The sequence below is a fragment of the Lampetra planeri genome, chromosome 12 (genome assembly GCF_965212315.1).
Source record: "Lampetra planeri chromosome 12, kcLamPlan1.2.h2, whole genome shotgun sequence".
NCBI classification, from domain to species: domain Eukaryota; kingdom Metazoa; phylum Chordata; class Hyperoartia; order Petromyzontiformes; family Petromyzontidae; genus Lampetra; species Lampetra planeri.
Genome location: NC_136118.1, coordinates 10,220,796 through 10,473,219, shown reverse-complemented (window position 1 = coordinate 10,473,219; position 252,424 = coordinate 10,220,796). Strand labels below are relative to the sequence as shown.

The 252,424-nt window shown below is 42.0% G+C and overlaps 4 protein-coding genes and 1 long non-coding RNA gene across 14 annotated transcripts; 3 read left to right on the top strand and 2 right to left on the bottom strand.

The window, feature by feature from the left end:
- Positions 1–58,562: 58,562 nt before the first annotated feature.
- Positions 58,563–67,535, bottom strand: SPON2 (spondin 2). The gene is made up of 6 exons (XM_078599498.1): positions 67,426–67,535; positions 66,072–66,323; positions 64,531–64,772; positions 62,078–62,269; positions 61,423–61,582; positions 58,563–59,884 (listed from the first exon to the last, which is right to left on the bottom strand). Exons 2-6 carry the CDS (start codon positions 66,289–66,291, stop codon positions 59,700–59,702), a joined length of 999 nt encoding a protein of 332 aa, XP_078455624.1. The 5' UTR covers positions 66,292–66,323; positions 67,426–67,535; the 3' UTR covers positions 58,563–59,699.
- Positions 67,536–79,243: 11,708 nt separating this feature from the next.
- On the top strand, positions 79,244–85,139 carry LOC144721670 (uncharacterized). Its single transcript, XR_013585946.1, has 2 exons — positions 79,244–80,147; positions 81,249–85,139. It is a non-coding gene; the product is annotated as an uncharacterized LOC144721670 (long non-coding RNA).
- A 710-nt stretch (positions 85,140–85,849) lies between these two features.
- LOC144721669 (cytosolic purine 5'-nucleotidase-like) lies at positions 85,850–149,079 on the bottom strand. Of its 9 annotated transcripts, none has more exons than XR_013585945.1 (25): positions 148,782–149,076; positions 144,210–144,344; positions 140,195–140,268; positions 137,264–137,381; positions 134,350–134,445; positions 133,541–133,632; positions 131,123–131,180; positions 119,562–119,655; positions 117,079–117,132; positions 114,036–114,119; positions 112,154–112,195; positions 111,415–111,522; positions 109,996–110,062; positions 108,452–108,622; positions 107,285–107,336; positions 106,711–106,771; positions 105,517–105,693; positions 95,007–95,185; positions 93,851–94,078; positions 91,484–91,667; positions 90,584–90,687; positions 90,225–90,375; positions 88,928–89,109; positions 88,269–88,404; positions 85,850–86,283 (listed from the first exon to the last, which is right to left on the bottom strand). XR_013585945.1 is itself a non-coding variant. In XM_078599495.1 (18 exons), the coding sequence occupies exons 2-18, from the start codon at positions 144,308–144,310 to the stop codon at positions 95,159–95,161; spliced, it is 1,476 nt and encodes a 491-aa protein (XP_078455621.1). In that variant the 5' UTR covers positions 144,311–144,344; positions 148,782–149,076; the 3' UTR covers positions 95,002–95,158. The 9 variants fall into 9 exon arrangements, 7 of the variants coding, with proteins under 7 accessions (XP_078455621.1, XP_078455616.1, XP_078455617.1 ...); XR_013585944.1 differs by having other exon boundaries at positions 93,851–94,081; positions 148,782–149,075; XM_078599495.1 differs by lacking the exons at positions 85,850–86,283; positions 88,269–88,404; positions 88,928–89,109; ... (2 more) ...; positions 91,484–91,667; positions 93,851–94,078 and having other exon boundaries at positions 95,002–95,185.
- A 5,930-nt stretch (positions 149,080–155,009) lies between these two features.
- On the top strand, positions 155,010–175,357 carry LOC144721668 (sodium-dependent phosphate transport protein 2A-like). The gene is made up of 13 exons (XM_078599489.1): positions 155,010–155,150; positions 155,736–155,801; positions 158,198–158,425; positions 159,461–159,589; positions 160,698–160,841; positions 162,500–162,611; positions 165,890–166,085; positions 166,966–167,061; positions 167,865–167,979; positions 168,895–169,062; positions 169,605–169,721; positions 171,464–171,588; positions 172,130–175,357. Exons 2-13 carry the CDS (start codon positions 155,738–155,740, stop codon positions 172,682–172,684), a joined length of 2,049 nt encoding a protein of 682 aa, XP_078455615.1. The 5' UTR covers positions 155,010–155,150; positions 155,736–155,737; the 3' UTR covers positions 172,685–175,357.
- A 1,005-nt stretch (positions 175,358–176,362) lies between these two features.
- On the top strand, positions 176,363–247,063 carry LOC144721667 (sodium-dependent phosphate transporter 2-like). 2 transcript variants are annotated; one of them, XM_078599487.1, is made up of 12 exons: positions 176,363–176,545; positions 212,057–213,115; positions 225,577–225,717; positions 228,587–228,672; positions 231,890–231,986; positions 232,525–232,644; positions 233,622–233,906; positions 234,996–235,368; positions 239,907–240,287; positions 241,228–241,413; positions 243,345–243,429; positions 246,845–247,063. In XM_078599487.1, exons 2-12 carry the CDS (start codon positions 212,827–212,829, stop codon positions 247,007–247,009), a joined length of 2,208 nt encoding a protein of 735 aa, XP_078455613.1. In that variant the 5' UTR covers positions 176,363–176,545; positions 212,057–212,826; the 3' UTR covers positions 247,010–247,063. The 2 variants fall into 2 exon arrangements, with proteins under 2 accessions (XP_078455613.1, XP_078455614.1); XM_078599488.1 differs by lacking the exon at positions 176,363–176,545 and adding an exon at positions 208,620–209,010.
- The last annotated feature ends 5,361 nt before the right edge of the window (positions 247,064–252,424 follow it).

Below are 252,424 nucleotides of genomic sequence, written 5' to 3'. Positions count from 1 at the left end.
AAGGGACACATTACCATACACAATCTACCCATTATACCCGTGCAGCTCTAACACATAACTATTTTTAAAATGTTCTAAGGTGTGATTGCATATGATCTGGAGACTCTGGGTAGTATTGCACGGTGTCAAATTCCACAACGATGCCCTTCATCGGGATTGCCTGCTAAGACATGGTCTGCTGAAGCATGAATTGTACAATCCAGGATATATGTAATCCAACATTTAAAAAAAGTTAAATCCCATAATTTACACATTCATATTCATTTATGTGCAAAGAATATTTTTTTAGACAATAACTGACCTTGGTTTAACATGATTGACCAGGGTTCTAACACCCATGGAAAGAGGCATATGGATGGCCAGATGGGAGGGTAACATTGGGAAGCTGTGTACACGTTAGACTGCACAGACTGGATTATATCAGTGTGGCGTGCTTGCTCGATATGTCGTGGATAGGATGCACGGGTTCATGCACGGATTGTGAGACAAATTTTCAGACATCTAAGTGCATTGCATTTAAATAAATTGTTTTTAGAACTTAGTTAAAATGTTAAGCTTCATGCTTAGAATTATAAAATTCTGAATGTATGAATACGATCACCACATACAGTGATTAGTAATGTGTAGAAGAAAATACTTAATCCCTGGTTCATTTAATAAACTACCATACTTTTCAAATGTAAATGGGAAGCAAATTAAACTTTTAATTTACTATTTCGCAATAAAAGAGTGAATCACTACTTTGTTGTGGTTTTAAGCAAAACACTTGAAGTCAACACTACAAGTTATACAATGCTCAATTTAACACAAACAAAATAGATTTCGCCTTGTCAATACATCTTTGGGAAGCTTCAGTGCCATCTCATGGGGACGGCAGAATTATGTTTTCATTCCCAAAAAATGTACGTCTTATTATGAATATTATTTTTCATAGAACATCTCAAACACTTCCAAAGTGACCAACAGCAATTAAGTATAATTCTAAACAATTGAGCGCGTAGGTTCTCGCAGGCACTCATACTCCAAGTGTGGTTTCCAGGTAGGGCTGTGTGTTGAGCATGATTTTCAAATCACGCTTTTGCCACGAACTACTGCAGACATCTTTCGGAGTTGACGTCAGAAGGCCTCACCCAAAAAGACCACCCTCGGATTATAATTCACACCACTATTATTTTGCACACGTGGAATGAACACTGAAAACGCCGGAAAAAAAGTGGTTTCCATCAACACGTAAATCAAGCTTTCATATTGCTGGACAAAAGAAAATCTATATTCTGTTCATAATAGTCTGAGCTCGGACGTGTTGCTTTCTTCAAGCGTGAGTTTTTGGGCCTCGGTGCTTTTGTTGTTCCAAGCCAGACTGCCGGAGAAGGCTCAAAGTGAGGACAAGCTTCACAGTTATTCTCGGCCCCAGCTCCTGGAAGGGCCCTGCCGAGTGGAATGAGGTGCCGAGGGTGCGCAAGCGAGCTGAGGTGCCCAGAGGGATGGGAAGCCAATCCCAAGAAATATTTATATTCGTCTTTTTTCTTAAATTCAGTTTAAGCGGTCATCTCTCTGTGGGCCAGCCATGCGCAGCTCCATGAACGAAAGCCCTGAACAACGCTGTGAGGTAGTAGAGTTCAGTAGCATTATGATGGGATACTGTTGGTTTTCCTGTTTGCTTGGGAACTGTAATAAAACAAGTTTCAAAAGTAAATGTTTCCACCATCATAGCCAAATCTGGTATTTCAACGACTAAATGAATAAAGTAATACTCCCACATTAGGGAGTTTTTGTTTCTTGGCTCCATTGAGCTTCGACAAACGATTAACATAGATGCAAGTATACAAAACCAGTGAGACAAGCTGCACAAATAGCAATAAAATCCCAACATGTGACGACCAACTTGCGATATGAATAAGCACGCAAAATGTACACAGATGCACGCATCGCATGCATATGCCTGCAGATGCCCACATTCGTAGGATACACACACACGTGATTCGTGGACAACCAAGTCACTCTGAAAGCTGCCTGATCTCATTCGTACCCAGAAGCCGAGCACGGTTGAACACCAGGTAGGAGATGCAGGCTTGGGCCTGCAGAAGGTAGCTAGAAGATGACAGAAAAGCAATGCAGTATGTACTCTTTGGTTTTTTCGGTAAAGTCACGTAGGTAAATGCAGTATGTATTGAAATCCAACAGAAGTGGAGTTTTGAGCTTTACACCCTCGTACGCATGGAGCTGGCCAGACATCTCGATGCAGGATGCTTCCGAAGAGACTAATTAAAGCTTTCTTGAGTAAATTAAGGACATGATCATCACTACTACTACTACATAATTATATATGTCATACAAGCTGAAGCAAAAACATTGCCTGCATACGAGTAACATATTTCAAGATTACCAAGAACATGAATGGGTTCTCTTTGGAATGTCTGGCAGAGCACTATCACGGGGACTTGTTGAATTTCTAGATCACTGCAGTTTTTCATGTAGTTTTATTGGTGTGATAGATTTAAAGGAAAACACACCAACTATTCAATATCCGGCGTCAGCAGTTTTATATGCCAAAAAAATGTCCAGCGCATTCACTCACGATATTCACAATAAACAACAGCGTAACAATGTCTAACAATAACCAATAACAAAAATAAATGAATAATGTAAGCCTTTTCTCAATCCACTTCTGGATTATTAAGGCCTCGCTATGCAGTGTCCATCATGGGGGTTATCTGACCATACTTCACCACTCTGCTCGGTGTAGGTTGGTTAAGGTGGTGGGGGTGGGGGGAGGTTGTGTAGAGACAAAGATCCCCGTATAGCCTGTAACAGACTGTTGGAGCAAGTGTACGGCACACGAGCGGGTCGGTGGCCAGCACCACGCCCGGCCGCCTTTGTCTCCCCAGTGGCAATGTTTACACATCGCACCAGGTGCTAATTAGAGGCTGAGTCGACCTAGGGGAGGCCCAGAACCGATTCAGATATCCGTCACTGGTGTTGACCGTGGTCGAGAATCGAATTTGTAGCGCAGAGCGCTAACCGCTACACTACCGGTTCAGATATCACTCGCCGCCGATGTTAGCCAGGAATAAAAATATAAAAAAACATGAAGCTGGCTCCATTGCACAGTGCATGAATCACTCACTGTGCTCAAGTGTCAAGTTTGCCTTGTTTTACCAGATGACAACTCAAGAGACCACGATCGTCCCATGTGCAAGAGTAACCTGGGGCATTAGTCTGCCAGTAGTGGGGTGACGATTACTATGTGTAATCCCCATTGAGTCAATTGACGGGTCATTTTAGAATTTGCCACATTCGAAACCTGACTGTGCCACTTCTCACGCCTAACATTACGTAATGTAATCAAGTAATTATACACGCCGTACATATTAAGAACACCTGTAATTTATTGATGTGGTGTTACACTCCCACACAGATAACACATGCTTTATCAGGTACCTTACGTCGTTAACACATTGTATTTGCTTCAATATTGTTGTAGATGTGTACGTCATGTTGAGACAAGAATGTAATGAAACACGCAAAAAACAAGTTCACTCAACGAATTAAGACATTTGCTGGAGGGAGACAACTGGAGAACACACCAGAGTTTACACTATGAGACCTCCTTTACCAGTGGCAAAATATAGTAATAGGTTTTTACCCTTTCAACTGGTACAAAACTGACACCTTTATACAAGGCATCATGTTTGCAATAACCACAACACAAGCAGTCAAAATTGGACGAGATGACGCCAACAGGCGTACGTACGCGTACGAACGCCTTTTGGCGTCCTCTGGTCCAACACCAATATAGACGAGGCTCTAAGAAAAGCTGTCTCGGGTGTGGACCAATCAACTTCAAGGACAGTGCATATCATTATCATCATCAGAGTTGTTTCTTTCTGTTTGCATTTTGACTGCTTGTGTATGTGGTTATTGCAACATGATGCCTTGTATAACGGTGTCAGTTTTGTACCAGTTGAAAGGGTAAAAACCTATTACTATAACACACCAGAGTGTTGGCGAAAGGAGACTGGTGACAGAATGGGAACCAAAGGATGAAAAATGCAAGAGAGGAAGACCGCAGCAGAGATGTATCAATGAGATCGACTCGTGTGCAGGAGCTAGATGGATCGCTACATTGGGGAACCAAGAAGGATGTTGACAACTAGCGGGATGCTTTCCATTCTTTCATCCAAATAGACCATAGGTAATTATTAGGATGATTTTCAACCACTCAATATTTTCGTCCTTTGAAAATGTGCCACTTACTGGTAATGAAAATGGATCAATCCCACGAATGATTACAAGTATGTATATATGAAATATATGCATACATAGCCATATGACTGGAAGTTTGAGACAGCTGTATAGTATACCTTTTTTAATTCCATGAAGGTTGGGAGTTATATTCCTGGATGGGGTCAGCTCAGCCATTCATCTCTCTTCGGTCAATAAAATTTGTACTACTTTGTGGGGAATTCAGGAGCAGTTGTCCACCGTGGCATTGAGGAATTTTCACGACTGGCTCAATGCTGTAAGGATAAATATAACCGCCCATGCTCACTTGAGCAGGATACTACTTTGACTTGCCTTTCTCTTGCTAAGATAGTGTATTATTGGAGCATTACCTACTATAATCACCCAGAAATGTCTGTCCGTCCCGCCGTGACGTCACTCCACGTGAGGCCCACCCCCCTCATTAATATTCATGAGTGGGTGGGTTTTTACACTAACGCAGAGGAAGGTCGACCTGAATTAAATAATTTATTACACAAAGTCGCTTCAAATATGACGTTTCTTTACAGAAAGTGACGGTAAAAAATAAATCTACACAGCACAGTGCTACATCCGTGCATGACGTCACTGCAAAAGACCCCACCCCCCCTTCATTAATATTCATGTCCGCGCGGAAATTTACACAAACGCTCAAGAAGGTCGCGCACTCCACATGCTGCGCCCCTCCCCAATAACCATTAGCGGGTGACGTCACTCCGCATGCCGCACCCTTCCCCAGTAATAATTAGTGGGTGACGTCACTCCACATGGGGCAACCCCCCCCCCCCCCCTTATTAATAATCATGAGCTGAATAATTTTTCTATTGAATATTTCAGATTTACTGCAATGTACACCCGTCCTTGGACGGGCAAAAAAGTTAGTTTAGAATATAATGAGGCAACTGAAAATGTTGGATTTTACACTTACCATATGCCAAATGCCCACTTGAATGAAATGGCTGCGAAGATCATTTTCCCATCCGTCGCTTTTTGCTTCGTTGGATAGGAGCTTCCGGATTAGCGCAAGGACGCTTTTATCCATCCAGGTTGGTATTTCCAGCTTGAGGGAAGCAACGATCAGCTCTTAATGCGCAGCTGTGTTTTCTTAAGCTGTAGCTAATTTATTACCCTCAAGACATGTTGCAAGCATGATGGAAATTGCACGCCACAATCGCGACTCTCTCCTTTGCTTCAGAAGTACTGCATCAAGGTTTAACATATTGAGTTGAATTGTTCCACGACTTGTTATTTCAGATGTCCTTTAAAATATTTGGGGTAAAAGGTTTTTTTTTTCCGCAGCATTTCAACTCTTCAATACATTTTATATAAGCTCATGAAAATTGTGTATCCATTTTCATCTACGTAATAAATTATATTTGCAGTACAGGGAAAAAAATCACTTTAAGAGATCGTTCAAAGGTGCCGCTTGTATTAACCAAAAGGTTCAAAGACTGAAATGAAATGCTGTTTAACATGATACTGAAGCATTCCTTTTTTTTATAAAGAGATTTACATTGATCGCAACTGGTCTATATTTTTACAAAGCCAACCCAATAAAACTCAAGGAGGAACTTACACCATCGGTCGTTTGTATTTGCTTTTAGTTGCACAGTGTTTCTCTATTGCCATGTGCCTTGCCAAGCCTGTTTCTTCTGCTTCCGCTAGTTCGTGTACAAAATGTCTCCGACTGGTTTTGATAAGCTGATATACGTCAAGTGTACGTGTGTGTACAGTGGACTGTTCAGCAACCTGAGTTCAATTCCCAGCCATGGTCAGTAGTTCGTAAAAGTTGAACCAGTCTCTTCATCAACCTGCACTGCGTAGTTTGAAGGAGTTCGTTCAGCAATGCAGTGACAAATTGCTCTAGGTTATTATAAGTGGTATGCACGGCATTCGCTTTTCCAAGAGCAATATTTTCACGATTATATATCTAAATAGCCACATGGCATCCAACCCAAACCTCATAAAATATAAGGTTAGGGGCTTCAATCTATTTTTATAAAAAAAAATATATATATATAAGTGGGATAAATAATCTCAGCTTGTTATTGTGAATAATGAATTAACTTTCCACACATTAAAACTTCCAAGGAACTTTGTTTTAGTTTTCCACTGAATAACGAAGAGACGGTTCTTGAAATATTTTTTGTTCCTCCATAACTTTGTTTCCACGATTATATGCACATTATCCTCATTTTAAATGACTGTATTCACGAGACTTAAACATAATTCTGAAGTAGATAAACATCCGTACTGTGCTCTCAATGGAGCGAAGCAAATATTTACACGATAGAGACAAACTGGTGAGGGCAAGAGTGAATGTCTTTCATAATGAACACATTTTGCAGACTAGGATGACATAGCATAAACCACTGTGCCGATATTACCAGCAGGTCAGCACTATGTCCCCCCCCCCCCCAGTGCTACTAGCATGAATGGTACAGAAAACCCCATCGACTGTTGGACCAAACAATTTTTTATTATTTTTTTTACGTGAAACTAAAAACCAACAGGTGTCTTAATGGTTCATTTGCTTTCACAGAGAACAATCATCACCATGATCCACAAAACAACAATAAGTTCGCATCAGATACCCGCAGCTGGTCACCCTCGCATCTTTAAAATGCAGTATATGTTCATATGCATTTGCTTGAACTTTACCGAAAGAACCAAAGAGTATGGTTAATGATTTATCTGTAGGCTATTATTTCTCATCTCCGATGTTTACAAAGTATCTTCGAGTGTCACTAAATAGCCTTGGTGTGAGCATACATATACCTCGTCGCCCGACTCGTCCTGATTAGTATTTTGTTATTTTATTCGTAGCCGTGATATCTCTATGTACTTATTTAGGCCGAGATTTGTGAGAACTTGGATGATTGCATCAGTTTCAATCGATTTAAATGCGTTTTCATAGCTTACAAGAGGTAATGTAAAAACGATGTTTGATATTCATGAGTCTTTTCTAGAATCTGGTTTGTGGTATGTGGTCGATGGTATAAAACCTATATATATTTATATTTTTTAAACTGGTTACTCTTGTGATTGGTTTGCTTATAAGTTGGCCATTATTCCTATTTCCATTTTAACTTCCTTTTGATCAATGGTTGAGGGGTTGTTCTAACCTTCTTGGCTCTTTCGGTAAAGTCACGTAGAAGGGAAGTAATAAAATAATAAAACAAAACATAAGAAAATAATTCTCACGACGTTTCGGCCACAACGGCTGCTTGCGTAATTCTCACGACGTTTCGGCCACAACGGCTGCTTGCGTTGTGGCCGAAACGTCGTGAGAATTATTTTATTATGTTTTGTTTTTATTATTTTTATTATTTTATTACTTCTCTTCTACGTGACTTTACCGAAAGAACCAAGAAGATGAATCCCTGCAGCCACGAAAGCTTTAAATCGAAGGTTTGTTCTAAATTGAGGTATTTCATATCTGTATCATTATTAGGTTTGATGATTTTGATACTACAACTGGCTCTTTCTCCATGATGATGTTCACATTAATTATTCCCGCTGGTCTGGCAGATTTTTATTTTTCGTACTACAAAGATATTACAAGCCACTGATTGGTAATTATATATCTTTATTTTGAAAACATAGCAATTCATTTTCAACAAATTAATTCGAGATATATTGTTTTCCTTTTGTCATTGTAGAAATAAAAAAGCTTAAGAAACATTACAAAAACATTCCTTAGAACTTAATAAAAACCACTATAAAAATACCCCATTATGTTGATACAAACGTGAAATGTACACTCTCGGCAAAGAGCAAGGTGCACATCACAAAGTGAGTTATTCTTCAACGCTTGCTTTTTGTGTTTTTAATCTGAGGGGTTTTGCCCTCCCATAGCTGAAGGGCGCATAAGGAGCATTTTAGTTGCACTTTATCAAAGGTCGATACATCTCTCCCTGCAGAAAGCTACTGTTGTTAATGTAAACAGCAGCTCGGTATTAGACAAGCTGGACTGGCCCTCTAGGTGATAAGTGGATTGAAAGCAATATAAATCATAGCGGCAGAGGTTGCCTTAAGGACGCCCAGGCCGTTCTGCCTCGCAAGCGAGAGAACAAGTCTCCCCATTGTTTGCACGGAAGAAAAGGGGGAGAAAATAAAATAAAATGGCACTCAAAATGCTCAGCGAGTGTGCTGCACCGGTCGACTTCCAGTATCCCTCCTGACAGAGGTGTTTGAAGTGGAACTGATCCTGGAACACAGGTGCCACATTCACTATTATGGCAGCAGAGGGAAACGGTAGCTCAGTGGGAGCGAAGTTAGAATTGATACTAAATGGCGTAATAAAGGAAAAATGAGAGCGAGTGAAACGCAAGCCCCTTCCGCCAAACACAAAGAATTGGGGGTTGCACTTTTCTGATACGAAATGGAGTGATGGAGAAGGCTAGGTAGGTAGGGAGAGAGGGCGGAATATTCAAGTTAGGCTGCACAGACCCTCGGAAGGAAAACGAGAAGGAGGGGTGGTGGGAGGGGGGGGGATGTAAGAACGGGCGCAAATCACTCAGCACCGCTGGGCCACTCTGATCGCGCTACTGAGTGATGGATTTTGCTTCGTGTCACAATAAAGGTTTGTGTGAGCCGCACTTCTCCTGCAGCCAATGCCTTCAGTCTGCACCGGCATGTATCATTTCCAAGGAACATTGAGGGTGTTTTTTGTTCCGCTATAAAAGAACAACAATGAATAATAAAGAAAAGAAAAACACCCTTCTGAAAGTTAAACCACGTGATTTTCGTTTCTTTGCACACATCGCTGTTGGTGTAAATAAACGTCCTTTCACTACCAGCTATATCGTAATGGCCACAAGTGTTTCATTCATTTTTTTTAGAGTTTTGTTATGTTTTGTTTGTTCACCATTAATCTCGATATAAATCCACAGCATCACTGAACATCTACATTGGCCTTTAACGAGAAACAAAGTCTTGCCTTTTCACACATGTTTACAACACACATTGCATCTCCTTTAGATCTCCCGTAACGTGGTTTTACTTTTTCAAAATTCCATCCGACGAACCGCTCGGGATTCACACAAAAGCTTGCATGAGCCCGAAGAAAAGATGCCGTCGATAAAATCCCGGTGCTTGTGGCACAACATGCGGGCGAGGCTCCTGAAGTTTGCCACGACGCGTGTTGTTGCATTGCCCACTGATCTCCGTCTTTCAGTGCAGAATACCAGAACAACAATCCTACCTGTGAAGTGCATTTCCACAGAAGCCTTGCTCGCAACTCTGCTCTCAGCAGTGATTACGGCACAATAGGGGGGGGGGAAGGGCGCTTTCAGTCAGCTTTGCTGCTATCTGCCATCTAACTTCTGTCACTGGACACTGATTATCAGTGTATACCACCAGCTCCATTACACGATCACCTTGCCTGCTTTGAATTCCATTCTAAACCTTTCCATTGCGACCAAACCAAACTATATTTTTGTTTGGGAGGGAATATGACAGATATGAGCCATTTACATTCAAGAAAGCAACGGCAAATTGTGTTTTTTCCATTTTATAATCCTTTGGTAAAGAATGTCAATTTTTCATTATCCTTTTAGTTTTTCTCCATAACTAAACCATACATGTATACTGTATTCAACAGAAGAAGAAAACGACCTTAGAGGAGTGATGGCACAATGGTTAGTGCACTGTGCTCTGAGCCCGGCCACATGACTTTAATTACCAGCCAAGGCCGACAGCAGTGGCGACTGACATCTGAACCCGTTCCGGGCGTTCTCATTCACCAACTTAGGCTGGCCAGTGTGGAGCAGTATGGTCAGACAACACATATGACCAACATAGGATGGGAACCCTTCATCAGCAGTGGGTCGACAAAGAGCTGTGCGTGATTATTATTAATTGAGTTCTGTACAAGTGCAGTGATTCTTCACTAAGTGTAGACATTCATATAGCGGACATCTGCTTCCTATAATGTGATTAACACGTTTAAACAAATGTTGGCAAAGTAAAAAAAAAATTCGCAATCGAACATTTATACCAATAATACTAAGCGTGAAAATACATGAGGGGTGACCAAGATGCATTTGAAAATTGTACAATGATCCTGAGTATGCGCATACACCGCCGTCTTCTGCCCACCACTCACTCACACGCGCTGACAGTCCTCGTGAGCGAGGCTGGTGTGCAGACAAAGATTCCTCCTAGAGCCTCAACCAGACTATTGGGGCAAGTGCTGTTCGCGAGCACCTATGAAGGCCAGGCACGGTACACGCGGTGGTGGGAAGGTCAGTACCACGCCCCGGCCACCTTTCTCTCCCCAGTGGCGATGTTTACACATCACACCAGGTACTCGTTTGAGGCTGAGTCGAGCTAGGGGAGGCCCAGGACCGGTTCAGACAATCGTCACCGGTATTCGCCATGAGTTTGTAATCGAACACAGTTTGCCGGGTTCGTAGCGCAGCGCTAACCACTACACTACCCCTGCCCGCGTAGCTGCAGACACACACGCACACACATTTACCCCAAGCACATGACAGTGCTCATGCGGTGTGTATAAAAGGTATGTGCCGCTATTGAACAACAATGTAAACACTCCTTTGTTTCTTCCTTTTTTGCTCGATTTTGTTTTGTTTTTTGGTGGGGGGGGGGAGAAGGTCCAAGCATCCACGATTGAGAGCCGAGAGAGAGAGAGGATGGGGTTGATGGGGGTATAAGGAGGTGTCTCCTCTAATCCACGGCAATAATGACGCCAGCCGTGTTGGAATGCGACCTCGGCCACAAAAGCGTTTTGGCCGCACGTTGTTCAAACAGCACCTGCCCCACGGTTGCAAAAGGCGCACGCACCGGCGAGCCAGACGGCACACCTGCCCTCAGCAACCCGTGCTCCCAGGGTGCCTGACGCAACAAACAAACACAACAAAAGGATGGCCCCGCAATAGCAAACATCATCGACATCCGGGCATCACTCTTCGCGTGCCTTCGACGAGGAGCAGTTTGAGATGTGACCTAGGTTCACCGGGCAACTGGTTTATTGTGACTGTGCGGGTTTTAATTGCGTACTTGAACGAAAAAAAATGTTCACCCAAGCAGCGTTACTTCGTAAAAATGTAACGTGTGTTGTTGTTGATTTTTTTGTGTGTGTATTGCCTACTTCTCGAGATAACATGACCTGATTTAACCTGAAAATGGGATTAAGTTGTAGTTGCAACCCATCCATATTTAGTGGGGGCAGTACATGTTTTAGAGTTGAGATGGTTCTCCTCGGCAGAGTGGCAGCCACATGTTGTAAGTAGGGGCAGTTTTACTACCGTGTGTGAATGTGTGTGTGTATACCGACCGTCAGAATGTGTGTGTGCTGACTGTGTGTACGTGTCGAATGTGTGTGTGTGGGGAGCGGTGGTGCATCGGTTAGCGCGCTGCGCTACGAACCCGGCGACCCGAGTTGGATTCCTGCTCTCGGCTGACACCGGTGACGATTATCTGAACTTGTCCTGGGCCTCCCCTAGGTCTACACAGCCTCAAATTACTACCTGGTGCTGTGTTGTAAACATCGCCACTGGGGAGACAAAGGTGCTCGCTAACAGCACTTTCCCCAACAGTCTGTCAAAGGCTATACGGGGGGATCTTTGTCTTCTTTGTTTTTGATCAGGGGTGTACCGTTTTATGGGTGTCTCTTAGCCATATCTATACACCCACGAGACCCACACTGGCTGCCACTCTGCTCCTCGCCGCTATTTTGACTCCGACTTTTTTTGTATCTTACGTGTAACCTTTGTCCCATGAAAATCCCATTTGCCAGGATATGTGGCTGTGAATGTACAATACTTTAGCATTATATCTCTGTCCATATTATGTTAAAGTCAAAGGTGGTAATCCTAGATGTATGCACGTTAAACGCGTGTTTAATTTAGGTCACTGCCCAGGGTGATGTTTGCGATTTTGTTCAATGTGCATTTTGGAGACATGAATAACCCAGTGACGTCGTAATGTGTGTCATTACACCAAGTGGTATGAGCGGTGTTTTATTTAAAATCTGAATGTTTTTTTAAGAAGCGTTCGTCACTTGTGCTTTAACAATAGGATATGTTCAATACTTTATACAAAATATTAAAAAAAAGTTATAATAGTTTTTTTCATACATTTTTTTCAGTTTTCCACATCTACGTTTTAGAGTTATATTTAAATAATTGTATGTTCTTGGAGCTCATTTCACATATATGCTTCCCAGACAATTTTGTACTGATGATGATGACATTTTTTGTACCAAATAAATATACTTGCAATGCATAATTTACTCTTCCTGTTGCAATAAAATTGCTGCCTAAGTATGGAAACTTTCTGCCTAATTGGTTATTTCTTAATTACACTCTTTTTGAGACACTCATTTACAATATTTAAAGCCGTAAAATAATAATCAAAATTGCATTAAACGGCATTCGTTATTAATTCCTAGCTTTGAAGTGTAAATCAATGGAATATTTTATTGAAATTAAGACTTTATGTACAGTAGCCATTAGTCCGTCCGTTTGTTTTCGGGAATTCCCGTTCAACTAAAAACCCCTTTCCAATGGCGGCCCAGCCAAACCGCCAGATGCGATAGCAAACGTGTAGACTAAATACCATTGCTCTACAAGAAATATTTACAATGATTTTCAATGAATAAAGAAGGAAAAGTTAATTTTCAGAGAACAGTTTTAATTACATTATTTCTCCACAGCCACCCTTTACAAAAATACCCAAGTGGAAACAGTCCAGAAGCGTTCTAATGCCAGCAGAGTTAAAATAATATGGTTAGTACTAAAGCCATTTTACAGCATCATTTCCGGTGAACTACATTTCATCAAGAGGGTATTTCAGAATATCCACCCAGATGGCAGTCTAAGGTGGCTACTCTGGGCTGTGTGTTGGGGTGGCTACTCTGGGCTGTGTGTTGAGGTGGCTAATCTGGGCTGTGTGTTGAGGTGGCTACTCTGGGCTGTGTGTTGAGGTAGCTAATCTGGGCTGTGTGTTGAGGTGGCTACTCTGGGCTGTGTGTTGAGGTGGCTTCTCTGGGCTGTGTGTTGAGGTGGCTACTCTGGGCTGTGTGTTGAGGTGGCTACTCTGGGCTGTGTGTTGAGGTGGCTACTCTGGGCTGTGTGTTGGGGTGGCTACTCTGGGCTGTGTGTTGAGGTGGCTACTCTGGGCTGTGTGTTGGGGTGGCTACTCTGGGCTGTGTGTTGAGGTGGCTACTCTGGGCTGTGTGTTGAGGTGGCTACTCTGGGCTGTGTGTTGAGGTGGCTACTCTGGGCTGTGTGTTGAGGTGGCTACTCTTGGCTGTGTGTTGAGGTGGCTACTCTGGGCTGTGTGTTGAGGTGGCTACTCTGGGCTGTGTGTTAAGGTGGCTACTCTGGGCTGTGTGTTAAGGTGGCTACTCTGGACTGTGTGTTGAGGTGGCTACTCTGGGCTGTGTGTTGAGGTGGCTACTCTGGGCTGTGTGTTGAGGTGGCTACTCTGGGCTGTGTGTTGAGGTGGCTACTCTAGGCTGTGTGTTGGGGTGACTACTCTGGGCTGTGTGTTGAGGTGGCTACTTTGGGCTGTGTGTTGAGGTGGCTACTCTGGGCTGTGTGTTGAGATGACTATTCTGGGCTGTGTATTGGGGTGACTACTCTGGGCTGTGTGTTGGGGTGACTACTCTGGGCTGTGTGTTGAGGTAGCTACTCTGGGCTGTGTGTTGAGGTAGCTACTCTGGGCTGTGTGTTGAGGTGGCTACTCTGGGCTGTGTGTTGGGGTGGCTACTCTGGGCTGTGTGTTGAGGTAGCTACTCTGGGCTGTGTGTTGAGGTGACTACTCTGGGCTGTGTGTTGAGGTGGCTACTCTGGGTTGTGTGTTGGGGTGGCTACTATGGGCTGTGTGTTGAGGTGACTACTCTGGGCTGTGTGTTGAGGTGGCTACTCTGGGCTGTGTGTTGAGGTGGCTACTCTGGGCTGTGTGTTGAGGTGGCTACTCTGGGCTGTGTGTTGACTCACTGTTGAGGTGGCTACTGTGGGCTGTGTGTTGAGGTGGCTACTCTGGGCTGTGTGTTGAGGTGACTACTCTGGGCTGTGTGTTGAGGTGACTACTCTGGGCTGTGTGTTGGGGTGACTACTCTGGGCTGTGTGTTGAGGTGACTACTCTGGGCTGTGTGTTGAGGTGACTACTCTGGGCTGTGTGTTGAGGTGACTACTCTGGGCTGTGTGTTGGGGTGACTACTCTGGGCTGTGTGTTGAGGTGACTACTCTGGGCTGTGTGTTGAGGTGACTACTCTGGGCTGTGTGTTGGGGTGACTACTCTGGGCTGTGTGTTGAGGTGACTACTCTGGGCTGTGTGTTGAGGTGGCTACTCTGGGCTGTGTGTTGACTCACTGTTGAGGTGGCTACTCTGGGCTGTGTGTTGAGGTGGCTACTCTGGGCTGTGTGTTGAGGTTACTACTCTGGGCTGTGTGTTGAGGTGACTACTCTGGGCTGTGTGTTGGGGTGACTACTCTGGGCTGTGTGTTGGGGTGACTACTCTGGGCTGTGTGTTGAGGTGACTACTCTGGGCTGTGTGTTGAGGTGACTACTCTGGGCTGTGTGTTGAGGTGGCTACTCTGGGCTGTGTGTTGAGGTGGCTACTCTGGGCTGTGTGTTGAGGTGACTACTCTGGGCTGTGTGTTGGGGTGACTACTCTGGGCTGTGTGTTGAGGTGGCTACTCTGGGCTGTGTGTTGAGGTGGCTACTGTGGGCTGTGTGTTGATGTGGCTACTCTGGGCTGTGTGTTGAGGTGACTACTCTGGGCTGTGTGTTGAGGTGGCTACTCTGGGCTGTGTGTTGAAGTGGCTACTCTGGGCTGTGTGTTTGGGTGGCTACTCTGGACTGTGTGTTGAGGTGGCTACTCTGGGCTGTGTGTTGAGGTTGCTACTCTGGGCTGTGTGTTGAGGTGACTAGTCTGGGGCTGTGTGTTGGGGTGGCTACTCTGGGCTGTGTGTTGAGGTGGCTACTCTGGGCTGTGTGTTGAGGTGGCTACTCTGGGCTGTGTGTTGAGGTGGCTACTCGGGGCTGTGTGTTGAGGTGGATACTCTGGGCTGTGTGTTGGGGTGGCTACTCTGGGCTGTGTGTTGGGGTGGCTACTCTGGGCTGTGTGTTGAGGTCTCTACTCTGGGCTGTGTGTTGAGGTAGCTACTCTGGGCTGTGTGTTGGGGTGGCTACTCTGGGCTGTGTGTTGAGGTCTCTACTCTGGGCTGTGTGTTGAGGTGACTACTTTGGGCTGGATGTTCTAGAATACCACATCGAAGCATTCCCAATAATTCCAACGCTAACCCTCAGAGGACAAAAAACACACACAAAACGAGATGTTGCTTTCTTCATGTGCAGCTGTCCAAGGGCACTTCCTTCTTAAATCACGTGACATATCTGAAGTCTAGCAGGGATTTTTTATTTAAAAAAAATATATTGAATATGATTACCAGGCTCATGCCAAAATCACGATGCAAGTGTTTTTTTAAACTCATACCAACATGAGTTGCAGAATTATAACAAATCTCTTTATTTGTTGAAATGCCTACATGCATTGTGCAAAGTAAAAGGTTGTATGCCTCTGGTGCAAAAGCTTGAAAACATTTTATCATTACGCTTGTTTTTTCAGGAAAGTCTCTCCGAGTCTCAAGATTAGTTTTCAGGATGCTCCTGTCAGGTTTTCGCAGAAGGGGATGATGCTGCTAATTGAGTAATTTTGCAAGTCAGTGCTAAACATTGGGATGCTTGGCCAATGCTGAGTACGTAGTGTGGGTTTTTCTTTTTTGCTATGGGAAGGAACTGTAAAACAGGGGCAGAACATACAAACTCCACACGACAAGGCACTCGAATCAGTATTCGAACCAAAGTCCTTCTTGCTGTGAGACACAAGTGTTCCCACTACGCCACCCTGCAGCCCGAAATAGTTTAATTTGTTTGCAAGCTGTTAGCTATGGAATAACGTAGTAAAATACTATTTATTTATCTAGTCTCTGCCGGGCTTCTGGCAGAGTCATTACACGAAGAAAGTGACAATAAAAGTCCCCAATTGTTGACTCTTGTATCTCTCATTGATGATTGTGAAAGTATCACGTGACATGTAAAACACATATATGGAGCCTTGCCTCGTGTATCCAAAATGTTAAAAATGCTCTGCTGGTAGGGTGCTGTATACAATGTATCTTACATATGTTGAACTTCTTTCGCGCCATACGTAGCCAACCGTGCTCGGTAGTAATGCGAGACATTTGTAAATTAAACGCTTTTAACAATGGGTATGCCACCCATGGAGAGGGCAGGCGCTCCATCCAAGCTGAGCAGAGGCCCCGTCTGCCATCCACACCACCTCAGAGAGAACCACATATTTACATTTCAATATACTATCAAAGCATTCAAAAGCTAAAAGTGCGGCCCTTCAAACGCTTGCTCGCGTCACTGCTCGGAGTAACGGCCTCGACTAGAGAGGACTCTAGAAAGGCTCTCTAGTGTTCGCTTGGCCTACTCTTTCACACTGGCCAGATGAGAATGCCCACACTTGGGGTGGGAGCACCCACGCTTCGGCACACCGCACGAAAGACTTGCTGAAAGACCATCTGTGCTGTACCCAATGTATACTGCTGGCTGGACGCAAGTGATGGGATCTTAGTAAGTATCTTTCCGTTGTTTCAACTGCCACGCCGTGCTGATCTAACCGATGACCTCTGGAATTCAAGTCGAGTGTGCGAACCATTGCTTCACGGCAGCATCCCTTTTAAAATGTATCGTGTTTGTACCGAGCAAGGGACACTTTTAATGAGTGTTCTTCCCATACATTAAGCTCGAGAGCATCTATCTATACACAGAGCATCTGGACAAACCGGTGCTATATACAAGTAAAGTAATTCCGACCTCCATCCGGTTGTTGACCAAAACAAAAAAGCTGCACCTGGTGTGCCGAGTGCAGACAAGCCACTTTTATCCATACAGTGTTAGTGTACGACCCAGTTAGGAAACAAACAGGGCACGATGTTTGCAAATCAACAGCCTATGTTTGCCCCAGGTGCGTGCCCCATATGGTCAGCGAGATATGCACAGCCATTCGTCTTCCCAGCGGACAATGCTTTGACAAAGCCCTGCTGTTGGCAGCTTGGTCTCACCTACGCATCAAGCCAGCCCTGACATGGGGTCAGGCATGGGGGTCACACTCTGAGGTCAAGCTGTGAAAGGAAGGGTGAAGACAGGTCACATGGGTACCGCTTGGCTCCAACTTTTTTTTGTCTCTTTTGTTTTTTATAAACAGAATTTTCAGGTTCATTTAGCTCCAACGTCGAAGCATGGTACGAATTAGCCTGTTCTGAACAAGAGCAGCTGCACACGGCACAAATACTGTGATCTAGTGCACTGCAGAACATTGCAGTTGCAGATGATGAACATTATGCTGAATTTGTTTAACAACTTACATGGGTTACATAAAAAAGAAACTACATTTGATGGTCAAGGTCTGGACAGAACAGCTGTGTACATTCCTGCAGATGTGCAGTAAATGCATTTCTAATCATTCTCATCCATCAACTAGCATCGCTTTTAGCCATGTAATATCCTTCCCAATCTCACTATTCATAGCAGTCAATTATTATTGTTCTTATTTGTGTACCGTACTCATGTACCGTGCTTGCGTTTGCAAAGATGATTGTAATTCCAAGCATGCATCCCTCCATGTTGCTTTAAGTACTCTGAGTTTTTGTTTTATTTTCTCTGTCAGTTTACGTGTTCTTTATCCACATGCCATGGCTGGCAATGTGAACTCAGTGAAACATTCCTCATCAGGCACAGTGGTATGCTACTTCTATTTGGAGCCTTAAAATGCTGTTGCAATCGCAGTTAATGCCACCTAGTTTAAACCTGATCACCAACTGGGTTCTTTTCATGGATGTTGCATTGTATCTATAAAGTGTGTTAAATAAGCACTTCAATACATTGACAAATCCAAATGATTGTACAATAATTGTAGACAATGGATGTCATCATTCTATTTGCAGCACTCAATTTGCAATGCAACGTGTATTTGCTTTGGTAGTGGAAAAGATGGATGCTAACATAAAATGTTCAATCAAAGAAATAGTCACCATATTTATAGACAAGGAAACACCCAAAAATCCGAGGCATCAAATTCCCTACACATAAAAAAACTAGGTCAATATGGATAAGGCATGTTGTCATAAGGAATGGGTATCGATGGACAAAATTAACCTGTGACGGATCAGCAGCTGAGAGAGGTCACACGTGAGACAGGGATGAAATCCGGCTGCTTGTGGAAACACAATGCATCGTGGTTGCACAGCACTGGAAACATGGCATCTGCGCGCGAAGTCATTCGGTGTTAAGACAAAAAAATTAGCAACGACGAGGCTCAACAGAGGGGCCGAAAAACTACGCCTCGGTAAAACAAAAATACAACTCGATATTGAAGTCCGTCGCGAAGCTCCGTCAGTTGAAAAAAACCCACAGGGCTACTTTGCTGTAGTTCACCGACGTTTGTCAAACTTTTTCGTCAGCCGGAGAGGTGGGGGGCAGAGCCATGCCGGAGCGCATTCAAATTAAACGCAAGTGACCCCGCGGCCTCCTCGGCTGATGGCGATGACAGATAAGCAAAGAGATCACAGGCAGGTGGTCCACGGGGACACGCGGGCACAAGGCTCCCCCCGCGTCCCTCGGGCGAGAAGCGGTGCCTCAAACCGAGGCAACAGCCCCTTTCCTGTTTTATCAGCTGCGACCGGAGAGGGGGTGTTGCGGAGTGGGACCCCCTCTCTCACGCTAGCGTGTTAGGCTAGCGGAGCGTGGATGATGTGGGGGGGGGGTAGCCAGTGGGTTGAAAATTACTTGAGGCAAATTACTTGCCTCATAAACCTTTTTATGGTAATAGGCAGGGAGTGGACGGAGGGCTGGGGCACTCTGCTCCTCAGTGGAGCAGGCACCACGTGGACAGACACACTGCGGATTCTTAGTGAAGCTTGTAATGTGATAATTGCCCGGTAAACATTGATTTCATTTCACGAGAGATCTTTGATGCCGAACACGTTACGGAAGGACTAAGCGAGGACACGTACCTTGGTTAGCACCCCGTGAACAATTGTCCCGTCGTTCTGTTTTTAATGTCGCAATGCTATCCTTGCGTTCACGACACGGGCTTTAAAGAAAGGTGACTGTAAATTTTAGATGGCAGAATTAACGCAGCACAAACATGATTCTTGTTCTGATAAATTAAGGTATGGCAGCACAGCGGTGAATGGTGTACAGAATGTAACGGTATATTTTTGTACTCTTGTTAAAATAAAAAAATGTAAACAGCAATCAAATCACAAAAAGTACTCAAATTAAATGCCCTATGCAATAAAAAAATATATAAAATAAGAGGGACAGCCCCAAAGATAATATTTGTCAATCCACTTCTTACGGCTATTACTCAATCAACTCCATTCCGTGTTGGTCATAGGGATTGTTCAATAACCATTCTTCACCACCACTTCTTAGTGCGAGTTGGAGTGAAGGTGACTCAAACTCAGCTTTTCAGTTCAGAGCACACTCCGCAAACCACTACACCACCGTTCCACTCCACAATGATTACAATAACAATATGAACAAAATATTATGCAGACACGTGGAATTGTAGCACAAACAAACACACTTTTTTTTAATGGTTGACATCAGCACAGCGGCCGACAGGACACCGTTCCGAGTACATCATCTACCCACGTCAAAATTGACACAGGAGGGCCAGATGCCGCTTTGGATTTGTAACGACTTGTCCTCAAAAAAAGCCTTGCGGCAATTCACACTCCGAGCGAGGAAAAAAAACGTCGCGCGCGAGCGCTTGTCTCTCCGGGAAGAGGGGGAAAAACCCCCCCGCTCACACATGTAAGCACGTGTGAGCACACGTGAGCACATGTGAGCTCGTGTGAGCACATGTGAGCTTGTGTGAGCACATGTGAGCTCGTGTGAGCACATGTGAGCTCGTGTGAGCACATGTGAGCATGGAGGACGAGGCGCTCCGCTCTCCGCCGTCCGCTTTGCACGCGACAACATTTTCTCAATCGGTAATTTGGGCAATTAATGCGTCCGCCAAGGCCCTCCCCCGGTGGGTGCCTATGAGAGAGAGAGAGACGTCTGTGGCCTTTCAAATGAGGCTATTATTTCTGCTGCGCCTCGACGCCAGTGTTGCACGGCCCAGAACCCTCGGGGGGGGGGAGGTCGGCCTGCCAGAAATTATAGTGAGGACTGAAGAGGGAAAAAAACCGTGCTCTATTTATTTTCTTAAGAGGTAGCTTTAATTAACCTTCGGCAACGGTCTTCAATGTTTTTCAGTTGAGTTAATCGGGTTTGATTGTGCAATTAGGCGAAGTGGAATGGGGGTAAAGAGAAGAAAAAAACGATGGCAATTTTATGTTCGAGACATGATTCTACATGATTATAATGTGTTATTTGCCATTTACCAATTTAGCACGGCTTGCCAAATTGCCAGCGACCCCTGTGGAAACCAATCGTAAATGTTAACGTTCAAGATTTGTTGGGAGAAAAAAAATCTACCCTTGACAAGCCAGACACAACATTTAAGTAGCCTGCTATAAACGTCTGTATTTCCACCAGCATAAATACGCGTGACAGTCCATATTACTAACGTATACTGTGGATACAGTAATACAATGTTGCCAGTGAAATGTAATGGCCGCGTCCCTAAAAATAAAATCCAATGTCACCCACAGCAAATCGTTTGTCTGACTAGGATAGACCTTAATCCTTTTCTCCATTCACAAACCTCTCGTACATACCTCAACACAAAGCGTTTAACAGGCTCTGAGTTCAAAGTGTCGGAGCGTATTCAGGCTATGACAAAAAAAATCCGTTGAGTTGATCACTCTTCGATGAGTTTTTTTCGGGTTGTGCTCCGTGTTGTTCTTCACGATGACTGACGTTTCGCTCCACTGCCAGGAGCTTCTTCCGGAACTGATTGAGTGACTAACTTTATCAATATATTTACTTTATATCGTGTTGCCTGCTGCTGTTGCTGCTGTACACAGTAATACTTAAACGTAGTTAAGTGTTTCATTGCCACAAAAGGGCCCTTTTGTTTTGTTCTGCATAGAATATCTATAATACAGTTTAGGGATAATTGCAGCTGTGTGTATTATATAAAGCACGGCATGTTTATTTGCGTTGGCTTCCATTACTTGCAATTTAAATCTGTCAAAAAGAAACATTATTTCTCGTGCAGTGGAAATGAAGAGATTGAAATACTATATGATTAGTCAAAAAAAGTTACCGGTTCAGAAGTTAAATCCCCCCCCCCTCGCTAACGAATAATGGGCCGTGGAATTCATTAATGTTCGGTTTCACTCACTCAGTGCTGCGAATAAAAAGGGTTCACAAATTTGTGAATGGCTGTTTCTTGTTGAGGAAATGTTTGTTCCGGTAATTTGTGGACAAAAAAGCAAACCGTGAAAGCCAGCCATATCCCATGTGAGCTTAATAGTCTGTGCAATTTCCATTCGGCTGTTTGACCTGAAAAGCTAAACATGTGTTTCATGCCGTAAAAAAAATAATAAAGTGATGCTAATTTAGAGCCCGTTGGCAATCTACTGCTGGATGAAGGCCCTCCCTATGTCGTATCAGTCATGGGAGGGGTGTTGTTTAACCATGCTTCACCATGGTGGTCAGTGTGTACTGGTGAAAGGGCTGGTATAGATAAGATTCACCACTGAAACATTAACCATGGGTCGCCAGGTTTATAGCGCGGTGTGCAATCCGCTGTGCCACCACTCCCCCCCCCCATTCTTACTTATAGGTCAATTAATTAAATAAAACACAACTGAATGGTTCCTTTCTGTACATGGTAAATGGATGTTTATTACAAGACTATATACAAACATTGTTTATGATGTGTGCAGCATTGATGTGTGTAGATGTTGGTGGTTTTGGCAATAATCCAGGGAAAGCTTTTATCTAGCAATACAGACACCTCCATGCAGGTAAAAAGTTTGGCAGGTATGTACAAAGGTAACTTTTCTAAAAAAAAATCATAACTTTAGTACACATGTAGGTGGTCACAGAGGAGGGTTTATTTTATTGCAAATCCAGAATACAAAAACTATAATTGTTAATGGAATTAGTCATTCTCTCAAACGATCATCATCAGCCATAATCGAACCACTGCAAGGTGAAGGCTTCCACGCTGTCACCATTTCTCTTGATCCTGCGAGGCGATAACCCACCTGGCGCTTGCGTTACGAGCTCATTTCGTTGCTCCATCTCCTCCGTGGACATTCACTGGGGCACGTTCCATTCCTTGGCTGCCACTGTAATTATTCTTGACCGTACGCCATCAATGCACACCATGACATTATATGCACGATGACATCTTGCTCATAACACACAACATGAAAGGGCCGTTCGTACGCAAACAGCGCGTTCCGACTGCCCCTCGCGAGTGTTTACTGTGCAGTATGCGAACACGCCAAGCTGCTTCAGGCCACTGGGAGGTCACAACACAGCACTTTTATGTGCGCATGGAAAAAAAATAAGAAAAAGTAAAAACCCATTGCGTCCCTCTTCAGGTCTCCTCTTATTTTTTTTAAAGTAACTTTACACAACAGACTTCCTTTTTGCCCACAGCTCACGGGGCTCGTAGCGTGACTACACGAGGCAACAAACCAACAACATCGCAATCAGATGCACAAAAATGATAAACATAATTTCTGCTTACATCATGCGACAGTATCCATCCATTGCTTGTGGCCGCGCGTCGTCGATGGTAAGGGGGGCTTTTTTATGGCACGGGTGGGGCAGCGGGGAAAGGTTCGAACCATGGTGTGTGCCAAATGGGGGGTTTGGGTAGCTTCTATGGTCTCTGTGTGGGTTTTTTCAAAATATATATAAGGGTCGTATCTCCATCTGCCAGCGTCGTTTTGGCCGTGTTTGGGTTTCCGAGTGCACGCACACTCTGCCACCAAGGCGTGTCTCCTCCCGTGTATCCCCGACACTCGCAGTGTCACACCCAGTAACCACGAGGAGCTCCACTGAGAAATGATGTAACGCACATACACACGGTATCATTGTTTTAAACTATAAAAGTAAAAAAAAACGTAGTCTTATTTTTTCCAGGTAAGACCCATTGAGCTATGTAGCTCTTTTTCAGTGACCAGGCCACATGTGATGGCTCAACGAAGTGGCTTATCGCGTGGAAATGTATCGCGGCCAAATACTATAAACATATGGGTATGTTTTGCCGAAACTTTTAATGACTCAATGAATGCATTATTGTAACGTGTTATATGTATCAATTGGTAGTTCATATTTGTGAATGGGGTCATTGTTTTCGTTACATATTTTCAGTTTGCAATTTATTTACGTGGTTTATGATACGAATTGGTTCATGCTTTGGCATAAAATAGATTAAAAGAGAATCAGCAATGCCATTTTCAAAGTGATGTTTAATAATATAACTTCATCTTGTTTGTTTGAATATTTTCATTTTGCGTAAATGTATGTGTCTTTTGTTGTTTTTATTCAATAATTATTTTTCTACTTATGCCTCATACTGCGTCTTGAGATGTTCTCGTATTCACTTAAACAAACAATTCAAACTATAAATCAAGATCCGACCATGTCCGTCCAATGCTCACCGAGCTGCATTGGCATCTGTTTGCCGAACTAATACATTGTAAGATTTCACTCATTACACGCAAAGTGTTTGGCACAAATAAACCACAATTCGTTGCTGATCTCGTCAAGGAGGTTATCTTTGCAGTGGCTTTTGGTTAGCCATCGAACAAAGATGGTCGCTTCTGCGGCCGTCTGAAACGTTCTTCCTTCCGATATTAGGAAGGCACTGGAGCGATGCATTTTTAAATCTAGTTTGACAACTAATTTCCTTAGAACTGCTTGTTGTCTTTAGTTTGTTGTCCTCCGCCTGCACCTCCGATTAGCACGCTTGGCTATGTACGGTATTTTGCAATCATTCGCTCTACCTCTATGGGACACAGAAACCCAGTGATTTAGCCCCAGAGTCAAGAACGTGTTAAACACTTTCACCTTTTGAACAGCATTAACACATTAACCCTAATCACCCAGCAACTCGATGCACACCTCCAACATAACTGAGCATGACATCACCTCTCACCTACATTGAGATACGTTCACATCAAGTGAGAAAAGCATTATCAGCCACGAGCCTGTGACTGAGAACTTTCGACAAAAAGGTTATAATCTGGAATCTGCTTTCTTCTTTATCTTGAAGGTCCCATGGTTACGACAAAAACGCGAATAGAAGCCGAATGTCATTGTGATTCAGCAAGCGTTCACAACTCGAGATATAAAAAAAGGTCACGCACAGGAGCGCGCCTTCTTTTGAATGGCTGATTGACCTTTGCAAGAGAATCAGCCTACCACCTGTGGCAATATGGGCTGTTTATTCTCTCTGCTCTGTATTTCCCTCCCGTGTGTGCCTTGCCCTACAGATAAGATAAGGTGGAGATATACACGATTACTGCCACCAGCCGTCGAGGACCTGCCAGAAATGATCCTCAGAGTTCAATCACCTTTGCTACTCGGGCAATATTAGCACTTTCTGTGCTTCATTGATTCCAAAGGGTTAAACATAGACCAATGGCGTTTCATTACCTAGGGAATGTGCACACAGGAAATTGGTCCACAATGCAAGGTCGTAAAGAGTTAACAGTTCCTCCAATCACTAATCTCTAGTCAAGGTGTCTTTCCTGAACAGCCTGTTACATTTTTTGCTTCACATGGGTACATACCTTACATGTTTTGCCTTATACAAAGTATATTGGATTCATATCTACGCTTACACATACTGTATGCATAATTAAAACACGCGTACAAGATAAGGTCAAAAACATTATTTAAAAAATATATTTTGAACGCATGAATAAATATGAGGAAAATGATTTTCATGATTCATATCCTGGATTCACAATTCGATTCCTAGAATTCAAAGAAATTCGTAAAGCGGTTGTGGGATCCGCAGAAAAGTAGAATTGGATGGGGAGAGCCGGGTCACGTGGAGCCTGCCTTGGAATTAAGGAGATAAGGGAGGGGCTGTGGGGCCTGGCCGGCATCGTGGAATCAGCATTGAAACATTTGCATGATGCCTCGGAAATTATTTTATTTATTGTCAATGACAATTCTATTTCGATTTAAAGCTTTCGTGACTGCAGGGATTCATCTTCTTGGTTCTTTCGGTAAAGTCACGTAGAAGGGAAGTAATGAAATAATAAAAATAAAACATAATAAAATAATTCTCAGGTGAGGACGGCTGCTTGCGTTGTGGCCGATACGTCGTGAGAATTACTTTATTATGTTTTATTTTTATTATTTTATTACTTCCCTTCTACGTGACTTTACCGAAAGAACCAAGAAAATGACAATTCTGGTCAATACCGACCAGCCGGCTGGTATCGGTTGACTCCCGATTCACCATTGAGATCCATGGTTGATACCCAGTGTGGGAATTGGCTCAATCCCACCACGATTCTAGAACGACGTTCAGACAAGAAAAATAGGGCCCATGGGACCTAGCTGGCCTATTGCAATGTCCATTACAAAGAAAGGAGATTCCTCCATTGGACGATTCCTAGGCTGTTAAATAATACCAATTAATTTTGATGGAGATGTAGAAGTAATCATTTAACTATGTCAAGATCCTTCTGGAAGATTTCTGGGCTCCAAAAGAATCCCGTTAATATTAGTTTAGAAATTAATTGAATTCTATTCGATGATTCTTCCAATGGCAGAACAGCTGTTATAATCACTTCTCAAGTGAATGGAAATCTTAATATGGAAATGATTCGGCAGAAACTTTCCATTATAAAATCGTGGCATTTGGGTACAATTCTTGCACGGTTCACCCAGCACCAATAGACACACATATTATTTGATTGAAATGTAATTAAATATCATAATTACAACAACCTATTGCAATTACCACACTGTGTTTTATTGCATAATTTGTAAACATGGGACTAAAATTGTAGCTCAGCTTTCAATTGGTTTAACTTTCTAGGATTGTGTTCTTAAAATAGCTTCTATATATACAAACACACACATACACAAACCCAAGAAACTAAACCATTCACATATACTGAAGGATTCAGTAAGGATTAGAAAGGCACATTCTTTCTCCCAGCTCCCCCCAGCTCAGCCTTCCCACGACAGATAACATTCCACTGTTTGGATATGGCAGCCATTAGCACTCCACAGGGACACCTCAAATGCGGCGGGGATCCGGTATCAGTCCAGAGTGTCCTCACATCATGAGGCAGCCGCACTGCCATCCACACCATCCTGGAGACCGAATTTAAGCGTGCCTCCACAATCAGCCGCAGTGGCGCCATGCCATCATCACCCCCGAGCAGATTTCAGTCTGGTCTCTTGTTCATTGTACCTCCGATGGTGTGCGTCACTTTCTTTCACCACGTGAACCTTAGTTTGAATCTATGAGCCATTGCCATTCCAACTAAATCATAAAGCCGTGTCACTGCTCATGCCTGAATCCAGACACTCTGACTTGGGTATGTTTTATGCGAATTCTCTGACTACGTCTGGCGAGTATCAGGAATGCATGGGGATCAACCAAGACACTCGTCAAACTCCTGAGATGAACTGGAAGGCGAGGTACAGAGGCATGCCACAGCAAGTGTCTAGCGTTCGTACCACACATCGACGCCACAGAATACATGGTACAAAGTCACCGGCCTTCAGCTGCGTGTAACCGGTCTGGGCAGTATTGAGCAGGAAGCGTAAAACAAGTGGAGAACGTCGCATTGTGGCGATGTAGCGAGAGCACCAGACTCAGGCGAGAGCATCCGGTAAAATCCCAAACAGGAGTTCATTCAGCCCTTTATTGCTCCAGGGTCAATACAATGTGTAGCACTATGTGAAAACATTAATAGCGTTTGTCATTATAGATCGGCTCTGTCATAGAAATGTGGAATTTACACCGCTGACTTTGGGCCACCAAAATAAAAGTTGGTTAGCTAGTTAATCCTTTTCATCCCCTATGGGACATTTGGCAACATGTTGAGTCTCGCCCCAAGAAAGATTAATCCTTGCCGCCAGATTAATCCTTGCCGCCAGCTCGTCCTTCACGGTCTTGTGCCAGGTGGTTTGGGTCTCCCAGGTTTCCTTTTGCCCGGTGGTGTCCATCTTAGGGGCATTTTTTTGGTATAAAGTCCTGGTCCACTTTGAGTACGTGTCAGCGCCATCCGAGTCGCTGTCTCTTGATGTCTTGTGTGATGTTAGGACAACCGTTCTTCTTGTACAGTTCGGTGTTGTGAATTTTGTTTGGCCAGAAGATGCAGCAGATTCTCCTGAGAAGGCATCTGTTATGGAAGGACTCCAACCTCTTTGTGTCGGTTTTGAGAACACGCCAACTCTCTGAGCCATACAACAGCATCAATTTAACGTTGCTGTTATACGGCTGGATCTTGGGACAAAAGATAAGAGTCCCATTGAATGTTAGTTTGAGCAGGGAGACAATCTGAATTGACGAAGCTAAACACAAGTGATTGATCATCCACTGGTTGTTTGTTGGGTCTCTGTGTGGAAAAGGTAAATTTAAATGCAGATCCAACTCAGAAAATAAATGTCTCTTAATTTGTAGACACATACCTAGGGTGTGTTGTTTGGCCTCTCTGGTGCGTCTGAACCTGTATTAATGACTTAGGACCCTAGTGACGTCCCTGCAGCATGACTGCTGTACCTTTTATATATCATTGCGGTGACATCATTGATGTTGTTGATTACGAAAGTCACTTGAATGGGACAATGTTTTCAGTCATGTTGGACAGCCCAGGTTTCGCACCTTTGGTAAGTATCGACAAGGTAAGCGATAATTATTGGGTTTTTTTATTTTGTGCTTTTATTTTAAAAGTGTAAATTTGGCATCAGATTATATCTTGGACTTTTTCAAAATAGGCATGAACAATGGTGTTCATTATGTATTGGAAAAAAGAACGCACATTTTTTTTCCTCCTCGCATTTCGACCCTAAAACCTAAATTGTTCAATCCCCTGATCCACGTGCTACGTTTAGCCTTGTGGGCACAGTTCACACAGTTACTCTCACCCTGCAAGGAAGCCATTGTGAGGGGCATTCTGCCTAAAAGTGTAAAGAATGAGAAACAATACAAAGAAAAGGCAGATCATAAATGTATCCACGCAAGAAATTACAATCTCAAAATGTAACCACCACAAGCGCAGTCTTTTTTTCCTGGACAAGACAAGTTTTTACACTCCCGATGTGAACAAATTTCTGAGCTCCATCTTCACGCATTGCTGGCTTATTAGGGAGGTCAAGGGGCGCGAGCACAGGTGGGAGGTGACTCGTAAATCATCCGCATGGACATGCGCCACGCTCTTGGGTCCTGACCACACGCTGACGCCTGCGGCTACAAACCACATCACTCAGTTGTCGTTCACATCTCTTCGAGAGTAGTTCATCCAAGGACTATAGAAGTGAGCTATCGTACCATCATTTAAAGTGCCTTGAGGATTGTATGAAAGGCGCTATATAAACTGTAATTATTGTTATTATTAGCGTGAGTGTAATGTAAAAAAGCAGCTCTTTGGCAGAGATTATCGTCGGGAGAGATATTAAATTGCGAATATGTGGTTCGTTGTTTTTTTCGACGTGTTCAGAATGATAAGGAGAGCGGTAACGTAGTCATTAGCGCACTGCACTTTAAACCTGGCAGACTGAGTTCGGTTCCCAACCATGGCAAACATCAGTGGTGATTGATATCTGAACACGTCCTCGCCCCCCACAATCATCAATCCGCATTGACCAACACGATGAAGTAGAGTCACACAACCCCTATGAATGACGCAGCAAATGGGGGCCTTCATCCAGCACTGGATTGACAAAGGGATATAAATAATAAAAAATGCGTAATTTTATATTCATGTAAAAAAAGGATTTAAAATAAAATAAGAATATACAAATGCATATAGAAAATATGTTAAATTGTTTTAAATTGTAAAACAGTCTTAAAGATGAACACACTGATGTTATTCTCTTGAACACTACTGCCAATGCAGCATCTTAACTTAAAAGAGCATATTACATGTGCTGATATGTATTTAATAATTCGCTCAGTGATTCTGCATCGTGTTGTGTGTGGCATTGAAGAAATATGTTGTCAGTTATTTGGCACTAAATATTGAGCCATCTGGAAGAAGCGTGCGGTACATCTCTCTCACGTGCATGTGAAAGAAATTGATGAGCTCCATGAAATGTAGCTATTCTTTTTAATCAACCGGAAAGATTTCTACAAAACAGGACGCTTCATGCCAGAGGAGCATTGGATGCTCTTTTGATTATATAGAAACCTGATGTTGGAATGCTCCAAAATGTCTTTGTACTAACCTTGCCATAAAATTAAAAGCACACGCACAGAGAACGTACATAAAGGATATACTAAATTAAGAAAAGACGCACATTGGCGTTTTCCTGTGTCGCATGTCACTCATTTTTATTTCAAATCTGTGTTGCTATTTCACAGCTTGTAAATATAGCACAAGGGAATAAAAGTAGACGTGTCAGGAGCACACGCACAGACTGGCATGTGCTGAGAATGCAGTGAGAATGTTTTCTAGTTGGACATGTGATCCTTATGGCGGTACCCCGGGGTACCAAATGATACAAACTGGCCGAGGCAATTAAATATTTTATTTCTGGGACACTATTTTTTTCCAGGGGTGTTACTTAACTCCGCGACTGGGGTACCAGTCAATCTGAAATCAGTGCTACTCCACGATGTCAAAACGCAGAGAGGACGATTGCGCCGAAACCCTGAACGCTCGCGGTACGCACCGTGGTGGTGCATCGTGTACAGCTCGTCGAGACGAGTCGATTGCCGCATCGCCGACCATCAACAGACTAAAAATGACTGCATCATGGACATTATGCGAGAGTCGGGGTACAATGGGACCACGGCTCTCGCATAATGTCAGGTGACTGGGCTGGCTCTAAATTTTTTACTTTTTTATTTCATGTTCGCTCAGGAGTTATGATTGCTCCTTCGTGATGCACTCTAACTAAGAAATAACAACTTTGAATGCTGGAATCTGTGCGCTCAGTCTATGATGGGAATCCCTCTCTCGCTGTATTCCATTCCAACCATTCTCTGCAATCATCGCAGTTATTAGGCTGTCAGCAACTGTTTGGTTGTGGATGGTGGAGGTGGGTCAGACGGTTTTTTGGAAACCGTAATTGTTCTTAACCTGCATTGTGTAATTTTGAAGGAGAGGGGGGGCGGGGGAAACAGGGTGGATGAGGAGGATAAAAAAGCCACTCTCACTTCAATGCCTTCGCGTAAGCCTACCTTGACCGAACTGTGTGCAACCTGCCGGGACACATCCCCCCTCCACACCCCTTTGGACACAACAAAAAAAATATCTCAACAGAGCCCGCATGTTGGTTCCTGAGACCGGGGCGGTACAGCAGTATCGTGTGACTCTTTTTTCCCGTGGCCCCCGGCAGCTCCAAAGCAAAACATTCTCAAGTGGCCGTCACGGTTGCCTATTTGCCAAAGACGGAGCGTTTGCAGTTCCTCTGCTGGTCCGGGATTTGGGGGGCTCGGTGCGTCGTGGTGGATGCGGTGAACTGGATCGCAGTGGCGTCTGCCGTCTTGGGGCCACCCCGCATGCCCAGCTATGTCTTTTTGCGTGGCCCCCAGCTGAATGAGGACGGCCTGTGCCAGAGCCACGGCAGTTTGCCCAGATGGGGGTGTACGCCGACTACAATCGAGGCCGTCGGCTAATAAAAATGTTGGTGCAACCACACTGATAGTAATGTTGGTGCAACCACACTGATAGTAATGTTGGTGCAACCACACTGATAGTAATGTTGGTGCAACCACACTGATAGTAATGTTGGTGCAACCACACTGAAGACACCGCCACCTGTAAGCGGTGTTCCCCAACTTCACAGAAACCATTATTATTTATTATTTGTTTGAACAGGTCACTCTGCAGCAATTGATTTTTATCATTAAGAGTCTGATTCTTCCTTATGCCTTGATATGGGTTGTGTCTCTTGTTATCTCAATATCGTATAAACAATATGAAACTAAGAAGCTGACAAGTTATGTTTGATTCTACCCGGACTTTGGCTTTCATTGATGATGTATTTGTAAATGCAGTGAATAACCACATTGTGACAGTGGCATCAGTGCATGTACCAAATGAAAATAAATTCCTCATTATAGAGCACGTCAGTCGTCAGCATAGTCGGTATTACACGATAGCATTGTTTAGAAAGATGCAGTGTTTATTTCTCCACAGCTCTGTTTGGTCGCGCAATTATGACAAATGTTCTAATAATCTTCAATGATTCTCACAAATCACTTATTGTCATAAAAAACACAAGGACAACTAATATAGTTATACAGTACTGCAACTGTGTTCCCATGTTGTTCAATCAACGCGGAAATATACTTGATTGACAAAGGGATGAAAATAATTAATATGGTAAAAACAAATTCGTAACAAAATCATTCGTAATTATTCGTAACTTTTTTATGTTCATCAAATTATTCAAATAAAATAATAAAATACAAATTCATATAGAAAATATTATATTGTTTTCAACTGTAAAGACAGTCTTAAAGATGAACACGCTGTTTTTTTTAACTATGCCACCTCCACCGCGTTCACCCTTAACCTACCTTTAAGTGCCTTCTCAAAAAACATTTTTTTTCTTTTACTGAGCGAATGTCTGAACTGGGCTCCGTGCCTCACGATCGCTGCCGAGTGAAAATTGTGCGCGTTACAAATCAGCAGAGGTGGGACAAAGTCATTGTTATGCAAGTCCAAGTCGAGTCGCAAGTCATCAAATTCATGACTCGAGTCTGACTCGAGTCCAAGTCACATGACTCGAGTCCACATCTCATAGGTGGGACAAAGTCATTGTTATGCAAGTCCAAGTCGAGTCGCAAGTCATCAAATTCATGACTCGAGTCTGACTCGAGTCCAAGTCACATGACTCGAGTCCACATCTCATAGGTGGGACAAAGTCATTGTTATGCAAGTCCAAGTCGAGTCGCAAGTCATCAAATTCATGACTCGAGTCTGACTCGAGTCCAAGTCACATGACTCGAGTCCACACCTCTGCAAATCAGCATTATAATTATTATTATTGACGATTTAAATGTCGTGTATTACTCGGTGAGCTATTCCCTCCTGCAATTTAGTTCATCTTCTAGCGGTGTAACTTTAACATTTTGCCCTGTAATGTTAGGATAAATAAATGGATCAATTGACATAAATTAACTACTCGGGTTGATTGAGGTCATTCTATTTCCATTTGCAATTACTTGCAATTCACGGGGAACTCACTTTAAGTGCAATTAACCTGAAAGTCAAGTGATGACCTGCAAAAATGTTGTTCGGCAGTGTCATAAAAGTAACCTATAAACTGTAAAGGATTGTATAATGTGTGTGTGTGGGGAGCGGTAGTGTAGCGGTTAGTGCGCTGCGCTATGAACCCGGCGAACCGAGTTTGATTCCCGCTCACGGTCAACACCAGTGGCGATTGAACCGGTCCCGGGCCTCCCCTAGGTAGACTCAGCCTCAAATGAGTACCTGGTGCCACTAGGGAGACAAAGGCGGTCGGGCGTGGTGCTGGCCACCCACCCCCTCGTGTACCGTTCCGGCCTTCATAGGTGCTCGCTAACAGCACTTGCCCCTACAGTCTGTTTAGGTTATATGGGGGATCTTTGTTATCTTTGTGTTTACGTATACATGTTATAAATGAGTAATAAGCAATCTATTGCCTTGACAGGTGATGCACATTTTCATCGACTTGTAAAAATTGTATAAAAACAACAATGAAATTCCCGTCTAATTTTGGGCAGCTTCTTGCAAGTAATGTAGCTTTTCAAGCACACACTGTAAATGTGACAAGTGACATCGAGTCAAACCTCTGAATAATGTATACCCAAAATACACACTGGTTCTCATTACATGTTGAAGATGGCATTGCAGACTATGTTAGGAATGTCGCCTGAGGTGCTTTTGGTCCTCAGATATCATTACCCCCTTAGACATACCCTTCATGGCCACACTCATGTACATGAGAGCCACAAGTTCTGGCAGTAAAGTCATCATCTGCAGATGCTAACTGTGCAATTCCTGCACTTTTTGTACGCAGCATGGACGGGTTGTGCTTTTTCTGTAGGATTTCATTGTTTACGTAATGTGATGTTTAGATTTGTGTACAATGAATTTTAGGTGTATCTTGTAATTTTATTGTTTGTTGCGGTTGAACCCAAATCAAGAGCCGAATGGCTCACAGGGTAAATCCTAATAAATGAAATGAAATAAATAAATGAACTGAACCTATATGACTCTTTTAACTATAAAAAAAATACAACTCCATAGCATTAGACATTTAGTCACAATATAGCTTGGTATGCTGAGCGATCATGTTTTAGTTCCTTCACTAATAAATCTTGTAGAGGGTAATTATTTAGCGAACTGCTTGGGTTTCGTGTTGGGCGCCTTAGCACGTATGTGGGTTTGAGTGTGTTGTAGTAAGGCCTCCGGGAGAGGTCAATCCTTGTCTGTGAGGCTAAAAGACCTCGACGGTGTTTAATGCAGGTATGTCCTGCCCGCGACAGCGATCGGGTAAGGTTTCTGTCCACATGTTTACACAGGCTATAGAAAAATGAGTGGCACTTTGGTTTAACAGACCTTTTTTAAAGTAGTCTTTGCTATTTTTTAAATATTTTTTTTTATCATGAGCGTGTATGTCGAAACTTTTATTATTACAAAAATTTGATTTTTTTTATTCTAGAGAGAAGCTACAACTTGTTTTACATTTGCTAAAGAAATGTTATGACAAAATAAGGAAAAAACAAGCAGTGTCGCAATCAAAACAAACAACAAAAACCACACCACATTCGTAAAAATAAAATGACGTTTATTTTTTACGAATTAATGCAACAACTTAAAAAGACATCATCACTGGTATCTCTCTATTTAAGACCAAAACAGGAGGATTTCTCCACAACTCTGAATGTCGCCTGATGATGCTGGTTGTAATTACAGGCGAAACATTACGGTACTCAAATTGTAAATGTTGTGGGTTTACTCTCCAACACACCGGTGTGCTGTACTCGTAACAAATTGGCATGTTTTATTTACGTGACAAACCTTACTCTTTGGCTGTGTCGTGTGGTGGCGGGTTTAACGACATATTTATATTTATGCGATCTAACCCAAAAACCTCTCTGATGGATAATATTGGTCGCGAAAGCCTACGTGTTAAACCAGAATGTGTTAAATGTTATTTTATTTACTTTATCAAGTCAAAGATGTGCAACGTACATTATGCACTCATTGAACACGTCTCGTGGGAAGCGCAACTCTGAACATTTATCTCAAAACACCAACTTCATTTTATAACAACTCCCCCTCAGGTAAGGCTAATACACAAGAACACTTTTGTTCACATTTTGCTTTTACTCAATTACCGCACAACATAGGGTTGCCAAGACAAAAAAAAAACACGAATAATCTGCTTTCGTTAACCTGAGCAGGGCATGCGCTTGTTCGGGCGTAGAGTTGTGTCTGCCTGGCTCAGCTGGAGACAGAAGCTGCTCCTCCACCCACTCATTGAGCCACAATGAAGGGGATATGGGGGCCTCGGCTGCCTTTGATCCAGGCCTTCAGGTGGACGTGAGCGATTATGGGGGGGGGGGGGTTGGCATCCTGTGGCTCGCTCCACTGTTAAGTGGGAGGAGACCCCATTATAGGACCATTACCTTGCAATCACGGCATTCAAAAAGTCACTCCTTTCAGCTGCCAGGCAGGACCTCTCTCTTTTTAAAATATGTTCTTTCATTTACACCATTGAAACGAGCACATGGCCAGATACAATTTAGTGCAACATTCTCAATAATATGTACAAAGTTATGCTTCTGTACTACACATTTTAAAAATGCATGTAACCGATGCTACGTGTTAGTATCAATGACTACACGAAGCTGGTTTATAGTGGTGCAACCATTCACTAATGTAAACTATATAATGATGTGGCGATTTGATGACTTATCGCAATACAGACTCACGATAGTTTCAAAAAATGTATTCTTATTTTATTAATCAATTGTAGTGAATGATAGCACCTCCAGTGGCCGCAGGGGTGATGTGATATCATTGATCCGCATGCGCGTGGTTTAACGCATACATCACAAGCTAAATCGATGAATCATTACAGTCACGAAAGCTTCAAATCTAGAATTAAATCGATGAACCCAATGCATCGTTCCACCCCCAACTGGTTCCGTGCCTTGTCTACAATAAGGGCCCCCTGCGGCCGCAGGTTTTTGCCGATGGGCAAAAACAGCCCCCTTTCTGTCAACACCAAAGGACCCCACATTGAAATCTACAAGGGCCATGTGTACAAGTGCTCCTTGGGTGCACTTGTTTATTGGGCTGGCAAAAGAAGGGGGGGGGGGTGCCAAGCAGCGCACACAGCCACCGTTATCACTTCCCCCAGCAGTGTTGGTGTGGTGTGACAAGAGGTTCAACACCCATGCTGGTCATAGGAATCACCCAGAATTGGGGTGAATTGTCATGCTTTTGGGGCTGCAACTCGATGCAAGAGTCAACTCTTCTCGTTTGTATTGTTTCTTATTTGTCTTGTCTAATTCATTATTTGAGCACTAGCATAGACATACCATCGGCATATTATTTGGACGTAATTTGAATACATCTGAATGACAGATTCTCAAATGTACATAACTATGCGTGCATCGTGAGCACACGCATCTATTACAGTCAGTGATAAAACAGGTCCCTGCGGGGTGGGCTGGTAGGAACGAACAAATGAATGGCTATAATAAAATGAAATGGCGGGGGTACGATACGAAGGGAGAGTTTGAGGCCTAGTTCTAGGCTTTAGGCCTAGCTGTAGGCTTTAGGCCGCTTTGAGTTAATTTTTAATTTAAGTGTTTTAATTGAAAACAATCTCAGGGAATTATAAGGGAATGTTACACTTGTTTAGCCAGGAAAGCCTCACTGAGTCTAAAGGTTTTTGTAGGGTCCTGCCAAGTGTTTGCAGTAGGGGGCGATGTTGCTACACCTAATCGGACATCGGACGGACGGACGATATAATCTATTGTAGGCTGGTTCACTTCGTTCCTACCAGTATAACTACATGCCTAGACTGCAGCACCAGTACAACAAAGTGCATTTTCCATCGCGGGGTTATTGGGTGACCTCACGTTACACTCTCGATAGAGCCACTTAATGACACAATCATATCGTCCTTCTCCACAGCTTTGCACGCTTACCCTCAGTGTCAAATCTGTACTCTTTTATACGACTTCCTTTCGCATGGACAATGCCCAATTTGCTCACATCAATTGAGAAATGTGTTTAAGGTTGGTAAATTAACTTAAGTGACTCTCAAAATAGTAGACGCAGCAGTGTTATTTTAAGAAATTTAGGTCGTTTCTCCTTTGTCGGTGCTCATGCAACAACTTCAATGCATTTTTTAAATACCTCCACATAAAACAACACTGTTGAGCAGGCACATCACTTAAGCACAGACAAAACACAAAGATCCCCTGTATATAACACACACACACACAACTACCGAGGCTGTGCTTATTAACAACACACACCCCACACAGTGAACTAAAATGAAAAGCTGCAAGTACAGTTTGAATTGTGGCCGCGCGGATGGGTCACTCAAGTTAAAGACCCAACAGCCTCAAGGGGGGACCCCTCTGTGTCCCGAAAGCCTTTTGGAGTTGTTTTGGTTTGGGGCCTGCCACGCGTAGTGGTGTGGTGGGGTGGGCGTCCAACCCCACTCCATGACAACTTGAATGGGCCGAGTGAGTGAAAGTACTGTACTTGCAACGTCTCTTTTCTCCCTACCCACCCTCCCTTCTCCTCTCGACGCACTCAGTTTGAAGGGCAGTACCCAGGGCAGATGGGAAGCAGTGAGTGGGGTGTGATAAACGAGGGAGGGAGTGAGGGTGGAAGAGATATATGAGGGGAGCAGGGGAGCAGTCATGGAGGAGCAATACAGGATGATTATACAGAAACTCTACTGCGTAAGGATGCTGGTTTGTGTGAATCATTATAATCTTGCTCATTATCATCATCTTAATAAATGTAACCACCATCATCAGCTCTTTACAGCTTAGCGGCCAACACTGCCTACTCATCGAGTCTTGTCAGTTCTTATTCAAAAGTATCTATCAAGGTCCCTCTCGCAGCATCGCATGGCCTCATGCTTTTTTTTTAACATCATTGCATCCTTCAGTGGTTTCACCGTTAACCTTGGAAACAACCTCCAGGGGGTAAAAGGTCACTCTCCATCACTGCGGGAAATTTGGTGGATAGTTTATAATTTACGTGTTTTTTTACCTTCTCATTTGTCAATTACCATATGCATACCCTCGTAATTCGATACATGTAACATGAAAAAAGTTTTTTTTTATCGTGGAATCATATTTCTATTTTGCACACACTTAAACAATTTAATATAAAAACATATGATCTGGCCATGTGGCTTAGCATCGAGGTTGGCGGTTCACCTAGCCCATCATCCCTCCACGGCCGATAAAATAAGTAACACTTTTGGGGGGAAGTCAACAATGGTTGCCCTATGGATAGACTTGCCCCAGCAATAGGAATAAGGCATCTCCACCACTGGCTCAGGGCTGTAAATGGGAAATTTTCACCTCATTGCTCATTTAAGTAAGAAATGACTTTGCTTATGAAAAAAATAACAGCACAGTAGTTTAGCAGAGAATACAGGAGACGACACTGCTAGGTTACACTATATTGTAGATTTGGTCCCTGTTTTAGCCCCAACATTTCCAATATTTAATAATTAAAATTTGCCTCAAACTATATGGATTTAATGTCAAAAATAATATAACTATAGATGTTTTTAAAGGTACATTTTATACAATCCCTAGATAAAGTAAATATATTTCATAGCCTCCTAATATTTTGATAGCACTATGGCAATTAATCAGTCAATTGCACACAAAAGCAAATGCAAATTCAGACAGTGAATCAGAAAAAATCGAAGTTTTCTTAACCTTTGCAGATATAAGCAGGTGAAGGCTTTGTCTGATGGAATGGGCTGTTCCTGCATGAGGTTTAACTGCAGGGCACAAAGCCAGCCAAACTGACATGATCATTAATTACTTGGAGAAAAAAGAATATGACAGTTTGGGTTAAATATATATCAAATAAAGTTTATCGTACAAACATAGGCTTACAATGATTTAAAAACGGATTTTTAAGTAAAATAAAAACCCTTAAAAGAAGCTTTTTAGTCCCTTGGGCTTAGTTAAGAAAATATAACGTTGGCACGGTTGAAGAGATTGAAGTTGTATTCGTTGTTTATTTAACTGCTCACAGTTTGCGTATTCAAAGTGACCTTTCATATTAACTTGCCACATTACAAGCAAGATTGAAATGTCAATAAAAAGAGTGGTGTGTAGGGGTCACAGTATATTTCTTTTGAGTCAAAACAAAAGTTTGACTCAAATTCTTGAGGGAATTATTTTGTTCTGCCTACGCTGTGAAAAGAAAAATGTCGGTTAACTGCTTTTGATCTCTTTGGACACCCTTAAGAAGTAGTCATGATTGATGAATATTTTTCTTTGCTGTGCATACATATATTCTCCAATACTATATAGTGTATATGTGGATAACATGTTAGTACTGTACGCTTGTATTATTTCTATTCACACATAGACCTAAACCTTTTGTGAAGTATACGACTGATGGTGCAATGGTTTGTTCACTGTGCGATGAGTCTGCCCAACTCTGATTCACGGCGAAATTAAACTATTTCTTATTTTGACAGGTAAAGCCCACTGAGCTAATATAGCTCTTTTTCAGAAGCGACCTGGCCACAAATGATAGCTCAACAAAGTGGCTTAACATCTGGGAATTTAAAGCAACCAAATACTGTAAACGTGTGTTTATAAATGTGGAGGTAAAAACACGAGCCAGGGAAAAATCCACGCGACCAGGGGGAGAACATGCAAACTCCAAATATACACAGGTGTCAGGGTCGGGATCGAATCCACGATCTCGTGTATACCAGGCGAGGTAGTTGACATCTCGCCACCGTGGCACATGACATCTGAACCAGTCATTGGCGCCCTACATGCCTTCACCAACTCAACAGCATGGTGACGTATTGTCAAACAACCCCATCATGGCATGGTATGGAGAGACTTCCATCCAGCAGTGACATTGGCAACACTGACAATTGTACATTTGTGTATATATAATATTAAGAATGCATGGGACACATGTAGTGCATATGCATGACAAGTTGAATCTTGATTTGAAGCTTTCGTGACTGCAGGAATCCATACTCTTTGGTTCTTTCGGTAAAGTCACGTGGGTAGAAAATAAAATAAAACAAATCACGACGTTTCGATCGCAACACAAGCAACCTTTATCAGGTGATACTTCTATGTCAGCGGTTGTACTGCTGTATCGTTGCCACCTGATGACGGTTGCTTGTGTTGCGATCGAAACGTCGTGATTTGTTTTATTTCATTTCTAACTACGTGACTTTACCGAAAGAACCAAAGAGCATGACAAGTTGAGCAATAAAACAACAACCTTAAACACTTAAGTGACTAAAATAAGCACGATATCATATATCTTTGTGTTACAACATAACAACGTGTGATATCATGGATAAAGTATTTCATCATACTTCATCCATGATGGATCATGTGCACTTAATCTTTTATGTTTCACGTGCTCATACAAAACTATAAATGTCTGGTATGTTTTAGTGTAACATGCCATGCAAAGTAATCCCTTCTAATGGCATTACCAAACCCCTTCATTCAGTAAGACTTGCTGACTAAAATGTGACAAATTGAACTTACAGAAGATTAGATGTATATGAATCTTCATTGCTCATAACGAATATATCCAGGGTGTTGTTGAACAGCCTTATACATATGCTATTCACCCTCCAGTATCTTTGCCGTTGTGTAATATTTTCAGCAGTAAATATATATTTTAATACAGTATGCAATTCTTTGTATTGTACAAAGCAAAACATAAGATTTATCCATTACTTGTTTTCAGTTTGCCACAGTGCTTCCAAAGTGTAAATTTTCACATATTTGTAAGTTACAATTCAAATACTGTAGCAGCAATAATTTTAAAAATGCTTTCACCTTGCCACTGAGCTAAGGCCCGCCTATCAGATTTCAAAGTAAATCAATATTATTGCACTTAGACAAAAAGTCAGTTAAAAGTCTGTGAAAATTATTATTTTTGCCACAATCATTGAAATGTCAAATTATATTTACATTTAAACCTTTACAAGACTTATTCAACAAAAGGCTCTTGTACAGCTTAAATATATATAATTTGTGTCTTACAAGATTTTTTTCATTTCTAAAAATGCAATAATAAACCATAATTAGATCTTTAAAATTCGGCTTCACGATGTGTTGGTGTTACAGAATCACAACTTCATAATTCAGGATTATGCCACGTGGTTCATCTTTTCAAAGTCCCATATTACAAAGTAAAGGTAATCCAAGTATGCAAATTAGGTATTATCATTATAGTGAATATTACCTACATGGATACCTAAATTATATTAACGTTGCTATACTGCTAATTTGGGCCACATAATGTTTATAGTTTTACTTCGAGTTTATTTGAAAAGAATACAAATACACACAAACACAAACTAACATGAAAGTTTCCACACATCAAATAATATTTTTCTAACTTTTTTTTTAAACCATGACATTTGTCTAATTTAAAAAGTCCTCATGACAGGACAGGCAATGTAAGAATATTCTCTTTTGACCATGCAATATCCAACTAAAGTCTCCAAATGAAGAAAATGCAAAGGAGACCAATCACACATTTCATTATTTTCACAAAAATCCACACATTACCATCCACGCTGTAAATCTCTGCTCAAGGCCCCCAATACCCTGCGTACCAGCCTTTCACCGTGGTTAGCAATTCCCAGAATTTTGCTTCCTTGTGATATCAACATTGCCAACTAACCCGACAGAAGTCATCCCACTCATAGAACCCCTTAAAAGGGCCCTCACTTGAATTTCCACATGCACCTCACCAAATCGGGAATTCTAGCGGAGACTCTAGAAGACGAAGAAGAATAACTGCGTATCCCTTTACTGCGCAAAAGAAAAAAAAACCGTAGCCAGTGGCATCAAAGCAGCATCCGAATCAGCAGTGAAGAGGGGGAGTCAGTCCTTTGATGTGAGCCACCACCTCAGCCTCACTGTACACTGCAGCTGTGTCACTGCTATTCCTTTCTTTCCTTATTTTTCTTTTATGCTTTAAACAGTTGCACGTGCACCCAGGCTGGCTTATATATATATGTTAAACAATACATTATATTTATTCATTAATCTCTTGCCATATAACGTGTCACTGTTTTTGTCGTATAGAATGTCACTTTCTCCACGAAATTAAATTGAGCTCTCATAGAAATGCACGCTTATAAAAAATAAACGCCGAGGCACATTCACTGCCCGAACGAATATCCAAGCAACCACACTCCCCGTTACCATATTGAGTGTAAATGGTGCGCTTGCTGATCGCTTAATGGAAACTGGAACAAATTCCTGAACCATGTGAGGCTAATTGAGGTATTTATATATTCCAGGTTCTAGACTCTCCTTCATAGACGAGTAGTGAAAAAACAGCAGAATGTTGAATATTTTTGTTCAGTATACGTGCTATGTATTGTTTAATCAAACTGATAAAGTTGTAAATCCAACCTCACTGAATTCTATGGTCATACGATGCAGAGTTGTATATTGACAGTGGGTAAAGTATTTAAAATCATGGAATACATATTTGATGTATTAAATATATGCTTTTATGATGCATGGGATTTAACTTTTTTTACAGGTGATTTTGTAAAGCGCTGCCAATTTGCTGCTTGCGTTCATAAAGCACTATAAATGCGTTAAATGTAGATGTCTTTCTCCAATAACAATCAAGTAATGTACTGTGAATATTTGAAGAAGTGTCCTGATACAAAATAAACATCTAATTAAAATTTTAACCATCAGCTCAATAAAACCTGGGAGAAATGTTTTTATTTATTAATTTATTAAATGGAGCTTTATTATATTTCAATAAAGTATACATCAGAAAAACAACATATATGCCTATTATACATTTTGCTTATGAAATCTGAAACGTCCATCACTCATCAAAAGCTGCCACTCAATCAGTACGCAATATATGTCCCAACCCAATGCTGTAGATTATAGCAACAATAAAAAAAATGGCCTCTGGTGTTTGAAAAAAAAATACTTTGTATAAAATTGATCTTTATGAAGTTCCGCTGTACGCCAAGAGGTATGTTTTTTTTTGTTCTAGGTTGGATTAGAGGCGTATCATTCCCATATCAATGCCAACACATATCAAGGGAACCCCTTGATATGTACTGGCATTTGATTTGCACGCGTGCTGCAAACATGCCTTTGAAATTTGAAAAGACTTTAATGCGTTTGCAGTTGTGTGCATGATGTGCGCCACACGTTATCATTACTATTAGTATTACTATAACCACTAATGGTAAGAGGTGCTGCTCACCAATTTTATTTTTTAGAACACTTCAGGTGCAATGCATTGTATTAAAGTAGGAAAATGTTACCGATATCATGATTTAAAGTACATTCAAAAGGAAAGCTTTTCATAGAGATCAGTATTGTAATTTTTCGATTTAAAGCTTTCGTGACTGCAGGGATTCATCTTCTTGGTTCTTTCGGTAAAGTCACGTAGAAATGTAATGTATTGTAATGTTTATTGAAAGCTAAAATGTATTTTACAATGGATACATATGTAATAGTACTTCCCAACATGCATTTATTTGTTACAAACCCTATGTATACGAGTGTATATGTGTATCAAATATCATATTTGTACTGTACATTACTAATTTCTCCTACATTTTAAGTCTACATTTATGTTTAACAAACGTTATAACATTCACACACGATGCTCGCTTCTTAGTGATCCATGGTAGATTCACCAGTCTTGTTTCATTTTGCCTTTGCAGTCATGGTTATACTATTGAGTCTGATTGATGCAAGTGTTTAGGACATTGCACTGTGCCGTGCATGGAAAATACATTAGAGCGCGCACACACACACACACACAACATTCAGTAACACAGCCTCGTCTGCAAACCTAGATGGGATTTCAGCAGAGGTGGGACAAAGTCATTATTATGCAAGTCCAAGTCGAGTCGCAAGTCATCAAATTCATGACTCGAGTCTGACTCGAGTCCAAGTCACATGACTCGAGTCCACATCTCATAGGTGGGACAAAGTCATTGTTATGCAAGTCCAAGTCGAGTCGCAAGTCATCAAATTCATGACTCGAGTCTGACTCGAGTCCAAGTCACATGACTCGAGTCCACACCTCTGGATTTCAGCCTACAATCCATAAAGTTTTCAAAGCACAGACACAGTATCCCACACACTTGTCTCCATGCTCCCAGGATCAGATGTGCAATGCACAATGCAAACGAACAGCCTGAAGATGGGAAGGGAACTGACAGATTGCTTGGGCCAAGCAATCTGTCAGATTATGGGAACAACGGAACTCATGTCTCGGTAAACAGAAACATTTTCTTCGAGGGGGACATTTATGAATGACTGGAAAATCTAGGCAAAAGTTCGTGTGAAACTCAGTTTGAAACAACCGTTAGTGTTACCGTGACAATTGTATTATAGGAACACAAATGTTTCAGATGTTAATCCAAACTAGATCTGATGAAAAGAGGTATTCCGTAAATTTGAAAGAAAAAAAAACATGTTATGATAAGGTATTTATAACATTTGATTTAATGGTGTGGTGATTGCAAGAAAACATGCATCTGGACAAGGGAGTTTTATATGAAAATAGAAAATATTATCTTCAAACGATGAACGTGCTTTGTAGGATAGCCAATTTTTCTTTTATGCCTAAATATTTACTGGACCTTCCAAGTTGCACTATTTCGGAGTGTGTAGTTTGATAACCGGGGACAATAACAGCAACTGGGAACCCTTCATCGGCAGCAGATTGACCAAGGCCAGCGACTACGCTGATAAACATTTTATTTAAGTAGGCTTTTCATTGAAGTCACAAAGAACATTACCAAGATTCTAATGGGCCACTGCTCGGGACAAACACAGCGTGTCTAGAATATTCCACATTTTTTGCAACACACGTGTTCATAGTGAAGTTATATTTTCACCCAGAGAAATAGTTTGTACACGTGTGATCAAAGCGCACGTGGAAGCCGATTGAATACGGGTTGGGAATAGAAGCACATTTTTACCATTTTAAGTGTTGTGAAAATGACCAGCAATCACATAGGCCAAAGAAAAAAAAGTCTATACAGTACTGTATGTGCCTTTGATTGGGATATCTGAAACTGGATTTTCCATGCAGTCTGCTACTACAGTTAACAGATTTCCCAATGGAGTTGCGAATTTTGGCAACCGAGAATTCAACCCTGAAAATAAAATGTTCTGCTGTGTTTCCACGTACTCCCAGGAGATGTCAAGAATTAACTTTAAAAAAAAACTTTTCCATCTGTGAAGAAATTCTAGAAGAAATTCTTAGATACGTCTCTCGTAGCAATGTAAATAATTACAGGTTTTAATCAGTATGAAATACAGTTGCGCAATACTAACATCTAAGCCAGTGGTTCTTAACCTTCCTTTACTGCAGCCTTACATCCCTTTGGTTCTCAATTGTAAAAAAATTATAATGGTCATAAATACATAGCTTCTGATGAAACAAAGTAGTTGTACTTACTTGCCCATGCTTAATTTATGTATTGATGATTTACCTTATAAAAAAATATGGCATGTCTCGCATCCCCAGAAAGGGCATCTCGCACCCCATGCGGTGTGTGCACTCCAGGTTAAGACCCACTGATCTAAGCAAATGAGAAATGACAGGCAGTGTTATGGTGACATATTAAAGCCATTGTATATTGAAGATATGCTGCCCATTCACATTTGTTACGCCATTCGGCAGAGGTGGGACAAAGTCATTGTTATGCAAGTCCAAGTCGAGTCGCAAGTCATCAAATTCATGACTCGAGTCTGACTCGAGTCCAAGTCACATGACTCGAGTCCACATCTCATAGGTGGGACAAAGTCATTGTTATGCAAGTCCAAGTCGAGTCGCAAGTCATCAAATTCATGACTCGAGTCTGACTCGAGTCCAAGTCACATGACTCGAGTCCACACCTCTGCCATTCGGCCACAATAAATATGAAGGAAAAAATGAATCGTTAATTTAAACCCAATACTGTAATCTAAAGCTCCAAAACATAGTTTTCACAGTTATTCATCCATCAGATTTTTCACATTTATTGAAAACAGATGATGGATTAAATTGGCGTGTGTGTAGGTGCTAGGTTGATGGTCATATCACTGGGCTGTGAGGAGAGATGGAAATTTCTTGGGGAAACCTTTATCCAGCGGGGGAATGATCACGGCTGTTGATGACGATGCTTGAAAATCCAAACAAATGTAAATCACTTCAAACGTCTTCACACGTTAAAATAAGATGTGAAGTCTGCCGATAAGCAGAGACTGTCTCACCCTTAAAAAACACAATACATATCCGAAATCACAATTTATTTTAAAAAATACATAATGAGACGCGCTAATCTGATATGTTGTTCCTCGTGTTAAACAAACGGTACTTTAGGACAACATGTTTTATCATTAAAACATTATTTTAACATTATTTTTGGGGCCTCGCTTGCAATTTATGAACTCTTAGTGAGATGACAAAAAAGATATAGATAAGAGAGAGCGATGTAGCGAGATGAGAAAAATGTGAACGAAGGATCGAGGTGCAGTGAGACAGAGAATACAGCTGCAGACAAGATAGAAATTACAGATGAATGAACTTTTTTATTTTTCGATTTAAAGCTTTCGTGACTGCTGGGATTCATATTCTTGGTTCTTCCAGTAAAGTCCCTTCTACGTGACTTTATTGAAAGAACCAAGAATATAACTTTTCTATGTTATACTCTTTGGGTTTTTTCGGTAAAGTCACGTAGGTAAAAAATAAAATAAAATAAATGAAAACAACTAAATTCAATCACGACGTTTCGGGTGCAACACAAGCGTCCGTCATCAGGTGGGAAAGCATGGCCTACTGCTGATGCATTTATTTTATTTTTTACCTACGTGACTTTACCGAAAAAAAAGCAAAGAGTATGAATCCTTGCAGTCACGAAAACTTCAGATCTAGAATTTTCGATGTTAATTGCCTTATTGTGGTATTAGGTGTTACATTAAAGCTGATATTTGTCTCACTTACATTTGTTTTTATGAATCTGGGGCCACTTGAGACCCAACGCTTTTTCTTCATCTTCTTACGTGTAGTGCATCGCCTGACAGTACTCTGCTAAACACCCATACAGGCACATACTCTAGCAATCAAAAAACATTGATATTTTCCAGACTTCACTCTACTGGGGCAGCAGGTGATACCCGTTTGAAGAAACACGTTTCCTGTTGTGATTTGCCATTGTGTAAACAATTCCTCTACAAATGCCCGTGTGTTCTTTTGGGACAAGTGGCTTCCTCTTTGCAATGCTGGTGATCTCTTGATGGTCTGCTTGCAGTGTGGTGCCTTTCCAAACCAGCAGAGGAAACAAAAAAACACCAAACTCTGTCCTCTCTCTGATGTGCAAGCAGCACAGGAAATGTTTTTAAAGGATCATTGAGCAGAACGGCAACAAATTAACCTGCATCTTAGTGTGTGTTACAAGTATCACATAGCACTAAGCGGGAGGTGATGGATTGTGAAATACAAATGTTGAAAAATGCCTTTGCAAAAAAGCTAAAAATAATTCTTGACTGAAAATACAAGCACAAGAAGGCTGCCCAATAAAATAAAAAGATAAGATCCTTTGTAATTATGAGCCAATGAACTATAAACATTTTATTGTTGTTGTAATACTTTAAAACATTTCCACAGTATGCACCGGTCTGTAGACGCAATGGCTCCCATATGCACACGCACTGACGTGCTTGCTGCAAATTAGCTCCAATTCATCTATTTCCCCCCTCCCTCCCTCCTGCTCAACAAAAAAGTCATTGCAACAATTTCTCCATGTTCCGTTGTGCATTTCTAAAGTGCTACAGTTACACAGACACCCTGGCATTCATCATGTATAGTCGATTTCTGTGTACACAGGTGTTCAAATAAAGTGGTTCCAATAAATCAGGCACTTGTCCAAACCAACATAATACACCTTAACATTTATCTCCTTTCATGTTCCGACATGCACACGCTCGCCTTCATGCAAAACACATCACATTTGCTAGATTCGCTGGGCTGCACTAAAGCATATTGGTGTTTATAGTTCATAAAACAAACTTGAAAAGGAACTACAATGCCCTAGAGGCTGAAAAATATATCAGGTCAATGCTCTTTTGATTAATTAAATGTTAACTTACTGGTAAAACACCCCCTATTGCCCAATATATAGCGTATGTATGTCTTTAAGTATGCAGCACAAAGACCACATGAGTCAATAGATGTACTTTAGCATCCAGTTAAGGAAATCATAAAATACGTCTAAAATTATCCCACTAAGTTTTGCTACACATTCTGTAGAGTCAATGCATTTTAATAAGAATGAGTTCTTTACAACTCTTTGTGAATCTTGTGCTGGATGAGGAATCCAGTAAGCTATGAAGCTCTTTTTCACAGATGTCCATTCTGGTTCGTGCGGGTTCATTGAGGTTAAGGCCAGTGCGGGTGGCGCAGGGGCGTGGGGGGTCATCACCAGTTCAGATATCACTTACCAATGAGTTTAGACGTGATCACGAACCAAACTCAGGTCTCGGGGTTCCTTTGGAATTGTGAAAGCCAGTGTGCCACTATTCCACAATATTATGATGATGATAAAAATAATACAAATAATAATGCTTTTTACTTCTTAAGCCTCTATATTCAGTTTCCTACATTGGAAGACTTGGCTCGATAAGATTAAAGAGTGTTGGCAAGTTGGAGAAAACGGAGTACGAGGAGGTAACACTCAGAGCTCTGCAGAGATAGATTCAAGGATCCATTTCTGTACTCCCATCTGCTGGCCAAAGCGCAGGCCAAAGCCTTCAATACCTGGTATTTCAATATCTGGTATTTCAATATCTGGTATTTCAATATCTGGTATTTCAATATCTGGTATTTCAATATCTGGTATTTCAATATCTGGTATTTCAATATCTGGTATTTCAATATCTGGTATTTCAATATCTGGTATGTCCATACCTGGTGTTTCCAAGCAGTCTCTAATCCTATTAAAGTGCGAAACCATAATCATCCCTGGTTAACTTGCAAGATCTGATAAGATCTGGCATATTCAGGGGTATTTGACCATAAGTACTCAATATACAATGACTATAAACTATATGATATATTCACTATTGGATGAAGTCCTCCTCAAGCCGTCAATATCTCTTACGGTCTCATGATGCACAAATAAATCTCCACCCTGCACATGTGCTGAATTCATTATTCCATCTCCGCGGTGGATGGACTCGTGGTGGTTATTTCGTTGTTCGTCTGGAAATCGCCAGCCATTATCCCTTCTTTCCACGCGCCCTGCTCATGCTAACTTACTTTTCTTGACAGACAATATGATGTCTCTTAACCTGCACGTGTTACCTGATCCATGTGTTGCTTTTCAGTGCAACTCCAAGCTTGCACTCTGCAGGCTTCTTTGCACAATTTTCAATTTTTGTTTCAAATTTTAATTGTCAACATCTTTGTTTTAGATCCGTATGTCATATCAGGAAATACACAGTGATTAACAAAAAACTTTCTTCATGAAATAGGGAGTCAGTTATTATTTTAACGTGCATTAAAAAACCGTCTACAAGTTGTTTAGTAAATTTAGATAGACACCAACACTAGTTAAATGATTTTAAATATGGTCATACTCGTAATACCTTTCTAAATACAGTACAGCATCGCACATGCGACGATCACACATCCACCTTGTACCAACTAACCACCCCACACCCAGTAAAGTTATCGCGCATGGTGTAATCGTCATGTCTCTATCGGTGTTCAGATCTCTGACCTCACATATCACTCCCCAGCAAGTCAGATACGCAACGCTGGTGTGCATCGTTACACCTATCAGCGATGCTCATTTTAATGAAGCACAGACCTTTTATAATACCCCACCTCACTCGTCGGCACTCACGCATGTATTGCCGTTTGTCAGAGGCTGCAGGATCAAGAGATCAAGATCCTAACGACAGGTCAGCACGGCGCCGGAGATCCGTGGTGATGACCGTGACATTGGGGGCATTTTTTCAGAGCGCGTGAGCTGTGTCTCTGAACATGAAAGGAATGGCTGCCGAAGCAGCTCAAATTCGCGTTGGGTCGTCGAGCCGCTCGGAAGGAAGCTGATATAATCCCCGCTTTTGAGCCAACTTCCCTCACACACTCACGGGATGCCATTCGAAGAAAAAGCCGCGATAAATGTAAATGCCACGTACCAGCATGAGTACAGTCATTCAGATCCACTCAATCTGCAAAAAAATATTTGTTTAATTTTTCATACTTTTTTTTACTTTCCTTTAAAGAGTAAGAATGCGTTTCTTTAACAAATGGCTGTCATTTCTCTTAAAGCTGAGTGATATATTTTTTTACCACATAGAACTACATTTTTCTTAGTTTATTACCCTCAGGGAGAAAGCCTACTTTCATCTATTTATGTAATAATACTTTTATGTGCATGAATTTATCATTAAATAAGGAAAAGTATTCCAAAGAGTACCACATTTTCGTGCATTTAGAAAAGAAAGACTTGGAAATTTCATCAAACCATAGTCAAGGAATGTGTAAATTCGATTAATTTATGATTCAAGGTGACAATACAATGTGAGAACACATCATTTTAGAGGGGGGGGTTTCTACATTGCAATGCACTGTAGTGTCTAGTGGCTGCAGGGGTTATGAGCATTTATTATATTGGAAATGGATCGAAACTACTGATGCTCATACTATAAACAATATTTATTTTACCAGGTAATACTAAATTAACTATATCTCTTTTTCAGAAGCTACCTGGCCACAAATGATAGCTCAATGAAATGGCTTATCATCGCGTGGAAATGTATAGCAGCCGATAACTCTAAACGCATGTTTCTAAATGTGGAGGGGAAAACCGGAGGCCCACAGAAAAACCCACGCGACAATGGGGAGAACATGCAAACTCCAAATATACAGCAGGCGTCAGGATCGGGGGATCTAACCCATGAGTTTCTGTATACCAGGCGAGGATGTAGTTGCATGTTATTGAGCGTATTGATAATTTTGATGACGTGGAATCGATGCACTGTTTTACCCCTTGTATCCAGTCGATAAAGCAGACTGGGGATTGGTCATACTAAATACATGTCGCTAAAATAATGTTGCCGAGTGCCAAACTCGTAAAACTGTTCCTAAGAAAATTGCACACATCGCAAATGCACACATGTAGGCTTTTCTGCACAATACTACGAACACTTAGCGAAAAAAGTTAGGTCAAAATGTAACTTGCTCAGTGCGTCCGTTGGCCATGTTGTTATTGCAAGTACACCACTAGACACACAGCCCCCTCGTCGCGTATCAAATAACGCGTTAACGCGGGCAAGGGCATTCGCGTATAGAATTTCAAAAGATGCATCAGAAGCCATTAAGGTCCACGTGCACGCACAACACAGCCGCGATTCTGGAGGGCGTATGAACGTGAAAATAAGACGAGCAGCTTGCAGACCTCGTATCGTGGCAGTCGCTGTGCATCGTTGGGGGAAGGTTTTTCCACCATCAACGTGGAAGCTGTTCGTCGGGGGTACCTAACGATTCGACCCCGCAGTAATTCTACACGTGCTTTGCAATGTATTACAGCGGTCATTTGATTCTTGAATGTCATCTATTAATTTCCCAACACGGGACCTTTTGGCAAGTATCAAAGCATGAAAAAATAAGAATACGTTTTATCCTTTCTGGCAATAAAACAACTGTGTTAAGATGTATCAGTTTCAAGGACAATGCACATGTTATCAGAGCGTGTCTTGTTTGCATGTTCACCACAGGTACATGTGCTTAATGCAGACATGATTCCTTGCAAAAGGGTTGTATTTGGTGTTTCAACATCTCAACACTTGTTTTATTCATAATAGAGGGTTTTTTTGGGGTTAGATCACGTAAATTTATAAATGTGTCGTTAAAACCCGCCACCACCCGACACAGCCACCTGTTTTATTGCCAGAAAGGTTAAGACCTATTATTATTATTATTTTCATACTATTAATATCACATTATCGTATAATGGGAACGGTTTTTGTTGTTATTACTTTGTTCACCTTTTATGAAGCTATCAATTGTACCAAGTCATGAAACAAACTCACTATACCCCTCCCACCACCGAATATAGTTTGCATGACAAAAATAAATAAATCAACTTTAAAGCTCTCAGTGCACTTACGATAACAAAAATAACATTAAAAAAAACTTAGTGCAGTATATCTAGGACAGCTATTGAAGGTGGGCCAGTATCAAACTGATGAAGAGCGGGTTGGATTGCTATTGGAAAGCTCAATATGATAAAGATAAGCAGTAACATACCTACGTTGCGTAATAAATTCATAATATCTGCTATGACATTGTATCTAATACAATCTAAATACGGGGTATTAAACAAGCTTTTAGAGGATATTAAATTCCACAATAATGCAAAAATAAAACAGAATTTCAGTGCGTGATTTTTTTTATTGCTACAAAATAACAAAGGGCACACAATAATAGCTCTTTCCAAACGTTCTGTCGATGTCAGAAATTTTACACACCATGTGTCCACGTAATGGCTATCAATAACAAGTGTATTTATACAAACACGGTTCTAAATGTATTCCTGTTTGTTTGAGTAAATGGAACTCGAGCTTTATAGAGAAGCTGTAGTTCACGGTCAAATCTTCACTCAGAAGCGAGTTCAATGTCAAAACAACATCGCACGCCCATTCATCCTTTGCCTGTGCGATTGGTGTACACCTTTCTATTCGTCAGTCAAGTCTACTCCAATTCCTTGAAATACGCCAACCTCTTTCCTCGCTCAAGTCCCTTACACCTTTGGAATTATCGTGGATATTATTTTCGAATGCTGTGTATCGTTAAAATAAAGCAACATGAACCGTCTGACAACACTTTCAAACTGTTATACCATGTAGTCCGTCGATTGGCACGTCCGTACGGTGGGTTAAAGTGTGGGTACCTCCCACTTCTTCCAAGAAACATGTCCATCGTGGAAGAGTAGGCCAAATGCCCCGTGGAATTCCCTCTGGTGGAAGCCTGTCGGTTTGCAGTGAGGCGAGCAATCAGGTCTCTATTGCAGAAGAGGCAATGGTTTCCTGTGTCTGAATGGGTTTTTATTTCATCTCCCGGTTCAAGAATAGGCACATAGCAAGCATTCGCTTCATACAGCCGGAATAACAATGAAATCTGTCACGTAACAGCACATGCTAGTTACAGGCAACAAAGGTAAAATACTAATTTTTTTCAACGTGTTTCCATCCATTATAAACTTACAGCCATCGTATATGTGTTATAAACAGACCTCAACTGTTAGTCACAAGCAGCCAGTGCAACGGCATCATCTGCCATTAGATGGCAGTATTTGCACAATGGAAACCGGCACACTGCCAATGTGCATTTACACATTTGGCAATTGATACACCGTACTGGTTTTTATATTTATTTGCTTGAAAATTTAAAGGTAACATGAGCTCTATGAAAACCCCTTTGTCATTCCAACCACTTCAACTTCGTAATTCTTCCCACTTTTGGGCCAAAACGAACCCATGGTTTTGTGTGCTGCTCTCCAGGTCACTCTCGTGCTGTGATTGTGACTGCTTTCTGGAGTCCTCGCCTCGTTAAACGAATACACTTGAGGCTTTTGCCTTGTCGTAGGAGATTGTTGTACGTGGCATCGCAAAAGAACTGCAGCATGAAGAGCTCCACCAATTTTAAACGCCCGATATTGACTGTGTAAACCATATTTACAAGGATATGCAAATAACACATATTACTTGGCCTTTTACTCAAAAACGAACACTGTAAAACCTTCACGGCCTTTTAATAATTCCTCAAACACATTCTGTGCCCATTTGGCGGCAAATGTTCTCGTAATTAGGTAATTAATTTAGTAATTTTCATCATGAATTAATAATGTGCACGTGTAGCATAAACATGGTCGTTGACTCCACGTTGTTTGCGAGTCTTTCACTCACATCATTTGCTTGAGTCATTTAACATTTCTGAGTTGATGTACGTGACCCATTTTGGCTTGGAGTAACCAGTGGGGCACTATGGTATCGATGGAATTGATGATGACCTCTGACCACTACGGTACTAAGTCCGTGAATGTTCTGCGTGCATATCTCTGCGCGTCTAAATTTACTACTATAATGAGCCAAGAATGTCTGTGTGTCCCGCGCGTGACGTCACTCCACGTCGGCCAGCCCCCATCATTAATATTCATGAACAGGTGACGTCCTTCACATGCCCCCCCCCCTCATTAATAATCAGGAGGGGGTGACGTCACTCCACATGTACCCCCCCTCATTAATAATCATGAGCAGGTGACGTCTTCCAAATGGACCCCCCCCTACATTAATAATAGTCAGCAGCTGACATCACTCCACATGGGGGGCAAGGCACCTCTTCCCCCCTCCTCGGCGTCAACTCACAACCCTCACTACAAAGGGAGAACCCTCATGTCACGCGATCTCCGTAACGCTACTGAGACATCGAAGTAAAAAGGACGTCATGATGAACAAGGGATTATAACATTTAAATTAAATAAGTCTGTGTCACCGCGCCCTTACAAATTGCACACGAATTGATGCAATGAATATATCACGTCGTGGTCTGCTTTTCGCTTGCAAGTTTCAGATTTACTTAACTACACCCGTCCTTGGACGGGCAAAAATGCTCGTGATAAATTGATCAGTGTCGTCGTCTCTCAAACTCGCAATGAAATGTATCGATACGCGCTTGTAGGAATCAAGTTTTTTGGGGAAGGGGGGGGGGATTCGTAGGTTTTATTTTATTGAATCACATGATTCCTCTAGCCACTAGGGGCCGCTACATGTAAAAAAAATCGATTCTTGAAATTCAATTGAACTGGAGAGGGACGAATCGTTAGACCTCAATACGCACACTCATGCAATTACGTTTTATTTATGATTTCCGTTTTCAAAAAGATTGATCCCGTTATGGGCTGTTGCCAGCTCATTCTAAAGTTAATTAATTTCCATATCATCTGCAATACCATTGTAAAATGCACCGCACTTTCAAACACCTTAACGATGAGACATTATTTCTAGAAAAGCACACGACCGCATTATCAGTCGATTCTTACGCCGCTTTTGTTGTTGTTGGACTTCACGGTTTAAATGTGTTCTTACTCTGGCCATCCTGAAACATGTAACATCTTAGCGCAGCGTTTTCAACTGTGGACAAAGGACAATCAGCAATTGTATTTTCATAGCAGTGCAGCTTGATGAGTGACTCATTATTGTTGGTATCCGGCGCAGTGGCTGGACTATATCGCTTTGTTAATTACCTCTGTGCTGCGACTTCATTGAACAATCACTGCCATTGTTCCGATAGTGGGCAAGTGGGGTGGATTATGAATGGGCTTAAAAACACCGCACGTGCCAAGAGCGTTTATAGCAGTGGTTATTAACCTGGGGTGCACGAACCCCTGGGGGGGGGGGGTGCGATACGTGGCCAGATTTGTTTTAGAAAATAAATAATCGAAACACAAATTAAGCGGAAGTACACTCACTTTGTTTCATCAAACCCTATGTATTTATCAACATTTTTCATTGTTTCTTAACTATTGAGAACCAAATGAGCGCAAGGCTGCAGTGAAAGTTATAAGCGCCACTGGTTTATCGGAATGGAACTGTGGCGTAAAACAATTGCTCCTTGGTCCTGTTGAAATAATCGAAACACAAATTAAGCGGAAGTACAATCACTTTGTTTCATCAAACCCTATGTATTTATCAACATTTTTCATTGTTTCTTAACTATTGAGAACCAAATGAGCGCAAGGCTGCAGTGAAAGTTATAAGCGTCACTGGTTTATCGGAATGGAACTGTGGCGTAAAACAATTGCTCCTTGGTCCTGTTGAGTGTGGAGCACATTGGCCATCTGGTGGCGAATGCGGTTGTACGGGTTCTGTACCAGTGCTCTTGCCAATCCCGACTCGTAATGGATTCAACACGGCGGCTGTGGTGCGGTTTGCTCGAAATCGTTGAGGCCCGAGGAGCCCCTGATTTTGGCGATCATAAATCTCCGTCCAAATCCAGCACAGGCAGCTGCTGAGCACTTTGATATCCTCTTGCAGGCTCCTTATCCGGTCATAGACTCCGCAAGGATCAACTTAATGGCGTAGTCATTGTACGTTTGGGACTTAACTTCCAAACCTTAGTTCCCACAAAACCATAGCTCTCTCAAAATGTATATGTTAGGCGTGTAATACACCCCCACACATCATTCCCACCAACTCCCTTGCTCTTCAGTCACAATTTTGGGTCATGATTCGATTGATGAATAAATAGTTTTTGCCATTGTGGTGCATGGAATAATCGGCAGCGTTTGGAAATGCACGTGCTGCAAACATAACAATCGTAAACAATTAACCAATGCATAATTATTCACCTATTGCAGTGGTTAGCACACTGAATTTGCAATCCAGAGGTGGCTGTGCCGGTGCGGTCGTTGAAAAACGAAAGGCGAGTTTCCTTAAATGTCCTGCCTCTGTCCGCCCACCTAATATGAATGGTCCCGGGTGATGGTGGTAAAGTATGGGTAGTCCTACAGTTCCAAAGCCTCTGACCGGCGTGGAAGATGGAGGCCACCACAATACCCTCTAGAGAAGCTCTCTGGTGTGAGCAAGACACTGAAAGGCTGCACAGATATCTTTTAAAACTTTTATCCTGCATACCTAGCTCTTAACCAATCAGCACTGACGATAGTGAAGTGTGAACAACCCCTGTTACCAACATGGCATGGGGAGGCATTCATGATGATTCATCCAGCGGTGAAATTACAGAAATGTGTATATTATGTCTTCCAGTTGATCGTTGCACATTTGTAAACGTTTCCACTTTTGCAACAGCCACTTTCAAACGGCAGTTGCTGCAGAACATCAAAGCTGAGAACTTCTGACCGCAGATTTCTGCATTCCCTCCACTTTCATCAATACCCGGAAGGTCAGTGCTGACTTACAAAGGAGTTTTCGCCAAAGTGGAAGAAAGCAGATCATTCATTTTAACCAGTGCCGGATTAAGCTAGCACGGGGCCTGGAGCATATGTTATAAAGGGGCCCTAAATAAAATAAAACACGTAAAGATTAAAACACAAATTCTTAACTTGCATAGTAAAGTAATTGTATTTTACATTTTTACTTAACACTTTCGTGACTGCAGGAATTCGTATTATTTGTTTCTTTCGGTAAAGTCACGTAGATAAAAAATAATAATAAAAAATAAAGCGAAAAAAATAATAAAAATCTAAAACCACTAATTTAGACTGTAGCCTGGTTCTTAATCTGAGTGAGTGTACTGGCAGTCTATAATGTAGACTGTAACCTGGTTATTAAGTTTGGTGAGTGTACTGGCGGTCTATAATGTAGACTGTAGCCTAGTTCTTAACCTCGGTGAGCGTACTGGCAGTCTATAATGTAGACTGTAGCCTGATTATTAAGCTGGGTGAGTACTGAAAGTCTATAATGTAGACTGTAGCCTGGTTCTTAACCTCGGTGAGCGTACTGGCAGTCTATAATGTAGACTGTAGCCTGGTTCTTAACCTGAGTGAGCATACTGGCAGTCTATAATTTAGACGTATTATTTGGTTCTTTCGGTAATAAAAATATAATTAAAAAAAAATAACAAACACTAACCACGACGCTTCGATTGCAACACAAGCGATCGCAAATCAGGAAAAGCGGGGTTAGCCTCTAAAGGAAAACTGTTTATAAAGATTTCGATTTAAAGCTTTCGTGACTGCAGGGATTCATCTTCTTGGTTCTTTCGGTAAAGTCACGTAGAAGGGAAGTAATTCAATAATAAAAATAAAACATAAGATAAAATAATTCTCACGACGTTTCGGCTACAACGCAAGCAGCCGTCTTCAGGTGAAGAATGAGACACTGCCAAGCTAGGAGCTTATATATAAGCTGGGTTGGAGGTGCACATTCTTTGTGTTAAGGCGCTCTTCTTCCACCTCCAACCCAGCTTATATATAAGCTCCTAGCTTGGCAGTGTCTCATTCTTCACCTGAAAACGGCTGCTTGCGTTGTAGCCGAAACGTCGTGAGTATTTTATTTTATTATGTTTTATTTTTATTATTTTATTACTTCCCTTCTACGTGACTTTACCGAAAGAACCAAGAAGATGTTTATAAAGATTTAAAATGGGCGTAGCCCAAGTATCATCAGCATGGGCAGGGCAGCTCATGTTAATGTTAGTGATGGTAGTAGTGGGCAACGACGGCGCTGGTGCTGGGGTTCCAATGACATAATGTAGTTGCACCAAAACGAATTGAATCCCCATCTCTTGAGATTAAATAGAAAAGGATAGTTCTGGTAATTAGACTATACGTTTTATGCGTAATTTAGAACAGTATTGTAATCTATCTGAAAGCTTTCAGTAACCTCAGCTTCATTACCATACTTAACAGCGGTTGTTATATTGTTCGGATGGCAAGCTTCACCCGTGTAATTACTAATTATCATGGCTTGCTACTTCAGTGAATTAACTAAAGGCAGCACAACACGTGCAATTTTTATCAATTTTTGAGTAATAATACTCATCATAACCTCAGTTAAATGCCATTCACCATATCTGTATATTTTCATTGTTTTTTTTTAAAGGTATTCAACGTCGTCTGTAAAATGTAACATGCTCATCGAATGTGACATTCGCGTTGAGTTTGACTTCGTGCATCATATAGGGCACAGCATGCAATGGGAATATTCAAGGAGATGGAAATTGTGCACACTGCGGTGGCAAAAACACAAACATTACGGTGGTTTACAACCCCCTATGCCAACTACAGTTACTGTGATCACCATGATCAGGTACGGTCAATCCTCTCCACTCTGCCGCCATCTCTCACGATCTTGCGAAGCAATACTGTGCTGTATTCATATCAAAATAACACACGAGACACACGCAGTTTTGTCGCCTCGCCGTGTTTAATTTAAAAGGTGCCACATTTACGAGGCAATGTGCATCATCGATTAACTCCTGTTTCCCCGTTACCTTTGGAGCACATAATGGTTGTGGACTATTACGTGTGGCGATTTTACCTTGGGCATATGCGCTTTTTGAGGGGGGAAATTATGGACATATAACTATCTACACAACTCAATATACTGAGCGCGGTTTACAGCTTATTTTGGTCTACAGTGACAAGGCATTCGACCCTTTTAAAGACATATCGTTCTATACTTCATGTTTTATGAGCCACGTGATTGTTCTAATTGAGTTCATGTGAAAATTGTATTGTTACAGTGTTCATCAGAGGTGGGACAAAGTCATTGTTATGCAAGTCCAAGTCGAGTCGCAAGTCATCAAATTCATGACTCGAGTCTGACTCGAGTCCAAGTCACATGACTCGAGTCCACATCTCATAGGTGGGACAAAGTCATTGTTATGCAAGTCCAAGTCGAGTCGCAAGTCATCAAATTCATGACTCGAGTCTGACTCGAGTCCAAGTCACATGACTCGAGTCCACACCTCTGGTGTTCATATACTTCAACTGGTATCATACATGCCATGGATGATTCTTTTTAAATATATACAGTAATTTAGTCCATTGTCAGCCGTCCATTGCTGTAAAAACATATGTTATGGGTGTTGTTTGATCGTACACTTTATCATGAAGCTAGTTTGTACTGGTTGGTGAAGAAGGGAGGCCCAGGACCGGTTCAGATATGACAACTCACTGATACATTGTGAATCTTTACAACAAACCTGCAGCTGGGAATCAAACACAGGACATTGGGTTCCTCAGTGAATAAATCCCAATGTCATCTTAATCCTTGTCACTGGCTGTAAACCTTTTTACACCCTGTAATATTCTTTTGTTCAGTGCTCTCTAAATGTCATTATTTTATTTCGCTAAAATCAAAACAAAAATTTCAGTCTTAGTTTTCTTATTTTGTTCATGGTCATTCAAACTCCATTATCTCAATCGTACTTTCGCTCTTTCATACTCCCATCCACACTTTACGTCACTCAGCTCGCATTCTTTCGCTCTCTCTCTCTCACTCAGACTCTCTCCCCCACACCTCCACTCCGTGTCTCGCTAGACAGAGCAATTGGGAGCGGAGCACTCCGTCTCTTCCTCCAGCTCGGGACACGGCGCGCCTTGGTTGGCTGGCTTCACTCGGATGTAACGCGTCCGCCGTTTCACTCCGGGCTGCCCGCACGTATCCACGGAGCAGAGGCCCCAGGGTGACCATTTGGCCACCTCACAGTCCAAAGGTGTCTCTGCAAGGCACGGTCACGGATGTGAATGGGGATTTGACTTCTTCACCTGAATACTTTCCGGACTCCCCGGTTGCATGGGGTAGGCGCGTGACTCGTAGCCACAGCCAAGGTGGGCCTGGGAGAGGACTTTTTTTTTATTCCGGATCACTGAGCCAACAAACCCGGGTGAAATTAAGCCCTGGGTTTGATGTAAACCCCAGATGCTGGTTGAGAAGCACGATTTTGTTTTACTTTATCGTGCCGAGTTACCAAATTAGCGTTCAAAGACCCCCGTCAGGGTGTCAGGAAAAGCCTGGGTTCGATTCCCAAACTCGGGCACCTTTCTCTATAAAGTCAAAATGTTCTCCCCCTGTTCCGCATGAGTTTCCTCTACGTTCTCCCAGTCCCCCCCCGACCCCATATAAAAAAAAAACACATTGTCAATCTTTACAATATCAATCTCATTTCAGATTTTATATCATTTTAAACATAACCCACAAATTACTCATCTCGGAATCATGGCCCACCCCTACTGGCTGACTAATGCCCATCACCGAGTCAGCTGTTGAGTCACCTTGTGCCGCACAGGGACAGCTTCCCATAGGGGGATCTGCGCTCTGAGACGATTCATTACGAGCGCAATAAAAACGAATAGCTTTTATTAGCGTAATATATTAAATAGCCCCTCAGAATTCTCCACATGCTTGATGAATAGTGTAAGGATTACAATGTTTTTTTTTACTACAGTACTGTATACTTTGACTTCAGTCTAGCAGTATAAAGGAACATACAATGTGGGTATATATTATCATGATGGTTTAGATTTCAGGATTATCACGATAAAAAAAAATGTATTCACACATAACACGTCACGATCATCGTCTAAGATGATAACTTACCGAATATCATACATCCTCACTTTAACTATACAGTAGACTAAGTTAATTACAGTGAACTATCACGAATTATTTAATGCACGCTCAGTGTTAGATTGCGAAAAGAATTGCGCTCGAGAACGCAGCACGCTCTCATTACAGGGATTCGGCGAGTTTGTCTGCAACCGTATAATTATTTCGATTTAAAGCTTTCGTGACTGCAGGGATTCATCTTCTTGGTTCTTTCGGTAAAGTCACGTAGAAGGGAAATAATAAAATAAAAAAGAAATAAAACATAATAAAATCATTCTCACGACGTTTCGGCCACAACGCAAGCAGCCGTCCTCAGGTGAAGACCAGGTCTGTCGGGGAGACAGCGTCTGAATGCCATTCAGATGCTGTCTCCCTGACAGACCAGACGCTGTCTCCCCGACAGACCTGGTCTTCACCTGAGGACGGCTGCTTGCGTTGTGGCCGAAACGTCGTGAGAATGATTTTATTATATTTAATTTTTTTACTATTTTTTTTATTTCCCTTCTACGTGACTTTACCGAAAGAACCAAGAAGACGTATAATTATTGCCCACTTATACATGTGGAGGACACGGTCTAGTTCCCAAGGCCAGGCGCGTGGTGGAGTCTGTGTATGTGCGTGAGTTGTAACCTCCCCTGTGCCCGCGCCCACCTGTCAGCTGCTCTATGTCATTGCCCTTGGGTGGCGCCTTCTTGGAGGAGTGTGGCCTCTTGCCAATGCGGGTGAGGACAAGTCGTGCCAACGGGGGAAGTTGTTTCAGCTTGGGGTAGTAGAAGGAGTTTGCTGGATGACTCGGGGAAGAAGATGTTATCTGCAGAATGGAGAACAGCATGACGTTGTTCGGTTAGTCGACGGATCATCCCTCTGGTTTCTATCGTAGAATTGCTACGTTGCACCATTACACCACAGTCTTCGCTGCGTTCGTATTGATGGTAGAAAATGTAAGAATGGCAATGGTGCCAATAAATGCTTTCTCGGGGCAGCACAATGCGTTGATTCATTGCTATCCATTCTTAATTTAATGATGCATGCGTCACACCGCATACATACGAATGCATCTTGTTTTTATTATTATGTGTATATTTTGTATATGAATCATTGCAGCCCTAATACTTTCCGTTCTGCTCATGATGAAGTTGGCAACGATGGCTATGAGAGCAATCATGTGCTGATCAATGTGGTGATTAGGATACAGACGTCTATGGCAGCGGGTAACGCTAATGATGATGAGAATCACATCTGCTACACGGTAGATGGAGAAAAAGAAAAGCAGCAAGAGCGCACTGTGCGTGGGATCCCGGCGTGCCTGCGTTATGGGCTCCTGGGGGATGGTGGCGTAGTTGGGCGAGGAGAAGGTGAATCCGTTATCCGTGCCGGCGTCGTACGGTTGAAGGTCGAGGGAGAGTCTCTCCTTCCAGCGCTCGCCCTCGCACAGGTTCAGGCTGTCGACGCCCACGAACCAATCCGGACTCGGCACGAGACGCACCATCAGCGACAACTGAAGGAGAAAAAAATGTACCCGTAAAAACAAAGTTTTTCACTATAAATCCTTTATATGCGTGGCGGCTAGAGTCCTCTCGTCCTCTGGCTTGAGATGGCTGCCACCTATGGGTCAGATGATTGCCTGCCACCATTAAGCAATTGGTAATTAAATATAATTTGTATTTTCCTAAAAAGTGTAAAATTTTGGGGAAAAAATTTCACGAAAATACATTGTCACGCACAACGAGTCTGTGTGCAAAATGTCAGCTCGATTGGATCACGGGAAGTGGGTTAAAAAACGACCGAAAGATTTGCACGGTCGTAAGCGCACAAGCAAGCAAGCGAACTTAATATAAAGGATTTAAAAAGCGACAACCCGCACCTCCGATTAGCGCGGTTGGCTACGTACGGTGCAAAAGAAGTTCAACATACATATGTTTGACTTGGAATTCCCTCCCATAGTCAATTTTCCCAAGTTCTCATAACCTTGCTCGATTACTATAGCACGTGAAGTGGGGCTGTTTGTTGATAGCGGCTTGACGTTTTTGGATTTTGGGCCTTCGCTCAGCATCCATGATCGAAAAAAACAATAAACCACCAGTGCCTCGTCGGTCAATATAAGTAGAAAAGTAATAGAAAAGACGCAAAACGTAAATACTGCTAAAAATAACCATGAGATAGATCAATAACTAGTAATTGAATCTATATTATGGAACTGGTATCACTGATAGAAAATAATATCGGTATAAGGTGTGTGTCTTTTAAAACAAACATCAAAGTAAGGTCTTCTGAACTAAATGTTTTATATTAATAAAATATGAAATCATATGGTAAACTAATATTCATGTATGTTTTGTAGTAAAAATCCAGGCTGGTATGTATTTTTTTAAAATGAAACACGACTGTCATATTAATAAACTGGTTTTAAGCTTGCTTTGAAAATATGTAAATACTATAATGAAAGTGCAATCTCGAGAAAATCTATATAGTAGTATACAATCCTGCTACGAACTGCATCCAACAGGATCATAAAAAATGTTACCCATTGCGAAGTTATGGCTAAGCATTATATCTCTGGTGTCACTTGTATCGCTCCCTCAGAGACATAAATTGAATATAAATAACTTGCTGCCATTTTATCTACCGGAGACAAAAAAAATTGCAGGATCACCAGAGATGGCAATAGCTTGGCGAGGCCTTTATCCAGCAGTGGATTTATCACGGCTGACAATGATGTCAATGAGACATTTCTCAAAATAACTGCCTAGGAATATAATTTGGCCCTTACTGGGGCCAACAAAGGCCAATTGGAGCCACAGGCATTGCCGATCACAGGCATTATTAATATGTACAGTGATACCTCGGTTCACGAACGCTTCTGTTCGCGAACAACTCGGTTCACGAACAGAAAAGTTCATAAAAATCTGCTCCGGTTCACGAACTCCGCTTCGGTTCACGAACAGAAAAGTTCATAAAAATCTGCTCCGGTTCACGAACTCCGCTTCGGTTCACGAACAGGAGCCGCGGCCATTTTAATGCTCATTCCAGGCTGTCACGTGGTCGTGACTTCCTGTAGGAAGATCGTGGAGAGAAGCAGAGACACAGAAAGAAGTACTGTGAGTACTGTGAAGACACTTTCAGTGACTTTTTGCTTTTTGGTGTGCTTTTTAGCACATACAGTACTGTACTGTACTACTGTACTGTACAATACTGTACTTACTGTATTGTACAGTTCACCCGTTTGAGTGCTTACTGAAGTCATCTCAAGCAAGGTTAGTGTTCTCTCTTTATACATTACTATACTGTACAGTACTAATGTGTATTGTAAGTTGTTTCATATTTTTGTGCTTCAAAAACCCAAAAAAAAGGTCAGAACGGATTAACCGGATTAACATTGAACCCTATGGGAAAATGTGCCTCGGCTCACGACCAATTCGGTTCGCGACCAGAGTCAGTTCACGAATTAAGTTCGTGAACCGAGGTATCACTGTATGTTTAATTTATTTCACACCGTGCTAATCGTTGGTGTGGGGGAAGGACAAACAAAAAACAAAACCAGTTCTAAATAAATTAGTTTTCAATCTAGATTTTAAAGTGCATAGCTCTAGTTACTTCTTAATATCGGAAGGAAGAGCATTCCAGACGGCCGCAGAAGCGCATCTACAAGCGTGCGATGCCGGTAACCGTCTTTGTTCGATGGCCAGCCAAAAGCCACCGCGAGGATGACTGTAGTTATACCCCTTGGTAGCTGACAACGCAGTAGAATAAAGCACGCACCAAGGGTTGCTTTGCGGTGAACTCCAGCTCGGTTAAGCTCTGGCCGGTTCCGTTGGGAAGCGCTGGCGCCGAGAAGACGCCGGCCACGGCGGGCGGGCGGGCAGCGGCGGTGCGGGCCTGCGCGTGCGCGTCCACCTCTCGCATGATGCCCCACGCCTCGCCACGCTCCGACATCTCGCGCACCCCGGGGCTGGCGAAGCGGCTCGCTCGCCACATCTGAAAGGGGCGCCCGTGCACCACCGCTAAGGGGAAAGAGAAACCGGTGCACGGAAAGAGAGAGAGAGAACATTACACACTGCAGTATTTCTTTTTTGACGAACGAATTCTGAGACCTCCCTCGAGGGCACCCAATAATTCGGGAGATCCTTCCCGCCGGTAGAGGTGTAAAAAAGTCGCCAGCACCTTTTGCAACGTGTCTTGCGTGTCAAAATTGAGTCACCATCTAAGCGTCCCCATGTTCCTGTGGGTGGTGGTTGGTGAAGCTCTCCGTCGTTGTCGGTCCTGAGCCACTGGTAACGATTCTGAATTCCTATGATGGAGACCTGTTTATCCACAGAATGACCCCCGTTGACTTCATATCAGACTTAATATTTTGACCACCGTACACCAATGCATCATCATTACATCTTCATCGAGAGGAGTTAGGCCAGGGATGCACTTCTTTTTTCGATTATTAGCTGGCTACTCTTCATAGGCTACATATAAAATGTTGTCATCACATTTTCACTAACCTGCATTGATCGGTGAGGTGAAGTATGGTCAAACATCCCCCATGACTGACATGGGGGCCTTCATCCTGCAGTGAATTAAATTTGAGAATTTAGTGGCCATGGAAACCTATATGTACACCTCTAAAAATAGACATATGCGTATACGTGATATCTGCAGATATAATAACACACTTAAGATGCTACTAAAAGGTAAAATTTCGCATAGAATATCCCAAATACAAATCACATGTAAGCAAGAGTGCATTGAAAAACTTGGGTAATCTCCCCCCTCCCCCCCAACTGCTATTTTAACCATGCAGGCACAATACTTTCATTCTCACCATTCTCTTGCCTTCATCTGGGGCTCTGTACCAGCCTTACTTCGAACTTTCTCCAACTCCCATTCTCACATTTCATTCCCCTCTCTTCAAGTTTCCCATGCATACTAATCAACCCACAGACACGTGTAGTGCACATTATCTGTATTTACATATGAATGGGGAGAATCTGGTGGGGACAATCCTTCCTATTCAAAAGCAAGAAGCATGCGTGGTTAAACACGACAGGCAGTAATCCATGAAGAAATTAATATTTTGATTTTCTTCTAAGCGAGTTCAGCTGTTATGCATGGATGATGATGATCACTATCATGATAATCACCAGCATCATGATGATACTGTTGACTATCAGTTCATGCTAACTCATGCTGCGTTAAAATCAACTTTCATTTTCCTACCCTCAAAAGATGACCGCTCTCTTTTAGCCAATGATCTCAGCTGCTGTGCACGGGTGGTGACGATGTTGATTTACGACGAACCCGCATTCACCCACCCACAAGAGTTGACCACTGAGCAGGTGGGCGGAAGAGCGGGTACTGCTTGGGGAAGGAGGTCTGGCTCCAACGGCCGGTGAACACCAGCTGGTACTTGGGGTGACCTCCAGCGGAGCACTTGTACGGAGAGCCGGTGGGAGCACCACAGACGCAGCAGAGGCAGCAGAAGCAGGAGGCCAGCGCTGCGCAAACGGCGCCCACAGGAGGCAGCGATCTCATGCTGACCGGCGTGGCGGGGCTCTGGCTTGGGGCTGCAGTGATACAATCAATGGCATCCCTTGTTTTTCGTGAAATGTCTCGTTTGCGACACGGCGTGTGGGCCTGTGTTCGCGTTGTACGCAGGTCACGGTGTGTTCGACACCAGGATTGAGAGAGCTGTGATGCTTTTGTTGCGTGAATAATTTGTGTATTGTGTCGATGTCGGTATTATTGAGCGATCATAGTATAAGTGACAAATGCATTGTACATTCTATACTCTTTGGTTATTTCGGTAAAGTCACGTAGGTGAAAAAAAAATTAATCACGACGTTTCGTACATTACTCGTGCCGTTAGATAAACCCATACGTCTTCTTCTTACAAGCCAGAAGTCTTGTAATTGCATGGGATCGGCTGTTTGGAATTTATGTATTCTTTCGTTCTCCATGTATTGCGATTCTGTGCCAGACCCAATGCATATCTTCAAAAGTTACCGATGCATAATCGCCTGTTTTGGGATGTTCATATTGTTCTCAATACACAGCATACATTAATTTCTTTACTGTAATTAGCTTGAGTGTCCCCCATAAAATGTAACAACATGTAAACCTGACCCACTGAGTAGTGCACTTAAAGAATTCATTGCATCCACTCGTTTACACACGAGCCTTGTTCTTACTCCCTCGTCGTGAATTGCTTTTCACCACAGTGCGATGGTTTACCAGTCGTGAACCGTGCGAATAGAAACATTTCAATGCAGCGCATTCCACTGGCGCTTGGGCTCGTCACCAACCACATCCACGTGCATGCACGGCTTTAAAGTCTCCGGACGGGATGGAAACATCCAACGGGCAAAAACTAAAAAAAATGCATCTGAAATGTGGCTCGCACTGTCAAGTCTACAGACACGAAAGGAAATAGCGTGAAGCAAAAATGGCATTTTCCAAAGTATCCCCCATGTCCTGCAATTAGTGAGCTCAGTGCACTGATAATTCGCTTTAGTAAGCCATAAACGATTAGATTAACACACATTTTCCGTTAATACTTAAACGATAACACATTGCAATATGTTGTGTTTGATTTTATATATATACGTATCAAACGTAGAAAACACTCAACCGACTTGAAAGTGCCCGCATGTGCAGCCATCGGGTTACCTGTTTGGAGGGATGGGGAGGCGATGGGTGATTTTGGCTGAGCGAGGTGTGGAGCGCTCCGTCTCGCGCAGCTTTCGTGCAATTTATACCCCACGATTTGGCAGAGCCTCGTCTCCTGGGAACAAATTACGGCGCTCAACGCGCTCCGCCCCCAAAAAACACAATGCCCCGAGCCAAAATCCGCCGTTAGCCTCCACCCACCCAGCGCCCCTTCCAGCCCCTCTCACGAGTCGTCCCCGAACGACTCTCTCTCTATCTCTCTCGCGCCAAAACAACTCATTTTGTACTTCACCCCCTTGTGTCCATCACCTACCCACCCCCTCCTGAAAGGACTGGTGGTGCAATGGTTACGTTACGTACGCTGGACTTATTTTGCTCCGTACGTAGCCAACCGTGCTGATTGGAGGTGCGGGGGAAGGACGACAAACTAAAAACTCTAAAAGCAGTTCTAAAGAAATTAGTTTGTCAATTTAGATGATTTAAAAGTGTATAGCTCCAGTGGCTTCCTAATATCGGAAGGAAGTGCGTTCCAGACGGCCGCAGAAGCGCATCTGAAAGCGCGCGATGCAGTGAGCGTCTTTGTTCGATGGCGATCCAAACGCTGCTGTGATGATGACCGGAGTTCGCGTCGTGGTTTGTGCTCCGTGACGAGATCGAGTTTGCCGACTGCGCTGTGAACCTAGAAACCTGAGTTTGATGCCCGGTCATAGCTAGAATCAGTGGCAGTTGATGTCTGAACCAATTCTACGCTCCCCTCCAGCCTCCTTTGTTAACCGACATGCAGCACAGTGTTAGGAAGTGTGGTCGAACAGCACCAATAACTGAAATGACATGGAGAGACCTTCAGCTAGCATTGGATTGAAAAAGGGCTGAAACTGGATATGTATTACACTCAATTGCCTATACGTGGCCTGCCCATCTTCATTAATCCTACACATAAACCCATTACACAATGTACACCTTACATAATTCCACAACATGTACTAAGTCACTTGCAGCTTCATCATACCATTTTATGGTAGCACTACTGCATCCATGTTCACGGTTGTGCTGTTTGGACCTCTGATTATTTTTTCTCTGCACATGCTGAGAACTTCTTCAGGAACTGAAAATTCAGTTCCATCAGGAACTTATTTTTTTAATATTTGTTATTTTTGCTCCAGTTTACTCTCGTTCCTGGAGGAACTAAATGTTCAGTTCTTGAAGAAGCTCCCAGGATTTGGAGCGAAACATCAGACATCATGTCGAACAACATGCAGCACAACCCAAAAACACATCCGTAGTAGTAGTCGCTAAGCCATCACCGGATTGTTTCTAATCTTCCTCCAGGTGGCGCTATCCATCGCCCCTAGCCGGGCCTCCTGGATAGGCACGGTCCGCATCGAGCGTGACCATCCGTGAGCATCAGGTTGACCGTGGGCGTCCTCTTGGGCGAGCCCACGACCCGTTGGGCTTTTGCTCCAAATCTGATTCAACACTCGACCCAAAAGGGCCGACCTAAGCCCGAACGTCTGCTCGAAGATGAGCTACGTGCTCGGATAGGCCAAGACGGCAGGGTCGCATGAGGTCCTCTACGTTAGAGAGATGACGAGTGCGGGATGTCACGGTGGCAGAACACACCAGAGAGCTATTGAATGGTAGCACCTCTAGTGGTACCAGAGGTGACATGAACCCATTAAAACAGACATCTAAAATACTGACTCTTACAAATGCGATTTGATGCATTGGCGCGAACGTAATAATTGATATTGATAAGTTAATGGATTGTTCCACCCATACTATTGACATTTACGAGGCAAAGGAATTCTATACATTGTATAAATATTAATGACATTCTTTTCTATATATTTGAAATATGTGCTATACAGTATTTGAAAGCACTTTGCTTATTTAAGTGAACAAATTGTCATTGAGACGTCATTAACTTGTTTATAAGCATTCTGCCATTACAAAAATGCTTTTTTGATATATATATATAAAAAAACTAACCTGACTCACCTTGCACCTATCGCTCAATAAAAAATCATCTCTACCCCATCCACTCCAAGCACATGCAAACCTCAACTGTATACTCCGTACCTCCCTTTACCACTCAGCCTCAACTTTCAACTAAAACCTCCCCACTCCTCCAATCCCTCCCTCCCCAGGCCGCGCACAAGCCGCCCAAACTGTTCCAGATGTTCAGAAGAAATCGGGGCAGAATAAGTATTTAAATTAATAACCGGAGTGCTATAACTATTTAACTACTACAATCACCTCTGCGATCAATTAAACTGACAGCTGCACTAATGCCCGTTCCTTTCTTTCTGATTAAAGTAGAATTATTACGATGCATTTATTTTTCTTGTGCGTTTAAATCACGTGCAGCCAATGTGTAAAAAGTGGCAAAAGAAAGGCTTAATTGTAAATAGGTTAATTGCATTCCATGGCACATGTTCCATAAACATAGACACCGGTAATACACCCTGCAGATTTCCTACATCCGCTACAGCTTCCCCTGGAAAGGTGCTGCTTTTGTGACCTTTGCAGTAATTTTTCCACGAAAACAGTACCACGTATATATGTGTCTAATTGATTTAAAATTTAAAGGGCCCCCCATTCTGTTTGCGTCCTTTCTAATCGTAAACCATGCCACCGACGGATCAGGTGCTCAAAACCTGTATGACCTTTGACCTAGAACATGTGCTTAATAGTCAAGTTGGCAATGCAAACAATAAATGCCATAAGACCGCACATACTGTGCGGTCTTATGGCATTTAAAAATAATGTACATTCCTGTCATTCATCGGGGATATTTTGACTGCGCATTATGCTGGTTAGTGTGGGTTGGTAAAGGAGCGGCTGCCCATGACTGGTTCAGTTATCACTCACCACTGATTTAACCAGTGACCATGTTTACAGTATGGGGCACTAACTACTGCACAACTGCTCCCCCACCTCGTGCTATGCCATACCAGTGCAACATATGTTTTCAAAATTTCATGAAAAAATGCAATACTACTTCATAAAATAAAACTGTACAAAGTGCTGGAACTGTGTTTTACACTGGAGAAAACACGTATTGCTCGGCATGATGCTCGACATATTTGCTGCACGTGCTGAGAGTTTATTTCCATATTCTGGGAGCTTCTTCAGGAACTGGATTGTAAAATGTCAACCCCGTTGGAACTGAAGAAGCTCCCAGGACATGGTGAAAACGTTGCATATCACACCGAACAATGCTCGGTACAAACTGAAAGACATATCAGAGGTAAACTACTATACAAATACATGTTTTCGTGCTCCTCCACACAGCTGTAAAACCATCATCAATGCAGTTTAGAACGGATGTCAGTGACTGCTGAAACAGACGCAGCTTTTGCTCTGCTGCCTGGTGTCTAATCCAGATAAGCTCAACAAGGAAAGCCTTGGAAGGACGGCTTCGTTGCCAGGTCATAGAGCACCCTTAAAAATAATCTTGTACATTTAATTTGAATTACTGTAAAAACTGTCTGTCTTTTATGATTTCGTTTCTGGTAAGACTATGCATGCCTGATTTGTTTAACTATAACACAACTCTTCTTGTATTCTCTATTACTAATAATACATAGCATTTAATTCGACAGATTTCTATTGCTGCTGGTACTTGGCCTCATAGATTAAATTATCATGGGTCTCAGCTTTTGGATTGTTTTACAAACTATGGTTCTGGCATCGTATCATATGAAAGTGGAATGCGGCCATTGTAAATAGTAAATGATGGTGTAATTTGTACGAGTGAAGTAGGACAGTGTTCTAAAAAGAATTTGAAGATTCAGATTCAGTTTCAGCAGCCGAACTAGAGTGCGTACGTATATTTCGTTTAAAAAATGGGTTGCAGCTCTTTCAAGACAAAATATGGATGAATACATAAAAAAGACACAAATATGTATGGGTTTAGGTGAAAATGTTGGCACAATCATTTGTGGCAAGTTCCAAAAAATAATTGCATGGTGCCTGTTTTGTATTAGCAAGCCGTTTTACATCCAATATGGCCTTAATACTTTCACTGCTTTTACTTACAGTAGAGTCACAATAATTATAACGGCTTTGTAAAAATGCTAACCCATTGCATACAGCTCTGACAAACATTCCTTCCGTGTGACGTTTACCCTTCTACCCATCAAAACTAAAATGTCATAAATAAGATTTCGTCAGTCTTTTATATAATACAAACAGGTTCAACACGACCAACATCTACCATGACCAATGCACTGCTGGGTGAAGCCTCCTCCAAGCTAGTTCCCGCATACAAGTTGATCTCTTTGCCATGTTTTAATGCTATAGACGTCCTCGTCGACATTTTCACGCCTCTGGATGTCCCTCCATTGTTAGTATGGACCACAGTCATCACCTCTTACTTCTCTTCTTTTCTGCAATATTTTGCTGTCTTTTCTTAGATTTTCTGTTTGCACTTAGTCACATATTCACTTTAAGATGTTTTTTGTTCATGTTTTTGTTTTTGTTTGTTGCGGTTGCACCCGATTCAAGAGCCGAATGGCTCACAGGGCTATACCCAATACATGAACTTGAACTTGAACTCTTCACGGCTATTATGATCGCTAACTAGGGTAAGTTCTGTCATCCATGTGTTTCTCTTTCTCTATCTAGATTCGATTCCAAGGATGTATCTCTCCGTGCTTCTTTGTGCACCTTTCAGACTGTGTTCCCCTTTTCTTTGTCGACGTGCAAGTTCTCGATCCACATCGTAGCAGGTAACATTCATTCAATAAAAACATTCATTCAATAAAAACATTCATTCAATAAAAACATTCATTCAATAAAAACGTTCTTTCTGAGGCACATTGCTTTTTCATTATGAAGTTCAGGTTTGTAAAAAAAAACACTCCAATATTATATATACCATAAACGTCATCATTTTAATAGCAATGTCATTGTCAAAGTTATATATATAGTCCATTACAAGCCACTACGATATGAAGGCCTTCCCATACCATGTCAGTTATAGGGGTTGTTTAACAATACTACACCATCATGTTAAGATGTTAAAACACCGAACTGAAGGAATCATGTCTGAATTAACAACATATACTTGTGGTGAACATGCAAACAAAAAACATGCTCTGGTAGTAGATGATGCATTGTCTTTGAAACGGATTGGTCCACACCAGAGACAGCTTTCTTGAGAGCCGAGTCTCAAACAGTGTTAGACCAGAGGACGCCAAAAGGCGAACAGCACAAAGACAATGCCACTCTCAGGGCATTGAGAGCTCGGGGTGAGCAGCTACAGCATGGGACCTCCCAGAGACAATGCATATACTACCAGAGCATGTTTTTTGTTTGCATGTTCACCACAAGTATAATGAACCTTATGGCGGGACCCCGGGGTCCCGAATAAACGGAAGTCAAAATCGTAATGAATTAATATATTTTTGGCGACTCCGTTCCACCATGCACATATCGTTCTGTTGTCGTGTCGTGTCCAAGCGCAGCAGCGAGGATGAATGCGCAGAAGAGCTGAACAAGTGAATGCACTCCATGCTCGGGTATGGGCAGGATCATAAATCTTATCCAAAGCTGTTCAAACTGCCTACACGACTTAAGTGCTTTATTTGTCATAACGGGATGCATAAAACAGTGAAACTGCTCTCTTATCTTCATTATTATTTGTGATCTACCAATGTCTGCAGCCAGGATCAATCGATGAAGATCCTATTACCTGCAGATATTTAACAGATGAGATGCGTTGCACCGTTTATTCCTACTGTTTGATAATAGTTCTCTTGTCCGTAATGCATCTGTGCAGATAGGTTTTTATTTGTTGCGGTTAAGCCACAGTCCCCACATACCGCTCGTATCAATGCGAATAAAAGGAGCGGCGACCCACTACTCTGTAGAGTACCATTGGTATAAACGCTTGTTACAATATGAACAGTGCATTGAAAACGCGTACTATTTTATGTACTGCTTACAAAGTGTGTTCACAAATCCACATTGAGAAACACGATGATTGACAGAGGGGTGTAAATTATTTTATCGATAGTGTATTTAAATAGAGCTACTGCAGGTAAGTAGTTTTCAGTTTTAAAGGCATTGTTTAACAAGACAACACTTGCCACCATCCTTCAAACCCATTAGCGATAAAGAGCATAGTTTTTTTACATTATAATATAATGTTTATGCGAGAGCCGGGGGCTTATGGGACCCCGGGGTCCTGCCATAAGGTTCATATGTGGTTAATGCAGACATGATTCCTTGCAAAAGGTTTCAGTTTGGTGTTTTAACATCTTAACACCTGTTTTATTGCCAGAAAGGGTAAACCCTATTATTATCATTTACTTCACAATGCTTGTCAGTGTGAGTTGAAGTCAAGAGGGCCAGGAGCAGTTCAGATATCAATCCCCACTAATGTCAGCCAAGGCCAGGAATCGAACTTAGGTTATTGGGTTCATAGCACAGTGCGCTCACCACTTTATTACCACTCAACCACATCACATGCTAATGTTGTTATTACTTTTACAGCATAGTTATTTTGCAACTGCTAATTTTTGTTACTGAAAACATCCTGAGATAAATGTCAACCTTCCACAACCCACACTTATTCTTTAAAAAAAAAGTCTAATTTATAAATGTTTATTTTTTTTAGGCGAATAAATTCATTCGATGCAAGAGAAACATCCGCATCTAAATTGGGAAATAGTTAAACCTGCCAAAGATATAATTTCTCCATGCCTGTGGGGGGAAAGGCACTTATATTAAAGGTAATTTTAGCTTTCCTGTGGAACACACAAACAACCTTTTATTACCCCTATACAGCAAACATGACACTGTTTTGTGTTTTCCTACATTCCTTGGAAAACTCTGCATAAAAACTGCGATTACTCAATTTCTTGAAATGAGCTCTTTATGTCGGTTCACATATGGCTGCAATTCTTTGAGATTTCTGCTCGTGCCAAGAACAATTTGACCACTTAAGGATTAAGTTATTTCAATGAATCATACATTGTATTCTTGTCTTAAACTAAGTACGTACATAAGTAACTAGAACATTGGCATGTTTTTCACATATAAGTAAAGGGTATTTGAAATATATTTTACGTAATATTTCACATCTTGAATCTTCTCATCAGTGGAAGAAATGTTCAGCATATATTGAAAGAAATATAATAGTGTAACTGATAAAAAAAAAAGATATATGTATATAGTATAAAAAACAATACAACGGTATTAAAAGTGACACTGTTTAGTGATCACACAATCATGATTTTTCTGAGACCAGGATTAAAGTCAGAAGATGCCATTAAAGTGTTGTATGACATGGATATTATAGTAATGTCAGAGCACAGTAAACTAATGTGCAAGCTATGTCATGGCCTAAATTTGAGAGTTATCCATGAAGACAAAATTTATTATTTTTCCTTTGTGCAGACTCAATATCCCTAATGCAACCGCTCTGTAAATACTGTATACCAGCATACCTATTATGAAATCAAGCTTAATACATCAAATTGTGAAAAGGACAAGAATAATTTTTAAGCAGCATAAATTACAATAGCATCCTCCCAGGCCGCCAGACATTAGAAAATATGCCAAAAATAATGACTGCATTCTTAGACACGTAACATTTGCCACGGTTAGCTACGTGCGGTGTGAAAGAAGTTCAATATACATACATACAAACTTTGCAAAAGGTAAAGGGTAAGGGTTGCTTTCCAGATTCTGAAATGTACATAAATTAGGTAATTCTGTTTGACCTCTAATCTCTCCTACTGACTGGCAGACCAGACAGAAATGATAGCAATAGATCATGAAAGCCATACGCAGACACATGAATATGTACTTTTAAGCTCAAGCAAAGGGTGCCGCGGTGACGAGATGTTATCTGCCTCACCTAATATACAGGAGGCCGTGGGTTCAATCCCGACCATGACGCCTGTATATGTGGAATGTTCATGTTCTCCCAGTAGTCACGTGGCTTTTTTCCCTGGGTCCTCCAGTTTTTCCCTTCACATTTATAAACTTGTGTTTAGAGTGTTTCGCTGCTCTAAATGTCCACATGATAACCCACTTCGTTGACCTATAAATAATTTGTGGCCAGGTCGATTCTGAAAAAGAACTATACAGCTCAGTTGGTCTTACCTGGTAAAATAAATACAAAATGGAAAGGCCCAATGTTTATCTTTCTATCACACAAGTGAGAAATATCAGCTGCAGTGAAAATGTGCATATTACCATAATGTAAATTTTACATGTTTTAATCTCCATGCTTCACTTAACATTTGTGTTTCGATGTTTACGTGTTAATAATCGTTGTACATGCACACACAAACATTATGCCAAAGGGAGTGGTCGAACACTACTTATTAAGTTATACTCTAAAAGACGAAAGATCTATTCTGATGACAACTCTATTCCTTCAACAACAAATAGTCCCATTGCAGTAAAGTCATCTGAGCCCCAGTGGCCCTTTTATGAGAAATACATTTTCCTTCTGTTCACACTGCGAATGCATTTTACACGTGCGAGTGCAGGTGAGCTGAACAAGAACCAAAGACACTGTTCAAATCCTGCCAAGATCTAGCGCTCACTCCTGTGGAGGACATTAACAAAATGTAGGGAAGCTACTGCATGTAACGTAGGAATGAAAATATACAAATGCTGTGCCAAACAATTCTAAGAAAAAAAAATCAAAGTCCCCCTTATGTGAGCCACAAAGGACCAGATGAGGAAGTGTTGCTTGGGTGAAATGCGTTCATCTTTACCTAAGAGAGGTTTCAGCAATGGGCATAACTTTCAACGGGAGGCCCGCAAGGTACCTAAAGTTCAGATGGATTTTGGGTTACAGGGATGGCAGTGAGTACAGTTAAAAGCAATGGATAGTTCACATTTGCCAGGTTTATCACGAAACAATGGTAACTTCAGTCGCAAAAGATGAAGCGGGCAGTGAGCTAAACCATGTGGACTATGATAATAAATCAATTGTTTGTCAGGGTCTTGCATCAATTGCCCCCACTTACCAACAAACCCACTACTGTTACGGCCTACCTTTATTCTATTTGGAACTAATCATAGTGCTCATGGCTTACTGTACTGACACCATCCATGCCTCTATGATCATAAAACAGCCTCTAGACTTTTAAAATGTATTGAATGAGTCCAAGGAAACAATATGTTGGTGATGGTTATTTCATAAAGTTCAGTAAGACTTGGGAATAACAGAATAGTTGTGCATAGTTCATAACATTTGCAGCGTAACATTATTTTTGTAATGTTTAAAGGCTTGTGTTTTAGTCACGAGACGTTGAAATCAGTGGCATAACAGTCGGAGACAAATATCAAATAAGAGACACATGGTAGGGATGGTCAGTGTTAAGATTGTCAGTTAATACGCTTTGAATTCTTTGTTCTGTTCATTGAAGCATACAAAAAATGCATTTATATGGTCTAATTTATCAAAGACTTACGCTCCTTTCTGTGCCTCTAACAGTAATGTAAACCAATCTACCGTTTACCATGTATGTATGTATGTACTCTTTATTTTTTCGGTAAAGGTACGTAGGTAAAAAATAAATAAAATGAAACAAAATAATTTATTTTTTAATTACGTGACCTTACCGAAAAAAACAAAGAGTATGGATCCTTGCAGTCACGAAAACTTCAAATCTAGAATTACCATGTATGTCTTTGCATTTTCATTGAACTTGCATGAGGTAAAACTCATTGTAAATTGGTGGACGAGGACAGTTGAAAAACCCGTACAAAATAAATCAACTCAATACCATTTCACTATATTATGGTCGATTCCATTCACGTTCAGTTATCTCACAAAAAAAACAACCACTGTCAGAAACGATCTACAAAGCTCTTCAAAAAAAAGATCAACGATACACTCTCAATGCCGAAAGTTACCTTCTCATGATGACAATAATGTACAATCCAATGCCGGACACAGGCTTGCCCATGCTTCACTATGCTATGGTAATTGGTTGGAGTCAGAATATCCAGTACTGGTTCAGACACTACGTACCACTCAACTCAAGTTGCCAGCTTGCCAGTACAGTATTATAACCACTGTGCCACCACTGCACCCAACATTCCATCATTGCCTGTTCAAGATTTGCAACTTTCAAACCTTCCAGTTTAGGACTGTGCCACGTTAAAGCTGCTTTCAATATTCAAAACATGTATTGAGGCTCTGGAAACAACTTAGCAACAGAGTTATTGAATGTTTCATGAGTCGGTTTAAGCATAGTCACCTTTGTAACACAATTTGTTGTTTGCAAACAACACATGAGCATGTATTGTCCCGAGTATCGACACAGAGGCACGCATTTATTGTTTTAAGGCTAATGTGGCTTTTAAAAATAATGACAACAAGGCACATCTACCTGTGCAGCTCACAGTTGCAGGTACACAGGTAGCCATCATCTCTATAAGGTATCATTGTCTGGGGCCACCTCTTGCAAGTCCCTCAGATAGACACACGATACGTGGTCGTGTGACTAACTTAATCAGGTAATGCACACATTCCTGTGCATAACACATTACTACCTTAATATGCCACATAATTGAAGGATGAATATTGTGTCATTACATCACTCTGCAAGCGAGTTATCGTTTGTTCTAAAGACCGGTGGACTGTGTAGTCTATGTGTACTCTGATCGTGATTCAAGTTGTGGTCTCTGTGTATTGTCTACGCTGTGTTATGTTACAACGGATTGTTTGAAAAGTAAATCTGTTTCGCAGGTCAACCATAAAAAAAAATCCAAACTTATATAACAAAGCACATGGAGGTGGCAGAAATCCATGCATATCTGTTCATTGCTGTTAACAATATAGCAAAACATGAATATCACACTCTCCCATGCCAATAGAAGGACCTTAAAGAATATTATATTTTGGGACCTCCTTTGCCAGTACCAAAATATACTAATAGGGTTTTTCCCCTTTTTTTCTGGCAACAAAACTGACACCTTTTGCAAGGAATCATGCTTACATTAACCACAATACTTGCAGTCAGAGCCACCGTTGCAAATTCCACATGTAAGTCCTGCCAGAGCACATCATGTAAAATATTATAAGCCATAATATAGCCGCAGCTATACTGAGAACACGTTTTATCTATATTTAGAGCAATTGTTCTTAAACGTCAAGAAATACGATTGAAATAATATAGTACATATTTTGTATACAGTCACTATAGGATTTCTAAACAACGTACACACAAACACAACGAAAACATGTCAAATTACTCTCGACGTGAGTCACTTATATTTCACAATGCAGTGACGTGGGTGACATGAGATCATGATGCTCACCTTCATCTTCTTAACGATGTAATATATAAATATAACGATGATATATGAATGTTCAATGTAATAAGTCACACATGCGGCTGGTTGAGGACCAAAACATTCCCAACAAAACGGTGAAAGAACATTACAAATATTTATGACATTTAATCTACAAAATATGTGTGTTCATAGGGAGTATAGTCAACACTTGGAATTTGATATTTGTACAAATCATGTATGAAATACTTCTACTTCAGAAACCAAACTAATATTTTCTGAAATTCAAACATTTGTTTTGACCGACATACTTTTTTAAATCACGCGATTCCGTTCTTCCCTTTATAACCATTAAACCAAACATCTATACTGAATAATTATTTATTATATACACCATTGCACCGGTCGCTTGACTCGACAACCTGACTTAGATAACTGGCCGTGGGTAAATATTGGTGAAGGATATCTGAACTGGTCCTTGGCCCCCACCTCTCTCACAAATTTCACTGACCAGGGTGGTGAATTATTGTCAATCAGACCCCATGACACGAGATGGCATGGGGAGGCATTCATCAAGCAGTGGATTGACAAAGGGTTGTTATATTTCTCGCACCTCCGATTGGCTATGTATAGGGTGGGAAAGAAGTTAAAGATGCATACATACATATATCCAAACACCACACTTGCATTTTCATGATCACTGCCACTCATTCATTGCTGTGGACATGAGAGCTCGACGACATCTAAAATGCTAGATGGTAAAAAGGCTATTACAAAATGAATCTATCTCTGTAATTCATATGCTGTTGACTGTTTAAATATCTGACATCATGTTCTTGTTAACCCATACGCAAGTGAACTTGCTTAACCTTAGCACATGCGCTTTGTTATTGGAGAGGGGTATGGAATGGATGAGCCACCGAGGACTCTGCCCTCAGGCTAGGAGTGCATTGTGACCACAGCAGCAGTGGCATTTCTGTGCTGTGGTAGGAATCAGGGGGCATGCCGTGGCTCCAGTCCAGCCAGGCAGCGGGACTCCACCTCGTGTTTTCCAGCCGACAAACCCACACAGAAGGAGATGTATGCTAACAGCCCAGCAGAAGCCACTGATACAATGCCTCTGCTTTCCACTTAAACTCAAATTCGTTAATCAGCTGCTCATGTCACCTGGAAGAAAAAAAAACGCAAGGAGGAGCGTTCTGCCTAACGACACTGGCGCAGTCAACCTCTCTTCAAAGTGTTGCCTCTGTAGGGCTAAAATGAGTGGACACAGGTGAGGTGCTGTATTTGCAAAGCCTGCCGATGTTATTTAATGAGGAAGACGTTGTGCATACTTAAGACCGCCATGCCTGAAAATGTCAAGAGAGAAGTCGTCATCATCAGCCATGCTCAATCCACTGCTGGGCGAAGGCCTCCCGCAAGCTGCCCGCCATCTCTCATGCTTCTGCAATGTAATAATTCCACCCAGCACATGCACTCAATCTGCTTGATCCACTTCACCTCCTGGGTTGATGTCCGCTCGGACACAGTCCATCCAGCGACGTGCCCTGCCCCGAGCCCACTGTTTTAAACAGTTTGAAATGTCATTAACCTGCATATTCTATCTGGTCCATGTGTTCCTCTTTTTGTGTCTCAGTGCAATTTTCAAGCGTGCATCTCTCCAGTGACTGCTGTATATTTTTGGGCTGTGTTTTTCTGGATATTTCATCGCAGGTAGTGCACGCTGATTAAAACCTTATTTAGGCACATTGCTATGTTTACGTTTCATAATCAAGCATTTTAACCTGCTCCCGTCTGCCTCTTTAAGTTGTTAATTTGATTCCGGTCCTTTAATACCTGTTCCACACATTATATATAGAGAGAAAAAGTATTTGGGTTCATCTCCAGATTTGATCACTCAATAAAACAGATTGCTAGCTGACAGGACTTCACATTCAGAGAGATACTGAATGCACTTTCATAAGTTTATGCTCTTGAAACACCATACACATTTATCATATAATATACATTTTCGATTGTAACATTCAATTGCAAGATATTTTAGTATTTATATCCATAAAGAACATTGCTCCTTTCAAATATTTCAGCGGGAACTATAATCCATATTTTCTAGACGCAATCTTGTAAAATGCAATGAAAGCAGCAGAAACCGTCAAGGGATATAACAAAAGGAGCGTATTTGTTGGGTGTTCTATACCACATAGGTCATATGCTTTGATTGTCATAGTAACAACTCATTACACTAATATTGTGGTCAATATTACGTAAGCATGGCAGCGTTTTCTTGTGCAAATAAACTTTGTGGTTGTATAAAATATGAGTGTATTAAAGAGCAGGAATTAAAAAAATACTCACTATGTACTGTATATTCAGATTTTGTTTTAAGTTAACTCATCAATGTATAACAGGCACCACCAAACAATACTTTCCTTAAAAATATTGAGTGTTTATAGGTGTCAAGTACTTTGCATTTGCGCGTGTATTTCTGTATGGTTTATGTATCTATGCATATAGCTGTGTGTGTCTGTGTGCGTGTCCATGTGTTGGCACAGCAGGGGGCACAGGTGGTGCATCGGCCAGTCATCTCTGTCAATCAACCCATGGCACCTGCTGGGTCCGTCCCGTGACCTCTTGCCAGCGGGCGTTCCACACTTCGCGTGGCCTTAAAGTGCACCTGGCCTGGCACAGGCACCGTGGAGACGTCACCGTCACTTTGTGGCGAATGGCGGTTGTTGTCGATGTGTTCTTGGTTGTGTGTCTGTGCTTCATCCTTTTTTCTGTGTGCGAGGAATTGGTCAACTCTCAAACCCTTATTACTTCACCAAAAACCATGGTGATAACACCAAACTAAGCTCTTGTGCCGGAGACTCTGTGGGGACAATGACGTATTCTGGCCAAAAACCGCTCCCCCCGTTCTCCCCCACGACAGGGAGTTCCTGGCGGTTGGCCACGCGGAATGTCCGAATGCTCACTGCATAGGAGAGGCTGCTACCCCTCTGCCGGGTAGCCCTGACTGGTTACTGCCTGGACCTGCATGGAATACATTACACCTGGTAGACTGGTGCTGACTTTAGTCATTATTGAGGGGTGGACAGTCCTCCACTCGGGGCAGGGAACTGCTCAACAACAGGGAATTTATCTTCTTTATGAACACAAGGGGGGTGTCAGAGCTTAGAGGCAAGGTGTGGGGAAGCTGTGAGGCCCAGTCTGTTGTTGTGAGCTCGCCTCCCCATCAATAAGAGGCGAGGAATGGTCGTGGAGGGATGCAGGCAAGGCTGATTAGCAAGATGCCTTCGATGACCTGGCACAGGTGTGAGCTAAAGTGGCCACCTTAATAAAGGCACCTGGGCTGGAGTGATTGGAAGGCATGGGTTACATCAGCATAATAACAACGGTATGAGGCTGCTAAACTTATGTGCAGCCCATGGTCTTGTAATCAGCAATATGTGTACTCCGATATACGTGAATCCGATTTATGATGATTGGTTGACACATTTTACGTTATAACGGTATTTTTGTATTCTCAATTATATATTTTTGGAAAAACTCAATAATAGTATAGTAAATGCACATTGTTGTTTATCTGTGCGTGCATTTTACACTGTTCCAGGCCGTTTGCGTGGCCGCTATATTGCATAGCCTCACTACCTGTTAGCAAGCCCAGCCGCGGAGTTCCACCACTCTGCCCCCTCCCCCACCATCCCAGTTAACCACTCCATCCCTCAAAAATCTCGCCAGAGCATCGTCTCATACACGATGCAACAGTTTCTGTGTTGCTAAATTAGTGCACAGTATTTGTTATTAAATACCTGTCCAGTCATTATTCTCAATATTTATGCATGAAAATATCTTACTTGTGTTTAGAAAGTGTCGCCTTTGTAGGTTTTGGGTTAGAAAATATTTTCTAAGGAACACACCTTAGGTTAGTAATGTAATGGGACCTTATGGGAAAATAAATTTCCATATACGATTTTCCACTTTACATTCAGGTTTTCAAGAACGCAACCCAAATGTATAGCGAGTTATGCCCATACACTATTCTGGCATCAGGACATCCCCACATCATAGAGGCACGCCAGGTCCAAGAAGGAAAATCTGCTCGGTTATATAGTGACGAAAAAGCGAAAGCAGGCACATGTCCTTAACACCAGGACCTATGGTGGAGCGGATCTAGCCTGGCACAATCGCCGTGGTGACGTTACCGGCACTTAGTGGTGAATGAATGGTGGTTGTTGGAAACATTTTCATTGGACAGTAATAGCTAAAATGTATATATATATGCCAGTTTGGATTTTTGTTACAGTTTACTTGAAGAAATTAAACAGATCATTCCAACATTTTATAATGAATGTGCATGTCACAATAAGCAATATGATTGTTAAACAATTAAATTCCTTAATCAGAACCAGGCACCTAAGGCACACACGTTAATTTTCCCAAAAAACAGAAGACAAAGCAATGAACATTTGAAAAGTAATTGTACTGCACAAAAGATTGGTCTCAGTGCGTGGCAGCTTTGCGCAGTGAATATTGTGTAAGATGTGTTATGCTCGAGGAGCTTTAAATTTTTCCAGGAAATGGACTATTACGTGCCATTAATTGCGTCAAGAAGCCGTTCTGTAACGTCAGTCGTTTCCTTGGTTTCGCGAACAAAAACCGCCACAGCGTTTGGGACCTTTTTGTGAACTCGTGAAAGTTGACGGCGAGGGTTATAGCATAATGCGGTTTACTTGTTTCGATTCAGTAAAGCGGGACATTGTGTTCCTGACTCACGCTATATGATCGTAGTTTTGTTACAAGGAGGAACAGCAATGTAGGCAGACCCACGCATTTGAGGATAAATGTGAAGCGATTGATTTCTTAGCTTTCACTTACAATGACATTATTTCTGTATCGCTCGTATGCATTTTTTAAACATATGATCAAGATTTTGTCACTCAATATATTTGCAATATATTCTTGGTTCTTTCCGTAAAGTCACGTAGAAGGGAAATAATAAAATAATATAAATATAAAACAATGTTTGTGTCATATATAAGCTACTTTATATCGTACCTGTTACGATTTTAATAGGGGTATAGACCAGTAATGTCCAGTATTCGTGTACCAGAGCACGATTCAAGTGCTCAGCATTTAAGTTTTACAAAGCTGAGAGTGTTACTCCAGATGGAAAACATATCCTCCACTGCCTGACTACTCAACAAAATGCAAAAATACTGCACTCGAGTGCTAACATGAATACATCCTCATACCGTAAAAGAACATTAAAGCAGACTCGTGTCTCCACAATTCATGTCTCCACAAATGTTTTATATGAAGACACAAAAGCAAATGTGCTTTCTAGATCAATATTATCCACAAGAGAATGTGTTAATAAAAAAAAAACTCTGGACCAGTTTCGACACGTTTAGAAAAAAACAAGGAACAATTTGTAAACAACTGTACTGTATTTCAATATTTTGTCATAGCTTATGATTGTTGCCATGCAAACAAGCTTATGATCGTACGATTTGACTGATTTTCAAGACGCTGTAGAAATGAGGAGTAGGTGAGATGGACATTAATATCGTAGAATAATGGGAAATAGAATCAAACGTTTCTTTTTAGGTTACTTTCACAATGGTTGAAAGGGGAAAGAAAGCTAAAACAGAGGTGAGGAGTGAACTAACCTTGAACAAGTTCAAGTTCAAGTTCATTTATTAGGTATAGCCCTGTGAGCCATTCGGCTCTTGAATCGGGTGCAACCGCAACAAACTAAAAACATGAACAAAAAATCTTAAAGTGAATATGTGACTAAGTGCAAACAGAAAATCCAAGAAAAGACAGCAAAATATTGCAGAAAAAAACACCGTACACCAACGCTGTGTGCAAAAATCCCAGTGGGATGCAAGTCAAACAACAACAACCACAAGACAACTTAGATTAAGGCCATCAGTCTAACTCTGTACTACAACAAACAAACATGGCTAAACCAAAAGTTGACTGGGGCTTAGGTTGTTGGAGTGGTGGGCATTTTGTAGATGAGAAGGGAGAAAGCTATACATAATACAGTATACAGCATGTGGTGAGACTAAATATAAGCATATGAATCTGCTGCTGCTGCTACTCGTGGCGATCTCGGTGTTTGTCGCTGTTGTTGCAGGCAGCCGCCTGAAGACCGCATGTCGACCGAGCTTTTCAGAAGGCCGACGAGGGCACCGGCCGCATGGAATTCTGGACGCGACAAACTCAAGCACAAAACAACCCCTTGATTGAGTTCAACCCACTTCGAGAGAGACCTTAAAAGCAGAGAGCAAATATCCATTGGAGGCGCTATTAGCATGATTTTGCGTTTCTTAAATCACTATTTGCGTGACTATTTACATTACACGGAAAAGTGATTGGCTGGTGAATAAAAAGCATTAATTTTAGATGGAATAAAAAATTGAACCTGTGTATTTTAATTACTATTCATCTGTTTCATTAATATGCCAATACCTGTACTGTATGAACGTGAATATTCAATTCAGCACTTTAAAGCATGAGCAAGCAATTGTCATTGCATTTGTAGCCCATGTCAGATCAATATTGCAATGGACACAGACGTCAGGGGCTGACTAACCTCAGCATAGATTTGTTTTTTTTTAAGTAAATAGTGCCCCCTTGTGTAAAGTAGAACATAGCAATGCCGAAACTTCTCAAGGTCTATGCATTGAAAGGTGGTGAGTTGAAAGTTCGCGCGATGTCATTCGCGGCTGCTCGTGCGACTTGGTGGAGGCGTCGTCGTATTGGAGCGAAACAAATTAGAAACGTTACCAATTTGAATTAACTTATAAATGTAAAGGTAGCAACACGAATTTAACATAGACGACTTGAATTGCCAAGGGTGTATGAGGTATACAGCTGACATGCTTAATACATGCTTAATACATGAAGTTTACATAGCGTAGCTGTATAGCTTTCATGTTGTGTATTGTCAATTTAGCGCCACGTGCTCTTCTGAGAATGAATTTCCTGAAGAAGCTCTCAGCACATGGGGTGAAACGTCGGTCATCACGTCAAGCAACGCACAGTGCAACCTGCAAACACATCGCAGGGTATTTTATATGGTATCTAATTAAAATAAAGGCATTCTGTAATTTTTTAATAAATGGAATCCACAACGACACGCAACTGACACTCGTGTGATAATATCACTTTATTAAAATGAGAATTGACAAAAACGTAATACATTCAGCTTAGTTAGCAGTTAAACAATACTTGCACTAACGTTATTTCAGATGTAAAATATGTGAATAGTAAGATGTGAACAGATAATTAGAAGAAAAAAACAATACTCAACGATTCACTTAACGCAACTGGGTGACTTGTCATGAATGGCATTTAGAAACCACAGACTATATTGAAATAAATTGAGAGCTTTAGAATCAAACGTGGAAGGGGAAATCAATTGCATGATCTATTTTGAAGTACACAACACTTAAGCGTCAGTTTTGTTTGTATTGTGGCTGGAGCCTTCTGGTCTTAGTATTTCGAGTCTTCTTGATCCCTTCATCTTGCAAAATATGATGGTTGTAATGAACATAATCAACACGACCATCAATATACCTGGGTGTGGGGGTGGGTGGTTAAAACGGGAAAAAAATTAGACAACAAACAAATAACTAAATTGGTGAATGCATGCGCTAAAACAATGATCTCTATTCACCTCGATAAAAACTGAGTTCCAAGACTCTCCCAGGATGGTCCTGCATTTGGGATTCTTTGGCCAATCAGATTAATGGGGTTTTTTTCATATGGGAGGAAACTGGTGTACCCGAATAAAAGACACGCAAAAAATATGATAGATTTAAGAATCTATTGCTGTACTGATATCTACTGGAGACCTCGATGCTTAAGTAAACAACAGGTGGTATATTAGTATAAAACGGGAGGTTATGCTCATTGGATTATACCACCAGCTGGTAAAGGCTGGTCCGATCAGTGTGATGATTGATGGTCACAAAGTACGGCCTGCTAAGCAAGCCAGAAATCTCGGTGTGTCCCTCAATCCATCTCTAATCTTTGAGGCGCGCATTAATAAAATCAACATGACCATCATTAATAAAATCGTCAAGGTCGCTTTTTTTCTTATTTACGGAACATTGCCCGATTACGTCCCGTCCTCTGAGCCGCTGATGCGGAGAAATTGGTTCGTGCTTTTATTTTTTTCACACTTTGACGAATGAAACGCCGAGCCATCTGGAACTTCGAGTACGGTACTTTGTCGACTCGAGCCTGCTTAGAAAACAGCTGCTAGTGTCCTGGCCCGAACTCCTCGTTCAGAACATATCGCCCCGCTTCTTGCATCACTTCACTGGTTGCTGATCAAATTACGCAGAGTATTCACAGACATCCTCCTCCATGTATTTAGGGAGTTGCTGCACCCCTACTCTTTTTTAAACAATAACTCTTGAGGTCGGCAGCCCAAGGTCCCCTCTGCATCACCACGATGAAGCTCAAGTCCGTGGGCGATTGAGCCTCGTGCTTTTGTGCCACTTGGATTGTGGGACTCTCTGCCAAAAGCTGTCGGTAGTCCGCGGGTCGGTTCAGATCTTCAAGTCCCGTCTAAAAACATTTATCTTGCAGAATGCATTTCCTATTTTAGCCCAGAGCCACTTCTAACCAACCCCATCCCCATTGTTATTGATGTAAGTGCCTTGTCATTTTGTGAAAGACGCTACATAAGATGTAATTATTATTACAAAGCAGTCTCCCTTCCAAATTAGTAATACCAGAGGCCTAAAGAACACAATAATATAGATATATAGCCATGAGAGTGCACATATGCATGTGTTTAACATTCCCTTATACAAATGCATAAATATATTAATACATTCATAATAAAGGTTTATGGATTACATTGTGTAAATATAAATGTGTCGTTTACCCCCCATCTAACACAAAAACCTTCATTAGGAATAATATTGGTCGCGAAAACCTACGTGTTACATGTGAATACATTTATGCGTATAGTTACAGCCTGTTGTTAAAACACATGGTCGACAATGTCATGTTTAGTTTAACAGTAGGTGTGCCTTCATGTTCTGCCCAGCCACCCATCAAACTCGTCTTATCAGGCACCTGAACTGAATGACTCATGGTATGGTTATGTATGTATGTTGAACTTCTTTCACGTGCTACGTAGCCAAACCGTGCTAATCTGAGATACTTTCGAAGTCTGAGATGCTCTTGCAGTGATTCACCTACGGCAATCGGTTCAAACACTATCTCTTCGCATTAGTGTCAGAATCATTTATTACTTTTAAAAATATGTGTACATTTAGTAAATCGGCAGGTCGCATTTGTGGTGGGTTAAAGTGTGGGTACCCCCCCCCCCCCAGCTATTACACCACGTCTGGCTACAATCGAGGGGTTTCAAGTGGCAATTAATTACAATTAATTACAGAACTGCACCTTTCCCCGTACCTCCGATTTCAGCACGGTTGATTACGTACGGTGCGAAAGAAGTTCAGCATACGGCACATTCATATACATTTATAACCCAATCCTTAAAGTACACATTTCAAATGATGCTGTGTGTGCTCACTTACATATGATCCAGAGTGTGTAATTAATGCTACTTTCTCCACTATTCACAGCAGAGTTGTTTTGTGGACATTGTTTTGGGCACCAATCGTATCTTTCTTCATGTGCATGACAAACTATTTTCAGAGTTGGTAAGCTGTTCTGTAAAAGATAAAAGGGTTGTTGTTATTATTAAATGTCATGAAGGTATCTATATACATACCATTCCAGCGTCAATTGTTATAATCGAATAATTGCATTCCAGTTCATAAGAGGCTAACACTTAAAATAATGCTTACTCAATTTGCTGATATATGAGAAAAGGTAAACATATTGGCTGACAGACATTTTATTTTCGTTATATCGTTAAAATGGGGATTTTTTTTTTCATAGTAGATGCTCCGGCAAGTAAGACACACCCCAACACACTTGTGCCCAGTGCGAATCAACAAGAACCACCAATCGCCACTAAGTAGCGGTAACGTCCGCACGGCGCTTGTGCCAGGCTATATGCATTTCAAGGACACGTGAAGGTTGGTGTGTGTGTGTGAGTGTGAATCATCCACTCACACACGCGCACACACCTACGGGACTTTTACTTTGTAATACACGGGATATGAAATTATAGTCTGTAAAAACACGGTAAGATGTACTGCGGGCAGACCGTCACGCAGTAAGCACTCACATTGCACAAATTCGTGCATTCTCGGCAGGTAACTTCAACCTGAACCTTCTTGTCCACAAGGCTCCGAATAACGTTGTAGTTTGTCTGGAAGTCACTCTTGAGTGGATTTTCAGTCAAGTCCAGCTTCGTGAGATTCTTTTGAGATTTGAATAGGTCTAAGACGAGCTTATCGATGTTACACGCTGGCCGACAGACGGACAGGAGACAGCTTCAGTGCGTGAAACATCACAAGTGTATACACAACTGTACTGTTGTAGTAGCTTTTTACCCTTTAAACTGGTACAAAACTGACACCTTTATACAAGGCATCATGTTTGCAATAACCGCAACACAAGCAGTCAAAATGCAAACAGAAAGAAACAACTCTGATAATGGTAATGATATGCACTGTCCTTGAAATTGATTGGTCCACACCCGAGACAGCTTTCTTTAGAGCCTAGTCTCCATTGGTGTTGGACCAGATGACGCCAAAAGGCGTCCAACTCAAAAAACAGTGCACTATCAGAGTATTGAGAGCTCGGGGTAAGCATTTACACTATGATACCTCTTTTACCAGTGGCAAAATATAGTAGTAGGTTTGTACCCTTTAAACTGGTACAAAAACTGTTGTAAGGGACGACCAAAACAATTGTGCTAGATTCTGGATTTGGTGGGTGAATTTACCGATCACTTCCAAACAACAGCATTTACACGTAATTGCGCGTATTGCATCCAATTTAGATCGGCAAAATGTGGTGTCAGGGATTTGCCCTCGCATTTCCCATCACATTAGTTATAGTTTAACAATGATCTCAAAATAATGAACATTTAAATTATCTAACTATTTTAATAAGGCAAGAATACTTTCTACTCAAGAATGCAAGGCATTACAGTGTGTGTTGTATGCATAATTTACATTGTGGCCTAAGTCTGTCAAAAATAAAATAAAGATTGCAATGTAAATGTAAATTATACAATAACTCCTCGTATCCATGGTAATGTGGGAACCAATATCCAGGATACTATTCTGTAATCATTAAAGGTTATCGACACATTTTCTCCACTTTATCGAGACATCACAGATAATTAAGCAATTCTAGGAATAGGACCTCTGAACACAGGAGTTTTTGTTACAGCTTTCCTTATTAGAAGCTAATATGGTAATGCATAAGAGGAGTTCTGGAGTATAGTTTTTCTATGCTCCACTTATTATTTACTTTAACGAGATGAATCAACAAATTCCTCACAAATACGGTGTGATTAATAGAGAGCTTATAACTCTAATGGCATGATCCCAATCCCTGTGGTGTGCCTTCACCTTTAAAGCTAATGATTTCGAGATGTTCGCAATTTTCAAAGTCATTTGCGTTGAATGTCAGGTTGTTGCTTGAAAGATCAATTTGTTCAATGCGGGATGATGGAGGAAAATGTGGCACGTTCACGATCTTCATCTTCGTCAGATTAAGAACCTACAAGTACATTGAAAACAAAAATGAAATTACATTGCAGTGCTGTACAATATATTTAAATGTGTCAATAATTTGAATTTAAAAAAAACATGCAAAATGCATATTCTCAATGAATATTGAAATTAATTTTTAAAATATCACAATCTCCGTGAAGTGCAGGTATGGACATACGAATGCAGTATGTGAGATGCTGCTAATGCATATGTACCTTGAGATTTCTAAGTCTACGGAAATCCAGTGTGTCCGGAGAACGCATTGATAACTGAGGCCCAAGAGAGAGCATCTTCAATTTGCCATTACGACTGCTGAAATCTGATGAACCAGTAGTTACGTTAGATATATGAAACAAACAAAACTTATATCACTAAATTAGTGGGTGCATATCCAATGTTGTCCATTATGCAGCTCAGGCTATTGCAGACTTTTACTCGAGCAGGGTCATAAATATGTTTTAATATGCAGTATATGGTGACATGTTTACAGCTTCACAATGAACTTAATTTGATTTGTCATTTAAATCCATGTCACTTCAGCCACTTAAGATCAGATTGAGATACACCCTTTGCAAGGGAGTCCTGAATGACATACACGGGTAAAACCTAATAATAAATCCGAAATAAATCACATACACATGTTCACAAAAGGCAGCTTCCTCATAAAAAATAGATTTATAGAAATGTAATAACATATGAACTTAAAAAAACATTTAAACTGGTCTTTCTCTATAAATATTACTACAATTTGAATGGGATTGATTTTATACTTCAATGATTGACGTAATTCTTTGTCATACATAAATGTATATATATATACGGTGGGGGGGGGGGTGCTGCAGTTGTTAGAACACTACAACAAGTTTAATTCCTGGCCATTGGCCCCCACTTCAAATAACCAGAATGGTGAATTGTGGCCAATCAACCCCCATGGCCAAAATAGCATGAAGATTCCTCCAGTCATCAGATGATAATTCATATTTATATTCATATATCTATAATTAATTACACTTTACTGACACTTGTATATTGCAATCATTAATACATATGAGACAACTTAATTTGATATATTTGATTAAATGATAATAAGAAGAAGAAGCGTACTGAATGCATACCATTAATTTTCAAGAAGCGATTTGAATAGATGCTGAGAGTGTGCAGGTTTGGTAGATGTTCAATGAGTTTCGTGGGGAATTCAGAGAGTTTGTTTTCCTGTAAGTAAAGTTCTTCCAAACACTTATTTCCTCCAAAGGCATTTTCAGACAAATTCTCTAAGCCTGAAGCATTGAGATAGAGTATCTGGACAAAGCAGTTGGGGTGGATAATGCATCGATGAATGGATTAATATATATTCTTAAGATCACGACACAGGCATCAATTCACACGTACAACAATACATTTTTAAAAATGTGTTTGTTTACATATGTTCATGTTATCCGTGCAACCACTAAAGGCCATAACATCGATTCTTGAATTTTTAAGAATTCATCCACTTGCTGGGGGCTACACTTGAATGTTGTACACCCTGAACGTGTAGCATTGCTATAATGTATTGACAAAAAAATGTAGGCACCAGTGTCCTTTGCCCAGAGGTAATGTGAACATATATAGCAACGGAAAGCATTTGTAATGTGAAAATGCTGTAAAAACCGTTCACTACTGCCGGGCGGTGGTGGGCCATCTGTATCGGATAGAGTGTTAAAACCTTGTACACGTGGGTTTTCTCCAGGTGCTCTGCTTTCCTCCCACATGTATGAACATTAATTGATTGTTCAATAACACCGAAATATATAGTGGACCGCAGAACATGGGCGGCGGGGAGGGAGGGCGGGATTAAATCTAAATGTTATTGTATAGACTCTCATGGATTTACTGAAACCCATACAATCACACAGAGACCCAGACTCACAAAGACTCCCATGGAGACCTCTGATTCTTTCTTCATATAAGATAAATATGCCCATTGTGGTCACGTGGATTTTTCTCCGATTTTCCCCTCCACGTTTAAAGTGTTTGGCTGCTGTAAATATCCACATGATGATAAGCCACTTCGTTGAGCTATCATTTGTGACAGCCAGGTTGCTTCTGAAATATGGCTGCACAGCTAGTGAACCTTACCTGGTAAACAATCAAAAATAGTTTTTAGTTAGATGCTGGCTCACTGTCTGGCTGCCTTTCCCACTCTTATGTGGTTCCTCGCGCCACTGAGAGCCATTCTTTCTCTTCGAGGGCGAGCAAAGTATGTGCTCATTACAAGTTGAAAGTATGGGTTATTACTACCAAAAATAATTGATTTCACTAATTATATACAGCAAATATGAATAGCGAAATACACTCTTGCATGTGTGCCGACATTTTGGAAACAAAGAGAGGCAGGCAGGTAGGTGTCCAAGCAACAAATATCAAACAATTATTTTCTGGAATATATTTTTAACCATGTATTTTAAAAAAACATATATAGAAATAAACAATGAAAATAAATACAACAAAGTACATTTTATCGTCTGTATTTCAAACCCACTTACTGCATTACAATGAATGCATTTTTGAAATAAATTTAAAAGAAATAAAAAATATATAAAGTATGTATTGCCATGTTCACAATAGCACTGAAAGCCGTTTGGTTAGCGTGCAGTATTGCGGTTTTAAAAAATTGCCAGCCTACCAGACCTAATTGGTAGAGTTGGAAAGTATGCTAATGCAATGTGCTTACACTGTACCGTGTTAATTCACATTTTCAGCTTTAATCGCCATGATTTCACAAGAAAATTGCATTCACCAAAATGTGAGCCAAGGCCTGTTGAGCATAGAGTACAGTATATGTATCCTTTCTGCTGTTAATGAGAATGCTATTGGTCATGGCTCTAATTACTACTAGAAAAAATGGCATCCCTTATACCGGGTGCTTCAACAAAAATGTTAACACTTCTGAGAATTTGAAACATTACCACAAGAAATGTGCCCCCGGGGTTTGGAGACCACCTGGAGAAGATTCCAGGCCATGTGTTGACAATGATGGCGATCTTTGACTTTTTGAAGCTATTAACATACATTTGTTATCATGTTACAGTGTATAGTCCCATGGGATGTTGGCTATCAACAACAAGGCAACTCCTATGACTAATAGGGAATGGGATGCAAGCGTAGGATTGATCACCCTGTCGCTGGCCGCCTTTGGGGAGGGTGTATAGTATGAAAAGCCGACACACCCTAGGAACCAAAGGTTCACTACTGACGATGCGCTCCCCAAATTTCACCAGGCTCACTGTTCATGAACTCTTGGAAGTGCTTGCACAAAGGATAGTAACATCTCATCCTGTGTTCTTTGGAATCAAAAATATTATCCGTTATTTTTGCATTAGAAACGATAGTCCCATATAAGTATGAACATTTTTTGAAGCACCCTGTATAGACACTTAATGCGTTTAATAGCTGTATACATCATTTGCAAATTATGCTAGCTGTTTAAAATACGCCCTCACCGTTAAGTTTTGAATGGGTCGAAAGCTCTCTTTGCCAATGTTTCCAATGCTGTTGCCACTCAAATCGATGGTTGTCACGGAGTAGCACGACTTGTTCCATGATTTAACCTCGGTGATGTTCCTCCGACTGAGGTTCAGCCGCTTGCCAGGCCCTTTACAAATGAATGTCTCCACCGTGAGCAGCGCAGAGGTCATAAAAACCAATGGCACCAGCATGGTTTTTCTCATCTTCTGCGAAGAGACAGGAACAGTGAGCGATGATAAAAAAAAAGATTGCGATAGAATAATTTTGTACAATTAAATGCAATACTGCGGAAAGTCAACAGTGGTTGTTCTAGCGATGAAACGAAACTAACAATTAAACTACTTTTTTATTTTACCATGTAAAGCCCACTGAACTATATAGCTCTTTTTCAGACGCGACCTGTCCACAGATGACAACTCAACGAAGTGGCTTATCATGTGCAAATGTATCGCAGCCAAATACTCTAAACGCATGTTCAGAAATGTGGAGGGAAAACCCAAGCGACCACGGGGATAGCATGTAATCTCCAAATATACAGATGTCAGGGTCGAAATCTAACCCATGAACTCCTCTAAACCAGGCGAGGTAGTTAACAATTTGCCACAGTAGCTCCATAGGAATGTGGAATTTCCAATTTCTAACTGCCAGTGGAAATTAGAACACCAACCCAATGGTAATATGGGTAGGAATATTCTCTGCTTTACTTAAAATGCAAATAATGACCCTCTCACATTGACTTTTCAGAATAGGAAGAAAAGCATAATAATATACAACTTTGTTATCAATCTTCTGCTGAAATATCTTCCCTTGCTGTGTCCGTGATGGTGGTTGTTCAACCATACTTCACCACGCTGGGCAGTGCAGGTTGGTGAATGAGGGGCGAAGTGACGGTTAAGTTATCAATCACCACCAATGTTAACTACCGCCAGGAATCGAACACAAGTGACTGTTCAGAGCACAAATATCCCATGTGTGGAGCAAAAACGCGCGTAGTGAATTTATATATTACTGCACATATGCACTTAAATAGAGTAAATATAATAAAGCTGCTGCGATAAATTATAAAAATCACGGTGCTTCACTTTTACGTATATAAAGTTGTGAATGAGATGTAAAATGTGTACAACTTACCACTTCCTTTAACAAACCCTGCCAAGCTGTTATTCAATTTCAGCGTTTACTGTTAAAATTAATTGCTGAGATTTGAAGTTCCAAATTAGATTCCTCACATACAGTTGACCCAGGGAGTCAAGAAATGGTGACGCTTGTCTCCGAGTTCCTGCTCAAACTTCAACGTGGAGAGCGAAATTCTGCGAATATAAGGAGACCATTTATGGCAAGGTGCAAAGCCGTTCCCCACAATGAAGGACATTGGTTCTGGGCATTGGCCCTCATCCCACATCGCATGCTTTGGAGAGATAAGGCCGCAGCTGTGTGTGGGTATGGAGGACAAAGCATATGTTGGAATTTGGAAGCACATAATCCTGGAGCCTAATTAAAAGCGCTTTAGATCAGACTTAGGGGTTGGGAAGTTGTCATGAAATAAAAACTCAAGGTTATAATGATGCATTATATTTTTTTTCAGACTGAATTCAGTTCCAACTAATTAAAACTTCAGGAGTTTTAAAAGAAAAGGTTTAACGGTAAGAATGAATCACGTGCAGATATGAAAGTAACATAAATCAACAGATTTTGGTGTATGAAAATAGAAGAAGAAGAAGCCCTTTGCTCATCCCCTGCGAGAATACGACCCCCTCATGCCATGTCAGTCTGTAATGATTGTATAAACATCTTTCACCAAGCTGGTCTTTGTGGTTTGGTAAAAATGGGTGGGCAGAGGTGGGGACATGACCAGTTTAGGTATTTTTATTTTATTTTACCAGGTAAGACCCACTGAGCTATGTAACTCTTTTTCAGAAGCGATCTGGACACAAATGATAGCTCTACGGAGTGGCTTATCATCATGTGGAAATTTATAGCAGCCAAATACTCTAAACGCACGTCGATTCTAACCATGGAGGTAAAAACCGGAGGACCCGGAGAAAAATCCACGCGACCACGGGAGAGGCTGCAAACTCCAAATATACCACAGACGTCATCAGGGTCGAGATCGAACCCGCGACTGCCTCCATAGCAGGCGAGGAAGTTAATTAACATCTCCTAGCCACTGCAGCACCCCCGGCCAGGAATCAAACTCAGGTCTCTAGGTTCACAGCGCAGCGGCATCAGTTCCTGAAAGTCAGCAACCAGTCATCGTTTGCAGTGGAATGACACGGATCGGCACGCGTGATCATTGGTACATTTGCACTCGTTTCAAGCAATTGCTTTGCTTGCTCACGCCACCGCTGGTATAAGGGCCTCAACTACAGGCAACTCTTGGTCTACACTTCCATACCGATTGTATCCTACCACACGCTAACCTGCCGATTGTGAGTGTGCCCATGTATGCTGCTGGATGAACATACCGCACGGGGAGATCGAATTAGCGAACTCGGTAATGCAAGTCCCGTCCAGTGGGCTAAGGGTGCCATCCATTGAGTAGGCACGCAAAAATATGTCAAAACGTGTCCCCTCCCCCCATCCCTGTACGCCCGCGGACTTCTTACACCCTCCCCCCCCCCCCGCGAATCCTATAGAACGGCCTATATTTAATCCACGCAGAAACGATCAAGGATGAATAACATGAACGTGTTTAAGCAAACAGATAGTCCACCGCCAGCTGCATTAAAGGATTAAGTTGCGCACCTTGGCCACTTATTTTGCTGAGCTGCGTGGTAGTTCGCAGTCAGGGGCACGGTGGCACACGAAGTGACACCTCTCCCACAGTCCCACTTCTCCCGACAGGACTTGTTGTCTGACAGCTGGAGACACTGAACTGTGGCTCATTTGAAGGCCAATGTAGACAAATTATTATCGAGGCTTCACCCCCCCCCCCCCCCAGTTTCCTATGCTTACATACATTGTCAGTAGACCCCAGAGGTCGCAAACGGGTTTTGATTCCTTACCCGTACCCGGCCGCACCAGGGTCGAAAACGGGTACCCGTACCCGTACCTTACCCGATACCCGGCTACCCGTACCCGGCCGGGTATCGGGTAGGGTACGGGTACAGGTACCCGATTGCGACCTCTGGGATGAAGCCATGTTGCAGGCGCGGGTGAGTTGATTCTAGGAACTTGAATTGTGAGAAGAGACAAAACGTTGGGAAATGAGTGACAAACGGTTACTCACCAGTGACTCGCGGCCTACCCGTACCCGTACCCGGCCGCACCAGGGTCGCAAACGGGTACCCGTACCCGGCCGGGTACGGGTAGCCGGGTATCGGGTAGGGTACGGGTATCGGGTACCCGGTTGCGACCTCTGGTAGACCCTCCCCCCATACGCAAGCTACGCATTTGGGTTAACCCCCCTCCATGCGTATGCACTAAATGGATGGCCCCGAACAATACAAACCCCGGCAGCTGCTTTCGATTTTCGGTTGACATTTTTAAACACTTAGCAATGTATAGCTCTTAGACATATTTCTTACCGTTTCGCTATTTCTTTCACACGATTTCCGGGAATAAATAAATAATTACAACCCAGCTGTAGACACACTAATATAAACAAAATGTGTTATCCGGCAAAACCTCATTTGTTTCCACAGATAAAGCCATGACGCAGAGGTGGTAATGCATGCAGCTGTATAAGCTGAGAAACACAACCATTGGTGTGTTGCCAACAGACGTTTTTATCACACCGAAGGGATACAAAGAAAGGAATAAGCTCTATTTAATCAGTCCACCTCAACTGCTATGACGTCGTTCATAAACATGGGTCATTAATGAACAGTACAGAAGTGTGCAAAGAGGAGTGGAGAGATTCACGCTTCGAATTAGAGAGACCGAACGAGACAAAATTAGATTCGAGAACAACATATGGCCGACGGTTAAGAATAATAACAGTGGCACCCAAGAAATGCAACGTGTCCGAGAATTATGGCTGGCGCTGAAGCTCTGTTTAGCCACATCGGATGTGAATGCATCCAACAGAGGATGGACACTCATGACAACGAGATGTCATCTTTATTTTTTACTTTGTTTCAATATTCCATTATTAAATTCAGGAGTGGGGAATATATACACAGCCCAACCCACGACTTCATATCACGTGGCCCAGTAGTATTTGTCCATCACCGCATATTCGCTGAACTAATCGGGTAATAGATGGGGGGGAGGATATTTAAACCTGACAACACGTACAATGTTTCTAATTTCAGCGCGCCGAATAATTTCTATCACTGCAAGGGGCCTCTCGCAGTGTGACACAAGTGACTGAGAGGTACATCTTCATGTGTGGCCCACCAATAATACTTTGAACTGTCCGATTTGTGCCCCGGTTAGGAAAAGGTCCCCCCCCCCCCACCACCTCTGACTTAAAAGAATTGGCAAGTGCCGTAAAGCGACACCCCCTCCCGTACCTTCTACCCCACAGCGGGTCAATTGGCAGGTCGCGTTTTGTGGTGGGAGGGGGTAGGGTGTGGGTACTCCCCCCCCCTCCTCTTCCAAGATGCCTGACCAGCGTGGAAGAGAGGCCGAAGTTACCACGTGTTATGTAACCGTGTTGTTTTATAAAGCACGTCATGTTTACTGCAGTCTAGTCTTTTTACGTCCAACCATATGTAAATTAATGCCGTGAATGTCATTGAGGCATAACTAAAACAACACAAAGCCACACTTCCCATGTAAACAGATTGCGTGAGGCGTAAATGTGGTTAGCGAAACACAACGCCGTGTCTCTGAAACAGAATTTTTTTTTTTCGATTTAAAGCTTTCGTGACTGTAGGGATTCATCTTCTTGGTTCTTTCGGTAAAGTCACGTAGAAGGGAAGTAATAAAATAATACAAATAAAACATAATAAAATATATTATTATTTTATTTTATTATGTTTTGTTTTTATTATTATTTTATTACTTATATTATTTTATTATGTTTTGTTTTTATTATTTTATTACTTCCCTTCTACGTGACTTTACCGAAAGAACCAAGAAGAAGAATTTATTTTGATAAACGTGACCCCCATTTCTGTGAGTCTTTACGTGAAGTGTGTGAGGATTGCAAGTAAAGGTCAGAGTGCCCTGGCACAGATGTTGGATGTACCACCTGCTAAAGTAGTAAAGTGCTCAAGGGAAAACAAAAAAAACACACAAAACTCGTCTTGCAGACGACTTTAATGTGACCTAACGGAACGACGCAACACGCAAAATGAATACACCGCAGACATGAATGAATAAACGGGCGACACTTGTAAAGTATGTTTCATTCGGTCCCACGATAAACTTATGGCAGCAGCAGCACCAGCAGGATCCACCTGCACAGCAAGTGCCTCTATGTGTCAGTGACTTTGTAGGTTCATCATGCGCAACCGCACTTACAAACCTTGCAAGTTATGCATACATCAGGGTGGTAATAATTTAGTCCAGGCAACTACATTCCATTTTGATTATTATTGAACTGTAGTGACATCGCCGGATGTCACTGTGCAGTGCCGGCCCTAGAGGGGCTCGGTGAGCGATGTAACGACATCGCGGACACCACGTTGATGTGGGTGTAGTACCGACCCTAGAGGGGCTCGGTGAGCGATGTAACGACATCGCGGACACCACGTTGATGTGGGTGTAGTACCGACCCTAGAGGGGCTCGGTGAGCGATGTAACGACATCGCGGACACCACGTTGATGTGGGTGTAGTACCGACCCTAGAGGGGCTCGGTGAGCGATGTAACGACATCACGGACACCACGTTGATGTGGGTGTAGTACCGACCCTAGAGGGGCTCGGTGAGCGATGTAACGACATCGCGGACACCACGTTGATGTGGGTGTAGTACCGACCCTAGAGGGGCTCGGTGAGCGCTGGTTGATAACGCTGGGTGGCACCACGCTTGGCGTGCAGTGCCAACCCTATAGGATAGGGTGTGGGAGTGCCGGGGTTACTGAAGGCCGTGGCACTCTGGTTGACCCGAGAGGACACGTGACCGGTTAAGTCTACAAAGGGGCCCCAAGTGGGGGCTAGGGGTGGTCACGTGGTCCGGGCCGAGATCCTGCTCGAAGATTCTGCAAGGTGGTCGTGGCCAAGGGCGGAGCCAGCCACGCCGCAGAGAATATAAGCCGGGTCCCCCAGAGGGACCTGCGTTGTTGTTCATCTTGAAGAGGCTTTTGTCTGCGTCCTACGTTCTACCGAGTCTCCAACACGTGGACCTGGACCCGAGCTGTGGTCCCGGTCCGTAGGAGCTAGTTACGTAAGTGATTAGTGTAGTTTGCCTGGTGGTCACCACCATAGGTTGTTATTCTGTTAAGGGGCAGTTACCCCATGTGTTGGTGTTAAATAAATGTGTTGCCTCCAAGAGTGCATCTGCGACTCAGTTGAACTCACTACAGAACTGCTTTCAAAGCATAATAGTTGCCAACATTCATTTTTACTTATCATCAAATGATAGGTTGTAATGATGATTGTAAAAACAAAGATAATGAACATAATATGGCCCATGGTGACAGCAAATGAAAAAAATACACTAATCTTATCAAGTTTTATCTTGTCAGCTGCCGCCATAGGGAAGGGAACACGAGTCTAAATTCCAAACTCAGAAGTGAGAATAGTTACACCAGCGTTTGCACGGCCGTCAGGAATAGGATCCGACCCATGCAGAGCTGTTCCTGGAAATGCACAAAGCTTCACGATCACGTGGCTCCATTGGTTTGACCTGTCTCCTTTCCCCCCTCGTCCTCTCCTCATCCCTTCCCTCTGCATCTGGAGGGAAGTGAACATAATTGTGTTTTAATGTATATGATTACAGGTTTACCATATGCTTAGCTTATACTTTCCCCACGCTAAAATCATTACATGTTGTCATTTTACACCATCCATTGTCTTCGTCGACATTCTTCATTTCAAAAATGCACCTTTAAAGTTGATAAAGGCAAGAGATGCAATTGATGGCATGTTCGATTAATGTGTTTAGCCTATGATGTCGTGATAATTACTTCGGGAGGCCTAGCAAAAAACATGTAGCTTCCTTAGCAAAGCGAGCTACGCTGCCCTCTGAATTCGGAGCTGTCCCGGCTTGCTACCATGGCAATTAAGCCCTGTTCATGAGCTGAGCTGGCCTGCTTTTTAGTGGCTATGGGATCATGGTATAGGCCACATAGACACATGTGTAAGGAGTTTTCTTTGTTTCCCACCAGTGGCATCCAAAACTCCTGAGTATTGCTTGTGAAAAAGGACAAATTGTGAAATTAAGACAGGTAAATTCATATAAAATAAAACAAATAGCAGACGGACTTAAAGGTGAAACAAAAATAAGCTATGGCTGACGTGAAGACTGACCTTAAACCAAATTAACCGGAATACGCTCGATGTCATCAGATCTCAAAAGCTGAGTGGGTTTGAACCTGGATAGAGCTTGGATTGGTGACTGCCACGCAAGTCAGGTAGGCTGAGGCAAGGCCCTGCTGGCAATACAGAAAAACTTACTCTTGTCATTTACGTACATTCTCCCACGTCTACGCTTCCCACTTTCACCAACCCACATGGCACGGGGAGGGACGCTCATGCCGACAAAATGGCTGTACATGCGTAAGCTAGGCAACCCGTAGGATAGCTACTGCTGCTGGAAACCTCGAGATGCGTGACTCTCGCCAACCTCCCCACCATCATCACCATCACCATCGTTGTCATCGTCGTCATCGTCCTCGTCGTCCTCGTCGTGACAGTGCGTGATCTCGGCCGGCGGCTGCGGGTGGAGACAGGGCGGCCGGATTTCGCTCATCGAGCGGCTGAAGCACTTGCGGCGATCGCCCGCGTGACCGCTGCTCGTCGTCCCGCTGGCTGTGCTGCCATCGTAGGCGTCCCAGCCCCCGGCCCCAGAGCCCAATGGTGAGCCCAGCAGGGCCCAGTCCTCTGTGACACTGAGCGGTCGATTTCGTGTCGACATGGGTGACTGCTGGTTGGCGGCGTCAACCCGAGCATGCTCGACGGTTGACTCGTGAGGCATCTGTGCACATTTCAGGATACGAACATTCACGTTACTCCTGCGTGGATATTGACAGTTGGGCTGTACAGCTATGTGATATTTGTTTCAAGTTGTCCCACGTGTTGTCTGACATTTTGCACGACATTCTGGCAGCTTCTTGAATCAGTTGCTGAAGTAGCTCCAAAGTGATTCAGCTTCCATCTTGAATCAATTGCTGAAGAAGTTCCCATGATCTGCAGGGAAATGCTGCAGGTTGAAAAACATCTCTCCTCAATAACAATGCCTCTGCTAGTGGACTTGTTGCCAATCTTGGTTGGTTTAAACATCCCAAACTTGACAGATTAAAGTGATGGCGAGTGACCTAGCTGTTGTGGATGAACAGCTCACCTGCCTAAAGTAAACTCACACCTGTGAAGAGGAAAAAGTTCTGTGGGTGTGCAGGTCAGCATGGATGTAATTAAAGAGACTCAACAAATGGACCAGCCAAAAGAACATGCGTAAAACATAAGCATCCTGAAAATCAAGTAGTAGACAAAGCACAATGTTTGCACACCACATGTACACGATCTAACCCAAAAAACCTTTATTATCAATGATATTGGTCGCGAAAGCCTACGTGTTAAACACAGTGTATATACACACACACTGCTCCACAACAAATGATGAACATAAGTTAAAATAAGACGTTTTATTTATATATACATGTGAAAGTAGAGAGAGAGAAAATACGAAATACATATACAAGAAAAATAAGGCAGAATGAAACACAAACAACAATTACAGTGATTATAAAAAAAAATAGGAACAGAAACTGTTAAAGTGAAAGGTGGATAGACAGGGAAGAAGAGCAACGTGGAGCGAGTAAACAGGTAGATCCGCCTGGACATACGATACGCAGGCCTCACCTGCAGAACAAAGCTCTAAAAAAGGAAACATTGAAGATTAAAACTATCAGCATAACACAGTGATGTATTCAGAGATGAATGGCAGTAATAGCCGACAGTTAAAGGCAGGAAGGAGATGGATAGGCAGGGAGGAAGGGTTCGATAACAGTGGCCCAATAAACATAGCTTGGACTTATATTCTTGGTTCTTTCGGTAAAATCACGTAGAATGGAAATAATAAAATAATACAAATATAAAAATCTTTGTGTTATTTTATTATTTCCCTTCTACGTTACTTTACCGAAAGAACCAAGAATATGAATCCCTGCAGTCACGAAAGCTTTAAATAAAAATTTTGCTTGGATTTGCCTATAAATTACAAATATGTGCCTAACCTGCTCAGGAATAAACGCAAACATATGTAAAGACAGTGGAATAAACCTACGGTGTGAGTGGACTAGTGGCCACAGGAGGTAATGCCAGGGGAGTCAGCTTGCAGTGCGAATGGACTAGTGGCCACGGGAGGTAATGACAGGGGAGTCAGCCTGAAGTGCGAATGACTAGTGGCCACGGGAGGTAATGCCAGGGGAGTCAGCTTGCAGTGCGAATGGACTAGTGGCCACGGGAGGTAACGACGGGGGAGTCAGCTTGCAGTGCGAATGGACTAGTGGCCACGGGAGGTAATGACAGGGGAGTCAGCCTGCAGTGCGAATGACTAGTAGCCACGGGAGGCAATTCCAGGGGAGTCAGCTTGCAGTGCAAATGAACTAGTGGCCACGGGAGGTAATGCCAGGGGAGTCAGCTTGCAGTGCGAGTAGACTGGTGGCTGCGGGAATGATCGAGAATAGGAGCGTGGCCAGAGGACGAAAGAGGAGAGTAGAATCTGCTGGTAGAGTGAGCGGTCTCGAACCAGCGAGAAGGTTCGGGAATGGGGGCGTGGCCTCGGACCGTATATATAAGGGAGATGCGTGGGAGACTCTGGGCTGTTGCAGTGGGGGTCTCCGCCTGTCCGAGTGTGAGCACGTGGCTCCTTAATAAAGAAACCATCTCAAGACGAGTGTGTCGAAGTCGTCTTTATACATATATAGATTAAAACATACATTTCAAAACAAAAGGATCAAAATTGGCACTTACAAAGCCTCAACCTCCAGGAAGAGAGGGGTAATGTACCCAGAAGCCAAATGATGAGCAATAAAACGTGAATAAAATAAAATACAGGAGGGCTGTGGTGAGTGTGTGAACAACAGTGACTGTGAGATGAAGTTTGCATCTGGAGGTTGTAAAAAGTGCCGCATTCAAATATGATGCCAAATCTTTAACAACTAGTTCTTTCAGACACTTTTTTGAAAATAGCATAACACTAAATCCATAATAAAGCTTCCAAAGCCTGCGGTCAGTTATTAGTACTGCAATTAGATGATGATCATGATGATGAAGCCTTGATTTATACAGATTTACCTCGCACTGGGAACCTATGATGTGCATTTTGAAAAGCCAATTTAGTCGTCAGCAGTAAATCCATTTTGCACGTCTTCCCACATCTGTGTTACAACTCATGTATGCTGTATGCATGAAAAATATTGGCAATGCCGGTTCATATGATAGATAGTGGTCTTGGTATCCTACCAACTCTTGAGTGCATGCGTATGAGTTGAGTTATATCACATGCATTGCATTCAAGCGATTAACTGTTGCCAGACAAATTATATAACGAAAATTATCAACAACCAGGCTCAAGTATACAAATTGTGAAACAAATGTTCCAGTGGAATTTTAGTGGCGGTAGAATGTACATTTTATTTGTTTCGTCTTGAGACTGCTCCAGTCTGGAATTTGAAATCACACCGGCATCACCAATCACACACGTGACATCATAGGTTGGCACGTTAATAAATCCTCTTGAAGCAGTGGCGTAGGGCTAAACAAGACACGGAAGCCAGTCATAGGAGGAGTTTGACTTCTATATTTGGGAGGGGAGTGCAGGGGTTCGCTTTGCCTCTCACAGGAATTGTGAGTATATGTAATTAATTCATTTATTTGAATCTTAATTATAAACTACTGAAATTTAATTAAGAAAGATATCCAGTTTGGGGGGGGGGCGTTGCCCCCCCCCGTGCCCCCTATGATCCCCCCCCCCCCCGTGACCCCCCCTCGCCTGTAAATTCCGCACATGGGCAGCCTTGGTCCACTGTGCTTCCCTTCACTTTTAATGCAGGTGGGTCAACGACAAACAAGATAATGGCGAACTTGGTCAGCTGTGGCCCCCACCCCCTTGCTTTTAAAAGTTGCTAAACGAGGTACGGGGAGACTTGTCACTGGTGCTTCTCTTTCGCTTTTCACGCAGGTGCGTTGTGAATGTTGTGAATGTTGGGCCGGGCAACGTTGGACCTGGGCAGCTGCGCTCCCCTCCCTTTTGATGCAGGCGCATTGCAAAATAAACACACAACTTTGCCGTGCTCGCTTTTGTAACAACAATAATAAGAATCCTAGGATCCCAATGCGCAATGCATGAAAAGCAGGAAACAAAAACAGAACCAGGACCACCGACCAAACTAAAGAGGGAAGGCCATTTTAAAGAGATGGGTTTTAAAAGCAGACTTAAATACATCTACCGACTCGGATTGCCTGATTTCAAGTTGGCAAAGCGTTCCGCAGTTTTGGTGCCACGCTAACAAAAGCCCGATCACCCAAAGAGCGCAACCTCGACCTAGGAGTGCTGATCAGGTGTTGTGCGAACGAGCGAACTCACCAGCACGTGTGGGGCACGGAAGAGGTAGCTGAATGGGTAGTGCAGCATGTTGATGCAGGAGGCAGCGTAGATGTCAGCGTAGCGCATCACTTGGCTCGCGAAAAGCGTCTGTCTGGACCCGCTTCGGAAAAGGCTGCCCATCATGCCGTAGCACATGTCCATGTCATGTGTCACTTTCTGGAGAGAGAAGAGGAACGGATCATTGGGACGATGCAAAGGGTTTGGGCCTTGCACACATTGCTCACATGAGGTACACTCTGTCAATAATCATTAATTATATTATTATAAGCTGGCCCATGAGAGATGGAAGGTGTGAGAAGATTCACACGGAACAACATTGACCGTATTTGCAAAATACTCACTGTCCCGATTAATAATGAAACATAACAACAGTTTGCGTACATTGCGGAGAATCACCAGGAGACACAACTGTCAACTGAAAGAACCGATGTACAATTAATAACATAATACAACATGTTGCTGGCTATTTAATGAGTAAGAGTAAAGGTGGAGCCCTGCAATTGCATGCTCACGTCACTGTCGGCAGAAGGGAGCTCTTGAGAGATCGATCCTTCTCAAAGGGTGTTTGTTGACCTACTCGTCCAAGCTGTGCCAGACATCTGGGGAATGGTGGCAGTACCCACGCACACTTCACCCCACCACACTCGACTCGCCAATCGACTGTGCTGTACCCATGTTACACTGCTCTGCAGACAACGGTGGCGGGCGGCGGGGTTCGCGATTTAAGAAACTCGCCGATTGTTTCAACTCCCGCATTTGGTGATCGAACTAGCAACCTGTGAATCCAGTCGAGTGTGCTAACCATTACACCATATCCGCGTGTATAATAAGCAGGCCAAGTCCAAAATCTACAATCCTATTGTCATTCCTCGCTTAAAAGATCCCCACGTCATGTGAAGAGGATGAAGGAGGAAGAGAAGGAAAAAAAACACCTACAACCAATTCTAGATTTGAAGCTTTCGTGACTGCAAGGATTCATACTCTTAGTGTTTTCGGTAAAGTCACGTAGGTAAAAAAAATGAAATTAAAATTAATAAAAAATAAAATAATATTATTGTAATTAAAATTAATAAAAAATAAAATAACATTATTTTATTTGTATTAATTTTTATTTCATTTTTTTCACCTACGTGACTTTACCGAAAAAACTAAGAGTATGGACCTACAACCAACCTTGATGCGCTTCTGCAGAGAGCTGATGTCGGGCCTTTCATTGCTGCTGCTATCCAGATTCCTGTGATTACGAGCAGAGAAGAAAAAGGCACCACGTCAAAGAAGGGAGTGAAGCCTGACAAGTTGGCATTTTTCTGCATGTAAACATGTAAACAAACAAGTTGAGCTCCTCTTATCTGAAGTGATGTGAGCAACACACACTATTTTCTGCGATGTTATCCGTACATTTACTCCACTTTTCTGCGGGAAAGGAATTGCAGATAATTGTGAACAGGATGAAGTTGCTGATGCAGCTCTCTTATCTGTGAAAGCTAGCAGATGATAGGAAGCCGTTCCACAACCAGGGATAACAGAAATAGTATAGTAGGACTTTTTGTGGACCCGTGGATACTAGGAGTTGTGAACAAAAGTTATCTTGTGACAAACAACGGAATATTGTTAGATCTATATAATACACGTGTAAAATATATATACATTTTAATCAGTAATTGTATGCGACCAAAACTAACAATTGCATGCAGTGTTATACACAGCGAGTGTGGTGAAAGTGTGTAAGATTACTTTGTGAACTTACTTGTACAACTCGGCCAAGTATATGTCCAATCTCTGCAATTCCTCAAACAGGGCTACGAGGCAGGAGTGAAAGAACACACAGTGATAGTACTCAGACACTCCAACGGCCTCTCGTGTCACGTAGACTCCCGTGGCATTCCACAGATGTCCCTCCTTAAGGCAAGCTTATTTTTAAAAAAAATTCACCCAACGTGAAATGTGCAAAGATTTGTTGTAAAAGTAGGCGCTGGGTAGCTGAAGGGTTAGAGCCTTGAGTTAGCACCACTGAGAACCCATGTTGAATCTGGGTTTCAGCCAGAGGTCGCAAACGGGTTTTTATTCCTTACCCGTACCCGGCCGCGCCAGGGTCGCAAACGGGTACCCGTACCCGGCCGTACCCGTACCCTACCCGTACCCGGCCGGGTATCGGGTAGGGTACGGGTATCGGGTACCCGATTGCGACCTCTGGGATGAAGCCATGTTGCAGGCGCGGGTGGGTTGATTCTAGAAACTTGAATTGTGAGAAGAGACAAGACGTTGGGAAATGAGTGACAAACAGTTACTCACCAGTGACTCACGGCCTACCCGTACCCGTAGCCGGCCGCACCAGGGTCGCAAACGGGTACCCGTAGCCGGGCATCGGGTAGGGTACGGGTATCGGGTACCCGGTTGCGACCTCTGGTTTCAGCCACTTGTGATTAAACCTGTTCCTCAATTGTAGCGAATATTTGTTCCCAGCCCAGTAACCAATGAACTGCTATAAAAAATCATACTATTGAAGGGTTTCCACTTCATTTTGCTACATTTCAGTTCTGTGAATTAAACGTATCAGTTTAGCTGCCATGCAATGAACATTTCTCTGCAGTTGAGATCACTTGAAAATACTTCAGAAGTAATTCTGTGACATATTGTTCTTCAGCTATCGTCTAACACAGCGATGCATTTATCTGCAATAATTACGAACGAATGCTTCGTCTCATGTAAATGAGAAAGTTAAAAAATATATAAATATATATATATTTATATATATATATATATAAATATATATATATATTTATATATATATATATAAATATATATATAAATATTGAATGGAATCACAGCCTCAAATTGTGAATATCCATGGCATTGCTCTAACGATTAAGTTGTTACATGCTCAATATCGAGTATAGCGTAAAACGCAGCAGACCGCTCTTATCTGTCCAGACGTGAAGCTCCAGGGCAAGTTCAGGAATGACCAGAAAAGTCCGCCAACCCTGTCGTTTCTTGGACTTGAGAATGTCTCCAAAGATGTGGTCACCAATGTAGAGAATGTCCTTCCCATTGACGCCCAGGAGATCGCACACCAAGTCTGATGACCCTGCATATCCGGAGGGCTTCATGAAGAAATGGGTTCCAAACCTGTCTGATTTCCACACCTCGTCTTTAACATTTTAACGTAATTTTTGTTTCATGTATTGTATATGTCCAGGAAAGCGTCACCGAGTCTCAAATCTTTTTGAGGCTAGTCCTGCTTTGAGACATTTGCTCAGTTCCTTTTTAAATAGTGTTTTACATTTTGGGAACAACATTAAAACCAGCGTAGCTGAAGTAAACGTATGGTTTAACACTCAAAGGTTCACAGAGATGGAATAATCAGAACACTTACTGGACTGCCATAGCCTGACCATCTCTCAGCAAGCAAGTTTGGTAGTTTAAGATCCTTGAATGATCTGAACAAGGCCCCATCAGTGTTATCCACAATCCTTTGCATTGGATGACAGGTCTGTTATCTGTTAGCTGAAATTGCAGCTTGTTATTATATTATACAATATTGCACACATTTGTGTACAAAACATTTTCTCAATGCATAACGTCGGTGATAGATTTGAGAAATCAACCACTGGCAAAGTTAACCGGCATGCAAGATATTGCAAATAGTGAACGCACATTGATGGCATGCAATGATTATATATTTTACACAGAAATCATAAAATCAGGTTACTCATCCACCAGGTTAAAGGTGTTTTCCAAATACTTATTGTGTATTGTATGTACGCTCCCGTGATAGAGTTTCAGTTGCCACACGTGATTATCGTCATCATTCTGCTTTTATTGCTGCAAAATACACCTCGTCAGCTTAAAACACAATTGGTGGTAGGACAGTGCAATACTAGGAAATGAGCACCACCTGATCCAGTAATGTAGAACAATGCTTGGAAATGTCTAGGCCCGGGCTTTGGCTTATAATAACCTCACACAATATAATGTTCCTATTAATGACGTCACAAGTAAATTTCTATTTAAAGCTTTCGTGACTGCAGGGATTCATCTTCTTGGTTCTTTCGGTAAAGTCACGTAGAAGGGAAATAATAAACATATTTTGTATTATTTCCCTTCTACGTGACTTTACCGAAAGAACCAATAATAAAAATATTTTTATTATTTTATTATTTCCCTTCTACGTGACTTTACCGAAAGAACCAATAATAAAAATATTTTATTATTTTATTATTTCCCTTCTACGTGACTTTACCGAAAGAACCAATAATAAAAATATTTTTATTATTTTATTATTTCCCTTCTACGTGACTTTACCGAAAGAACCAAGAAGACGTCACAAGTATTTAGGTTTCACATTACAACAAATGGTATGGTTTTACAATGGCCCTCACTTTTACGTGACTGCAGTGAAATAAACTTACTTCATATAAAAACACAAATGTAAAGGGGCAGATGGAATGAGCTTCTCACCTCCAGAATATACGATCCCATGTTGCAGAGGCCCTGCAAAAGTTCCAATTTTCAGTTGCCCAGTTTCCTTTAAATAGAAAAAATAATTTCGATTTAAAGCTTTCGTGACTGCAGGGATTCATATTCTTGGTTCTTTCGGTAAAGTCACGTAGAAGGGAAGTAATAAAATAATAAAAATAAAACATAATAAAATAAAATAATTCTCACGACGTTTCGGCTACAACGCAAGCAGCCGTCTTCACCTGAAGACGGCTGCTTGCGTTGTATGTTTTATTTTTATTATTTTATTATTTCCCTTCTACGTGACTTTACCGAAAGAACCAAGAAGAAAAAATAATGCTTATGACTCAGCTCGAGCAAAAAGCTCAAGCTATGTGACAATATTTATAGATAAGATATTACTTCTATCGAATGTGTGGATTTATTTACGACCAATGCTATGTACTTTTGCCATATTTACAAACGATGTCAATAATATCGAATGTGTCAGAAATACATTGTCGGGGAATGGAGGTGAAACATTTATGTACTTCAAGAAATAAATCAATGCTGTAGGTTGCAATGAAAGATGGCACAATTTGTTGTGGGGTGACCAAGCCTAATGTGGATTGCATTTTTATACTGAGACCTTCCAGACAAAGCATGTGTATTTCCCTTCTACGTGACTTTACCGAAAGAACCAAGAATATGAATCCGTGCAGTCACGAAAGCTTGAAATCAAAATATAAACAAACCAAGGAAGTGAACATTTTTTATTTATTGTAAAGATGCTAACTATCATGACTCATTGTTGTGCTTCACAAAAAAGAATGGTACAATGGTAACCATTAAATCATTGTGCGCTTCCTACGATGACATATGGTTCTAAAATATGGTCACTCAGGGAAAATATACGGTAACACCTTAAAAGTGCACACATAAGCATTGAGAGATGCATTCTTGGAATTACATTCAGAGACAGAGAAAGAAACACATGGATTGGAGATCATATTCAGGTTAATAACATCATTCAAACTACAAGAATATTAAGTGGCCTTGGGGGGGACACGTCGCTCAAAGGGACGATGGCCGGTTGGTTGTTAATAAAAACGGAGTGGCGGCCAAGGAATGAAACGCAACTCAGAGAGCGTCCTTCGAGGAGATGTCGAAATGAAATCGGTTTGTGTACAGGTTCTGGGTGAATTATTACATGGCAAAATATTGAGAGTCTTTGGTGACTTGAGGCGTTCATTCCGTAGTGGATTGAGCACGAATGACGATGACAACGACAAAGATCGTGGCAACAAAAGAGTGTTGTCTTTGTTACTGCACACCAACGGCTTGTGTCTGCTTTGGCCTTGCGACAGTAACTGAGAGAAATGTGCACTCAAAGACGAAAGCTCAAGAGGTGAGATGCCGCGTGCGGTGGAGATGTCGCACCGTGTCCACCTGTCGAAGCACAGTTCCCTCGCCAAAGAAGAGCGGCTTGCGGGCATCCACGATGATGAGGTCAAAGTACGACTGCCAAGGCCGGTGCTGCCACCCCGGCTGGGGTCGTGACACGGCGAAAATAGCAAAACAGCAATTGACGATTGACCTCCCCTCCTCGAATTGCAACTAAAGCAGTTCAGGAAGGGGTCAAATGAACCATTGGGGAGATTAAGCACAAGTAGAAGAGCTGTTATTATTATATATTTCCGTTTTCTTTTTAGGAAAGTACACGAATGAAAACTACTGTACAATATCTACGTGCCACTTCTCATAGGCATGCATTATAATGGAAAGGGAAGGAAATTATAAACATAACTAAATATAGTTTGTAGATGTAAGATACAATTAAACTAATCTTCGTGCTGTCCCTTCTACCAAAGGCAGCAGTTTACAGAATGAGGCAAAATAATAAAGTATGTTAAATATATTTGATAAAATGTTCAATATCTTCAGTTGCTCAAAGATAGAACTATGTAAATTTAGTCAAGCCATCAGTGTGTGTTCAGAATTGTATTGCAATGCCTGCAACCTGAAACTAATTATTTAAATACCAAATACCATAAATTTGACATTTTTTTTCGTTTTGTATTCATGAAATAAAATGCGATAGAATCAATAATATGCAACTATAATTTTAAAAAAACCTTATCTGAATTATCGGTTTCAATGTTGGAAATTAGCCTCTTACCTGTGGGACATGCGGCAAGTCAAATAAATATGTCATAATTTTCTGTAAAAAACAAATACAAATGCTCATATCTTTTACTACACGATGCATTTTCATTGATATATGGACATGAGTTCTGTAATGTACCAGGAGACCAAAATAATGCATTGCCGAGTGAGAACCAATCATTTAGACATGTTGGCTGACCACCATGGACTCATTATACTGGCAATTCTGATGAATGTTGATGTTAATTTATTTTTTTATATATCATGGAACGAGGTTTTATACATTAACTTTGAACACAATTTCATACAGGTATTGTCCACTATTTAAATATTTATATTCACAATGATGTTATAAGTATATACATATTTGTAAAATGGTATTGTTCATATAATTATATCCTTTTAAATCAAACATAACCCTGCGAATGTCACAGGAAAATACCCCTAATCAATGCCTGTCCAATGAAACGATTTGTCAACCTTACCCTACCAATGTTTACCACACAACGTTGTAACACTTCGAGCTTAGTATATCTGACTTGCACAAGTTTGCTGTGTCGTATCGGCCAGTGTGATTGCTTGGTGGTAATCATACAATCATTATTGTGAAAGAAAATGCTTAAGTCCAAATTACACAATTGGCCTCATGTGAGTCCCATGCGAAGGTTACAGGGGAAAAGGAGTTAACCTCAGGAATGATGATTATTTAAAAAAAAAAAATCTCAAGATTCATTCTCAGCTTTGATCTGGTTTTGTAATACATTAAACAAAGATGCATTAGCAAACACTCCACCGTGTTCCTGACTATATCTCTAAAAAAATAACTCTAGTCAGCCACACGGAACATTTCTTAAGATTAACCCATACTTTTTTAGCTCAATTTGACAAAAGGCACAATTCCAGAATTACCATTCTTTTTGTCTTGGTTAGAATCAAATCTGCAGAGCATTATAATATACTTGCTTGTGTGTGTGCTTTTACATGTAATAATAATGTAAAGCCATTTGCCAATCTACTGTCATAGCAGTATGACCAGTTGTTTGGTCATACTTCACCATATGTTAGCCGACTCTCTGTGTTGAATTGCATTATATTTCTAAGTTTACTAGGTTTGTTTTCTCTTTCATTTGTACCTGATGATGATTGCTTGTGTTGCAATCGAAACAGCGTATTCTATTATTTAATTATTATTATCTTTCTCCGTGACTTTACCGAAAGAACCAACGATTAATTCCTGTAGTTACGAAAGCTCCAAATCAAATCTTAACACCTGTTTTGTTGCCAGAAAAAAGGGGAAAACCCTATTATCAAATTAAGTCCTCTTTTTTTTTTACTCCTGATGACGATCGCTTGTGTTGTGATCGAAACGTCGTAGTTTTTTGTTTATTTTATTTGTATTAATTTGAACCTATCTACGTGACTTTACCGAAAGACCCATAGAATATTAATTCCTGCAGTCACGAAAGCTTTAAGTCAAGAAATGAAGTGCTGGTCAACGGGAAGAACTGAAAGCAAGAGAGGATAAATGCATCTTGAGGTGGGTATTAAACATTGCCACTGTCTCCGAAAAATGAACAGCACTGGGCAAAGTGTTCCACAGCCGTTCACCCATTGTGCGGAGGAGCATCGTCCGAGGAACGTACAGGGCACCGGCCATCGGAGAACAAAGCCTTCGGGATAGCCACACATATGGGGTCAGTAAATCTGCGAGAAAATCTGTTTGTCCACTGTGGAGAGCATTATATGTCAGAAGAATGGTAAACTCCGCTCTAAAATTAAGGGGAAGTCAGTGAACAGAGTCCAAGACCATATTTGCATGATGGGATTCCAGAATCTAAGTTACGTAACAAGTGCAGAATACTGACTGCGTGCAGTGTTATTTGCTGCTAACCTACGTCAGTGTAATTATAGTCACTGTTTGTTGCCAGGAAGACCTTCGCCACCTCTTGCATCCTACTCAAAAGAAGTGGCAGTTTTGGCTGAAAAATATAAAATGTGAAAGATGTTTTACGAGCATGTTTTTATTTTGTTATGCTGTAGTTTTTTTTATGACACATCATCATGCCAGATCATAATGCACTTTGAATAAAGTGAATATTTATATTGCATTGTTTTATAGCAGTGACAATATAGTTTAAAATACATCTCCGTGTTAAATACAGGATACATACCTGTCAACCCATACGGTTTACCCGTATTCTTGTACAGGGAAATTGAGTTTTCAGGTCCATAGAGCGTACAGCCGTTTCAATACGGGAACAAACATATATTTGTTTGTGTTTTTCTTTTGTGATGGGACTTTGTAGGATGAACGTTGAGATGTATAAGGGGCACGGGGTGACCAATAAGGTCTGAATTGGTCTGTAATAAGGTAGGGGGCACTGATAAGAGATGGACAGGTATGAAGATGCATGCTGCATTTAGAGAGTGTTGCACTCAGGGATGGTGCTCGCTCGTTCGGGGCCCTCAGCAGGAACATGTTGCCCCCACAACATCCACTAAAAAAACATCTAATTGCAATCATTTCCGCAAACAAATAATTTCGAGTAGAATTATAAAAAAAAGGCAAAAGTAAATATCACCATCGATTGTGTATAGAATACAATTTGTTATGTTTAACAATTAACAGATACTTTTTTAATATTTAAAAGCGCTGAGAAAGTGGCATTTATTTGACGTTGTTATACGCGAATGTGTAAACAATATAATTGTAATTAATTGCTTAATTTACAAACCCCCATGCTCTTGCATACACGAGAGTACTTAATTTTTGAGTTGTATTTTGCAATGTACTTTGTTGCTACAAATAGTCTGAAGGAACACAATTTGACTATCTTCAATTGCTCTTGCCCTTTACCAGGGAAGGGCCTGTAATGTTTGGTTTATTACCTCTGTACTCAATAAAGGCCTCCCCCCCGGCCCCCCCGAGGTCATCTGAGTGTTAAACGTAATACTTGAGTCATTAAATACCAAGAGGGATAACGATGCATCAATTGGTGGGACCCTTGGCCTGCTGAGTCACACAACCAAGTGCAATTCATCACAGTGCTGTGCACGAATAATACATTGTGCTGAAAAAGCAATACCCCCTCCCGATGCGTTCTACGTGGCACGTCGTGCCGTCTTTGAGCCCCGCCCCCCTCCCTCCCGATACGTTCCATTCATTGGCTACCACATTCTGATGAGCTCCCCCCCCCCTCTCCTCCCCCCTCAACTTGCTTTTAAGGGATTACATCTTGAATCATTGCCTCACTTGATGCAGCAAATCTGGCTGTGACGGTCCCACTGATGACGGAGACTTGTGTTGCCTCCGAAACGTCGTGATTTTTATTTTATTTTACTTTCATTAATTTTAATGTTTTACCTACGTGACTTTACCGAAAAAAACCTAAGAATACCACATCATGTTCAGGGGTTAACAGATATATCTCTGCAATGGCAACATTTAATGGCTGAGATAAGCAATATATATATCACGATATGACTAGCTAGCCTGTGTCCACATTTGTGGCTGTTTTCCCAATTAAAAATGTTGTGATTACTGTAATGTTAAATGTGTAATGTGCTAATTCACAGACACTAGTAGGAGGTACTCTCTCTTTTATTACAGCCTTCACAGCCTTAGGAGATATCTACATATTGGGTCGGGACAGCCAACATGCTGCCAGACCCACAGCTTGAAGAGGGCGAATATCACATTGACGATGGCACGATGCGTTCCATTCCAGATCGCAGCCTTTTATCCTGATCAGCGTGGCCAGGCTCCGCCCTCGGCCCTGCATCCCTCTGGATCCCCCAGAGGGGTTCCGTGCCTTGCCCACAGGTAGAACGGGCTGTTACTCCTAATTCTAGTGTCTACCAATCTCCCAGTGGCACGCGCTACACATTCAATGTCACTACAAATTATTGAAACTCGTGTACAAGAATTACATAATTTGTTTCGATTTAAAGCTTTCGTGACTGCAGGGATTCAACTTCTTGGTTCTTTCGGTAAAGTCACGTAGAATGGAAATAATAAAATAATAATTCAAATAATAAGAAAAAAACAGAATTAAATATTATGTTTTATTTTATTATTTTATTATTTCCCTTCTACGTGACTTTACCAAAAGAACCAAGAAGATACATAATTTGTATTCATATTTGTTTATCTGATGTGTGAACACCTGAAATCAACAAGTTGAACCTCTATAGACTCCACCCTTTCCCCTCTAGGCCCCGCCTCTTTCCCTTTAAGCCCCGCCCCTTCCCTCCTAGGCTGGTTTGAGGAGGTGGGGCTGGTGGTGCGGCTGGTGGTGGGACAAGGATTCCCAACCAAAATCCCTCTTCCAGCAGCAGTGCAATATAATAGATAGGTGGGCGAGAGCTTTCGCGATCACATCGCGAGGCAATTGGTCAATTCATTCCGACATAGCGAAGTCAAGATCATGTGGGGCAAGTTTTGAAGCAATTTTCACGTAAAACGTCCGTAATGGACTACTTATTGCTTCGTTCATCATTAATAAATCCGTAAAAGAAAAAAACACGTGACATTTTAGCAATGGACCTTCTTGATAGCAGAGAGATGCGCGCCACTGACCTGGGAAATTGAAGTCATATGATCTTTAACCACATACCACCGAATGCCATAGGGAATTATCCAATATGGAGATGACAAGACATGCACTTTTTGGGTTAGATCGCGTAAGTATGTGTCGTTAAACCCGCCACCACCCGACACAGCCGACTAGTAAAGGTTGTCACGTAAACAGAACGTGGCCAATTCGTCACTAGTACAGCACACCGGTGTGTTGGAGAGCAAAGCCACAACATTTCCAATCTTGAGTACGACGTTTCGCCAGTAATTACAACTAGTTTGGCATTAAGTAATATTAATTACATTGTTATTAATATCAACTTTATTTGTGCTTTTCTAAAAGTGTGAGTAAATAGTCTTACCTCTTTCGCCACGTACTTTTCCACATTTTCAAGTGTTTTTTCTTTCAGTGTCCCCTGTTGAATAAAAGCCACACTTGTGTTGACACCATTTTGATAAAAGAACAGCTTACACATTTTAATCTGTCAATGAAGTAAACTTATACTATTGGTATATTAGACCAATAATTAAATTTAGTATTGACTGTGACAATGTAAAATTATCACGTTTATGATTTGCAACGATTAAACTGTCGGAAATGTTGATAACTATGACGGCATAACGCATCTCGCAAGTACAAAAGCATAATTTTTTTTGAAAAGACATTAAATGTTCGAGGTAAGAATGCATGGTTTGTATCATATGCAAATGCTATTCATTTGTTGAATATACATTATAATGGATTGAACTGTACAAACGAGACGATAAAACGAACAACAATACAAACACTAGAGTAAAATTGAGATGTAAATAATTTATTATTGAATCGAAATTGTGACCCTGAAAAACGAGAGATAATTTCGCTCGGCAGATAAATCATTGCATGCCGAGCAAACACAGTTAATTAAACAATACATGCAAATGCAGGGATTGATGATTATACTTGCTTACCAAGGAAAGCCGAATTAAGCCTCAAGACTTTTTCAGGATATTCAGTTTTCGTAGTAGGGGTGGCTGTTTGCCCAATGAAGCATTTTGCGAGTAATGTTACATGCATTGAATCTCGTGTACAAGAATTACATTATTTTCTATTCATATATGTTTATCTGATGGGTGAACACCACCCGCAGTCACTGGAGACGCTCCCATTCGCCGCAATGTAAACAAAACCAAAAATAAATCATTTGAATTTGGAGGCATGGGGAGAGGGGTGGGTGGGGTTCAGACCAGTGGTCAAAGAAACTGTTCTCGCCCCCTAGTGGAGAATTCAGAAAATACAGAAAAGTATTCTTCATACATATTCTTTGGATCTTTCGGTAAAGTCACGTAGAACTAAAAAAAATAACAAAAAAACTACGACGTGAGTTTACCTGCAGTTACGAAAGCTTTAAGTCAAGATTTATTCTTAAGAGAGATCGTACTCTTGTCTGTTATTGTCTTATTATCTGCACAATAACATAGGATATGAAGTGCATTTAGCACCACAGAGAAAATATAACCGCACGTAAAATTAGGGTTTAAATAAATAATTAAATTCTTTAAACTTTGTGACCTGAAATGTTTTATATATTTCCCCGCTGTAAGAACGTTTCCCAAGATAATCTGTCACTGCGGGTCAATATTATCTGTGACCAGGCTGAACATTTTAATACGAAATATAATCAGTTAAAAATAAATAGCCTGAGGGTTACACGCCTCTGTGAATGCATCTAAATGATCATGGCCATCATAAATACACTTTTAATGTATTAAACCTGCACCGTCCTCGTGCATATTTTCCTGTTGTTGTTATATAGTATCAGTGCTAACTAGAGTACAACCCTGTAGTGTGACCTTGTTTAAAGGTGAACCATATGAAAATTCAAGGGGAGGGGAACCACAGAGTGAATGTCAAACGAACTTTAAACGAACGTTAATAACAAACACAATAGAGTAATTATATTATCTTATTGTGTACATTCTGTTCTAGCTGTATATCTATAACGCACATGGGCCCGTTTTAATAGTTAAGGATATTGCTGAACCGCAAAATTTAAAGAAAAAACTGCCGCTGGCGGTAAATATTATGCCAACAATTCTTTGACTTAACCGTGTGAATTCATGAAGGGGGCTGAACCTCTCTCCCTCTGCCTCCCCTCCCAATGCTAACGGGCTGCCAAAAATACCTTTGGCGTGTTTGTGACCTTGAAAGGCAGCCCACAAATGTGGCCTCCAGCTGCCATGCCTCACAGTTTCATAGCTCGTTGTATCTCTCGTTTGCACTCAACGACCGAGCCGCGCCCGGGCCATGGACAAGCCAGACCAGCACGGCTCAGGAGGCATCACGGTGGGTTTTTTTTTACACCGTAAAAGCCAAGCTGCGCCGCTGACGTCACACACAATGAAGGGTTGATATGCACTGTGGATGATGCAGTGACGCAGTGACGCCGTGTGCCTACAGTGTACAGATTGACGTCACAATGACTGCCATTCGTACCTTCCTAGGCCCTTCTTAACCTCGTGCCAAATCCATAGCGCAGTGCTGTGCCAGCCCATTTCCCCTTTGACACATCACAACACCGCACAGGGTTGGTGTACGGGGATTTTTTTTCTCCAATATTTTGCTGTCTTTTCTTGGATTTTCTGTTTGCACATAGTCACTTTAAGATGTTTTCTTGTTCATGTTTTTGTTTTTTGTTTGTTGCGGTTGCACCCGATTCAAGAGCCGAATGGCTCACAGGGCTATACCTAATAAATGAACTTTGAACTTTTGAACTTTGAACCGCGGGCCAAGGAAATGGACAATGCCAACTTACGCACCTCCTTTAGGGTGTTTGGTCAAATGTATGGGATGTGATTGTATTACCATGATGTGGACCCAGTCCACTGCATCCCTCACGTCTTGGAACATGCTCTTAAAGGACATGAAGAGATCTCCCTCCTTCACTCCAGTGGCACAGCTGTCACGGGAAAGCCAAGTAAGACAAAGACAAGACAAAGACCCACCCTATAGACAAAACATACTTTTAGGGGAAAATGCTGTTAGCAAGCATCTATGCGGACTGGGACGGTACACGAGGGGGTAGGTGACAAGCACTATGCCTGATCGCCTTAGTTTCCCTTGGTGGCGATATTTACGCACCGTGCCAGGTACTCATTTGAGGCTGAGTCGACCTAGGGGAGGCACAGTACCGGTTCAGAAAATCATCACACGGTAATCGAACTCGAATCACCAGGTTCGTCGTGAATGCGCTAACCACTGTGCCACCGCTAACCACAGCCAAGTAAGAGCGCACATAAACAAGCACACATGCACATAAGGGACCATTATTTATTCATAGTCCTTTGTCAATCCACAGCTGGATGAAGGCCTCCCCAAACCTTGTTGGCTATGAGGGTTGTTTCACCATACATTACTACACTGGTCAGTGCCGATTGGTGGAATGATGGGCCCAGGACCAGTTCAAATATCACTTGCGACCAATATTAGGCCTGGATAGGCATAGAACTGAGGTCAACGGGTTCAGAACTCAGTGTGTCCACCACTGGGTCACTGGACAGCAATTATCCTAAAAAAACTCTAAAACAACACTAGCGAGTTAATGTTCAACAGTCAGTTACTCAAAATCGTACAACTAGATACAGCAAAGGCAGTTAGAATCGAATTCTTATCATTAGCACACACTTCATAAACCTGTGGTTTTCTAAGAATGTTTAAAACATTTATGAAACTTTCTTCGTACAATGTTCATCCCTGCGCATGAGCCAAGTGCATGCTTCAACCATAAACAACAATCTTTGCCCCCCCCCCCCCCCCATAGACTCATTCTAGACCACGAGTTGACCATAAATTCAGTGCGTGATCAGCCAACGCAATTGCAGGCCCTTGCACCGCTGTGCACCCAATACAACGCCTCAGCGATCAGCAGCACAATAGTACACTGACGTTAACGGCAAAACGGAAATGTTTATTGACTGGGAGCCACCACTCGAGTGGAAACCACTGGCAGTTGTCTGCATTTGCGTGTGCTCTTGGACAAATGTGGTTAAAACATTTCCCTGTTTATCGATGGGGGTAAATTTGGTTTTAAAAAATTTAGCACGCCTGAAAGGAACACAAAGTAGAACACAGTACAGCTGTATATGTGCATTTTGTCATTTTTAGTTTACAGATCGACAGACATGGTCATTAACTCAGAAACAAGTTTTAAAAAAGCCACAAGTTGGCCAAATATCAATGAAAAGATGTGAAAATTCATAGAGATAGCTGAAAGGACACCAAATTACGCAAAGTATAAGGGTCACTAATGCTGTTGTTAAAGCAAAAGAAGTCAAGCGAGAATGGGCAGGACACGACATGATGAGAACACATTGATGAGTGGACACCGGGACAAGGCAAAATAAGCTATCGTGCTGTGACGGTTCCACCTGAAGACGGAAGCTTGTGTTGCCTCCGAAACGTCGTGATTTTTTATTTTTTATTTATTTTACTTTTATTAATTTAAATTTAAATTTTTTTACCTACGTGACTTTACCGAAAAAAACTAAGAATATGAATCATTGCAGTCACGAAAGCTTTAAATCTAGAATTACGTGGTAGAGGTGTCAAGATAAAATCAAATAATTCAGAGGCCGCTATTGGGCACGAGCAGCCACGGAAAGGTTGGAATGGGGCGGGAGAAGCCTTTTGCCAGCAGACTAAATAAATTCAGAGAATTAAAGTGTCGTGTCAATTAAACTTCAAAGTGTTGTTGTATTGGTTTTAATAGGCTATCCACCATGAGTGCCAACAGAAAGTCCTTAAAAGGTAGAAAACGTATAATCAATCCACCTTTGAGTTATGTGCATTTTAAAGCTGTCTGTTAGGGCCATTAGAGAGAGAAAATATCTTCAAATCTAAATAAAAACCTTACAATAAACAATAAATGCATAATTATAAACTAAACAATACACGTTGGATTGAATTAGCATGTAAATGCATATGCATCTCAATACGCTGAAATAATTAAATAGACAATACCTGGTAATATTCTATTGTACTACTTTAAACATTACACTATGTCACGCAATTGTTATTTCGGAATTGCTTATGCCTAAAAATTATAGAAAATGCCTATTATTCCCCACAAACTTTGCTTCTGTGACCAGGACATTGATACTTTTACCTATTTTCAATGAGAAAACGGGCGAATTTGTGTCTTTTCATTCACATAAGGTCAGAAAAAAAATATGAATAAAAATTAACATGTATTTATACTAAAGTAATAAAAAAATTACTACAAAAATTTTGAAGTGAATAGTTTTTCGAGATTTACGATTACACTTTAAATCACTTTAACGAATCAACCCCCAAATGTTTTCTCCCATCATGTTCTCGTGATACTGTCCTTGGTAGCGGCGTTCAAAGTCCAGTATATCCTGGTGGAAGCGCTCGCCTTGCTCTTCCGAGTACGCTCCCATGTTCTCCTTGAATTTATCAAGATGAGCATCAAGGATATGGACTTTGAGGGATATCATACAGTCCATTGTGCCATAATTCTTCACCAGTCTCAACCAGCTCCACGTAGTTTTTGACCTTGTGATTGCCCAGGAAGCCACGAACCACTGCGTCAAAGCTGTCCCAAGCTGCTTTCTCCTTACTAGTGAGCTTCTTGAGGAATTTATTGCACTCCAGGATCCTCTTTATCTGTGGTCCGACGAAGACACCGGCTTTGACCTTTGCCTCAGACAGCTTAGGGAAGAAGTCTTGAAGGTACTTAAAGGCTGCCGACTCCTTATCTACAGCTCTGACAAAATATTTATAAGGCCCAATTTTACGTGCAGTGGTGGCATCAGCACCTTCCGGGGGTCCACCAGTGGCTCTCACTTGACGTTGTTCCTACCCACAGAGATCTCGGTCCGCTATGGCCAGTCCCGCCTATGGTAGTGCGCCTTGGTGTCCCTGCTGTCCCAAAGGCAAAAATAGCAGGGAAACTTGGTAAAACCGCCTTGGAGACCCATTAGGAATGCCACCATGAAGCCTCCGATGACCTCCCAGCCGTACTCATCATACTTCAAGGTGCCCAGCAAGGTCTTGATGCTGTTGTAATCCTCTTTGAGATGCACCGAGTGAGCCAGGGGAAGAGACGGGTACTTGCTACCATTATGGAGCACCACGGTTTTGAGGCTTCTGGATGAGCTGTCAATGAAGAGGTGCCACTCATTCTGGTTACAGGCGATTCCGATTGCCTCAAACAGACTGGTCACATTGTGGCAGAAGCAGAGCCCATCTTGACGGGTGAAGAAGCTGCAAAAAGGTTGGTGACACGTCCTCTGATCTGCGACTTGCCCACTTTCATCCAACAAGTTCCATTGCTTGAGCCTAGACGTCATGAGCTTGGCATTGGACTTGGTGAGACCAAGATCTCTGATCAAGTCGTTGAGGTATTTTTGGTTGGGGTAGTATGGGTTTCTCTCCTCAGCTCTACCTCTGAAATTGTCATCTGGATCTACAACGTCTTCCTCGCTCTCTGACTTGCTGCTCTCTTCTAAAGACGGCTGCACTCTCTCCAGAGGAGTGGGTATGGGGAGCTCATGACAGTGTGGCACCAGGGCGATGGATGAAGGAAGGTCCGGATACGTGATAGCAGGTGCATTCTTGCCAGTCCGACGTTTGGAAGGGTCCACCATGCAGAAGTAGCAGTTACTTGAGTGATCAGTGGATTCCCACCAAATTCTTGGGATAGCAAACTTCATGGCTCTCTTTTCCCCTCTGTACCATCCTCCAGAAATACATTAATTTCACCCATGACTAATGTGTAAGAGATTCTCGCAACATTTTTCATATATTATATAATTTTCAATAACATTGAAAATTGTTAAACATTTTAAAATTAAAAACTTTTACAATTAAAAAAATTGTAACAAATTTCATAACATAAAATTCCGAGCAACAATTGTCCATCTTACCTTCCAGAGTTTGTTTGCATTGCTCGCAGGTGAAATGAGGTGCCCAGGGTTTGTCTTGATCCCCGACAGGCATGCCAAAATATGCCTTGCAGGCCTCACACATCTTAGCAGATGCTACCACAGAGTACTTTTTCGCTCTTGTCTTGATAAATTGGCCGCAGAGACATAGCAAAATGCGTCTGCCGGATGCTTGCAGCCTCTTGATGCCATCTCAGAAAAATGCAGATGTATCCACGTAGGCAGCTGGAGCTAAACTGAACTGGTGGGCTTAAGGCCCCTGTATTTATACTACTATTTATATTACTGGAATGTTCTAAAATGTTCTAAAAGTTACTCCAAGTTTACTCAGCACTGAATGTATTTGGAATGTTCTGGAAAATAGGTAAATGTCTAAATATCACTGTCATGGTCACAAAAGCAAAGTTTGTGGGGAATAATAGCCATTTCTGTACTTTGAGGCATAAGCAATTCGGAAATAACACTTACTACCCAGGAACAACAAATAAATGCTACACAGTGTTATCATTGCTTAAGGTTAAACAAACTTTGCATTGCCAGCCAGATGACTATTAGCTACTACTGCATATGCATGAAAGAGACTTTGACCTGGATTAGTGAAATAACATGTTCCATACCTTTAGCACCTCCTATCTCAGAGCCCGGGGGGGGGGGTGGTGGTTATAAAGAGTATAAAGCTATCTTACTATTGTCAACATAACATAGATAATGCTGACCACTGAAACTATATCTTAAAGGTGGTTATTGAATGTGATAATGATTCTGGAACACAAGTTACAAACTGATAGACTGTGAAGAATGTGAATGTAATCTGTGGTCCACTCAAAAAGCAAAACGCCAGGTACGTAGTGACCGCCACTTCGAGTTTTCAAATTGCAGGTGACATGTGCAGGTGGTTAACGTATTCTTAAGTCACGGCTTAGCTGAGGCTTAACTCTGGCTCAAGTGAGCCGGCTTAAAGACGTGCTTAACCAGAGCCGGTTCTGAGCATGGTCTCAGCATGGTCTCAGCCATGCTCAGGATTTACATGAGCTGAGCCTGAGCCAAGCCAGGGATGGCCTGCTCACTCTTCTATCTTCGGAAACAACTGAGCGGATGAACCCTGACTTGAACCACGTTAGAGGCCAAGCCTTTGTGTTTCGTTTGTTGTCCTTCCCCCGCACCTCCACAGAGCACCAGTTGGCTACGTACAGTGCGAAAAAAGTTCAACATACTTACAAGCCGAGACTTGTTCTCCTGGGACGTTGTATGGATTTGTTGCCTAGAAAACCTGAGATGGAGCTCACTGCCTACCCGGCATGGAGCCGCTGCATGTTCCTGTAAAACATTTAAGAGATACTCCCGTACGATAAACCACCAAATACAAATGTGGTATAAATGGGACAGGGAACCTTTTCGTCACTGCATTCAAGTAGGAGGTGCCATTTTCAGATAAGAAAATCCACTTGTGAGTTACTATCCTATCCACAATATAACAGACTGTACCTGCAAATTACACATACATGCAAATACAGTAATAAGATGACTTTGCCATTACCCTCGATCTTTTCCACAAACATGTGCAGATAATAGAACAAAATAATGTCGGGATATAGTGTAGTAATGTCACACCTTTACATCTGTATCTAGAAATGGTAGTACTGGATGAAATTACATCAGTATCAATTGCTATCTTCATCGTGATTATCATGATCACCTTCATTTCATCGTTCATCAATACCATCAGCTGGATGAAGGCTGCATGTCCATGCTCGGCTGCCAGGGGAAGGTAGTTGGTGAGCATCGCCACGGGAACGGGAGCACGACGCGGCTGGGAAACATTGAGAGCGGCCAGGTGCGGGAAGACCATTGATGTAATTAAAGTAGGATAAAGTAGGATATGGTCAATCACATAGAGGAATCTTCCGGACAGGATGTTCTGGAAGGGTCATGAGGCCTATATAAGATGAGCGAATGAGCTCAAAGGGGAGTGGGCTGAAGACAAGACAAGTTGAAGTCGGACCAGCATCGGCTAGCTAGAGCGTCCCTGTGTGGGAGTAGTCCTGTGTGGACTCGTATAGGCTCGGGGTAGAGACGCTAAGGGCGTGAGCGCAGTCCGTACGTCGGCAAGCTTAAACGCCGCGGCTGCCGTGGTATCGACCCGCTGAGACAGCGAGACACGGCAGCCGAAGGGACGAAGGAAGGATCGCAGAGAGTGAGACCGGGAGGCGGCAAGTGAGAGAGCGCACGAGCGGCGCACGGCGTAATCTCGGCATACTGCAACAAATGCTGTAATGTTGACATCGTGAATAAAGTGACCCGGAAAGAAAAAGACAAGAATTCGTCCGCCTCAAATCTACAACACTACACTACACAAGTGTAACAACAGGGTGACACCTGCCTGTCTATAGGGGTATTTACGCTTATAGCTGCATTACATAATGCCTTATTATTGTAATGACAGTGTGACACCTGCCGGCCTGTAAGGGTAATTACGGTTATAGCGGCATTACATAATGCCTTATTATGAATGGGTGTATCTGGGGTCAAGGTCAAGGGCGGAGTCAGTCGAGAAGCTCTGGGAACCATCCCAAAGGGTCTAGAAGGTTCTAGAAAGGGGGTGTGGCCAGAGGTGGAGCTTGGGCACGCCATGCAGATGTAAGGAGCACCGAACCAGAGCTTCGGGCTGTTAGTGTGGGGTCTGGGTCCTGGTTGCATCGCTGCCATCGTCATCTCTTCATCTTCGACCACGTGGCTGTTCTTCTGCAAGACCAGCTCTGTCACCGCCACTACGTTCATCAACCAGCCAGCGTAGCGCAGGACAGAGATGGGCTGCGTGTTTGGACAGCCAAGGTGTAGCCGTGTTACGAAGTGTATCGCCCTGTGTGCTCTTAATAGATAATGTGTGTCAGAATTCGCTCACTACACAAGTATTAACAGATGCTGTATTTTGTGCTGTGTTTTTCCATCAGTTTTACCTCGTTATATTGATTAAATACGTTGGAGTCGGATGTTCACCCTGGCTCTGAAGGTTTATTGAATGCGAGGTTAGCTACTCGGATAGTTGTGCAACGCAGCATACAGCGAGGCCGAGACAATACAGTAGTATGGCCCTTGATTTTTTTTTTATCAAGGTTACCCTATTCAAAGCAGGGACATTTTACAGCGGAAAACTGTGTGAAACGCAGTGCTTTCTTGAACGAGCCATCAGATTGTTTATAGTCATGTACTATATATTCCAGCAGATAGCGTTCGTAAAACGACCACCCATTTTACACTGGTGGTGAAGGTAATACTAACCATATTTCTGCAATAAATCTGCCTCTCATTGTCCTAGTCCTGTGGTGATAGGTGGCAGGAATTACCGCTACGGCACAGAAGTAGTGATGTTACTTGTTAATTTGTCCATGTACTCTATTCCTGTTGTGGCACACGCCAATTTACGGTCATACACGGCGCCCACGAAGTTAACAATGAGTCAATTCACTGCTTAGTAAGGGGCCCCCCACTCTGTGCTGGCAATGTTGGTTGTTTGACGATACTTCACTACGTTGGTCAGTGCGGATTGGTGGAGTAGTGATGGTGGCGAGATGTTAACTACCTCACCCGGTATGCAGGAGATTGTGGATCCGATTCCTGACCCTGCCACCTGTATATTTGGAGTTTGCATGTCCTCCCCGTGGTCGCGTGGATTTTTCTCCAGGTCCTCCAGTTTTACCCTCTACATTTAGAATCAACATGCATTTAGAGTATTTTGCTGCTAAACATTTCCATATGATAAGCCACTTTGTTGAGTTTTTATTTGGAGGTCAGGTCGCTTCTGAAAAGCAGCTCTATAGCTCAGTGGACCTTCCTTACCTGGTAAAATAAAAAATAAAATAAAAATGTGTATTGTTTATTGTTTGAAGTGGCAGGCAGGACCCGTTGCTCATATCGCTTGCCCACTGACGTTAGCCGTGGCCACAAATCTAAATTGAGTCGCTGAGTTTATAGTTAAGTTGCGTGAACCACTGTGCCAGTGTTCAATAAAAGATATCATTCGTTTTTAAAGAATCGCGAGTAGACGGCAGTTTCAAGTGCGAGGTTTAACGCTGAGGTTACGTGAAAGGTGAGGTGTATGCCAACAATCACAAATGCTCAAGCTGCTAACAGAAGCATTTGAAGCAACCACAGCTGAGATGGGATGTGTTTTCAACACCATAACAGATATGTGGAGGCTTCAACGATTGAAACTCGTAAAATAAATGCTTCATACTTACATGTGCATCATAGCCTACATCAACCTCGTTCAAATTGCTGTCTACTGATAGTTATTTAACTATATTAGACAGCATATCTGCTTAGCCTCCATCTTAACTTAAATATACTGGGAGTTAAGCTGTATTTGCAAGATCCATTGAGCATAGTTTAAATCTGTTATATCTCCAGCTATATGACAAGTCTTTTATGCTTATTCACAAAAACGCATTCCTATGCATTTTAGCCAGGTGCTGGTAGTGTGCATCTGGAATGGAGCACTGCAGAAGCAAGTGTTTTGTTCAGAAGTCTCCTGACGTGCCAAAAGAGGGAGTAGCGTCTACCTGTGATGATGTCCCAGATGCATCGATTGCCTGGTTTGTGACGATGTCGTTGCTACCCCACGACCCTGACAATGTGGCACTGGCACCTTATGTGGAAAGACTGTAAAGTTGTCTCCCGTGTTCCTTCAGCAGTGTCCACGCCTTTGAAACCACACGGCAGCACTGGCAGGATGCAAGTGCTGTGTATATTCGGCTTTTTTGTTGCAAGGCTTAGTCACTTGTTTCTCCAGGCGTGGACCACCTGACCCACAATAATCCACGATGCTAGGCCCATTCGGCGATGCACCTCTGGTGATTATCTGGAAGAGTCGAAGTCACATCCTCGTTATGGAAATGTCTTTGTGGCTTCGACGACTTGTCCCACGAGCAGGACGGGGATTCGCGGGGGCTCGTGACCTGATGTACCGGATTAAAGTTTTCATCCAGGAAGTGTGCATCCACATGATGCCGGCCTCCTCTTCCACCCGATGGGAGTGCTGCCAGTCATTGATTGGGCCTCTTTGTTAACAGAGCTGCGTCGTGTGCATAATCAAGTTCCGCGAATAGCGAGTCTCTAATTTGCATGCCCGGGTCACCGGTGCATCAACTGAGAATCCAGTAGACGGCACAACAGAACGGGGCTAGAACGGAAATGCAGCTCTGGCGAACCCCAGACGTGGTGGCAAAGGAGCCCGATATGTTGGATCCAATGCCTTCGCATGAGTGGGTTCCTGCATGAAGGTCCTGGATCAGCCTGAGTAGAAATGGGGGGGGGGGGGAGGGGGTATGCCAGAACCGGCCCTAGACCTTTGGGGGCCCTAAGCAAAATTTGGTTGGAGGCCCCTTTGATGTATGATTTTTTTCAACCACTAGCTAGCAGTGACTCTAGGGGGCCCTCTGCTGGCCATGGGGCCCTTTGCAATTGCAAGGGTCGCTTAGTGGCTGGGCCGGCTCTGGGGTATGCGGTCGCTTTGGGGGCTCTCACAGGGCGTTCTGGTCAAAGGTAACCTCAATATTGATGTAGGCCACGTGGAGTGGTCTCGTCAACTGACGGTTGCGCTCAAACAGTAGTCGCAGGGCGAGCACTGTGGCCATTGTGACCTGTTGTAGTTGACCACAATGGGTCAGCAAAAACTCGACACGGTTGAGTAAGACATGGCTTTACACTTTTCCCAGTGCTGAGAGTAGTGATAGGATGGTAGTTGGGGCACTGGTTTTGGTACCTTTTGGCAAAATAATCTCCAGTTTTGATTTGAACCTTCACTGAGGACACACAGCTCTGCATTATCATTGACTCTGTCAACCCAACCACACTGTCCGCACTCACATTCTGCTGTATTGCAGTCTCATTTTGGAATTGGTTCTAACTTTCTCCAGCTAACTGTATCCAGAACTGAAGTGTAGACTCCTGAATGGTAACATTCACTGAGTAACGACTCTAGTTTGACCATGCACCTCTGAAACTCTGACATTGTAATAGAGTTGTACTCGAGTTATTTTTAGGAAAATAGACTAACCTCGAGGGATGCATGATGAGTCAGTGGAAACATCAATTAGAAACCCCAATGAAATCGAAATCAATAAGGACCACTTTTTTTGTAACTTATGTAGCATGTACAGCAGAATGCATTATCCAATGCTCAGTGGCAGATAATACATCTAAAGAAACTACATACCTTAAGTAATTCCAAGCCAGAGTGTGATTTTTTTCAAGATGACTTCAATGTTTATTTTCTAAATCAGCATTTGAGTTGCATAGTTGAGAATTGGCCAAGTAGATGTTTCCATTCTACCACATATAGTCTGATATCTCTCCACAGAACGTTCTGCCACTTTGCCTGCAGTAGCTGGGTTACGTGTCCACGTCGTCGTCAATGATTGGTATGAAAGTGGTTTATGTATCCATAACCCTGCCCCATCAGAGGCAGTTGGTTGATAAAGTTGGGATCTTATTCTTCTTATCTCTAACTGCTCAGCACTCCCAGGTCTAGGTTGTGCTCTTTTGGTGATTAGGGCTTTTGCTAGCGTGCCACCCAAGCTATGGAACACCTCTTCTTGGTTCTTTCGGTAAAGTCACGTAGAAGGGAAGTAATAAAATAATAAAAATAAAACATAATAAAACAATTCTCACGACGTTTCGGCCACAACGCAAACAGCCGTCCTCAGGCGAAGAATGAGAACATGTTTTATTTTTATTATTTTATTACTTCCCTTCTACGTGACTTTACCCAAAGAACCTAGAGGATGAATATGGAACACCTCTCCACTTGAAATTAGTCAATCAGAGTAATTCGATATAATTCCATATATTTACGTCTGCCTTGAAAACCCATCTCTTTAAACTGGCCTTCCACCTTTAAATGCGTTGGTTGCCCTGGTTCTATTTTTGTTTCCTGCTTTTCGTGCATTGCGCCTTGGGATCCCAGGATGGAATGTGCATTATACATTATAATTATTATTAAGTTGAATAATAGTCTACGGTTACTGTTTTAGGTAGTATGTAACCTCTTAAACTGGTATGTTTGCTGCACTGATTGTATGACTGATGATGCCAGTTGGCAGCAAAATGCAAGAGAGACTGGGAGTGGGTAAGCATGCAACATGCTTTCTGACTTTAACCAGCATGTCCGGCAAAAATCAGACAACTTAAATGTATGGCTACTCAGTCAATTGTGGCAATTGTGAGAGCACTCAAGTTCTCCTGTTTGCATTTGAGCCTGTGCCATGACTTGTCAGCAAGCCTTCACCACCGTACATGGCTTCAAAGCTCACCAAGCATGGCAAAGTTGTCACTCAGCCATCGTACAATGGTGGTCACTGTAGGTAGTAAAGCAAGCAGACGAATTCCGAGAGGGGAGGTAAGCGTGTCATTGTGACATGTGGAGTGTGATGTTTTATTTTGAGCAAAAATTGTAGACATCACCTTATATAGCGAGTGCAGTTGATGAAGAAGTCCACAAGGCATGCATAAAGGTAGGTCTCTACAGGACAGGTAACATATACATAAGCACTGTTTAGTAATTGTAGAAGTAAACCATACATCAAGAATGGCTTGTGTACTTTTATATTTGTAGAGTGTGCAACTTGTATACAAAACCTATGTTCTGCAAATGAACAATTGAAAATAGTGGTGTTTTGGTTATGTCCCTTTCAGGGTCTATTTCAGGTCTCAAAAGCAAATAAAATTGTCATGAGATAACTGAGGAGGAAAACAAAAGAGTGTTAGTTTAACACGTGGGCTCTCGCAACCAATATCATCCATAATAGAGGTTTTTTTTGGGTTAGATCATATAAATATATAAATGTGTCATTAAAACCCGCCACCATCCGACACAGCCAACTAGTAAGGGTTTTCACGTAAACAGAACATGGCAATTCGTCACTAGTACAGCAAACCGGTGTGTTGGAGAGCCAAGTCACAACATTTATATTCACGTGACAACCCTTACTAGTTGGCTGTGTCGGGCGGTGGCAGGTTTTAACGACACATTTATATGAATAGGGTTTTTTCCCCTTTTTTCATGGCAACAAAACTGAAACCTTTTTACAAGGAATCATGTCTGCATTAACCACAATACTTGTGGTCAAAATGCAAACAAAAAACACACTCTGATTATTATGATAATATATGCATTGTCCTTGAAACTGATTGGTCCACACCAGAGACGGCTTTCTTTTGAGCCTCGTCTCAAATGGTGCTAGACCCGAGGACGCCAAAAGGTGTACAGCTCAAAGACAATGCACTATCAAAGTAATGAGGGCTCAGGGTAAGCATTTACATCATTCGACCTCCTTTGCCAGTACCAAAATATAAAAATAGGGTTTTTCCCCTATATTATGAGTGGTTTTTTTTTCATTTGACCACAAGTATTGTGGTTAATGCAGACATGATTCCTCGTAAAAAGGTTTCAGTTTTGTTGCCAGAAAAAGGGGGAAAAACCCTATTCTTATATTTTGCTTCTGGCAAAGTAGATCAAATGAGACATTTATATATTTACGCGATCTAACCAAAAAAAACCTATATTATTGAAGAGAGTGCTAATTCCACCAAACACCTTGCTACTAAGAAAGGTGTTTGGCCTGAGCACCACTAGAGTAACATCGGTACTCATACAATACAATAAACTGCCAAGAACAGGTATTGGCCAAAGACAAAACGATGAGATCCTCTGTAAGGCATTAACAGACTGTTGTTAGCCATCACCGTGAAGGCCAACATGGCACAGAAGGGGGTGGTGTGGCTAGCGCCATTCCCCACCGGATTTGTCTCCCCATTGGGGCTGTTTACACACCACACCAGGTACTCATTTTATGGCTGCGTCAACCTCAGGGAGGCCCAATACTAGTTAGATATTCACCACTGTTGTTGGCCGTGAGTGGAAATCGAACTCAGGTGACTGGGTTCATGTGCAATGCACTAACCACTACACTACTCCCCACCATAAAAAATCATATATTTTAACAGGACAATATGTACACATATATACGAGCAGGGCCAAATAAAACTTGCCTACAGGCACAGTCACGCTTCCTGCTTCTCAACCAAACTTTTGTGTTTATGTTTCTTGACTGGTAAACACTCATGTATATCACAGGATGCCACTCACTCATCGCAAGACTTAGTAGCAAACTACTAAGCTTAATTGCAAATTGTTGCGATGGGTATGAATCCGTGGAATGTTTTTGTTTTATTATACGCTGCATGCTTTCAAATATTAGTGCAAAAAAAACTAATTTCATATGTATTAAAAAATATATTAAAATCTACTGAATTACTGCTAGCAGAAAGCCCTGATGCATATGGATGTGTTGGAGGTTGTAGGATGTGAATGCTTTAATGAATATAATTTATTCCTGGGCATATTCGGTTTGTATACCAATGTTGCAGAAACCATGTGGAAATGTCACACAGCAGTGCATTTCATGTTTCAGAGATTGGTTTGTGGAAGAAATGTATCACTGAACTTCTTGCAAAAAATTGTTTTACCCTTTTATCCTTTAAATTAGCAGATAATGTCACCTTCATAACATCAGTCTCTCTACAAAATAAAGAAAAGTATTTTGTTCACATCCCATCGACCCCATGGCCTTTTGAGAATGCATAATTTCAGCAGCATTCCACCAGCATTAATGCTGCTGAAATCACATACTCCCAGAAGGCCGTGGTGCTTTTGTAAGTTACTTGTATTTACTGTAGACTATTCTATCCTTTGCATATGGCAACATGTTCGGAAGATAAATGTATAGTTGGAACCTTGAAGGGCATGTATGATATTATATTTTCTGTGAATAAATCCCAATGACCACACCACATCTAATCAGGAAATTGAACTGGCCTTACCAGGGAGGTTGAAGAGAGTGTTGAGGACATAGAATCTCTCGGTATCGTCTCTCTGGATGAACTTGTTTGAGTACTGCTCTCTAATCTCAGGCCTAAAACACAACAGACAACACAGGAAGCCACGAAATGTATGTTAAGGCACTAAGACTATCAGACATGTATAAGTACTTATCTAAAGACTACCTAAGTAATCATTGCCACAATCCATTGATAAACGTTTAAGATGTAATCTCTATAATGTGTATTTTAAGCTACTTGCATATTAACTCTCAATAATTACTAATCAAATTGCATAATTGAAGCAAGTATGTCTAATTATCAATGAAAAACGTTGTAAAGCACGTACCCAAGGTTACTTTACAAGTATCCTCTAAGTTGGTATCCAATATGGTCTTCTTTGTATGAAGCAATGTAATCAAGGCACAGAAAATCAACATTACAGTCTTCGGTTTGGCATGTGCTCTGACTTATCGCCAATATTTAACCTGAAATTAAAAGTGATTTTCCAAACCATTCGATCATATACAGAGGAAAGTTTGACATATTTATGGGTTGTAGAACTTACGAAACAAAAAACACATAAAGTGTTGTATTTTTATGATTGCTTCTATATGCAAATACTGCATGTGCAGCATACATTTTGCAATATTTTCATTATCGGTATATGTATTTTTTAACCCTTCTGTGTTCAACTTAAATCATAGTTAGGTGGGTGAGTTTTCTGCATAGTATAAATCCACGAGTCGTCTTTACCCCGCAGCTTTGATTAGTTGGCTACGTATGGTGCGAAAGAAGTTCAACATACATACCCCTTCATGAATTTAAATCCGTGGACGCAGACTAAGAGATTCCCATATGCGTCCACCTTCAGGAGGTTTCCATAAAGAGTGTCAAAAACCAGCCCCCTGCCAAAAGAAGAAAATTGAAGACACACCAACAACTCATTCATTTGTATTTCACAATTGCGCATATATTTTACATATATCATGATGGCTAAACGTTGTTTATTCCGTCCCTAATTGGGCCTGGGGTGGAGCAGTGGTGGCACAGTGGTTTATGTACTGCATTATGAACCGTGCAAACTTACTCTGATCGGGCAAACATCGATGGCCGTGGCAAACGTTGGTGAGTCTGTCCTGGGTATTCCCTTTGCCATCCAGTTGTGAAATATGGTCAAACAACCGAAAGAACCAAATAATAATTCCTGCAGTCACGAAAGTTCTAAAATTAAGAATGGTCAAACAACCCCCACGACTGACGACGCAGATAAAGTCCTTTACAAAGCAGTGGATTGACAAAGGGCTACAAATGACTGTACTATCATTATTAATGGTCCTTGTTAATTTAGGTGTTTAAAAAGAAACAACCATTGTTATCCTGATCCAATGACACGTGTACATGTCACGTTGCAATAAGGAAATAAAATATGTTTAAGCAGAGTATTTCAAATTAATGCAGCTACAACCAAGATAATCGTTTAGGTGACTGCTAAGGCAGGTAGCTGCTCAAGGAAAGAAATTATCTTTATCACTGGACTACAACCCCTAGCCACCCTCTGCCTCACCTGGGGTGTGTTCAATGGGCCAAGAGGGCTTTGCCATGGCGCAAGGAGTATGAAGAGATAACTTTTTCAAAAGGCGGAGAAAATTTGCACAAGCAAAGGGTTTAACATCAATATATAAATGTTTAGTTACTCATATAATTGTACTAGTCGTCTTGAAATTTACCCCCCAAAGCTATTTGAGAATTGTTACGATTTGATTAACTAATAAATGCGGTATACTTGTTTTTACAGTTATGTGAATGTAGCAGCCTCGAGTGGTTGCAGGGGCTCGCATGAACCTGTTGCATACAACATTTGCGAATGGAAAAACATCGAATCTCGAACACACGTGATGGGCTGCAAGAACCGCGGGTTCTAAGAAATTATACGGATCGATTAATCGATGCATCGTTACTCCCTCATTATTCACCCGCCATCTTCAAACAATGTGACAATGTCATTAGATCTCCTTTGCCAGTACCAAAATAAAATAATGGGGTTTTTCCCCTTTTTCTGGCAACAAAACAAAATCCTTTTTACAAGAAGATAAAATAAAAAACACACTGATTATTATCAGTGTCATTCAGACTTCTTCTCGACAGACCTGTTCTCCACCTGAGGACGGCTGCTTTCCTTGTGGCCGAAACGTCGTGAGAATTATTTTATTATGTTTTATTATTATTATTTTATTATTTCCATTCTACGTGACTTTACCGAAAGAACCAATAAGATATTATCAGTGTGTTTTTTGTTTGCATTTTGACCACAAGCATTGTGGTTAATGCACACATGTTTGTATTTTGACCACAAGTATTGTGGTCAAAATGCACGCATGATTCCTTGTAAAGAGGATTCAGTTTTGTTGCCAGAAAAAAGGTGAAAAAAACCCCTATTATTATAATGTGACAATGCCCACCGAACGGTCAGCGAGGCAACGCCACAGACCGCTATCTCCTGTCACGACGCGCTCTGGGCTAACGAGCCGTTCAATAGAGAGGCTCGCTCTGGAGCTGTCTGGAGTGCTTGGGGCCCATTGAACGCACCCCTCCGTACGATACCTCGCAATAGACGAAGTTCACTGCAGGGGGAGGATAATGTCACACAAAACATGCAGAACGTGAGCGCGAGAACTCATGTGGAGCTTGGTGCGAGCGGTGATGTACGCAGGGGTTATCAATAACACTGGGTGTTCGGTGAGCCGTGGTTATTGTGGTACTAATATCGCATCAGTTGAGTTTGTTTTTGTCCAGAACATTAATGGAGATTCAAATAACGTTATTTATTTAAGATTCTTAAACAAGGCATACAATGATAATATAAATGACGACTCAAATAACGGTCTCAATTACTTGAGATACAGCATGGTAACAAAGAGCTCACAAAAGATTCGAAATATTTCTGCATATTAATATACATTACATCATGGTATTTTTCCCAATAAAGCAAGTACCAATTCCATAGAAAATATGTCTTGATCAAGATGTGTGGTTTGACTCAGACGCGCATTTTTCAAAGTTTAACAATAATGCACTCTCCCGATTCTAGGAAAATGACTTCCCACACCAAACCTATCTTTCTAAAAACACTCCTGCCCACACATATGAACCCTGCACTGAAAAATGCCCTGCCCCTAATAAATAAGTTAAAACATGTTAGTTTATAGAAACCATATTTTATTCACTAATTTCTATAATAAGCAGGTGCAGTGAGATGCAGGAAGACTCCGTGAGATAGTGCTCGTTAGTGAGCAGTGAGGCTACACGTTTATGGGGGCTTAGGGCTGTTAAAGTTTTGGGGGCCCCACTTTTGTACTCATACTCCCTTCCCTTTTAACTGTCTTACATCAAACATCGCACTGTTATTTACGAGGCGTATTTCAGGCGTAGTTTTTAAATGTGATATGCGAATTATAAAGTTAAGTGAAAGTTAACACGAACAAAACTATATTTATTTTGGCATATATATAATTGCTAGTAATGCACACAATTATTTGGTTTAAATAACCAAATTACACTATAGGATGTATCATCGTGCTACATTATGGCATTTAAACCATTATAAAGCAGTATATTTATTTTTTGGTGGGCGGGGGGGGGGGCTCAATGGTCATAAAATAACTATAGCAGCCCCCTAAAGGCCCCACATTAATCCGACACTGGCCAGGAGGGGTTCATCCTCACCTGATGGGGAACTCGGGATCGTAATCAAAGTTGTGCAGCTCTTGAGGGTAGCCGATGGACACCAAGCGCTCGATGGTCAGATCAAACTCCAGGGCTTCGTACTCTGGTGAGCGGTACACTGTGGGAGGGAATCTGTTGTCGTGACGCGCCAGACAGTCCCCTGTTCTCTTTGTGCAGGTGGTAAAAAATAATTATCAGTGTACAATATGTTCAACCGCAAAGCACTTAAATACGGTGAGAAGTCCACAAGGGAAATTAAGGACTGCTTTCTGTAATTATCTTGACGATTTTTCCAATCCAAATGAAATGTCACAATACTGTATACTTTCTTTATGTGCGTGTTTTTTGTTAATTCGTAATTAGATAAAAAAAATATATTTACTGTAAATTACTCATTGAGAATGTTAATCAAGTATTTCTCTAAACTGGGAGCTTATTTATGTTCTCATCTTCAGAAGTTAATATTTTCCACCACATATTCTTGCAGAAAGAATGCATATGTTTAAAAGAGCAACCATTATATTGGACTTGCAGGTCACTTCCAGAAAGCTATTGTAACAAGCACTGAATATTCCTCCTTACTTATCATGCAACTGCCCGCATGGTGCATGCGTGATCGGCTAAAGGGTCTACATGCAACTGCAGGAAACGTGAGAAAATTATTAACCAATATTAAATGAGTGATACAAGAAGCATCCAGGAACAAGTGGACTTGTCCACGTGTTCTTTAACATGAACCCACATCCAGACATGAGTGCAAAGGGCTAATTCCAGACCATGAGCAGAGTACTTTTTAACACTTTAGTGCAGCAGGGTAAAGGTGCCAAGCATAAAGTTGTGCAAAGGTGACGTTTGACCTGCCACTTGATTGGGCACTCCCACGAACAATAAGTGTGATAAAGTCATCTGTGAACCACGGGTGCCAGCGACATATCAGGTACCCGCCTCACAACCCAGTACATTGACACACTTCTGATAAGCAGCCTGTACTATGCCACCTCTTGAACTGATCTTGTGCGGCATCAGCTAAGGGGAGGCCCTCATTCTGAGCACGGAAGCCGTACGCACGTATAACGATAAACCACTGTCCCGTGAAAGCACTCCTGCACGATTAGGATGGCCGATCAATGCTTCAGCTTATCAGCCTCTAACCGTGGTCGGGTGGATTTTTCTATGGGTCCTCCGGATTTTCCCTCCACAAGCAGCAACATGCGTTTAGAGTATCTGGCTGATATAGGCCACTTCGTTGAGATATTATTCGTGATAGCCAGGTCGCTTCTGAAAAAGAGCTATGTAGCTCAGTGGGCCTTACCTGGTAAAACAAAAAACATTTTAAAGTACATCACAGTATTGATTGTCGAGGAAACCTCGACTGTGCATTTTGAACTTGAGCCAATGCAATTGGCTATGACATCGTTTGGACATCACATGTGTTACTGCCACCAGTGGCTATGTCCAATACCCTAAATTCATTTACATTTGAACTGTTTCTAATTTGGACGCAGTAACGTGGCTATCAATGATTTAAGACAATGCTGCTATTCATCACACCATGAGCTATGCTCAATTGGGTGAAAGGTGAATGGTGTGATGAAAACAAACTAGAGTGACCCGTATAAATGATTGAAACACATTTGCATTCATTGTAGCATGAAAGAGAAAAAAGATTTGAAACATCATGTTCATATTTACACAGCCGTTTGCCCTTTTGTAAAGGATCTGAGTCTCCAATAGTGAGTTAGAAAGGTGACTTAAATATTCTTTGGGTCTTTCGGTAAAGTTACGTCGATAGGTTCAAAGAAAATACAAAAAACTACGACGTTTCGATCGCATCACAAGTGGTCATCATCAGGAAAAGGTTGTTAGCTTCTAAAGGCAAACTGTTTATAAAGGTTTTAAATGGACGTAGCCAAAATATCAGCAGCATGGGTGGAGCAACTAATGTTAATGTAAGTGATGGGCAGCGACCGCGATTGGCGGTGGGTTTCCACCAATTAAAGGGCTGCCAGGTGAAAATTAGCATGTTAATGTAACATCGGTGAGCGGCCTCCACGGCGAGCGAGCTGAGGCGGCTATGTTAATGTGAGAGATTAGCATGTTAATGTGAGAGATTAGCAGGTTAATAGAAGATCACAAAGCCACGCCACGTCGAGGTACAGCGCGCGAAGGTGGCTGTGTTGGTGTGAGAAATTTAACCTGTTAATGTAAAATCGGAGAGTCGAAAATAACAACTAACATCGGAAGGTGGGCAGGATGGGAACATCACAGCCAGTTATGACTTAAACTGGTTGATAACGTCCTTCCAATTATTGCCTAGTTTGTACCCATCTTCTCAGTTGAAATTGTGTCTGTGTCTGTATATATGGATGGCTTCATGAACAAATCTTTGTTGATAGCCAGTGGGTTTGCAAAGTACCTTAGTCTGAGATCAATCAATATCGTGTGAGCCCACCGCATTAAAACAATGATCAGCCAGATCTGCCTTGTGTTCACGAACACGGTCTGAGAACACGAGGCAGATCTGAAACATCGTAGGACCAATACCTCGGCCGTGGCTGATCATTGTTTTAATGCGGTGGGCTTCTCCCCCTGTCTCTGCCCCCTCCCTCCCCCCATTGTCTAACGCACTCACTTTACTTGTACTTGTGATGCTTTGCTGCTACCCATGATGTTTACGCAACACAGTTTTGCTCACTCTGAAAGCCTTTATAAGCAATTGCATTTGGAGGCTTGCCCCCCGTTTTCTCTCCACCGGATGAAGAACGTCGTGGTATTTTTTTGCTTTTATTTTTAATTTATTTTTAATTTTTATTTTATTTATATTTTCTATCTACGTGACTTTACAAAAAGAACCAAGAATATGAATTCCTGCAGCCACAAAAGTTTTTAAGTCAAAATGTATACTGCATACCACGTGCATGTTTTGCTTACCTGCCAGTGTGTAGTCCATTTCCAAACCAAAACATCGTATCCTCTCCACTGCTAAACTACGATTCACAAAAATCCTGCAAAAGGATAAGCAGAGAATAAGTAGGTTTAGAACTATAAAATTAAACCTACCACACTTAGTTATCATATATTTAAGTTCAGGAACCCATCCGTGCAGACCTATGAGTGGGTATTCTCTTGTGAGATTTGGTTTACTGTTGGTGCTGCAGTTATATAGTACCCAAAGTTCGAATTCCCAGCCAGGGCTATCATTAGTGGTGAGTGATATTTGAATCAGCCTTGGGCACCACTGCACCAGCCCACACTGACCTTCCCCGTGATTGATCGACGTGGCATTTGTGTAGGCCTTGATTTGGCGGTGAATTGAGAAACGGCTGTAAACCAAATTGGAAAACAGATATGACTAGGGATAGAAGATCTGCATGTATCAAACAATAATCAATACTTTTAACAAGTAAATATACTTTTAATTATGCTTTTGGATATATTAGACGCCAAGAAAAAAACTAAATTCCAGTGTTTATGTTTGTACATACGTGGATAATGCATACTCGTCCCAAAAGACAATTCATCTGCTTAACAAAATGCTCAACAAAATTATCATAACTCTGTGCTAAAGAGGAAATCACACATATATACACACACACAGTATGAGGCCGTCCATAAATGACGTCACGCGATTTTGGACTATGTTTGACCCCCCCCTTCGTCACATGGCGTCACAAAAAGTCAGACCCCCCCTCAAATATGACGTCACAAAGCTCTGCACCCCCCCCAAAATAAAACATGCTTCAAATCGCTTTAAACTATTCTCATTGTAGTGCGTATTTAATGTGGCGCTGCACTCTGATATTGTAGGAGAAAACATTTATTAAAAAGTAAATTTAATCAATTAGAACGTATTGTCTATATTTATTTAAAGTTGCGCATTTTCATGTGACGTCACATTTCTCAAACCGCCCCCCCGCCTTCGTTACACATCGTCACAAATGTCTGACCCCCCCCCCCCCCTCCAGGTGCGTGATGTCATTTATGGACGGCCCCTATATAAAAGGTGAGACATGTTTGGTTCATGGCCCTTGCCCAAAAACTTTACCAATTATATATGTGGATATGTTTTTGGTGGGGGGGGGGGGGGGTGCAAAGGCCAAACAAATACATTCAGTATTATACATGTGCGTAGTGACATCGCGGATGTCACTGTGTATTGCCGGCTCTAGAGAGGCACGGCATGCGATGTATCGACATTGCAGACACCACTTGGATGTGGGTGCAGTACCGGCCCTAGAGGGGCTCGGTGAGCGCTGACTGACAGAGCTGGATGGCACCACGCTCTGCGTGCAGTGCCGACCCCTATAGGATAGGGTGTGAGAGTGTCGGCCATGGGAATGGGCGTTACTAAGGGCCATGGCACTCTGGTTGACCCCGAAGGACACGTGACCGGTCAAGTCTACACAGGTGCCCCCAGGTGGGGGCTAGGGGTGGTCACGTGTCAGGGTCGAGATCCTGCTCGAGGGTTCTGGAAGGTGGGCGTGGCTAAGGGCGGGGCCAGCCACGCCACAGAGGACAAAAGCCAGGTCCCCCAGAGGGACCGGCTGCTGTTGTTCATCCTGAAGAATCTACGTCCTACAAGAGTGACCAACACGTGGACCTGGACCCAAGCTAGGGTCCGGTCCGTCGTAGCTACTTCCAGTGTAATTAGTGCAGTTAGCCTGGTGGTCCACCACCATAGATAGGGTGCTATCTTGTTAAGGGGTATAAACCCCGTGTGTTGGTTTTAATAAATGTGTTGCCTCCAAGAAGTACGTCTGCGACTCGGTTAAACTCACTACATATGTATACGTTTGTTCTTGACGAAAGTGTTGAGTATGTGTTATTTATGATTGTACACCACTGCCAATGCAATATGACGAGTTTTGTGTTGAACTTTGAAGATAACCCAAACGTTGCCAACTCGTGACGATGCGTTCAGGAATGGAAAGATAACTGACTGAGTACAGCACCCGAGCGCAATTGGTAATATTTCCAACAAATGTGTGTCCTTTGCCGATGACGAGTAAGCCACAGGGTAGAGTTGCTGATACTGTGCGTGTTATCAGGAGGGCTTGATCAATCCCTGGCGATAGAGACGATGGTGACATTGGTACGATCCACTGCATGTTTGGAGGTTGTGCACTCTGGCAGATAAACCTGAGTGTAGCTTTCTTTTTATGGTCACCATAATCTTTTGTTTAAACGTAAATATATCAATGAAACGTACACTGGTCAGGAGTCAAACAGGCAAACACTGAGAAAATAAGTTAATGTGGAGGGTAAGAAACTGATTTAAGCAGCTTATTCATGATTTGGACAACACTTAAATACTCTGGCTCAAATAATGTTTCTGCACGGAAATATACCTGTGATCACAATTTAGTAAGAACTCATGTATAACCCAAATACAAACCATTATATCATACTATCCTCAGCCCTTTGTCGATACACTACTAGATGATGACCTTCCCACACTGTGCGGGTAATGGGGGTTTCTTTGACCATACTTCACCATGCTGTACGGTGGTCGCCGATCCAATAACTATCCAGTAATAAACCTGGCTTAGCTCCTGAGATCTGACAAGATCACGTGAATTCTGAGTGATTTGGTCACAAGCGAATGATATTATAATGTTTATTAAATATTTGCACAAAAACAAATCGTATGCACTACATTGTCGTCATCATCATCATAACACCATCCTCCTTCGCAAGAGGTTAGGGGGTTCACTTCAGCCACTCCAATACTCATATCCTGTAAAAAAGAAATACATTTACGTCATCCCATTTTTATTTCATTTAATAATTTACTCAGCCACATGTTATACAAAAAGAAAACAACTCTAAAGGTCCACAAAAAACATACCCATGTCTAGGTTATAAATAATGAAATGTGTTGCTTTTTACGTTTCAAAATACAATGTTGTAGGAGCACACTTCTGTGCAGGATTTGATGGAAATTTTCTGCTCTTTGCATAGATTTTTTTTAAAAAGCAAACAACATTTTTTTTTATCTAGAGGGCATGCGAACTTTAATTTCATAACACTTATCAACGAAATGAGCACTAAAAGTCAAATCGTGCTATTGCAATAAAATAATATATCTTTATTGATGCATACCTGGGTAGTGGCGTGAGGCGCGGGGTTTGCAAACAGCGGGTGCATTTTAGGGCGAGCAGGTGCAAGCGTCAAGACATGGCGTAGCCGCTAGAGAGGCGCCAACAATTAGGGGGAGAAGCAGTAATTAAGTGGGTGCATTTGGGGACAGGCAGGTACGAGCGTGGGAACACGGGGTCGACGCCGGAGAGGCGGGAGATGGAGATGATAAGAGAGAGAGAGAGAGATCACGTGCAGGAGGTGCCGCTGAGGCGCCAGCTACAAATGGGGGTAACTGAGGACCCTTAATGAGGAGGGGGATATAAGGGTTTGTGCAGAGCAACACGGGGTGGTTGTTGGTTGGAGCTGAAGGAACGAAGAGGACAAGAGCCGGGGAGAAGAAGCCTGGGACCTTGCCCTCCACACCTCGTCCTCCCCAGCGGTGTTGGCTGATCCCCCGCTGGGGGCAAGGACGAGAATGGAGGTGTGAGAGAAGAGTGACAGGCTAGCAGAGTATTAAGTGAGAGGCTCGCAGAGTACAGAGAGAGGGAGTTCGGAGCAAGGGCGCGTTGTGTTAGTGCGAGGAGCATCCACACGGGATGCGAAGTAATAAAGTGACACAGGAGAAAAGCTAAAAGTGTCCGTGTGAATACACCACTACGCCTGTGTAATTGCACTGTAATAATATTTCAACATCCACCAGTGTATCCTCGGTTCCTTAGATGTTCATACTAAGGTAAAGAAGTTGGAAGGTTTGTCCTTGTGTTGGATCGTGCCGTCAAAAGGTCACCACAATCACGAACGCAGATTCTTTAGCTGTGCCCTCTTGTGTGAATTAATTCTCGACAGGGACCTGGAGCACTCTCACCGGTGGCACGCCTCCCGTTTGTACTTGCGAGCTGGCGTCATCCCGTCGACGCTCACAGAAGGGTTCTGCTGCTGTTTGAGGTTTTCGCACCAGGACGCCATGGCGATGAGGTTGCTTTCCACTTCTGGGTAAGGCCTTGGGGGAGCGAGACCACGTGTTTACTAGATGGGCACAAGTCACGTTTTTGTCACAAGCATAGTTAGGCAGCATCTCCATCACCACTGTCAGAACTAGATTAGAAAATCTAAAGCCATCGACCTGTGTTTGTTTATTCACGACATTCATATGTGTCATCCTTTATTCAATTACACATATGTTATGTCATATTAACTAAATATATTTCTTCGTGCATACAAATTGTCGCACTCTTCATATTTGTTAATTTACATGCTTTAAATATTTGGTCTTTCCCACCCCCCCCCCTAATTTATTCTGTAAAAAAGAGAATTGCTGTAAAAAAAGATGTTTCACAGGACTTCTGAAAAATTATTCGAGTGGCACATTTATCTTTAAGCAATAGAGGTGCCAGTTGTATATATGTAGTGCTCGTACCGACACGACAGCTTCGTGTATTTCCTCGGTTCTTTATTCAATTATATAGCTCCACATTTCTCCCGTCAACACCGCTCAATGTTCCTCCGTACACTCCAACCCACAACTCTCCGTCAACACCACTCAATGTTCCTCCGCTCGCTCGCTGCGCTCCGCTGGCCTCGCTCGCTCCCCTCTGCTCCTCCGTCGACTCTCTGTCGTCTCTCTCCTCTGATGCTTCGTTACTCCGCTGCTACCCTACACTGTACTCACTCTATCCACTGCTACCCTACGCTGTACTCACTCTATCCACTGCTACCCTATGCTGTACTCACTCTATCTGCTGCTCCGTCTCTCCATCCGTTCGTCTCTCGTTCCAGGCACCAACTCCCGTTTCACTCCACCATCTCACACTTTATCTCTGAACCAATTACCCCTAATTAATTAGATCATCCCCCGCGACGCCCCCAGATGCCACGTGGTGTTGTTTTTCCAGACACGCAGGCGCCAATCTCGGACAACAGCCCCTCTCGTCCAATCAGCGCCCTGCATCCTTAATTACCCCCGGCCACCTGCAGCCCCCTTAACTATCACGCCACCTTAATTTGGGCAACAACAACGGCCAGCCAATCAGCGCCCCGTGTCCTCATTCGCCCTCACTGTCCGCCACGTGCGCGCATACCGACCCAGCGCGTGACGCGTGTCTCAAGCACTACATATACACTATGCTATGAGATTATCACGTAAAAATGTTACCCGATATTTAAATATTGAGAGCTGGAATGTAATTTGTTTATGTCTCGGGCACCTTGAGACATTAGTGGAAGGCGCCTTACAAATAAATGTAAAATATTATAATATTATTATACTCTTTGGTTCTTTAGGTAAAGTCATATAGAAAGAGAAAATAAAAAAGTAAATAATAGCATACAACGTTTCAATTGCAACACAAGCAATCATCATCAGGTACAAATGAAAGAGAAAACAAATCTAGTAAACTTAAAAATATAATGCATTGACCAAGCCAGGTTTAAGGAAATTATTCTCAATAATTGACCATACTAATATATAAACACCCAGGTCTGTCATTCTGTGACTCTGTGACTAACGCGGCACGGATTGGCTGAAGTGCGTAACGTGACCGAGAGCAACCAGCCAACCAACGGTGCGCCCCTCCCAAACATGTACACCCCCGGATTGGTTGAAGTGCGTCACGTGACCGCGAGCAAGAGACGAGTGAGTGAAAGTGAGGAGACGAGTGAGAGTGAGGCAGAGCCATGCTCTCTCCACTGCTGGCCTGGGGGAGAGCCGCGCTATCTCTACTGCTGCCCTGGGGCAGAGCCGCGCTCTCTCCACTGCTGGCCTGCGAGAGAGCCGCGCTATCTCCACTGCTGCCCTGAGGCAGAGCCGTGCTCGGTCCGCTGCTGCCCTGAGGGAGACGGGTGAGTAACAGTGAGGCGGAGCCATGCTCCGTCCACTGTTGCCCTGAGGGACCCCCGTGCTCTCCACTGCTGGCTTGAGGAAGAGCCGCGCTGTCTCCACTGCTGCCGTGATGGTGCCAGACGCGTTCTCTCCACTGCTGCCCTGAGGCACAGCCGTGCTCTGTCCACTGCTGCCCTGAGGCAGAGCCGTGCTCTCTCCACTGCTGCCCTGAGGCAGAGCCGCACTCTCTCCACTGCTGCCCTGAGGCAGAGCCGTGCTCTCTCCACTGCTGCCCTGAGGGAGCCCCGTGCTCTCCACTGATGGCCGCCTGAGGCTCGCACTCCCGGGGTGCGCTCCGTCGCTTTAAGATGTTCTGTGTTCATATTTTGTTTGTTGAGGTTGCACCCAACTCAAGAGCAGCATTGGCTCACAGGGCTATACCTAATCAATGAAACTTGAAACCTAAGACCCCTTAAGAGCTTCCAAATAATCCTAACGGTTCTTTCACTGATTAATAAGTGATAGCTCTTAGAAGTTGATGTCAATATCACAACTACAGTTTAGATACATTTTCATTCATTCATATTAAAGTGACATCGCGGGATCGCCAAACAAGGTGTGTAGAGTGAAAGTTTTAAGTGAAAGCCGCGTAAAGCCGCTCTTGTTCCACTTATTAAAAGTCCTTAAGTACAGCGAAGCTGTTCGCGTTCTTTTTTAGTTTGTTTTTATCATAATTCACTATCAGCCGTACATCCGTTCGTCTCTCAAGCCATGAGGTAAAAAGTAGTTGAAGGTGAGTTCTTCAAGAATTAAATCTGAAAACAATGCACACGGTTCTCAGTACATTAGTACTGTAGTTTTTGGGGTGCTTAAATCCACTGCTGGATGAAGGCCCACCGCACGCTGTGCGAGTGGATCATAACGATTTACTTGACCAGCCTGTTGGGGGCCGCCGCACGCTGTGGTTGTTGGGGGGCACCATAGGTGCCCCCGCACAACCACAATCTTGTATTAAAATAAGTTCTGGAAAGCACTCATGAATATAAAATACTGTACTGTTATGCCTAGCATTTGGGGAATATAAAAAATGCATTTGACTCAGGAGAAATTGATGCAGTCATTCAAGTTCTTTCAAATCAATGCCTCAACAATATATATTGAAATATGAATACAAAAACATTGACAAAACCGTAAGTAACACTGAGATTTCATGAAAGAGTAACACATTTCAAACGAGTCTAACAAGGAGACGTGTATTCGCCAAAATCATTTACAGCCACATGAGACGATGTTTGTTAAAAGTTGGATTGGAGAAATAAAGTCATAAAATAATTTACAATTTTAACGGTCTCTCCTGGCATGTCGTTTAAATGCCACACACGTCGCTTAAAATATACTTGTGTTTGAGCAGTGGCTGTATGCTAGGTGTTACTCTTCCCAGAGGACACAAGGCCATCACGTGATGGTAATGCTTGAAGATGGTTGTAAAAAACCACACATGCAAGTTCAGAATGCTTAATAGTAGTTGTGCAACTCAAAGAGCTGTAAATAAACATTGTTAATTTATATTCAACAGTGCTAAAGACCAATGGAAATATTACTTATGAAGTCACCATCGATATATTAATTAAACAATTGTATGTGGTTTAGGCAATGCAATCACGCTGATTATAAAATATGGCAATTACAGCTGTTAGAATTTCTTAATCCAAGGACCCACCTTACATTTAGTGATTTATGTATATAATACAGATATAAATTACTTAGCAGTGAAGTGGTGACACGTTGGCTAGCATAGTGTATTATGATTAGTATGGTTGGCTATGTACGGTGCGAAAGAAATTCGACATACACACACAAGCCCTACAAATTTAGTTAGATTCCCAGTCACGACTAATGTTGGAAGATAGGTCGTAAATGAAGTTCGGCGAAAATGTATTCAAAGTGGCCTTATATTGTATTTTCGTCGTAAATGTGTGTTTTCCAAATTCTGTATCAACATTTTTACCAACATGTAAAAAAAGACATAAAATCAATACTCGATTGAATCATAATATTTCACAAATGTCATGCGATCAACTTCAACTCAAATCCTATAGACTTAAAGTGCCATGTGCCACGCAAACATTCTGCGGCGCGACAGCTCACTGGTTCGAGCGCCACAAACCGTGCCACGGCGCGTTCGAAGCGCTCAACGCACCAACACCCACAGCGTCGTCGTCGTCATCATCATCATCATTGACCGCACGGGCCTGATCCGCAGCTATGGGGAGATAGGCACGTTGTCAGCGGAGACCGAGATGAGGATGTGTGTCCGGTGTGGGGAAGCGACGAGACAAAACGACCCTGCAATGACCCCTCCCCAACCCCGCGAAAGGGAAAAGCATCTCGACCGCCCCCCCCCCACTCCGCCCCTGTGTGTGCTTTTCGGCACGACCGATATCACACGCCCGGGGCGCAGTCCACGCCAGCACAGCAGCACTGCATAGCAATGTCCGTGGCCTTAAAATAACCGCTGCCGCATACGCCGTAAAACGGCTGCACTAAAAACCACACCGACACACACACACGCCCACGCAGACACGTAACACAAAGCCTCTCGGAGTTGCGTACACGTACCGAGGATGATATCTGTAGGGTGCAGCCGCGCAGCCTTGGGTTAAATATCCTTGCCTGTTGACTCTCCTCGGCCCACCGTTCTCTCGGTGGCAGGGAGATGGCTGGCAGGGAGGGATGAGTCACCGAGCGCCCTCAGAGCGCCGCTGCTCCAATGCGCCGCCTGACATCAGGGCCAGTTTCAACGTTGCGGAGTCGACAGAATTTTGTGTTGTACTTGTGAAACACATGCCCGTCGTGGCACCAACACCATGTAGCGGAGCCTCCACTATTTTTAGTTGGCTATTGGCATGGTGTTCCCTCCTTGCAGTCCAGTAAAGTTTTGGTTTACTTTACTCAAGCCTCGGAGTTAATTTTCTTTTTCACAACACGAGGCTAAACGTGATGGGACAAAAAGCAATCTCCACCTCGCGTAAGCATGAACTTAATTCTACGTTTTGTACAGACGTAACCTCCATAATGCAGGTTTTTTTTTGTTAGATCGCGTACATATGTGTCGTTAAACCCGCCACCACCCGACACAGCCAATTAGTAAGGTTTGTCACGTAAACAGAACATGCCAATTCGTTACTAGTACAGCACACCGTTGTGTTGGAGAGCAAATCCACAATATTTACAATCTGAGTACTACGTTTTTCCAGTAATTACAACCGGCATCATCAGGCGGCAGACAGATTTTATGGTTGCTATTGGTCGCGAAAGCCTACGTGTTAGAAGTAACCTATTTATGTGACTGTTAAGTCGACATAACTCTTGTCACCACGCGCATAATATGTTAACATAATTCCTGTTCGTGTGAATTGGTCGCCGCAGTGGCGAGATGTACCTCCCTTGCCTGGTATGCAGACGGTCGTGGGTTAGATCCCGACCCTGATGCCTGTTACATATTAGGAGTTTGAATATTCTCCCCGTGGTCGTGTGGATTTTTCTACAAGCTCTCTGGGTTTTCCCTCCACTTTGATAAACATGCGTTAACGGTAGATTATTTGGCTTTTAAAATTTCCCACGTGATAAGTCATTTTAACGCCAGGTGACTTCTGAAAAAGAGCTATATAGCTCAGCGGCCTTTACTGGTAAATACAATAATTCAGTTTAGTTACACAAATGCAAAACGGTCCACCACATCCCCTCATCATTAGCAGGTGTGGACTATCCACCAGAGGTGTGGACTCGAGTCATGTGACTTGGACTCGAGTCAGACTCGAGTCATGAATTTGATGACTTGCGACTCGACTTGGACTTGCATAACAATGACTTTGTCCCACCTATGAGATGTGGACTCGAGTCATGTGACTTGGACTCGAGTCAGACTCGAGTCATGAATTTGATGACTTGCGACTCGACTTGGACTTGCATAACAATGACTTTGTCCCACCTCTGCTATCCACTGCTGGATGATGGCATCCCCACACGGTTTGCCATCCGTCATGGTCCTTCGATGCCAGAATTCATATAACTCCTGCAACATGAGCTGACCCCATTGCTTCATCTCCGCAGTGGTTGTCTCGCGAAAGTATTCTCTGCTTTGTCGGAAATCCACCACCAGTATCGTTCATCGGCAATCATCCCTTTATAGTCATGTGTCTAGCCCAAAAAAACACCTTTCTTAACAGTCGTTATGGGTGATGGATGGATCGACGTCTACCTTTATACCTTGCAATTCTCAACTTTGGAATGTCCTCCCATTATCTCTTTCCCCAAGCTTGTATAACCTTGCTCAATTCAAGAAACGTGTGAACTCTTATCGGTTACAACTTTGATACTAATCTTGATTTGAAGCTTTCGTGACTGCAGGAATCCGTACTCTTTGGTTCTTTCAGTAAAGTCACGTATTTTATATCTACCTACGTGACTTTACCGAAAGAACTTTGATACTGCTTTTCGTTGCTGGAGACTTAACGTTTTGGGCCCTTTGGGCCAGTGCTTGGCAACGGTGAGAATTACTACGATTCAGTCCGTGAAAATATATTTTTCAAGATAGTTAGCGACAGCACAAATTCTAATGTAGACGAGTGGTGCCATGTTGGTAACATTAGGGCGCGTCTTCCCGTAAACTTTTAATTCAAAGAAGGACACATGGTAAGCTGGAAGCCCCTCCCTTCCTCTGTCAGCAGCCATGCCCACTCTCAATAACCATGCCCACTCGACCACTTGCCCCACCGACAGTGGCCTTATTGCTCTGTCTGAAGCTGGCCCTGCCTACTGCCCATAGACCCCGGGTACTCTTCTGTCAACCTGACCCATTACTCAGGCAGCCCAGCACTTTTACAATGTCATGAGTCGAGCATGGGGCCAGAACATTTTAAACTGGGACAAAATTCCGATTTTCACAAATTATTCAGGACCTATCGAAAGCCTTTATGAAACCATGCCTTTCCCAGCCAATCGGGTGTTTAGTATCTTTATTCAGGGCACACAGCCTATGGAGTGAGAATGAGAGCACCAAAATAAAGGTCATGAAAATCACGTGTAAATATTGGCAAAGGGAATATATTACTGTGGATGGATATCATTGAGAACAATTGAGACGATTGTATTTGGAAATATTCTGACAGAAGATTGCATATTCTTGAAGAAGATTACTGGCTGGATTGTCATGGGAATAGTGGAATTCAGTGAAAGAACAATGCTGCTAACTAGGCAAATGAGCAGACAGTTGAAAAAGAGACTCGTGAATAATCTAGTGTGGGGTGTAGTGTTGCATATGGCAGAAACTTTGAGAAACTAATATGTTAAAAGACTGGAAAGTCTAGAGATGTGGTAAATGTTGGATCAGTTGAATTTAGAGAAAGAGTAATTATGAATTCTAGAGCAGATTCAGTAGAGAGCAGTACGTATAATTAGAACTATCCTGACAAGATCAAGACAATACAATTGTACGACTTTACGGAAAAAGGTATGTACGGTGAAATGAAGAAGAATGTTCAAAATCAGACTGAATGGAGGGAGTTTAATATTCTTAGGTTTTTTCGGTAAAGTCACATAGGTAAAAATTTTAAATTAATAAAAGTAAAATAAAAAAAATCACGACGTTTCGGAGGCAACACAAGCCTCCGTCTTCAGGTGGAACCTGCGTGACTTTACCGAAAAAACCTGAGAATATGAATCCTTGCAGTCACGAAAGCTTCAAATTTGGAGGGAGTTTAAGCCAAATGCCTGCCGTATAGCAAAATACTAAAGACGACGTCTACAAGATCTGAGCTTCTTGTACTGGTATTGAGGTCGTGTGTTTACGTATTATTTTATTTATTTATTCCAATCGTGCTATCGGAATCACGTCATGATACGAAATCTCTATTCAGAATTCTCCCATAGATCATTGCGTGTCAGTGAATGTATCGCGTAAGAGAGTTCTCACAGTACGGCTCCCAAAAATCCTTTAAGTGGCATACAGTGAATGATATTGTAAAACCTAAAAAAAATGTAAGAATATTTTTAATTCTCATCGTTGAAATGTAGCCAAATCAAGTGCAAACCCAATATAAGTTTGATGGGGTGATCTTGAACAGGGATTGGTGACCAGGCTCAGATTCAACCCCAAGGTTCTTTTTTGCAATAACTTTACATATCGAGCTTGAGTATGTATAATCTGTTTATGAGAATATTATGTACTTATAGTTTTAAGGGACCTATAATGTTTTATTATGAGCTGATTGGATGTCCCGCTACGTGTATAGTAAATTACACAAGTAATTTTTATTGCATGGAAAAGCATGCCCAGAAAGAGAGTAAAGCGCCACTTAAGGGCCACGAAGCGCTGGTAAACATCCTACTCTCAACAAGGCCCTCAACTTGCAGCTCTTCCATCTGCACACAAGTATACTCTCGGTAGTTACAGCACTAGCCTAGGCGGCATTAAACGATGCCATGCTCATTATCAACGATCCCTGATGCCTCGGCTATCAACTCTCTCCACATTTTTTCCTGGCTGCAGTCTATGTCAGGTGTTGCTCTGGCCTATCAGTCCATGCTTTCCCGTCCATAAATTCACGATTGAAAGCACTACAGTAATATGGTACATACTTGATGTAATATAGGAAAAAATTATTTTTCTAAAGATTGGAATTCATACGAACTGGTATTGTCATGATAATAGGGTTTTCCCATTTTTTCTGGCAACAAAACAGGTGTTAAGATGTTAAAACACCAAACTGAAACCTTTTACAAGGAATCATGTCTGCATTAACCATAATGCTTGTGATCAGAATGCAAACAAAAAAACATACTCTGATAATATGTGCATAGTCCTTGAAACTGATTGATCCACACCAGAGACAGCTTTCATTTGAGCCTCGTCTCAAACGGTGTTAGATCAGAGGACGCCAAAAGGAGTACTGAAAAGTACTCAAAATTACTAAAAAGTCCGCCTGTTTTGTTGCCAGAAAAAGGGGAAAACCCTATTATCATATTTTGGTACTGGCAAAGGAGGTCCCATGATGTAGTATTGTCATATTGACAAAGACCGTTTATTTAAAATGATAGCTCCATAGTTTTCATATTTAAAAGTCCAAAGTGTTTACATAAGCACAATATGTAGAAAGTCTGAAAACTAAAAGGTTACTTCCAGTAACACATTACCAAATATATAAACGTACAATATGGGAGTCCAGAATTGCATAGTTGTTTAACGTAAAAAAAAAACCTGCTCCCATGAGCCAAATAACTTACGCAACCAACGTGAATAAATCTACACATTTACTAATGCCTGCAAAGGCTTATCCACTGTGATATTTCATACAACTCTCTAAAGCCATACTCTATGGGTCTTTCGGTAAAGTCACGCAGATAGAAAAATAATAAAATAATAATAAAAATCACGACTTTTCGATCGCAACACGAGCAATCGTCTTCAGGTGAAAAAATACAGCAGGCGGACTGCTGAGGCAGGAAGAAATGTGGGCTATTGCACCCAAAGGTTATAAAGGTTTGAGGTGGGTACAACCCAAGGGTAAGTGGGCGGGGCTAGAGATGGAATTTGCAAGTAAATGTAAGATCGCAGAGCTAGCTATACCTCGGCCATTGTATTGCTAGAGATGAGCATGTCAATGTGAGACGGCTCCCGCAGCAGCGGCTGTGTTAATGAGAGACATTCAGCCTATTAAACAGCGAGCGCCACCGCCGCATCGAGGAAAAGGGAGCAACAGCTATGTTAGTGAGACATTTAGCCTGTGAACGTAAAGACATTTAACAAGGTAATGTAACTCAGAGAGTCGGAAATAACAGCTAACATAGGCAGGTAGGATGGAAGCATCGCAGCCAGTTATGACTTTACCTGGTTAATAAAGTCCTTCCAATGATTGCTCAGTTTGTACCCATCTTCTCGGTTGAAATTGTGTCTGTGTTTATATATCTGGATGGCTTCATGAACAAATCTTTGTTGATAGCCAATGGGTTTGTATAGTACCTTCGTCTTGGAGAAATCTATTTCATGTCAGTTTTAGAGAAGTCAATTTCTCTAAAGCCATTTTACTGCTCCCTTCACGTAACTGCGTTGCCTGCTTGACTAGGTTGGTAATCCTCACCGTGTTTGCAAATCAATCGCAGAGATTAGACTAACAATCATCGTAAGTCGTGTAAATAAAAACTAAATCGTGGTAGAGCAGGGCTCGAACACCAATGTCATGATTTTTACCATGATGACACTACAAATTTGTCCCATACTGCGGCCCATTGTAAAGATTACTCGCACAATACGATGCACCCATGCAGTTGCTTAAAGGCTAAGGCAGTTTTGATTGTGTTTATTATTAAATTGCACTGCAGTAGTTCAATTTTGCTCCCTACTTGAACCGTTTAAAGTTTAATGAATATAAAAATCGAATTATACATTTATAACAATGCAGGTCAGATCCAATGGAGACGAATTGTCTCTTTTAAAGTGATAACCGGGTACAATCTCAAAATTCCGTAAAGCAAAACAAACCAGATATACATAAAAGCACATCGAACGATTTTGACGATTGTGATGACGATGGTAACGATGATCATAAGGAAGCAGCCAATTCTCATCACCGCGAATATCTCCCCAGCCTCAACTCCGCGTAACGACCCGTGCCCATCAAAGTGACAACGCCTGTGGTTTTAATGAGCACACCTCCCCTGCCCCCCTCCCCGTCCCCACTGAATGGCCAGGCGTGGCCCGAGAATCATTAACCAGACCATCGAGGAGACCGCCCCGTGAGAATCCTCGTGTTGCGGCACCCGCACCGTGCGTGCTACATTTAAGACTTTGATCGCTTCTCGGGGTATAAATTGCGTTACTTCGCCATTCATCCCTTAGCTTCCGCTCGGCAGCTCAACTCAGCAGCAGCAGCGCGCCTTGCCCTGCATCGTTGTGTGCCTGAGCTTGCTGCGATTTGCTGCAACCATCAGGTGTGTTTTAGTGTTGTTAAATGTGTACAGATGTTGCCCTGTGTTTGTTTTGCCCATGTGCGTTTATTTATTTTGTTTTTAGTCGCGTGTGGACAACACTATAATGTAATTTTATTTGTTTTAAAGTTTGTTATATGTTCGACCAATTACACTCCAGGTACATTATCTATTGACACCGTTGCGTGTAGTCCGTGTGTGACAAACAGGTACTATTACTGATATTTATACATCGTTTTCAGGATTCAATCATTTGAGCGTTGAACATGAAATGTTTAGACAAACTGGTTGCACTCAACCAGCTTATTTTACGTACGAAGGTCTTGATTGATTTTTGTGGTTTGTTACACGTATGTACAATGTATGTCCATTGGACTAATTTGACAAGAATGTATTTCACGTACTTAAACACGTAATTCTCCGACCATTTATTACACACTACATTGTTATGTTGGAAAAGTATTCGCTACTGATTTATCTAAAAGACGAACTAGCCTGTATTTTTTTTGTAACATCGGTCTGCCGTGACCTGTTGTTACACTGACCGGTGAAATAACACGTGGACGAATGTTTCGTTTGATCACAAAGGAATGGCTCCTCTTCCCAACATCAACGACAAGGTGGACGAAGCAACCATTTACGACGATGCTGAAGGTAAGGTTCCCGCGTATACGAGTTGACGTCCACATTGCCCCAGGGGTGACCAATAAACTTTGGCAACGGCGACAGCGGGGGAACGAACATTTCAAGCTTTTTTAAATAATTGGAACCTCATTTGCCAGTAAAAATATGATAATTGTTTTTTACCCTTCTATCTGGCAACAAAACTGACACCTTTTTTTTACAAGGAGTCATGTTTACATAGACCACAATAACTGCGGTCATAATGCAAACAAAAAACATAACTCTGATACTGTGCTCTGTCCCCCTAGATTTGAATGTGCATTCCCTTCGATGTAATGGAAATTATTTGGTAATATTTTTTTTACGAACGGTGCTTATTTATTTAATTCGTATAAAAATATCGGTTGTATTAAGCACAATATAATTCGGCAAAAAACGAATATCAATAAGTAGAAATTTTCTGGTTCTCGAAGAGATGGGGCGATCCCCCCCCCCCCCATCGCCTCCGCATTGCCCTTACTTACGACCTTACTCAAAACAACACATACACTTGATTTTACACATTCCAAAACGTTGTTAGTATGTATTTTAAGTAACATTTTGACTCAATTTCATTTTTTTAAATACATTTTTATCATTCTAATACGTGCACGTTGGATCATCAACCAGTGTTCATCTCCAGATGGATGGACACTGAAGACGTGTTCACGTTAACGCGTTCGCCCATCGCTGCGCGTCGGAAACATCCACGTGCGTTGATGTCACTGTTCGATCTCGCCTCTGTATTTATGTACCGCATGTTGAACTTCTTGCGCACCGTACATAATCAACCGTGCATAATCGGGGGTGCGGATTGAGTCGGCTGAACTAATCGGTCGCTATAATCGCCTGACCCAAACGCTCATTGCGATCCATTTCAGCGTTAGTTTGTTCCGTTAACCTTAAAATATGCCGCACCCAACCATCTAGTCAATTGCCCAGCTTTAACAGCGTTACGTTATATAGTCTGGAGACTTTGCATCATTGCGCACATGCAAGGCGGACTGGTGACACATTTCCTGAAAGTGTAAACAAACGTTGTTCTTCTCTGGCTTTTGACCTATTAACGCAGGTGCTGTATTTTTCAAGAACACCACCGTTCGTAGCCGTCAGATATTTTCCCGCAAACCAGCTCGAATGAAATAGAACATAAAACAAAACCTATTGGCATTGTTGCGTGAATGTGAAGGGCCTCTAATGGCAGCAGGGACCACAAACTACCAGAACTCCTCTTATTTGCGGCACGATTACCCGTTTAACAGCTGTAAGGTCCAGGGAAAAAAATTAACAGGGGCCCCATTGCTTTCTGATATCCCTAACTTTGAAAGCAATGCCAAGGTCATAGCAAGTGCACGGGCGGAACTCGCTGTGATCAATAGAAAACACAGACACGAATACACTCGCAGAGGCACGGACATGCAGAGACAAACAAGGAGAGAGAAATACACACACACAAAGAGACAGAGACACACGGAGACACACAAAGACATGAAGACACAGAGACATGGAAACACCCTTTCCTGTAAGTGGGCCAGGGCCGGAAACGTCAGTAGACCCTGACATCTACAGTACACGAGGAGAGACACGTGTACTATCGGTGTCCCTGTCTTTGTGTCTTTCCGTGCCTGTGTGCGTATCCGTGTCAGTACATGTGTGCGTCTCCGTGTCTGTGTGTCTTTAGAGTGTCTGTGTGTATCTGCACCTCCGCCTCTGTTACGGCACAAGTGTACGTATGTATGTTGAACTTCTTTGGCAACGCACGGAGCCGACCGTGCTTATCTGGGGATAGAGACGGACGCATGTCTTTGCGGCACCATGAGTGCAAACATTTTGAGATTCACCCCCCCCCCCCCCCGCTGCGATATTGTCCGCGGAGTTGTCCGTAAAAAAAGTTTTCACGTGCGGAAAAGAGGAGGAACATCGCGGATAACCCCGCTGATGCTCGGAGCCGCGATATTGGTCCCCTATATCACCCCGGATAAGAGGGATTCTCCTGTACTGCGATTATAACGTGCGAGTGTGTAAAACACATCGACTGCACCGCGCATGGTTCGATGCATGTATCGTGAGATTAAGAATCAATATTGATCAATTGTAAGCCGCCGTAACATGTTTTAAAACACCATGCGTTATTGCTTTTGTGGTACATGGGGTCCCATAGTTGATATGGATTGCTCTAGCCAATGACATCTGGTAATTGATGGGACCCAGATTTCAAACTCGGTCCGGTCTGCTTAAAACATATCTGCTTGACAATATCACTCTAGACATCCAATAACGCGCCATGGATTAAAACCGTACAACGTACCTGTGTTTTGTAATGTGGGAAGACATTTCCTTTCAACCTATGATGCGTCATGGTCTTTCACGTGGCCTCCACCACACAGGGCAGGGTGTGGCCAATGGCCATGTCCACGGGGAAGTCAAGGAGTACGATGCCAGTGGTGACCCCGAGCTCGGCTCCCTGGGTCCGGCCGTATCCCAGATGGCACTGGTGAAGTCGGGCGAGGAGGATGAGGAGAGCGAGAAGGACGAGGATTCGAAGGACACGGACGAGGAGTTTGACCCCTGGAAAATCGCGGACATACAGGTGGAGGCTGGCCTCAAGTGGTCAGGTGAGGTCCACACCTGTGGCTGTCTTCCCCTGACTTCACCCCCTCCCCTCCTCCCACCTCCACTCTGCCCATGGGTGGAGTTTGGGGGGGGGCACTGGCAGGCAATGCCCCCTCTCCCAACCTGGGCACATTTATTAATTAATTTTCAGTACTTTACAATTAATAGCTAATGTGAGGGACATAGCAAACTGCGGTCTGTCGCCCCCACCCCCCCCAATATAGAAGCCAAACTCCGCCTATGACTCTGCCAGCTCACTCTTCTTGGGTGCAGTTCACCACACCGCACTGAGGCAGCAGCGTGGTTGAAGCATGGTCAGACAACCTCCGAGTGACATCACCCGCCACTGACTTTAGCCGCGGCCGAAGAAGCGAACTGACATGACCGATGTCAAATCTTGCACAAGGGAGCACTGTTTTCATAGGCGGAGGTGGAGGAGGGGTTTAAATAAGCATTCAACTTATTCCCAAGAACAGAACAGCATTTACCAACGATGCTAAACCAAACCAGGATTAAGCAGTGCTCGTTGTAAAACTTTACGAATTCACCCATAGACATCAATCACTGCATATAAAGTGTTGAAATGGCCATTCACTACAATATTGTAGGGAAGATGACCAATCAGGTCACACAATTGATAAGGGTATCTTTATAGTAAGGCCATCTTTGTGGTCATGTGATCCAAACTAGCTCAGTGGCTGGAAAAAATGCTTTAATATTGCTAACGTTCCTGATTGAAACATTTTAATTGGGTTGCGACGAGAGTGCAACAACAGCATTGAGACCAATCTCACGGTGCAATGATGATGCGATTATGATATAATAAACATTGTTTGTAGAATCAAACCCATCGATAGCTCCAGAATCACATTGTGTTTTCAGGGCCTTAAGATTGTGTGTATGTATGTACGTTGAACTTCTTTCGCACCGTACGTAGCCAACCGTGCTAATCGGAGGCGTGGGGGTGAAGGACAACACATTTAACACACAAAAATGAGTAATAACATGGGATGGCTGGCTCTTTGTTTTTGTTGCAGAGATGAGCACGTCAGGGAAAGTGAAGCGAGTCCTGTCGGGCATCATCAAGCCAGTGCTGTTGCTCGGCCTCCTCTACTTCTTCGTGTGCTCTCTGGACATCCTGAGCTCAGCCTTTCAGCTGGTGGGAGGTAGGGAACCAATTCCAAGCGTTGACTCGGTCAGCGCTTTGGTTTCTGACCATTTTTAGTTGGTGTGAGAATGCAACACCTATGGGAACCTCATTTGCCAGTAAAAATATGATAATTGGTTCTTTACCCCTCTATCTGGCAACAAAACTGACACCTTTTCAGTTTTGTCAGTTTTGTTGCCAGATAGAAGGGTAAAGAACCAATTATCAATGCAACACCTGTTGTTGCTTTTCTCATGTTAAGTGCTCATCTGAATAGGCCGTACTTGTTGGCCACATCATGCGAACACTTGGACAGTTGAAACGTCCAGTGTAAATTTTGGTCAATATACACACACACAAAAAAAAAACACTTTGCACTGATAATTAACTTGTTTCCATATTTGGGGGGAAAGATTACATTGCTGGTGTAAGGAAAGTGATGTCGCATGGTGTGGTGTGGGCCAGTCCCAGCTACGGCTTTGGCTATTGAGTAACTTCCAAAGTCTGTGGCTAGAATACCTCAAGAGCCAGTAACCTGCATTAATTATTAATTAATGTGCTAAGCTCTTTTTTTAATGGCTCAACCCACCACTGCGTATTATCAACATAGCCCCCTGCTGCTGATCTTTCACATACCCCTTTAACAAATAAACCCTAACCTATTTGCCCTGAAGCAATGGTAACTTGGAATGAGATAAGAACCTCCACATTGCAATGCAGTCGACCTTTTCCCCAACCAGAAGAGATTAGATAAATACAATTTTCCGTCGTACTTGGTAACCAGCTGTTGAAATCCAACTGCAGTACCCTATTGGAATTTGGCACCTTTCGTTTATATCTCACATTTTTTAGGCTTATATATTCTGGAAAGAGGTTAGATGGTGGCCGTCCAAAAGTGAGCCTTTAAATCACTTTAAATAATTATCGCTCCCTCAACGTGAATAGTAGCGACCTAAATATATGTTATCCTTTGAGTTACTCTTAAATTTACATCTTAGTAGACACACGATTTGTTGTCTACGAATCCACTCGAAAAAACAAAAACCACGAAAGTGCATATCATTGCTGATATACTGGCAAGTTACACGAACGCATTACACAAACCTCACTTTTCTGTTTTGCGGCAGGTAAGGTTGCTGGCGATATCTTCAGTGACAACTCGATATTGTCCAACCCTGTGGCCGGCCTGGTCATCGGAATCTTGGTGACTATCCTGGTGCAGAGCTCCAGCACTTCCACCTCCATCGTCGTCAGCATGGTCTCCTCTGGACGTGCGTGACACAACGTGCACAGCAGCCCACACTCCTCCAACACGCGTGCGCCCCAATGCACCCGATTGCGAAACAAGAACAAAAAATTCTAGATTTGAAGCTTTCGTGACTGCAAGGATTCATATTCTTAGGTTTTTTCGGTAAAGTCACGTAGGTAAAACATTAAAATTTGTTTCTTTCGGTTAAGTCACGTCTAAAGATAAAATAATAAATTAATTTAATTTATTAATTTAATTTATTATAAATTAATTTAAATTATTAATTTAATTTATTATATAAATTAATTTAATTTATTATTTTATCTTTAGACGTGACTTAACCAAAAGAAACAAATAATAATTCCTGCAGTCACGAAAGTTCTAAAAATTAAGATTAAAACATTAAAATTAATAAAAGTAAAATAAAATAATGTTTTACCTACGTGACTTAACCGAAAAAACTTAAGAATAAGAACAAACAAACCTCCCCTAGCCTTTTTACGCTTGCCAGACTGAAACTTTGCAAATACTTTTAAAAGTAAATTTTCTGTACTGTGGTCAGTGAAGCAACCAAGACAGTGATTGGTCCGGCACCCATCGTGCATATCTACGGTATACACCATTGTCTCCGAAGTGCTGATATCGATTCACTGTAGTTTGTGTTTAATTTTACCAGCTTGTACTCAAAATGGCTACTGGTGTGCACAGCACAGAATTGTATCTCTGTCGCTTGAGATTGTATTGTGTATCATTATTTTCTCTATCGAGACACCAAGTCAAAGGAAAACTCTTGTCAGGGCCGGGTGCGCTTTCAATAGGGACCTCGCATGCACTTGGAAATAGTTCATACAGTGTTGTGCAAACAGAGCCGCAGGCTCAACATTTTGGCATCCGGAGAAAGTTGCCATCCCCTTACCCACCACCTGCTGAGGCGACGGTAGCGCCATCTATAAAGATTTGAATCAACGGCCTCCACTGCTTCATTCGTCCCCAACAATTCTGCGCCCGTGAAGGTGGCTGCCTCACTCTCCCCCTGTCATTGCTGCTAAAGTGTGGGTGCATTGCAAGTTTGTACAGCACACTGTGTGAAGCTCGCTACGTGGATCTGTTGTGAATAATGTGGAAATATTGCTTTATCACAACGGGGGCTGAGTAAGCCTCCTTGAACAAAAAAACATTCCTAGCCCAGTTTTATCAATGTGCATCCACCCACATATACTCCCTTTCACAGCACATGCGTACAGTGATCCTCACTGGCATAATTGGTTAAAGTGTTACGAACTGAAATGTGTAAAATGAATGTCTTGCATTGAAAGTCACATTTTTATAAGTAATACTAAATGCAAATGCCTAAACATTACCGACCTGGTTTTATATGTGTCATTCTCTACTCGATAATACAGTGATAATACAAAAAATATGATTTGAAGATGCCATTCATTGTATATGAAATGTCAATTACATAACCAACATTATAGTATTGTCATGGAATTGAATGATACAATGAAATGTCTGTGCACCAGCGCAATGGCCTACAGTATGGCAACTGGTAATGCGTCAGTGACACAAGATTGATTGATATGACAGAAAAAAAACATTGTCCTGGACCGAAATGTCCAAATTAATATTTGGCAAAAGCAGCGGAAAGATGAATAGATTTTTGTATTCTCTATTGAACAGTAATGAGTGTGCGGTCAGCCATTCCAATCATCATGGGCACCAACATTGGGACATCGGTGACCAACACGATCGTGGCTCTCATGCAGTCGGGCGACAGGAATCAGTTCAGGAGGTAACTGTTGTTGTAATGCTCCACACACACACACTGGGGAAATCCCCACACAGCTAACCCGAATATATACGTTCGCTATGAATCAATACAGCCGTGAAAGCCGCAAACATAAAATAATACCGTGCATACAGTCATTGTGTTTTTAAAAAAAAAACGTATGGGTGGATAATGAGATGCTGCCGTGGTGTAACGGTGAGCATTCTGAACTTTTAATACAGATGTCACTGGACCGCTTCAATCTCCCGGTGCGGCAGTTGTAACAATGATGCACGTTTCTTCAATAACCACCGGCACCCCCACCCCTCTACCCCACTGTCCACGTAGCATTATAAAACATGTGTGCACTACAGTTAGTCAATTGGCAGGTTGAGTCTGGTGGGCGAAAGTATGATTACTCCCACCTCTTCTAAGATATCTGGCCAGCATGGAAGCGCCAATACCCACTCGAGGAGCACATGCAAGCTCTAGCTGTAATAGCAGCGGTGGGAGCAACGCATTTAGCAGAGTTGCATCTTTACATTTTTTACGAGTGAAGTTTATATTTTTTGCTACTGCCATACATTTAGTATTGATATGCAGCATTAATTAGCGGTAGAGCGGTAGCGCACTGGCTAGCACACTGCACCACAACATGGCATGTGGAAGCCTTCATCCAGCAGCATATTGACAAAGGGCTGTACATTTTTTTTCCGATTCAAAATGTCCAGACAGACTACCAGGGGGAAAATGTTTGGACATTTCCTACAAGGGTTATGTGTGAATGTAAAATCTTTCTAAATTATAAAATGTGGGTAACACGTGGCAGATCACACAGCCACAATCATACACACTGGAGGAGTAATTATGCATGGTTTTATCGATTTCATTTACATTCTTCTCACTCGCAATACGTGAATTTATGGGGGGTTTTTATATTTATAAATGGTGATTCCCTCTGGTCACTCGAGGCCGCTACATTTACCACGATGCAAAAAGAGAAGCGATTATTGAACTATAATGTGACTTCGAATTACAAACAAATGTTGAATCACAATGGAGAAAATCATTACAATCCCAGTACACAATTTACAGGAAAGCCTGTTCAGTTCAATTCACTGGGACTGCGACTGGCAATGCACCATACCGTACTGTGTTTGTGTGTGGGTCATCAAAGTGCAAAGCGGTGGACCTCGCTCGCACGACGAGCATTCATAGCGCATCATCCTCTGACTGACGTGAGCGACTAGCTACAAGAATTGAGTTCCCGTTATAAAATGGGCTTCATTATTATTCATGCTGAATATTTGCTCAAGCAGTACTTGAAGCAAAACATAACATGTGTGGGAATAAAAGGGACAATGGATTTCTGAGAGAGCAGTTTGTACATTTGGCCATTGCCTCGTGGGCTGGAATAAATCAAAGTAATCTGCACTTCTGCATGATTGCTCACGGAATAGTTAAGCAGTGTGTGAGTAAAACTCCCTAAATGTTTGAAAAAAAATTAAGGTTCGGTTAGTTTATGGAACTATAGTCAAGGACATAGTTAAAATGAAACATAGCTGAGTGAATCATACATGGGAATGTTTCCAATGTGACTCAATTTGTATTTAAATTAGCTGGTTTTAATTGACTAATTATGAATGTCTCATTATAGAATCTGATATCATTGGTTTGTGAAAAAGTACAGAATTCTAAGTGATCTGATACTCACGCAATGTATGTGCTATCCAATGAAATCATTGTTTAATTTTATTAATACCAGACACCATCACATATATATGTTACAGTGCACTAAATAATATCAAATGCGCACCAACTAACACATTACTATGTACGTATTGGAGGGAAAGCACGATGACAGCATGGTATCATGGGTAGTGGAGTCTCTCTCACTTTGAAAGCCTCCATGGACTCAATGTGTCCATCTCATCTGCATCGACTCGCTTCCACGTACCCTCTGCACTTACAACCAAGGGCGTCTGTCAAAACCCTGAGTAAACCTCCAATCGAAGGGAGGTTGCTCCTCTGCTATTGGCCCCCATTGTCGGGAATTCCCTGCCCCTCATTTTCTGTCCTCGCCTGTTCTACCAATTCAATGTTAACATTTTCCTCTTTTTCCAGTGCCTATGACTAACTCTAGATTTGAAGCTTTCGTGACTGCAAGGATTCATACTCTTAGGTTTTTTCGGTAAAGTCACGTAGGTAAAAAATGAAATTAAATTTAATAAAAGTAATAATAGAAATAAAATTAAATAATAAATCACGACGTTTCGGAGACAACACAAATCCCCGTCATCAGGTTGGACCGTTACAGCTAGATTTACTTTTGCCTCACTTGATACAGTAAATCTAGCTGTGACGGTCCCAGCTGATGACAGAGACTTGTGTTGCCTCCGAAACGTCGTGATTTATTATTTTATTTTATTTCTATTATAACTTTTATAAATTTTTATTTTATTTTTTACCTACGTGACTTTACCGAAAAAACCTAAGACTATGACTAACTGTCGCATCCCTAAAAAAATATTTTCATTCCCAACGTACCATAGCTTCGTCTGATATCCCTGTATGCCTATAGTATCCTAAAACGAACCATTATCTGAAAGATAAGCTCCTGTAAATCCATTCTTTTTTTTAATCCTATTCAATGTGCAATTCACCCTTGCTATGCAGTACAGTATCTTGAAATGTGGTTACACTAAGACAGTTTATGCCCTCGAATCGTAAGGTATTCTATGGTAAAGGTGCAGCCTTGCAAATGCTTGCTCACGCTACGACTGTCAGAACAGGCCTCCACTGAGGGAGCTTTAGCAAGCCCCTCTAGAGGGTATTTTGCCTACTCTTGCACGCTAGCCAGAGGTGTTGGAAGAGGTGGGTACCCATACTTTACCCTACCGTATGTGACTTGCCGATCGACTGGCTGTGGTGTACCCTACTCTTTGTTTTTTTCGGTAAAGTCACGTAGTTAAAAAAAAATGAAAAAACAACTGAATTAAATCACGACGTTTCGGAGGCAACACAAGCTTCCATCTTCAGGTGGTTTACCCATTTATACTCCGGGGTAGGCAAAAGTGGGAACATTTGAAGAATCTTTCCCACTATTTCAACTGCTACACCACAAGAACGAACCAGTGACCTCTGTACTGGGTGTCCAGTGTGCTCAACATTATATCACGGCAGCATCCTAGTGGTTTCGATTATATTTAAAAACACGTAACTGTACTTTTTCAGTACTGCACATGCATGCATGGATGCATGCATTATTGATTACATTTATGATTTTTTTTTGTATCTTACAGAGCATTTGGTGGTGCAACGGTGCATGACTGCTTCAACTGGATTTCCGTGATAGTCCTGTTGCCCATTGAGGTAGTCTCTGGTTACCTTTATCACCTGACAAAGCTTATAATTGATTCATTCAACATCGAAAATGGGGAAGACGCTCCTGACATCCTGAAAGTCATCACTGAGCCTCTCACCAAGCTCATCATTCAGGTAAATCATTTGCTGCTCTATTATCTTCCGAGGTGGCTGTTGAAAGCTTTCTTCAGAATACCACTCCCACCATGGTCATTGACCACAGCTATAGCAATGGGGAAATGTTTTATCCTTTTGCTAGTGGAAGGCATTGTAGAGGTCAGTCGGTCGTCCAATTCTGTTATAGATCTAGATACACGAACTTATGTCTTCCGCATGTGCATGGTAATTTAACAGTTAAAATGGCCCTGCATTTGGTTACCTTTATGTGTTCCAATCTACCCAGCCTTAACATGTGTACACACACTGCGCTTTTGTCAGTCGACCGCTGAGTGAAGCCCACCCCATGCCATGGGAGCATAGAAGTAGAGGGGCAGCCTATAACACCTGCTTAATGCACGACGGTCACACATCCAAGCGCAACCCAGGCTCAAACCCTGCTGATAAGATCGAACGCATTCCGGATGATTTGCACATAGGCAACCGAAAAAGCAAATGGGAATATTAATAGTTAAACTTTTTAAAGTGCGTAACTTATGCAACTGCATCACACAAGGCCGCACAATCCACAAACACGGATGTGCACATAGATGAAGATGTTTTCGGGCAACGATTGAGTGTTTATACATGTGGGAAGAAACTGGAGCACCCGGAAAAAAAATCCCCGTATGTGAGGGGGAAACACGAACTCTTTCAATATAGATGGAGATTAGTCCACATTTTCTGTACCGCCTATTGCTGGTAAGCCAGGGTATGGCTCCTCGACGCCTGCAAGGATGAAGTTTCGCAATGCTTTTGTGCTCCACTAACTCTCGCCTTCACAGTTCTGGAATGCAGGCGTGCACCACCGCTGCCCAGAAATAATCACGTCCTCCCATTTCCCCCGTGTCTTTCGCAGCTGGATAGCTCGGTGCTCACAGACATTGCAACTGGGGACCCCGAAGCGCAGGACAAAAGTCTCATTAAATCCTGGTGCAAGACGAACACATATACAGTAAGTGTTGCATATCTGAATTATTGAGTTTATTGATTTGTGTTATGTTATTTTATTCGTACCGATAAAATGCTGATCATAACAGGAGATAAGCAGGTCTGGCTATCTCCTACACCAATGGACAATTTAACATAGCCCACAGTGCGATCATGGACCACAAAGTACAACTCCGGTTGCAATCATTCACTGGCAGCATTTCAGATATTAACCAGGCATATCCTGAAGTCATTCACTGGCTCACCAACCTCAACATGAACAAATTAATCTCGCTGATCAACTCCCCACAATACAAGAGAAGAACTGGTGTTTTTACAATATATATACAAAACAAACATGTTTATCGAGAACAACAACAATTCAGCAATTGCCAATCATGAAAAAAAGAAATCATAAAAATGGCAAAAACAAACTCGTTTTAAAATCATAAACGTGAAGTTTGTATTCTATAATATCCTATCCTTTATTTACGTCCATTATTTCCTACTTGACATGTGCTATAGTCTATGAAATTGGGTTTGTATAAAAAAGAGACATGCAGTATAACACTATACATTACAATAATTTTAGAGCACATTATAAAAGCTACAACTGCGAAAATTATCTTGCGTAATTTTTTTCATTAACAACCATCATCGCTTTTTTTTTTTTAAATATCAACCTTTTTGTCCAATATTTTGCAGAAAATCTTGAGTATAAAAGGCATAGGAAAATACAAGCACATTTTCGACGACTTGTTTTATCAGGATATCACTCTTGCTGCAATAAAAAAAAAATGCTAACCAATTTGTCTGTTCACCTATCAGGTTCTGAAAAATGTCACCGTGGCCAACGTATCTGAGTGTGGCAACATGTGCTGGGAAGATGGAAATTTCACCTGGATGGAGAAAAACGTCACGGAAACCGAATACATTGAAAGATGTACGTGCCCTGGGTATTTATGAGTTGCTTCTAGATATGGGTATAATTGCCAAATTGCCTCGAAAGTAAGGGGGCACTCTATACAGGTAAATTAAAACAGATGTGCCATTTTTAAATGTATTGTTTAAATATAACTCAAAAGCAGCACACGTGTCATATGCAGCTCATTCGGACTTCATTCTTAATATTTAATAATCATATGCTTAATTCTCTGTCATAAGCAACTGCACAATATCATATAGAGTGTTTTGCATTGTGTGTAGATATCACATAATGTAAAAATACCTCCCATAAATGTTTTAAATCATAATATGTAAAAAAGTATCAGCTATAATAGTCTAAAGACAAAGATCCCCTGTATACTCTTAGGTTTTTTCGGTAAAGTCACCTAGGTAAAGAAAAATGATAGAAATAATAATAGAAATAATTTCTATCATTTTATTATTATTTTATTATTTATTTTTTCCTACGTGACTTTTACCGAAAAAACATAAGAGTATGAATCCTTGCAGTCACGAAAGCTTCAAATCTAGAACCCTGTATAGACAGTAACAGACTGTTGGGGCAAGTGCTGTTAGCGAGTATACCTAATGAAGGCTGACACGGCACTGGAGGGGGAGGGTGGCCAACACCACGCCCGGCTGCCTTTGTCTCCCCAGTGGCTATGTTTACACATTGTACCAGGTACTTATTTGACACCGAGTCGACCTAGGGGAGGTCCAGGACCGAATCACATAATTGTCACTGGTGTTGGAATCGAGCTCGGGTCGCGGGGTTCATAGCATGGCACGCTGCTGCGCTAATGCTCCCGACGATGCGACCTGTATACCTGTGCACATGCATGTTGCCACAGTGTGCCAAGTGGATGATTTTTGTCTGCATGGACATGAGTTTTGTGATGTCGTTTGCCCACAGGTAATCACATATTTGCCTCGACCACGCTGGAAGACCTCTACGTGGGGCTCATCCTGCTTGCCTGCTCGCTGCTTTTGCTATGCACGTGCCTCATCCTGATAGTCAAGGTCCTAAACACAATGCTCAAGGGTCAGATCGCATCCGTCATCAGGAAGGTCCTCAATACAGGTGTGTGCGTGTATTGGTCAAACCTGTGACTGTCTCTCATCCTCTGCATTTTATTGTCACCCCCCCCCCCTCACCTCATGGCCCTTCCCACCACGTGTGCCTATAACTAAATGACAGAGAATGTGCACAATCTCTTTTGGTCTGGGAAGCTAAGCAGAGTTAAGCTTGAAAAGTCCTTGGATGGGCTGGGATACGTTATCAGCAGATAGCAGTGCAGAAACATAATTTGTTGTACTGTACAATGCTATGACATCTATGCCATCCACCTTCACCAAACTGCACTGAACAATGTGATGACGTATCGTCAAATTAACTGAATGACTTTCTCTGATAATAATATGTGGCACATCCAGAATTCACTCCACTAATTATTTTTATCTAATTTTTATGCTCGAGTTACAAGCACAACACTGACAAAGTTATTAATCTGTTACCATGTGGAATCACAGCTAGGGATAGTTCACATGCATTTTATTAAACTTAGAAGGTTGTTGCCAGTGTGCTGCTCTCATTCAAACTGATTGTTGACCCTTTTTTTTCAGATTTCCCTTTCCCATTCGCTTGGGTGACTGGCTACCTTGCAATCTTGGTTGGAGCTGGGATGACATTCATAGTGCAGAGCAGTTCTGTCTTCACTTCAGCAATCACTCCACTCATAGGTAAGGCTTTTTTTATCTCAACAAATTCCAGGTTCAGTAATGATTAATGATCATTGCTAATTTATGGAATAGATTTGCATGTACTGTGCAACTCATCTTCATTCTATATACATATTATGAATCATTCATATTATCTGTCTATTGTAATTGATCTGCATAAACTGCTATTGCCACTTACTAAATCACACGGAATGCATCCAATGCAATTAAATCTCAGTAGCTAAGCAGAGCTGAGCCTGGATAGTGCATGGATAGGCAACCAATGCTCAAATACAGATGCATTACGCGTTGTGCGCAGTGTAATTGTTTTGTAATTCGTCCACCTTCACCAACCTGCACTAACCAGCATGATGAAATATGGTAAAATATCTATCATGACCCTCAAAGTGTGGGGAGGTCCTAATTCAGCAGTAGGTTAACAGAAGAGGCAGTGCTTGTACAAACTGCTGCTATTATTATTTGGGCGGTAACATAGCCCAACGACAGCGCATTCGCCACTTTTTTCAGAGGTTCTTGGTCCGAAACCAGCCGGCCACCCTGGTAATTATTACTGCTGGTATATTACATGTTAAATTCCATACCGTCTGTTTTACAGTGGATATTAAAGATCCAGCGGGTGTTGTCATTTAACCAGATAAGGCCATTGAGTGCTGACAACATGGACCATTTTTTGCTAATTTGAAAAGAAAAACACCTGCAGATTACTCAGTTGGCAGAACGCATATCAACATCACCCCCTACTGTGAAACTACTGCAGATGATGTAAAACATAACGGCTTCACAATAGCCATGAATGATAGCCAAATGTACTACATTAATATCATTATAATGCACTAATTCTTCATATTTTCCAAGCATTTGTGTGGATGAGTGACTCATAAGAAGTAGACAATTCATTGTATTCAAGTCTACAAATTGACAACTAATCAATCCTAATGTTTTTATTTCCGCTTCACTGCTCAGCTAAAAGGAGTAATTTGCACGGATAAATCTGTATAATAGGATCCATATCTTGTGCCCTAGATGATATCAGATAGGAAGATTTCCACTGCACGGTGCAAATGAGAAATCTAATTAATAACTAAATAAATAAGTGTTAACGTTTTTGTTCAGCAATGTCAAATTACAAATCGGTCATGTCACCAGTCATGCCAATGGCATTCTGAATGACAGTACTCACATTCTGCGAGAAGGGGGCACTATTGCTATTGCAAAATTACCACGAGATACAGTTCTGGCAGTCAAGTAAACCTATATTAGCTATACTGGGAAGGGAAACTGTGAGTCTCATGGACCAATATTCACAACACTTTAACGTTTTGCCATATTATCCAATAAACAAAACGCACATCGTTTTAATCAAATTACAAGTGCCTTACATAAGGAGATAGAGCATCTGAAACATCTCCAGTGTTAAGAAAAATAAGTTGGCTTGGGCAGTACATGTCACAAGAAGGGATTATGCTCAGTCGTGCAGACTAAAGGAAAGAACACTGCGAAAAATGTGTCCGTAGCAGAGATAAAGCAATGGAATGACCTATGCAGAAGCTAGTTGGATTCTTGCATCGCATGACTGAGAAGAGTGATGGCTGAGGAAGCACCTTTATCCAGTTCATGGCTAACGGTGGTGATGATGACGACAGTCATTCCTTTCACGACTGCTGTGATAATAAAACTGCTCGGAACTTGACCTGAATGCAGCATGTAAGCATATCTACTGTCATGGTCCATGTCTTTCTCAGGACTTGGAGTCATCAGCATTGAACGAGCATATCCACTCACTTTGGGTTCCAACATTGGGACGACCACAACAGCCCTCCTGGCTGCACTGGCAAGCCCTGGAGAAACTCTCAACAATGCCCTCCAGGTTTGCAATAAATATTCTATCCATATTTACAATGTATACTGATCTTGTTTATCGTACAACTGACAATTATGTCAATCTTGTTAACAAAAAAAAGGCTGTATGAAAGCACCATAGTGTAAAACATTTATATAATTCAGTTTCGAAGTTTTTTGTAAAATGTTCTAATGAGAAGCTATAAAATATGGTCCTGCAGCGCATTACATTATTTTACCACTGTAAACTTTATGAAGTCAGTTTTCCTTGAGAAATTATATTATTCAATGTTATACTGTACTACATACGCAGCCCATTTCTCATTAAAAAAATTGTTCTTAAAGCAAAACTCGCGATGTTTTTAAAAGTGTATATCACCTCATTACCATTGGTAATCAGTTATTTTAGCATTGATACAAATGAGATTGTCATGTATTGGGCGTTTTTTTTTTTAAACAATGAATATAAGGTTAATTAAGTTGTATATTTTTTTAAGATGCCTTCAAGACAAGTTTGAGGTCTTGTGATGCACGAGCTGATTGTTTTTTTCCATTTCGTCTCATCACAGATCGCACTTTGCCATTTCTTCTTCAACATCTCGGGGATTCTGCTGTGGTACCCCATACCGCAGCTACGTTTCCCCATCAGGATGGCAAAAATACTGGGTGACCGTACGGCCAAGTACCGCTGGTTTGCCGTCCTATACTTGATCATGTGCTTTTTGGTGCTGCCACTGGCGATATTCGGCCTCTCGGTAGCTGGATGGCAGATCTTGGTGGGCGTTGGTATCCCCATCGTAGCTGTGCTGATCTTCATCATTGTTATCAACATATCTCAGTCCAAGTGTCCAAAGTGCCTGCCGTCGGCACTGCAGACCTGGGACTGGCTCCCCGATTGGATGCACTCCATGAAGCCTTTGGATCGGGTCATCTCGGCGGTGTGTGGTCGCTGCTGTAAGTGCTGCAAGTGCATCAACAAAAGTGGCAAACACGAAGAGGTCGAGGTTGTCTCCATACCAGACTCCACCAAAGAAAAAAAGCAAGAAGATGCTGGAAGTTGTGGTGACAAAAAAACATTGGCCGCATATGATAACCCTGCAATGATTAATTCGACAAACCTTTAGCTAATCCTTCCCTAAATGGCGTAATGGCCATATTTTGAGTAATAATTGTAAAATATTAACCTTGCTCTATTTGGTTACTTCGTGTATTTTGGTTGTGTGTATATTTTGGAAATATGTATTTGATACTTTTTACGAATGTTATTAGTATATCCATGAAAGCTACATTTTTGTACACCTGGTGATAAGCCTTGCTTAGGAACTTTTAAAACTAGATATAGTTACCAAGCTTTCAAATGCCAAAAGTATATAGTATACACGTATTTTTTTATGTCATGCATTTTATCACACTGGAAAATGTAGGTAATTGCTATAAGTCTGAATGAGGTAATGTTTATTTTATTGTAATTATGATGCTTGAGTTTATAATACAGTAATTGATGTACATAGTTTAATGCCAGGTTTTATATTAAAAGAAGATGTTTGAATAATTGTAAATATTTTCAAGGGTTTTTATTTTCATTTAACATAATTGCACTTTATTACTTTTTTTATATAAATTGCAGTTTAGTTCAATAAATGTTGATATTTGTTCCGCTAACTAAATCATATCATTTGCATATCTATGGTAGTAGAGGCATTTTGCAGGGTCGTGACATGGTCCAACAGAGCACAAGTGTATTTTATTCGCAGTTCGATTCCAGCAGGCCGCCCTGTTCATTAAAATACAAGCCGTCTGTTTCACAGTGGATACTCATTGGTTTTTTCGGTAAAGTCACGTAGAAAATAAAAAATAAATTAAATCACGACGTTTCGGAGGCAACACAAGCTTCCGTCTTCAGGTGGCACCGTTACAGTAATTTTGCTGTGACGGTGCCACCTGAAGACGGAAACTTGTGTTGCCTCCGAAACGTCGTGATTTAATTTAATTTTTTACCTACGTGACTTTACCGAAAAAATCAAAGAGTATGGACCCTTGCAGTCACGAGAACTTCAAATCTAGAATTCACAGTGGATGTTAAAGATCTCATGACACTAAAAAAAGTAGGCCATTATTTTGCTGGGGCCACGGCCAAAATTCTTAAAAAATTCCTGTTAAATTACTCAATTGTGATGTATACGTAGCAACATCGCCCACTACTGTGAAACTACTGCGACTACGGTAAACATAGAGCTTTCGTGATAGCCTTGCGCAATAACAATGGTGTGAATACCATTTTTACAAAGTTATTATTGTTAAAGGACTGCAATACATTAATTGGTTTACACTAACTTGAGCTTAATATCAGCACTTTTCCTACTGGGATACTGGGCATAACCAAAGCTGCAGTTCACATTCTGTTGCAGTGAGTATACGTTTAATTTAACTGTAAAGCCATAGTAAATGTTCTGGTTTTTAATTTATAAATTTTTCAGTGGCCAAAAGCTTTTAAAGACTTGATAACTTAACACGTTCGTCATTAACACTGCCTTAAGTATACAACAGGCGACGTTTTTGGCAAATGGCCCTTCACAGTCCATAGGCCAGGGATGTAGAGCAACTCTACCTCTCTGTGATGGCAGGCCATTTGCTCTAAACTTAGTATTTGTTCTAAGGTTCGTGTTATTGACGAATGTGCTGAGACGTTGTCTTACTTGTGCTTGTTGCAACTCTGCCCAACATAGGCTCACCAATGTTTAATTTTAAACACACGGCATTGCCCACAAGGGGGCGCTATTGTACTTTGTTAACGGAACGACCGATTTAGGGCAGTTTATTGTGTTCGAAGGAGGACACGCATGGTTCACGAAGGCAGACTTTGTAGCAGTGATCAATGGTGATTATACTTTACTAAGGAGTCCTAATATGAATGAACCCGTTCCATGAGTGTATATATTACTGCTCCCTCTCAGTAGGTCATCATTTGTCCAAATTTACTTTGATGGTGATCGAAGTCAAAATAACCACAATGCACTTCTTGAGGAACTGCTAATGGTTTTTAGTATAACGCATGAAGACTAAATGCTTCTTACACGTCTTTTGTATGTTGTTTGAGACTTATGGTTTTCTGGCCTGTACTATTATTCTGTTCTCGCGGGTTATTTTGTTACTTACGAATTTGATTGTCGCATAAAACGATACTGTTGTAGAATATGTAATTGCCTATCATTCATTTACTACACTACATGCGGTTTTAGGAAACAGCTTATGATATACAGTACTGTATCTACAAAAAAACAACTAACGGCTCCCAGAAAATAATTTCCAGCAAGTTATGATTTCTGGCTTAACTTAAAATTGTAATAGGTGGCTTTCATAAGTTTGGTTTTACTCAGGGTAGTGCAATATTACAAAACAGTGATCCAAATTTGAAATGTGCTGTATCTACTGCCGTGTCAGCGTTCAACAATAATCGTACCGATTCCAAAGTGCCACCCGTTCCTAAAATGCCCTCCTTCAAATCGCATCTGGCTCGGCAATTTTTTTGGCTCTCGTGGGATCCGCTTGAGGATCACGCCTCTTGCCCCCAGCTAATCCTGCAGCAGATGCATTCGTAACCAAAAGCATGTCCCGGTGAGTTCATTCAAAATAAAGCCCCTCAATCTGAAAGAGTCTGAGGCTGTTTCACCCTTTGAGCAAATCCATCCACGTCTCCCGGGGTGGACTGTTTGTCTCCTTCAAGACGTATTTCTGTACTATTTGGCGATGTTAAATAGGATTACGGTTGAGCCATTAAACATTTTCAGGCGATACCCCATCGTTGTTGCGTGCGTATTCTATGAAATGTTTGAAAGAATTCCACAGAAGTGGATTTACTTTATGCACGGAGCAGAATACTGAAATAGGATTCTGCGTGGTGGATTTGTTGAGTTATTTTTAACGTCACTCCATCAGGAAGGATTAACTACAGCCACCCCCTAACCTCACAAACACCAATGTGTGTATAGTACAGTCATTATTATGAAGTTACCGCAAAGCTTACCATGCTAAATAGGTTGAGGAATAATTTACATAAATATTTACTTTTATTTGTCATTTTAAACGTAAAGAAGACCAAAATAAACAATTGTTTGTATATCGCCTTCTACATTCTATGACTAAACATGTTTTATAACGACAGGATTATGGATTTATGGTGATAAATAAGGAAATCACTACGAACAACCAACCAATATAGTTTCAGTAAATAAATAAACAGTGATAGACAATCTACAATGAAAACGAATAGTTGTATGCAACGTCTTTAAACACAACTTTGGCTGCAGATGCATTTATAATGAGATGGGAGTCCAGTGAGATGAACCGTTTCTTTTGCAAATTCCATCCCATTTTAGGAATATGTAATTGAAAAAAAAATCAGGATCATTAAAAAATGGTATCATAACAACACTTACACGTGTGTAAATATAAATCAAATTTAAACGCTACACGTTTACAATGTGTGTAAAAATAAGAAAAAAACCTCTCTCCATAACACAACTACTAAAGGGAATGACAGCACACGAGTGGCACACGGCACCGCGTGCGTTGGTGTGTTTGCAGCACAGCAAAACGACGGTATAATAATGATGATGATGTTGTTGTGGCTGTCATCCCTCTTTTGTGAGTTGGATTCCTGTCGGCGGGGGTGGCAGGCCAACGGTGGAGAGGGCAATTTCATTTATTTGGAATTTCTCAGAACAATGGCTTAAAAAGGAAAACACGACCCTCTGTCTGCGCTCAGATGAGACCCGCCTACCAGCCGCCAGCTCTTCCGGGTGAAACCAGCTTAGCCATTAGTTGTCGGCTGTTGCGAGCACAAGGCGGGCCAACATCTCGCCTCCCTCTCGCTGCTGTTGAAAGGAGGAGGAGGGTGCCAAGCAAGAGAGCAAACAAACCCCGGCTGATCGCAAACCTCCCGGCGGTTCGCAAGCGTGCGGACGGTAACGATCATTCGTCTTTCGGTGAGTAGCGTCTCGAAGCAAGCAAGCACAACACACACACACAACACGCACTTGACGGTGATGTTTAGTAAGGGACAACGCCACAGCCAGCAACCCATGTGTTCAAGAATTTTCCACCACGTGGTGACGTTCTGGATGGACCCATCTTTTTTTTGTGTGTGTGCGTGCCCTGTGCGCCCGTTGACTTTGGCTGCATCGTGGCAACCGATTTGACGGATTGTTTATCTTCTAGTTAACACGATTTGGTACATTGTGAGATCAAGATCTTTACGGGGTATTTTTGTACGTGTTTTAACCGTGGGCATTGGTAGACACTTGGCTTGCGGCTGTCAACGCGCGCGTCTGTTGACATTGAAACCACGCGGCAGGAGCTGGGGCATTGAGGTTCGTTACCATGCGGCAATGTAATGGTTGGAGCTTTCGACAGCACACGCATATTACTTACTACCACGTTGATAGATGTATACAGAAACTCTATTATTCAGGTGTGTGTGTGTGTTTGTGAAAGTGTGTACTGTATGGTGCTACACGGATGATTGCGTTTGTATCGTTCACCTTGTTTCTTTCATCACAACAAAAGGATTTCTCTTTCATATTCAAGACCTCAGTGCCCTGTAGTGCCCTCTATTTTTCACAGTCATTGTCCCTCTTCTGCGCCTCAAACTTCCCCTTCGATTATACATTCTGTTGCAATGTACAAGTACTGTACGAACCGCGACTTCCATGGTGACAATCCTGCTATTGTCGCAGACTCAAAGCGCCTTGAGGTTTTCCTCGCATTTCTCAGCTCTGCGAAACATTACCACCTTGAAAATGGCTCCTATTTCAACTTCTGTTCCCACGAATACCTTTGCAGTTAAGACTGCAGAGGTCGTGGCTAATATCTTTATTATAGCACTTCCAAAATGGGTTATTTATTTTCTCTGCAGATTCCCCAAATTGCCCTCAAGACGTCAGCAGACGCAGAGCTTCTAATTACTCGCACGCGCAAGAGATCAAATTATTCGCATCGTTAAGCTCCATCGCCGACTTAGTGTATTCGACATCTCTTGTCGTCTTGTTCCTGTTTATTGTATCGGAGGTAATCTGCCCGAGTACGCGGCAGGGATTTTAATACATAGCTTTGATTTAACATTGATTACGTTTGCAATATTTTTAAAATGATTCACGTGATGGTGTTTTTTGTTGTTGTTGTTGTTGTCTCTGATTGCTTTACATAATTATCGCTGCGCAGTACTTCGTTTTACTTTCGTCATTGGTGATCCATGTCACTCTTGAAAATGAGACTGCCCTGGTGTCATGAGTTCTCACCTCCTGGTTAAACACATTGAACTGGAACTTGATTCCAACTTTGCTCTTTCCCAATGCATGCTATTCACTCTCCTACCCCCACTCCCTTAGCCACCTCCTAGGAGCCTATTCACATAGTTTAAATAGCCACAAAATCGGGTGTCACCCATTCTCTTCTGCTGCACAGAAGGGCTGGAACGGCCTTCCTTCCTTCCTCCTGTTTGTATTTCCGTCCCATTACCTCCTTTTTAGGAGGATAGGGTGGTGAGTCATACAACTACTACCGCAATTCGCCACTTGGTGGCGGTGACATCACAATGGCGCTTGTGCCAGGCTCGGTGCACTTTGAGGCCACGTGCAGTGTCGAAGGCTTGCTTGCTGGCGAGAGGTCACGGGACAGACCCTGGTGCCATGGGTTTTATTGGCTGAGATGAGCAAAGTGTTTTCACACACGATGCTATGAACCGGGGAACTAGACTTGGATTGCCAGCCATGGCTAACTTAAGTGATACGTGATATCTTATTCGGCCCTGGGCTCGCACTCCCTTAACCTGCACCGACCCGTCTTTGTCAAACTATACCCCCATGACTGGTCGAGCATGGGGAGGCTTTCATTAGTGGCATGACAAAGGATTGAATATTATTATTAACCTTGATGTACTGTATATAAACACTAAATGCCTTGGGCAAATCTCTATCTTATATTTATTTTTATGAAAACCATTCCAATGCAGTGTTAAATACAAGAGGGAGTTTTCTGCAAAAATCTAGTTTGTTCAACGGAAGACAATTTCTCACTACATTATTGTAAACTTTATTTGTAATTATTGTGGATATGGTTAGACTGTGTAGTGAGAATAGAAACTCAACAAATTTGTCAATAATCCTGCCATTTCTTTGATCTCTGCTATAAAGAAGGGGCATTGCACAATGTCACCTATCATAAAAAAAATCAAAGGCATTGTTATTTAAAAATGTATGTTTTAGAAGACAAGAGGAGACCAACCATTTGAAAAGTGGCAATTGTGTCATAAATTAATGGATGATTGATTAGGGAAGAGCGAGATTCTTAATCTGTCCAGGAATCATCGAGTTTTAGGATTCACTGGTACATTTGATGTAGTTGCCCAACTAACATTACGCCTCTGGAACCACTAGACGCTAAATGTATACTCCATATATGAAGTTGTACATTAAATGGGTGAAGGAATTAACCAATTTCAAAGTCCGGGTATAACACCTGACAACAACGCAAAGGGTGGCTTTAAAATAAAGTTGGTAGAAGGAGTGGTGTCAATGGGATGGTTGGTAAGTTTAACGGTGCAGTGAGGCATCAGCAAGGTCTAACTATAAGAAGGAATAAAAAAAAATATATCAGAAGGGTAGTCAAGGAAAGGAGATGAGCTTTGATCATAGTTATTCAAATCAACATGACAATGTTTTTTCCCTAAAATCAGAGAAATAAGAGATTAAACCAAATGGATAACGTATTACCCATCTAAGGTGTGTTGAATACATATCCATTAGGGTGGAAGAACTTAATAAAGAAGGCTGCAAAGTTGTGTTGAAGATAAATACCATATACATGTTTTTATATGTATACATAGTACAGTACCATACGGATTTGTGCAGTCATCGGGTGCCCATGCAAACTGCAGACTGGGAGAAAATGCATTGCTCCTGGCCTGAGGTAGAGCACCGTGACTGCATATTCCTCATTCGGATGCCCCAAAATGCATACTTAAATGCAATAATGCATTGGAACACGTGCCTCTATAATACGGTCTGCACTGCAGCTCTGGTCCAATGTCCTTAAAGGTCTACGCGTGAAGAATGCCTAACCAACAGCACACGGCCCATTGATAACACACAATGGAAGATACACAATGCCCCCCAACAATGATGCATGTAACGTATACAATGTAAACTGTAAAGGGACCGAATGCAGCACTACGGCAAATGTTTTAGATAAACGTTTACTTAGAGAAACAGACGTCCATGTTTTATTCTCGTGTTTCATGTAGAAATATGTTGAGCAGGAGCTAAATGCCAACGTTGAGGTCTGCTAGCCACGATGGAGGGCTTTCGGAGAGAGTTTGTGTGGTTTTGCCATTTCCTCTGTTGAAGGAGCGTAGACCACAGTGGGTTGCTATATATTACCCATATGCATCCCGGAGGCAACACCACCTTGCACTGCGGTGTGAATGCCGGCGTGCTTCAGTTGCACAGGTGTGGCGGAGCGTTCCATATACTGTACATGTATGTCAATGATCTATGCCATGCAAAGTTAATGTGGCCAATCTCGTTTGAGCTCCAAAATCAAATGCACAAAAACATTGTGATGCTGTGTTTTGAAGTGGTGCAGTGGTGCACAAATATCAATACATAAGACGGTCCCCATGCTTGTTGGATCTCTGAAGCCAAGCTGATTTTAGAAGGATAGTACACATACTTTGATGGGTTTAATGGGAGACTGCGAATAGCAGGTGTTGTAGGCTTGGCCTACGAAGTGGTCAGGAGATGGCAACATAACACTGGGTTCTTCTTCTTTGGGTCTTTCGGTAAAGTCACGTAGATGGGTCAAAGAAAATAACAAAAAACTACGATGTTTCGATTACAACACAAGCGGTCGTCATCAGGAAAAGGGGGTGAGCTTCTAAAGGCAAACTGTTTATCAAGGTTTGAAATGGGCGTAGCCCAAATGTCAGCAGCATGGGCGGGACAGCTAATGTTAATGTGAGTGATAGACGGCGACCGCGAAGGTGGTGGGTTTTCCACCAATTGAAGGGCTGCCAAGTAAAAATTAGCATGTTAATGTAAGATCGCAGGTCGGCGCGCAAAGGTGGCTGTGTTGGTGTGAGAAATTTAACCTGTTAATGTCAAATCGGAGAGCTGAAAATAACAACTCACATCGGAAGGTGGCAGAATGGGAAAATCACAGCCAGTTATGACTTAAACTGATTGATAACGTCCTTCCAATGATTCCTAAGTTTGTACCCATCTTCTCGGTTGAAATTGTGTCTGTATATATGGATGGCTTCATGAACGAATCTTTGTTGATAGCGAGTGGGTTTGCAATGTACCTTCGTCTTAGAGAAATCAATTTCACGTGAGCCCACCACATTTAAACAATGATCAACCACGCCCGAGGTATTAGTCCTACCATGTTTGAGATCTACCTTATGTTCACGAACACGGTCCGAGACATGTCGCTTGGTTTCCCCAATGTAACTACTGCCGCAGATACAGCTTAGTTTGTAGACACCAGGAATTGAATGTCAGGGACCACATCCTTCACAGATGGGATCAGATCACGGATTTTATGTACGGTGTTAAATCTAACCTGGATCTTGTTTTTGATGACCCCTGCTATGTTTGGCAAGGTGATGGTTTTGATTGGGTCCTCAGATGGCTCAATGGGACACCTTTTTCGATCGAAAAGAGACCAGGTGGCTCAATAGGACACTGTCTACAGAAAAGCCACCCATATGGATGCCTACCTAAAACCTGACTCCCACCACCATCCATCCCAAAAGAATTCCCTCATCAAGACTCTACACCATAGAGCTAAATGTATTTCCGACCATCATCACCGAGCCAGTGAACTGGAACATGTACACCAAGCTCTCAAGATAAATGGATATTCAGACCACAATCTGAGGACCCAATCAAAATCATCACCTTGCCATACATAGCAGGGGTCACCAAAAATATTTCCAAAATCTTGAGAAAACACAAGATCCAGGTTCGATTTAACACAGTACATAAAATTTGTGATCTGATCCCATCTGCGAAGGATGTGGTCCCTGACATGCAATACCCCGGTGTCTACAAACTAAGCTGTGTCTGTGGCAGTAGTTACATTGGGGAAACTAAGCGACATGTCTCGGACCATGTTCGTGAACATAAGGCAGATTTGAAACACGGTAGGATCAATATCTCGGCCGTCGCTGATTGTTGTTTTAATGTGGTGGGCTCACACCATTTATTTCTCCAAGATGAAGGTACTTTGCAAACCCACTGGCTATCAGCAAAGATTTGTTCATGAAGCCATCCATATGTAGTGTATGTTGACTGAGGCGCACACACACCGTTGAAGGAGGCAACGCGTTTATTAAACAATTCACTGTACACTGGGTTCTGTTGCTAAGTGTGGCTAACTTGTTCTAGGCTGCTCACTATGTGCATGTCTGTTAACTCTCGAGCCCCGAATGTCCGAACGCGCTCCCCCTTTTATCCCTTGGCCCCGGCCCCGCCCCTTACTGTATCAAGGACGATGCCCCCGCTTCCGGCTACGTGTCCTTAACTCCTCCAATCGAGACACCGCTTCAGGTCACGTGCCCTTGACTCCTCCAATCGAGGCCCGCTTCCGGTCACGTGCCCTTAGGTAGTCCAATTGGGGCGCGGCCCACAGAGACATCTGTCTTTACACTTAGAGTAGTGGCTGTGTATTCACGACACTACACATATATACAGACACAGACAATTTCCACCGAGAATATGGGTACAAACTTACGAATCATTGGAAGGACGTTATCAACCAGTTTAAGTCCTAACTGGGTGTGTGTGATGTTCCCATCCTGCCACCTTCCGATGTTTGTTGTTATTTTCGGCTCTCAGATTTGACATTAACAGGTTAAATTTCTCACACCAACACAGCCACCTTCGCGCACCGTACATCGACGTCGCGGCGGCTCTGTGATCTTACATTAACATGCTAATCTCTCACATTAACATAGCCACCTCGGCGCGCTCGCCGATCTTACATTAACATGCTCATCTCTCACATTAACATAGCCACCTCAGTGCGCTCGGCGTGGAGGCCTCTCACCGATCTTACATTAACATGCTCATTTTTACTTGGCAGCCCTTTAATTGGTGGAAAACCCATCACGGTCACCGTCCATCACTTACATTAACATTAGCTTCCCCGCCCATGCTGCTGACATTTGGGCTACGCCCATTTCAAACCTTTATAAACAGTTTCCCTTTAGAAGCTAACCCCCTTTTCCTGATCACGACTGCTTGTGTTGCGATTGAAACGTCGTAGTTTTTTGTTACTTTCTTTTAACCTATCTACGTGACTTTACCGAAAGACCCAAAGAATATGAATTCCTGCAGTCACGAAAGCTTTAAGACTGGATTCTTGAATCTATCTGTGTGAAGCTTAAGTGTTACCCCCTCATATATGCATGGTTTCCTCCCACATACCAATCATTAATGGCATTAGCCAAACCTCCCAAACCAGCACCCTCCTTAAAAGAGTCTTGAGACTCGTCTGTGAATCATACACCGTCTAAAATACCAATGTGTTGCAACTTTATACACATTTAATGAGGTGAAATAAGTATGATAAATCTACAGTCGTACATTTGTTGTATTGTACTCTGCTCACAGCTCTGCAGTTTGCTTGCCTTATCAACTGAGTCACAGTGAACAAAATGCAACTTGAATAAACGCACACTTGCCTACCTCGTCCTTCTGCCCAATTATCATCGCATGGCTTTTTGCGTGTACTTTGATTGCCTTTTATTGGCTGTGTTTAGCTTGCAACATATTATCTACACTCCGTGTTCTGTGGAAACATCTACATGTTGACTTTTAACAAGGCGCTCATGCCACTATTTGTTAACTTTTCTGTCTATGGTAGCGAAATGTGCGCGAGGATCGCTTGCCAATTCCTGACTAATTTGTTGGCTTGTTATTATCTGCTGAAATAATGTTTTTATGTTTGACCACTGGCGCCTGCCTGAGCATTATCCCCATTTATATCACCATTTAGGTCATGATTGCAAAAACCTATTCGCTAGACTGACTTATTTGGGTTAAATGTGGTTCTTATTCTTAGGTTTTTTCGGTAAAGTCACGTAGGTAAAAAATTGAAATTAAAATTAATAAAAGTAAAATAAAATTGTACTTTTATTAATTAAATTTTTTTACCTACGTGACTTTACCAAAAAAACCTAAGAATATGAATCCTTGCAGTCACGAAAGCTTCAAATCTGGAATAAATGTGGTTCTGCTAAATTGTATGGCAGTTTAAACTTTGACAACTCAAAGCAGAGATTATATATTTGTAAATATAAAGCAAAAAGTATATTTTGGCTTTAGTTAAATTTTGCGGAAGGGATGAACGACTGTAAGTTTTAAAATGATAGTGCATAGATGAGCAGTGCTCGATCATTACAAGACTACTGACCACAAACCGACCACCCTTTGGGTGGTTGTAAGTAAATCACTTCAAGGGTGTGCTATTGTGTAATGCAGGCGCAAATGCATGTGATAATTCTGCAATGTCATTGAATTGAAGGCAGTTCAAATTAGTTTTAAATGATTAATCTCAGACAGCCATTTATTTTGTCCTCGTTATAAAGTCGCCTTAAAGCTGATACAGGTGTATTTCTACTTGAAGGGAATAAACATTTTCTCACACGCGGGATTGGGATTATAAATGTTTATTCAGGTCTGATGGTCGTGTCCAAAGCACTGAGGTTTTATTGTACCGTCAACCCCGTACTGATTGTTTATGGTGTGCACACCTACATATATTGTAGTTTTGTGCATCATTTGACGCACCTTGTGCATTCGTAAAAACTCGTCTGGCCTGGATAATTCATGAGCTCTTAAGCATTTATGGAACAGACATGAATATTGTTGTAATGATGTACCCAGTGGGAGCAATAGGAGTAGGTGACACAGGTTTCTTAGTACGGAAATTATAAGGGATGCAATATTAAGCATTTAATAGGAAACTTCCTCCACCTAGGGCACGAGCAAACCTAGCGCCAGCCCTGAATGTACCTGTGTAGTGTACAGAGTTAGATTAACTGCACTTAGCTCACTCCACATTTTACATCTGAAGAACCCAAAGCTGCTCATATTTGCTACACTTACAAAAAATAATAATGATTTCTTGATGTCCAATCGTTTAATCGGTGCGTACACTTATTTTTTTTTAATTGTTACCTATCGGTCATGTCACTTATATTTTGTGACAGGAACATTACGTTCAAGCAGCGACATGGTCAACAACTGAAGTTCATAGCGAGAGGGATAGATGAGACACGGGTGTGTCTCCTGCCCTTCCCTTGGAATTCTTGCTTTTTTTTATCTAGGGTTTGTTTTGTCCCATACAAACCCCACCTGGTAACATGCATGGCCTTGTATCCCAGAGGTTTACATTCTTCATACCAGATAAGTGCTCACCGACTGGCAGAACACCATATCAAACCAACAACCTCATGTGTCTGTGGATATGTTCATGCCATAAACACGATAAGCCACTTTTAGCATTTCACTAGTGTACAATAATTTTCATGTAGTGTATTCATAAACTATATTATCCACTTTGGTACTTATAAAATAGGATCCGAACATGGCATACGATAAAACAATCTTAACAGGCTTAAAACATAAATTTTGATTTAAACCTTTGTGACTGCAGGGATTCATATTCTTGGTTATTTTGGTAAAGTCACGTAGAAGGGAAATAAGAAAATAATACAAATATAAAACAATAAAAATTCTCACGACGTTTCGACTGCAACACAAGCAATCATCACACCTGATGATCATCACACCTGATGATGATTGCTTGTGTTGCAGTCGAAACGTCGTGAGAATTTTTATTGTTTTATATTTGTATTATTTTATGCGGCTCCGGAGCCGCATGCGGCTCTTAACGGGCTGCTTCTTGACGATATGTACGTGAGTACAGTATATGTACTCAGATGCATTGCGGCTCTTGAAATACTGAATTTTGTACCGAATTGGAAAGAAATGGCTCTTCTTGTTATTTTGGTTGCCGACCCCTGCTCTAGACCAATAAATTAGGAGTATCGTGGTGTTTGGCAAGAGACGTGGTCAGCAGCAGCAGCAGCGTCATAAGAGGACAGTCCTACGTGTCAACCTCCCAAGGGTAAGAATCGGTGACTGCCTTACTTTAAACCAACATAAATGAAATAAGAATAATAACCTTGGATATGTATATTAGTCTCTTGTTTTTTCTCATAGAGAGGCGGTAAGTAAAGACACAACTTTTGCAGGTGACCTTTTTACATTGGACTTTTGAACCACTGGCACTTGCCAGTGCACTGCAGTACGTAGGGCCGAGTTTCATTATTTTCAGGTAAGCAGCAACAAAAAACGCGAAATCTGTTGCGCGGCCTTGAGACATTAAAAATTGTGAAAAACCATGAGTTTCAAGGATAATCATTGGGACCTGATGTGTATGGATAGTAAAATGTAAAACACATACAATGTAGCAAAACGATTCCACTCGAAGCTGAGGGTAGCCCAATCTGCTTTGCACACCATACACAGTAACGTGTGAATTATTGTGGGGAATGTAACAGGGGAAGAGTAAAAAAAACGGACCGTGCAATGTAATGGCAAAAGTACATTCAGTGTCTTGAGCTATGTCAATTCATGTTGGACCAAGCAGGCATAGGCATGCTCATTCTGGCCGGTTTAAAGAGAATACATTCTTTTCTTTCAAGTGGGAGTGTTTCTGTCGCAAAGACATTAAGGCATTCAGTTTAAATGAAATAACGCAATGAGCTCTGCCCCATTATTATTTTTCCCATTCCATTTCCACTGCAGCCCGCGGCATTGAGTAAAACGGCTCCAGAACTATGGTACCTACCGTTTGGATGTCATGGGTTGCTACATTGTTTCATTAAATACACCAACCACCAGTGACTAACGTGGTAAAGTATGCTCCAATAACCTCCACGACCCATGCGACATGGGGAAACCCATCCAGCAGTGGATTGGCAAACGGTTGTACATCTACATAAGATTCACCAGGGCACTTTTAGACTCATCTAGGATTTGACTTGGAGTGAGAGTATTGTAATTGGTTAAGGATAAAGCTAAACATGTGAGGACATATTGCACTGGGTTATAGTGCTGTGCCAGTATTTGTCTAAAACCTCAACACATCCCTCAACCACAATTGGCATACAAGGAGAACGATATCATTGGTGGCTGGTCAGGCACTTGCCCTTATTCATGGGCACACACATCAATATTTGTTCAGAAATATTTAATCCCTAATAAGCTGGCAATTACAAGGCATGCTGATTGTGTATATACACACTCACAAATGGGGGGGGGTGCTCAATTAACAAATAACACTGGTCAACACACTTTTTCTGGCAAAAGGTATTCCAACGGTTTTAATGTAATTTTGGGGTGCTGATTCCAAATCTGGCATCAGTTTTTGTCTATCACATCAGGTTTTTGAGATATCAAATATTGCATTTTCAATAAAAACTGCAGAAGAAAAATATTAAATAAATGTGGATATATACATAAAATGATATTATAAACACACTATCTTAAAAATACAGCACCATATTTTAACACTAAAGCAGTCACTGACTCGCAACAACTTGCAATCATAAGTGACAGAGTTAATTTCGGGTAAAATCAATGAAAATGGGGTATGCCGATAGCATAAAAATTAGATGTGATAGAGCAAATCTGAGATCAGATTTGGAATCGGCACCCTGAAATTAGTCTAAAACAGCTGCAAAAGTCCAGGCCAGAAAAAAATGTTTTTTTTTTGACCAGTGTAATTGGAATGCATCGAATCTCGTCAGATCTCAGAAGCCCAGTGTTTGAGGACCGCCCACGCTGTGGGCATCAAGAGGGCACTGCAGCAAAATCCATTGTTGCACTTTACTTCTATACTCCAACACCTATAGACCCCGCCTTCACCAACCCGCAGTGAACAGCGTGGGGAAGTATGGTCCAATAACTCCCACGTCAAGCGCAGCGTAGGAAGGCCCTTCTGCAGTGGATTGACGAAAGGAGGGGGCTTTACATGTGCAAATGTTGATACACAAAACTGTGTTTGATGTAGTGATGATTATAGAAGTTGAATGTGCACCTTGCATCACAAAGGTATGTTGCACACAGCTGCAATAAAATAAAAGACATGAAAAACTGAAATCATCATAAGTGAAAATTGTGTTTTGGTTTGTAGTCTTCTCTTTGGAATGATGTGCCAGAGAGTAGAGCACTACGCGAACATATTGATCTTTCGTTTTGATGTAACAGGATAATTTTGCCATCAAGTTTAATCATTATTGGGTCAGACCCATTCTATCCACGTTTGTGCATATTTTTTTCCTGTGCTCATGGTTACAACCGGTGGAGTAAGTTTTTTTTAGCAATACAGTCCTGAGTAAAGTTTTTGACTGAACAAATTACCTTCGGGCTAAGGTTGTCTTCTTCCAATATTTGTGGCAGAAAAAAATAGTGGTTTATGTGTTCTCTGTAACTTTTGCTTCGTTTTGTTTAAACACTATTTACAAATAATAGTTGTGGTCACTTGCATGTTGTTTCACAGTATATCCTCAGTCCATGATGGTCACCCACTTGTGTCCAGTCATTACCCAAGTTTGACCTTCTGATCAATTATATTGTCTACAGTTTTATTATACAAGTGTGACATTTGCATTCATGGTCGTTGTCTTGTGCACACTTAAGACTTATTTTGCCTTAACTTGCTCAGAGATAGACGCACAATACTGCACTCCGATGTCCTTTCGGGATGGACACCGCAGGATTAGCTCCCGGTATGTGGAGCGAAACATCAGACATCTTGCCAAATGACACCAGGTACAACCCACAAACACATTGGAGAACCACACCGTACAGCACAACCATGACGAACCTACGCAGTAGGTGCAGTACCTACCAAAGTACAGTTATGAATTTATCAAACTCTACGGTTATTTCGGTAAAGTCACGTAGATAGAAAATTAATAGATCACGACGTTTCGATCGCAACACAAGCAACCGTCATCAGTTCTCCTGCTGTGTTTGTTTCACCTGATGACGGTTGCTTGTGTTGCGATCGAAACGTCGTGATCTATTAATTTTCTACCTATGTGACTTTACCGAAAGAAGCAACGAGTGGATTCCTGCAGTCACGAAAGGTTCAAATCAAAATTAATCAAACTGCACGGTTTCCTTTTGCACCAAAGATGTCCTGCCCGCTCGACTGCGATGTCACCTGAAACACATTCCTGCGGAGGGAGCTGGTAGGAACGTTGGGTTGCTCGGTCAATGGCCAGGGTCAACGGTGGCGTGGTGTATTCCGCAAATATGGCCGACTGTGAGGGCGGGCACAAGCCGGCGTGAGTAGGTTAAACGTTGAGTTTTATAAGGGCACCACGGGGTGACCAGCCCCTCCCCACCCAGCCCCACCCTCCCCACTCAGCCCCACCCTCCTCTCCCCACCTAGCCCCTCCCCACGCTCCCCACCCAGCCCCTCCCCACCCAGCCCCTCCCCAACCCTCCCATTTTTGGATGCACGACGGACGGACACAATAATCCCCTGTGGGCTGGTGTAACCAGGAGGTTCCGACCAGTAACACTGTTGCTGCATTCAGGACAATTATTTCTGTACAAGATTATCTGCGCGAACCTTTACATATATGTATGATCATACTGGCTTCTTTGTTGAAGCCGACATTGTGCAATATTTGTTTTACGTTCAACTCGTTTGCTCTGTAAAATTATTTACTTTTCGAACACTGACACAATGGAAGTTTTCCTCTTGCCTTTTTCCTGAGCAAATGTTGATGGTGCTTTATACAATTCCTCTTATGAGTATAAATTACTGTAAAGTATTATAATGCAAATACTGACTGCGTTATGTACACGGACAAAAGTGCATGTTATCGCTCTAATACTCGTGTGATTCTGTATCAACCAAATCTGGTAACATACACCGTGCATTGGGTAAACCCTTCAATTTGAAATGCATTTAGAATGTGTTTAATGGGATATAAATGCCTGTTAAAAGGTTCCATTGAGAAAAAGCAGTCCATAATGGGTAAAATTATCCTCCACAGTGGAATCTAAGCCTACATGCTGCATTAGACATTAAATAAGCTCGTCATCTTGTGTGATGGTATGCTGTGAGGGCAGAGTAAAACATATGAATTATGTTAAACATTAACATTCTGTTGCCTCTTAAGCACACAAAGTGGATTTTTTACAGACCTACATTTATGTTGGAAAAACACAGTTTTAAGGATATTCCAAACAATCTTCAATTACTAATTCTTTTTTGTGATGGCAGGATATTCTGGCAGTCAATTTAGCCTTTTCATGGATAATCTATCTTTAATATACAAAAAACCAAAACCTTATCTTACATGACCCTAAGGCGTCTTTGAGAAAAGGAAAAGTAACTTTAGCATCCTGCCAGCTCATTCACCATGGTGAGCACAGCCGGTTTAAGGAGGATGTTGACAAATGCATTTATACTGACCTGATTACTCGCCTTAAAAATGTCTCAAGTTTAAGTGACTCAAGTTAAAACATACCACAGCTATCTATATAATGTCCACAATGTCCACAATTCTTACTACATGGAAACGGTAGCCATACGTGTGTATGTGAATAACTTTTAGGTAACCGATCCGTTAAGGCAAGATGGGTGTGCATTTGAAATGTTATATCAAGGCATGCACATATGTCACCAATGATTCATTAGTAATGAGTATGGTCTGCTTGTGTCACGGACCCATAGGATTAGGTGTTGAGGTTTTATTCCGTGTGCAGCCACAGGACTAATGCAGATTAAAGGTAAATCCTATAAAGAAAAGGATTTTCCTCATACAATTTCAAGAGGGCTTCTCCCTGGGTATATTTGACAAGTGCTGATAGATGTTTAAAGAAAAGTTGGGATTTAATGAACCTGAAAGAATATCCACCTAATCCTACTTTTTTCCTAATGTTACATTAATGTAAATTATCCGAGTAAAATATGCAAAGCCAATGAGGCTAGTTATTTAATTGTTCCTGAAAATGTCTATCTAAATAAAAAATGGTGTTCAGGTAGTGCATAGACTCTAATGTACAGCACAAAAAATATATTTCCAGTTAGCTATGCACAATGATTATTGTCACAATGAAGGTAAAGCCTCAGTTTGCAACTGTGTATAATGTTGGTAACATTGTTATAGTGCACTGCATAAGCACACAATTCACAATCTCTTATCAAGCGTCAATTTGGTGTATTTTTTTAGGGGCGATTAGGTGTAATTTTGGAGACCTTTCAGGAATGTATTTCCTAAATAAAGCCTATAAGCACACGAGTGCAAATACGTGATGCTTCAAAAACACGTGTCTGTCTATCTCAATGTGAGCAACAGAGACGCAGAGACACACACAGACTTGGAGAGACACGAGTCTCTTAACTCTTTTACTGGTAGGAACCACCTGGTTCCACCAGCCCACAGGGGATTATTGTGTCCGTCCGTCGTGCATCCAAAAATGGGAGGGGTGGGGAGGGGACGGGAGGGTGGGGCTGGGTGGGGGGTGGGGTGGGGCTGGGTGGGGAGGGGCTGGTCACCCCGTGGTGCCCTTATAAAACTCAACGTTTAACCTACTCACGCCGGCTTGTGCCCGCCCTCACAGTCAGCCATATTTGCGGAATACACCATGCCGCCGTTGACCCTGGCCATTGACCGAGCAACCCATCGTTCCTACCAGCTCCCTCCGCAGGAATGTACTACTGTGGGTGTTGGTGGCTAGCGACGTCTTCTGCACAAGCCCATTTACAAAAATAGTGTTTTCATCTCTGCGTAAATATGCCTTCATCTCGTTCTCTGCATCTATTTCCCTCCGTCTGTCTCCATGTGTGTCTCTTTGTCTCCGTGTTTGTCTCTGCGAGTGCATTCGTGTCTGTGTTGTCTCGTGATCATAGCAAGTGCTGCCCGTGCACTTGCTTTGCTCACAGACATTTTTTTCATTAAATAGGTTTGCGGATAATCGTGGGTATTGGGAGTAATCTGCTGTGCAACTCCTCTTATCCACAGGAAAAAACTGCGAAGTATGAGTAACCTGCTTCGATATGCAAGATGGGTAGAATGTTGGATAACCAGCAGATAAAAAGAAGGAACGGGACCATGGATAACATTTTTTTGCGGACGCTGCAGCTGCCATGGATAATATTTAAATGCTAAGTGAAATCTATCTTTTTTTTACGTGGTGTATCTGACCTACTTAACACGATATTTATATATGCTATATTATACTAAATAACCTTTATATATAATGTATCTTTTTTATATTAAAGTTATTAATTTTAAGGTAAAATTCCTTAGCTCAAAAACGAGAGGAAGAGGTTGAGGGGGAAAAACATGTCCCGTTACTATGATATACATGTAAGATACCTGTTTGCAGAGTGAATGTAATGTTTTGCCAAGATCCGCGGAAATCCACTTTACCAGGTAATGTGGGGAACGAACGTTGCCGTTATATAATTATCAGCAGATGTGTACACGATTTTTTCTCCACTCATCCGTGAGGAAAATTACGGATAATCGCAGTTGATAGGATATATTTGCTGACAAACTCCTCTTATCCATGAACAAATTGTGGATAATAAGTCGTTCCACAAAGCAGGATGGGAAAATCTGCGGATAATAGCAGATAACAGGAAGAATAAAGCGGTGCATAACATGCTTTTTGAGGACCCTTACAGCTCATGTGGTAATAGGAGTCGTGGGTAAGTAGGCTTGGGGGATAAGCCGAGTTCGGCAAAAAATTCACATTCTTGGGTAAGTAGGCTTGGGGTTAAGCTGAAACATGTATATGAATTTACATTTTCCACCTCCGATTAGCACGGTTGGCTACATACAGTGCGAAAGAAGTTCAACATGCATACACATTCTTATGTTGCTGAAAAGGCCCTGCTGGCTAAAGAAAACGGAACCTTGAGCAGGAACGGCAGGTAATGATACATTTGATTAGCCGATTTGTTTAACACCAAATTTGCATGTGCAGTACTGTAATATGGATTAAACGTGGCTTTATTTTGAAAAGGGCAAATTGCTTGTATTAGTGTATGAAAAGCAGTACATTTCTTAAGCAATTCAATGTCGAACGAGTTGAACATTGAGAAAAGCGGTAATGTGAAACACTACATATTGTTGTACAGTCGCATATCCGACCCGCTGGGGACTGAGGTATAGTCGGATAATTGACGTGAAAATGTTGGACATCTGAACATGTGTCGACAATTCCGGTCACACAATGCATAAATGTGAATTTATTTTAAAAAATCACAAATTGCTTTAACATGAGACACTGCCTCACTGCACATTAGACGTGAGCGAATGTACGTACACAAGACTAAGACGTTGCAGTTTGTGAGAAGGTCAGATTTGTGAACATCTATAGAAAGTTACACAGTGCACACACACTGCAGCGGGCGTGGGCACTGAATTGGCCGGGCGGATGTGGACTTGTACTGTATTAAATGACATACATTATTTTATTCAATTTTTCTTACTAAACTTGCCTACAGATTTGGCATTGAGACTGAACTTTAGTATACATCCAGCAAACCAATATTCTAGCCATGGACAATGCAGGTATGTATAAATAAGCTTCGTGTAGAACTCTTACGATTGGCTCTTTGCTTTATGAGGGCTATGTGGGTGAAGGGTGATGTCTCAAGGGCATGGGGGAGCTGAAGTTGTGGTGAGGGACAATATGCCCTGGTCTCTTCCCATGGGCACTCTTACATCTTGGCCAAAAATCACGAGTGAGCAAACTATAAATGATCTGGAGTTTCCTAACCATGTACGCTGCACGCAGGTTGTGCATAATTGCATTGAGATACTGAAAACATTAAACAGGGGGAAAAAAGTCGTTGAAAAATATATGGCTGTTAAACCTTTTAGCCACCAATTTACCAAATACAGTAAAGTGTATGGGAGTAAACTCATAAACTAACTTTGGTAGGATTCAAGGTTGATTTGGCTCTTATCATATGGGAAAAGTTTTACATAGACCAGTTGTGATCAACAGCTTGAGTAGAGAATACAGTGTGAGAACCCAGCCTTTAATTGTTAACTTCCTTACATATCATGGCGTAATGGCCACAATATCAGCTGTTCTGGTAACACAGTAGGATATAATCCAATAAGGGCAATGCCTGGATGAAAATTCACATTGTAGTACTGGCAGGGATTTTGTGGTTGTGGTGTTGTGGAATAGAATGCCACGTTTAATGGATATGTAAAGTTTAGACAACTACTACTAAAGTACACTTTAATCGTGAAAGAATGCCATTGTATCTAAATTAGTTTAAGAGGTACGGGGGCCGTGAGGGCCACGCTGATGTCTGCTGAGCCTCTTGGAAGGGGGTACGCGGGTGACCACGATGGCAAGATGTTAACTCCCTTGCCTTGGTATACAGGAGGCCGTGGGTTCGATTCTGACCATGACGATTGTATATTTGGAGTTTGCACGTTCTCCCCGTGGTCCCGTGGATTTTTCTCTGGGTCCTCTGGTTTTTCCCTCCATATTTAGTCGGCGTTCGTTTACAGTATTTGGCTGCCATAAATGTACACGCGATGATACGCCACTTCGTTGAGCTATCATTTGTGGCCATGTCGCTTCTGAAAAAAGAGCTATATCGCTCAGTGGGCCTTACCTGGAAAAAAAGACACTATGAGATCTCTATCATGGTAAAAAAGAGTTTGTTAGTTTTAGTTCGACGAAGAAAGGTACCGAGCGGGGGGGAGGGGGTGAAAGGGTTTTCGAGGGGGGTGAGGGGTCACGTCACACACTTGGGAGGGCACCTGGTGGTGGGGGAGACGGGAATGTTGGAGGTGGGCAGGGCGTCTCAAGGTACCTCCTCCAGTTGTATAAACGTTAGGAGTGTATCATCATTGAAGGTACAATATTTACACAAAGGGTGTGCCATTGTTTATTAGAACATACAACTATAACTCGAGAACCTGGGTAATCCAGTTAGTGCAGTACCATAGTGCTATAATATAAGCTGTTTTACGTTTGTGTCGGGCGTTAACATTTATCTGGCAAAGTGGCCCAGCGGCAGAGCGAGGTGGCTCAGAGTCTGAGAGGTTGAGAGTTAAAATCCGGGTTGGACGTTGACTCAGCCCATCATCCTTCTGTGGTCGGTAAAATTGGTACCATTTCGTGGGGAAGTCTGTATTCATTTCAGCAAGAAATCACTCTTAAATCTTGACTTAAAGCTTTCGTGACAGCAGGAATTCATATGAAAACAATAGTAGTTCTTTGTTATTTTTTGTTATTTTCTTTTAACCAATCTTCGGGACTTTACCGAAAGACCCAAGAATATGAAATCACTCTTACTTTTTTGCTTAACACTTAACTTTCCTTATATATTTTAGATTTTTGAGAACACTTCCCATGACTGTATTGTCAGATTAGTCTGAGAACGCATACCATAAAACCCTGTTTTTTATGGCTGGGTGTGGTGGTGTGCCTGTAACCCAGTGACTTTGAAAAGGGTTGATGGATCACACTGCAGATCATATCCATGATACATCTACGTACAGGTAAAGAGCTTCCCATGGCAACAAGTATGGCAAGTAGACTGCATCTATGAGCAGAGTGGCTAAACATACTCCCCTTAAACTTCATTAGCACTCCAATCCAGCTAACTTTGTTAACATAATTACACGTTTTACAATTGCTGTATTGTACAACACACCCTAAAAACAATCATGTTTAAAATATATATATAATACCACACCACTGATTCACACTTCCTGTTGAGCAATTCATTTTTTCCTAAGAATGTAAATGGAGAAAAGCATCCACCAGTAAGTGGATAGTGAGGAACTGCAGGTGTGCTCATTCACGGGACTTGAGGATTTGTCCTCTGTACCAACCGGTCTGCTTTTGTTAGTTTGCTAAGCTGCAACTTTTGCTTGAACTATGGTTACCACATTGCATTAATCATTAACCACCAATGTGTTTGTCCCTTTCATTGACCTCAGCTTCGTGATTTTCTCTCCAACACTTACATCATAGTTCAATGTAACCAGATTGTGTAGTATCCAGTAAAGGTGGAGCCCCGCAATTACTCTCTCACCCCTGCTGGTCGAAGGGCCTCCACTGGAGGGAGTCCGAAAAGCAACACCTAAAAGGGATTTTGGCCTACTCTTCCGCACTGGTCAGATGTCTTGGAATAGGTGGGAATACCCACACTTTACCTCACAAGATGTGATCTGTCGATGGCCTGTGTTGTAACAACCATTTGCGTAAACTGCTAGGTAGACAGCAGTTTACGGATATGGTATGACTTCCATCATAACTGTATTGTACTTAACTGTGCTTAATTCGTGTCCAATTAATATACAAATACAATGACGTAAAAAATTCATAGCGGATCCAAATATAGCCGCATCTCACTGGACATTTAGTTGAAATGATTGTCAAACTCTGTTTATCTGGAGTATATGAGCCCAAGGGTATCCCGGTTCCAAATATCCGGGGGGCCCAACCGGGGATTCACTCGTTTATCTGGGGGACATGATCCACACATCACCCCAGATAATTGGGAAAAAATTCCCAAAAACTCCGTTTATCCGTAGATTCCGACCCACCACCCCCGGGTATTTGGAAGAGCCCCGCCCACCCATCACACGTGGACAATGACGTCACAACAATGGGGCGTGGCCAGCAGCAAGGGCACGGGGACCCTCGAGGGCATTCTCTGACGTGAAGTTTTACGACACAGAACGAGGTTGCGGCCATCAGGCGCTTGCCCCTCAATCACCAGTCATGCGGGGTCTCTCCGAACATGGTATGGGAAGGGAGCTGGCTCGCCATCCCACGTTGGGAGATACCGAGGGACTTGCACCTCAACGATGCAGTGAGGACAGAGCTGCAGGCGGTGCTTGGGGTCTGCTCACCCACTTTACTCTGGATAACCGCAGATATTTGGAGGAATTTCCCGAATAACGCCCATTTATCCGCGGTCTCGACTGCAGATAATTGGATGGCTACGCCCCTTGGATGTTTGGAGGAGAGCACTTGCTTTTTGCTGACCACGAATTGACTGATAATCGGGTCATCGATAAATAGAGTTTGACTAATTACATTATTTTGTCACTGGCACAAATGCGGTAGTGGTGTTAATACTTCAGCCTCTAAAGTGTTTGCATAATTAATTATAACATAAAAGTAGTGGACCCAGCAGTGACCCTTGATAAATCAACTACATTCGTGCTGATGCAAAGTACCTTGCTGATCAGTCGCGTCCTCTGCTTGCCCTTTAGAGACCAAAGCCACGTTAAAATGCACCATTTGGTTTTCGACTCTTGAGCCAACGCTGCAGTGGGACTATTTAAATTTTTTGTCTTTCTCTGTTGTGTCTGACACCAGGAGCTTTCGTTCTTTTTTTATTGTAATGAATCCTGTCAGAGAGCAATGGTACCTTAGGAAAGATCGAATGCATTCACTGTACTCCTATTTGATCAAATTAGATTGTACAACTATTCAAAAGGCATCTCCACAGCCTTTCACTGCATTTTATGTGTATTTTAAGGACTGTATATACGAAACAATGCATAGTTATATACACCTCTGTTTACCCATGATACACATGTGTCACTTTTTTCAAAATACATGGTGAGCTGGAGATGCATTTAAACTCTATGTAAATTATAATTCTATTGAAGTGATCACTGCTTACCAATTGCTGGATAAAGCACCCCTCCCCACACCCAGGGGCTGTTTGACCATACTTCACCATGCTGGCAAGTGCAGGTTGGTGAAGAGGGGGCCCTAAGACTGGTTCAGATATCACTCACCACTGACATTTCGCTGTGGCCAGGATTCAAATGTGGGTTACGGGGTTTATTGTACAGTGTGATAACCACTGTGCCACCACTCCACCACTATTAGATGATCTAATTGAATTGAAATTCCAGAATCTGTATTCTGTAATATGAATGGCTGCGCAGGAAAATGTTTCTACAGGGGGACAGTATTTCCTTTTCCGTGGAATAAACATTGCACTGTACTTTAATTTGCAACCACACTTGCAAAATCGATGGTGCCAGTTTTCACAGACCATCTTTCTCCCCCTTCCTCTTCAACCTACAATCCTGCTGGTCTCCCCAATTGTGCCTGGGTGTGTGGGAAGGTGTGAAAGGTCATGTCATTAATTTAACAATTTCAGGAGTTGAGGCACAAGAAGGCACAATGTAGTGAATAGCCACCTTAGAAGTGTTGGGCCTGAATATCAAGCAATGAAACAGGTGTCTTGATAATTTACTGCATTGCTTCTGAGACATCATTTCACATCGGTGTGGCATTGACTGATTGCTTTCATACAAGCCAGAAAAGAACAAAATATGAAGACATTTAAGGGTTTTTAAGAGACCCAAAAAAACCTTTAATTTCCATTCCAGTGATATTTCTTTACACAGTTTCTGAGCACAAGCCCAGTAGCCCCAAAGCGTCAAAAGGCCAGTAACAAACAGTAATGGGTACTGTATACAATACTACACTGCACGACAATTAGGCAGAAGAGTATAAGAAATAATTAATGATTTCAAATAGCCATAATGCCTATATTTACTGTTTTCATAATGAAGTAAGTCCTGAAGTTGATTTGACCTTTTACAGTGTATGGAAGTCCTAGGCAGGACATGGGTGCTGCGTTGTGCGTCATCTTTTTCAAAATGGCTTGCAAATGACAGAACGTCGTGTTATTTAAACCTTTGCTGGACATTGTGTATACACTCGTGTGTTGTTGGCCGTTGACCCACAAATCCGAGACCATCACCCATTAATAGCTCTGAACGTTGATGTCAGGCCTTGCTGTGCAGCCTCTCACCACTGAAGCATTGCAAGCAGATGGCATTCAGTGACCCACTGTAACTAAAATAATACGTACAAGTCATAAAAAATTGGTGACGTAAAATTGCAGTCTATAGACTACAGTAGATGGACTTGTGTTGCTAACGTAGGCTTAGAACACGATGGCAGAACACTTGCAGGTGAGTCCTTAGCTACACAACTAAAATAACAAGTTAACTGTATACTTTTTAATTATATGACTATAAATGGAAACATTGTACTCTGCTTAATTGTTATTGTAAACACGAGATGCTGCTTTTCCAAAACGCTGTACTCGCCAAAGAGAACTAATTGGGATGTTTCTCCGCTAGTCGTATGATCTTTTAAAAAGCTAAATATATCATCTACTTCAACAATTATTGCCATTGTTGCTTATTCCAGCTTCCTTTCATAAGAGCACACTCATTACACACCGAGTGATTGCCACAAATGAACCGCAACACCTTGCTGATCTCGTCAAGGAGCATAAACCATCACACGAACTCTGGTCATCCTCGCAGCGGCTTTGGGCTAGCCATCGAACAAAGACGGTCACTGCATCACGTGCTTTCAGACGCACTTTTACGGCCATCTGGAACGCTCTTCCGATATTAGGAAGCCACTGGAGCTATGCACTTTTAAATCTAGATTGAAAACTCATTTCTATAACAGTTTTTTTCTGTTTTAGTTTGTTGTCCTTCCCCCGCACCTCCGATTAGCACGATTGGCTACATACGGTGCGAAAGAAGTCTACATACACATACATAGATTCCTGAAATATCCGAGAACGTGCCATACAAAGACTTTACAGTCAATAATCAGTAACAGTGAGTTGTGCATGTACATGGTATTGCTTGTTTTTTCCCCTAAAAGCAAACAGAAGCAAAATAACAGACAACATAATGCCAGCAAATCAAAGAACCATCGAATGATTACATACAAATTTTCAAAGGTAGAGGAATTATTTTATAAAATTGATCATTGACATTTCCAAAATCAAGGAAGCAACTGTCGCAAAAATTGATCCACCAGAGCCACGAATCATTCCTTCTTATCAACCAAATTGCCCTTAAACCTCTGGTGGTATGTGCCCTATACTTGTAAACTGTTTTGTACACTGCAGGATATGTTAATGTATGTGCATTCATTCACCAGCAAATTTCAAATCGACATGAGTATATAACAGAAGAAATATAATGCCAACACTGAGGCACACTAATGGATGTCAATATTTTGTAAAAGTTTTTTTTTTTAATGTCACTTTTCTTACCCATGAAAGCCTCTCACTGAATTTCATGAATCGTTTTCAGCAGGGATCCTGCCAGGTTTTCGCAGTTGAGAGCGATGACTGTTTCACGTACAGTTCCGATTGATAAATTTTTTGGAAATGTTTTCAGTACTTTGGCAAATTTGAATCCTGACGTTGGCAAACAATGGCGCCCTACCCTTGTGAATGACTCCACGGCATCTTAAAACGTCCACTGTGAAGCCGACGGCGAGGATTGTATGGTCAATGTACCCAGCAGTATTAATCTGAGTGGCCGCTGGATAATGAACCGTGAACCTCTGTAAACAAGTGGAGAATGCGTAACAGGTAGGCCATGTCGCCACCCCTACCTAAGACTAGTCCTGTTCGCCGCTCCAACGATACCTTTGGCCTGTGTTTTGAAACTATTTGGTTGTTAGGCTGGATAAATAATTAATAAAGAATGTAAAGGGAAAAAATGCGGGTGCAATAACTGAGGAATACAACGCAAATGTTATTTTCAAAAAACAGGTTTGTAATTACAGCGTATTCTGAAGAGATGACAACAGCAAAACCTTCCCTCTCACGGGTTTAGCTGGTCGCAGTTTCACGCCAAATTTATTGAGGTATGGTCCACCGATCGCAGCCTTGCGGCTCGACCATTCGCGGTTGACCGCGAGATTCCTGTACGCATCGTCAACTGAAGTGCTCGCAATGATTCTGCCGTGGCTGAACACACGCGCACCATCTTGTCTCCCAAGTAGTCCATCGCAGGTCCTGGTGTAACAGGCCGTAGTATACCCACAGGCCGTAGTATACTCGGGGTTAAAACGGCCTAGGCTAGATTATACCCGGGTATATTATGGCCTAGGCCAATTTATACTCTGAGGTATATTATGGCCTAGGCCAAATTATGCCCCTCTAGGCCAAATCATACCCCCATTATAGTAATAGTGTTGAGCAATATACACATGAATTACTAAATTTTTCCAACATTTTATTTAAAACTGTAAACACAGACTTTGATTGCTTCAACCAGAAAAACTTTAATAATAACCCGAAACCTAAAAATGCTTCAATTGATCAAATTGAGATTCTTACTTCCATTTGTACGCTTTTTAGATATCGATTGAAGTTCGTTGTCGGCTGTTATCTGTATGAATAATTGCCTTTGAACTTTCACATGGGGCATATTCTGGCCTGGAGGGGTATGGTCTGGCCGAGTCTAGTTTAAACCCCCGGGGGGTATAGTTTAGCCTAGGACACTTTATCCCCCCGGGTATACTCTGGCCTGGCCCAAACTATACCCGGGTTTAATCGGGGCAGGGGTTATTTTAGCCTGTTACACCGGGTCAAACGGTGTTCCCAGCCTCCATTGAGCCAGTGATGTTCAACAGCACGATTTTTCTTGCTGGATCCTTGTACAGTACTGTACACAACATTAATTTGGTACACTACATGAATTGTTTTAATTATATACTTTTACTCTACAAGTTCTACGTACACCATTGGAACCTTATTTGCCAGTAGAAAAATATGATAATTGGTTTTTTACCCTTTTACCTGGCAACACTAGAAAATATTAATCTTATTTTACATTAAAATTCTTTCTGTTTAACGTTTGGGTTCATGTAGGATAACGTAAAGCAAAAGGAGTGTGGTATTGCTAACCATGAACCGGAACCCCTTGTTTTCCCATTTGCCTTTGAGTTTGCGGATTGCAGATTTGCCAATTGTGGTGATTTTCACGAACGTAACCCCTGCAGTGGGCAAGGGTTTGCTCTACTCGATGGATAATATTCTTCTCCAGTTTTATATGAAGTCATGCAGTGCTGAAATAAATAAAGACAGAACAAATTACAGCACACTCCATTTCAGGAATAATTTTCCCAAGACACCCGGTTGAAACATTGTTTAAGTTAACTGTCCTTTCTCATGTCTTCGCCTGTGTGACGCCCACTTTCCCAAGGCCAAGTTTAGTTTCTCCCTCCCGATTTATCACGTAAATATTTTGGGATCAAAAGGCTTCCTGCAGTTTCTGTCTGCTAGCTTGTATTTGTTTTTGCATTTTAAATTAGTTTTACAGTAGGAGAACGGTATTATAAAGTACTCTATAAATAAGCGCACTACATGATGATGAAAAGGCATCCTTAAGAGAAGGGTGCACTTGGTGATATTTCATGAATACTGATTTAGCATCGAGATATTTATTTATTGTTAAATACCACACCAATATAAGAGTAAATATGAAATATCCAATTTTTCTGCTGTGTCGTATTTTCCTTTCGTTCAACCTCCCATCCTGTGTTTAACTATGAGATATAGTGGCAATGCTGGCATCCATGATGTGATATAACCGTTTTGGGTTGCATTAAAGCCCAACAGCTTTGCGTTACTCGCTCCGTCTCTGATTACAATTATTAAATTTCTTATCTACAGGAAGCCATTAAACAGTCACTGAAAAATCGAATTAACATCAACTGGAAAAAATATTCTATTTATTGACCCGACAGTAGATCTCAATTGAACGAGTTCAAGTCCAACATACTCTATTTATAATATTTCATAGCACCGAGACCCCTACTGCGTGGTTGTAACATGTAAGGTTCAGTTGCCAATGCTTCGAGAATTACGGAGGCAGCATAGCCAGCAATAGCTTTAACTCTATTGACATGACTTTTTGTTTTTGGTGACTTTGTTCGGATTTAAAAAAGATCCCACAGCTTTTGGCTCTGTCAGGTTTATTTGAGCGTGTCCCACAGATGTTTATAGACTTTGCCAGAAATGTAACATAATGTGCATCACAGAAATATGAGTATGAAGATGGTAGTATTCACCCCTTCCTGTAATGTACGGTACCGGCGTGTGTCATTTTCCTGTTTACTCAATAGTGTGTTCTCTTTTGTTAAGCCATGACAGACCTAATGCCAAGGTCAAATGCTATTCATAGCGAATGTAGTCATCATTACAATCGTAACAGTAAAAAATTAACATTTCATTAAAAACAACACCTGCTATGAAGAACATAAATCGGTTATTCTCAGTAGGATTGTTTTATTAGGGGAACCGTATACAGTGCAGCACTGTATTGAGTGAAATAGCTTTGTACGAATACCCGTTACGTTTCACAAACTATATCCCGATTTGTCACGTGTTTGTCGTGGTAATATCATCACAGAACATGTAGCCCACAGGTTTTTGTCCATGTGCCCCATTAGTGGGTTTGCATGGTAAACATTCGGTGATCGACGACAAGCGAAAACATGAATTCTATTAAAAGTTTTTTTTGTTGTTGCGTGAAATCGTTTATAAAACGCAAGTCCAGTGCGTTGCCGTTGTTTAAACTTGGTTGTGGAACTCGGCTCTGAAAATAGAGTGGATGACGAGCAGTGACGTGCCACAACTCCTCTGCTGTCTCCAATGGTGACATTTGTAGTGGGTGCCGAGCGGTTATTTTAGACCAAGCAGCTTGGTGCTAGAGGCTCTCGCTGGTTAGAGTGAAAACGACAACACAGATCTCATGTTAATGATGGCGTACTAAAAGAAGAACATGTAACTTTGATTTCTGAAGTTATATTTTTTTGTGATAAAAGCAGGTAACGTGGGGGAGCGGTGGTACAGTGATTGGCGTGCAGCACTATGAATCCGGTTATCAGAGTTCAATTCTCGGCCATGGCTAACATCTGTCAGGCGGTTTCCTTTAACCAGGAGATTAAATAAACCCATTGAGACAGATTAAACATTGCCTCTTTTGGAAGCGTGACAAGGATTACATCAAGTAATTTTCAGTACTTTACATCGAATTTTTTTTTTAAACCTTAAAAATATAAGAAAGACTGCCTTTCACAATAATATATGATATTGAAGGTGAGTTTCACTGAAAATTTTTTTTCCAAGAAATATGTAATTTATGGAAAAGAAAGTGGCCATATTAGGCAAATACTGTAGAGGCAACTGAGAAACGTGCAGAAAATGTGTGAAAAGGTCAACAAATTGTCTTTATGGCAGCCAGAAAACATTCAAACAAACACGGTCTAATCAAAAACATTTATGTATAAAGTTGTTCGTCGAGCGATCTAAGAACCCGGTATTGCCCTCAGCGAGAGGGGGGGGGGGCTTCTTCACAATTCTGCACTGATCAACGTAGTGAGGTTTGGTCAAAAAATATCCATGACCAATATGTGGGGGGGGGGGGGGAGGTCTTCATCCATCAGTCGATTGAGAATGGCTGATATGTTTGTTGTATTATTTGAAAAGCAGATTCTCGTTTGGCAGGCTTTAATTTGAGCCACATGGCACCTCATCAGTGTTCATGGAATGGCTACATAGGCGAATGTGTTCGTTTCTCGGCTCTAGCTAGCTTGGTCACATGAGCGTGTCATAGTAATTAATCATTTATTGCCTTAAACTCAGAATAGTGTGGTCAGTGCTGACAATGTAACGTCGGTGCCTCATCACTATAAAGAAGTCCACAATACTAACCTGATTTTCAACCAGATTGCATTTGCTTAGAGCCCTGGATATCTCGATGGTCTTTTAGAAGTCGCTGACCTCGGCTGATGTGTGTTTGTGTTCGTTGACACAGATCGCTTGGATTTCCATCTCATTTTGGATTGTTGTCAACAGTGCCCGAGCATTTTCATTCAAACTCCATGCCTCCTGTGGGTAAATGCTTGCTATTCAACTGTACATGCTGTGATCAACAAATATTGCTGCCGCACTGTTTGCTTATAGTGCGGAACACGGAACACAACACAGTCCATTCTCAACTATCCGTGGGCAGATTAACGGCGCGCTTAGCCAAAATAATAGTGAAGAAATTATTTGCCGTATATTTTCGCACGCTGGTGTAGGTATTCGCTGCTCTTCACTCATGAGACAGTCTGTGGCTCAGTGTCCACATAAGTTGACCTCTTTTAAGATGCCAAAAAAAGACAATTCTGTGCCCCTCGACATGTATGGGTTGCAAAATCTGGCTGTGACGGTCCCACCTGATGACAGAGACTTGTGTTGCCTCCGAAACGTCGTAATTTTTTATTATTTTATTTTTTATTAATTTTAATTTCATTTTTCTACCTACGTGACTTTACCGAAAGGTACTAAGAGTATGAATCCTTGCAGCCAGTAAAGCTTCAAATCTAGAACTACATAGCCTAATTTACATACACGGTGCACTATCTGTGTTTTTCATTTATCCGAGCCCCCTATTTCCCTGGTTAATTGACTTAGCTCTACAACTGCCTTTTCGTTTTTAGTAAGACAACAAATCTGCTTTTCTGTTTAGTACTGTACTGAATTCTGAGTGCAGTTCGGTATGAGCTGTTCACAGACTGTGGGATCTAATGCCACAATAAATGCTCGTACGCCTACACAACTCGCGTAACAATTGCACCTCAAATTGTGTGAATAGCAGAGGAGTTTTGCTTGGAACTGCTATGACTCAATATATTCTAAATTTATACGGAAATATTACAGACTCGCTTGTAAATGTTGAATGTGCTTATTGTTGTTATGCAGAGGATGCCACTGCTCTGTAGAGTGATTTAAATTGTATTTACTTTCATCAACAGTCAATATGACGTCTCTCACATTATCTCGCCCGATTCCTATTCTTAGTTGTATTTAATTTTTATTTTCATTCCAGCTCTTCCTCCTTTATACATGGCTTTGATCATTTCTCTATATGTTTTTAAGGCCTTGGGTTTGTGAGAGCTTGTAGGATGACATCGGTTTCCACTGAATAACATTCTAAATCGTGTCTAAAAAGGCAAGGCATAGTTTTTTGTTTATTCTTATTATTTTTTAAACCTATCTACGTGACTTTACCGAAAGACCCAAAGAATATATTATGAATATGCATAATTGTCGAAAAATGGTTAGTTATCCTACAAGTTAACCATTTCTGTATTCTCTTCTCTCATGTACTTCATCAAAAGTTAATATGCATGTTATAAGAAGATAATTGTCCAGTAATTGAACCTCATGGCGGGACCCGGGGTCCCGAATAAAACGGAAGTCAAAATCGACATTAATTAATACATTTTTGGCGACTCCGTCCCACCGCGCACATAAACGCCGCAACCCGCCTGGCGCGGATCATTCTGTTGTCATGTCATGCGAGCGCATCAAGGACGAATGTGCAGAAAAAACTAAAGTTTGAAACTTTCTCGTGTAGAGCTCATCGAGAGGAATAGATTGGCGTATCGTTCGTCTTCAACAGACATAAAATGACGTCGCAACGCAGTTTATGTGAGAGCCGGGGGCTTATGGGACCCCGGGGTCCCGCCATAAGGTTCAATTGTTCAAATCAGTTGTGTTAATCTTTTTGTATTAGAAAAATTACATTGGAATAATTCCGGAATTGAAGGTACAATAATACATTTCTGTGTACACATTTGGTAAATAGGCCTGATAATTTTGGTCCAACAACTGGTCCCACTTCTTTAATTTCTACCTCGTTCCAGAGCCTTCCCTATTGTGTACTGCATTGAAGTTAAAATGTGTTTTTTTTACAATGCAAACCACTGCTTTTTCTATTATTCCCAAATAATCTCATTGGGGTTAAAGTACTGTTGCAGTCCCCTTGCCAATGATCATAACCTCCATTAGGGTTTTGACCACAAGGGTACAGATGGTTGTGCTAAAATACCACTTCTGTGTCTTAATATAGGTTGCTATACAGCATTATGGTAGCTGTTAAGCGAGTCTCCAGGGGGTTCGTAACGTTGACCTTTGTTGTAAAATACTTAGAATCGAAAAGTGCTTCAACACAATTGAAACTCACTGTGGTGATGCAGAGCATTATGGGTTTAAAAATAAAAAAAACAGGATAATATTACTGCGTAGCTTTTTGCAGTCAACATTTCACACAAAGTGCTTGCCACAAATGGACCAATACCTTGCTGATGTCGACGAGGAGGATAAACCATCACGCCAACTCCGATCATCCTTGCAGCGGCTTTTGGCTGGCCATCGAACAAAGGCAGTTACCGCATCGCGCGCTTTCAGATGTCCTTCTATGGCCATCTGAAACGCTATTTCATTTGATATTTGGAAGCCACTGGAGCTATGCACTTTTAAATTATCTAGATTGAAAACTTATTTCTTTGGAATTGTTGTTTGTGTTTAGTTTGTCCTTCTCCCGCTCTTACGATTAGCACGGCTGACTACGTACGGTGCAAAAGAAGTTCAACATACATCAAACACTGGCAGCAGCCAAAATATACTACGTGTTGAGAGAGAGCATGAGCTGCTCAATGCAGGTCCTGAAGATACTGTAAGCACGTGTAGCGAAACGTCAAACATCTTGCTAAACAACATGCGGTGCAACTCAAAAACACATGAGGACAATGTTATCGTGGTCTGGAATGTCAATATAGGCTGATGGATGAAAAATATAATTTATATGTAAGTTGAGGGACAGGTCTGTTTATTTTATTGCAGTACATAATGTTCAGTATAGCATATGAAAGGGTATTGAATTAATGCGTTTATATATACTGCAAATGGATTTATAACGATTTGAATAATGTGTATAAAATTTATTCGACAAAAACAACATTCAGAATTCACAATGAACGCTTTGTGGTGGTTATAATTACAATATTGTACTCGTAACCTATGAATGCTATATACAGTCAATACATTGGTCTGTATCATTATTTTATAACACGTTCCTTCGGAGTGGGCAGGTAGGAACTTGGTTGGACAGCGCATTCGTGCACGACAGGCAAATATGCACGACAGACAGACAAATAATCCTTGGTGGGCAGTGTGGAACCTGTTGTTCCTACCTGTATTAGGAGTATAGCAGTTGTGATGTTTTTACTGACACACATTTACGAGCTGCTATTTTACATTTCTCCACACAGTCAAAGTTACTAAAGCAAGAGTGTTGTTTGTGTGTGTCTGTGGTTTACGCAGTTCTGGCGCAGGCAACATCACATGGGCACTACGTGCTTTATACATTCACCCAAGCTGCACTGTGAACAGCTTGATGCGAGAGGCTGCCCTCATGTGCGGCATCTTGGCATCTGCTGCGCTCGTATCTTGAGACACAATGTAGGAACTATACTTGGAGGCTGTGTAAAAGGCTTGCAAATTTGGCCTTCCCATGGTAATATTTGGCAGAGTACCACGTTTGTAATGTGGTTCAAAAAAAGATTGCCTTAATTCATTCCGCTGGCCATGGCACAATAGTTAATTGAGGATTTAATCAGGTGTTGCCGTAAAGGTTACATGCATCTCTAAGCATTCACAACTGCTGCAGTGATGATGCACGTACAGTATTTTTGAAGTAAATGTAAATTCGGTATAAAAATATTGCGAAATGTAGATATCAGCATGTGTGACGTATTGAAAAAGTACAATACCCAATCCATCAACCGTGGTCTATCCACTGCTGGATGGAGCATCACCATCCCTCGCGGTTTTGCAATGCGGCAAAATTGCCCTTCGTGTTCACAAAGGTAAAACAACAAAACCGAACTGGACGTGTTAAACGGTAGAAGATGCCAAACACTGATTACTGGCCAAAAAAAATAGAAAAATAATTGAAATAAATGATTGCACACGAGTGCAAAATGTAATTCATATTTTTTCAAGATAGGGGAAAAGGAGAGGGATGGGTGGGGGGGGGGGGGCTCAGGTTTTTTCTGTAAAGTCACGAAGGTAAAAAATTAAAATTAATAAAAGTAAAATAAAAATCACAACGTTTCGGAGGCAACACAAGCTTCCGTCTTCATTAGTTTAGCGTACAGCCCCATACACTCATCTGAGACATTTGAGAGGCCACGTGACAGCGACGTCCCATCCCCGTGCCCGTACACCCACCCACGTGCGTGCGTGCGTGCGCGCGTGTGTTTGCATCTAAAATGACCAGCGCATTGGCAACTTGCAGGCTGGCAGAGCCGTCCTCTCCATAGCGCAGCGACGACGCTCTGAGCTATTCATGGGCACGGGCTCGCGTCCTGGGATTGGATCCAGCGACAGGCAGTCGGGCTACAAATACAAGCGCTCAAGGGATGTTCTTTCAGTGACCGCTCCGTAGCAGTTAATGAGTGTTACCTTGTGATTTGTTTTCTTCCAATTATCAGTGTTGGTTTTTTTTCTCTTCGTATAACATTTGGTACCTTGGTCAGCACTTTGATTGATTTCATCGACTGAAAAATATTGTCTGGCTGTAAACGTATCTCAACCGAGCTTGGTTTTCAAACTGATTTTAAAATAGCATGCGAAGCTTTTCTACAACTCCAGGCTGTTTTCATGCAAGGTAATACCAGCACTTGATAACCACACCATGAAACTTGTATATGGGTTACTTATTTGTTAACAGTATTTGGCTTTTTACGGTTCTGCGTCATTAAAAAATATTTTGCTTGATGTTAAACTGTTTCATGTAAAGGGGCACTCGGGTTTTAGTGTGCATATGTACGTGTTGTGAGATCGCAGCTGTGGATTTAACCTCGTAAAATGAAACTTGGATACACGGGTTAAAGGAGCAACAGCTACATGCTAAGACGTGTTTTTAAATAGCCTTCGCAATGATTGTTCCTTTTTAACATAATTCGTTATGGATCTTATTTTAGAAAATGTCAGAAAAAATCAATGGAAGGCGAATGTTATGATAATGAAAAACTATTCGAATGAATATCAACAAATCAATAGGACTACACTCATAGGAAATATATATTTGTTAATTCTTAAAACAGTTTTTTATTGCAGGTTTTACAGTATACGTAACCAAAAATGCCTTGAATGGTGATGTGTGTGTACACTGCTTTAACACCAATATTATCCATAATAGAGATTTTTGGGTTCGATCTCGTAAATATAAATGTGTCGTTAAACCCGCCACCACCGACACAGCCAATTACTAAGATTTGTAACGTAAACAAAACATGTCAATTCGTACTAGTTCACCACACGGGTGCTTCACGACAAATGTATAATTACGTGACCTAACCCAAACAAACTGTTGTGTGTATGCTGTACATGACAGTTGTTTCCGGAGAGGGCTCTTTGAAGCATTTTAATGTTTTGCAGGCATAATATATTTAATACATCGACGTGAATTAATACATTCAAATATATTCAAGTAGTTGGTATCTTTAGTAAAAAAAAAACCCAGAATAGTTCTGCGCGGACTACTTTAGTAACATGACGAAACATTTTGACGACCCTTTGTAAAAAAAAACACATGCTTAAAATTACCTCTATCCGAGTGAAACATCTTTTTGCCCCATGTCGACTCCGTTGATAGGCCAATACGCCCCCGCCACCCCCCCAAAAAAAGTATTAACCAATTACATTTTGATTACTAAGCTATTATAAACGACAGCAAGGGCATTACATTAATTGCTTCTTGCATAATGATGCCACATTGCAGTTAAATGATGACCCCGGAGATTATGTAAAGAGAAGGGGGCTGCTGGCTGCTGTGGTATTGCACCCAAGTCTATCGTCAACTGGATCAAGCCCTCGGCTCCGACACGAAGGGTCGTTGTAATGGACTTGGGCACATATAGCGGAAAGACATTAGGCGTGCTCAATATACTGTGCTTGAGCACGGCCTACAAGACCTCCGCTAAAGGGAGCTCTAGAGAGTCCCCGTGTAGAGACCGTATTTGGCCTGCTGTTCCACACTGGCCAGACATCATGGAAGAGGTGGGAGTTCCCACACCTTTACCCCACCACACTGGACCTGCCAATCGTCTCACTATAGTGTTCACATTTAAGAGACTTGCCCAATATTTCAATTGGGAAAGGGAATCTAATTGGAGACCAGTGTGCTAACCATTACACCATGGCAGCTTCCTCTTATAGTATTTTAAGATATACGTGTTACCTTTCTTATATTACAGTTCTTTACTTTTACATATCAGTATACTAATAACAAAAGTCAATCATTTAGAACCGCTTTATCAACAGATGTACGCCTACCTGCCATATGCCGTGTCAGTCACGAGGATTTTTTTTATATATACCAACCGTACCACACTGGGTTGGTGAAACGGGAGCCCAAAACCAATTCATATATCACTCGTCACTGGCGTTAGCCATGACTGGGAATCAAATTTAGGGAAAAGGATTCTTAGCACAGTGTGCTAACCACTGTGCCACCACTCCTCCCAAACCCACACAGATGTGTATATATAGTATTTTATATAATGTACAGTGCGGTACTTGCATGTACACCTGTGTACATCGTAAGGGCCTTCCCGCTTTGATCACACAGCATTTGCGTCCTACATCCCATCATCTACAGTAGCAGACGCTCAGTCACTTGACCACTGAGAAATGAAGAGCATCCGAGGGGCAATGCATAGTCAAAATTCCATCTGTAAGTACCTGTTAAGAGATGAAGCACAAACCAGTTCCTTTGTTCTAGTCAGGGATTGAAGCAGCTTCCAGTATTAACTGCTCGTGACGAGCACTGGGTTTTTACAGAATGTTTTTTTTTCAGTACAAAGTCTTCCTTTTACAATGTTGGTGTTTTCTTCCGGCAGGCTCGAGGAAAGGTATGGGTAAGATAAAAAAAAGTGTTTTTAATAAACGTATGTAAAAATATACGCAAGTAAAATGCTGCGTTATTTGATTGTTAACTTTATGGGTCTCATTTAGATTCAATAAAGCCTTTTCTCAGTTTTTAGCATACTTTCGTACGTTAAAAAGATTGTACGCTTGCATGTGAAATGTTTAAAGGTGCAGCCCTGTAATTTCTTGCCTACGCCACTGTTAATGGAAGGGGCTGCCGTACGGGGGGGGGGAGATTTAGAGAGTCCCTCTAGAGTCCAGAAAGAGCTCGCTACTGTTCCCCCGCTGGACAGACATGGTGAAAGAGGTAGGGGAGTGCCCACACTTTACCCCACCGCATGCATGACTTGCCGATCGACTTAACTGTGGTCGTACTACCCATTTATACTGCTGGGTGAAATGTTTAATGAGAATGAATTATAGCCGTGGTTGCCTGTCTTTGTGTGTTGCGTGTGTGTGTGCATGATAGCGGTGGTGGTGTAGCGGTTAGCGCGCTGCGCTACGAATCCGGCAACCTGAGTTCGATTCCCGCTCACGGCCACCAACACCAGTGACGATTATCTGAACTGGTCCTGGGCCTCCTCTAGGTCAACTCAACCTCTAATGAGTACCTGGTGCGGTGTGCAAACATCGCCACTGGGGAGACAAAGGCAGTCTGGCGTGGCGCTGGCCACCCACCACCTCGTGTGCCGTGCCAGCCTTCATAGGTGCACGCTAACAGCACTTGCCCCAACAGTCTGTGAAGGCTATACTGGTGATCTTTGTCTTTGTGTGCGTGATAGGATGTACCCTGCCAACCTCTGCAGCACCTCTGTCGCATCATGGAATGTCCCTCACTGCAACTGCTAAATAGGCGCATCAACCACAACGAACAAATTTGGGAGCTGGCTGGATAACACGAGAGAACGCTGTACTAAATCAGCAGCACCTTCCTCAACGGCATCTAGGAATATATCTTCCCCATTTTATACTGTTATTGAGCTCTGTGAGTTTAGCTTTAAATTGCATAAATAGTTATATTGAATTACACTGACTTGATTTAGTATAAATATATTAATCGCTGGATCATTTAAATGTTAAAAGTAATCCCTTTTATTTAAAAAAAATTGAGTTAGCAGACGTTTTCTAACAAAAAAAGGAGAAAAGAAATACATTTAATTGCTGTTTGGGCGTTTTATTTTTAAAGGAACACTATAGAAATATTTTAATACACTTCCTAGATCGTTATTTGAAAGTTAAGTTGGAATCTTATGTTATAAACTACTTTTAATAAAACCTCAAACTAAATCTAGCAATATCTGGTCTTGGGTGTTAAAAAAATAAAGATTTAGTCTAAGTATAATTATTATCACTTGTCATTACTGTAATAATAAGTGGACTCCACTTACTGGAATAAACACTCGGACGAAGATTATCTTTCAATAATAACAGGCTTAGAACCTCAACAATTTAGCTTCTGGCTTTGAACATCTGAGAAGTAGAGCGAGTCAGTGCCGACAACTGCAAAGTTGCGTTATAATCCCAAGTCACTGTAAGAAATCCCATCGCCAAGATGATGCTAACAGAGTACATGTGGATGGTGATCGTTGGCTTCATCATAGCCTTCATCCTCGCCTTCTCCGTGGGCGCCAATGACGTGGCCAACTCGTTTGGCACGGCCGTGGGCTCCGGCGTCGTCACCCTCAAGCAGGCCTGCATCCTGGCCTCCATCTTCGAGACGCTGGGCTCCATTATGCTGGGAGCCAAAGTGGGTGAAACGATCCGCAAGGGCATCGTGGACGTCGACCTGTACAATGAAACTGCGGAGGTGCTCATGGCCGGCGAGGTCAGCGCCATGGTCGGTGAGTACTTTCTCCACACGCACGCGCTGCCCCCATTTCAGCTGCAGCTCCTGCTTAAACTTAACTATATTTTGTCAATTTTATCAGGTCTGATCCACTGAGATATGAAGCTCTGTTTTCAGAAGTGGCCTGGCCACAAATGATAACCCAACGGAAGTGGCTTGTGGAAATTTATAGCAGCCAAATACTCTAAACGCATGTTGATTCTAAATGTGGAGGGGAAAACCGGAGGACCCAGAGAAAAATCTACGCCACCACGGGGAGAGAGACACGCACACTCCAAATATACAGGCGTCAGGGTCGGGATCGAACCCACAACCTCCTGTATGCCAGGCGAGGTAGTTAACATCTCGCCACTGCGGCGTCCTTACTAATATTGTGCTTGGTCGACATAGGGTCACGTCGCGCCCTCAACCCTAGCCCTTTACTCGCAAGCAGTCCATCCCTCCAGAGCTGTGAGGCCCATGTCCAACTCCGTCAGGTGTGACGAGGCCAGGCAACTGGGCACTTCCAGTCGCCACTTCGTCTCACTTCCCCACCTCGACTTGACACCGAGGTGTCGGGCGGCATGGGCCTGGGGTGTTTTGTTGGCATCCACCTGACATGGCTGAACAGCAATGATCGCCTCTTGGAAATGGCGCAAGGTTAATTTGATTTTTTTTAGAGGTTGATATGAGCTGTTAATGCGTAGGTCGGTTCACAAAGTTAGCAGCAGTCGGGTTGGGAGAAATATTAGCATTTGAATGGGGACTCATCTGGTTTTTATTGAAGGTCTAAATTTTATATTTTCACTGTCAGCTACTTCATAATTTACAGGTTGTGTGTATGGAACCTTAAAAGCTCGTTGTGTTCACTTATATATACCAAAGCACTTTATCTAAGTTGTTTTTTGTTTGCATGTGTTCATAATTCCATACTTTTAATATCTCAAAGTTGAATAGTAAACTGTTATACGTTTTGATTGGCTCATTCCCCATACAGAGACCCATTTATTCATAAAAAGAGTGATGGCAATTGACTTATCACTGGGATTTTATTTTTTTAATCAGACATTACATTTATTAATCAATTATCGATGGTAGTGCTGGGACAATGCCAAATGCAATGACTTTCCAGTAATCCTTCTTCACCGCCACCTTGTCCTACAAAAGATACGCCACGCTACATATTATTTAATCGCAACGCCACCCAGAGATTCGATGAATTATCGCTATTAAGGGTTGCGCTCTCGATTCAAGAATTGATCATCCTCTAAACTTGGGGTGAATGAGGCGACCACTGCCTGCAACGGGGAGTGGGGGGGACGAGATCTCCTCGCATATGGCACATACGAATTAAAACCATCGATTCTTTCAAGCATGATTTTATTCATATCGTCAGCTAAACGAATCGATATTAATTGCCGAATTGATTAACTTTTTACAGCCCTACTAAAGAATCTTATTAACTGGAACAACACAGACGCTTTTCAAAAAAATATGTATTCCTGCACTTCTGTCACTGGAACGTAATTTACATTATGCATTTTGACCCCACCCTTATGCAATCTTTACCATTACACAAGCGGCTGTGGTGATTGTAGTAGATTGCCTCTCTAAGTAAATGATTTATATGACAAGGCTGATTCACCAAAGTCTGAAATGTTTACCATAAATATTAACGAACCATGTTATAACCTCAATGGTACTGAGCTTCCCTAGGCAAATGACAGTGCACCGATGATCAGATGAATGATGATCAGAGGAATGAGGACGTTTAATTGTGTTTACAGTTGTATGGTAAACTGGTCTAATTAACTTTATTGCAAAACAGCAAAAGGATACATTTTGAGTGGCTGTAAATTTCTCCAGTGAAATCTGTAGTGGAGCTTTGTTATTCTCTCCCTTAAAATCTAATTTGTCATAAATGTCACATTGAATGTATACGTATAGGAATAGGGCACACTCTTGTTTTTAATGTATCCTGGTGCTCTTAATAACCGTCGTTGTTTAGTCAAATTATAATCCTCTGCAATTAACATTTGGACAGAGGGCTTTAGGTTAAACATTTGAAAATGGATTGTGTTGGGCCACACGAATAGCAGTTTGAGAAGTCCTGGACTGAAAAAAAGTCCCTACGACTGCCTTGTTCTGATCTGCCTTGTTCTGATCTGAGTCTCAAGGGTGAGATTTTCACCAACAGGGCTATTGTTCAGCCTTACCTAATTACGTTTCCTTAATTGCAGTGCAGTATGCGCCCACGATTAGAAACACTCGAGACAGGACACCAAGGCATGACAAGAATTCTGTTATGCATCCTGGTTATGTTAAGCTCATTATGGTTTTAATGAGGTATTATGCTTAAATGTATTAAAGCAAATGGGAATATATTTTAATGTTTGAACTCCTGTTTTGAACAGTGATTTGAATATGTATATCTATAGCGCTTTGCCAATCCACTGCTAGATGAAGACCTCTCCACACTGTCTCATTCATGGGGATTGCTTGCCATACTTCTCCAGAATGAGCTCCGCTGTCACTCGTCACTGATATTATCAGTGGCCAAGAAGTGAACTCGGGTCGCCAAATAAATGAGTGCAGTGTGCGAACCACTGTGCCATCACTCTCTCCCTGATTAAACCGTACTGTAACAAAACACCACTCTAAACGGAGGAACCCATAGCGCTAGTAATAAACTATAACGGTCTGAGGAATTATTCATCGACAGGTTGTTTTCCTTTTGGTCATGTGGATAATCTATTTATAAATATATTCGGATTTTTATTTCAGAGAAGTGCGTCCAATTTTAACAGGACATCCAATACGAGTACAAACAATCATTCTAGTTTTTTTTTATCGTCAGATTAATTTGATGTAGGAAAAAAACTATCTGACAACTTGTTGACCGAATTACACGCGTTGCTCAAATATAGTTATTTATGTTTAGAAAAACATTCCACCATTTTTTTTCAGTGTGGAACTAAAGGGACCTGTGGTTGCTTAAACTTTCAATTTATCCATATTTTTATCGCACGGCGGCTAATTAAATATACTGAGCCTGGGATTTGACTTGTATTTGCTTGATCCGTGCAGTTTTGATGCATGGCTTTGGTGTAGTATAATTAATTTCTGCTGTATGCTTGTGATTGCATTAATGTATGTATGAAACTATGAGGGCAGCAGATCAGTGAAATTCAGCATGATTTATTGAAATGTAGCTTTGCTAATTTGTTTTCCCAATGCAGAGACATATTTCACTGGTATTAAATTCGGGCAAACTTCAAGGTCACCCTTACAACACAAATATATTTCCGAAAAGGTCCAGGCTACAGTGCATGTTACGTTACTAAAATATTAAAAAGCAATTTTTTCGGAATTTATTACAACCATCGATACCACATGACGGCATACAAGTCACATATGGGGAAAATAAAATAAGAATTGATGCGTTTGCTGTGCGAGTGGAGAAAGGACAGGTTCTGAAACAATGTGACATCACAGCGACGATCGTGTATTACAATGAAGTGGCTGAACGCATTGGGTTTAGATTTGCTGTGCATGAGCGTGAGCATAATTAACTTCACTCGCGTCACGCGTTAGTGGCTGCATGTTGATGAGCATCTGGGCGCAATAACATTGCAGTGACTGTCTGCAACCATGTGTCTCTGCTGCTGCTGGGGGGCAGTCGGTCTCCCTAAATGGGCTGTGCTCATTCTGTGGAAGAGGCGTACATGGGACTATTTTTTTTATGATCAGTAAACATTTACTCGATGTATTTGTGGATTTTTATTATTTCATTTAAACATGTAAAAAATATGTATCTTAACAGTTCACACACCTAAGACATGCATAGCTATAGGCTCTGCATATAGACTCTGCCTATAGCTATGCATGTCTTAGGTTTTGCTGCACTGTTGTGTTATAAAATGCCAACTCTTATTGCTTGAGGTCCTATAACTGCCGTGCATATGCTCAACCTCCCGTAATCTTTTTGAAGCGATTTTTGTTTCATACTGAGAATGATGGCGCTCTAGACTGGATGAACATGAATCTTGTTTCTTCTTCATCGAGTCGAGGGTTCGCCGAGCCACCGTGTTGGGAAATTACAGTGCTTGTTGTTTAAAATGTAAAGATTACACGGTGCTGTCGAGGTGAGCTCTAGTGGGATGAATGGGGAGTGTCTGATGCCGAGGAGGACGTGGGCACGAACAATCGCTTGAGCGGATATCGGCAGCAAACCAGTCTCCCGCTGCCCGGTCCAAGTTTAGCTGCACCCTACATTGAGCATGCAACCTGAGAAGAATGTGAACTGCAGTTAGTGCAGACTGGATACCAACTGGAGTGCAGCTGAGGTCCTTTTAAAAATGCCACCTGAGTCAGATGATAAATCACTTCGAGTTAACAGTTCAAGCTGGCGTGAGGTGGGGGGGCCCCTTTCCGAGTCACGGTTTGAAGAACAGTCTGGTTACTTCGAAGGCACGCGCTAACGCACGACCTGTTTGAACACGGTTAACCCGAGCCTTTTCTTTTCGTCGCTAACTCGCATTTCAATCTTAATTTTGCGGTTTGCGGCCGGCGGAGGTATGCTTGAACCGTAAGCGTGTGTCGAGTCACATGCGGCCACCTGCATATATAGAGATTGCTGTGCTCTGAGAGCACCGGCACCATCCCACACGTGGCCGGTCACGTGGTCAAGTACGCACGTGCTCTCGGTGCGTCGGAATTGTCGACACGTGTTTTATTATCACACGCAACTACATTGCCGGCATTATCAGGGTTTTTTTTCCAACTGCCTTACTCGTGATTTTTTCTTTCACATTCTCTTGTGTGCATTGTTAAGTTTTGTCTCGTCTTATGCCTCTGTTTGAAGACGGTCAGACAAAAATTACATAGGGCATTGCGGTTCTGCACTTCCGATCAGCACCTTTGCCTATGTATGGTGCAAAAGAAGTTCAACATACATACGTCCCTAATATAGGTTTTTGGGTCACATCGCGTTATTTATAAATGTGTCGTAACCCTCCACCACCCGACACGGCCAAACAGTACAAAAAATGTGTCACGTTTTTTAAAGGACAAAATAATTCACTTTAGCCCACCAGTGTGTTGAATAGAGAATCAACAGCATTTTAAAATTTGAGTACGACGTTTCGCTGATAATTACAATCAGCTTCATCGGGTAAGAAGAATGGTGAAGCTCTCCTGTTGCTTCCGGTCTTAAATAGAGCAGCATCAGGGTGACGTCATCATTTAATTCAATCTGGTGCAGTGATTCGAGGCAGAGAGGGGGAGGGTATTGTAATTGTATAGATTGGTAATCATTCAATTGTTATTCATTGGTATTTGTTTCCCTTAAGGAATTGTAATTGTATTTCTTTAATAATACGCTTCCAGGCCGCACTAAGCCTGTAGCTGTCAGACCGATTGAAGTTGTTTCTGTTTCTCTCAATTTCAATGGATTCTCTAATTAGTCTTGGCCAGTAATTTTTTTTACTGTTTGGCCGTGTCGGGTGGTGGAGGGTTACGACACATTTATAAATAACGCGATCTGACCCAAAAACCTATATTATGAATAATATTGGTCGCGAAAGCCTACGTGTTAAATACATACGTCCCTCCTCAAATATGTTCAGAATTCTTCAGTGGAGCGCTAATCATGTATGTATGGCTCGTTCGTATGAAAGCAAAGCCATCATACTTAACTGTGAGTTAACTACGGATGATGTAAAGTAAACATTTCAAATTGATTGACTTCTTCCCATTATACTAATTAACATTAATGCAAAACTTCCAAGTATTACCGCACATCATTCATTTGTTTTCTATTCAAAATGTCCATACATTATTTACACAATTATGCCCCTGCCTATTTTACAAGGTTCTTTTTTTTCTCTAAGAATTCCCCTGATGAACAATACAGAATCGCTGCCAGTGAATGTTTATTTTGGATAATCTCGTTACAATTTTATATTTTGACATAAGCATTGGAAATTGGATATTGTGTTAGTCATGAATTGTGACCTTGAGTAGAGGCGGTGCAGCACAGTGATTCTTTAGTGCAAATCCCAATGCTATGTCCACGCACCTCCTAAATGGATATTTACAAAAGAGCCACTTGCAAGCTAACCTTGGTGCAGTCTGCGTCACTCCTGCAATTTAATCAGCATTAACTGCAGCTTCCCTCTCTCTTAGTGCTCGGGTTTCTTTAAAGGAATAACAGCCGTGAACACATTTTTTTTAAGGTGAATTAAAGCAGAGGTGGTTCCTTCTTCATGAGAGAATTCAAGTGAAATTGCGTCCTCCAACGGAAATTAATTTGCGGTTCTTCAATTTCCAATAAAGAAACGCCTTTCTCTGTGCTATAATATTTGTTTGGAACATTGGTACACTCCGTGTACACGTACAAAGCTCTTGTGAATCTGGTGCTTGGGTGAAGGAGTCTTGAAGCCATGTACGTCATGAGGTTTACCTCGCTTGTGAGTGCATAAGGGTGAAGGTGTGGAACATTGAGTTAGTCGAACATTCGTACTTTCGTATATGACAGTTTGGGCTTTTAAAACGTAGTTTCATCTGGTGCATAAATTATTCGCGTGAAAAAAACACAAATTAAAGTACTACAATTTTTATAAATGTATTGCAGAGGTCTCCATTAAGACCACATTCATACAAATTCCATATTGTACTTACATAGAGATTATCCATAATCACAACACTTCATGTAATAAAGCGATCATGTAGCAGGGACTTAGGAAAGCCAACATTTTGGCAGGTTTTGCTGCACTGGCTGACAACATTAACAAACGTTTACACAACGCTTGTCTCGATATACCAATTGCTGCATTAATCTCAGTCGGATTAAGCTGACATAAAATGTTTACTCTGTAGGTTTTTGCGGTTGTGCTGTATAGTGCTGCGATGTGTTTTGGGTTTTACCTGAAGCCTGCGGAACACAGCGAAACGTCGGACATCATGTCGAATGACGTGCGGTACAACCCAAAATCATGGTTGAGATGAGACCTGAACATCCTGCACCTTCTCCCACTTACCAGACCTCCACCTCCCAGCCCAAACATGTGATACAAAGTGGCATAAAAAAAAGCAATATGTTGCCGTAAAACAGTGGAAAGATAATGAAATATTGATCAAAAATATAAGATGGAGCATATCAATTAAGGGTGAAAAAGCATATTAGAAGTTTTTGCTTAAAGTTTTGGGCGTTTTTTCTTCAGGTACAGAAGTTGAATCTGGCATCCATGGTGACCAATTACAGAAATGCTGCTTATGTGCAGAAATTCCAAAAATAATTTAATTTAAAGTTTACATTTGTTCGAAGAAGATGTTTTTCTTTAATATGCAGCATGATTTGACCATGCTTTAGCAGGTAGTAAATGTTATCTTGTCACCTGCAACAATGCACCATGGCATTAGTGCTTTTCGTTATAGTGTAGTATTTAACTTCACCTATGGCAAAGGGTTGTTTTGTTTATTTTGCGGTACTCTTTGACTTTATTTGAGGCTCTGATTGACTTGGTCCCAAATGCCATTCCAAGCATGGATCTCTCTCCATGATATCTTGGGGACCAAAAGACAGAGGGACACATGGATTTGAGGACAATTACAGGTTAAAGACGTACTGTTAATCAAACTGTTAAGAAGAGTAAACACATTGTTTGGTGAGACTGTATTGGCAGTGGTGTGCACATGCGCAAATAACAGTGACTACTTCTGGCCTCTTATCTGCTGTGAAGGGTCATTGTCCGAAACGTCATCTGTTATATATTTTTTTCTTTTTAAGGTAGTGTTATTGACAAATCGTGAGGTTTTTGTGTGTGCATTTGTTAAGAAAAGTATGTAGACTTGCGTAGGACATGTCGCTAGAAGGGCTTGACGGCCGATGCTCAAGAATTCTGCCGGACTGGCAGCTCCGATTTAGCGTGGTTGGCTACGTACGTTTGCGAAAGACGTTCAACATATGTACAAGAAATGGAACGTGTCTGAGGGCACGTTCACCGAGGTGATGGAACAATGTAATGCGCTCGTGCTCAGATGCACATTGGCGATGGCTACGGCGCAAAACGGTGAGAAATGGTGACCACTTGCGGAAGCCTCAACCAGCAGTGAATTGACCATGGCTGCTGATGATGATGATTTTTTCTTTTTGAGTGCAACATAAACCGAATTGTCAATGTTAACACTTTATTGAAGCTGAAAGTACAGTACACCGTTGTATTTCAGTACAAAAGAACAATGATTTTTCTACACAAGGTAACAACATTTTAAACAAAACAAATGTACGTGTGCATCACATGACAATGTTACGGGAAATTACCAGTCCACTGCAGGTTTGCATATGCAGAAATAACAGGACATAACGGGAAACTGTGCAAACTGAAGCCGTGCCATTGTTGTGGTGTGGTCCAACTCAGCTTGAATCCTGCCAGCACAGCTTTGAAAAATGTGCACTCTTAACATTCTCGGACGTACAGAGAAACCACTGTGACTGCTGGTTTTGAAAGCCGTCGTGGCGTTGCTGTTTATGCCACAAATCCCTTTTTACCAAAATAACCGAGTAAAATTGAAACACATTATCAAAACATTCATGACAAAACATGTTTGTTGATGCCATCAAAAGGCAAAAAACATTGAACGAGCGCTTTCTGATTCAAACTACAAGTTTGATGTTTTAATTTTGGAGGAAGTCATATTTTTCACAGTTATTTTGTAATGCATCAAAGGGCCTGCAACGCAGTATTATCTGGTGAATGGGAAATCATATTGGCAGCTCCAAATTAACATTTAAATGCCTTTGGTTGGACTGAAAGAAAAAGTCATGCATAATATGAACCCCCTTTGTCAATCTATTGCAGACTGAAAGCCTTCCCCTCACGCTCTGTCAGTCGTGGGGGTTGTTTGGCTGTACTTCACCACACACCGTTCGGCGATGAAAAGGGGGCTCGTGAATGTTTCGGATATCATCGCTTTGCCTCTGATGTTTGCTGTGGCCAGGAGATAAATTCAGGTCACCGAGATTTTAAAAGAGTGGCGTAAAAATCATTGCACCAACCTCTCCCCCACTGTAGATGAGTCGTACAATAAAACCTTAAATGTGCGGGACTCTACGGGGCTCTTTGTAAAATCCAACTTTGAATAAGTTGATATGTGGAAGTTGCCACGTTAGACCAGACATATTTGTGCGTGGGCATTTTCCAAGTGAATGATTATGGTTTATATATCCACATTGAGTAGTGTGTTGCCATCATTGTTACGTTTTCATTCCTAGCAGCGGGGGGACACAGCCAAGATGAATCAATCAAACAGCAGGAAACGGACTGCTCGTGTAACCGAAGCAATTTGACATGAATAGGCTGGCTGCTGCCGATTACTGTTATCGAGTTACAGTTTTAATTAGAATTGCTTGAATGTCCTAGAATGAAGCAAAAATAAAGAAGGGTTTTCAGCACCACAAAAGAAAATAATGAAGCGTCACTTGTTCAAAACGTTGGGCTATAGAATTCCAGGCACTGATAGATATCCTTCTAAGAAACACTAAATTCCTCTTATCGCAAGTTATTAAGACCTCTCAACAGTGGAACATTTGATGCCCACTTGTTTAGTGGCATTACAATGGTAGATGCCTGTGTGAGGAGACCACATCTTGAATTTACTCAAAAACATACAGATGCCAGCACAAGGCTTAGCATAAGCTGTTTTATGCCATTTTATCACTGCATTATTCATAATTTCATGAAATATCAGCTAATTATGCAGGGGTGGTGGGTATAGTGGTTAGTGCACTGCTCTACAGACTCAGTAATGATCTCTTTGCTCCAAGTGCAAGTCAGACATTATATCTGACTTGCATTTGCTCCGTGATCCATGCTCCCCTTTCTTTCTCGGTGTAATGCCAAGCGTTGTGCATTTTAGTTGTTCACTTTGCCTTGTCAGCATCTATCCCATCTATGTCACAGCAGGGTAATGTGCACTGATTGAAATTTTTATTTTGGCACAATGGTCGGTATCTTCACGTTTTCAAGTTCGGTTTTCCAGAAACACATATTTTTACTCTGATGTGTCTTCCAATTACTTCCCAAAAGATATCATAAATTGTTTAGTAGACTTGTCACATTTGACTTTTGTTTGCTTTTCCCAACTATCAAATATACAATGCCATAATGTAGAGGATGAACATAGTTTTTATTTGGAGGGTGCAACGGTGGCAAGATGTTAACTACCTCGCCTGGTATACAGGAGGTTGTGGGTTTGTTCCTGACCCTGACACCTGTATATTTGGAGTTTGCATGCTCTTCTCGTGGTCGCGGGGATTATTTTCCGTATCCTCAGATTTTTCCCTCCACCTTTAGAAACATGCATTTATAGTATTTGGCGGCTATAAATTTCCACATGATAAGCCACTTCTTTGAGCTATCATCCGTGGCTAGGTCGCTTCTGAAAAAGAATTATATCGCTCAGTGGGTGCCTTACCTGGTAAAATAAAATTATAAGTCATCCATACTCTCATAAATGCCTAGATAACAAAATATTTAGAATTCTCGGTAAAACAAAACTGGAACAGCTATAGTCTGGCATTGCAATATTCGATATGGAGTCGGGCAAGTAAGTGCACTTTTTCCAAAGTTTTGTTGACAGCAGCATTAGAAGGTGTCTTCTGAACTTTGGATTGGAGAAATAAGGATGTAAACATAAAATTGAGAAAATTTTAACAAGCTCAAATTTGCTCATAATCTCGTCATTAAAACAACCAATCTAACTGAACTGCAGTATATAAAATTATTTTAAAACTAAAAACATGTTTTGTTCAAGATAAATGTGAGCCAAATACAATTTCAATAAAGAAATTGCCATAATTACAGTATTAAATATAGTACCAAAATTAGCAAAATTGAAATCAAAGTTACTGTGTGAGCTCACACACAAATCTGGCTTCATAGCCATTGCTCGGTTAACATTTAATTCGCGGAACTGAATCCATATTGTAAAGCTGCTTGTCCAGCACCAAGCCTCGAAGCAATCCAAAAGCTGTATGGTAGTGTATAAATATTCATAACAAATATAAGTGTTGCAGACCAGACCCTCGTCATGCACTATAAGTGTAGACTGCGCTTGTTTGTACTCTGACGTGCCCTGAATTCCGTAACTTATTCCCCGACTTGTTAATGCGTTGCTTCTCGCGGAGCGGAATGAATGGCGCAATATTCCATCGCTCTCAGCGGCACGGCTTTCATGAGAACATACATTTCAGAGGCCGGTCAATTGTAAAAATTTGGATCGGAGCAAAAAAAACAGCATTACCTGTGTGCAACTCACAAATGGCCAAACAAGCGTGGAGTGCAAGCTGACACGCAGGCTGCGCGTCACGTGCATGCAGGAGTCATGCGGAGCGGGTGTGATGGAAGAGGAGGGGTGGGTGTCGGGTTGAGCTTGAGCTGGGAGGATGGTGGAGGGGAGGGAGGTGTGTAGCTGATATGGGAAGGTTAGAGGTAGACAAGTGTGGCTGGACGAGAGATAGGAAAAAATGTGGGAAGGACGGGAAGGGCGAGATTATATTGAGCGGGAGGAGAGAGAGTGGCAGCCAAGATAGGTAGAGACAGAGGGCAGAGAGAGGATGGAAGAAAGGGCAGAGGGGGGGGGAGTTGGAAAAGCTGGGAAGGGGTTTAAGTATAATGAGAGCAGCAGGGTGAGTTTTGAGAATGACAGAGGGAGTGAGTGCAGAATAGACAGCGGTGGGTGAGGGGGGGGCGTTGCGGTGGGGGGTGCGTGGATAGAGGAGCGAAGGATGGAGTGGGGGCTTACAAAGGCCACTGCAGTAAAATTGACGTCATGGATTCCTCATCAGCACACTCCGTGCCTGCCAAGCAGTCCAAGCAGCCTGTGTTTCGGAGCTCCGTGCAAAAGGAGTGCTCACGCTGACTAATAAATATTAATCACTAAGTTATTACTCCAACACTGCATTGTAATTCAGTATTCCTCAAGGCGGTGCTGGAAATGTGAAACCGCAAAAAAGGTCATGTGTAACCGTGTTTAATGCAATGGCATTGTCCACTTTTTGTGACCTTGGGGGCTGAACATTAACTCTAGAAATGTACAGTGCCTCTGAAACTCTTAAGATGGCACTAAGATAATGGATAAATGATTAAGTACTGATAATTAAGTTGGCATTGGCGGTGGAATGGCAATGACATCTTTGTTCTTGTTTATATGTGTACTTCCATCGCTGATCTGAGAGATGATTAATGATGAAGATGTTATTATGGTGATCAGCAATGTAACATCAGGGGAACTAAGGCTCTGCAATATTTGCATAGAACTTTTGTTTCCAGTTTATTCATCATTGACTTTCATGGTTCTCTTCCCATACGTTTTTGTTGTATGCTCCCCTTTTAAATAAGGCAATGCCGCAGAGCCAATGATGATGCTATGATGATGGCTCAGAATGCCAACATACTTGTTTGTTTACATTTACAGGCTCGGCAGCATGGCAGCTCATCGCTTCGTTTCTCAAGTTGCCCATCTCTGGAACGCACTGCATTGTGGGCGCGACCATCGGCTTCTCCCTGGTGGCCATCGGAACGCACAGTGTGCAGTGGTTTCAGCTCATCAAGATTGGTCAGCACGCCGCACCTGCAACCCTTGCCTAAGATGGCTCTGTCACATTGTGCATTTCCGTGGAGGTCGCTGTTTTGTGAGTGAATTGGTAGCATCAATATAATAACGCACACAACTGCCGAGTTGGTCATCCACACCCTTTTAAATTGTTTCTTTATCTGTACTTATAGACTTTCGGTTCCCGACAAATTTGATCACCTTGCACACCTCAATAAATATACGCGTTTTTATATTTTCAAATCCTTTGACATCTCCTCATTCGGTGTAGAATAAGACGAATGGAGCTACATCTTTTGTACTCACTACATTTATGTATCACATTAATGTAATGAGTTCCCTCATGAATTTAAGACCGAAACGAAAGGATTTCTCCACAACTCTGGCTGTCACCTGATGAGGTTGGTTGTAATAACCGGCGACAAAACGTCAGACTCGAATTGTAAATGTTGTGTTTTTGTTACTCTCCCAATACACCCGTGTGCTGAACCAGTAATGTATTGGCATGTTTTGTTTACGTGACAAACCTTACTAATTGGCTGTGTCGGGTGGTGGCGGGTTTAATGACACACGTGTCTTCGATCTAACCAAAAAAAGCCTCTTATGGAGTTCCCTCTGCACCGATTAGAAGTTGTGATAGCTGTCTTGCTTACAACCTTTTTAATAGCAGTTGCATTACCGATTGAACTCTTACAAAAGTAAACTGTACACGTGAAATTGCTCTAAGTACAGTAAGGTGTCAGAGTACGCGGAGCCGCGCATACGCAACCGCCCCCGATTCATACGTGCACCTTGTGACTCGTACTTTTGATACCCGCACGGGATGGGAAGCAAGGAGTCAAATCCCCCCCCCCGCCATCACGCGAACGATGGATTTGATGGCGTGTAACTGTAGCGTTTGTGTAAAAAACGAGTCCAAAAAATATCTAGTGTTAATAATGTAGTGTCAATAATATAGCATTAATAATAATATGGTGTCAATGATAACAGTGTTCCATCTGACCTGGATGCTACCGATGATTAGTCAATCATTTATCTACAGTACTGTACTTTATTAAACATTGATGTACATTTCTACACATTTTATATATACTCTTACATTGTATATACAGTACTGGACTCGTATACGCGAATTCGCGCTCACGCGAGGGTACACGGAACCTAACCCCCGCCACGTACTCTGAGACCTGACTGTATCTGAAAAAATAATGTAGTGCGGTTATCAGTTTTTTCCACTCTTAATGATCAGGTATGAATTATTATTATGCTCCCTGTAGCTTATAGCTAAAGGTTACGGAGCAATTTGTAATGGGTTCCTAAAATTTCCTTGTAAAGTGAGCATTGTAAAGTTATACTCGATTTAATTGGTGGAAGTGCCTGTAAAAATATCCACAGCAACACTTCCAGTCATTATTAACAGAGCTACTTCAATACATTTGCCTGCGTGAAGTGTAGTAAATGTATCTGAAGTTGATATTTCCTTATACACGGGTTCTGTATTATAATCTAAAGCCCTATTGCTGTTGATTTACTCTGAAAACACAAATATCCCCTGAAAGCCTTAACAGACTGTAGGAGCAAGTGCTGTTAGCAGAGCACCTAATGAAGGCCGGCAAGGTGCACGAGAGGGGGTGAGTGGCCAGCATAACGCCCGGCCGCCTTTGTCTCCCTAGTGGCGATGCTTACACATCTCAGCAGATACTCATTTGAGGCTGAGTCGACCTAGGGGAGGCCCAGGACCGATTCAGATAATCGTCACTGGTGTTGGCCGTGAGCGGGAATCGAACTCGGGTGTCTACCGGACAAAGACCTGCGCACACACACGCCGTGCAAGCATTGTTGAATAAATATTAGGACCTAACCCATTGTCTTTTTCTATGGACACAGCCTTAATTGTGTACATTAAATATTTGACTAGAAGCTGAAGACTGTCCACAAATAGATTTAAACGAACAACAGTGATTAAAAATGTAGCTTATTCGGTTATTTCTTGAGAGATACTTTATCTAACATAATGGATTACATTAATCTTTTTTTCTGTGACAGTGATTGGTAACTCTATTTAATTCACTCATTAGATTTGTAGATTCAGGCAATATATTGAAAGTTGACGATAATGATATCACACACATTAAATATGTTCACGCATATTGCATTGCCATGCCTAACAGCTACACATGAAGCACTTACAGAGGCACTTGCTGCAAAGTTGAGTTACATTTATGAAGTATTGCACCTCTTATAAATAACAATTATTTAATAATGATCTCTTTTACATAGTGCCTTTCATATTGAAGTATCTCAAAGTGCTATACATGAAAATGAAACTACACTCGCAAGTATAGATAATATCTAAGCGAAATAGAATGTAAAGCCATTGATCTCAAGCCCTAAAATATTCGTAACTGTTGCAGATATACAATTACGAAAGAGATGAACGTATCTAAAAAAAAATTGGTTATCTTTAATTTACAGGATGGTGCATTTGTGTAACTGCTCAGTGTATATAATAGTTAAAAGGTGTGCGGTGGTTCGCACGCTGCACTGTGAGTCCGGTTTGCTTGAGTTCAATTTCTGACCATGGCTGCCATCGGTGGCAACGCCCCACGTCGCTCTCCTTCACCCCACGTCACCCGATTTCACCAACACGGTGTAGCGTGGTGAAAACAAACTTCATGACAGATGCCTTCATCCAGCAGTGGATTGGGAAATGGATACATTTTTGCTCATTTAATCATTAAAATACTGTGGCGTAATTGTAGAGCTATAAACACTCATAGCTCACAAACGGCACGCATCTCAATTAGATAAGCATATGTTAAGTGATCTTACCGATAAAATGGTAACCATGTGACCTATGATTGTTCTGCAGTTTCTTCTTGGTTCATATCGCCACTGCTTTCGGGGATCATGTCTGCCCTTCTATTCTACCTGGTCCGTTACTTCATTCTGAACAAGGTAAGCAAGACATTCCTCGTGCCAAGGAAGTAAATACAGTAGGAGTTGACAATTAAAAAAACGTCTTAAAATTATCAAAGACTACATTGAATGTTGTCCACTTGTCACTGTGCAGGCAAGGAACCCCATAACAAAAACCGACCATTTGTCAACTTTATCATACAAGGGCCACTTGGTGATTCATTAGAAGGAAAACGCTTAAATCTAATCATCTCTTTAAAATTAAAGACATGTAAGAAATAAGTTGGCAATTGATAACCTCTTGTTACCCACATGCTTAATTACCACGATCATCGCTATTGTTCAGCAATTCCCTAAGATGACTAAATTAGCATGATTATTATTTGACAACCCGGACTCAAGCTGGTGCTTGCTTTATAATTGCCATGTACTTAATTGCTAAGCTTTTATGAATAAGCCGGAAGAAAATGTCTGAAATTTCACAGATTAATCCCCCCAGTGACTCAAACGTTGCAGTACCAACGTTTTGGAAAGACGACATTTGTTTCCTTCCTTAAGTTCGTCCATCTTCCTTCAAAAAATATCCAGAAACAGATGATTAGTGGCAGTTACAGCCAACATTTGTAACTGCGATTTGAAATTATGAACCTGAGACATGTAACGATAGTTCAATTATAAAAATGCAAGACTGTATTGTCTTGGTGTGTGGTCTTGGATTGTTGTTGTTGTTTTGCTGCCTTGCACGAACTTGTATTTGGTCTTGACAAATCTTCAGGAATGTATGCACGAGTGCAATTTTTGTACTTCTGTGCTATATCTATATTTATGTAGTTAGTAACTTGCTTAATTCTTGTTTTACCTTAGTCTTGCATCCTTTCTTGTATTATTTGTTGATGTAACGTACTGACCCGCCCTAACTATAAAAAAGAGCACCATAGCTCATCAGATTTCTCCAGTATAAATAAAGATTCTGGTTCACACATGCACACACATAATACAAGGCAAAGATTCCCCCATGTAGCCTTTAACAGACTGTTAGGGCAAGTGCTGCTAGCTTATGAAGATCAGCATGGCACAGGTGCAGGGGTGGGTGGCCAACACCACGCCCGGCTGCCTTTGTCCCACCAATGCTTATGTTTAGACACAGCACCATGTTCTACTTTAAGGCTGAGTTGACATAGGGGAGGTCCAGGACCTGTTGTTGGTCATGAACGGGAATTATGCTCCAGTCTCCAGGTTCGTAGCGCCATTGGGGGGGGGGGGGGGTGGGGGACAGTTCAGTCCCCTGGCTGTACCGAGAGGGGGGTTTTGTCACAGGAGGTCACAGGCACCTAACCTTTTGGGGCCTCCGGCACATGCTCATATTGATTCTCTGTTCATGGTTCTTTGGGAAATTAATTGAAGGTGCAGGGGTTACCAGCTCACTCGCACCAAACTGCCCCCCCCCCCCCATTACCCCATTAGCCACCATGGTTTACGTGAGCACGCAATTAGGTTAATCCGCTAACGTGTCTGCTTTTCTCCCATTGGCCTTATTCACAACAAAACAGTATTACCGTCTGGTACCACCAGGAGATCGGAGTTTATTTTGCAAGACTACATGCACGTGTGCTGACATTCAGATACACATATGCACACAGATACTCGTAAAAATGCAATACGTAATCTTATACATACAAAATAAAGATCCTTCATATAGCCTACATAGACTGTTGGGGCAAATAATATTAGCAAGCACCTACTAAGGCCATAACACTGCACAAGGAGGTGATGTGGCTATCATTACACCCGGCGACCTTCATCTCCCCAGTGCTATAGTATCTAGCACATCAGATACTCATTAAAGGCTGAGCTGACCTAAGGGAGGCCCTTAACCAGTTAAAATATCACCAGTCACACATGTTAGCTGGGGGCGCGAATCCAACTAAGATCGTGCCAACCACTCTACCATAGGTCACCATCATTATATATATCCATAAAATACAAAGATATATATTCACACAAATGCTCATGCATGTACATGTAGCTCAGATGTAAACTCTTAGGATGTTATATCTATTTGAAATGTTCCATTGCGTTAATGAGGTTGCTAAGCACAACACATAGTTAGTGTTGACACGCAGAGGCCTGGGATGTGACATTGGCATCTCAGCGTTTTCAGTCTCCAACCATCCACTTGATGCAAAATCCCTGAGCACCGAGCACTTCTTAGAGATTCAAAGAAAAAAAGGGGCAACTAATTTAGGGGGCTGTGTTTAATCTTCCAAATGTTACCGATGTCAAACCGTTGAGGTGTCCATTCCCAGATTGTGCGAGCCATAGTTTTGATCACGAGGAAAGGTGATGAATTCACACACAATTTTAATTGCTGCAGATTTTAGCACAATCCAATTCAAGTAACATGATGTCCCATCGCTGCTAAAACGCGACTTTACAAGTTCAAACGATACAACATTATTGGTTTTATATATGTCTGCAAAGTGATAAATTCTAGTTTGTGCTATTAAAATAGATTTTATATTTTATTCTCTTGGAATATGTTTTCTATCACATTTATACAACTTTGGTGGGGAGAGAGGATTTATTAGTTTGCAGTAAGAGGCACGGTACATTACTTTGGCTTACCATTTGACTAATACTGCAGAGCAATACTAATTTGCTAAATGACAGATTGTAACATATTTGTATCTGTAAATTACATTCATGTTTGTATAATATAGTGTATCTCTCTGATTTTTTTAAAGCATATGAAGGTGAAAACTAGAAATTAGTTCAGTTGAATTTCAACAAATTAGTTTTTTTACAAGGAAAAAATATCCCCCACGTTATTGCCCAAAAAAGAAAACCCAGGTTGCTGCATTAGTTCAGAATTTCCCTGGTTTCATCCACAGGCTGACATGCCCTCTGCCCGTGATGTGTGCGCGTGTTTATTCTACAGATAGGGAGCGGTAGTGTAGCGCTTAGCGCGCTGCGCTACAAACCTGCCGACCCGAGTTCGATTCCCGCTCACGGCCAACACCGGTGACGATTATCTGAACTGCTCCTGGGCCTCTCTAGGTCGACTCAGCCTTAAATAAGTACCTGGTGCGGTGTGTAAACATCGCCACTGGGGAGACGAAGGCGGTTGGGCGTGGTGCTGGCCACCCACCCCCTCCCGTCGTGTGCCGTTCCGGCCTTAGTTGGTACTTGCTAACAGCACTTGCCCCAACAGTTTGTTAAGGCTATACAGGGGATCTTTGTTTCTCTTATTTTACAGGAGGATCCTCTCCCGAACGGTCTTCGTGCTCTGCCTGTCTTCTACGCTGCCACCATGGGCATCAATGTCTTCTCGATCATGTACACCGGCGCCCCGCGTGCGTACCTTGCATGATCACGGTCCCACTTTCTCATGTCTGAATTTTGTGACCATATCCTTCGCACTGAGCCACCGGCTGATGATCACATGGCCGTAGGTTGATACCTCTTGAGCATGAGCTGTGCTCTTGAGACTAAACAAATCCGGTCCAGTCAGGAAGAAATTAAATCTTGGCACTCTTGATGTGCTGAAAAATGTTTTATTTTAGCATAAATGTCAAAACAGGTTTAATTCAGAATAAAAATGTGGCATTGCTTTAATTGATGGCATACAGCATTAATCGTAGGTAATTGAAAACCTGCTGGACATGAGGAATTAATACCCTTTGCATAATATTATGAATTTTAAATGTATTCCCTTAGATGTTAAAGCTGTACGCAGGCTCGTAAATGAGGCTTGTTTTGGGCTCCCGTGCGAAACGGTGCAGTGCGCGGCCTTCGCGTTCCCCCACCTCCTCCTCGTGCTCCTGAAATACGTGCTCATGTGACCACGTGTATGTCTCTTTGCCTTCCCGCATTTTCCTTTTGGCTGCGCAGTTCTAGGTTTTCACTACGTCCAGACGTGGATTATAGCGCTCATCACCGTTGGCATCTCCATCATCACCGGCATCCTCGTGTGGTTCTGCGTCTGTCCCCGGATGAAGAAGAGGATAGAAAGTGAGGACTTAGTCACTGCGCGACTTAAACACGTGTTGCGAGAAGCCCCCTTCCACTTGTGTGAACATCCTTATCGTGTTCGCCTCGGGCAATATGCAGTTTGCGTCGAGGATAATGACACATGAAGGCAATTTACATAGTTGGTGGAGGCAACGGCTGAGGCGACTGATACGAGAAAGGACGAACGATGCTGTCAGCGATGTAAGTGTGAGGTTGAGGCGACGCACATCAGGTGTTTGTGAAAGGACATGAAAGGGGGGAGTCGTTAATCAGGGTATTACTGTACCTGAAAGACAAAATAATTAGTATTGCAAACAAAACAAAACATTACAACAGAAATCGAAGCATCTTTGAAGAAGTTAAACCTAATTCTATCCACTGGTTTCAGCTGGTTATTCTAATTGGCTATAGAGGCCTGCATTTCGTTTACCATCACTCAAAAGCTTTGCTTATCTGCAGAAGACACTGTTGAGACAGCCCTTACCCACAACAACTGTGGTAAGTGACTGCCCACAGGACATTGTGTTTATGACAACAATTAAAAGTGTAGTGACTGTGAATGTCACCTACTTTTCCATGCTGGCCAAACGTCTTGGAGGAGGTGGCAGTACCCACACTTTACCCTACCACACGTGATTGACTAACTGTGGTGTACTAATTGAAACAGCTGGGTGGACAGAGGTGGTAGAATTAAGAAACTTGCCGACTTGCAATTGCTGCACTGGAAAATTAAATTGAACAGGCGACCTCCGAATTACAAGTCCAGTGTGCTAACCATTACCCCATGGCAGCATCGCTGAAGTTTGAGTTCAATGTGTTTGTAGAATTATTTGCATCTAGTTTGCAAAGAGATATTTGTGTGTGTGTATATTTTTATTTAAATCCCACAAAATGGAGACAACACCCTATTGCAGAGGCCCTGGTGTCCATCCACCCCCTCAGCCCAGGGCACCACCTACTTGTCCGTGTGCACGCAGGAAAGAAAGCGGAGCAGGTACGGTTGCGTGCAGAGGGCAGCTCTGCACGTGTGGGCCGGGAGGTGGTCCAGAACCCCATGTTCGCCGATGACTCTTCCGAGGACCGGGACCACGAGGACGAGTCCTCCAAGCCGGCACTGCCCATGGCTCTGACCAACGGTGGTGCCACCGTTGCGCCCACCGAGGTGGCAGGTGCCACGGTGCCGCTGCTCAGCCCATCCAGCGACCCTGGCAAAATCAAGGTGGATGGGAACGTTGGCAAAGCTGCTGCGGCCGGCACCGATGGTAAATCATGCGCGGCAGTTAATTTAACATTTGAGTTGCAGACGTGTACTTTGATATTGCAACGCACTTGTATTTTAATCCCTATGGTTCAATGTTTTTTCTCTCCCTATTTTAAGAAATGTCTCATTATGTAAGTTTAGCCGACGGTTGTGTTTGTGGTCATAAGTTCAAGGACCGTTGGCCAATGTCATTGTTAAGGAGAGGGTGCCAGCTGCTCAATTTAGATTTCTTGAGGGGTAAATATGGAGCTGCATTAGGGGTTTCTTTGTGTTCTGGGAATACAAACTAAAAAAAAAATCGGAAATATAACATGCAAAACATTTTAATTTCACAGGATATTTTTGAGGTGCATGCAATGCGTTGCTTGTTCAGCCTTTACTCGAGCAATGTTCATAGCCTCAAATCCATGCACATGCTTCTCAGGCAGCAAGCATGAAACTGCCGCTATAATGCACAGTGTCTGCACGAGCTCCGCATGCTCGCTGGGGCAGTGGTGGGAGGCGTGGGTGTTGCTGTAGCGTAGAGCCTTTTACCAGAAAAAAAGGGGAAAACCTATTCTCATATTTTGGTACTGGCAAAGGAGGTCCTATGATGTAGCCTTCATTCTCCCGAGACCTGAAGTCTGTGACACTGCTGTCAACTGTCAAAGCAAACACATTTCACTCGGCAATGCCAGAGGTCCTGCAATGCAGAGACCATTGTGGACAGGACCCTATCGTGCGCATGACCCGGCTGCGGCGTGGGTGTGCACAGATTGTGTAAATTTTATCAAGGTTTTGGATCACTGATTACCACTTCACTGTTAATGGTAATGCAATATTTGAACACAAATCATTATTCTTCCAGCGGACAAGGCGGCTTTCATTTAGTTTTGAGAATTCCCTTTCACTTGTAGGATTTACTTAACCTGCTATTGCTCAGCAAGCACATGTCTACAAATACAGAAGGGCAGAAGCCAGTGGCTGTAAGGCGTGGAGAGTTATGAAAGAAGCTTCGATAATTATCTGTGCCTGCGGGTGACGAACCGATTTCACGCCGCGATCGAGAACACCCGCCGATGGGTGCCACCTTTTATCTCGCGCTTGCCAGGCGCGTCCGGACGCCCGGCCGCGCTGCCTATCCAGGTGGGCGACCTCTTCAAGAACGACGGCTACAGCCACTACCACACGGTGCACCAGGACTCGGGCATCTACCGTGACCTCCTACAGAAGCTGCACCTTGGCCCGGGCGGCGCCAACTCCGCGGGAGGGGCACCCGGGGCGGCCCAACCGACGCACCCGCACGGGGTGCACCACTCCATCTCCCAGCCGCACCATCACCACCAGTACCGCTCGCTGCGCCGCAACAACAGCTACACCAGCTACACCGCCGCCATCTGCGGGGTGCCCATCCAGGCGCTGAGTCAGCCGGAGCCGGTTGCCGCCGCCGTCTCCACGGAGGACAGCTTGAAACTCGTGCCCAGGTGCGTACCCCCCCCCCCCCACCACGTAGCCCGCGAACGGGCGTGGAACAGAGCGGCATGTACGGACGTTGAATGTCTTTCACCCCGTAAATAGCCAACCGTGCTCATCGGAGATGCGGAGGAAAGACAATGTTATTTTGAAAAGCAAGCGGCACGACATGTCACGTGCTGCACCAAGCACCGCGCCGCCGCTCCACGCCACATGCCGCACAACCACGCGGCGCAGCGCGGCCTCGTGGTCCCGTAAAGCGTGTCCCTGCCGTAAAGCGTGTCCCTGCCTTAAAGTGCAGTCACGCGAGCCGACGCGCTTTGCATTCCTCGCATGAGCCGTAAATCTCCTTATACAGTATAATTGGCAAAGTTGTTCTCTTCGTCTGAACCGGAACACTGAGACACGGTAGCCGGGGGTCTCCCTTTGCGGAACGGACTCTTGCCCGTGTGTAAGCAAACGTTTAATTGTTTCGGTCTTGCGCATTACATTGCTTTATTAAAGCCTACCATGATTACTTTGATACCGTTACGATTATCAGTCGATTGCATTGTTAACGTATCTAACTATAGAACCAATGCTCAGTGTATTTATATATTAGAATCAGAATGTTTAATTATTTTTTAAGATAAATCCAATGAGCGATGAAGCTCTTTTTCACAGATGTCCATATATGTATGTGGTAACGTTGATAGGCAGTATCTCATTGGAAAATCCTTCACTTGTTTACAAAGCAACCTACTTTGTCCTCCCAAATGTGATAACCGCCGTGTTTCCGCTTGATCAGAACAGTTGCGTCGAACGCCTGAATGAGAGGTGATGTTTGCACTGCAGGTGACGTTCACTGGTATTGCAGTCACACGTGACCAAAAGATGCACTTTAATGGCTTGCCTCCTGTCGGGCAGCACTCATTACACAGCTTCAACCTCGACAGTGACTCAACAAGCACACCCGAGCATTCAAACTAGATGCTAACAACATCCCCAGGATCTTAATCGGTCGCATTACTTACATTTCAGCTAACCCTAAACTTCCATGCGGATTAGGTCTTGCATGTTGTTTGTGTGTGTGTTTATTCTTGCACACAAGCCTGCTTTGTTTCAGCTTAACGTTATGCCACAGTGCCGTAATGAATTGGCGTAATTATTCATAAACTCTTGATGTAACAATTTGCATTCACAAATACAGCTTTGTAAAAAACTAAAAAATAAAACGCTGAGCTTTTAAAGGCTATGTGTCCCACCAACAATTGCCACGAAATAAAAATCGTCTTGGATGCACAGTACTGGCCCACGGGACTTGCAATCCAGAGGTCGCTGCTTCATTATCTTGGCGTGGCAGTTGAAACAAAATCATCAGAATATTTACACTGCAGGAGGAATCCGATGAGCTAGAAAGCTCTTTTTCACAGATGTCCAGTACGGGTGGGTCAGAGCAATGGGTACATTTCTTAACCCCGCCCCCCCCCCCTCATTAAACCTCTGTTCACCCACAAGTATAAATGTTTACACAGCAGTTCGTCGATAACCAGGGCACGTGTAGTGGGGTAACACATTCCTGCGGAGGGATCTGGTAGGAACGTTGGGTTGCTCGGTCAATGGCCAGGGTCAACGGCCAGGGCGTGGTGTATTCCGCAAATATGCCCGACTGTGAGGGCGGGCACAAGCCTGCGTGAGTAGGTTAAACGTTGCGTTTTATAAGGGCACCACGGGGTGACCAGCCCCTCCCCACCCAGCCCCACCCTCCCCACCCAGCCCCTCCCCACCCAGCCCTCCCATTTTTGGATGCACGACGGACGGACTGGTGTAACCAGGAGGTTCCTACCAGTAAAATGTGGATACTCCCAAACATTCTCTAGAGGGGCTGTCTAGAGCTCCTTCTAGTGGAGACTCTTCCACCAGCAGTTGCGTGAGCAAGCAAATGCAGAACTGCACCTTTTGCCTTTTCATATTTAATTATCTAAATGCAGAGGTAATTAAGTGTTAGAGCATTTTTTTCGTTTAACATGTGAGCTGCAACGTGAAGCCATCATTCTACAATAACCGGTTCGTTAGGAAACTATTATGAAAGATCCCATAGTCCCATCTCCTGGCACGGGTTTTTCTAGAACAGCAGGTATGGCCTTGGCAGCTTTGAAGACCTGCATGGAAATATACCAGTTATCCCCTCCAACTCTGGCCCCATATTCAGGGATTATAATAATAAATGAAAGAGGCAAATAAACTGTACCAAAGGATTATGATTCACTCACTGGAACCGCAGGAGAGAGAGGAGAATGACAGTAAATTACAGTGTCATTGTGTGTGTGTGTTTGTGTGAGACTCGTGGTACAGTGACAAAGTATAATTACATTGTCAAGAACCATGCCATACCATCTTTGACAAGTCATATTTCATCAATGTGCACCGCATGTGGCAATGCGTTGGGTTGAGCTTTTTTTCTGTTTGAACTCCCATCACATCATCTTCTTCCTCTGTCATGGTCTATCCACCGCTGAGTGACACAGTCTCCCCGCATTGGGGATGTTTGACCATCGTTCACACAGCTTAATGCGGGTTGTTCAAAAGGGGGGGGGGGGGTCCAGCATCCAATCAGTTATCACTCGCTACTGTTGTTAGCCGTGGCTGGTAACTTCGTTTGCTACCGCTGCCCGTATGAACTTACCAACTGAATACTATTATGCCAATTAAAATTCTGAACTCGTGAAAATATGTTACATTATTACATTAATGCATTGTCTCGGCGATTAAAATAGGTTCTCACTTTCACAATGCACGTGTGGAATAATCAATTCGGATTTACGCAAATGATATTGAAATGGCCTGCTGTTATTCAATGCACGGCAATGGAGCAAGCAAAGCCATATAAAGTGAAAGTAAAAATGAGACAACTAAATTGAGTATTAAATTGAATCATGATTCCAAGTCGTGACGATTTTGTACAAATCACGTAAGGCGAGCAGGTGTTTTTTTTTATTCCATTGCAAATTCTAAAGCATTACTTTACCATTTGACTTTAAGCTGACAGCTTGGTTTTTTCTAAAAAAATATTACGGAGGCTACAAATTACGTGGGTTGGAAATAACTGTAAACCACAAGGAGACAGCTGTCATCAATGAACTGTATGGCTCTTCTTTCGGTGGTTCAAAATTGAAAGGTCTTGACCTCAGATCCTGGTTGGGTGTCCACTCCGCCCTTCATTATGTACGGTACTATACCATTCTGTGGGGATGTCACACCAGCGGTTGTTGTAGGGACATAACTCAACTCGACCATAGGAATGTGGAAATCCCACCACTGGCATCAGGGCCGTGAACAGGAGGTGGTGAGCACCGTTTCACGGCTCGGTTGAAAGGGAAACCACTTTGGTGTTTATTCATTTGTGTACGCACTCCTGTTTGAAGTATAGCCAACAATGCCAACTGTCCTGTGCATGTTTTGCATCATTTACTCATTTCTCCGTTTTGGTTTCTTCTTAACACATTTCTCTTTAGTGGCTGCTCTTTCATCCTTACTTGTGTTCATCTTAATAATCATAATTAATTTCAATTACATTGTAATTATCACCATCGTCATTTGGCCCAGTCGCCAAAAAATGTACCATATTATCATCAGATCTCGGAAGCTGACCACTTGTTTATCCAGGGTAGTGCTTGAATGGGTGACCACCATACACACACAGGTAGTTGTATAGGCTGTGCGGCTACGTGGAGGGCAGTGTACCAAAATCCATAGTTGCACAGATACCGTACTTCCACGCTCCCGAATCTGTGTTCCCAGCATTCGACAAAGCGCACTGACCAGCAGCGTTGTTGAAGTATGGTCAAATAACCCTCACTACTACCTCTCAAGTCGTTGGGAAGCACTCATCCAGCATTGTATGGACTAGATGGCCATGCATGGACTGTACATGTACAGTAAGTGATGGTGATAGCCAATTAGGGGTCCTAAGAAATTATACTTGGGGACTGCTCGTTCAAATTATAAAGTGAGATTACGGAAGAGTTTTCTACAGGAAATATACATTTAGTGAGAAAAGTGAAATGTAGACAAAAATAGATATGTAATGAGATAGAGATGGGCGTTTCATGGTCTTTTCTATGTTTCTAGACTTGTTTGGGTTATTCATCATCATCATGATCCATGAGCAGATTGTCCATAGATGTCCGCTGCACATTTCGTCATTTGTTTCCACATTCCTCTGTGTCAAGGAGTGCCACCGCCTCTTCCTGGCACCAATCTCTGATGTCGTCATCAAACCATTCTTTTAGGTCTTCCTCTCTTTCTGGTTCCTTCCATTTTTCCAAACAGCATACCTTTTATTTTCCAGTTGTTGCCCAACCTACATATGTGTTAGGGTTATTAGGATTTTCCTTCCAGCTGATATTTGATGCACCCCCTATATTTGTCACGTATCTGGGGCCCTAAGCAATTGCTTTGTTTGCTTTATGCCTGGCGCCGCCAGGCAGCCGGCTGTTGAGTCAGCTCACGCCACGCTCAGCGCGCATGCCCTCGGCCTTGCCCCCCACCCCCTTCCGCTTGTGCGCAGGGCATCGTTCTCCAAGAGGCGCATGCGGTACGACAGCTACTCCAGCTACTGCAATGCGGTGGCGGAGGAGGAGGAAGCGGCGGCATCAGGGGGGGGCCCGGGGGGCAGCAGCGGCCTTGGGGGTGCCGGTGGGGGGCTGCTGGACTCGTCGCAGGTGCGCGTGGTAGTGGGGGGCGCGGCGCGGGCGACGCCGGTTGGGCAGGCGGCCGGCGCCGGCGGCGTGGCGGGGGAGACGGCCGAGTGCGACTTGTCGCAGGACGGCTCGTCGGACGGCGAGGAGGACGACGAGAAGGACCCGCTGGAGGCCAACCTTCTGTTCCACTTCCTGCAGATCCTCACTGCCTGCTTCGGCTCCTTCGCTCACGGAGGGAACGACGTCAGGTGGGCGGGGTAGCGAGGCTGCCGTCCGATGTAAAACGAAAACGGCTTTGGGAAATGTGACACTGTCTTTGGCGGTGGTGCGCAAGCACAAATAACGATAATGGCACAAGTTGGTACAATAAAATTGCCACTAAAAGGGGAAATAATATATGATGCTATGAAGAAAGCCCACTGCTCAAGTGTCACCTATTATATAAAAAAAAAATCCTCTTCAGGGGCAATGTTAATCACGAATGTTTTTTTATTATGTGGGTATATCTGATGTAGTTGAGCACTGTTATTATTATTGTACTGGGTGGGGGACGATGGGGGATGGCGATGGCTTAGGGAAGCAGGCCTTCATGCAGCGGTGGATCGATCATGGCCGATGATAACCGTTATTATTAGATACTAATAAGGTTACTTGTCTTACCTTGAGGATGCTCCATTAAATAATTTCCATAATTAACCTCACAATCACCTGTCTTGAAGAGTTTTTAGGTCACACCCAGATGAACAACATAAGATTTTGTGTCATTTTTCTTCAACCAATATTTTTCTTTTGAAGATACATTTTTACCACACTCTGATCTCAATAAATATAACTAGCTGAACTGAAAGTTGAAGTTCAGTATTGTTGTTAGCATATATACGTAGTATTTCACAACTTTTTGCTGCATTACACACTTTTTAAATAGTATTTTATTTATGTTTGAATGTTACGATAATGAAGATAAATTACTAAACATTTTAAATTATTTTACTGAGGACAGGATATATAACATATTTATTCCACAGATATTCATCATTGATGATGACCCCCTGCCTTGATAATCCCTAGTCCAGCTCGCACCTTCCTCATGTGTGGTGGGGTGCACTGCCCAGCTCGGTTGCCCAACTGCACACGGTCACGTCCATGCTGTTGCCCCCTCCCACCGCCCGTGTGTGTCGTGCCTTCCAGCAATGCGATTGGACCGCTGGTCGCGTTGTGGCTCATCTACACGGAGGGCTCGGTGATGCAGAAAGCCGCGACGCCAGTGTGGCTGCTGCTGTACGGGGGCTTGGGCATCTGCATCGGCCTGTGGGTGTGGGGCCGCCGGGTCATCCAGACCATGGGCAAGGACCTCACTCCTATCACGCCGTCGAGGTGAGAAAAACCGTCGCATTGCCAGACGCGCGACGGTGGGTTGCAGGCCGGAGGGGCGATGGATGATCCGAGTACGTGAAAATCTAAATCTGCCTACGATTTGGCTGCTTAAACTGTGCACGAAAACATGGGTCTGCGAGGCTGATGGAGCTAAATGTAATTTCATCTCTGAGCTCTAAAAGAGATTTGTTGTCTTATGCATTTATAATTTAGTCTACTGTATGTGTACATTGCACAATGTACAATTTGGAATGCATCTTAAGGGAAGAGATACCAGTACTTCGCGTATATGGGCATGGCTTGCTCAGAAAATATATTTTATTTTTGAATAAACTGTAAATGTTACAATTTAACATATAAAATGATTAATATATTGTCTAAAGAATGACCATGTAAGTGCACATGAAATGTGTATTGGTGGCTACAGCGATGAGATGTATATTGTAATTGTAAACATTGTGGAGCCAACTTTGTCGTGATGAAGTATGATGTATTTGCCTATTATTTTAAAAAGCTGTTCCAAGACTTAATATTTTGCACCACAGCTTATAATTCTTTCAATTACTATTTTTATACGTCTTTACCCATGAGAGCCTCGCTGAGGATCATGACTCTCTTTCAGGAGGATCCTACCAAGTCTTTTTTGTTTGCACTGTGGGGCGATGATTGCAATGCAGTGTACATTCCAACCGAGTAATTTGCTGGTAATTTTTCTTACAACTTGCAAATTTGGACCGTGACGCCGGCACGCAAATGATGTCGCGTGATCTTTAACGCCAACCATGAAGCAGACCGTGCATATTTTCAAAGTTAATGCGTGTGGGGCATTAATTAGGGTGGTTGCTGGATTCGAACCGACAGCCTCGAGATTTAAAAAAGTCTGCAGGTGTTCTCAACAGTATTAAAATGTTAGGTTCTGACTTTGTGTCTTGTGAGCGTAGTGGTATCGCACTTTCCCTTGAGATCAAAGTTGATCTACTTAAGCCCCAAAAACCTTGGTTCCCAAGAACCTTATTGATAAGAGCACTGTTCTCAGAAGAATAGTACATCAGCTGTCTCATCCAGGTCACAGCACAAAAGCTTGTACGGCACTTTTTTCAGAAGGAAAAGGTTTCACAGAAGTGGCAAAGCCAAAATTAGCAAAAATAGGACTAGGTTGTGTTAATTCAATGCTGTAAAAAGCAATGCATTCTTATTTCTAATCAATGGGGGACTGCACTTATAATTTCTGTATTCTCTGAACTTTTCAAAATAAAAAGAAACTCGATGAAGGAAATAGGAGACAGTCACGTGACTCAGGAAAGACCTAAAAAATCCATAAAATCATGGCTGAGCATCGCACATGGCCCTAAACATCGTCATTGTACATGTGTAAAAATCCCTGCATTTCTTTTGAACATCATATGTCATGGACTGTATACATATATTTAATTTGCAGTTCATACATTTGAATACATATTTTAGTACAATGCGTTATTAATGGTGATAATTACTGGGTCTCTCGGGCTCTGTTTATTTTACTGATTTTACTGGTTACTTTTTTGCTCCCTTGCCTCGAGGCTCAATCTTCCAAAGCAGCTTTAATTATAATTAACACTGCAGCAGTCTACATAATGTCACATTCTTTACTTATGATTTCATCTCTGTTCAGAAAAAAAATAAAACATCTCTGTACTTGGTTAAACACGGAGAGGTGAAGATAAATAATAATTTGCTTGTAGCCAAATTGTTTCATAACAAATACATTTGATACGTACCTGTTTAGTATTTTTCGTGTGATAACTATATACGGTTTACATTATTTTCACATTATTTTTGTCACGCCTTATGGAGCTTGGCCACGTCGACATTCGGCCCGCTTTCGGCACTCTGCGAGCCGTCCGCTTCCTTGCTTGAATGCATTTGACGAGAAATGTCTCTCTCCCCTGCAGCGGTTTCTCAATTGAGCTAGCCTCGGCCTTCACAGTCGTGATCGCCTCGAACATCGGCCTGCCGATTAGTACCACCCACTGTAAGGTAGGCACGCGTGCGATGTGGTGGCACGGAGGGACTGCCACAGCGACAGAGCACTGCCTGACTGGTCCGCAGCAGAAGAAGAAGCAGCAGCAGAAGCAACAGTAGCAGCAGAATGTATCGATGTATGTTGAACGTCTTTTGTAGCCAACCGCACTAATCGGAGGTGGGGGGAAAGACAACAAGCTAAACACAAAAAGCAGTTGTAAAGAAATGAGTTTTCAATCTAGATTTAAAAGTGCATAGCACCAGTGGTTTCCTAATAAGCAGCATCAGGTGAGAGGCCGCCTCTACCACCTTCACATTATCACACCTGCAACAGTAATCATAATAGGTTTGTACATTTTTGGTATTCGTGCCATTCCTATAGCAGAAGGCAAAATGTTTCATAGACGAGTATAATCTGCCACTCGTGGCCGATGTTGATATGTGCTATTTTCCAAATTTGGTCAAAATGTTACCCTCGTGACGCCAGTGCACGTGGCCGACTCTTTCTTCAAAGAATGTCGCACGATCTTTAACGATCCGCTATAAAGCGGATGGCGCATATGTATGGTAAAAAACAACCCGCAGCATTGACCGGGGTGGCCGCTGTGCTCGAACCAAGGACCTCTGAAGCAAGTGGAAAAATATCTGCCGCTCGACCATGTCCACCTCCCGAAAAATACTGTAAACATTGACTTCTATGCATTGAATTGAAATGTTATCAATTAGTATCATTGTTATTTCAGATCTTAGACGTTAAGTCATATATTTAGTTAATTACACTTCAGTAAATGGCACTCATAAAAAGTATGATAAGGAACAATCATGAGGATCACTATCAGCAGCGCGGTAGAAAAGTGAAGGCAGACATTGCGGAAATTAAATTGATGTATCTTGAGACATTAATTTAATTCAAAGGACATTTGCCATGAAATATAGCAGGAAGATAACGTATGTAGTAAAATAGTCCAGCTCCCTGATAGTGAGGAAGACTTCTGAGTGTGGAGTGCAAAGATAGGGTGGCTTCCTGGAATTAAAAATATCAGCCCACAAGGATGCGCACTGCCTCCGTCTTATATAGCAAGGCGACACCCATGCCCCTTCCGCAACCTCGGGACACTCAGCAAAAAAAGTGTTTGAGGAATGGACGTGGCTGCCCTGGACTCGGTTTTGGCAAAGTTCTCTCACTGTGCGCCCCTCCGTGCTGCACGCGCGTCACATTTGCACCGTTTGTCTTGACACGTCCGTGTGTTGTTTGTCCTCTTTCTTTTTTACAGTGGATTTAGTGTTGAGATCAGTTCTGCTTTTACGGTACTCGTAGCCTCAAATGTGGGCATTCCCATAAGTTCGACCCACTGCAAGGTATTCCTGGTTGCGTTGTCCCGTGCAAGGGATGAGCATCAAATTACTTGAGCTGCTGCCACATGGACCTCTGCCTCCACCGAATATCTGTCGCCACAGAGCACAAACAGTCCCATCGCTGGAGACCAGCTGACGCCTCTTTCATCATCCTCCATGTGACGTGGCACGTTCCAATTTAAATAACCCTCAGCTACCCAGTGTTACTTGTATTTATCTAAGGAATTTGAATTGGTGCCTTCCAGTCTGCATTGAGATGATGTGGAGACCACAAGCCCTCCTCTCTCTTCCCTCAAGCGTGTGGTGCGCTTTCACAAATGTAATGTAAGACAGCTGTGCAGCTTAAAAAACACGCTTCAGGGGCATCCGCTGTCACTGTAATCTTGGAAAAGAGACTTAATTGAAATAATCAGGAGAGTAGAAACCAAAGCTTTTGTCTTAACCTTCCCAACATGTACGGCGATGGCAAAAAACATAACTAGGTTTTTTTTCACCAATTATCGTTTAATTACATTCTCCCTTTGATATCGTCATTGTGTAGTTGTGGCAAAGCCAGGAATGTGCTGCATTGTTAGAGGATCAGTCAATTAATTGAACGGAAGCCGAATTGGAAGGGTAGCACTGACTTTTTCCCCAGGCTGCTGCATTTGGCTGCCAGAGCTGGTGATGCCATAGCAGGAAAGCAGATTGGTGGCCATGATTTCACATTACCGGTGCAAAGTAAACCACACTTGCTACGTACAAAATATGTTGCAAGTTGATTGCTACATTTTATCACCGACACTCGATGGCTTGCTTCTCTCATGAAGCGGTGACTTGTGTAACACTCGTCGGGTGACTGTGGTTCTCCGACGTCACCATTGGATTGTCTCAGAATTTTTTTTTCAAACAAATGAAACGTAGCATTCTAAAGTGCACAAGTTATTATTAATATTGTATTGAAAATAATTAAAAGTTATATTTTTCTTTTGTAAGCATATTATAAAATAAACACCAATTTAGAATAACAAAAAATTGGCTGGGAAGACCTACATGTTCAATACACTGATATTTACACATTTAGGAATTTCAACAGAAGGAATGAGAAACATTGAACCATACATACATTTTCCTCAAAACAACAACAAAAATTACCTTTTTGCCACCGATGTACATATTTTGGGTTGCTCTTGAAAAAAGCCCTTGGGTTTAATATTTTGTAAGACATAGGCTTAATTCACAACTGCTATTTAAATTATATTTGCCAGTGACTTCTGAATGCCTCTCCACATCTGAGACATAATTAAAAGCGTCACTCAATGATAACACAAATATTGGTAGAGTGGATATTAAATATGGGTTCCGTCTGGGGGCATGTAAAGTATAGTCCCAAATTTCACGCTAGTAGATGTTTCAGGTGGTATACAAGCTGCAATGCGGGGACAGTGTTTGCTCGCCGTGGCTAACTGCAGCACGCTCGGCTACTATAATTGGCGCTGGGCCACCTATCCGTGCGTCGCTACACACGGTTATAGCAGCATGGCAAACATTGTGCTATCTGCGTTCCCTGAACATATTGTTCACTGCAGGCAGGACCTTGGCAGCAGCTCGAATATAAATCTGTTCCTGATGAACGACATTGCCAGTGGCGGCATAACGGCAATGATGATTAACATGATTTCCGAAACTTCAACGTGTAATTTTTAATCTGCTATATGCGCAAACCATGTCTGCGTATATACACGTAGGATTTATTCCAACAGGCAATTGTACAATTTTGACATGTTACCATTTTATAACATGTAATGTTCAAGATATTTTAACCCTGTTGATTTCTCAATTCGATTTTTGATTTCAAAATATAAAACCCAAAAAAAAGCGTATTTAATAATCAATTAACCATATTTAACTCGAACACAATTTTATCTCAATACAGCTTTTGGTAATTAAAACCTTTAACGTAACAATGTATACCATTTAACTTGACAGTAAAATAATAATTAAATGCGATTTCTTCTGGACGAATAAATGTTAAAATGCAGCTGTGTGCTCGGAGCGCTCGAGTGGTGACACCCGCCCTGCGCGACCCTGGCAGGTTGGCTCCGTGGTGTCCGTGGGCTGGCTGCGGGCGCGCAAGGCAGTCGACTGGCGCCTCTTCCGCAACATCTTCATGGCGTGGTTCGTGACGGTTCCCATCTCAGGGCTCTTCAGCGCAGCCATCATGGCCCTCTTCGTCTATGCTATCTTGCCGTATGTCTAGGAGCGCGTGTGCAAGCGGGAGAGGAGATCCGAGGGTCAGAGAGGTGAAGCTTGGGGGGGGTGGGGGGGAGGGGGTGGGAGGATGGAGAGAAGTTTTTTCGTAAAGTATCAAGAAAGTTGCTGAGGTTAGCAAGGTGTAGTTATTGGTTTGACGAGTTCTGTCAGCTTTTGTTGTGGGGCATTAGCTCGGTAATGCAATGCAGAATAGTTGAATGGTAGATTTGAAATTAAAATTACTCAGTCGGCCTTTCTGCAGCTGAGCTACTGCTGAGACCAGAAGCATTCCTATTTGTGCGCACATCCCAATAAGTTAATGATCAGAATTCCCTGCAGCTTTTTGTTAACGCCTACACTGTATCATTAAGATCTGCACTATGTGTAGGGTTGCAGAAAACTATTAAAGAGAAACCACTTCAATTAGGGCTTAGGATTCTGGCTCATCTCTCTTACTGTTGTTTTGTTCGAGTGCACATTATGTATGTGCACTCTACAACATTCGAAACACATCCAGTTTGTCCTCGAAATAATGTGGGTGGATAATGCCGTGTCCCACGTATACTGATTTTTTTGGGGAACCCCTACAAAATTCAAATTTTTGGAAGAAAAACATTTAAATCGAACTCCCGAAGCTCAAAAACTGAACCTCGTGCACAACAATGCTGCCTTGTCATAAGCGGAGTCTCCACGCCTCGCAACAACAAAGTCACGTGCCAGGCAGTCCCAGTTGAGTACTCTGCAGTAACTATTGTACACTGCTCTACAGTGCCCTATTGCTCCACCCCACACCTGTAAACCAAGAGTTACGTACTTATAATTTTAGATTTTAATTCACTTGATACCTTAATATTGAATATTACAGTATTTTTTAAATATTCAATATGATTTGTTGAGCACTCAAAATTCTTATTACAAACCATACATGGGCTAAATTTTGTTTGTGTAAAAAACAAGATATACCAGGGTACCCACCCCTGAATTACCCCAGTATTTCGAGGACATAGTGTATTATGCTATTCACATCTATTGAAGGACCACAGTCTTTTTTATATGCAGTGCGCCATTTCTGTTGCACCTACAGCCCACACTTTTTAATTGGCTACCATCAGCAGGAGCAGCAGGCACAACGTATTCCCAGCCATAGGAAAAACAACTTCCTGGCAAGCCGCAGAAAGATCCTTTTCTGGGCTCCCAGGTTGAAGAGTTTGGCAGTAGTCTGCTGAATGGAGGTGTAGATCAATAGGTGGCTTGCGTTGGCGTCTACGAAGACAGACAGCACCTTCAAACTCCCATTGTGTCTCCACGTTGTTGTCACCAAGTGCAGTCTTTATTGCGGTCGAGATCGGCCATACATTCGAGCCCTTGCCAACCCGCAACTTTTGAACGATCCCTTTTAACACCAGCATTATATTGAACCTATTTCCTGCAAACATGACGACATTTAAAGAGCTACCACCGGAGAAATGTACGTGTGTACATATATGACGGCCAAAAAATTATAAACCATTGTTGTTTCAATGCTATTTTTGTTATTCACCTGGCAAAAAATATTGAGGTGCAGTACAATATCACATCTGACTTGCCTGGGACAGAGGTGTAAACGTCTGTAGAAAATTATACTTGCACCATGCACGAATATATTGCCTGACAAAATAAATTCCAAACTGTCCCTAAACATGAGGAAATACTTTACTGTACCTTCGAAGTGAATGTATGTAAGATTAGCCGTACATTTCTGCACGTAAAAAAGGTCAAATTTATGATCATCAATTGAAAATGACATTTACTCCACGACAAATACCGCCACTTGTTGTGAGTAAAATTGGTGAGGGCAGACATGATCGTCGAATATGCGACGTTGTACTGTACAATCCATTAATGGTAATGCTTTGTAAAATTTTTTTGTATTTCTTAGCTTGATTTAACATTTAATTATGTAGACATAAGCAAAACACCTGTTGAAAGTATTGATGAATTTGTTAAATTAATAACATTTTACAATTCATTTTAGCAAGTTAGCAAACATGACTTTGGTACTTACCATGGTCGTGACATTATTGAGGTTTTCAAATGATTATGGCCGATTATGGCCGAATGTGGTGACAAAAACCAATCTCGGTTTCGGTGCACGAAAACAGCCAATAAAGAATTCAGTTTAACATTGTTGTACAATACTGTAATACACGCTTTGTATGCGTCCAACCTAAACTATTCGTTCTTGAGTAAATGCAATTATGGTGTGCAGCATCATTTAGGCTTGAGGTACCTGAATCAATTGTCTGTAAACCTGTCATTTTAAATGTTTTCTGATAAATACCTGCATATTCTAATGCCAAATATTTTAAGCTTCTCATACATGTTCATAATTGTACTGAAACATTTACTTTTATTTCGCATTCATTTTTATAAAACTAACAACATATACCAACTTTCTAAAACGTGGCTTTAACTGTCATAAATCAACTGGATTGTCAGCAGTCGCTTAAGTTATCATTTTGATAAATATGCATAAACAATGTTTTTTTCCCCCCCATAACAGATGGCTTCTGTTAAATATAAGAAGACTCGTAAACTTGATTTTAGAAATATAATCACACAATAAGTTTGCACACGTCTACAAATTACGTATGTTGCATATCACAAATTGCCTCGCTTCTGTGGTCGGGGTATAGTGTTTTTGAATTCATTATGGTAGACTCATCAGTCATCAGTATGAAACTGTATATGGGCTTTGTTAATGCACACATCAGCAGCCACCACAATTCTCAATTGCCTCATGAGGTAAAAAAGACAGCTAATATCAATATTTTAAGCATCTATGACTACACACTTGCTGTTGTGTAGGTACATAATTCATAAGTTATTTTTTAAAATACTGGCACATTACTAGTGTCATTCACTGAATGTTTTTTTTATCAACTTAAACACCTCCAAGTTACTTACTCGTGCACATACACATGTAGAGGGCAGTGAAAACATTTGGAAATTGAATATAAATTAATTATGCACGTAAAAATTGTTACTTTAAAAGCAGTGAATGCTTAATTGGTGTTTAAAATATATATACTGGATGAATTACGATGTGCATATTTTTTTTAATTCAATGTCTCGTTCTTGAAATGTTTAACTATCCCCCAGTATATGTTGTAAGATTTCCACTTTGCTGTTTAGAAACCCCCCCTTGTTATTTCGGGGAAATGTTAATGTACTAATGGATATGTAGTTTGTTTCTAATGATTTTGCTGAAATGGTGTGTACGGATAAGACAATGCAATCATCATTAATATTTAAATTATTTTTTTATCTTGCTGTTTTAACCAAATTAATAATGGCACCTTCCAAATGAGTTGTTATCAAAACTTTACCCCTTGGGTTGAGCAATACATAGTTTAAAGTGAGGGTTGGAAAGATCTATATTATACATAGTGGAATATGCTCTAGATGTGTACACAGGGGAGTGGTGCTTGCAGTTTGGGAACTGGTTTACAGGTGTATTTGTATTTTGTACAGCAGTTGCTTTTAGTGTATGAATCATACTATACAACCATAAGTGGTTTATATAATACAAGTGCATACTCTGACTTGGCTTTCGTAACCAGTGTTCAATATGTTCAGTATCATCTAAATAGACGGCTCGTAATTGCATGACAGCACATGAGCTGTGATAATAAAGTTTCCGGGCACACACACCTATTGTTGATATCTCCCATAATCTCGCTACAAGATAGACCGTGCACATTGGTAGTGCATAAAGTGTGTGTGTGTAGAAGGGGGTGGTGGGGGGGATGGTCCCTGCTTTCCATAATGGAAAGTTGATTGAACCCGAGTAAATAAGCCGCTTTCACTGAGAAAACGAACTCAAAAAACGATTTTACCTGTCTTCAAAGACCATGTTGCGTGTGATCATTGCATATACTGTATATGGTTTTGGGTGTGTTGTAGTGCAATGTGTCAGATCTGTTGGGACACACAAACGGTTAGAACAGGAGAAACACACGCAAAAGATGTGGAAATAAATGTCAATTTAATCCCTTCCTGTAGTGGACTGGATGAAAGATGAATGTATCCAGTAAACGTAGTGACTGAGCTTAAATATCATTGGTCTTTGCCCTATTTGGACCGAGCAAATGGGAATTCACATTTAAAACGTCGTCTGCGGGCATGTTTCCACATCCTACCGCGCAATGCTACAGGGATTCCCTTGGTAGTGAAATTAAATGAAAAAAACATGAAAAAATATATTTTGGGGATTAACTACCAGAGTATGGTAATGATTTTTTTTTTAGTTTTATAACAAATAAAATAATCCCATATGAAATTCAGCGAGTTTAAAACTACCGTTCATGTATAGTTTTATTTTCATTAGCAAAAATGTTACTGGGATAAATTGTTTTAAACATAGCATACATACTACACATACTGGATGAGTGATTCATTATTGAAGATTACTTATTGGAAAACAAAAACGGAATTCCTTCAACTGGAAAATGTTTCTGTGGATTTTTTATGATTCTTGATCAAATTTAATACATATCCCAGATGCGTATCGATTACCTTGTGTTATTTTCATGTTCGCCATCATAAATCGTACATACTAAAAACTACTCCCTCAAATGTGGCGTTTCATCTCTTGATTCAAAACTGCCATAGTTATGATTTATCCCAGGTAATATTTCAGAAGACGTGGATATTGTTCCCAATGAGAATTCGGTAAGTTCCAACGGACATGTGTGTGAGCCTACACGACTGGCCGTTTCCCTCATTCAGCAGATCGTAGAGTAAAACTTTGAGATTCGACGAAAGCACTTGAAAAGTCAATGAAATCCGTTCAGAATGAAGTGTTGCTGTCCATTCATATGGGGGAAAAATTAGAGGAATGATCATGCGTAGAATGTTGGCAATAATGTATATCACATTAAAATAAATTCAAATAGTTTTTACGTTGGTTTCATATGATCTATAGGGTGTTGCGACCACTTGCCACAGCCACGTCGTCTTATGGCATTATTACACTACTTTTTGATATTCAAGTAATTTTTTTGGTTCTATATTTACAGTACAGCAGTATAATACATGCATACAGACACGTTTATGTTTTGCATGGTGTTGGGTTGACTTATGTTGTTTTGTGACGCCAAATTTATTTTAGAATGTTAGTTTGTTAGATACTTTCCAGGTCAAACTATTGCAGCAGAAAATGATTTTGTTAATTTTAGGAATTACATTTAAGTCATTCATTGGATCTTACAGGCCTGTTGCCAGTAGTAAAACAAACAAAATACTAAACCCTGAAGGCTCCTGCAGGTATTGTATCTTGGAAAGTGATTATGCCTGTAAATATATGAATAGTGAAAACTGTTGCCAAGCCCTCTGGGATGCTGTATTACTTATATAGGCATTGTGTGCGTGTTTGAATTTG

Excerpts from the sequence above, each read along its gene's own strand:
- SPON2 (XM_078599498.1), bottom strand. The coding sequence starts at position 66,291 with ATGAGATCGCTGCCTCCTGTGGGCGCCGTTTGCGCAGCGCTGGCCTCC. Across the intron at positions 62,270-64,530 it reads TCACCGCAAAGCAACCCTTG|TTGTCGCTGATGGTGCGTCT; the intron begins GTGCGTGCTTTA and ends TTTCTCCTTCAG. Across the intron at positions 61,583-62,077 it reads CCCAGGAGCCCATAACGCAG|ATAACATCTTCTTCCCCGAG; the intron begins GCACGCCGGGAT and ends TCCATTCTGCAG.
- LOC144721669 (XM_078599490.1), bottom strand. The coding sequence starts at position 144,310 with ATGGCGTCCTGGTGCGAAAACCTCAAACAGCAGCAGAACCCTTCTGTG. Across the intron at positions 117,133-119,561 it reads TGGACTGGGTCCACATCATG|GGGACACTGAAAGAAAAAAC; the intron begins GTAATACAATCA and ends TTTATTCAACAG. Across the intron at positions 101,905-105,516 it reads TCCGTGCCCCACACGTGCTG|ATGCCTCACGAGTCAACCGT; the intron begins GTGAGTTCGCTC and ends AAATGTGCACAG.
- LOC144721668 (XM_078599489.1), top strand. The coding sequence starts at position 155,738 with ATGGCTCCTCTTCCCAACATCAACGACAAGGTGGACGAAGCAACCATT. Across the intron at positions 159,590-160,697 it reads AGCCTTTCAGCTGGTGGGAG|GTAAGGTTGCTGGCGATATC; the intron begins GTAGGGAACCAA and ends GTTTTGCGGCAG. Across the intron at positions 160,842-162,499 it reads CAGCATGGTCTCCTCTGGAC|TAATGAGTGTGCGGTCAGCC; the intron begins GTGCGTGACACA and ends TCTATTGAACAG.
- LOC144721667 (XM_078599487.1), top strand. The coding sequence starts at position 212,827 with ATGATGCTAACAGAGTACATGTGGATGGTGATCGTTGGCTTCATCATA. Across the intron at positions 213,116-225,576 it reads CGAGGTCAGCGCCATGGTCG|GCTCGGCAGCATGGCAGCTC; the intron begins GTGAGTACTTTC and ends TTACATTTACAG. Across the intron at positions 228,673-231,889 it reads GTTACTTCATTCTGAACAAG|GAGGATCCTCTCCCGAACGG; the intron begins GTAAGCAAGACA and ends CTTATTTTACAG.